At 48.8% G+C, this 243,712-nt stretch overlaps 4 protein-coding genes and 1 long non-coding RNA gene across 8 annotated transcripts; 3 read left to right on the forward strand and 2 right to left on the reverse strand.

Moving 5' to 3' along the window:
- The first annotated feature begins 19,455 nt into the window (after positions 1 to 19,455).
- On the forward strand, positions 19,456 to 58,657 carry LOC116989414 (sodium/iodide cotransporter-like). The gene is made up of 15 exons (XM_033046777.1): positions 19,456 to 19,878; positions 30,540 to 30,605; positions 31,569 to 31,620; positions 36,726 to 36,793; positions 37,816 to 37,970; positions 40,015 to 40,155; positions 46,947 to 47,076; positions 47,936 to 48,024; positions 49,584 to 49,696; positions 51,009 to 51,079; positions 52,370 to 52,456; positions 54,991 to 55,184; positions 56,281 to 56,384; positions 57,442 to 57,542; positions 58,162 to 58,657. The coding sequence occupies exons 1-15, from the start codon at positions 19,528 to 19,530 to the stop codon at positions 58,351 to 58,353; spliced, it is 1,914 nt and encodes a 637-aa protein (XP_032902668.1). The 5' UTR covers positions 19,456 to 19,527; the 3' UTR covers positions 58,354 to 58,657.
- Positions 58,658 to 97,729: 39,072 nt separating this feature from the next.
- nr2f6 (nuclear receptor subfamily 2 group F member 6) lies at positions 97,730 to 106,232 on the forward strand. 2 transcript variants are annotated; one of them, XM_033046778.1, is made up of 3 exons: positions 97,730 to 98,250; positions 104,110 to 104,631; positions 105,531 to 106,232. In XM_033046778.1, the coding sequence occupies exons 1-3, from the start codon at positions 97,767 to 97,769 to the stop codon at positions 105,803 to 105,805; spliced, it is 1,281 nt and encodes a 426-aa protein (XP_032902669.1). In that variant the 5' UTR covers positions 97,730 to 97,766; the 3' UTR covers positions 105,806 to 106,232. The 2 variants fall into 2 exon arrangements, with proteins under 2 accessions (XP_032902669.1, XP_032902670.1); XM_033046779.1 differs by having other exon boundaries at positions 97,730 to 98,166.
- Positions 106,233 to 114,615: 8,383 nt separating this feature from the next.
- Positions 114,616 to 127,604, forward strand: hapln4 (hyaluronan and proteoglycan link protein 4). Its single transcript, XM_033047323.1, has 8 exons — positions 114,616 to 114,708; positions 115,071 to 115,319; positions 118,129 to 118,222; positions 120,480 to 120,842; positions 121,800 to 122,099; positions 124,185 to 124,481; positions 126,974 to 127,057; positions 127,522 to 127,604. Exons 1-8 carry the CDS (start codon positions 114,616 to 114,618, stop codon positions 127,602 to 127,604), a joined length of 1,563 nt encoding a protein of 520 aa, XP_032903214.1.
- A 4,009-nt stretch (positions 127,605 to 131,613) lies between these two features.
- On the reverse strand, positions 131,614 to 132,338 carry LOC116989416. Its single transcript, XR_004416238.1, has 2 exons — positions 131,936 to 132,338; positions 131,614 to 131,897 (listed from the first exon to the last, which is right to left on the reverse strand). It is a non-coding gene; the product is annotated as an uncharacterized LOC116989416 (long non-coding RNA).
- A 148-nt stretch (positions 132,339 to 132,486) lies between these two features.
- Positions 132,487 to 228,060, reverse strand: ncan (neurocan). Of its 3 annotated transcripts, XM_033046782.1 has the most exons (17): positions 227,637 to 228,060; positions 204,624 to 204,748; positions 194,511 to 194,590; positions 190,696 to 191,097; positions 180,862 to 181,036; positions 174,593 to 174,720; positions 173,375 to 173,668; positions 162,449 to 163,173; positions 162,304 to 162,376; positions 158,057 to 159,925; positions 149,299 to 149,415; positions 142,638 to 142,751; positions 140,296 to 140,454; positions 139,301 to 139,383; positions 137,248 to 137,392; positions 136,310 to 136,492; positions 132,487 to 135,482 (listed from the first exon to the last, which is right to left on the reverse strand). In XM_033046782.1, exons 3-17 carry the CDS (start codon positions 194,581 to 194,583, stop codon positions 135,367 to 135,369), a joined length of 4,656 nt encoding a protein of 1,551 aa, XP_032902673.1. In that variant the 5' UTR covers positions 194,584 to 194,590; positions 204,624 to 204,748; positions 227,637 to 228,060; the 3' UTR covers positions 132,487 to 135,366. The 3 variants fall into 3 exon arrangements, with proteins under 3 accessions (XP_032902673.1, XP_032902672.1, XP_032902671.1); XM_033046781.1 differs by lacking the exons at positions 204,624 to 204,748; positions 227,637 to 228,060 and adding an exon at positions 200,165 to 200,430; XM_033046780.1 differs by lacking the exons at positions 204,624 to 204,748; positions 227,637 to 228,060 and adding an exon at positions 200,159 to 200,430.
- Positions 228,061 to 243,712: the final 15,652 nt, after the last annotated feature.

Genomic DNA, 243,712 nt, shown 5'->3' on the forward strand with positions numbered 1-243,712 from the left:
TTATTACGGATATCGCACTGGCCACTATGTTCATACAATGTTGCAATGCTCAACCACAAGTGTACAAGTCACTCTTGGAGAAATTCAAACTTTCTTGAATTTTCTCCCGAGTGACCAAGATACACGATTACCTGCCGTTAGCGCTACGGTGGTCCACGGTGGTCCACGAATGCCGTACTGTTATCGCACGAGGTTCCCACGATGTTAAACTCTGGTTAACTCTTGCGTCAAGTCGCCCCGTGAATAGGCCGCTTAACCGGCTCCCGTGCGCACGGGCACTGGCCGCTCGCGGCTGCTTTGATCCTCCTGCAGCCGCTCCAACCGACCCCCATGCGCACGGGCACTGGTCGCTCGCGGCTGCTTTGTTCCCCGCTCCCATCCGCTCCAACCGGCTCCCGTGCGCATGGGCACTGGCCGCTCGCGGCTGCTCCTAAAGCCGCTCCAACCGGCCCCCATGCGCACGGGCACTGGCCGCTCGCGGCTATTCAGAGTCGGACTCCTCGGAGTCAACAACTCTGTTAGTTGCTTACCTGTCCCGATCGGCCGGGGCCGGCGCGGGAGCGAAGTCGGGCACAGCTGTTCCCATTACGGGAGATTAGCGTGCCTTTGGCTGCTGCTGCCGGCTGCCCGCAACTCCGCGGTTCTCCCCCGCCAGCTTTCCCGCAGCCTTCGTGGATCCGGTCCATGTCTCCACCTAAAAGGTAAGTGGAAGGAATGCAGAGTCTTCTTACCTGCTGTTCCCGACTTTCAAATTCTGGAACGCAGAGTCTCCTTACCTGCTGTTCCCGGCTTTCAAATTTTGCCGCTAAGGGAACGTCGTTCCCCCTGCTGTGACTCGTTGCAATGCGTGTAGCGATATGACACGCATGCGTCCTGGCGGGGTTCTTCACGTAGTCACTCACGTGACTCCGAAGTAAAATAATCAGAGTTTTGTCCGAGCCAGGTTTAATAGCCTGATGGCTGTGGGGAAGTAGGTATTCCTGAACCTGGTTGTTGCAGTCTTCAGGCTCCTGTACCTTCTACCTGAAGGTAGCAGGGAGATGAGTGTGTGGCCAGGATGGTATGGGTCTTTGATGATACTGCCAGCCTTTTTGAGGCAGCGACTGCGATAAATCCCCTCGATGGAAGGAAGGTCAGAGCCGATGATGGACTGGGCAGTGTTTACTACTTTTTGTAGTCTTTTCCTCTCCAGGGCGCTCAAATTGCCGAACCAAGCCACGATGCAACCGGTCAGCATGCTCTCTACTGTGCAGAAGTACTGTTCTGTAGAAGTTAGAGAGAGTCTTCCTTGACAAACCGACTCTCCGTAATCTTCTCAGGAAGTAGAGGCGCTGATGAGCTTTTTTGATATTTGCGTTTGTGTTCTCGGACCAGGAAAGATCTTCAGAGATGTGCACGCCCAGGAATTTGAAGTTCTTGACCCTTTCAACCATCGACCCGTTGATATAAATGGGGCTGTGGGTCCCCCTCCTACTCCTTCCAAAGCCCACAATCAGTTCCTTGGTTTTGCTGGTGTTGAGGGCCAGGTTATTGCGCTGGCACCATATGGACAGTTGCTCGATCTCCCTTCTATAGTTTTTGTTGTCCAAGTGGTCCAGTGCGGAGTGGAGGGCCAGCGAGATCGCATCCACCGTTGATCTGTTGTGGCAGTAAGCGAACTGCAGTGGGTCCAGGTTTTTGTCGAGGTAGGAGTTGATTTGCTCCATGATCAGCCTCTCAAAGCACTTCATCACCACCGGCGTTAGTGCCACTGGTCGATAGTCATTGAGGCACGTCACTTTACTCTTCTTGGCCACCGGTATAATTGATGCCCTTTTAAAGCAGGTGGGGACCTCAGACCTCAGAAGTGAGAGGTTGAAAATGTCCGTAAAAACTCCCGCCAGTTGGTCCGCACAGGTTTTTAGAACACGACCGGGTATACCATCAGGACCAGGTGCTTTTTGGGGGTTCACCCCTCTGAAGGATTTCCTGACGTTGGCCTCTGTGACTGAGATTGAAATGCCATCACAGCGAATGGGGGATCGGGAAGGCACATGAGTATTCTCCCTGTCAAAGCGTGCGTAAAACACATTGAGCTCGTCAGGGAGTGATGTTTCACCGACATTCGAGCTGCCTCCTGGTTTCGCCTTGTAGGAGGTGATTGCATTCAGCTGCCGAACATCTGTCTCATCCTCCAGTTTGGAGCAGAAGTCCCTTTTGGCTTTTTTGATGGCCTTACCAAGGTCGTATCTGGACTTCATGTAGGCCACTGTATCATCTGACATGAATGCCCTGTGTCTGGACTTTAGAAGAGTGCTGATCTCAAAGTTCATCCAAGGTTTCTGATTGGGAAACACTCGAAAGGTTTTTGTAGGGATGCAGTCCTCCACACATTTCTTTATGAAGTCTGTAACGACTGTGGCGTATTCGTTCAAGTCCGTTGCCGAGTCCTTGAACATTGCCCAGTCTACAGACTCCAAACAGTCCTGGAGTTGTTCTTCTGCCCCCCCCCCCCCCCCCCCCCCCGACCAGCTCCGTGCTGTCCTCACCTCTGGGGGTGCGCTCTTCAATTGCTGCCTGTAGGCAGGAAGAAGCAGCACTGCGGTATGGTCGGACTTACCGAAGTGAGGGCGAGGGATAGAACAGTAGGCATTCTTGATGGTGGTGTAGCAGTGGTCGAGGGTGTTTGGTTCTCTGGTGCAGCAGGAGACATGTTGGTGGAAGTTGGGGAGTGATTTCTTGAGGTTCGCCTTATTGAAGTCCCCAGCAATGGTGGTAAATGCCTCGGGGTAAGACGTCTGGTGTTTGTTGACCACAGCGTGCAGCTCCTCCAGTGCCAGACGGACGTCTGCCTAGGGTGGGATGTAGACCGACGTCAGGATAACGGAGGTGAATTCTCTTGGGAGGTAGAAGGGACGGCACTCCACCGCCAAATGATCGAGGTGTGGAGAGCAGGAGTTGGACAGGACTGCCACGTCAGAACACCACGCAGAGTTGACCATGAGGCAGACGCCCCCTCCTCTCCCTTTCCCAGATGCCAGGGTACGGTCCATACGGTGGATGGAGAACCCTTCAGGCTGGACCGCTGAGTCTGGGGAGCTGGGGGTGAGCCATGTCTCTGTGAAACAGAAACAGAGCATTCCCTCAGCTCCCTTTGATAAAGCAGTCTTGCCCTTAAGTCCTCCACTTTATTTTCAAGGGACTGTACATTAGCCAGTAGGATAGTTGGGAGAGGGGGCCGAAGTCCTCTGCGCTTCATTCTGACCTGGAGTCCTGCCCGTCGGCCACGTTTCCGGACACAATGGAGGCTTCCCCTTTGTTTCCAGGTACTGTACTTGCTGTTTCTGCGGGCCTGCGCTGGAACGGGGATTCCCTCACAGACGGCAGCTCCAGCTCCGTAACGAACGGGGGTTCCCTCAAAGGCAATGTACCTCCTGGCAATGTACCTGGCCATCAGGCACTTCCGCTACTTTCTCGAGGGCCGCACTTTCACTGCCTTCACTGACCACAAACCCCTCACATTTATTTTGGGTAAGGTGTCCGACCCTTGGTCCGCCCGCCAGCAGCGACTCCTCGCTTGTATCTCCGAGTTCCCCACGGACGTACAGCACGTCGCGGGCAAGCACAACACAGTCGCTGACGCTCTGTCCCGTCCCGCTCTTCCTTCCAGCTCGGCCGTAGACCACGGCGTGGACTACGAGGAGCTGGCTGCGGCGCAGCGCGCTGATGCTGGGATGGCGGACTACCGCACTGCTGTTTCTGGCCTCCAAGGGGGGATGGTCACAATACAGCAAGAGGCAGATGAGAAGTTGGAGGTAGATAACGCAGTCAATCAAAGCTTGGTTAGCAGCCAGGGCAGGCAGATGCACAGGGTAGAGAGAGGAAAGACCAGTGGTTTAAGGAAGACAAACTCATAGGTCTGCAGCAGACCATCCTGGAGTCTCGATTGCAGCCACAGAATCCCCCGTCTGTCCCCCCTCATTATTAGGTCTCGTCTCACCCTACCCAGATGTGCCTCAGAGCCAGACCTGTAGCCACAGACCTGACTGCTGCTCTCCTCTGAATGCTCATCCCTCCAACAGTATCTAAAATGTTAGACTTTTGGTGGGGAAGTCTTGTGGAGCTGGGGGATATTGCAATGGAGGAGCCATTGAATGGAGAGGGTGGTGTGGTGGATGGTGGAACCAGGGGAGCTCTGTTGTGTCTCTGTCCAGGAGAAGGGTGAGAACAGACAGCAGGGGTGGCACATTGGCGCAGTGGTCGAGTTGCCACCTTACAGAGCCAGAGACCCAGGTTCGAACCTGACTACGGGCGCTTGTCTGTATGGAGTTTGTACATTCTCCCTGTGACATGCCTGGATTTTCTCCTGGAGCTCTGGATTCCTCCCCATGCCAAAGACGTACAGGTTTGTAGGTTAATTGTCTTGGTAAAATTGTAAATTGTCACTAGTGTGCGTAGGATAGTGGTCGGCAAGGGCTAGGTGGGCCAAAGAGTCTGTTTCCGCGCTGTAACTCTAAACTAATCTAAACTAAATAGGCATGTAGGAGATAGATGGCAGAGAAAATTCTCAACTAGAGAGAGAAACCAAGTTAACATTTCAAATCAATGACATTGCATCGCTAAAAAGTCCCAAGTGCGGGAGTAAAGGGCCGGTCCCACCAGCATGCAACCTGCATGCGGCAAGCGCGACCTAAAGGGCCGGTCCCACCAGCATGCAACCTGCATGCGGCAAGCGCGACCTAAAGGGCCGGTCCCACCAGCATGCGCCTGCATGCGGCAAGCGCGCCAAACCAGAAGCGGGAGCCGCGCGGAGTTCGAGTGAGTGACACGGCGTTGAGGAGGCTGCGGGCCGGCAGGCCGTTGCCGCGCGGAATTTTTAAGCAGGTCAGTTTTTCGGAGCCCCGCGCGATGTCAGGGCCAGCTCCGCACAACTCCATATGGCTCCGGCGATCGAAGTGGGACAGGCCCCGCTAGGCCGTACGGCTCAAGCGACCACGTTAGGTCGCGCTTGCCGCATGCAGGAGCATGCTGGTGGGACCGGCCCTTTAGGTCGTGCTTGCCGCATGGAGTCGCATGCTCGTGGGACAGGGCCTTAACTCAGCGGGTCAGACAGTATCTCTGGAGTACATGGATGGGTGTCATTTTGGGTCAGGATCTTCAGACTGATTATGGTGGCAGGGTGGGGGTGAGGGTCTGTGGCAGGCTTTTCTCCAGAGATGCTGCCTGATACTGCTGAGTTACTCCAGCACTTTGTGTCTTTTTTTAATAAATTGGCAGCTGCAGTTCCATGCGTCTATATTTCATTGCAAGCTCAGTCCCTCTTTCCATGAATGCTGTCCAACTAGCAGTGTCTGCTTTTATTTTAAATATCTACCATCTGCAATATTTTACTTTGTAATAAAAATGACAATGTTTGCCAAATTCTATACTTTTGCAAGGGTGGCACAGTGGCACAATGGTAGAGTTGCTGCCTTACAGCACCGGAGACCCGTGTTCGATCCTGACTATGGGTGCTGTCTGTACTGAGTTTGTAGGTTCTCCCTGTGACCGTGTGGGCTTTCTCCAGGTGCTCCGGTTTCTTCCCACACTCCAAAGTTGTACAGGTTTGTAGGTTAAGTGGCTTCGGTAAAAATGGTAGAATTGCCACTAGTGTGTTGGATAGTGTTATGCCCCTGTCCCACTTAGGAAACCTGAACGGAAACCTCTGGCGACTTTGCGTCCCACCCAAGGTTTCCGTGCGGTTCCCGGAGGTTGCAAGTGGTTGCCGGAGGTTGCAGGTAGTGGAAGCAGGTAGGGAGACTGACAAAAACCTCCGGGAACCGCACGCAAACCTTGGGTGGGGCGCAAAGTCTCCAGAGGTTTCCGTTCAGGTTTCCTAAGTGGGACAGGGGCATAAGGATGTCAAAGGTTATGGGAAGAAGGCAGGGGAATGGGGTTGAGAAGGAAAGATAGATCAGCATGATAGGATGGCGGAGTAGACTTTATTGGCCGAATGGCCTTATTCTGCTCATAGAGTTTATAAACGTATGTACGAGGTTCTTGCTGGGCCAAAGGCCCTGTTTCAGCGCTGTATCTCAAAAGTCTAAAGCTATTTGGTAATTGAACAGTGGGGGGGATGTGAAATACGTGATAAAGCCCTCACTGTCCATCTTCAAATCCTTCCTAAAAACACATTTTTATTCTTTGGCTTTCGACACTGGCTGAGGCATTGCTCCTGTTTTTAGTGCTTTTAATGTCTTTTAATTTTTAGTGTGTTTTTTATAGTCCTTCGTTTTACGGTTTTTAATGGTTTTTAATTGTTTGTAATAGCTTTTTGTCCATGAGTTCTCATGTACAGCACTTTGTGGCAACTGCAGTTGTTTAAAGTGCTTTATAAATAAAGTTATTATTATTATTATTATCAAAGCATAGATCAATCAGATTGTTCTCATTTACAGGTAGTTTTTGGTTAGCTGCTGAATGTGCATCACTAATGAGGTCAGGAGGAAGCCACCAGTTGATCTTCCTGTCACAGAGGATCTAGTGTGGTGGGACCAGGATATAAAGAGGGCCTGACTACCACAGGAAGCAGTACTCCTGCCTCACAGTCAGACAGCATGTGTAGGAAGGAACTGCAGATGCTAGTTTACACCGAAGATAGACAAAAAATGCTGGATTAGCACAGTGGGTCAGGCTGCATTTCAGGTGACGTTTTGGGTCGAGACCCTTCTTCAGACTGAGACTGAAGTCTGAAAACTAAAACTGAAGACACTCAGTCTGAAGAAGGTTCACGACCTGAAACGTCATCAATTTCTTTTCTCCAGAGATGCTGCCTGACCTACTGAGTTACTCCAGCATTTTGTGTCTATCTTCAGTATTACTGTCATGTTGTTTTAGAGATGCAGCATGGATACAGGTCCTTTGGCTCCACACCTACCAACAATCAGTTCTATGTTATCCTACTTTCACATCCTACACACCAGGGGCAAATTATCAAAGCCAATTAACCAACAAACCTACACATCTTCAGAATGTAGATGGAAACCAGAGCACCTGAGGGAAACCCACGCAGTCCCAGGGAGAACGTGCAAACTCCACACAGACAGCACCCAAGGTCAGAATTGAACCCAGGTCTCTGGCACTGTGCGGCAGAAACCTTATCGCCACTGTGCTGCCCTAAGCATGGCCTTTAGGACCAGGCTTCTTCTTCCTCTATCTGTTCACGTTAACTATTCTTTTATGAACAGGCACAATAGTGTTCCTTACTTAATGTACGGTGAATAAAACACAACGTGCTGGAGTAACTCAATGTCGGGCGGCATCTTTGGAGGAGATGGACAGGAAACATTTTGTATCCAGACCCTTCTTCAGGCTGTCCATATTCTTCAGAGATGCTGTCTGACCTGCTGAGTTCCTCGAGCACAGTGTTTTACACAGGATTTCTGTAGCTCCTTATGTCTTTAATGCATGGTGATGTCAGAATTATCAGCTAGAAATATTCCAGGACCATAGTGTGAATGCATGTGCTGGCTGGAATCCTGTCTATCACCAAGAGGAAGTAAATAGCAGGATAGACAAAGGAGAATCAGTGGATGTGGTTTACATGGATTTTCAGAAGGCCTTTGACAAGGTGCCGTACGTGAGGCTGCTAAAGAAGGTGAGAGCCCATGGTATCAGAGGGAAGATACTAGCATGGATAGCAGGTTGGCTGGATGGCAGGAGACAGAGAGTGCTCCAAAGTTACTCCAGCACTTTGTGCCACTCTTCAGTATTAGTGAGTGCTGGTGCAGGATTCTCAAAGTTGAATCAGTAGTAAAGAAGGCGAATACAACACTAGCATTTATTTTGAGAGGGCTACAATACAAAGACAGATGTAATGCTGAGGCTCGACAAAGCACCGCTCAGACCACATTTGGAGTATTGTGAGCAGTGTTGGCCCCCATATCTGAGGAAAGATGTGCTGGCTTTGGAGAAGATCCAGAGGAGGTTTACGAGAATGATCCCAGTAATGATTGCGTTAATGTATGATGAGCGTTTGAAGGCCCTGGGCCTGTACTCGCTGGAGTTTAAAAGGACGAGGGGGGACCTCATTGAAACGTACCGAATAGTAAAATGCTTGGATAGAGTGAATGTTTCCACTGGTAGGAGAGTCTAGGACCAGAGGCCATAGCCCCAGAATAAAAAGAACGTACCTTTTGAAAGATGAGAAGGAATTTCTTCAGTCAGAGGATGGTGAACCATGTACATGTCCAAGTATCTTTTAAATGGTGTTATTGTACCTGGTTCAACTACCTCCTCTGGCAGCTCGTTCCATATACCCTCTAAACTGTGTGTGAAAAAGTTCCCCTCAGATTCCTATTAAATCTTTCCCCTTAAACCTATGTCCTCTGATTCTTTACCCCCCTACTCTGGGTAAAATATCCCATGCATCTAGACTAAAGGGCCTGTCCTGTGCTGTATTGTTCCATGTTCTATGTTCTATCACTTTGTATCTATGACCCTGGGATAACTGGTCAATGGGAATAGTTGTTCTCTGTGAATTCTATCTGAATCTCTCACGATCCCATCCACCTCTTCCCAACCTTCTCTGCTCTGACAACTACAGTCCCGGTCCTCCAGTTGAACCCTGGAGCTGAAACCTTCTTGAACTTGCACCTCATCCTTCAAAGATTTATGGATGCAATAACAGACTCCTTTGTTCCTTCGATCAATAGAGAACCACACCAATCAAAGCTGATATTATTTTCTTTTCTGCCAAGGTGTATCACTTTCCACATTGCTGTGACAGCAGAGCACGGTTCCCCAGCATTCCATTCCCAACCTTCTCACATTTCATCCGCCTTCAGATTCCGTATTTGCAAAATTTGGAATTCGCATTTCACACCCCATCCAAGTCCAGTTTTTTCCCAGCCGTTATCAGACAACTGAACCCATCCTACCACAAGGAGAGCAGTCCTGCACTACAATCTACCTCCTTGGTGACCCTTGGACTATCTTTGATCAGACTTTACTGGCTTTATCTTGCACTAAACGTTATTTCCTTTATCATGTTTCTGTACACTGTCGATGACTCGATTGTAATCATGTATTGTCTTTTTGTTGACTGGTCAGCACGCAACAAAAGCTTTTCACTGTACCTCTGTACACGTGACAATAAATTAAAACAGAACTGATTAATAAATGTCGGAAAATGTGTTGCTACCAAGTGCTGAGCCATGGATCAAGAGTCAAGACTGAAAAGCAAAGGGTCTTTTATTGTCATATGTATCATATGGAACAATGAAATTCTTACTTGCAGCAGCACAACTGATATGTAAATAGAGCACTCAGTAGAGACCATAATACACAACAAAAAGAAGGTCAATATATCAAAACGAGCAAACACTATAGAGCAAAGGCAAAATCAGAGCCCTATGTCCCTAGTGCAATCAAAGCGGTTTGTAGTTCGGAGTTTAGTTGGACTTTATGGTGTTCAGTAGCCTGATGGTTAGATGGTTGGGGAGAACCTGCTCTTGAACGTGCTCAGGCAGCATAGAAACTGACCTCTCAACTTGGGGTGTCCATGAAGTACTCATCTACACTAATCCTATTTTCCAGCACTCCACTTAGCTTCTCTTTGGCTATTCAAAAGCTTGTTTAAATACCCCATTAATGTTGTGAGAGTCTCTGCCAGCACCAACCTCTCAGACAATGTCCCAGATTCCAAAAACACTCTCAATGAAAATATTCTTCCATGGAATCTATCCATTCACTCTCCTTACAGTTGAAATTTCCTATCCCAGGCAAGATCCTCAGTTCACTCGTTCATGCAGTCATACCCTTCATATGGTGTGGTGACCAGAGCTGCACATAATATTCCATCTGCAGTCTAACAACTGGCGTATAAAGTTAAAACAAGACTTCTCTGCTCTTAGTCAGAGGGTGGTTAAACTGTGGCATTCATTTCCACAGACGGCTGTGGAGGCTAAGTCAATTGATAATTTTAAGGCGGAGATTGACAGATTCTTGATTTGAATGGGTGTCGGGTTATGGGGAGAAGGCTGGAGAATGGGGTTGAGAGAGAAAGCTAGATCATCCATGATTGAATGGCAGCATAGACTTGATGGGCCGAATGGCCTAATTCTGCTCTTATAATGTATGAATATGAATTTAAGCACCTGGATAATGAAGGCTAGCATACCTTCTTCACAGCCTTCTATACCAATGCTGCCATCTTCAGGGTCTATAGACTTGTGTCCCAGTGCCCCTTTGTTCCTCAATACTCCCTAGGACTCTCACATTTATGGCATATGCCCAACTTTTATTTGGTCCTCACACATAATTGCTATCTGCCATGCTCCTGCCCAATATACCAACTGATCAAGATCATTCTGTAGCCTATGATTATCCTTTTTACATTCAACAACACTACTACTATTGTTACAAATGGTGCAAATTTATGAATCATACACTTGTGCTTGCAAATAACATATGTAACTAAACGCATAGGTTCCAGCAGCAATCAGACTGAAATCATCTTTCTCCTAATTCAGCACCTTACACTCCCGTCTATTCTTGTCCTTTTCCTTAAAACTTCAAAACTTACAGAATTGTTGCCCCATTTCTAAAATGTTGTCCCATTGACATTCCAACCACTTGCAACAGTGCTATTATATTCCCAAAAAGTAGATCTAGTACTGGTTGGACTCTCTACATATTAGTTTAATAAAGATCCCTTGGATACGTTTTAAAAATTCCACCCCTTCCAAACCTTCCACACGAAGATGATCTCTGTTAATCTTGGGGTAAAAATATTTTAAAATATCCATTGACTTGGCCTCCACAAACTTCTCCGGCAAAATTCTGAAATTCCCTCCAAACAGCAGTGTGGGTGTATCCATACCTCAAGGAATGCAACAGTTCAAGAAGGCAGCTCACCGCCACCTTCTCAATGACAACTAGACATGTGCGATGAGATGCTGGTTCAACCTACGAAACCCGCATCTCTTCAATGGATACATCAAAAACCTGACACTTCTCCAGCACCAGAACATGAAGCTTGTGAGAACACTGCATAGCTTGAGACATATTCCAGGTATCTCTTCCCTCTGCTTGAGGTCTCAGAGGCACAAGAGGTGGGCAGTGGTCGGGCGAAACAATCGTGTGGCCACGGAAACTCAGCAGTCGTCCACAGCCTGTCGTAAGATGTTCTTTGTATGAAGGAACTGAACATGCTGGTTGAAACCAAAGATAGACACAAAATGCTGGAGTTACTCAGCGGGACAGGCAGCATCTCTGGAGAGAAGGAATGGGTGACGTTTCGGGTCAAGAACCTTCTTCAGACTGACGTCAGGGGGGAGATAGATAGATAGATAAGAAAGTGTGTAAGTGTGAAAACAGGGCAAAGGGAATGGTGATCAAGGAAAATATAGAGTAGATCATTGATAGCTGGGAGAAGGTAACACCAAAGCAAACAGAGATAAAATGTAGTCGGAGGCAGTAAGCCTGGTTGGAGAACTGGGAGGGGGAAGGATGGAGAGAAAGGGAAAGCAAGGACTATTAAATCGGAGTTGTGGGCTGCGTTGGTGGAGGGTGGGGTTTTGCCTGGTGGTGCAGACAGTCCCCCACCTTCTGTTCAGCCAGTTCAGAACATGGAGGCCGTCATTAAACTGAAGGAGATGGAGCTTGAGTCACAGAGAATTGCCTCTTTGTTAAAAGAGAAAGAGCTCATGCATGTTCTTGAAATGAAACGGCTTGAGGAGGAAACCAAAAGGGCTGAATTTCAGCTGCGGGAAAAAGAAATAGATAATTCCCGGGTTTCTTCTAGGGAACGGGAGTTTGATATGAGCAAGAACATCCGCCTGGTTCCCCCGTTTCGTGAGGAGGATGTGGACAAGTATTTCACAGTGTTTGAACGGGTGGCTTTGTCCTTGAAGTGGCCTAGGGACGTGTGGACCTTGCTATTGCAGTGTGTCCTTGTGGGTAAAGCACGGGAGGTGTACTCGTCTTTATCTGTTGAAAGCAGTCTGGACTATGAGTGTGTGAAGTCTACAGTATTAAGGGCTTATGAATTAGTTCCAGAGGCGTACCGGCAGAAGTTCCGGCGCTTTAGGAAGTTTGATAGTCAGACTTATGTGGAGTTTGCTAGGGAGAAGGAGGCACTTTTTGACAGGTGGTGCGCTTCTCAAGGAGTGAAGGATTTTGAGCTACTGCGGGCCTTGATGATTATGGAAGACTTTAAGAACTGTCTCCCTGAGAGGGTTACTACTTACCTTAATGAGCAGAAGGTGAATGAGGTGTCTAAGGCTGCGGTGTTGGCAGATGAGTATGTATTGACTCATAAATCTGATTTTGTAGGGCGATCCTATAGTTTTGGTGCATGGCCGGTTGATCGTGGTGGTGTCGCCGGGGGCAGTGTCAAAGCTGTTTCTGTGCCTGCAAGTGGCAGCACGTTGATACAGGGGGAGGTCCGAGCTGATAAGGTTGACGGAAATGTGAGGACTAATGAAGGTCCTGTGTGCTACTATTGTAGAAGGAGAGGGCACATGTTAAAGTCGTGTCCCGTTCTGAAGCAGAAAAATGCAAAGCCTGTGGCTTTGGTGGGTGCACAGAAGGCACCTGTCGTACCTGAGGTGCCTGAGTCTGATGAGTGTAGGAATTATTCTGCGTTCATCATGAATGGTTTTGTTTCTCTAGAGGATGGGGGTGATAGAGTTCCAGTAGCCATCTTGCGTGATACTGGTGCTACTCAGTCCTTTATATTGGATGGTGTACTGCCGTTTTCTGGGGAATCATCGGTTGGGTCAAGTGTCCCAGTGGTAGGATTCGGGATGGATGACATGGTAGTGCCTTTGCATACCGTGCGTCTCGAGTCCGAGTTGGTTTCAGGCCGGGTAACTGTTGGGTTACGGCCGTGTTTTCCCGTTGGGGGAGTTTCTGTGATTTTGGGGAATGACTTGGCAGGAGGTAGAGTTTTAGTCACTCCTGAGGTGACGGCTGTTCCGATGGTGCAGAGTCCTGATAGATTGGCTATGCAGCATCCAAAGGTCTTCGCAGCTTGTGCTGTCACGAGGGCTATGGCTAAGAGCCAGGCGAAGTTTGAGGATGTGGTGGACCTGAGTGAGAGCATTTTTGGGGATCAGGATGATAGATCCTGTGTTGTGAAGGGTGTTTCTCCATCTCAAGATGGGATAGTGTCTGGAAATGTGCCGGTGTCACTGTCACGTGACCGGCTGGTTGAGGAGCAAAAGAGTGATCCAGGTTTATCTGATCTGTGCGACTGCGCAGTGCCTGAGGGGGATATGGATTCCACAGCAAAGGGGTATTTTCTAAGGGATGGCTTACTGATGCGAAAGTGGTCTCCCTTGGATATATCTGGGCATGATGATTGGAGCGTGGTTGATCAGATTGTGATGCCTCGTCGGTATAGGGACGAGATACTCTGTTTGGCTCATGATGGTCCTCTGGGTGGACATTTGGGGGTCAATAAGACGTATGACCGCATCTTACGGAATTTTTTTTGGCCAGGGTTGAAAAAGGACGTGAAACAGCACTGCAGGTGTTGTCACATTTGCCAGGTGGCAGGAAAGCCGAACCAATCGATTGTTCCTGCGCCTTTATATCCAATCCCTGTGGTCGGTGAGCCGTTTGAGCGGATTCTAGTTGATTGTGTGGGCCCTCTACCTCGGACAAGGGTGGGCAACAAGTTTTTATTAACAATTATGTGTGCGACTACCCGCTTTCCGGAGGTGGTCCCTTTGCGTAGAATTACTGCCCCTGCAATTGTTAAGTCTCTCACTAAGTTTTTTTCGTTGTTCGGTTTGCCCAAGGTTGTGCAGAGTGACCAAGGTACCAACTTCATGTCGAAGGTTTTTGGTCAGGTAATGAAGTTGTTAGATATTAAGCATTGTTACTCCAGTGCGTATCATCCTGAGAGCCAGGGAGCTCTCGAGAGGTTTCACCAGACTTTGAAATCTATGTTGAGGACTTACTGCCTGGAGTTTGAAAAAGACTGGGATGAGGGAGTTCATCTAGTTATGTTTGCGGTGCGTGAGGTCGTGCAGGAGTCTTTAGGGTTCAGTCCTGCTGACCTGGTGTTCGCGCATACTGTACGTGGTCCGTTGAGGGTCCTGAAGGAGAAATGGTTGCAGGAGGATACAAAACGTAGTATTTTAGACCACGTCTGTACTTTTCGCTCTAGACTGAGGAGGGCATGCGAACTGGCAATGGGTAATCTTGCCTCTGCTCAGTCTAGGATGAAGGACTGGTTCGACAGGAAGGCTTCTAGTAGGAATTTTTCTCCAGGTGACAAGGTCCTGGTGTTGTTGCCTATCCCTGGTTCCAGTCTGCAGGCTCGGTATAGCGGTCCCTATCAGGTGGTTAAGAAGGTTGGTGAGAGGGATTACGTTATTGGTACCCCTGATCGGAGGCGTAAGACTCAGCTCTGTCATGTCAACATGATGAAACTGTACCATGAGCAGGAGCCTGTGGAGGTTGATGGGTCGGAGCTATGTCCTTCTAAGCCTGTTTTGGCTGCAGTGGTGCTGCCCCCTGACACGGGTGGTGATGTGGGGGAGGCACGGTTGTCTGTGGCAGTAACGCAGGGAAAGCTGAGTAACTCTGAGGCTTTGGAGACGCTTCCCTTGCGGTTGTCTCATTTGACTGGCATATCCGTGGCAAGGATGATGTATTGGCTGATGCATTGTCGCGCCAGTGATGTCTGTACTACTGAATAGTTGCTGAAATTTGGTGGTGTTTTTTTTGTTCATTTTCAGAAACTTATTCAGTATCTTTGGGTGGGGGTGTTAGGCGCTTCCCCCTCCTGGTGAATGCTATGTACTTACCTTTCTCTGTTTCTCTCCCAAGTGCAGGCCTCGTGGCTGTGAGTCTGGAATCGAGGGGTTAACAGGCTCCTGTACCCGATTGGCCAAGCTGCGTCAGGTGACGGGTGACTCATCTGAAGTATAAATACCAGAGCTTCCCAGGATTCTCTCTCTTCTTCGTCGACCCTGACTGATGAGCAGACTGCTGGTGTGGGCCGAGGAAAGCCTGACCACATGGCATAGAACTTTGTGTACTTTCACCATTCCTTGTTAACAGATATTGAATTGGGACGGATAAGGGCTGACCTTAGAGTTTTCGTGTATTTTGGTTTCAGGGTTGTATCTCTTTGGGCAGGTTTTGGAGTCTCCGGTTCGACGGCCCATTGCGTGGCTGGCTGGAGCATTGTTAAATTGTTTGTCAGTTTATCCATATCCCTGACTGGGTTGTTTAAAATCAGGTTTGGGTTTTGTGTTCCAAGGAATAATTAAAACTGTTTTTGAACTTGAACCTGGTTTTTGACTTGTGTTACGCGGCTCTGAAGTACTTGCATTCGGGAGTCGTAACAGCCGACAAATGATTACCCATACACTAGTTCTACCCTACACGCTGGGGACAATTTACAGAAGCCAATTAGCATAAAAACCTGCACGTCTTTGGAAGATGGGCGCAAACGGGAGCCCCCAGAGAAGATCCATGCGGTCACAGGGAGAACATGCAAACTCCACACAGACAGCACCCGTAGTCAGGATCAAATCCTGGTCTCTAACGCTGTAAGACAGCAACTCTACCGCTGCATCACTGTACCACCTGGGAGATCTTTGTTACACATGACGAGGGTTAATATAAAATATAGAACATAGCACAGCACAGGAATAGACCCAAAACGTCACCAATTCATTTTCTCCAGAGATGCTGCCTGACCTGTTGAGTTACTACAGCATTTTGTGTCTTTCACAAGAATAGGCCCTTGGGCCCACAATGCCCGTGCTGAACATAAACTAATCTATGCCTGCATATCATCTCCTCTGCCTGCATATTACCACCAGGTGGCGCTTTGATGGCAGCCTTGCCAAGAGTCTGTCCTTTTTGTTTTTTTTTGTTATTTTTAGTGTGTTTAAAAAGTATGTTTCAATGTTCTCTGGTTTGTTTTACGTGGGGGTGGGCGGAGGGGGCGGGGGGGGGGGGGGGGGGGGGGCCGGGGGAAACTTTTTTTGCTACCTTGCCGGAGATGCGATTGTTTTCTGGATCGTATCTCCGGTCGCTCTGCGGCCTAACATCGTGGAGCTGGAGGCCTTGCGCGGGACTGACTTTGAGCCCCACCGCGGGGAGTGGACTTACCATCGGAGCCGATTCCTTGCCTGAGATTGAAGCTCCAACTGCAGCCTGCAGACATCAAGGGCTCGCAGTCTCGGGTTGAGACCGACGGGAAGCTCCAAAAGCCGCACGACGTTCGACTAGCCCCGGCCCGGGGTAGATCGCCTTGCACGGGGGAGGTGGGATTCCCTCCCCCCCCCCCCCCCCCACGATGCAGGAGCTTGATCGTCCCGACGAGGATGCCCGCCGCCAGCTACAGTAGTAAGATCGTCCCGTCAACGGAAGGTTAGAGGCCTCTGACCGCTGGAGGACAAAGAGGGGAGAGATTGAACTTTTTTTCACCTTCCATCACTGTAAGGGATGTGGAGGAGTAACTGTGGTGGATGTTTATGTTAAAATGTATTTTGTGTGTTCTGTTGCTTTTTGTTGGTATGATTGTATGGCAAATCAAATTCCTTGTATGTTGCAAAACATACTTGGCTAATAAAATATGATTATGATCATGATTATGATAATCCTTATCTCTCTATTCCCTGTAAATCCATGAGCCTATCTAAAACCCTCAAATGCATCCATCATATGTGTCTCCACCACCACTCCTGGCAGAGAGTTTCAGGTACCCACCACTCTTTGTGTAGAAAACTTGCCTCCTTTAAACTTTGCTTCTCTCACTTTAAAGCTATGCCCTCCAGTCTTGTTAATTTATACCCTGGGACTGACTTTCTACTCTCTCCCTCTCATAATTTTATATACTCCTCTCAGGTCTCCCTTCAGCCTTCGATGCATTGGAGAAAACAATGCAAGTCCTGCATCGTGGGATGTAACTAGTAGCGTGGATGTAACTAGTAGCGTGGATAGGGGAGAACCAGTGGATGTGGTGTATCTGGACTTCCAGAAGGCTTTCGACAAGGTCCCACATAAGAGATTAGTTTACAAACTTAAAGCACACGGCATTGGGGGTTCAGTATTGATGTGGATAGAGAACTGGCTGGCAAACAGGAAGCAAAGAGTAGGAGTAAACGGGTCCTTTTCACAATGGCAGGCAGTGACTAGTGGGGTACCGCAAGGCTCAGTGCTGGGACCCCAGCTATTTACAATATATATTAATGATCTGGATGAGGGAATTGAAGGCAATATCTCCAAGTTTGCGGATGACACTAAGCTGGGGGGCCGTGTTAGCTGTGAGGAGGATGCTAGGAGACTGCAAGGTGACTTGGATAGGCTGGGTGAGTGGGCAAATGTTTGGCAGATGCAGTATAATGTGGATAAATGTGAGGTTATCCATTTTGGTGGCAAAAACATGAAAGCAGACTATTATCTAAATGGTGACCGACTAGGAAAAGGGGAGATGCAGCGAGACCTGGGTGTCATGGTACACCAGTCATTGAAAGTGGGCATGCAGGTGCAGCAGGCAGTGAAGAAAGCGAATGGTATGTTAGCTTTCATAGCAAAAGGATTTGAGTATAGGAGCAGGGAGGTTCTACTGCAGTTGTACAGGGTCTTGGTGAGACCACACCTGGAGTATTGCGTACAGTTTTGGTCTCCAAATCTGAGGAAGGACATTATTGCCATAGAGGGAGTGCAGAGAAGGTTCACCAGATTGATTCCTGGGATGTCAGGACTGTCTTATGAAGAAAGACTGGATAGACTTGGTTTATACTCTCTAGAATTTAGGAGATTGAGAGGGGATCTTATAGAAACTTACAAAATTCTTAAGGGGTTGGACAGGTTAGATGCAGGAAGATTGCTCCCGATGTTGGGGAAGTCCAGGACAAGGGGTCACAGCTTAAGGATAAGGGGGAAATCCTTTAAAACCGAGATGAGAAGAACTTTTTTCACACAGAGAGTGGTGAATCTCTGGAACTCCCTGCCACAGAGGGTAGTCGAGGCCAGTTCATTGGCTATATTTAAGAGGGAGTTAGATGTGGCCCTTGTGGCTAAGGGGATCAGAGGGTATGGAGAGAAGGCAGATACGGGATACTGAGTTGGATGATCAGCCATGATCATATTGAATGGCGGTGCAGGCTCGAAGGGCCGAATGGCCTACTCCTGCACCTAATTTCTATGTTTCTATGTTTCTAAGTCTGTCCAACCTCTCCTTATACTAGCTAATATCCTCCAATCCAGACATTATTCTGGTAAACCTCTCCTGCACCCTTTCCAACTCCTCCACACACTTCCGTTAATGGGATGACCAGAATTACACCCAATACGCAAAATGCGGCCAGACCACAATTCTATAAAGATGCAACATGACTTCCTGACTCTTATGCTTAATGCCCTATACAATGAAGGCCGACATACTGTACACCTTCTTTAGCACTCTATCTACTTATGTTGTCACTTTCAGGGAGCTGTGGAGAGACTCCAAGATCCCCTCTGCACATTAATGCTGGTAAGGGTCATGCCATTAATTGTATACATTCCCCTGATATTCAACCTCCCAAAGAGAACATCTCACACTTGCTTAGATTAAATTCCATTTGCAATGTCTCTGCCCATGTTGTTTGAAATGAGTTGCGAGTGTAATTATCACACACCTAGTTCAACTTCACGGGTACAAGATGGGAAGAGGAAGAGAACCAAAGTCCTGTTTGCTGGAGCAGGACTCGGCAGGTTCAGCCTTAAGGTGGCTGCAGAACCATGAGTCTGCATTCAGGATGGGGGTCATGGTCAAGTAAAGGGAATTCATCACTCTGGACACTCCATGGACCCCTGGACACTGTCTGCACTCCAGACACTGTCCATATTGGGACACAGTGCACTGGGACAGGGTCTGCTCTGGGACAGGGTCTGCTCTGGGACAGGGTCTGCTCTGGGACAGAATCTGCTCTGGGGCAGGGTCTGTTCTGGGACATGGTCTTCTGTGTGGAACTCCTTCAGTACTGCACCAGTGTATCCGACTACAGCTTTAAGCACAAATTCTGGTATTGGACCCATGGTATTTCAATTTACCAATAATCCTGTTTATCTGAACTGCAGGCAAGATTATGCAGCTGAAGAAACACTCTGCTGCGGATCCTGCAAAACCACCTCACTGGACCTTGTAAAGGGTTAAATATTTACTAGTTTGCTGCAGGGAACTGACAACCTGGGCATTAGGTGTAACAAGCACACCTCCTCCGTGTTACTGAAATGCTTCTCATTCACAAGGCACTCGCCAACACTGACAATGAAGGGGAAGCACAATGAAGACTGATTCCCACCTGGAAATGAAGGTCATCATAACATTTACATCGTGTTACAAATGGCCTGGAATCACAAATAATTCTATTCTCTGTGAACATCAAAACTTCTCCCCCAAATATTTAGATGAAAATTTTCAGGACTTGCAACTTTTAATATAGGGAAACGTATTTGAATATTCTTAATTTGTGTTATCGTACTGATTCCAATTTGCTTTAGGCATTGGCATTGTTCCACAGTTAATGTGAGACTTTGAGAGGCCAAGACATGGGTGAAGATTCAGCGAAAACAACCTTCTCACTCTGGGATTACATTCTCTTCGCCGGGATGTTCCTGATCTCTGTTGCCATTGGGATATTTTTTGCATTTCGCTACAGAGGGAGGAAGAAGGTGGAGGAGTTTTTCACCGGGGGGAGGCAGATGTCAGCGCTGCCTGTGGGACTCTCGCTCTGTGCCAGCTTCATGTCAGCGGTTCAGGTGCTCGGGGTGCCCGTGGAGGCATACAATTACGGAATCAAGTTCCTGCAGATGTGCCTGGGACAGACGCTGAATGCCATCCTCACTGCCTATCTCTTCCTGCCCATCCTCTACCGCTTGGGATTAACCAGCACCTATGAGGTAGGTCTTCCAGCCTCACCTGGAAACAGCAATTGTACCTTCACGTTTCTCTTGTCAAGATGTTTCTGAAATGTCATTTCTATTGACCATTGTCAGACCCTTTATGTGAAAAAGCTGCCTCTCATGTTCCTATTAAATCTTGCCCCTATCTCCTTTAACTTATGTTCCATGGATTTTCATTCCTCTTACTTTAAGTAAAAGTGTGCATTTACCCTATCTATTCCTCTCATGATCTCTTATACATCGCTAGCAGATCACTTCTCATCCTCTTGCACTGTCCAGACCAGTGACTGTTTGCAATCGAACATTGACATGGATGCTCTTTATCCATTTCTGAGAACATTGTCATTTCTTCTAACAATGCCACTGACCCTGGTGTACCCTGGTGTATCGATTAGCGTGGAACAGTACAGCACAGGAACAGGCCCTTCATCCTACAATGTCCATCCTGAAAATGATGCCGTTAAACTAATTTCGTGATTCTTATCCCTCTTTTCCCTGCATATCCATCTGCCTATCTAAAAGCCTCTTAAACACCTTGTATCTGCCTCCACCACCTCCCTGAGCAGTGAGTTCCAGGCACCTATCATTTGGCCAAGATTTGGAGATGAAACCTCTTGTGCGGGAGCCAAATCCACGACTTTCCCACTTAGAAGGGACTTGCTTTTACGGAATATGTTAATACCCTCAGACTATCTTGCATTTTTCTGTTTTGAACGCATCTTTGATTTTTTTTTTCTCTGCCTGCCTGGTAGTCTAGGAATTGAGCATTGGTTTTGGGAGTCTGGTGTTGGGTGTATGAATGAAGTGGCCTACACAACACGGAGACAAATCCTCTGGTCCCTGTGGCTTGCTCCAGAGTCTTTGCTCTGTACAACGGCTTTGTTGCCCTCTCTATCTTCCCACTGTAAGCTCCATTCTTATCCTGCTGATCCCAATTCACTGTTGTCGCCCTCCCGCACCTCCCAATCCCTCCCTGAAGAAGTGCCCTCCACATTCTCCCCATTCTGTGAGGAAGTAGTCTCTCATGCTCTCCTGATTGGAATGATTTGCGACCATTCGCTAAGTGATTTGCGACTTAGGTTGACGGCCTCTAATCTAGTCTCAGGACATGAGCAGCAGAGAGGATTTTCTTTCTTTCTTTATTTGTTTATTTATTTATTTTTATTAGAAGCAATGTGCATACATCTCAATCTTGATATGCAACATAATACATTTTGTGTACAACTTCTTTTTTTAAAAACTTTAATCAATAATAGAAAAAGAGAAAAGAGAAGGAAGAGAAGAATGAGGATAGTAGTGGAGTGTAGTCCGCAGTAGTTGGCGTTAAATGAATGATGATGGTTAAGTAAACTGCGTGCTTGAAAGTGAGAAAAAGAAAACAAAAAAAATGTAAATTAAAAATTAAAAAAAAACAAGGGCCCCAAAGAGAAGAGGGCCTTGAGAAAAGAAAAGAAATAAGTAGAGAATCCAAAGAAGGTAGAGCTAAACAAAAAAGAAAGGGAATGTGCCTAATAAGCTAATTCATAACAATTCACACCCATCACCTAGGGCAGAGAGGATTTTCAAGTGACCTTCGATAAAGTCTTAAAATAAGGGCTGGTGGACAACATTAAAGCAAGCGGCATTGCGGCATTGCGGCAGACACTGAGAGTTGTTGACAGACAGGAATCTAGATGGAAACAAGTGGTAGACACAAAGTGCTGGAGTAACTCTGGGCAGGATCATGAGAAGGATGCAAATAGGCTTCACAGCAAACCCAGACATGTGCATGCCTGATGCAGTGTGACGTTAATGAATGTGGAGTCATAGAATAGAATAGAATGCCATTTTATTGTCACTATACACATGTACAATGAGATTAAAAGCAGCTCGTACTCAGTGCAAACATGTAATTAGTTCAAAAAACAAACAAAAAAACAAAAGGGGAGGGGGGGATAAGGTGCACAGTTCTGCGGCGCTATATACATATCTATAAAAAGACAATGGGTGAATAGAGTGAATAAATAGGATTCCTATATACAGTATGGGTTATTGCACATATTAAAAATTACAGTTACAGTACAAATTACAGTAGGTGGATAGATGGAAGTCCGGGGGTTAGGCTGTGAAGTCAGTGCATGTGTGAGTTCAGAGAGGTTATGGCTTTTGGAAAGCAACTGTTCTTGAGTCTATTTGTCCTTGTTCTGATGCACCTATAGCGCCTCCCTGAGGGCAGCAGGTCGAACAGGCCAAATGCAGGATGGGAGCTGTCCTTGATGATGTTCTTCGCCCTGCTGAGGCAGCGGGAGGTGTAAATGTCCATCAGGGAGGGGAGAGGGCAGCCAATGATCTTCTGTGCTGCCCTAACTACCCTCTGAAGCCTCTCCCTGTCTGCCATGGTGCAGCTGCCGTACCATGCTGTAATGCAGTATGTCAGCAGGCTCTCAATGGACGAGCGGTGGAAGGTCAGCAGCAGGTTGGAGTCCAGGTTGTGCTTCCTGAGGACCCTCAGGAAGTGCAGCCGCTGCTGAGCCTTCTTGATGACCGCTGTGATGTTGTCTGTCCAGGAGATGTCAGCGGAGATGAGGACGCCGAGAAACCGGAAGGTGTAGACCCTCTCCACACACTCGCCGTTGATGTATAGGGGGGCTAAGTCGGTGCTGTGCCTCCTGAAGTCGACAATGAGCTCTTTTGTTTTCTTGGTGTTCAGAGCCAAGTTATTTTCTGAGCACCAGGCTGTCAACTTCAGGACTTCCTCTCTATAGGCTGCCTCGTCTCCCCTTGAGATGAGTCCGACTACTGTAGTGTCGTCAGCAAACTTGACGATGCGGTTGTTGTTATGGGCCGGACTACAGTCGTGGGTGTAGAGACAGTATAGGAGGGGGCTTAGCACACAGCCCTGTGGGGAGCCGGTACTCAACATGCGAGTGGAGGAAAGATGGGGGCCGAGTCTCACAGTCTGGGGCCGGTTGGTGAGGAAGTCCTTTATCCAGGCACATGTGAGAGTGGGGAGGCCGAGAGTGACCAGTTTGTCGATGAGAATGTCCGGTATGATAGTATTGAAAGCTGAGCTATAATCCACAAAGAGCATCCGGACGTAGCTCTGCCCCTGCTCCAGGTGGCTCAGCACAGAGTGGAGAGCTACGGTGATGGCATCTTCTGTGGATCTGTTTGGGCGATAGGCGAATTGGTGGGGGTCGAAGTCTGGAGGGAGATAGTCCTTGATGTGCTGGAGGACCAATCTCTCGAAGCACTTCGTGATTACCGGAGTGAGGGCCACGGGACGGTAATCATTTAGGCTGGTGATGGGAGACTTCTTCAGCACTGGGACGATTGTGGCTGATTTTAGGCAGGACGGGATAACTGCCTGGTCCAGGGAGAGGTTGAAGATTCTGGTGAAGATGCCGGTGAGCTGGTGGGCACACGCTTTAAGCACCCTACCAGGCACTCCATCCGGGCTGGCAGCCTTCTTGGGGTTCACTGCCAGGAGCACCCGTCTGACATCGTTCTCCCTTACAGTGAGTGGAGTAGTACAGGAGCCAGGTGAGGGTGGGAGCAGGGCTGTAGCAGATGGGTGCTGCTGTTGTGATGTTTCAAAGCGGGAAAAGAAGCAATTTAGCTTCTCTGCCAGCGGCGCACTCAGGTCTTCTGTCGTTGTGGCACAGCCTCTGTAGTTTGTGATGTCTTGTATGCCCCGCCATACCTCCCGCGTATTATTGCTGGACAGGTGGGACTCTATGCTCCTCTTATGGTCCGCCTTGGCTTTTTTAATTCCACTTTCCAGATCAGCTCGAGCAGCCCTGTACAGAGCTCTGTCACCTGACCTGAAGGCAGCATCGCGGGCTCTGAGGAGTGTGCGGACCTGGCTGGACATCCAGGGTTTCTGGTTTGGGAAAACCCGAATGTTTTTGTCCACAGTCACGTTTCCGATGCAGAACTTGATATAGTCCAGTACCGTTCCTGTGAAAGTTTCCAGATCCTGGTGTTCGAATATGTCCCAGTTTGTCTGTATGAAGCAGTCCTGTAGTTTGGAGAGTGCATTTTCAGGCCAGGTTGTAACAGACTTTATGGTGGGCCTGGCACTGCGTCTGAGGGGGGTGTAGGCTGGGGAGAGCAGGAGGGAGAGATGATCTGACTGGCCGAGTTGGGGGAGGGGAATGGCTCTATACGCGTGCTTAATATTGGTGTAGACATGATCCAGCGTGTTCTCCCCTCTAGTAGAACACTTGACATGTTGATAAAATTTCGGCAGTACAGTCTTCAAGTTGGCCTTATTAAAGTCCCCTGCAATTATGTGAACACCTTCGGGGTGGGCCCGCTGCTGTTCGGTAATGGTGTTCAGCAGGAGAGAGAGCGCCGTGTTTACATTGGCGTCGGGTGGAATATACACAGCCGTGACAATCACTACTGTTAGTTCTCTCGGTAGAAAAAAAGGCTGGCATCTTACAGACATGTACTCGAGGTCAGGGGAACAATGTTTGTCTATGATTGTCCCGTTGTTGCACCAGTTCTCATGCACGTAGATACAGAGGCCCCCTCCCCTGCTCTTACCGGAGTCCATAGTCCTGTCCCCGCGGAGCAGAAAGCGTCCTGCTAGCTGCATGCTAGCATCAGGTATCCCCGGGTGAAGCCAGGTTTCGGTGATAATCAAAACACAGCAGTCACGAACATATCGATTTCCAGCGAGTTGTAATTCCAGGTCATCCATTTTATGAACCAGGGATCTGGCATTGGAGAGATACAGGCTCGGTAGAGGTGGCTTATGTGGTTGTTTTCTTAGCCTTAGCAAAACACCGGACCTGCGGCCTCGCTTCTGCTTCCTCTCCCTCCTCCGTCTGCGCCGCCTCCTAGACCCGACAACAATCCACGGGGAGCCCGATGGTCTCGCTATGTCGTCTGGGGTGTTATGCGTGTGATGAAAGACACTCGAAACAGGTGTCTGATGCTGGTCACCGATGTCCATGAGGTTCTGGCGGGTGTAGCGGATGTTCGCAGAACCGATAGTGAAGACGTACACGGACAATAAAATGTACACGAACAACAAGAAAGAGCACCGAGACGGAGAGCCGTGAGCCGCTGTGACCGTGCGCGCCGCCATCTTCCCTAGCTTGTAATGGAGCTGACCAGCTCCACTATGGTTGGAAAAACAGAACAGCAGACTTTTCGTTAAATGGTGAGACATTGGGAAATGTTGATGTACACAGGGACCTAGGTGTCCATGCACACCAACCTCTGAAGGAAGCGTGCAAATCAAGCCAAGACAAGGTACTGCAGGTGCAGATTTACAAAAGAAGACACAGTGCTGGAGTAATTCAGCACTCAGTAATTCAGCGGGCCAGTCAACATTTCTGGAGAATTTGGATAGGTGATGTTTCGGGTCGGGGCCCTTCTTCAGACCTGCAAGAGATTCTAGGTACAGGAACAAGGATGTATGAGCATTTCTGGTTCCATTACTTTACAGCAAGGATGTGTTTACGCTGGAGAGGGTGTAGAAAGGATTCACAAGGATGTTGCCAGCACTGGAGAGCTTGAGTTATAAAGAGAAATGGGATAGGCTTTGGCAGTTACCTTCTGATCAGCACAGCACACGAACAGGAACGTTGGCCATATCCCAACATTCCATGCATATCTTTGTACCTCTCCATAACTCTCTTAAATGCCATCATCGTATCTGCCTCCACCACCACCCCCAGCAGCATCTTGCCGCCACTCGTCACCCTTGGTGTAAAATATTTCCCCTGCATCATTTCCTTTCAACCTTGCCCCTCTCACCTTAAAGCTATGCTCTCCAGTATTTGCCATTACCACCCTGGCATAAGGGTTCTGGCTGTCTGCCATATCTATGCCACTCATCGTTTTATATATTTCCATCAGATTTCTCTTGAAACTTCCAGTGTTCTAGAGAAAACAATACATGTCTGTCCAACCTCTCCATGTAGCTAATCCCCACCTAATCTAGGCATCATTCTCGTAATCTCCTCTGCACCCTTTCCAAAGCTTCCAGGCACTTCCTGTAACGGGGCGACCAGCACTGCTCCATGTACATATAAACAATACTCCATATGTGGCCTAACGAAAGTCCTATAAATACTCCACGCTCCGTACTATAGGACTTCTTTAGCACTCTATCTATCTACGTTGCCACTTTAAGGGAGTCATGGACTTGGAGCCAAAGATCCCGAAACAGAGATTTATAAATTCATGAGGGACACAGGTGGGTGGTCAATCTTTCTCCCAGGGTGGGGTAGTGCAAATCTAGAGGGCTCTTGGAGGGAATTGTATGTCGGATCTGGATCGGGTCAGCACACAAAAACAATCTCGTAGCGTATTGGTGAGTTTCTCAAACGAAACGGTTTATTCAAGGCCTTAACACTATGCACTGGGGGATACGCTAAGAGAAACAAAGTGCTCAACTGATTCCCCTTATTTACAGGCTTCTGATACTATGGGTACAATGGATTTAAAAATTTTGAAATAATTAATCTGGCTGATCATTACCCGTTATTTAGTTTAGCTTGGTTTAGTTAGTAGTTTAGTTTATTTTTGCCACATGTACCGAGGTACAGTGAAAAGCTTTTTGTTGCGTGATATCCAGTCAATAAAAAGACCATACGTGAGTACAATCAAGCCCACTGCAGTGTACAGATACAGGATAAAGGTTGTAACATTTAGTGCAATATAAAGTCCAATCAATATCTCCAGTGAAGTAAATGGGAGGTCAGGGCTGCACTGTAACTGATGAGAGGACAGTTCAGTTCAGTTGCCTGATTGCAGCTGGGAAGTAAATGTCCCTGAAATGTTCACCTTCCTATTCACTCTTGAAAGTGGCCTTTTCTTATCTCACAGAGTCACAGAGTCACATAGCACAGAATCTCACCAATAAATCAATTTGTTTGAGAAACTCACCAATGCGCTACGAGATTGTTTTTGTGTGCTGACCCGATCCAGGTCAGCCATACAATTCCCTCCAAGAGCCCTCTAGATTTAGACTACCTTACCCTGGGAGAAAGATTGACCGCCCACCTGTGTCCCTTCAGCTCAACTTGCCCACACCCACCAAGATGTCCCATCTACATTAGTTCCTGTCTAATACCATCAAAGTTGGCCTTGCTCCAATTCAGAATTTTAACTCATTGGCCCGCCCTGTCTTAATGCACAACAATTTTACGCTAATGGAACAGTGGTCACTGGTCCCACGGACACTTCTGTCACTTGCCCTTTCCTGAGAGTAGATCAAGCTTTGCTCTCTCCCTTGTAGGGCCTTCGACGTGTTGCCTGAGAAAACTTTAATTTCCTTGACACTTTCACGAGGCAAGAGTCAAGAGAGTCAAGAATGTTTTATTGTCATATGTCTCAGATAGAACTATGAAATTCTTACTTGTTTCAAAGTAAACAAGTCATTTGAATTCATTTGACAAATTCCACCCCGTCTAAGCCCTTGGCTTTATGACAGCCCCAGTCTATATTGGGAAAGTTAACATCTCCTACAATGATAACGTTATTAGTCTTCAAGATGCCAGCAATCTCCTGGCATATTTTTTGTGCTTTTAATTCCCGTTGACTATTTGGAAGCCTATAGTACACTCCCAACAAGGTGATCATCCCCTTTTCATTTCACAGCTCCATCCATACATCCTCACTGGATGAACCATCACTAGTGTCATCTCGTTCTACAGCTGTGACAGTAATGTCATCTCGTTCTGCAGCTCCTTAATCAATAAAGCAACACCTCCTCCTCATGGCACTACCTGTGTCTCTCCCGTAGAACCTGTACCCTGGGACATTAAGCTGCCAGTCCTGTATCTCAGCTAAACTTTCATAATGGCTACCACGTCCCAGTTGCACATGCCTATCCGTACCTTTTACCCTCACCCATATACAGTACATCTCCCCTGTAGCACCTGTACCCTGGAATATTAAGCTGCCAGTCTAGTCCCTCTCTTAGCCAGGTTTCTATGACAGCAACAACATGGAATGTGATTGAATAACTGAGCCAACATTTTTGCTGAGGAAGACTGAGAACTTGCCATATAAATGATAATATCTAGAATTTTTAGCTTGCTCCAGGTATTATGTACATGTATCCGACCCAATAATTTTTTTAAACAATTGTGGTGATGTTTTGAGAACCAAGCATAGGGTAGACCAACCATATATTTTATTAAGGAGAATATATATGTTTTTTCCTCTGACATCATGACATATTCAACACTGGTGAAAGAGCTAAGATTTATTTTAATACTGGAACACTCAATGCTGTTGAATAGTTGCGGCAGTGACTGCTGCCAAGATAAAAACATCCCAAATAATCCGCTGCTTCTTTGAACAAATAAAACTTCTATGAACTGCTCTTTTGTTGTTTGAACAAAAAAGTACATGTCTGAGTGGCTCTGAGCTGAAAAATGTATGAACCCAAGGTTTACACTGTGAATTAATTCTTAGGATAGATGTATATAGAACATAGACAGTACAGCACAAGCTCAAGCCATTTGGCTCTCAATGTCTGTACGGATAATGATGCCAAAACCAACTCTTATCTACCTGCACGTGACTGATATCCCTCCACTCCCTGCATATCCAGGTGCCAATCTTAAAGATTCTTAAATCCAGAAAAAACGAACTGCAGATGCTAATTTACAACAAAAAAAAGAGATATAATGCTGGAGTAACTCAGCAGGTCAGGCAGCATCTCTGGAGAACATGGAATGGTGATGTTTCAGGTCGGGACCATTCTTCTCACTGGTTGTCTCAATCATTATCAGTCTGGAGAAGGGTCCCAATCCGAAACGTCACCTAGTCACGTTCTCTCTAGAGATGCTGCCTGACCTGCTGAGTCGCTCAAATACCGCCATTGTATTTGCCTGAACCGTCATCCTCAGCCACATGTTCCAGGCACTCACCACTCTCTGTGTAAAAAATTGCCCCACAAGTTTTAAACGTTATCCTTCTCCAGTGGCACAGCAGTAGAGTTGCTGCCTTACAGCACTTGCAGCGCCGGAGACCCGGGTTCAATCCTGACTACAGGTGCTATCTGTACGGAGTTTGTACGTGCGAGATATACAGGGTTGCAGTGTTTCGAATATCAGCTAACGAATGACGGCAGTTCTTTGACAAGTACGTAGTTCAGTGTAGGAGATCTTTTCAACGCGCATTCTGGACCCACTGTCGACATCTGAAATTCCAGAAAATATCATATATGATTAACTTATTAGAACAATCTTATTATAAGATTAATTCATAAGAATATCATATAGGATTAACATAAGAACAAATTTGATTATAACTACATACCTGCAGTATGGATGACATATCATTTATATGCAAAAATTGTTTTCAGGGGTGGGGAGAGACATATATATTGAAGACGCATTTTCCACTAATATGTCAATTTATCTTAAATGTAGAAGAGCTTATTAAAATCTTCTTACACTAGCATGCATGCCTTACAACAAGAACAAAACAAAAAATGTACAGCAGGTGCATAAATCCTTGTAGGGGGTGGGGCAGGTTGACAGAGCAATTAGTGAAGCAAATAGGATGCTGGATATTAACAGAGACATTAATATACAAGTAAAAAAGTGATGTCATATAATATAATACATTGTTGGGATCATAAGAATAGAATTGTATATGGTTATATGTTATATGTATATGGTTACAGTCATCACTAAATTAAGGCTTTAATGTGTGCTTCTCATGACATGTCGTTGTTCCCTTAGATATGGGAGCAGCACAAGTGCAACAGAGTCGAGATCAAAGATCAGAGTCCCTTCTACGATCTTTGGTCTAGATGTTCAGCTGAATTTGTGTGAGAGGCTGAAAGAAATTACATTATTTATCCGGCCCGATCTCTCCCACTTGATAACTCAGATAGTGGAGTCCTGGCAACGACTCAACTATCTGAGCTACAGGGAGAAATCGGGCAGGCGAAATAATATTTTCACTACACGACAGAAAGTAATACATTTTTTCTCACCTTTCGTTTTTCGTGGGGAACCTGAGGACAGGTCGGGTCGCCTACATTGGGGATTCGAGCAGTGCGATCCGCGTGTCGATATGGGCGCCGCCATGACAGAAGCCGGTTGCGGGAATGTCGCTGAAGATTTCCCATCAGCTACTACGGCTTTTTCGCTGGGTGGACCATCTTCCTCCGCTCTAAGATCTTTGGTAGATAGTAGTTCAGGACTGCTCTCTAGTTGTGGTAGGATGGTTCAGTTGCCTGATAATAGCTGGGAAGAAACTGTCCCTGAATCAGGTGGTGTGCATTTTCCCACTTCCATACCTTTTGCCCGATGAGAGAGAGGAGAAGAGGGAGTGGCCGGGGTGCAACTCGTCCTTGGTTATGCCAATGGCCTTGTAGTCAATGGAAGGGAGGCTGGTTCGTGTGATGGTCTGGGCAGCATCTGCAATACTCGGCAATTTCTTGCTGTCTTGGATGGAGTTGTTCCCAAAGCATGTAGTGATGCATCCCGATAAAATGCTTTCTACGGCCCAAATATGCTACAGTGATAATATGCTCTCTACCGTGCACCTGTGAGCAAAGATACTGTAAGCCAATGTCATATTGTTTCAGTGTACCTCCACCTGCAGATCTGTTTGTTCTGGTGTATAAATGTTAATTATGTATTGGCCTGAATGTTTGAAATATTGTTCCTGGATAAACTGGTTTACTTTTACAGTATCTTGAGCTACGATTCAGCAGGGGCCTACGACTGTGTGGGACATTGCAGTTCTTGGTCGCGACGGTAAGAATTTCAATACAACTTTCTTTAAATCCAGTTTATTTTCAAGTAACTCCCAATGGCTCGAACAATGACAAGTAGCAATGCCTCTGACGGTCCAAGGGCAGTTAGGGATATGCGGGAAACACTCGTTTTAACTGCAGTGCTCACAACCAGTGAACAAATAAAACTTTACCCAAAGAGTAAATGGGGCGGCACGGTGGCACAGCGGCAGAGTTGCTGTCTAACAGTGGCAGAGACCCAGGTTCGATCCCGACTACGGGTGCTTGTCTGTACAGAGTTGTACGTTCTCCCTGTGACCTGCATGGGTTTTCTTCAGATCTCTGGTTACCTCCCACACTCCAAAGACAGGTTTGGAGGTTAATTGGCTTGGTATCATTATAAATTGTCCCTAGTGTGTGATGGTGTGTGGGGATCACTGGGCGGTGCGGACCCGATGGGCCGAAGGGCCTGTTTCCACGCTGTCTTCACGCAACGGTTCATTAAACCAGGTTTCAAATCCTCCTGATTCCGAATTCCCATTTCCAGCTGTGACAGCACAAGAATGGCGGGTGATGGAAGTCACAGGGTCGTACAGTTGCACAGCATTGAAACTGGCCCTTTGGCCCATCTTCTTTATGCTGGCTGCTGACATATTGAGCTATTCCAATTTGCCTGAATTTGGCCCATATCCCTTTAAGCCCTTCCAATCCATATATTTGCCCAAATGTTTTTTAAAAAGTCAAGAGTTTCCATTCAATGAGGCAAGGGGAGAGATGGATGGTGTTGGGTTGGATTGGCAGCACATTGCAGAGGTGATACTTGAAGCTTCCAGGGATAGAGTGAGATCAATAAGACAATTGCCAATCGATTAAGTTTCCATAGATCATGGTCTCCTTATAATCAATGATTCATTGCTTTGATCTGTTGTGGTCCAGTACTCTCTGCCTTCATTGCCTTTGACCCGTTTATTTTTAAACATTGCAGGTCCTGTACACGGGGATTGTCATTTATGCTCCTGCGCTGATATTAAACCAAGGCAAGTGATATACCTTCTGTTTCTCATTTACAAATCATAAGATATAGGAGAGGAGGTTGCTTCTCCATTTACTAAACACACAGCGGTTCAATCTGCTCCTCTCTCTACCCTGTTCCCTCAACTTCCTTACAGAGCAGAATGTGACCGTCACAGCCCTTATTACGTTCACAGTAACAGCACCTACAGCTCTCTGAGGAAGAGAATCCAAATATCATGACTCTCAGAGAGAAGAAATCGCCATCTGCCCTACATGGGCGAGTCCTTGTTCTGAGATGTTGGCCTGAGGATCTTGATACCGCGCCAATAGACTTAACATCTCATAATCTATCCTTTCAAGGCCCCTTACATTCTTTAATGTTTCAGTAAGATCACCTCTCAGCTTTCCAACTCCAATGTGAACGGCCCAAGTTTGCTCATAAAACAATATTTCTTGATGCATTTTCAATGCAAGGACAATATAATGCGGACAATGCAGGACTAGCTGGTTTTCTGGACTATTTAATTTTATCCCTTTTAACACCTCAACAACCCTGGAATTTAGTTTTATACAATTGTAATAAACTTGGGAAAATTTAATACAAGCAAAATATGCATGCCCTGGTCTGTATAAAGGCTGAGAAAGGTCCCCGTGAGTTTAAAGGGAGGGGCTTTCTCAGCTTCAGTGAGTTGAACGCAACAGTTATCACCCCTCATGAGTCTGAACCATTGGGATGTCCAAATAATCAGAGACAGGCTATTGGAGTTTCACTGTACCTAAAATTTTAAGAGCTAGAACTTTTAAATATCGACACTTTTAAAAACTTTTTATATATATTTATTTTACAGAACCATGCACATGAGGCATTTTTATGGACGCACCTAGCACTTTTACTTTTACTATTTACCTGATTGGAGAGTCAAATGCAACAAAATTTCGTTCAAGGTGCACTGTGTCTAGGTGTATATCTGAATGACAATAAAGTTTTCATTCATTCATTCATTCATTCATTCATTCATTCATTCATTCATTCATAAAAAGGGGACCCAAACTATAGAAACAAGGAAACTGTATTGGTCCTCTGTGGTTTCACCAGCGCCCTGTACAGTTGGAGCAAGACTTCCTACCATCTCACTCCATTCCCTTTTCAACCGAGGATTACATTCCTACCACATTTCTGATGACTTGCTGAATTTTACCTTCAAGATTCCCTGACCTCTGTGCAGTGTTCTGTGGTCTCCCTCCGTTTAACATTTACGTTAGATTAGTTTATGGTCATATGCAGCCAGTGCTTTGAAATTCCTTGTTCAAATGAAGCTCACAGAGTAAACAGTGTACATAATGATAAACATCTATAAATACAAGAATGAGCAGAATGGTGGTAGATTGTAGAGTGAAATCCAAGTTGTGCCAAAAATATTACAGTTTAATAATGAGGTAACCGAACGGGTTAAATATGAGGGTATGTTGTAGAACCTCCAGGAAGGGGATGTGGAAGGGGGTGATTGGTTCAGGAGTTGGATAGCACTGGGGAAGAAACTGTTCTTAAGTCTGGGATATCTGGGATTTCAAGCTCCCATATCTTCTCCCAAAATGTAGAAGAGAAAAAAGGAAATGGCCAGGGTGACAGGCAGACTTGGCAATACTTCAGGCCTTCCTGATGCAGGGCACCATGAGGATGGACTGGATGGAAGGAAATTAAAAGCCTGCGATGTACTGGACTGTGTTCACCACTCTCTGCAGGTTCAGGCGGCCAAGAACAGAACAGTCACCACATAGAAATAAGGAACTGCATGGCTCCATTCATTAACTATTTGAAGGGATAGATTGGCACGGCACGAAAACCCAACTGAAGCTTGAACTCAGGATTAGATGAAAAGTTAAACTTTATAATCTACGAACTTATTTCCAATGACGTATTATAAGTAATTCATTCAACCTTTTTTTCTTTTTTGATATTTGTAATACTTTTTTTCCTCTTTCTCTCTCTTTCTATCTACATAAAAAACAATAGAAGCAGAATTAATCGACTATTGAACATTTTAATAATGTATGATTGATGTATATGAAAAGTTTTTTTAACTATAATATGTAACTATACTTTACCATAATATGTTTGCTTCTAATAAAAATATATTTTTTTTAAATTAAAAATAAATAAATAAGGAACTGCAGATGCTGGTTTACATAAAAAATACAAAGGAGCAGTTGAAACGCCAGGCTGAGATGTATCCTGTCAGAATATTTTCTATAGAGCATCTGTATAGGTTCGAGAGAATCCTTGTGGACATGTTGAATCTTCTACACTGGTGCATTTTTTGATCACCGGGTCAGTGTGAAGGAACCGCGTTAGGTATCTTGTGATATCGATGCCCAGGGACTTGAAGCTGTTAACCATCTCTACACCAGCTGCAGGCTGGCACAGTGGCACACCGGTAGAGTTGCTGCTGAAAAACGCCAGAGACACGGGTTCAATCCTGACTACGGGTGCTCTCTGTATGGAGTTTGTGCGTTCTCCCTGTGACCGCATCGGTTTTCTCCGAGTGCTCCTTTTTCCTCGCACACTCCAAATATGTACAGGTTTGTAGGTTAATTGGCTTTGGTAAAAATTGTAAAATTGTGCCAAATGAGTAGTATAGTGCAGCTGTAGTGTAGGAGGTGATCCCTTATCAGCACGGACTCAGTGGAACGAAGGGCCTGTTTCCGTGCTCTATCTCTAAAACAGCTCCATTGATAAGTTCAGGGTTGTGTTCACCTTAAGTCCTTAAGTCAACAACCAACTTTTCATCTTGTTGACATTAAAAGCTAAGTTATTGCTTTGACATTGCGACTCTAGGCTATCGACATTTTATCAGACTGGATAATCTTTCAATTACCAACATTGTACCTCACCTGCTAAACCTTTACTGAATTGTTTAATCTATCCCTAACCCTTTGTGACCTCCTCACAACTTCCTTTTCCACCTTCCTTGGTATCAGCAGCAAGTCCGGCAACAATTGCGCTGATCGGATTGGACGTGATCCCTGCGGGCACCCCCTGCCCGGCACCTCCGCCTCACCGTCTAACTCTTCATCTCTCCATCTACCTCCCCACCTCTCCACCTCCATCTACCTCAACACATCTCCATCTACCTCCCCACCTCTCCACCTCCATCTACCTTAACACATCTCCATCTACGTCCCCACCTCTCCACCTTTCCATCATATAACCATATAATAACAATTACAGCACGGAAACAGGCCATCTCGACCCTTCTAGTCCGTGCCGAACACGTATCCTCCCCTAGTCCCATATACCTGCGCTCAGACCATAACCCTCCATTCCTTTCTCATCCATATAACTATCCAATTTATTTTTAAATGATAAAAACGAACCTGCCTCCACCACCTTCACTGGAAGCTCATTCCACACAGCCACCACTCTCTGAGTAAAGAAGTTCCCCCTCATGTTACCCCTAAACTTCTGTCCCTTAATTCTCAAGTCATGTCCCCTTGTTTGAAGCTTCCCTACTCTCAGTGGGAAAAGCTTATCCACGTCAACTCTGTCTATCCCTCTCATCATTTTAAAGACCTCTATCAAGTCCCCCCTTAACCTTCTGCGCTCCAAAGAATAAAGCCCTAACTTGTTCAACCTTTCTCTGTAACTTAGTTGCTGAAACCCAGGCAACATTCTAGTAAATCTCCTCTGTAATCTCTCTATTTTGTTGACATCCTTCCTATAATTAGGCGACCAAAATTGTACCCCATACTCCAGAATTGGCCTCACCAATGCCTTGTACAATTTTAACATTACATCCCAACTTCTATACTCAATGCTCTGATTTATAAAGGCCAGCACACCAAAAGCTTTCTTTACCACCCTATCTACATGAGATTCCACTTTCAGGGAACTGTGCACAGTTATTCCCAGATCCCTCTGTTCACCTGCATTCTTCAATTCCCTACCATTTACCATGTACGTCCTATTTTGATTTGTCCTGCCAAGATGTAGCACCTCACACTTATCAGCATTAAACTCCATCTGCCATCTTTCAGTCCACTCTTCCAACTGGCATAAATCTCTCTGTAGACTTTGAAAATCTACTTCATTATCCACAACCCCACCTATCTTAGTATCATCTGCATACTTACTAATCCAATTTACCACACCATCATCCAGATCATTGATGTACATGACAAACAACAGTGGACCCAACACAGATCCCTGTGGCACCCCACTAGTCACTGGCCTCCAACCTGACAAACAACCATCCACCATTACTCTCTGGCATCTCCCATTCAGCCACTGTTGAATCCATCTTGCTACTCCACCATTAATACCCAACCATTGAACCTTCTTAACCAACCTTCCATGAGGAACCTTTTCAAAGGCCTTACTGAAGTCCATATATACAACATCCACTGCTTTACCCTCATCAATTTCCCGAGTAACCTCTTCAAAAAATTCAAGGTCATTATGTTATGTTATATTATGTCATCCAAGGCCATTATGTTATATTGCAGCATCAGTTGGGTAACAGACTGGATAGGATGCTTCCATTATGTTGTTGTCCAACAACAGTTGCAACCTGGTGTCTTGACCAACTGCAATCTGTGTGGTGAAGCTGGTCCAAGAGAGTATGGTGAGTGTCCCAGCACATAAACACTGCAATGGTACATGGATGGTGAATCTTTATAAACTTCTTGGAAGAAAATAGATCACACAATGCCGCTGTTTCATGATAGAGGCCAGTACAATTGGATAGACTCGTGTTTATTTTCCTACTTACAATATAAACCAATGACAATGTGAAATGGAAGAGTATTAATGCATCTGTCCCACTTAGGAAACCTGAACGGAAACCTCTGGAGACTTTGTGCCCCACCCAAGGTTTCCGTGCGGTTCCCGGAGGTTGCAGGTGGTTACCGGAGGTTGCAGGTAGTGGAAGCAGGTAGGGAGACTGACAAAAACCTCCGGGAACCTTGGGTGGGGCGCAAAGTCTCCAGAGGTTTCCGTTCAGGTTTCCTAAGTGGGACAGGAGCATAAGTATCTCTCCTTTGAGAGAGGTATTGCGTGGCTGGGATGTTGGTTGACTGTCTTCACCCTATGATAATCACTCTCACTCTGATGTACGTTATTCTCTTACAGTTACTGAGCTGAACATTTGGGTTTCCCTGTTATCTACAGGAATCATCTGCACATTCTACACAACTGTGGTTAGTACAAGCGGCTCACATGTAAACCTGCAGCACTGTGGTTACGGTCCCTTTGCAGTGAGGTGTGTGCATACTTCCTAGTGCTCATGTTGACACTGTAAACCCTGGGCATCCTCCATCTGGAGGACAGAGGTTTATGGTGAAGAGGAGGATGTTTAACGGGGGTCTGAGAGGTTCATTTTTCACACAGAGTAGTTGGCATCTGGAATGAGCTGTCAGAGGAGGTGGAGGCAGGACCTTGCATTTAAGAGGCATCTGGACAGGTACTAAATGAGCAGAGCATAGAGGGATGTGGAATTTATACAGGCAAGTGGGATCAATCTTGATGGGCATTGTAGCTGGCATGGATGCAGTGGGCCGAATGGTCTGTTTCTGTGCTGTAGAACATTGTTTCACTATCATTGATTTGGCATCCACTTATGTCAGCAGAAGTGACTTCTAACTTCCTGCTTCGTACATGTTTCCCACTTTACCCCAGATACTAACTTTTCTCCCTTTGCCTTATTAGTTCTCTGAAAAGTCCTGAAAACGTCAATCATTATTATTTCTTCATCCTGTTAAAATCCAGGGAACATGCATTTGTTTTGCAGAATCTTTCTTTGTAATTTAACTAGTCCACACACCATAGCTGGTCAGGAGCAGTGAGATGTCAGAGTGATTCTCCTTGTTCTATCAGGTGGTATGGTGTCTGGAAATACTCCAAGTCTTCCTGCCGCTGTCTAACCTGGGAGTGTAACCTCAAGCCCTTAGACTTCAGCCCTTTGGAAGGTGCAATGCTCCAGTGGTCATTTTAATTACTACTTGTGTTCAGCACTGTCATGGTTTGTGTACAGAAACCTCCAGATCCCTCTGATCGCCACTGCTTCTAGCTTTTTCCTATTTTGCCGGCTCTTTGTTTTACCCTTTGGTCCAAAGGGATGAAATATTGAATTACATTAATTAATTAACTTGTTTGTCAAGTATGGATTGCTGTTGCTAACTGGTGACTCACATTACATCTTAACCTCCACTTTGTTCTCCAGGGTGGGCTGAAGGCTGTGGTCTGGACTGATGCCTTTCAAGTCATCACCATGATGTCTGGCTTTCTTGCTGTCATCATCCGGGGCACCTATTTAGCAGGAGGAACAGGCAAAGTTCTGGAGAGTGCTTACAATGGGTCCAGGATCAATTTCGGAGAGTAAGAGATGCCTTTGCTACTGAAACTATTTATGCAACTCTTCACAAGTCGAGCAGACTTGCTCAATAAACCTGATGAGGGGTGACATTCAGTGCTTCCTGACTGGCAAAGGAATAAAGAGTGAAAAATTACAGATTAGAGATTGTCATGTACACCAGGGTACAATATGATACTGTAATGATAAACATACCAATAAATACAATAAGAGCATAACAAAAGAATTATGCAAGTTTGTGGTGCTAAAATTGAGCAGTGCAAATTAATATTAAAAGGAATGAATGAATGAATGAATGAATGAATGAATGAATGAATGAATAAGTTTATTGGCCAAGTATTGTACACATACAAGGAATTTGCCTTGGTGCTCCGCTCGCAAGTAACAACACGACATACTGTAAACAATTAGAATAAAACATAAAACATTAAAACATTAAGTATAAAACATTAGTTTAAACATGTGAATTAAATAAAATACCGGAGCAAAAGGAGGCTACAGACTTTTGGTTATTGAGCAGAGCTACTGCTCGTGGGAAAAAAGCAGTTTTTATGTCTGGCTGTGGCGGCTTTGACAATCCGGAGTTGCCTTCCATATAATGATGGTTAGCCAGTGAGGCAGAGATAAGGGCAAGAATACGTGGCAGGAAGGCCTGGTGGCGGCAAGGTGGCGCAGTGATTGAGTTGCTGCCTTACAGCGCCAGAGACCCGGGTTTGATCCTGACTACGGGTGCTTGTCTGTACAAAGTTTGTACGTTCTCCCCGGGACCTGTACGGGTTTTCTCCGGGATCTCTGGTTTGCTCCCACACTCTAAGGATATAGAGGTTTGTAAGTTAATTGGCTTGGTATAATTGTAAATTGTCCATAGTGTGTGTAGGATAGCGTTAGTGTGCAGGAATCGCTGGTTGGTGCGGACTCAGTGGGCCGAAGGGACAGCTTCCGTGCTGCATCTCGAAAATAAACTAAACACTCCGGGAATGGGGTGTGAAAGGTGATTAGTACAGGAATGCTGGAACTGTGATGCAATTCTGCCCCAGAGGGTACCTTTGTGAGGAATTATTTTGTCAGATTGTTCCTTCCCATTTCGTAGCACTTGCCCATGCTGCTTCACAATCACACACGTGAATTTCCTTAGATCTCCTTGCATGTAGCTCTTCACCATTTTAAAGGTATTTGGCTCAGACCACAAGTACCATGAGGTGGAACTAGTCCAGGACAGATAACAAGCGAAGTGGGCATTGGGCAGTGTCCATGGGGCATCTTACCCGATACCAACTTACCTGATATTAGGCAGGGACAATACAATTTATCCACAGTCTAAAATGACATGGAGTACAAGAATCAGGGAGGCATATTGCAGCTGTGTAAAACTTTAGTTAGGCCACATTTGGAGTATTATGCACAATTCTGGTTGCCTCAATTCCCTCTAGTGTGTAGGGAGTGGATGCGAAAGTGGAATAAAATAGAACTGGTGTGAATGGTGATCAATGGTCAGCATGGTCTTGGTGGGCTGAAGGGCTGGTTATTGCACTGGATCTTTGAATCAATCAATTACAGGAAAGATGTGCAGGCTTTGGAGTGGGTGAGAAAAAGGTTCACGGGAATGCTGCCTGGATTAGACAGTATTTACTCTAGGGAGAGGTTGGGCAAAATTAGATTGTTATCTCTGGAGATTTGGAGGCTGAATGGAAACTTGATAGAAGGAAATAAAATCATGAAGGGCATAGATAGGGTAGAGTTTTTATCTCGCAGGATAGAAATGTCAAACTCAAGAGGACATAGCTTTAAGGTCAGAGGAGGAAGTTGGTATGATTGACAAGTTAGACGGTCGGCCAGGTTCTCAAGGCTTGGGAACAGGAAGAGTTGAAGTGCACGTCTCAACCAGGAAAATAGAGGAGGTCACAGCTTCGCTAGTGACAACGTTTAACAGTAGTCTCCTTGTCCTCCTCCTGGTTCCTTCTATTTCCCTCAGTGACCACCTGATGTGACACCTGGCGGATTATGTTGACTTAACCTTGACTTGCACATTCATGGAAATCTTCTGCTTAGTTTTGATCCAGATCCCAGGAGACGCTATACGTTCTGGACGTTTGTGCTGGGTGGGACGGTGATGTGGCTATCGATGTACGGGGTCAACCAGTCCCAGGTCCAGCGCTACATCGCTTGCAAAACAGAGAAGCAAGCTCGTCTGTAAGTTTGGTAGCAGAAGGGGCCTGAGCTTGGGGACATGGAGGGGAGAAGGTAGATGGGAAGACACCCAAATGTCTTGTACTTCAGATAGGTGTTTTCTCAGATACGCATTGGGGTATCCTATTGGGCGGCACAGTGGCGGAGAGGTAGAGTCGCTACCTTACAGCGCCAGAGACCCGGACTCCATCCTGACCACAGATGTTGTCTGTACAGAGTTTGTACATTCTCCTCGTGACCGCGTAGGTTTTCTCCGATAGCTCCGGTCACCCACATTCCAAAGACGTACAGGATTAGAATCATAGTCATTGATACAGTGTGGAAACAGGCCCTTCGGCCCAACGCCCACACGCCCACAACATGCCCCAGCTACACTAGTCCCACCTGCCTGCGTTTGTTCCACATCCCTCCAAACTTGTCCTATCCATGTACCTGTCTAACTGTTTCTCAAATGTTCGGATAATCCCAGCCTCAACTACCTCCTTTGGCAGCTTGTTCCATACATCCACCACCCTTTGTGTAAAAAAAAGCGGAGGGCTTTTTGCCAACCATTAAATTTGGGAATGGCGTTTCAAGGCAGAGATGTCAAGAAATCTCTTCACTCAGATGCCAGTGACTCTTTGGAATAATGGAGTAGGACTTTATTGTTAAATTCATAACATCACACAGCACAGAAATTCATGATCTCATCATTCAATTGCCAGGAGCAAATTAGCGAGCATTGCAAATTTAAACATAAACAAAGTACACAAAGCGTTGGAGTAAATTCCCTGGCGAATGGGCTCAATGGTAGAGCTGCTGCCTTACAGCGATTACAACACCAAATACCCAGGTTCGATCCCGACTATGGGTGTTGTCTGTACGGAGTTTGTACGTTCTCCCCGTGACCTGTGTGAGATTTCCTCCCACACTTCAAAGACTTATAGGTTTGTAGGTTAATTGTCTTAGTATAAACAAAAACTGTCTATAGTGTGTTTAGGATAGTGTTAATGGGCGGGGATCATTGGTCGGCGTGGACTCTGTCGGATGAAAGGCCTGTTCCCACGCTGTATCTTTAAACTAAGCTAAACTAAGATTTTCAAACCTTAATAACTGTGAAACTATACCATCGATTGGAATAAAACATGATGCACTTGAGCACGAGAGAATGCACAAAGAGAAAAAAAAATGCTAACCGGAAGAGCACAAGATCAGAGTTTTAGACAATAGACAATAGGTGCAGGAGTAGGTCATTTGGCCCTTCGAGCCAGCACCGCCATTCAATGTGAAGTTTTGTTATGTATAGATAGAAGATAGATAGATAGATAGATAGATAGATAGATAGATAGATAGATAGATAGATAGATAGATAGATAGATAGATAGATAGATAGATAGATAGATAGATAGATAGATAGATAGATAGATAGATAGATAGATAGATAGATAGATAGATAGATAGATAGATAGATAGATAGATAGATACTGGACCAACTGACTATGGTTGTTATGGGAGATTTCAACATGCAGGTAAACTGAGAAAATCAGGTTGGTGTTGGATCCCAAGAAAGGGAGTTTGTGGAGTGCCTCCGTGATGGATTCTTAGAGCAGCTTGTACTGGAGCCAACAAGGGAGAAGGCAATTCTGGATAATAATAATAATAATAATAATATCTTTTATTGTCATTGCACATCAGTGCAACGAGATTTAGTATGCAGCTTCCAACCGATGTAAAAAAATAAATAATAATAAACTGTGCGACGTGACCATCCAAGAGAGACAGTCCAGGGGGGATGGGGGGCACTCAGCAGGGCCGGTTCAGAGCCACTATAGCTCTGGGAATGAAGCTGTTCCTGAGTCTGGAGGTTCGGGCGTAGAAGGCCTTGTAACGTCTGCCGGAGGGAAATAGTTCGAACAGTCCGTTACAAGGGTGTGAGGAGTCTTTATGGATGCTGACGGCCTTCCTGAGGCACCGTGTGTGGTAGATGCCCTCCAAGGCTGGTAGCTGTGTCCCAATAATCCTCTGCGCTCTGTGGATGACACGCTGAAGAGCTCTTCTCTCCGCCTCCGTGCAGCTGAGATACCACATAGAGATGCCATACGTTAATATGCTCTCTGTGGTGCAGCGGTAGAAGGTTGTCAGCAGCTGTTGGGGCAGACCAGTCTTTTTTAATGTCCTCAGGAAGAACAGTCGTTGCTGTGCCTTCTTGGCCAGCGCAGCGGTATTGGTGGACCATGTGAGGTCCTCTGAAATGTGAGTGCCCAGAAACTTAAAGCTGGACACTCTCTCCACACTTTCCCCGTAAATGGAGATTGGGGCGTATTCTCCATTATGGGACCTCCTGAAGTCAATAATCAGCTCCTTGGTCTTGGAGGTGTTTAGTGACAAGTTGTTACGTGCGCACCAGTCCGCCAGGTTCTGCACCTCCGCTCTGTATTTTGTTTCATCACCGTTGGTGATCAGCCCAATCACTGTTGTGTTGTCTGCAAACTTCACAATGGTGTTGGTGTCGAATGCAGGAACACAGTCGTGAGTGAAGAGGGAGTAGAGCATGGGGCTTAGTACACAGCCCTGTGGTGTGCCGGTGCTCAGGGTGATAGTGGAGGACAGGTGCGGGCCCAGTCTCACTGCCTGCGGTTGCTCCGTCAGAAAGTTCAGGATCCAATCGCATATCGGCGAGCTGAGGCCTAGCTGGTGGAGTTTGGTGGTGAGCTTGGTGGGGATGACCGTATTGAATGCAGAGCTATAGTCAATGAAGTGTGTTTTGTGTTGTGTAATGAACCGGATTTGATAAGGAAACTCAAGGTAAAGAAGCCATTAGGAGGTAGTGACCATAATATGATATGTTTTAATCTACAATTTGAGAGGGATGGGAAAGATGGAAGTATCAGTATTACAGTTGAACAAAGGGGACTATGGAGCCATGAGGGAGGAGCTGGCCAAAGTTGACTGGAAAGATACCTGTGCAGGGATGATCAGCCATGACCACAGTGAATGGCGGTTCTGGCTCAAAGGGCCAAATGGCCTACTCCTGCACCCATTGCCTATAGTCTAACTATGATCGATGGTCAACATTGACTCAGTGGGCCGAAGGGCCTGTTTCATGCTTTATCTTTCGATCAATCAATAACTTGAGAGGATAAATGTTTAAAGGGGATTTATGAGAGAAGTATCTTTAACTCACAGAGTGTAGTGGGAGCTTGTCAGTGCTGCCAGGGGTGGAGGTAGAAGCATGTTATGAGAATGGCATCGCAGAGGGATTTAGATAGGCACATGAACAGGCAGGGATAGAGGGGTGTGGATCACCTGCATGCAGGAAAGACTAGTTTAATGTTGTATTATGGTTGGTGCAGACGTGTGGGCTGAAAGGTTTATTTCTGCACTCTACTGCTCTCCAGAGTCAAGAAGTCATGTTGCAGCATTAGGGGACATCAGTGACGCTGCATTTGGAGTATTGTGTGCAGTTCTGGTCGCCCCATTATAGGAAGATAATCACAAAATACTGGAGTAACTCAGCGAGACAGGCAGCATCTCTGGAGAGAAGGACAGGGTGATGTTTTGGGTCGAGACCCTTCTTCAGACCCTCAGGGGAGGGAGCGATCCATAGATAAGGAAGCGTAAGGTGTGAAAATAGGACAAAGGGAATGGAGTTCAAAGAAAATGGTGAATAGGTCATTGTTGGCTGGGAGTTTGCTTTTTATTTGTGTCTGTTCAAAGCAAACAGAGATAAAATGTAATCAGAAACAGTAAGACTGGTCGAAGAACTGGGAAGCGGAGGGATGGAGAGGGAGGGGAAAGCAAGGGTTACTTGAAGTTAGAGAAGTCAATGTTCATACCGCTAGGGTGTAAGCTGCTCTAGCGAAATATGAGGTGCTGTTCCTCCAATTTGTGCCTGCTCCATTGTAGGAAGGATGTGGCTTCAGAAGTTACCAGTGTGCTGCCTGGATTAGAGAATATTACCGATAAGGATAAGTTGGACTGTGAGCTGGTCATGGAATAAGTATGACAACTCCCAGCATATGCTTGGCTGAGAATTTGAGTGGATCCCATGGCTTCAGGGAGATCAGCGGAAAGATGTCCCAGAGGGATCCTCCTGGGGACAAGGAGCCTGATGTTCCCGGCTCTGGTCTACATACACTGCACTGATTGCTGCTCTCTGGGTGGCTCTGGGTCTTCAAGAATGTTCTGCAGTGAGAGAGCGTTTGAACGTACGTAACCACCCCAGGTCACCCAGAGCTAGTAACGAGCGGTAATGCTTTATTCAGCAAGGAGATAATTCAACAAGCAAAACTGCAAACTGCACGCCTCAGGGTGTTCACCAAATCTACAGTATTTGTTTTGTGAAATTGTGGGCAGCACAGTGGTGCAGCAGTAGAGTTGGTGCCTTATAGCACCAGAGACCCGGGTTCGATCCTGACTACGGGTGCTATTTGAATGTTCTCCCTGCAACCTCGCAGGCTTTCTTCGGGTGCTCCGGTTTCCTCCCACATTCCAAAGATGTGCAGATTTGTAGGTTAACTGACTTCTGTAAGTTGTGAGGAGGATGCTAGGAGACTGCAAGGTGACTTGGATAGGCTGGGTGAGTGGGCAAATGTTTGGCAGATGCAGTATAAGGTGGATAAATGTGAGGTTATCCATTTTGGTGGCAAAAACAGGAAAGCAGACTATTATCTAAATGGTGGCCGACTAGGAAAAGGGGAGATGCAGCGAGACCTGGGTGTCATGGTACACCAGTCATTGAAAGTGGGCATGCAGGTGCAGCAGGCAGTGAAGAAAGTGAATGGTACGTTAGCTTTCATAGCAAAAGGATTTGAGTATAGGAGCAGGGAGGTTCTACTGCAGTTGTACAGGGTCTTGGTGAGACCACACCTGGAGTATTGCGTACAGTTTTGGTCTCCAAATCTGAGGAAGGACATTATTGCCATATAGGGAGTGCAGAGAAGGTTCACCAGACTGATTCCTGGGATGTCAGGACTGTCTTATGAAGAAAGACTGGATAGACTTGGTTTATACTCTCTAGAATTTAGGAGATTGAGAGGGGATCTTATAGAAACTTATAAAATTCTTAAGGGGTTGGACAGGCTAGATGCAGGAAGATTGCTCCCGATGTTGGGGAAGTCCAGGACAAGGGGTCACAGCTTAAGGATAAGGGGGGAAATCCTTTAAAACCGAGATGAGAAGAACTTTTTTCACACAGAGAGTGGTGAATCTCTGGAACTCCCTGCCACAGAGGGTAGTCGAGGCCAGTTCATTGGCTATATTTAAGAGGGAGTTAGATGTGGCCCTTGTGGCTAAGGGGATCAGGGGGTATGGAGAGAAGGCAGGTACGGGATACTGAGTTGGATGATCAGCCATGATCATATTGAATGGCGGTGCAGGCTCGAAGGGCTGAATGGCCTACTCCTGCACCTAATTTCTATGTTTCTATGTTTCTATGTCCATAGTGTGTAGGATAGAACTAGTGTGCAGGTGATCGCAGGTCGGCTCGGACTCAGTGGGCCGAAGGGCCTGTTTCCACGTTGTATCTCTACACTAATCTAAACTTGACATGAGGCAAGGGATAAGTATAGGGCAGGACATTGGGCGAAATCCTCTGTTATTGCTTTCAACCCGTGGAGGACGCACTGCACCCATCAGTTCCCTGCTCGCCATTCAAACCGATCCGTGTTAATATTTGAAAGCCCTACAAAGGCTGAATGAGGCTCCTGTTCCACACTGACTGCCACCTGTCCAGGCCCCGCTGGGAATCAAACCTTTCTCCGCTCGCAGGGGCGGGAATCGCAAGCTGGCCTGTAACCCGATCTCAGCACTGCTCATTCTCCGTACAAACACCAAACATTCCTTCAGAGCCTTGCGCAGCTCTCAGTAAGTATCTGGCCATCCACATTGGCTAGCTGCCGTTGCTAAGCTCTTGTCAAGCACATTAATTGACTCTGTGTCGCAGAAGCTTTCAGGGGTGATAACCTTTGACCTGTGCACCAAGTGTTGGTCCAGCACGAAACACTGCGGGCACTGGAGGGAAACGAGCTGTAAAGATCCCTGACGTACCTCATCACAATCTTCCCTTTCATTCTCCGTTACTTGTCTACTTGTTCCTTTCTCAAGCGCCAGGTCAGGCTTTCACAGGCTTTGCATGGGCAGGAAGTCAAGCAGCTGTGGAGAAACCATAGCCCTTTGTTGCATCTGAAAGGCTTGAGAGCAACTGAAGAGTTCTACCCACACATTATTCCTTCCCGTCCCTTTACTGTAACTGCCACACACTTCAATAATCCACCCTTGGACAGGAATGTAGAATAGCGGCCAAAAAATGAGGACGATTTGCCTCAAAGTAGCTGCGTTCAATGGGAAATCAATGTCTTTCTGGTGCAATATTCATTGCTGGGTCAACTTGAGTAATTGGAAAAATTCAACCAGGAAAGTTTGGGCCAGCACGGAGACACAGCGGTGGACTTGCTGCTTTATAGCACCAGAGACCCGAATTTGATCCTCCTTACGGGTTCTTGATGACCCCGGGTCCTCCTCTTCGTCCTTTCTCTCCCCGCATTCCTCCCTCAACCCTCATCCTTCCCTCACCCCCGACCCCGGCTCTCCCCATCTCCCAGCCCTCACATCCCATCCCTCTTCAACCATACCCCCATCGCCCCTCCATCAACACTTTTCCCCTCCTCACCCCTCTCGCCCCTCCCTTGTCCCTCTCCCTGTATTATCTGGTGGTGGGGGTACTCTCTGTGCGCTCTGGGGGTGGGGTGGTGGGTGTAAGATGAGGAGGATGTGACGGTGAGGACCAGACCTAACACCTCCCCCATTGTTCCCAGGGCCATCCTGGTCAACCAGCTGGGCCTCTGGATGATCGTGAGCAGCGCGGCGTTCTGTGGCATCATCGCCTTCGCACTTTATCGTGACTGTGACCCAGTGAGCGCTGGCCATGTCACTACACCTGACCAGGTGAGGCAAGAGGGGGTCACATGACTGCATCTGATCAGGTGAGGAGAGGGGCGGGCCATGTCACTACACCTGACCAGGTGAGGCAAGAGAGGGTCACATGACTGCATCTGATCAGGTGAGGAGAGGGGCGGGCCATGTCACTACACCTGACCAGGTGAGGCAAGAGAGGGTCACATGACTGCATCTGACCAGGTGAGGTAACAGGGGGTCACATGATTGCACGTGACCATGTGAGGTGAGGGGGCAGGTCACAGCGACAGGGACACTAGTTCGATCCTGATCTCCGACAGTGTCTGTGTGGAGTTTGCATGTTCTCCCTGTGACCTTGTGGGTTTTCTTCATATGCTCCAGTTTCCTCCCACATTCCATAGCCCTGCAAGCTAGTAGGTTAATTGGCTGCTGTAAATTGTCCTTGCTGTGCAGGTGAGTGGCCGAATCTGGGGGCAATTGATGGGAAGGAGGGTAAATGGGAAGAAGGTCAACGTAGGATTGGGGTGAATGGATGGCTGATGGTCACCATGGAATTTGCGGGCCGAAGGATCTGTTCTTGGTCCGTGTCTCCCTATGACCCTGTGACTGGAGCGCATAGCTTTAGGGAGAGAAGTGCAAAGTTTAGAGATGTGCAGGGCAGTGCAGAGGCAGATACACTGGTGGTGTTTAAGAGGCTTTTGCATAGGCACATGGATATGCAGGGAACGAAGAGATGTGGATCACGTGCAGGCAGAGGAGATCATGGCATCATGTTGGGCACGGATATGATGGGCTGAAGAGCCTGTTCCTGAGCTGCCCTGTTCCATGTTCAATGTTCCATGTTCTTCGTTCTATGTTCTATGTCTCAGGTCCTCTTTCTTCTTTTCAGTTGATGCCATACATGGTGCTGGATATTTTCAGAGACTACCCCGGAGTTCCAGGTCTGTTCCTTGCTGGTGCCTTCAGTGGAACATTGAGGTGATGTAGTGGGATTTAAGGGGTGGTACAATACTTTGGAAAATGGGGAAATGCTGATATTTTAACTGTGGAGTGTTGGTGAACTCATGATGCCAAATTCATGTTGTGCTGAATGCTGCCCTGACCCTCCTACGGACCAAGCAGCCAAGCAGATGGTGGGTCTGGACATCAGCACAGTGGTGACAAGGGTCCCTCCCCATCAGCCTGGGGCAGGGGTTGAGCCCACTACACATGTACCGTGCTTGTTCGTGGTTGTGCAGGCGGGGAAGACCAGTCATTGACACTCTCATTGTGGCTGTGGGTTCAAACCCCACAGGTTCAGGCACACGGTCAAGTCATTGACCAGGATTTGCTTGTATCTGCTTGAATCTGATTCGAGATAGTTTGAACGGCTTTGGGCACTGGAAATAGTGCCATGAATTTGATTGAGCTTTTTGATGAGGTGTCCAAAATGAGGGCCGATCAATGGACGTTGTCAACATGGATATTTGCAAGGCCGTTGACAAGGTCCCGCATGGTAGCTGGTCACAAGGGTAAAATATATGGGATCCAGGATGAGTGGGCCGATTCGACCCCAAATTGGTGCAGTGGTAGAAGGCAGAATTCTGAGATAGACATCAAGTGCTGCTGGAAGATCATCAAGTTGGGGATGGATGCTCTTTGGTCTGCCCAACACTTATTGGCCTCCCAGCACAGCGAGATTTCCATCAGGGAATGTTGCCGATTGGCCTATTCCAGACTGTGGGTGTAGGTGGAAGCTTGGTCCAACACCAAGGCTCTGGACACAGTCTATGGTCCATCTGCTGCTGATCATTGAGGGGCAAGTCCATTTAGGCCACTCCTTGAAACAAGGGAAGGGATATCACCCAAGGGGACACATGAGTGGCAAGGATATTTTGTATCAAGGTAGGTGCAAACACTACTGTGTATGACACTAATGAATGTAGAGATGATGGAAATGTCTGAAGAGTTTTGCACAGTTTTTGTTTTATTTATATATTTTATTCTGAATAAAGTATATTTTGTGAAAATAAATCATGGACTCGGCGACCGTTTTGCTGAATATCTGGACTCGGTCCGCCAAGGCCTACTGGATCTCACGGTTGCTAACCATTTTAACTCCGCTTCCCATCCCCATGGGCCTCCTCCATTTCCAGAGCAAGGCTGCACACAAAATGGAGGAACAGCACCTTAACTGTTTGGGTAGCTTAATGGTATGAATGCTGAATTCTCCAATTTTAGGTAGTAACTAAACTACAAACACCCCTTGCCCATCCTCCCTCCTTTCCCCCAACTCTCCTCTGGAGTTTTGAGGACCGAGAGGAGATTTAATCAAATCTTACAAAATTGTGACAGCTCAGGAATGTGCGTTGGGTAGAAAATCCATTGTCCAAGAGGACCGGGACCAGGTGGCCCATGCCGGCTCCTAAACCTAATGGTCTAATCTTCTTACTACCTGTGTGGCTTATTCTGTAACCTCCATCCCCACTCTTTCCAATTAGCCCGGAAGCATTGTCACTAGGGGAGGAGCAGAGGTTAAAGTGCCATTTATTTTGCAGCACCGTTTCTACCAGTATTAATGCAATGGCAGCAGTCACTCTGGAGGACATCATCAAGCCCAGGGTGAAAACCTGGTCTGAAAGGAGGTTGATCCTGATATCAAAGGGGCTCTGTAAGTACCTGTACGCACCTTGTCTTCATTGGAGACTCTTGGACAATCTTTGATTGGCCTTTACTGAACACCATCTTGCACGAAGCATTGTTCACATTATTCCCTTTATCGTGTATGTGTACACTGTGGGTGGCTCCATTGTAATCATGTATTGTCTTTCCACTGTTAACATGCAACAAATGCTTTTCACTGTACCTTGGTACATGTGACAAAAATACTGAACTCATTTAAACTCAAAGCATTGTTATGAATTAGGCACATTCCCTTTCTTTTTTGTTTAACTCTACCTCCTTTGGATTTTTTACTTATTTCCTTTCCCTTCTTAAGGCCCTCTTCTCTTAGGGGGCCTTGTTTTCTTTTCTTTTTTTTTCACATTCTCAAACACGCAGTCTACTTAACCATCATCATTCATTTAACACCAACTACTGCAGACTACACTTCACTACTATCCTCATTCTTCTCTTCTTTCTCTTTTCTCTTTCTCTATTACAGGTTAAAGTTTAAAAAAAAAGAGAAGTTGTACATGAAACGTATTATGTTGCATATCATGACTAAGATGTATGTACAATGCTTCTAATAAATAAAATAAATAAAAAATAAATAAGCAGATAAATTAAAAAATAAATAAATAAATAAACAGACTTAAAGCGATGTCCCAGAACAATGGTGAAACAGCACCATTGTGTCAGCTCGTGATTGTCAATGATTTGGGAGCTGGACACCACTGCTGTCTTAGACTCAGGCCTGGACTGGTGCCCATCAGATCCTCCCTGCCGCCCAATCCCCACATTCACTAACTTTCCCACCATCCACAGATCACTCCAGAGGTGGAGGACAACATTCAGAGCAACATCCCACTGGGCATGTTCCCTCTCACATGCAACTCTCTGAGGATCCTGTGATCTAGCCAAGGTTGGCGAAGGGAATCCTGTCAGCAGTTCACTCTTCCACCCATCCTTGGGCATCCTGCACCACCCCCTTCTCTCTCACTGCTGTCACATCCTCCTTCCCTCCTAAACATTCTGTCCTCCCCATTCTGCCCTCTATTCCATTCACAATGTTCATGTCCTTTGGCAGCAGTGCCTGGGTCCTGGCCACCTCAGCAGCCCTTCCTCAATATCCACCCCTCCCTTCCACAACCCTCTCACCTCAGCACCCCCTCAAAAGCCCCCCCCCCCTCCTTAACAACACTCTCCCCTCAACCCCCATCCCTCCACTCAACAGCCCCCCTCCTCAACATTTCCCCTCTAAACAGTTAGATAATTCAGTGAGGGACAACATGGGAGTGAATATTGTCTCTGGTTATTTCCAGCCTTGTTGTATGGTCTGGCTTGCATCATCTGTGCTGCTCTGGCCTCTCTCCTTGAAGGAGGAGTTTTGCAGGTAGGTGGGCCTTCAGTGGCCAGACTTGCCTTGCCTGTCGGGACAGGTCTGGCTTTAGGTTTGGGGTGTTGGTCTGGTGTGACGGACAGAGAGTTTTTGCTCATCTATTCGGGGTCTGGTGTTCCCAAGGCCCTGCCCCAACTCCTTGGTGATTTTGGGATCGATCGATGCGCTGGGATTTACTAGTCATGGAGTAACACTGTGTGGAGACAGGCCCTTCGCCCCAACTTGCCCATACCGACCAACATGCCTCACCAACTACTCCCACATGGTCCATAACTTTCTAAACCTATCCTTGTACCTGTCCAAATGTCTCTTAAATGTTATGGTAGCACATGCCTTGGCCATCTCCTCCGGCAGCATGTTCCATACACCCGCCCCCCCTCCCCTCACCTTAAACTGATGACCTCTGGCTCCTGATTCCCCAACTCTGGGCAAAGATTCTGTGCGTTTGGCCGATCTATTCCTTTCATAACTTTGCACAAAAGTACAATATCCAATGCTCTTACAAATGTTTAGAAAGAGGAAGATCTAATGGGCCTGTCCCACTTATGCGACTTTTTCGGCACCCATCATAGGTCGTTGCAGGTTGCCGATAATTTTCAACGTTGAAAATCCAGCGGCGCCCAGAACAAGGTACGACTCTTTGGACGACTACTCACGACCATACAGGCTTCACCCCGCGACATGTCGCCAGGGTGTCGCCTGTATGATCGTGAGCAGTCTCCTCCGATCGCCCAAAGAGTCGTAACGTCTTTCTGGTCGCCGCTGAATTTTCAACATGTTGAAACATTTCGGTAACCTGCAGCGACCTATGACGAGTGCCGACAGTCGCCGAAAAAAGTCGCGTAAGTGAGACAAGCCCATTAGGCTAAATTTTGACCAAAATGACACACTTTGGTGGGGAGCCATTAATTAATCCGCCTTTGTGCAGCTGGTGTCCGTACTCCTCAACCCACCCGAGGATTTCCCGGTTGAACGATTCCCGTAACTTGGGGCTAACTGAGGGGAGGACATAGATGTGGTGCCCTCCACTCTTGAGCGGCCTGTCCTTCACAGTGCCGAGTCTCAGCAGAGCGATGTGCATAGGTGAAGCACCCTGTCCACAGTGTAGGGGGTAGCAACGTAGGGAGAGAGAACCTCAGTGGGGCAGGAGGGACGTTCACTGCCTGGGAACCCCAACGATCCAGGTTTGATCCCGGCCTCTGGTGCTTCCTGTGATCACATTAGTGTCCTCCTGGGGTAGTCTCTGCACAAGGCCTACTGTAATCTCTTTTACCTTCACTCCAGGGCTCCTTCACGATTATGAGTGTCATCAGTAACCCTTTGCTTGGGGCGTTCATCCTTGGAATGTTCCTGCCAGCAGCCAACACCATGGTGAGTACAGGCTTTAGCTTTCACAAGGAGCCGCTTTTGAGATGAGTCAGTCACTTGCCCGTCTGGCCAACGGTGCTTCCGAGGCAGTGAACTTTGCAAATCTTTCCATGATACCTTTATGCCCCTGTCCCACTTAGGCAACCTGAACGGAAACCTCTGGAGACTTTGCGCCCCACACAAGGTTTCTGTGCGGTTCCTGAAGGTTGCAGGTGGTTGCCGGAGGTTGCAGGTAGTGGAAGCAGGTAGGGAGACTGACAAAAACCTCCGGGAACCGCACGGAAACCTTCGGTGGGGCGCAAAGTCTCCAGAGGTTTCCGTTCAGGTTTCCTAAGTGGGACATGGGCTTTTACTCAATGTAAGGTGTCCACCTGATCTCTGCCCCTCAAAACTTTGGATATCTCAATCAGGTCACCTCCCAGTCTTCTCTGCTCCAACCCTGCCTCTCCCACCTCTCCGATCACAAGACACTGCCCTCATTTGCACTTCCCATGTCTTAGATCATAAAGCAGTACAGCACAAGAACAGGCCCTTCAACCCACAATGTCCATGCTGAACATGATGCCATGTGTAAACTAACCACATCTGCTGCACATGATCCACATCACCTCACTTCCCTGCATGTCCATGGGCCTATCCAAAAGTCTCTTAAATGCCACTATCGTATCTGCCTCCACCACCCCCACCCCTGGCAGCACATTCCAAGCCCCCACCACCCTCTGTGTAAAATATTTCCCCCCACATCTCCTTTGAAGTCCCACTATCACCTGAAAGCCAAGTCCTCTAGTCTTTAACATTTCCACCCTAAAAAAAGGTTCTGATTGTCTACCCAATCTATGCCTCTCATAAATATATATATTTCCATCAGGTCACCCCCTCAGCCTCTGATGCTACGGAGAAAGCAATCCAATTCAATGTTTTAAATACCTTATGTAGGAAGGAACTGCAGATGCTGGTTTACACCGAAGAGGGACACAAAGTCTATGCACGTCAGGGCAGCATCTCTGGAGAAGAGGAATAGATGACATTTTGGGTCAAGACCCTCTTCAGACATCTTAAATGCCATTATGTGCATCAACATTGTGGTGAATCTCCACTGCACCATCTCAAATGCAACCACATCCTTCCTCGAGAGGGGTGACCAGGACCACACAGCACACAAACTGTAGCCCAGCAAATGCCTTAAATAGTTGTAGCATAACCTAGTTAGAGTCATACAGCATTGAAACAGACCCTTTAGCCAACTCATTCATGCTGAATGACCTGCTCGTGCTTATGGGGTTGAGACGGAAAGATAGGTCAGCCATGATAATAATAATAAATTTTATATTTAATGGGCGCCTTTCATACAAAATCTCAAGGACACCTTACATAGTAAAACATATAATCAGAATAAAATAAGTAATAAAGACATCACAGAGACACAAATTAAAAACAGAATTCATTCCAGAAACAGAAAATCAAAAACACAGTGTGAAGAGAGAGCAGCGGCAACCAATTCGTGCCAGCGTCCACTCTCTCTTCACGGCAGCCATCTTGGACACAGACCTACAGGATTACATTAGACAAAAAAATCATCCCCCCACAATGGACACCACTGTGGGGGAAGGCACAATGTCCAGTCCCCACCCCATGTTCACCCCAAAGTCAGGCCTATTGAGGCCACCGCAATTGCCTCTACGGAGGCCCGATGTCCCTGGCCGTTCTCACCGGGTGGTCTTGCCCCGGCGTCGGGAGAGTCCTTTCGGCGGCTGGGCCACTTGGAACGGTCGCTTCCTGGTTGGAGCCCGCGGCTGCCGAAGCCGACAAGGCCGCGCCGGTTTGGAGCACCCAGGCTCCCGTTGGTAAAGTTGGCGCCGCCTCTCCGCTCCGCAGACCCGCAGCCCGGAGATGTTGCTCTCGGCGGTCCAGCTCGCCAGAGCTCCAGCGCGTCGCTCCAGCGCGGCGACCCAGGCAAGGCATCGCCCGCTCCGCGATAGCGCTCCAACACTGTGCCGCCACCGAGGCCAAGCTGCTGGGCGGTGCCCGCCAGGAAACGGCGCTCCAAGCCCGCTGGTAGGCCACGAGGACGGGTCAGCGGGCAGCCCGGAGAAAAAGCTGCCTCACCGACCAGGTAGGGACCTAGAAATAAAGTTGAGACCTACCCCCCACATTAAAAAATCCATATCCCCTACAAACGAAAAACAGGACTCACTAAAAACTATTAAAAAAATGAATTAAAAAGGACGGCTGCTGGCTAGCAGCCGTTCACCAAGATGGCTCCTCCTCCTCGATGTATGATAGAATGGTGGAGTTGACTTGATGGGCCAAATGGCCTAATTCTGCTGCTATAATGTATGAACATGATCCTGTGGTAGATGCTTGTGCATCGTGCAGCCACTGCTAAATCATGTCCCATGCAGTGAACCAGACGTTGCATTGCATCACAGAACAGATGTCTACCACTGAGACGGTTCTGTTCTCCTGGGGTTGGGCTCCAAGGCACATTAAGCGGCAGCCCAGTTCATCCTTCACTCTGCTCTGCTCTCCGTTTCCAGGGGGTATTTTCGGGTTTGGCGGCCGGCTTCGCGATATCCTTGTGGCTTTCCATTGGGGGCATCCTGCACCCGCCCAGCCCTGAGACCATGGGTGTCCTGCCATTCCACACAAACAGCTGCAATGGTTCCTACAGGTCCAACACTTCACTCAATGGCCATGACACAGGAGGACAGGGTCCGGAGCCATTGGGCAGGTGAGAAGGAATTCTGATATTTTGGCATTGCATTTTCAACAGTACATCTCCGAAGCCATATATAGACAGAAACAGCTGGAGTAACTCAGTGGGTCAGGCAGTATCTATGGAGAAAAGGAATAGGGGAAGTTTTGGGTCGAGACCCTTCTTCATACTGAAAGTCAGAAGAGAGGGAAACGAGAAATATAGAAGGTAAATAGAACAAATAAATAAAAGATATGCAAACAGCAACGATGATCAAGGGAAGGTGGAGCCACAATGGTCCATAGTTGGCTGTGGGGTAGGTGATAATGAGTTATGCAGACAGTGAAACTCAACAGGAAGACTGTGAAACTAGTACGACAATGAGGATGGGAAAGGGACGGATAAAGATGTCCCTCAATGCATGGTTACTTGAAGTTAGAGAAATCATGATTCATACCGCTCGGTTGTAAGCTGCCCAAGCAAAATAAAAGATACTCTTCTTCCAATTTACATTTGGCCTCACTCTGACAATGGAGGTGGCCCAGGACAGACAGTTAGTTTGGGAATGGGAACAGGAGTTAAAGTGTTCACTTGCACCTCCTCCAACCTCTTCTACTGTATCCGCTGTCAACTCCTGTACATTGGCGAGACCAAACGCAGGCTCGGCGATCGTTTCGCTGAACACCACCGCTCAGTCCGTCTTAACCTAACTTGATCTCCCGGTTGCTCAGAACTTCAACTCCTCCTCCCATTCACAATCTGACCTTTCTGTCCTGGGCCTCCTCCATTGTCAGAGTGAGGCCCAGCGCAAATTGGAGGAACAGCACCTCATATTTCGCTTGGGTACCTTACATCCCAGAGGTATGAACATTGGCTTCTCTAACTTCAAATAGTCCTTGCTTTCCCTCTCTCTCCATCCCCTCCCCCTTCCCAGTTCTCCCACCAGTCTTACTGTCTCCGACTACATTCTATCTCTGTCCCGCGCACTCCCCTGTCATCAGTCTGAAGAAGGGTCTCGACCCAAAACGTCACCCGTTCCTTCCCTCTGTAGATGCTGCTTGTCCCATTGAGTTACTCCAGTATTTTGTGTCTACTTTAAACTATGAACATTACTTTGTCATTTCCTCTGCAGGGCCGCTGATATTCACCAGTTCTATGCCTTGTCTTACCTTTATTATGGATTTCTGGGAACAATAGTCACCATAATTATTGGAATTGGAGTCAGTTATTTAACAGGTAAATTAGACCATTTTACACTGAATCTGTGTGAGAATAATCGTGAAATATTTCACCATTTACCAGCCATAACACAAAGCAGATTCACAGGGAGAACTGGGGTACCAGGGAGAGGCAGTGATGCAAGAACGAGGGAAAAGACTCAGACTGTGATGGAACACAGAGTGACCCTGGGTGGAACCATCAATGGGACATGTGTAGGGCAACCGATGGGGTTCCCTGGGGTTCTGGTGTGAGAGGTGAGAGTTAGAGGGGCTGGGGTGTAGGGGGGGGGGGGGGGCTTCAGTGGGGGTGGGATCAGTGAGGAGGTGTTGATGGGGTGTCTATGGGGGGGGGTCCATAAGGAGTCAGTGGAAGTTAGTGAGGGTCAGTGGGTGAGTGGGGACTGGAAGGGGGGGAGTCAGTGGGCATCAGTGGAGGGGGGAGTATGCTCTGTAGAAGTCAGTGAGGGGTTCATGGGGGTCAGTGTGGGGGGAGTGTGGTTCATTGTGGGTCAGTGGGGGATGTAGGGTTCATGGGGAGGTCAGTGGGGTTCATGGAGGGTCAGTGGAGGGGAGTGGGGTCAGTGGGGGGAGTGAGATCAGTGGGGGGGTCAGTGTGGTTCGTGGGGGGGGTCAATGGGGTTCATGGAGGGGATCCATGGGGGGCATCAGTGGGGGGAGTGGGGTCAGTGGGGGGGAGGAGTGAGATCAGTGGGAGGGTCAGTGGGGGGAGTGGGGTCAGTGTGGGTAGTGAGATCAGTGGGGGGGGGGGTCAGTGCAGTTCATGGGGGTCAATGGGGTTCATGGAGGGGGTCAGTGGGGTTCATGGAGGGTCAGTGGGTGGAGTGGTGTTCATGGGGGCATCAGTGGAGGGAGTGGGGTCCGTGGGGGGGAGTGAGATCAGTGCGGTTCATGGGGGGTCAATGGGGTTCATGGAGGGGGTGCATGGGGGGTATCAGTGGGGAGGAGTGGGGTCCATGGGGGGCATCAGTGGGGGGAGTGGGGTCCATGGGGGGGTCAGTGGGGGGAGTCAGTGGGACAGATGTGCCACACTTTGCTCTTTCCCCTGCACCCAGGGCCAACGAGGAGGGAAGACATCGGCGCGGGTCTCCTCTGGTGGGATCTTTCCAAAGAGAAACCCTCCTGTGCAGAAACCAAGAAACTACAAGTGAAAAATGTGAGTTCAGCAGTTCCAGTGTCACCATCACATGGACTCCAGCCATTGCTCACACTTACCTGCTGCTCACACTCAGCCCATCGCTCACGCTCAGCTCCCTGCGCACACTCTGTCAACTGCTCACAATCAGCCTACTCACAGTTAAGTGCTGCTCACTCTTACCTCCTGCAGACACACAGCTCATTCACACTCAGCCCATTCATATTCAGTCCACTGCTCACACTCCTCACTGCTCACACCCAACCGCTACTCACACCCCCTCTTCTGACCCTCATCTGCTCACACTCAGCCCAATGCTCACTCTTCTTACTGGTCACAAGCAGTCCACTGCTCACGCTTCTTACTGCTCGCACTCTTCACCGCTTACACTCCTCACCATTCACGCTCATCCCACTGCTCACTATCCTCACTGCTCACACCCACTTTCTTTGGACTGAAGAAGGGTCTCAACCCGAAACGTCACCTATTCCTTTTCTCCGGAGGTGCTGCCTGACCCACTGAGTTATTCCAGCTTTTTGTGTCTATCTTCGGTTTAAACCAGCATCTGCAGTTCCTTCCTACACCTTGCGGCAGATGTGATCAGTGTACTCTTCTCATTGACTGCTCACCTTATCTGCAGGTAAAACACTGTTCCTCACCAATGCAAAAACAATCGGCAGCGTCAACTCTTCCATATAAGGATGAGACGGACATCGATAAGCCAGACTCACCGGCCAAGGAATGCTCGCGAAGGAACTCTATCGCAGACGAAAGCAACTCCTTAGCCGAGGCGGAGATTTACCTGCCCCCACTGGTGGAAACCTGTGTGTGAATCAGAAGCTAAGCTGTGGAGAGTTCACTGAGACCTTGCGGATCTACCAGATGTATTAGTACCTACTTAGTGCCACCCTGCAGGGCACTTATTCCTCATGGCCCACCTCGGTCCTCCAGTCTGAACACTACATGTCCCGTGCTCTTTAAGAAAGCTATCTGCTTGGGTTGTTCAATGCTCTATTAAAGAATATAATTTACATAGTGTTCAAAGTAAATGTACAGGAATGTTCGTCTCCAAGCCAGCAGGCTTTTGAGATTATTATCCCATCCAGGCTCATCTCAAAACTCATGGAACTTGGAGTCAGCACTCACCTCTGCAACTGGATCCTCAACTTCCTGACCAACAGACCACAATCAGTGAGGATAGGTGACGAATCATCCTCTACAATAATCCCCAATACTGGTGCCGCATAGCGATCCGTTCTCAGCCCCCTTCTCTACTCCTTATACACTCATAACTCTGCAGCCAAATACCAATACAACTCAATTTACACATTCGCAGACAACACCACCATTGTGGGCCGGATATCAACTAATGACGAGACGGAGTACAGGAAGGAGATTGAGAACGTCCTAACCTGATGGCAAGGCAAAGTAGATTGTGATCAACTTCGGGAAGCAAAGTGGCACATTGGTGGTGCTGAATTAGAAATGGTTGAAAGCTTCAGGATTAAGACTATATATCACCAGCAATTTGTCCTGCACCCAGCCACAATAAAACAATGGCCAAGAAAGCACGCCCACGTCTCTACTTCCTAAGAAGGCTTAGGAAGTTTGGCAACAACCGTCACCAACTTCTACAGATGTGCCGCTGAAAGCATTTTAATCAGATGTATCACAGCCTGATTTGGGAAAAGCTCCATCCAAAACCACAAGACATTGCAGAGACTTATGGACATAGCCCAGACCATAAAACCATCAAACCTCCCTTCCATTGTCTCCCTTTATTCTTCACGCTGCCTAGACACCAGCATAATCCATTGTCTCACCTTGGTCACTCGCTCTTCTCCCCGCTCCCACCAAACAAGAGGTGCAGAAGCTTGTGAACGCATACCTCCAGATTCAGGGACAGTTTCTTCCCTGCTGTTACCAGGCAACTGAACCGTCCTCTCACCAACTAGAGAGCAGTTCTACCCACCCGTCTACCTCATTGGAGACCTTCAAATGATCTTTAATCGGACTTTACTGGACTTTATGTTGCACAAAACGTTTATCCTGTACATTTATACCCGTTATCCTGTACCCGTACACTATGGATGGCTTGATAGTAAGCATGTATAGTCTTTTCGCTGACTGGATAGCACACAACAAAAAGCTTTTCACTGCACCTTGGTACACATGTCATAAATAAACTCAACTTTAAATTCTAACTCTAAATATCAAGAACGATGCACTAAACGAACGTATACAACTGCCATTATTATAGAGCCTGCAATATTTCTGATGCACCTCACCAAACACATTGCCACAGTACACCTTTAGATATCAAAGTTCAGTGGGAGGTTATCACAACCTTGGCTGTGCTTCACATTCCAACCTACTAAACAATGCCCAATGTGGGATTGGAACCGCTCCCCTGCACTCACAATGCAGCCAGGGTTGAGTACATTCGGGCCCCATATCTGAGGAAGGATGTGCTGGCTCTGGAGAGGGTCCAGAGGAGGCTTACAAGAATGATTCCAGGAATGAATGGGTGAGCACATGATGAGCATTTGACAGCACTGGGTGTCCACTCACTGGAGTTTAGAACATTGGGGGGGGGGGGGGGGGGGGGGGGGGCACATTGAAATGTACAGAATAATGAAAACACATAGATAGAGTGGATGTGGAAAGGATGTTTCCACTGATGGGAGAGTCTAGGACCAGAGGTCATAGACTCTGAATTAAAGGGAGCTCTTTTAGAAAGGAGCTGAGAAGGAATTGCTTTAGTCAGAGGGTAGTTAACCTGTGGACACCATTGCCACAGAGGGCTGTGGAGGCCATGTCAGTGGATCTTTTTAAGGCAGAGATAGACAAATTCTTGATTAGAAGGATTATGGGGAGAAGGCAAGAAAGCGGGATTAGGAGGCAGATATCTGCCATGATTGAATGGCAGAGTAGACTTGATGGGCGGAATTGCATAATTCTACTCCTATAACTTGCGAACTTGTGAATTTGTGTGCGGAGATCCCAGGCTAGGCACTGCCCACCTTGGGAAGCAACCTTAGGCCAAGCCACATGAAAGCATCCTGACCACTGGTTAGACCAGGGTAGGAAGTAGAGGCCTTGCTTTCATTTGACCATTGACTCTCCCTGGATCATAAGCAGTATATTCTCAAATGCTTCTCAGCTTCCACAGACAAGGGAAGGGAATCAGGTTGTCTGTGTGGGAGTGTTAAGTTGATATGTCAATGATCACCTGGATGACGAGTGGATCTGCCCTGTTACGTTGCGTTCAAACAGATGCAGTTTCTTTTCAGCAGCAAGGGATAAGTTATTTGCAAATTACTTTGTGGCATAATCTTTTCACTTGCAGCGAATGACACATTTCAGCCTTTATTTAACCCCCCAAAAAAAATTCAAATGTACTACGTGAAATTACATAACAATGTGGTCTGATTTAGCCACTCAACAGTGTTGTCTATTGCACCGAGAGTGTGTGATGCAACAGTGTAGAGGGAGCTTCACTCTGCATCTAATCCGTGCCCTTTTTTTTATTATGAAAATAAAAATAAACATAGAGTATTAACACAATCAAAGACTGCCTATGCTGACAGTTTACAAACAAATGATCGTCAAATTAATAACGTCAACGTCAACTGGACCCACGAATGGCCGTTGAAGGTCGAGTGTTCCGTTTATCAACAAAACACTCGACCTTCAACGGCGACCAGTATTCATGGAAAGCCTTCAAAATCCCCATGGACACCACGTGTTCCCTTTTAACACTTAAACAAAATTATCAAATTAAAATATTAACATTCTTATCGATAATATATTCAACCTCCTGTGGTGACCAGCGTGCACAGAAGGCCTCCACAGTCCCCATGGACACCGCGTGTTCCTTTTCTAGGGACACACGAGCTCGGACGTAACCCCGGAAAAGGGGCAGGCAGGCAACCGGTGTGCGGCCATCGACTGCCCGCTGCCTGGACCCGCGAATGGCCATCTTAGCCAGGCCCAGGAGCAGACCGACAGGGAGACCCACTCCTCCCTCCCATCCTTCCCCCCTCTGCACCGGGTGCCCATAGATTATCCGTGCCCTGGGAGTGTGTGATGGGACGGTGTGGGGGGAAGTCGTGATGACCTTGACATAGGAGAATAGGCTCCCGTGAACATTCACCAGGCATGGTGGCGCAATGGTAGAGTTGCAGCCTTACAGTGCTTGCAGTGCCAGAAACTGGGTTTGATCCTGACTACAGGGGTGCTGTCTGTATGGAGTTTGTACATTGGAGGGCTGCCAGGACAAGCTGGAAGGTAGCCAATGCGTTGCCAGTACCTGGCAAATCTCTCCATGAGTCAGTGCTAAGGCCGATCCTTTGCTGGAAAGGTTTAGCTTCCAGGAATGTGTCTCGGAGTAGGTGCTGACCCTGAACACAGGTTCACAGCCAAGGGATGACAGTGCAAAAACCTTTGAAGGGGCACTCCCACAGTGGGTATAGGGCGGAGAGGTACCCATTGCTGGAAGTAACACAGCGTCCCATCATTACCCTGCCTCCCCCACAGTGCTGCCTGTCCCACACTGCCGCGCTCCCTCAGTACTGCCCCTCCCTCCGTTCTACCCCTCCCACAATGCGGCACTCCCTCAATACGGCCCCTCCTACATTGCGGTCTCTATCCTTCAGTACTTCTCCTCCTAAAGTGCGGTGCTCCCTTCAATACTGCCCCCACCCCCACCCCCCACCCACCCCCCCCTCACCCCCACAGAGCGGCGCTCCCTTCAATACTGTGTGAATAGGTACCTGTATGTACACGTGTGTGTGGATGAGTGCCTGTAAGTACACATGTGTATGGATGTGTGAATTAGTGCCTGTATGTACACATGTGCATATGAATGTGCGGATACCTGTATGTATACATGTGTGTGAGTGTGTGAATAAGTACCTGTATGCACACGTGTGTGTGTGTATGTATGAATAAATAACTGTATGTACACAGGTTTGTGTGGACGTGGATGAGCACGTGCTGTGTGGCTCTACATGTGCGCCAGACTATGAGTGAGCGTTAATACCTGTACAGCACAGCCCAGAGTCTAGTTGCTTGTGAAAGTTTTGTGTGGGCACTGACGTGTATCATCTCGTCTGCATACTGTAAGTAAACCATGCAGGGAACCTCTGCTCCACACTGTGGAGCCTGACACCAGCCAGCTCAGAACATGCTGGACAATCACAACAGCTCAGCTCCCCGTTGTAGCTGGGGAACTCCAACATCACTGCCCTGAGTGAGATACATCAGGCAGGAGACTCCCGGTTTACACAACAAGCTGGTGGTTCGCTGCCTTCTACATGCTCACAGTGTGAGCTTCACAGTCGAGGATGAACTCATCTGGTGTCTCAGCTGCTCCCCCTGCAGGATTCCTGCACACCTCATCACTTTCAGTCTCACTCTAAAGCAGAACAAGTTGTATGAGAAGGTACACAAAATTGCTGGGGAAACTCAGCGGGTGCAGCAGCATCTATGGAGCGAAGGAAATAGGCGACGTTTCGGGCCGAAACCCTTCTTCAGACTGATAGGGGGTGGGGAAAGAAAGAAGGACAAAGGGAGGAGGAGGAGGAGCCCGAGGGCGGGCGGATGGGAGGAGACAGCTAGAGGGTGAAGGAAGGGGAGGAGACAGCACGGGCTAGCCAAATTGGGAGAATTCAATGTTGATGCCATAGGGACGCAAGGACCCCAGACGGAATATGAGGTGCTGTTCCTCCAATTTCCGCTGTTGCTCACTCTGGCAATGGAGGAGACCCAGGACAGAGAGGTCGGATTGGGAATGGGAGGGGGAGTTGAAGTGCTGAGCCACCGGGAGGTCAGGTAGGTTATTGCGGACTGAGCGGAGGTGTTCGGCGAAACGGTCGCCCAACCTACGCTTGGTCTCACCGATGTAAATCAGCTGACATCTAGAGCAGCGGATGCAGTAGATGAGGTTGGAGGAGATACAGGTGAACCTCTGTCGCACCTGGAACGACTGCTTGGGACCTTGAATGGAGTCAAGGGGGGAGGTGAAGGGACAGGTGTTGCATTTCCTGCGGTTGCAACGGAAAGTGCCCGGGGAGGGGGTGGTGCGGGAGGGAAGGGAAGAATTGACGAGGGAGTTGCGGAGGGAGCGGTCTTTGCGGAAGGCAGACATGGGGGGAGATGGGAAGATGTGGCGAGTGGTGGGGTCACGTTGGAGGTGGCGGAAATGGCGGAGGACTATGTGTTGTATTTGCCGGCTGGTGGGGTGAAAGGTGAGGACCAGAGGGACTCTGCCCTTGTTGCGTGTGCGGGGATGGGGAGAGAGAGCAGTGTTACGGGGTATGGATGAGACCCTGGTGTGAGCCTCATCTATGGTGGCGGAGGGGAATCCCCGTTCCCTGAAGAACGAGGACATTTCCGATGCGTTGTATGAGAATATAGGTGGCATGATTAATAATTTTGTGGATAACACCAAATCGGGGTGGTGAGGTGGGCAGTGAAGAATGCTGTCTGAGGTTACAATAGGATCTAGATCAACTTGGAAAGTGGGGCAAGGACTGGAAGGTGAAATTTAATTCAGAGAAGTGTGAGGTGGTGGATTTTTGGAGGTTGAACCAGGGTAGGACATACAATGCGAATGGCAGGGCCCAGGGGGGTGTTGTAGAGCAAAGATACCAAGGGGTACCAAAACAAAGTTCTTCAACAGTGGTGACACAGATGGACAGGGTGTGAGGAAGGTGTTTGGCACACCTGCCCTTCTTTGGTCAAGGCATTGAGTGTAAGAGTTGAAGCACCATGTTAAAGCTGTACAAGTTGAGGGTGAGAGCATAATTGGTGTTTTGTGTAGAGTTCTGGTTGTCCAGCTGTAGGAAAGATGTGATTAAGATAGAGAAGTTGCAGAATAGATTCACAAGGATGTTATAGTGTTTGAAGGGCTAAGTTGTACGGAGAGTTATAACTGGGTATAATTGGGTGATTATGGACATTTTCAAGTCCATATGTCCCTGAAAGTGGTAACACAAATGGATAGTGGTCAAGAAAGTATATGATATGTTTGCTTCAATTGGTCACAGCAATGAGTACAAGAGTCCTAATGTCCTGTTGCAGCTTTATAGAACTTTGGTCACGCTGCTTTTGGAATATTGCGTGCAGTTCCGGTCGTTCCATTTCAGGACAAATTGTAAAGGATGCAAAGAAAGTTGACCAGAATGATGCCAGGATTAGGGGGCATTTAGCTACAAGTAAGTAAGTAAGTAAGTAAGTTTTATTTATATAGCACGTTTTAAGTCAACTCGCATTGACACCAAAGTGCTTTACATAAAATAGATAATAAGTTTCCATACAAACCATAGAAAAAGGTTAAAAAAAGAAAGAAAATGGACACAACACACTATAGAGATTCAACACAAACGTCCCCCCACAGCAGAATCAAAATTTTTCACTGTGGGGAAAGGCACCAGAAAGTTAAGTCCTTTTCCTCTGTGAAACACCCGAGGTCGGGGCCCATTTGTGGCCTTGCAGCCAGTCCGATAATTTTCAGGGCCCTCTTGCCGTGAAGATGGAACTCCGGCGTCGGGTGAAACATTCCTCAGCAGCTTGGAAAGTCTGGAGCGGCTGCCTCCTCCCCGGAGACCGGAGACCGGAGCACTCGTAGCCCTCAGGCCGCGCTGGTTGGAGCTCCGATCACGGCGAACTCGATCCCAGGCTCCGCGGCGCTCAAAATCTAGCGCCGCCCGCGGCCGGACGCCTGCAGCCCCAGCTCCGCGATGTTGGGAGTCGGCGACCACAGCGCTCTGGAGCTTACCGCACGGCGACCCGTGCGGTAAGGAGAGGTTGGACAGATTCGGATTATTTTCTCTGGAATTCCGGAGGTTGCCCTTGGTTAAATTTGATAAGACTTGGGGAAAATTTCTTGAACATTTTCATACAACATAAATTGCTCCCTCTTTAACCGTTATAAAAATTATTTTACCTCTATAGGGTGGAATGGACTTGACGACAAACAGACTTAAATCGTTGAAATTCACTGTTCAGATTCGGTTTTGCTTTGCTTTGTTTTTTTAAAATCTATTTCATTTTTATTTGTATTTTATTATTATCAATTTTTCTTCTTTTTTTTTCTTTCTTTAGTTTAGGGGGGTTTTGTTTTTTTCCTATTCTTTTTCTTTTTGTCTTTTTATCTTTGTGTTTTTTTGTTGTTTTTTTTTACATTTATGTTTCCTTTTAAAGATTTAACTATATTTACATAGAGACCAGGAGGTCTATATTCATTGTGTATTTTGACACTGGTCTCATATTAGGTTATACCTGTTATTAATGTAATCCTGATCCCTATGTATCAATACCATTGTTATGTTTATCATTATTCTTTTTGCTCTGTTTTTTATGTTTTATTTTTGCTTTTTTTGGAAAAAAAACAATAAAAAGATTTTAAAAGAAAGAAGTATATTAAATGATGAGAGGCTCAGGCAAGGTAGCCAGTCGGTACCATTTTCCTAGTATTAAAAAAAATCAAATACTAGATGGCATAGCTTTAAACTGAGAGGGGCAAAGATTAAAGGAGATGTGCAGGGCAAGTTTTTTACATAAAAGATGGTCAGTGCCTGGAACTTGCTGCTCGGGGTGGTGGTGGTGGCAGATAAGATAGTGACATGTAAGAGACTTTTGGATAGGCACATAGATATGCATGGAATGGATATGCACCATGTGCAGGCAGAGCAGATTAGTTTAAGTTGGTATCATGTTCAGCATTGGACATTGTGAGCCATAGACTGTTCCTATGCTGTACTGTTCTATGAGAGGCTGAATAGGCTGGAAACCTTTTTTCCATGGAGCTCAGAAAGCTGAGGGTGACCTTATAGAGGTTTATAAAATCAAGAGGAGCATAGATAAAGCGGGCAGCCACTGTTGGTTTCCCTCGAGTTGGGGAGGCTAAATCCAGGGGGCACAAAGGAAAGATGTGAAAGGGGGTCTTATAGAAACTTACACAATTCTTAAGGGGTTGGACAGGCTAGATGCAGGAAGATTGTTCCCGATGTTGGGGAAGTCCAGAACAAGGGGTCACAGTTTAAGGATAAGGGGGAAGTCTTTTAGGACTGAGATGAGAAAAACATTTTTCACACAGAGAGTGGTGAATCTCTGGAATTCTCTGCCACAGAATATAGTTGAGGCCAGTTCATTGGCTATATTTAAGAGGGAGTTAGATGTGGCCCTTGTGGCTAAAGGGATCAGGGGGTATGGAGAGAAGGCAGGTACAGGATACTGAGTTGGATGATCAGCCATGATCATATTGAATGGCGGTGCAGGCTCGAAGGGCCGAATGGCCTACTCCTGCACCTATTTTCTATGTTTCTATGAAAGGGACACAAGGGGCACTGTTCTCTCAGAGAGGATGGTGTGGTATTTGGAATGAGCTGCCAGATGAGTCTCATACCTCCTCCAAAAGAAGGGAGTGATTGATGGAGGCAGAGGAGAGGCCAGGAAGCTGCAAAGGGGAATGTTTCTCTGGGTTACTGAAAGAGGACAAGATGTGACTGCTGGTGGAAATGCACTGTGGATGGAGGCCATTGTGAAGGATGAGGCATTGAATTTTCAGAGGTGGGACGCATTATTTGTTCAGAAGAAGAAAGGTCGATGACTCTGCCATTCCTCACCTCTCTCATTTTCTCCAGCTACCTATTCACCCCATTCACTCCCCTGCCTCACCCCAGGTCCCCAGGTGTAAATGATTGATGCAGGGGCAGGTAAGGATGGGATGTGTTCACCTGAGCTTCAGCCTGAGCTAAGTCCACACAGGAGTTGACGTGGAGCTGAGCTGAGTGGGTGGGGGGGTGTGGGGGGGGGGGGGGGGGGGTGGGGGGGGGGGGATTGATCCGTCTGCGATCCTGTCTGTGCTCCCCTGATACTATTGCATGGTGCAGACCAGATGTCAATGCAGCCACCTACCATGGCTTGGAGTTAGCAGTTCGAGAATCGATACAAAGAGCAGGCTGTTACTGCAATGCAGCCCTGAGGGAGCCGTGCAGCAGCAGAGGTGTCGTCTTGCCGATGGGATGTTGATCCGATGTCTGTCGGCCCATTCCCGATGGGCGTAACAACCCACCACATGCTACAAGGGGTGCGGGGAATTCTCGCTGGATCCCCTGCACTGGTCCTCCCTCCATCGCACCGTTCCATGGGGCCATTCCAGTTCTGCTCTCCTGAGCAAGTGAAAAGTTCAGCATAACACACAAGTTCTTTCCACGCAGCTCTGCTCGGTGAGCTGAGCCAAATCAAATGAGCAGTTAATGCCAATATTGTTAGTGTTTAAAAACCCAAGAGAGGGGAATTGTTGATGGTCGGTGGTAATGCAAATAAGACCCAAAAAAATGTGATTAATATCGATGAGATAAATCGACAGAAGAGACTATGCTCTTAAATAATATCTCGTGATTATTCAGGTGAATATTCATCCGATTGATCGGACTATTGAACACACATCTGTGCTGGTGGGCATTGGAAAGCAGCTCCCATTTTTCATCTGAAAGACAAAAGAATGGAGGGGTCAAAGGTGCATCAGGAGAGACTGAGATGATTAAAGTCCAGATATCGCCAAAGCTATTAAATGGCTAGACAGCCTCTAATTCATTTAACCCTCAACAAATGACTGCTCTTGATCCTGGCGAGGTCAAGTGTCAGAGCTCAAATGTCAAAGAGTGAGTGACCAAGGTCACCGCCTTTAACATCTCAATTACAAAGCTCAGCTGGCGAGGCCCATGGTGTCCGTGCTGAGCTTTGCTCTGTGATTACTACTGCATGTTTGCAAACAAGTAGACAATTGATTCCAAAATAACCACCACGAAACACCAAAAAAATCAAATGTCGAGGCATGGTTTAAAGCGATAACTCAGTTCATAGTCTCTCATCGCACAGCGACCTAGATTCTGGTACAGAGGGAGCACAGTTAACCCATCGTGTTACATATCATGCTTTTGTGGAAAGAATACCCTGTTTGTCCCGCCCTTCCCCGTCGTTTCACAAAGCTCTGTATGCTTCTCCTTTCCTGAATCTCTCCAAGATCATTCCACTCCTCCGATTGCAGCCTCTGACACATCCCTAATTTCTGTTGCTCCACCACTGTTGGTTTGAGGCCCGAGCTCCGGAATCCCCTCCCATGTTGCTTCCTTCTTTCACCTCTCTTTAAAATGTTCCTTCAGTCATACCCTTTTATAGGAAACAACAGCTAATAGTAAGATTAAACGAGAACTTACCAGTTTGAAGTTTGATCTGTATTTTATGAGGAGTTACAATGAGGGATTACGTGAAGAGCCCGCTCAGCACGCATGCGCGACATACTTCAAAGCAGCGGTGTGGAATCACAGATAGACACAGTTATTGAAATAAACATAGTAAAGAAAAGGAGACCTCAGTTATCAGTTTGACCCATATTATTGAGGGTGGGAGCGGAGGGCACGTAATCCCTCATCGTAACTCCTCTTAAAATACAGATCAAACTTCAAACTGGTAAGTTCTCGTTTAATCTTACTATTTTACTTCGGAGTCGCGTGAGTGACTAAGTGAAGATTTTAAAGCTCTGTGATTTCAAACCGTGAAACAGTTCTTACTTCACTTACTGCCGAAGTCCTTGAGGGAGGAAGTCTGTTATCGTAATCAACCAATGAACCTGTTTGTAAAAACAACAACGGTATTTATTAACAATAACAACAAATAAATTAAATTGCTCACCTGGGCTTAAATTAAATATTTGCAGACCGTAAAATTTTCTCTGCAAATAAAGCAGGTTTTGCCAACGGCTTATTATAGAAAGTTCGGAACGTTCTTTCCCCCGACCACCCTGCTGTAGCCAGGATGTGGTCTATAGGCACGTCCATTCTTTTGGCCGTCGACGTGGATGCTGCCCTGGTGGAGTGAGATTTGTACATGTTAGTGTTTATACCAGCAGCTTTTAGCACCTGCTTGAGCCATCTCGAAATGGTTTGGCTCGTCACCCGACCATAAGGTTTTTTGTGACTGACCCATAAGGCTTTTTCACTCCCTCGAATTATTTTGGTTGTGTCTATGTAGGACAGTAGGTGGGTCATGGCACATAACCGTGGTTCTGGCGGGTAAGCCCGGACCTCCACGACTGGGTTAGGTGTTCCTGGTCTGCTCTGTTTGATCAGTCCCTGGATAACGAAAGAGACCTGGTCTGGAGCTATGATCATGTTGTCCAGTCGCAAAAGGTGTAGTGACTGGACCCTCTGTGCAGATACAAGTGCCATCAGCATGATAGTCTTGAGCGTAGATTGTTCTAGGGTGAGGGACCTGGCTGGTGGCCATCCCCTGAGGTATGTCAGGACCACACTGACATCCCATATATGGGTGTACCTTGGTCTGGGGGGGTTAGAGTTGTAAATTCCCTTCATTAGTTTGACCACCAGCGGGTGGGACCCCATGGCCTGATGTCCTGGTGCCTGAGTTAAATAGGCAGACAGAGCACTTCTAGCTGTGTTGATGGCACTGTAGCTGAGTCCTTCATCGTGGTGAATGCTGCCAGGAACTCCAGTACATTGGGTTGCGGTTGAGTAGGTGGTCCCTGTATCCAAGCAGTACTTCTCCCACTTTTTGATGCTGGACAAGTACTGTTTTCTTGTGGATGTTCGGTGGGATGCTGACATGGAGTTGACGTTTTTTTCTGACAATCCCAGTCCCAGTAATGGTCTTTTCAAAATCTGCAACCCAGGAGTTTGATTTTATCATGGCATGGGTGGTTTATGCCAGATACTGGGTGGGTTAATAATTCTGGGTTACTGGGAAATATCATTGGGTTTCAACAACCATGTCGTGGAGTAATGGGAACCATGGCTGTGTAGGCCAGTCGGGTACTATCAAAATACCTGAAGCAGAGTCCATTTGTATTTTGCGTAGTACCCGGCTGATGAGGCAGAAGGGAGGAAATGCATAGAAGAAGAAATTTCCCCAATCCAGCGCGAACGCATCTACCGCTGCTGCCTCAGGGTCTGGTTCCCAAGCGACATACATAGGTACCTGGTGATTTAGCCTTGACGCAAATAGGTCGATATCTGGCGTGCCATATTGCTTGATAATTTTTGCAAACACTTTGGGGTTTAACATCCATTCGGTGTTGCCATAAAATTTGCGTGACCTGGTGTCTGCCACTGTATTTAACTTACCTGGCAGGTAAGTTGCTGATAGCCAAATATGTCTTTCGACACACCATTGCCAGATTGTGTTGACCAATTTGTCGCATGATATCGATTTTATGCCGCCCATGTGGTTAATATAGGCCACCACCGTAGTATTGTCTATTTGTAACCGAACATGCAAGTGATGCATATTTGATGCATATGCTTTTAAACCGTAAAAGGCACCCAACATCTCTAGATAGTTAATGCCCAGTGTAAGTAGTAACGATGACTCTGGGTTAGTCCATCTACCACTTGTGCTGGATATGGAGTTAGTTGCTCCCCAGCCTTGAGCACTGGCATCTGTTTGGATAGCTAAAGTAGGGTTAACGATGATGATAGGGCTGGAACTATGCCAAACATTTTCTGCCTACCACTGTAGCTCTGATATTGCTTCAGTGGGTAATTTCTTGATATGATCATAATGACCTGCATGTCGTTTTAGTGCCTGTACCTTTGCTCTTTGTAAGTTTTGATAGTGCAAAGGTCCAAATTGTGTAGCCGGAAATGCTGCTACCATTTTCCCAATTACTCTTGCCACTTGTCGAATAGTTGGTCGCTCGTTGACCATTAAATTGTTACATGATTGTGCCAATTCAGTTGTTTTGTCTTTTGGCAAAGTTACAGACATGTGGACTGAGTTAAAAGTGAAGCCCAGGTAGTCCATGGTTGCGGATGGCTTCAACTTAGATTTATCTGGATGTAAGACAAATCCCAAGATTTCAAACAATTGTTTGGTAGCTGACACAGCTGATATAGCCAATTCCATGGTTTTGCCTACTACAGGTACACAACCTTTTATCCGAAAGCCTTGGGACCAGACACTTCTCGGATTTCGGAATTTTTCGGATTTCGGAATGGAAGATTTTTAGCGTAGATTAGGTAGGTAGCGCGGGCGGCTTGAAAAGTCTGGAGCGGCTGCCTCCTCCCCGGAGACCGGGGAATCATTGTAAATCATTGCTTAAATGTTAGTCAGTTAGTTTGGAGGGATTTTATGTGGTGGGGGGGGGGGGGGGGGTGAAGGGGGGAAATTTAATTCTTAGTCCCCTACCTGGTCGGAGAGGCGGGGAGCGGGCAATGCCTTACCGGGTCGCCATGCAGTAAGCTCCGGAGCGCTGTGGCCGCCGACTCCCAACATCGCGGAGCTGGGGCTGCGAGTGTCCGGCCGCGGGCGGCGCCGGTTGTAGCTCCGACCCCGGCAACTCTACCCCTGGCTGCGCGGCGCTCCAATTCCAGCACCGCCCACGGCCAGACGCCCGCAGCCCCAGCTCCGCGATGTTGGGAGTCGGCGGCCACAGCGCTGGGATACCAGCGGGGAGCGGGCAATGCCTTACCGGGTCGCCGTGCGGTAAGCTCTGGAGCACTGTGGCCGCCGACTCCCAACATCGCGGAGCTGGGGCTGCGGGCTTCCGGCCGCGGGCGGCGCTGGGTTTGGAGTGCCGCGCAGCCAGGGGTAGAGTTGCCGGGGTCGGAGCTACAACCGGCGCCGCCCGCGGCTGGACGCCCGCAGCCCCAGCTCAGCGATGTTGGGAGTCGGCGGCCACAGCGCTCCAGAGCCTACTGCACGGCGACCCGGTAAGGCATTGCCCGCTCCTCGCCTCTCCGACCAGGTAGGGGACTAAGAATTAAAGTTTCCCCCTTCACCCACCCCCCCCCCTTCACATAAAAGCCCTCCAAACTAACTGACTAACATTTAAGCAATGATTTACAGATGTTTAAGTGTCTCCCCGGTCTCCGGGGAGGAGGCAGCCGCCACAGTAGTACAGACCTGGGTTGACCGTGGGTCATTTTGGGTCAAGTTTGGCGCCAAACGCGAGCTTTGGTGTGCAGACGACATCCTGGAAAAAATGTCTGGTTTTCGGAGCTTTTCGGTTTCTGGAACTCTGGATAAAAGGTTGTGCACCTGTATTAAGATATCATCAAGATATGCCATGACAATATGTTTTTGTCTCCTTAATATTGCCAGGGCTGGTTTTAGTATCTTGGTGAATAATCTTGGGGCTGATGTTAACCATTGGGTAACGCTTTAAACTGCCATATTTGCCCCATCCAGGTAAATTTCAGGTATCTGCGATGATCCTTATGAATGGGTACTGAATAATAAGCATCTTTGAGGTCAATGCTTGCCATGAAGTATCCTTTGGAAATCAGTTGTTTGGCAGTAACAAACGTTTCCATTTTGAAATGTACATACTTAACAAACATATTTAATGAAGTTAAGTCAATGATGATGCGACATCCACCATCTTTTTTAGTTTTAGTAAATATATTAGACACAAATTCCAAGGGTTCATGTTTTGTTTTTTCAATGATACCCTTAGTGATTAGTCTCACCAGTTCAGCTTGTCCCTCTCGTTTTTCTTTAACTGAGAGGGAAAAAACCCTCTGGGGTGAATGCTGAACTGGTGGCAATTTTTCTAGTGCAAACTGTATTTTGTATCCACGAATGCTATTGAGTATATACTTGTCACTCGTGATAGACTCCCATGCTTCCTTAAACAGGTGTAATCTCCCCCCTGTTAGTATAGCACCCCTACTTTCTATATGCTGGTAGGAACCAGACCCACCTACCTACATGGTTATGGGTGTTTCTTCTGCTTCTTCGCAGGATGACGAATCTTGTGCGTTGTCTGACGTGTTGGTGAGGTTTGGGGTTGGCGCATTTTCCATGGGGTCCACTCTGGGCCTTGGCCTAAAAAAGGCTTCCGGTGGTGATATGCGGACCCCGAGCTTTCACCAGTCCCATAGGGTAGACGTCGACTGGTGGACGCGGTGGGGTACTGCCGCTTGGGTTTTGTGGTTTTGGTTTTGGTTTTGCTCGTCCCGGGCGGGGCCTGCCCTCATGAGGCCGAAAGTTTTGGAAGCCTCCTCCGTGTCTTTGACTTTTTTGGTGAGGTCTTTGCCAAAGACCAGTGTATCTGACTCAATGGTTGGAGTTTTGCACAACCCCGCGAATTTCGGGTTGAGGGCAGGTCTTATAATCTCCTTGCGGAGGTTATTTATCTCAAATTGAGTATTGCACAGCAGTGCGAGGGTGTCCTGCTGGTTAGTGGTCATTTCTGTACCATCCACAGAACGAGCAAATGAGGTGATGGCTGACGTCAGGAGCCTGAGGATCCGCTGAAGTTTTAGTTCCTTATTTCGAATATTTGACCCAACGTGCCCCCAGATTTGGCTGTTGACAGCCGGCACTTTGAGCGATTCACAATTTTCAGGAGCCGTATATTGTTCTAAGACCTCATTAACCACCTGCTCCTGTAGGGCCTGTTGGATAGGCGGTTAATGCTGGCCGCTAGTTTTGGCTCTAATGGCCGTCCTTCACGTGGGGCTGCCACGTAGCGGTCCATCACACCCAGAAGCTCTTCCTGTTCCTGTACCCCTGGCATACTCCCGACTTCTTCAGCCATTAACCCCTCTTCTTGACCAGCCCAGCCCTGGTCGCTACAGCTGTCCTCGGATGAGGGGGAAGCGATGGCCAGTGCACGAGGCACTGAGGAGGGAGTGCCTGAACTCCCTCCACGAAACTGCTCCCCACGAAGCACGTCTTGCTGGAGCATACGCTCCACGAGCCGCTCCATGCGGCTCAGGCGGCTGTCTCTGCCCCGAGCGGGCAGTGATACGTCCCCGTCCGACGAATCGGAAACCACCGGCCGGATGGTCTTCTTAGTGGCTTTACATCCAGTCCGCTGCTCAGGCGCTAGCGAGACTGGGCTTGGCTCGGTGTCAGGGATGGCGGAGCGCTGGGTTAGCGGTCCTACCGCCTCCTGCCCCCCACTGATGGAACGCTCCTCCGTTGGAGTCGAACGGGGGACAGGTTTCTTGGAGAACCTTGTTCTGTTCATTTTTCTTAGCTGTTGGAACAAAGCAAAAACTCTCCTTTTGCCAAAAAAAAACGACCTCAGAGTAGACTTACCTGACGGTCCGTCTTTTTTAAACTGTAGCGGGAGCGCCTGACTCCCGCTGCGTCGCTGTTGCCTGCGTGAACGCAATGTCGCGCATGCGTGCTGAGCGGGCTCTTCACGTAGTCACTCACGTGACTCCGAAGTAAAATGACAGATTTTGTATCAATAGTTTCCTGAGCAGCTCCTTGGGACTTGTTAAAGGCACAGCAGAAATGCTCGCTGTTATTGAAGCAGCACCAAGCTTGCTTTGGAAGTTACGTTTCTTTGATTAGTTCCCTTGATATTCCCTTGATTTTTGTTTAAGTAAGGTTGCTAAAGGTTACGGGGGGGGGGGGGGGGAAGCAGGAGAATGGGGTTGAGAGGGAAAGATAGATCAGCCATGCTCAAGTGGAGGATTAGACTGGTCTAATTCTGGTCCAAGGACATGAATTTCTCGTGTCTTTCTCTGTCTGTAACAGCTCTACGGCCATTGTGGTTCCACCCTTGTTTTCCGGTTCCTGCTCCAAGCCATCTCTGAAGATCGATGTCCTACGAGGGTAAGGGTGTAAAGGATGGTGTGATATTTCCTGGGGCTAATTAGAGTGAGGGGCGATCTGATTGAAACATTGTTCTTCAGGGGTTGACAGGGTTGATGTGGCCCGGCATGGAGACCCTGGGGCTGGGAACTCGACATCACAGTAAGGGTTTGGAAGAGTAAAGCTGAGACAAGAGAAAGGCCTTCCTTCCATGTTTGAACCCCTCTGGCAGAGGGCAGCTGCCCAGTCACTGAGATTAAGGCTGTGGTCAGAGGGTGTTCGGATACAGAGTGAATCGAGCGTTTCAGGTATAGGATCAGCTCTGGTCATTCGAGTGGTGGACCAAGGTCTGGGCTCTGTTTACTTGCTTATTATGTTACCTTTTTATTTCTTGTGTAACATTTAAAAGTACCGTATTTCCCAGCAATGAAGACGCACCTGCGTCTAAGACGCACCCCCATTTTGAGTTGCTAAATTTTGAATAAATGCTAGCGGGACAGATCAAGGGTTTGGTTTAGTCAGTAGAAACGAAGATGTGAAACTCCTTCAAGGAGGCAATGAGGACCGGGGGAGCCTCCATCTTCGCCTGTCACACAATGCGCTGTGGGGTTCAGTTCTGAGGGACGGGGACTTCCAGGCTCAGGGAGATCACATAATGGGGAGAGAGAGAACCCGGGACAGAGCAGCCAGCCTTCCGCCCAGTAGCTACCCGCCAACCACCACCTCCACCGGTTGCACCTGTGCCGAAGGCTGGCGGGCGGGCGGGCAGAAGGCGCTGAGGTGACGGCCGGTTCCGCTGTCCAGTCCCGGCGGCCGCTCGCATCCAACCGAGCTACTTCCCTCCCCGGCCACAATGCGGCGGTTCTGTGCCCGGAGCGCTGCGGCAGCAGTAAGTGAGTGAGTTGCTGCCATGATCCACAACCCCCTCCTTCTCAATGCTCCTGCCCTCCCCGCAACTTTACCCCTGGTGGCCCAGCCAAGTTTACTACTTTGTGCAGGCCATGTTGACCCAGGCCAGATCCCCGCACGCTGTGATAGGAACTCTCTCCACCCCCCCCCCCCCCCCCCCCCCCCCCCCCCCCCCCCCCAGCGGCACTGTCCTTTTGCAGCCGGTTCCCACTTTACAGCCGCTTCCCATCATCTGCCAGCAATGAGGGATAGACTTGGCTATATCTCAGTGCAGCAACATTGTTCTTTATGTTGCTGTACTGAGGGATCACCAAGTCTATCTTTCTTGGCTAACAACCTAACTTTCAACCTCCAAGACGCAGGTAAAATTTTGTGCCTTATTTTTGGGTAAAAAATAGCGTCTTCATAGCCAGGAAATATGGGTATGCACTTTCCCCGCCTCCCTGTTTCCTCCATACACCCACGGCATTCCATGGCATAAGACATAGGAGCAGAATTAGGTCATTCGGCCCATCGAGTCTTCTCCACCATTCGATCATGGCTGATCTATTGCTCCCTCTCAACCACATTCTCCTGACTTCTGCCCGTAACCTTTGATGCCTTTAATAATCACGAACCGATCCAATGACTTGGTCTCCACTGCCGTCTGTGGCAATGATTTCCACAGATTCACCAACCAGATCGCATGGATTCACCGCCATCTTTCCCTGCTGCTCACTTTCCCTCAGATCCACTGTCGCTCGCCTCCACTGTGTCCCGTTACTGACGTTGATGCCTCTCCTCCTGACTCGTGGCCAGTGGGAGTAATCCCACTAAATCACGAGCAGCTGAGAGGAAGGTCCTTGTCCCATCGTAGGGAGTAAAGGATGGAGTATACGATGATCCGGGAGTGAGAGAGTACTGGCACAAATATATATAATGAGGCTTTAAGAAATATTGTGGAACATTCGGTCATTACCAGCTTAACAGATAGCCCAAGGAGTAACCCAAGGAGAAAGGAAGAATTTTCAGAAGGCAGACTAAAAGGCAAGATTTATTCACTGAAGCCTCTGGTAACAGACTTCCCCCATCACTGGGACTATGTACTGGTTACACTGTGAAGCATCATGCACTCAGAGTGTTGGTGACAAGAAAGAGTTAACCTTCTCCAGCATTACTAAATGAACTGATGATTTCCATAAGGGAATCATGTTGTGCTAATCCTTTCCAATTTTTCACCTTTCTGATATGTTTCTCAGGGATTTGAGCTAATTGATTGAGTTGAAAAGCGGGTGTCTGTGTTGGCAGATGGAGTTTGCGTATGCTGATGATTAGAAGGATGTATATATGACTAAATGTGCTCGGCTTGATTGTACTCGTGTATGGCATTAGACTGGACAGCGCAGCACAAAGTTCCTCACTATCCCGGTGCACGTGACAATAATGAACCAAAGTAAGCAAAATCACTAACATCCTTTCCACTTATTTGAGTCCTATGATGCAATGTCCACTGTCTTCATTTTGAAAATTCCTATTAAAGGCTCACTGAATCTTACCACCACTATCATCAATAAGGCATTGTCCTGTCGGATTACTGATAGACTCACAGTTAATATATAATTGGCATATTCCCTCATCTGAAAGAATCAGTCTGTGCTCTCGCCACTTGGACAAGCAATAGCTTGGCCCTTAGTGTGGAAAGAGTCAGTGGGGCCGTCACTTTTCACACACACACACACACACACGCGCATTACACACAAGCAAACACGCACATACATGCACACACACACACACACACACACACACACACACACACACTCACGCAAACACACGCACACACATGCACACACACGCACACACACACACACACACACACTCACGCAAACACACACATGCACACGCACACACACCCACACACGCGCACGCACACACACATACACACACATGCTCTCGCACATTCACACACACACACACATGCATACGCATGCGCATGTGTATGCATGCACATGCACACACATATGCATGCAAACCCATACAAATGCACATGCACACTAATACACAGTGACACACATTTTCACAAATACATGCATACACACATGCAAACACACACATGCACATACATGCACACACATGCACACACATATATACATGCAAACACACACACACACACGCACACACATGCGCGCGCACACACACACACACACACACACACACACACATACACACACACACATGCATATGCATGCACACATACTCACACACGCTCTCGCACATTCACACACACACATGAGGTTATATGCATGTGCGTGTGTATGCATGCACATACACACACATATGCATACAGACTCATACAAATGCACATGCACACTAATACACCGAGACACACATGCAAAAAAACACACAAGTGCGCACACACACACATGCGCTTGCATGCCCACACAAACACATGCACATTCATATACATATGAGCATACATATACATATGAGCATACACACACATACAGACAAATACACATACACACACAGAGATACATATTCACAAACACAGACACACACATGGACAGACAAGGTACATGAGTACATACACAAACACACAGGCACACATACAGACACACAAAAACATTCATGCATATACACAGATGCACACACACATACATGCACACAGGCAAATACATATACAGACATAGAGACACACGTGCACTGCATACACAGGCACACACATCCATGTGCATGCACACATGAAAACACACACGCACATCTGGACATGTACACATGCACATCTGGACATGTACACATGCACATGCACCCACATGCACACAGGCACACATACAGACACATATACCCGCGTTTGCACAGACACACACATACACATAAAAAGCACAGAGAGAACACAGAAACACGTATATTCACGCACACAAAAACCCCCACACATACACAAATACATACAAACATGCCTGAGCACATATGCAGGAAGATTCCTGATATCCAACAAGAACCAAATTTTAAAAGTGCAGATGTTGTAAACCCAAAATAAAGCAGAAAATACTTGGCAGATCAGGCAGCATCTGTGGGGAGAGAAACAGTTAATGCTTCAGTGCTCTCTGGAATTATCTGCTTTCCAGGCCCACCAGCCGTGTCCGCCTTGGGTACCATCCGCAAAGGTCACCACACTTGCTAATCCTGCCCTCATCCATACGTTTACAGCTGTGGATGACAGGAGGAGGTGTACACTCTCGTCTAACCCCCACCCCCTCCACCCCCACCTGCTGTCCTCCACCCCAATCAGCGATTTCCCCCATCCCCACCCCACCTTCACCTCCATCTGCCTTCCCCCTTATCAAATGAAGTTCATATGGACAATGTCTATGGTCTTGCCCTCACTAACCTTTTTGATCACTTCTTTAAAAAACATAATCAGATTTGTGAGACACGATCTCCCATGTATAAAACCATGCTGTCTATCCTTAATCAGTCCCTGTCTCTCCAAATGCATGCATATCTTATCCCTCAGAATAATCTGCAGTAACTTACCGACCACAGATGTTGGGCTCACTGGTCTAGAGTGTCGGAAAATAGAATATAATGGTGGCTCTTAAAGGTGGCGTTCCCATGCCAACCACATAAAGGCCGCTACGAAGAGACCATGGATTCAGGGACAAGAGAAGCAGCTCAAACACTCACTCGAGGAACGCAGAACTCAACGTCAGCAAGATACATTATGTTGTCTGAAGAAGGGTTTCGGCCCGAAACGTCGCCTATTTCCTTCGCTCCATAGATACTGCTGCACCCGCTGAGTTCCTCCAGCAATTTTGTGTACCTACATTATGTTACAGTTGCACAAGATGTTGGGGAGTTCGCACCTGGAATAACATGTTCCGTTTTGGTCCGCCTGTTAAAGGAAATATGCCATAAGAGAAAATTTACAAGGATTTTGCCTGGGCTTAGTCTGAGATATAGGGAGAAGTTCAGGGAGAAGAGGCTCAGATTTTATTTCATGGAACGCATGAAACGGCTGAGGGATGACCTTATAGAGGTAGGTGTATAAGATCATGAGGGGAATAGATAGGGTAAATTTACAGGTCTTTTACCATGGATCTTTTACCTTCAAGAACTAGACGGTATAGGTAGTTGTTCTACTTCAGGCCAGATACCCAAATTAGTTGAATTCAGCATTGAGTCCCAGGACTGCAAGGTGGCAGACTGAAGATGAAGTGCCAGTCACTGTGGTGAATGTTCATGTGAAAATGTGTTTTGGGTGTTCTGTTGCTTTTTGTTTGTATGTCTGACTTGGCAAATGAAATTCCTCGTATGTTGCAAAACATACTTGGCAAATAAAGTACTATTCTGATTCTGATTCTGATTCTCAAGCTTATGTTGAAGCAGTGCCAGAGGCTGAAGTCATATCAGCAATGACGGGATGGCCACCTCTTCATCATGGAGTGCATCATGGTCCAGGATCCTAGAGAGAGTGGATCAGAGGCTGGGGATCTACAGCATGTGGCTTCTCACCTGAACCCCCAATGCTTCAATGGTACTTCATTGTCACATGCACCTAGGTTCAGTGAAATTCCTTTTTTTGCATACAGATCAATCATTACTATATATTGGCACAATTATGCCCCTGTCCCACTTGGGAAACCTGAATGGAAACGTCTGGAGACTTAGCGCCCCGTCCTCGGTTTCCGTGTGGTTCCCGGAGGTTGCAGGTGGTTGCCGGAGGTTGCAGGTAGTGGAAGCAGGTAGGGAGACTGACAAAAACCTCCGGGAACCGCACGGAAACCTTGGGTGGGGCGCAAAGTCTCCAGAGGTTTCCGTTCAGGTTTCGTAAGTGGGACAGGGGCATTATACTCCAGTACAAGCATGTAAGAATAGTAGATGACACTGAGACAGAACACAAGGGCCACCATGATTCCGGCACCATTTTGAATGATTCGTCCAAACTCCGCCTTAAAGGCTTGTTGTCCTGACACGGCACTGGGTCGGAGTCGCAGGGGTCGGCCTGGCCTGGTGATGCTGTCAATGTCCTCCACCGCTGCTCCGCCGCTCCGTGCCACTGCAGGCTCCTGGCAACATCCCCATTAATCTTTCTGCACTCTTTCCAGCTTAACAACTTCTTATCTAGATAACTGTGTGACCAAAACTGAACACAATACTCTAAATTTAGCCTCACCAATGTCTTGTTCAACTGTAATATGACCTCCTAACCTCTATACTCATTGGTACTCCGGCATTTTTTGCCTTTCTTTGATAAATCAGCATCTGCATGATTATACTCATCATGGCGTGTGTGTGCGTGTATGTGTGTGTGTGTGCGCGTGTGTGCGCGTGTGCGTGTGTGCGTGTGCGTGTGTGTGCGCGCCATCTGCCAGAAGCATCTTTCTTCCTCTACCCCATCTCCTGGTCGGGCACCAATCCCATTTGGAACTGTACTGCCAGTCCTTGGTGCCTATGGTCTGACTCCTGTGACTCGCTCTCCCGCAGCCATGTGGGAGCACTTGCACCAGAAAAAATGGGCAAGATCACAAAAGCAATCTCCCCCCCACCTATTAACGGGTAGGTAGTGGTGGACAATAAACGCTGGCCTCGTCAATGAGGTCCAGATCGAGTCAAAATCATAGAGTCTTACAGTGTGGAAACAGACCCATCGGCCCAGATTACCCACAGCAACCAACATGTCCCATCTATACTAATCCCACCTGCCTGCGTTTGGCCCATATGCCTTCAAACATGTCCTATCCATGTACCTGTCTAATTGTTTCGCTAACGTTGCAATAGTCCCTGCCCGAACTAACTCCTCCGGCAGCATGATCTGGAACTTTTGCACCTGTGTTCTGAGGGGACTGGGGCCACAGTTTTCCCTGATACTGGGATAATGAGCTCGTTCCTACGGTTACTGCCGGGTTGAATTAGGAACCGGGTGACTTGCTGCCCCGGCTCGGAATGCATCTTCGGGGATATTCTTATTTTTGTGAGACTGGAGTTACATCGATAGACCGGGTGGGACATTAGAGCTTCTTCTCTGGAGGAGATGAGTGGACCAAATTGAGTTTTTTCTCCAATCGCCGAGTTACACGGTCAGCATTCTGTGAGACCAGCCATTTATTGCAGGTTATTTCAAGTGAGTTTTAAATGGCCAGCTGCATGACTGGAGCTGAGCGCTGTCAAAAGAAAAATTGATGATGTTGGAGGAGGGAACTGCAGATGTTGGTTGAAACTGAAGATGGACACAAAAAGCTGGAGTTAATTCGGCGGGTCAGAAGGAAAAGGAATAGGTGAGGTTTCGGGTCGCCGTCTGAAGAAGGGTCTCGACCCGAAACATCACCTATCCCTTCTCTCCAGAGATGCTGCCTTGCCCGCTGAGTTACACCAGCATTCTGTGTCTATCCGAGGATGTTGAATGTTGATCGGAGTTTTCGCGGCTGAGATCATATCCCGCAAAACTCAAACATCTCAGCCACGAAAACTCCGATCAACATTCAGCATATATATAGTGTTAAAGAAGGAACTGCAGATGCTGGAAAATCGAAGGTACACAAAAATGCTGGAGAAACTCAGTGGGTCTGTCTGAAGAAGGGGTTCGGCCCGAAACGTTGCCTATCTCCTTCGCTCCACAGATGCTGCTGCACCCGCTGAGTTTCTCCAGCATTTTTGTGTACCTTCAGCATATATGAAGTGCAGATCAACCACGCCGAACTGATGGAATGGGTTCGAGGGACTGAGTGGACTCAGTTGTAGGTGAAATGGAAAGAGGGATTAGACTGATGAAAGTTCACAGCCCTGGGCCAAGCAAGATTGCACCACACATTTGATTCTTGTTGCCAAGCAGTCCTTCCGTTGTGAACGCCACGCTATGCAAGGAGCTGAGATGTGTTCGGTCGCAGAGACACGGGCGTCGGTCGCTGTGGCAGCCGACCTTCAACGAACAGGTCGGCTCGAAACCCCTGACCGAGGATTCCTGAGCAGCGAATCTCGGGACTCATGCCAGCACGCTTCCTCGTGAGTGCTCCTGGCTTCCTGCCGCATTCCCATCAAACGCCTTCTCCTGTTCCATTCAGATGCTGGGACATTCACACATTTCCTCACGCTGTTCCTCAGCTCTTTCTCTATGACACTCCCGCTTGGCTCAGCCGTGACTACATGCCGCTCAACCCTCTGTCGGTACAATCACACCCACCATCACAAAACAATCTGCAAAAGAGAAGCGATCACAAGCTCTGCTGAGGCGTTTTATATATAGACCTTCCTCCGTGTGGAAGGAAGGAAGGAAGGAAGCAAGGCTGCGTTTCTGAAGCACCTTGCTCATCCTTTCCAGGACATGAGTAATCTCTCTACTATCGCAGTGGGCCAGTTTCTGCACAGCAAGCTCCCACAAACACGTTTCCTCACGTAACATATGATCAGCGTTTGACGGCACTGGGACTATACTCTTGGAGTTTAGAAGGACGAGGGGACCTCATTGAAACCTACTGAATAGTGAATAGAGTGGATGTGGAGAGGATGTTTCCACCAACAGGAGAGTCTAGGACTAGAGGACATAAGCTCAGAATTAAAGGGTGTTCCTTTAGGAAGAAGATCAGGAGGAATTTCTTTAGTCAGAGGGTGGTGAACCTGTGGAATTATTTGCCGCAGAAGGCTGTGGAGGCTAAGTCAATTGATATTTTTAAGGCATAGATAGATTCTTGATTAGTACAAGTGTCAGGGGTTATGGAGAGAAGGCAGGAGGATAGGGTTAGGAGGGTGAGATAGATCAGCCATGATTGAATGGCAGTGTGGACTTGATGGGCCAAATACACACACATAGAAACATAAAAACATAGAAAATAGGTGCAGGAGTAGGCCATTCGGCCCTTCGAGCCTGCACCACCATTCAATATGGTCATTGCTGATCATCCAACTCAGTATCCTGTACCTGCCTTCTCTCCATACCCCCTGATCCCTTTAGTCACAAGGGCCACATCTAACTCCCTCTTAAATATAGCCAATGAACTGGCCTCAACTACCTTCTGTGGCAGAGAATTCCACACATTCACCACTCTTTGTGTGAAAAATGTTTTTCTCATCTCGGGGTCCTAAAAGACAATGGAGGACAGCTAACACTGCCCCCCTTATCCTTAAACTGTGACCCCTTGTTCTGGACTTCCCCAACATCAGGAACAATCTTCCTGCATTTAGCCTGTCCAACCCCTTAAGAATTTTGTAAGTTTCTATAAGATCTCCCCTCAATTCTAGTGAGTACAAGCCGAGTCTATCCAGCCTTTCTTCATATGAAAGTCCTGCCATCCCAGGAATCAGGCTGGTGAACCTTCTCTGCACTCCCTCTATGGCAAGAATGTCTTTCCTCAGATTAGGAGACCAAAACTGTACACAATACTCCAGGTGTGGTCTCACCAAGGCCCTGTACAACTGCAGTAGAACCTCTCTGCTCCTATACTGAAATCCTTTTGCTATGAATGCTAACATACCATTCGCTTTCTTCACTGCCTGCTGCACCTGCATGCCTACTTTCAATGACTGGTGTACTATGACACCCAGGTCTCGTTGCATCTCCCCTTTTCCTAATCGGCCACCATTCAGATAATAGTCTACTTTCCTGTTCTTGCCACCAAAGTGGATAACTTCACATTTATCCACATTATACTGCATCTGCCATGCATTTGCCCACTCACCCAGCCTATCCAAGTCACCTTGCAGCCTCCTAACATCCTCCTCACAGCTAGCACTGCCCCCCAGCTCCGCAAACTTGGAGATGTTGTATTCAATTCCCTCATCCAAATCATTAATATATATTGTAAATAGCTGGGGTCCCAGCACAGAGTCTTGCGGTACCCCACTAGTCACTGCCTGCCATTCTGAAAAGGACCCGTTTACTCCTACTCTTTGCTTCCAGACAGTTCTCTATCCACATCAATACTGAACCCCCAATACCGTGTGCTTTAAGTTTGCATACTAATCTCTTATGTGGGACCATGTCGAAAGCCTTCTGAAAGTCCAGATATAACACATCCACTGGTTCTCCCTTATCCACTCTACTAGTGGTCTAATTCTGCTCCTATCACTTATAACCTTATGACAAACAGCACCATGGTTGTGTTCAAGTGGCCTGTACATATTGTGAGGAACAATCCTACTCTTCCACTACCCTGTGTCTTTGTCGACCCTGAGAGAGGTGTGGGGGCAGAGACAGAGGCAGTTGGCCCAGGTTTGTGGAGCATCCCGGTTAATATCTCAACACAGGTAGAGGCTTGGTCATGGTAGACAGGAAGTCTGATGAAGGGTCTCAACCCGAAAGGTCGCCCATTCCTTTTCTCCAGCGATGCTGCCTGACCCGCTGAGTTACTCCAGCTTTTTCTGTCTATCTTCTGCGTAAACCAACATCTGCAGTTCCTTTTTGCACAGGAAATTTAGATAAATGGGTCGGTTTCTGATGGGAAGCCACAACTAACGGACTGCTAGGGGAATTGTTGCTGGGTCTCAATGTTTTACAATATATATTCACATTTCTTTTCCAAAAAATATACTTTATTCATCTTGGACATTTATTATTCATTGTCCCAAACATATTGTTCTGTTTAGTGGCAGTACCACTTTTCTAGTTTTCTCCCTTTTACCACAATGTGTCTGAAGAAGGGCCCTAACCTGAAACATCACCTATCCATGTTCTCCAAAGATGCTGCCTGACCCACTGAGTTACTCCAGCACTTTGTGTTATTTGTGTGGTAAACCAGCATCTGCAGTGCCTTGTGTCTACACTGCACCCACATGACAGTGGTTGCACCGAGCTTCACCACAGCAAGTTCTCCAGCACCTTGGACTGTAGCAGATCTCAGGGGTAGTGAGGAACGTTCTTGTCCTGGAAGGCCAGTGTGTTCCATGGAGACCAATGTGCTTCACTGAGCTGATGGTCCAGCTGCAGATGGTAACAGCAGTCTCAGCGTGAAGGACTATGGTCTACATTCCCCACATTATACCCCTTGTACCAAACCCTTGCCCCATCACTGAATTCCCATATCCCTGCATCTCAAGTGTCAAGAATATTTAATTGTGATATATACCGAAAACAGAACAACAAAACTCTTTCTTGCAGCATGTGAGAGGTCTGTAAATAAAATATTCCTAGATAACTTTACCAACAAAAAATGTTAATACATTTAAAAAAAAATATTGGTGCAAAATAGCCTGAAGTCCCTAATGCAACCAAGACAGTGGTAGATTGTAACAGTGGGGAATGTGCAACATGCTTCCATAGGAAGAATGGCTAATTGGTTAAATGTAAAGAGTCTCAGGCCCAGGGATTGGGACACACCCACACATCAAACTAAGGCTTGCCTTAAGGTGCCACCATATAATCAGAGTGGCAAAGAATAGTGCTGAGAATAGTCTTGATACAACTGTAATGCCGAGACCGCACCATGTCCACAGTGTGGGGCTCCTGCTTCAAGGAGGGCATTCATTGCTTTAGAAGCAGTGCACAGATGGTTCATTGGTCATTCCTGTGTTCTCGGGGTTACCCTCTGAGGGAAGATTAGACCAACGCTCCTTGGAGTTTAAATGAATGGGTGTTCTTTCTGAAACATTTACAATTCTGAGCGGACAGGACAAGGTGTGAAGATATCCTTCATGAGGGGACCAGTAATTTTCAGAGTTAGACAGAAATGGTGAATTTCAGAATTTCTTCTCGTCGTGTTTTGAGATCAACCTGGCACATGGACTTGGCCAACGGGACCCCACCTTGGAACCCACCACTTCCAGTCACGTTTCATTCTGTCCGCGCTGACTAGAGTTTGTTAACATTGCACACAGAGTGTTCATCATTTGGAATCCAGGTGTGAGATGTTCCCTCTAGAATTCAGTGAGCTTACTTTTGATTCCATGGCACACACGGTACATTGGGGATCTGCAAAGACTCTGTAACAGATTACTGGTCTGATCTATAAATATGTTGAAGAATTACGAAACTATTTATATTCAATTGCACAGTTTCAGCTGTTTGGCTGTCAGCCTCAAGCTCGATGTGCGAGCTGTTGTTCCCTCACTGGTGCCAGCACGCAACCACTTGCCAAACTCAGTCAGCGCTCGCCGAGCTCGGAGGTCGAACAGACACCTGAGCTCCGGGTGCCAGCCCCACGGAGCCCCACCGCAAAACACAGGAAGTAACAGAGATTAAAGGATAAAGAGCTGAAAGAATGGGAAGCCGAGGGAAGCTGAGGAATCTGACACATCCAAGCACAGATACCAGGGATTGAGGCACTGATCAATGATCATGTTTCAAGCACAACAGATGCCCGGAGTGGGCTGTAGACCGCATTTGTACTGAGAAGTTCAGGGGTTGAAAGCAGAAATGCAGCTCCCCAAGAATTAGTTACAGGCTGGAATTGAATTGAAGGGGTTAGGGTGGGGGAGTGGAGTTAATACATGAACATACAGGTAGCCTGGAGTGAGTTACAGCCAAGCACAATGAATGGGTAGCGGAAGGCCTGGATATAGTGGATGTGGAGAGGATGTTCCCATGAGCGGGAGAGTCTAGGACCAAAAGGCACAGCCTCCAGATAAAGGGACATACCTTTAGAGAGGAGATGAGGACAAATTTCTTCATTCAGAGGGTGCTGAATCTGTGGAATTCCTTGCCACAGACATCGATGGAGGCCGTCATTGGGTATTTTACATGTTCATACGTTCTTGGAGCAGAATAAGGCCATTTGGCCAATCAAGTCTACTCTGCCATTCAATCATAGCTGATCTATCTCTTCCTCCTAACCCCATTCTCCTGCCTTTGCCCCCTAACCCCTGACACCCTTAAGGCAGAGATTGACATTTTCCTGATTAGTAATGGTGTCAAAGGTTATGGAGAGAAAGCAGGAGAATGGAGTTGTGAGGGAAAGAGAGATCAGTCATGATTGAATGGCGGAGTAGACTCGAAGGGCCGAATGGCCTAATTCTGTTCTTATGTCTTATGAACTTAACTATGAATTGTGGCAATGTTGCTGGTTCAAGAATTTGCACCTGTTAGATTGCATTGTTGTCCAAGCAAAGGTTAAAGACTGTGTTGCACAGTTCTGCTCACCACACCATCTGAAGATGTGGTTGTGCTGGAGAGAGTGTAGAAGAGCTTCTCACCCTTGTCTGCCTCCAATGTGGGTGACTTTGTCACCATCTCACAGCAGCTCATCCAGCCCAAAAGTAATTTCTTAATTTTATAATAACAAACACATTAAAATCAGGCAACTGCCGATGCTGGAAACACTCGGCAGGTCCGGCAGCATCCGCAGAGGAAAAACTGAGTTGCCATTTCAGGTACAAGGTCTTTCCTCAGCACTAGAAATGTGAAAAAGAAGTCCTCGATTACGGTTCCTGATGTTTCTGGTCATGTATTGTATCTCACGTCAACAAACGACAAGGGCACTCCAGAACGTGTTGGTCAGCACAGACATGATGGGCCAAAGGGCCTGTTCCTCAGCTGCATCGTTCTATCTTCAATGTGCTCAAAATATCCCTGAACACCTGCAACCTTCCCACTGACTCCGGAGAACTCTGGTCCGTGACAACTCAGAGTGGGGAAGGACATTCAAGGCCACGCCTCAGGAGCACCGAGAGCTCCTGCACCAGGAGGGACAGCTCCCCAAACACCCGGGCACCCACGTCTCTGCCACGGCCACCTATCTCTGGCGCACTCTGTGGAATGAAGACCAGCCTCATCATTCACCTCACAACACGGAGAGGACTGCCTCAGAATAGGGAATCTAATGGGGTGACACAGTGGCGCAGCAGTAGAGTTGCTGCTTTACAGTGCCAGAAACCCGGGTTCGATCTGTACGGGGGTATTACATTCTCCCGTGACCACATGCGTTTTCTCCAGGTGCTCCAGTTTCCGCACACATTCTAAAGAAGTACAGGTTTGTAGGTTAATTGACTTGGTATAATTGTAAATTGTCTGTAGTATATGTAGGATAGTGTTAGTGTGCAGGGATCGCTGATTGACGCAGCCTTGGTCGCCCGAAGGGCCAATTTCCGTGATGTATCACTAAACTAAACTAAATTTATCTGTGGTGTTACGGGAGGTGTGTCCATTATATATAGAACATTAGAGAGCTGGGGGTGAGTTACATCTTAGGGGAGTTCACACAACATAGAACTGCACAGCACAAGAACAGGCCCTCTGGCCCACAGTGTCTGTGCCGAACATGATACTAAGGCCATTACTTATCTGCCAGCACAGAACCCATCCAACATTCCCTGCATATCCATATGCCTATCCTCTTAAATGCTATTCACATATCTGCTTCAACAACAACCCTAGCAGAGGGTTCCAGGTACTCACCACTCCCCATGTAAAGAACTTAGCCCGCACATCTCCTTTAAACTTTGTCCCTCTCATCTTAAAGCTATTCCATCTAATATTTCATTTTTCCATCCTGGGAAAAAGATTCTGACTGTTTACCCTATCTATGCCTCTCATAGTTTTGTACACTTGTATCAGGTCTCCCCACGACCTCCAGTGTTTCAGAAAAAACAGTTCATGTCTGTCCAACCTCTCCCTGTAGCTAATACCATCATTCCGGTAAACCTCCTCTGTATCGTTTCGAAAGCCTCTACATCTATCCTGTGACCAGAATTGCACACAATACTCCACATACGGTTTAAACAAACTGCTATAAAGCTGCATCATGGATTCTTGATTTATACTCAATCTATGAAAGCAAACATGCCATACAGAATATATTCTGTAAAGAATAACAGATCTCTGGAAGTGGGTTACAGGCTGGGATCCAATCAAGGGGTTTGGGGGGGCAGGTTATATATAGACTAACAAACCCCCAGGAGTAGGTTACAGGCTGGGATCCAACCCAGGGGTCTGATGGCTTCTATACAATAGCACAGAGCCACAGGAGTGGTTCACGGGCTGGAATACTTTTGACTCAGTTGAGAGATCACAAAAAGAATCAACACAAACTTCACAAAGGGGAACTTTTTCTGGCTACAAGCTCGTGGAGATCTGCTCACTGTGATAACTCTCTGCGAGGAGTGTCTCCGATTTACCACACCCCCATCGCCTGTGTCCTGGGGCTGGGAGCGGGGTGTTGGTACACTGGTTGGGGATGCTGGCACACAAGCCTTCGGTCAGTTCAGCAAATGTCCGGCTCGCATGGGTCACCCTCTCTGTGCCTCCCTCTAATGCAGTCGTCAGACTAAACACCGTCAAATGTTACCCCTGTGTCATGAGGGATCTCACGTACACAGCTCAGGGGTCACAGATGCCAAAGGTCTAAGGTGAAAGGTCACGTCACCATTCCCCTCGCTGAGTAAACTTGCAGCGTGTCAAAAAACAAGTTTAGTTGAGGCAGATGTTGTAATTATTGGCGCAGGCTGCCGGAAGCATTTAACCCCTTGGAGTGGGGGTTGCAGCAGGAATGCAGGGGTCGGCAGGAGATCAGACAGCCCTGCTCTCACTGGCAAATTCCAGCGTCGTAGGGGAGAGGCCTGGGCAGTCGGAGTCAGAGCATGATCAACTGTGGAAGGCAGCACACACCAGGAGAACCGCCTCATCACACAGCCACGCACACAGTTACACAATCATAAAGTCACATACACTCACACACAGTCAGTCACACACACAGTTGCACACACAGTCACACACAGTCACGCAATCATACATTCACACATACATTCACACACACAGTCACACACAGTCACACACACTGCCACATAGTTACACAGTCATTCACTCAGTCACATAGTCACACACATAGTTACACAGTCACACACTGTCACACACAGTCACTCACAGTTACACAGTCACACAATCACATACACACAGTAACACACATTATGTATCGCCAAATATCCTCCATCAAGCCCAAAGCTGAGCTGCCAGGACCAGCCTGGGACCGCCAGCACCCCCCCCCCCCCCTCCCTCGAGGCAAGGGTGTATCACAAAGACAATCCTGAGATCGCCATGCCTCTTTCGTTGAGACCAGGGCTGAGCTGTTGGGACAAGCCCGAGATTGCCAGCTCCCCTTTTCATGCATACTGGCAATGAGGGATAGTGCCCCCATGTGGACCTGGACTCTCGTGCCTCTATAAATAAACCACGTTACGTGAGTTCACCCCACTACGAGTGTCGGTGTAGTCATTGTCGATCTGGCATCATCCATGGTGCCATACCGCTCCCCCCCACGTCCCATCTTCTCCCTCCCTCTGCACCGCTCTCACTATGTCCCATCATCTCTCTCCCTGTGCACCACACACTCATAGAAACACAGAAACATAGAAAATAGGTGCAAGAATGCCCTTCGAGCCAGCACCGACATTCAATATGATTATGGCTGATCATCCAAAATCAGTACACCGTTCCTGCTTTTTCCTCATTTCCCTTGATTCCGTTAGCCCTCAGAGCTATATTTAACTCTCGCTTGAAAACATCCAATGAATAGGCCTCCACTGCCTCCTGTGGCAGAGAATTCCACATATTCACAACTCTCTGGGCGAAAAAGTTTTTTCTCATCTCAGTCCTAAATAGCCGACCCATTATTCTTAAACTGTGACCCCCTGATTCTAGACTCCCCCATCATTGGGGATTTTTTTCCTGCAACATACAACACGGTCTGACTGCATGGTCAGACAACACGGTCATACATGCAGTCACACTGCATGGTCATACAACGCAGTCACACTCACAGTCGCACATACGGTCACACCACAAGGTTACACCGAACGGTCATACAACAATAGACAATAGACAATAGGTGTAGGAGTAGGCCATTAGGCCCTTCGAGCCAGCACCGCCATTCAATGTGATCATGGCCGATCATCCCTAATCAGTGCCCCGTTCCTGCCTCTCCCCATATCCCCTGACTCCGCCATTTTTAAGAGCCCTATCTAGCTCTCTCTTGAAAGCATCCAGAGAACCTGCCTCCACCGCTGAGGCAGAGAATTCCACAGACTCGCCACTCTCTGTGAAAAAAGTGTTTCCTCGTCTCCGTTCTAAATGGCTTACTCCTTATTCTTAAACGGTGGCCCCTGGTTCTGGACTCCCCCAACATCGGGAACAACATGGTCTCACACACACGGACCATACACGCATGGTCACTCTGCAAGGTCATACAACATGGTCACACACATGCAGTCACACACACGGTCACACCACATAGCTACACCGCACGGTCACAAACATGTCACACCACATGTCCATACCACACGTCCATAACACTGATTCAGGATGGAGGGACAAGCTCTGTGTACACGGGGTCTGGAGTCTGGACCGAGGGACACGCTCTGCACACAGGGTCTGCACACAGAGAGTGGGTCTCTCTCTCTCTCGGAGACCAAGGGTCCCAGCTGTTACCTAAACTGTTGTCCTGGAGTGGAAACTGTTTATGAAGTGGATCGCCTTCACAAGACTGATTGCAACAAAATCTGCTGCCATGTTAAATGCGAGGCAAGCCACGAGTCTCTGTTTGTGGTAAGTGATCCCAGATGATCAGAGTGCTTTTGAAGTTCCCATGCAAGTATTCAGACATGTCGTCCCTCCACCCCCCCCCCCCCCCGCCTGTGTCTGTCTGGGGTGGGGCCAACAACTCGATCGGTTTGTGGAGGCGTTTCCTCCAGCCCCATTCTCTCCTTTCTGCTTCAGTGACCTCTCTGCCGGCGATCACAGCCAACCCCTCTCTTGCCTTCTTTGCTGCCCCCATTAATCACTCGCTCACATCCCGCAGTCGAGCAGGAGCCGGCCCTCCCCAGCTCTACCGTGACTTATGCTGGCAACTGCCTTCAACAGCACAGACCGTCCTCCCAACGAGGTGCCTGTCGCACTTCCCATCATCGACAACAACAGCTCTCAAAACAACTTTCTGGCTCCTCCAGCGGGAAATACATTCTTCCTTCATTCCTCCCCAATCCGTTCCCTCTCTCAGCACCTCCCCCACTGCCAGCCCAAATGCCTCCCCCCCATCCCCATCATCTCTCTCTGCACCGCTCCTTCATCCTGCCCATACCCCCTATCTCCCATCACCTCCCTCCCTACATGCTGCTCCCTCATACGGTCAGATCACCCTCTCTCTGTACCGCTCCCTCTACCAGACCAAATCTCCCCTCCCACCCCCCCCCCCCCCCCCCCCCGCATCACCGCCCTGCCTCATCGTTCTCATCAGCTCCCTCCCTCTACATGACTTCCTCTACCTGACCAAATCCCCCCTGCCTCCCTCCCTCTGCACCGCTCCCTCATCCTGTCCACCCCCCCCCCTCCCCACGTCTCCCACATCCATCCCATCACCACTGCTCCTTCATTAGTATGAAGCAAAAAAAATTGCACTGCACCTCAGTACATGTTGCAATAAACTAAACTAAATTCAAACTCATATCATCGCCCCCCCACCCCTCCCCCTGCACTACTCCCTCAGGCTGCCCACACTTGCCTCTCTCCACACCACACCCTCCACCTGTCCCTCTCCTCACCATGCACCTTGACTCTTCAGCATGCCTCCTGTTGTTGTGCTCTGCTCAGATGCTGCATCCAGACCTGATTCCCCATCTACCCCTGCCACCATCTCCCCACATGCATCACCCTGCCTTTAGACCAGGTCAGCCTCACTTTGCCCCGATTCAAGGGTTGGACTCTAGGAGCATTTAACTCGGCTGTAGTGGGCTGCCTCAGAGGTTTATTTGATTCAGTCAGATCCCTCTCAATTTTCCAGATCGTAGAATCAGAAAGTTGTACAACATAGAAACAGGCCCTTCAGCCCACTGCGTTCACGCTGGCCATCATGACCAACTACAGTAACCCCACTCGCCTCTTCATTTAGTCCACATCACTCTGTGCCCTGCAATTTCTGGTACTTGTCCAGATACCTCATAAATGATGTTACTGTTCCTGCCTCCACCACCTCCTCTCACGGCTCAATCCAGATACCAACTACCGTTCATGTGAGAAATATGCCTCAGATTCCCTTTAAACTGCCTCCTTCTCACCTTAGAAGTATGTCCACTAGTTTTAGAAATGCCTTCCATGGGAGACAGACTCTGACCATCTACCCCGTCTATGTCTCTCATCATTTCATACAGAGACACAGAAATCTGCAGATGCTGAAAACCAGAACAAAACACAAAGTGCTAGCAGAACTCAGCAGGTCAGGCACAATCTGTGTCACCCATCCTTTTTCTCCAGAGATGCTGCCTGACCTGCTGAGTTGTTCCAGCACTTTGTGTCTATCTCTGGACAGAAGATGCTTCAGGTAGAAATATTAACTGAAATGCTGATGTCCATTTCTTTCCACAGATGCTCCCTTACACACTGAGTTCTTCCAGCACTTTGGTTTTTGCTCTGTAATTTGACATCCCTTCATCATAAGACCATAAGATATAGAAGCAGATTTACACCATTCAGGCCATCGAGTCTGCTCCCATGTTACCTCTCAGTCTCTATCACTCCAGAGAAAATAAGCCCAGCCTATCCAATCTCTGCTTATAACTCATGCGTTCATTCCAAGCAATATCCGTGTGAATCTTTTCTGCTCCCTTCCCAGCCTAGTCACGTTCTCTCTGTAATGTGGTGCCCAGAACTGCACACAATCTAACAAGTGTGGTCTAACCAACGTTATGTACCGCTGTAACCTGACGTCCCAATTCATGTACTCAGTGCATCAGCTGATGAAGGCCAGTATGCCAACACCTCCTTCACCGCCCCGTCTACCTGTCACCACATCAGAAACTGTGCACTGTTCCATTCAGCCTGGTCCCTGTTTTTGTCAGTCAACTAAACCTCAAATCATGTTCCTATTTCACTCTTCACAGACCTAGCCCTCACACCGCATACTGACCTTCTATATTGAACCCTATCTAATGCCATTGGAAAATACAAATTCTCCTCCTTGAATAGGTTTCATTTATCCACTCTGTTAGTTAAATCTTGAGTATGAGAGTGTGTGGCAGTAGTGTGCGGGAGCATGATTATCAGAGAGCAGTGAGTATTGTGTGAATGAGTGTGGTGTGAGTTTGGGAGGGGGCATTGAGTATGCGAAAGTACATGAGTGAGTGTATGTGAGAGAGGATGGTGTGTGTGAGTGTGGCATGAGTGTGAGAAAGAGCATTGTGTGAGAGAGTGCGTGAGTGAGGTGTGAGTGAGAGTGTGTGGGAGAGAGCATTGAGTGTGGGAGAGTGCTTGAGTGTGAGAGAGTGTGGAGTGTGTGCAAGAAAGTGGTGTGGGAGAGTGTGGCATGAATGTGAGAGTGTGGTGCCAGTGTGAGAGAATGCTGTGTGTAGGAAAGACCAGTGAGTAAGAGAGCAGTGAGTGAAAGAGTAGTGTGAACATAAGTGAGTGCAGTGTGAGCATGTGTGATATGAAGAGTGCAAGTTAAATGTTCCATTTGAGTGCATTAGTGAGTTGAGTAGAAGTCAGTGGATTGAGAGTTTAACAGCTCGTTCAGCTGTGATGCCTTCTCCGACTGAATTTCATACATCTAGTACTGAGGAAGTATGTGAGTGTGTGTACCGTGGGTGTGCATGAGTATGTATGCATCAGACTAGGTTGGTGTGTGTTTGTGTATAGGTGAATGAGTGTGTATGTGTGGTTTGTGTGTGTGTGAGTGTGATTGTGTGCCTGCATGAATGTGTGACCCTGTGCGTGTTTGTGCATATATGCATGAGCGTGTGAGCCTATGTGTGTGTCTATAAGTGTGTGAGCCCGTGTGTGACTGTGTGTATACAAGTGTGTATACAAATGTGTGAGCCCATGTGTGTATGTGCCTCTGTGTGTATGTGTCTGTATGAGCCTGGGTGTGTGTGTGTCTCTCTCTCTCTCTGTCTATGCATGTCTGTGTTGGTGTGAGCCTGGATGAGTGGGTATCTGTGTGTGTGTGTGTGTCTGTGTGTGTGTGACTGTGTGAGCGTGGATGAGCGTGTGTGTGTGTCTCTGTGTCTGACTGTGTGTCTGTGAGCCTGTGAGTGTGTGTGTCTGTGTATGTCTGTTAATCTGCATGAGTGTATGTGTGTGTGTGTCTATGAGTGTGTATGTATCTGTGTGTGTGTGTGTCTGTGTATGTTTGTGTGTATCTGTGTGTCTGTCTATGTGTGCTTTTGTGTGTGTGTGTGTGTGTGTGTGTGTGTGTGTGTGTGTGTGTGCGTGTGTGTGTGTGTGTGTGTGTGTGTGTGTGTGAGAGCCTCCATGAGAGTGTGAGCCTGGGATTTCTGGCCCAATCTCTGGCCCCCTCCAGCCACACACATACCCAGTGTCCGTCCAGAACCTGTTGCTAGGGCTCTGCCGTCTATTGAAGTGACTTTGTGAAGTTTGTGCAGTTGGCTGCACTCCCCCTCCCCATACCTTTATTTTCTCGCTGGGAACACAGTGAGCTTGGCGGCGGAATCCCATTGTGGACAACACGCATCCCACTCTTGGCTCCTTCACACCCCACTCCTTATAAGGCAACCGTCTCCCTGGCAACAGTCCGGCTTCGAGAGGACTGTCAAATCCCTGCACACGCACTCACTCACTCTCATCTCCTGTTTTATTCACAAAAATCACCCTCGTAACCTTTCGTGGCCCTGCATCCCCTCCTCTGTCGCCCCTCGGCGAGCTGCTGCCTCTCTCTCAGGACACCCCTCCCGCAGCCGGGACGCTCCGCTCACCCCCGCCACTCCTGGCCGCCTCTGCTCGCTGCAGGTCGCTCAGCGGAGGAGTCACGGACTCGGGAGGAGCGAGCAAGCAAGCGGGCGGGCTTGAAACTTTGGGAGTTTCGCCGGAGCCAGAGTGAGCGGCACTTTTGTCTGCGAGCACAAGTTCGGCGGGGAGTTGTGTGCGGCGGCGGGGAGTGAAGCGGGAATGAACCCGACCGCGGATGTGAAGTAGTGGGGTGACTGCGGTTTGTTTACACATGACTCGTTCCGGGCCTCCCCTCTGCCCGACTCGGACCTCAGCGATCCCGGGAAAGGCAGCGTCCTGCTCCGTCTGAGTATGCCGACCATGTCTCCTGAAATCGCCCTGCCTTCACAGCTCAGCCACGGCCACACGCAGCCCACCGCTACCTCTGCTCTTTGACTGTCGCCGTTCACAAGACTCGCTGCCCGCCGCTCCAGTCTCCACAACCTTCCTGAGTGCGAACAGGTTGCAGGGGAGAGGGGGATAGGAGGCGAGGGAGGGGAGGACGGAGGGAGAGAGGGAGGGTGGGACGAGGTGAGGGAAGGGAGGATAGGCGGGGGAGGGAGGGACAGGGGATAGGAGGTGAGAGAGGGAGCGAGGAGAGAGGGAGGATACGAGGCAAGGAAGGGAGCGAGAACCAGGCCAGGGAGTTAAACGGGGAGCAAGGGCAGGAAGGAAGGAGAGAGGAGAGGTGGCACAGAGAGGAGCGAGGGAGACAGACAATAGACAATAGGTGCAGGAGTAGGCCATTCGGCCCTTCGAGCCAGAGGGAGGAAGGGGGGAGGGAGGAAGTGAGATAGGGGGAAGGGGGTGAGGGTAAGGGGTGAGGGGTGACAGGACAAGGCAGGGAGTGTGAGGGGAGAGAGGCAGGGGGTGAGGCAGGGGACAGGGCGAGGGAGGTAGGGAGGATACGGGTGAGTGAGGAACGAGAGAGTGAGGGGGTGAGTGAGGGAGGGGACGAGGTGAGGGAGAGAGTGAGGGGAAGTAAGAGGTGAGGGAGAAAGCCAGGCAGAGAGGATACCGGTGAGCGAGCGAGAGTGTGAGGGGGCGAAGGAGGGGGCGAGGGAGGGAGGGGGGGGGGGGAACGAGGCAGGGAGGGAGCAAGGTGAGTGACGAGGGAGTGAGTGGGAGGGGAGGGGGCTGTGGGCAGCTGGATGAGTTGGGGGTCCAGCGGCGGGGAGATGTCCACCACTGCCGCTGACTGGCGGGACCCGCAGGAGGACTCCAAGCCCTACAGTCACAACGGTGCGGAGGAGTCGCTGGAGAGTCCGGCTGCATCCTCGTCACAGACAGGGGGCAGCGACGTGGAGCAGGGTGAGCCAGAACGGCCAGCCGTGCAGGTGGACTGTGTGGTGTGTGGGGACCGGGCCAGTGGCAAGCACTACGGGCAGTTCACCTGCGAGGGATGCAAGAGCTTCTTCAAGCGCAGCATCCGCCGCAACCTCTCCTACATCTGCCGCTCCGGCCGTGACTGCCACATCGACCAGTTCCACCGTAACCAGTGCCAGTACTGCCGGCTGCGCAAGTGCTTCAAGGTCGGCATGAAGCGAGAAGGTAGGCGCAGTGCCAATGCCCAGCGTCGGGCACAGGGGGACCCTGGCATCCAGGACACAGACAACGCCCCACTCCCCCGGCTGGGTCAGTGACAATACCCCACCCTCCCCCGGCTCTTTCACTGCCAATGCCCAGTGCAGGATCAGGGGGGACCCTAGCATTCGGGACACCGGAAACCCCCCCCCCCCAGCTGGGTCAGTGCCAATGCCGCAATATTGGGCACAGGGGGACCCTGGCATCTGGGACACAGATATCCCCCCCCCACCCCCACCCCCTCAGTTAGGTCACTGCGTGGTGGCTGGGGCAGAAGCTCGTGCGGGTGAATGTTTGTGAATGCATATGTATCTACACGTGTATATATGCTTGTATGTATGTGCAGAGGTATGTACGTGTCCTCATATGTGCGATTAAAAAAACCCTGCAGATTCTGGTTCATACCAAAGGTAGATAGAAAGTACCGAAGTAACTCAGCGGGATAGGCAGCATATAGGAGAAAATGGGTTCCGACCCAAAACATCACCGATCCATTTTTTCCAGAGATGTTGCCTGACCCGCTGAGTTACTCCAGCATTTTGTGTCTATCCTCATATTTGTGTGTGTTACAATCATGTGTGCATGTGTGTGATTCTGTGTGTGTGTATGTGAGTGTAATTATGTGTAGATGCAAGTGTAAGAGTGTACATGCATGTCCTTCTATACATGTATATATGTGTGTGGTTTTGTATGTAGATATATGAGGGGTTATGTGTTTGTGGGTATGAGTATGTGTGTTTATACATAAACATGTGTTTGTGTGTCCGCTTGTGCATGTGTGAGTGTGTGTATCTGAGTGTGCAAGTGTGTGTGTGTGAGAATATGTGTTGTGTGCTCTTGTGTGTGTGAGTGCACTCGTGTGAGTATTTGTGTGCGTGGGTGTCAGTGTGTGAGTGTGACTGTGTTTGTGTATGTGTGTGCATGTGACTGTGTGTGTGTCAGTGTGTGCGTGACACAGTGACCAGTGTGGCTGACCCTCTCACTGCTGAGTTAACCCTCTGCATCAACCACTCCGGTACAGATTCAGCATGTCGCCCCGTGCCCCTCACTGCAGGCATATTGGGGGTTATCCGACTCGTCAGGGCTGTGCCTGATCACAGGGCGGCAGGTATGTGAGCCTACATCAGCTGAGGGTCTCCAGGAGTAGGGACTTTGGTTCAATCCCCACCTTATGCCCCCCACCTTGCTCCCTTCCTCACTCCTTTCTTCCTTCCTCTCTCCCCTCCATCCCATTCCCCATCCTCCTCACCCACCTTCTCTCTGCCCCTCTCCTTCCATTATCTCTCCTTATCTCCCTCTCCCCTGGTATATCGCCCTCTCTTTCTCATGTCACCTCACTCACTCCCACTTTGTTTTCTGTTCATTTCTTAACCATATCTTTCCATCTCCCTCTCTCCCATTTACTCTCCCTGTCCCTATCCATTTTTCCTACTCTGTTCTTCTTGCTCTGGCTCCCCCTCACTCCCACTCCCTCTCCCTTTCTCCCCACCCTCCCTAGCCCTACCTTGCACTCTCTCCTCCCCTCTTGCTCCTCATTCCTCACCCTTCCTCCCTCTCTCTCCCCCCTCTCTCTGCCGAGCCCTCCCATTCTCTCCCCCTTTCACCCTCTCCTCAGCCCTCTATCCCCCTCCTCAGCCCTCCTCCCTCTTCTCAGCCACCCTCTCTTACCCACTCTCCTCAGCCACCCCCCTCTCACTACTCTTATCCCTCTCCCTAGCCCCCCCCCCCCTATCCCCCAACCCCCCTCCTCAACTCTGCACTTCTCAGCCCTTACCCCTCTCTCCCTTCTCCCCAGCCCTTCCTCTCTGTCTCCAATCCTCCCCCTCCTAGCCTTGCCTTTTCTCCGCACTCCTCAGACCACCCCCCCCCCCCTCTCTCTCCTGGACAGGGGGGAAGGTTGCAGTGCTATTGAGGTTGTGTGGCCTGGGAAGCAGTGCTGGGGTGTGACTGGTGCCCCCAGGGTGGGTGTGTAATCAGTGATGCCAGCTGCCACCACACTGTGCCCGTCGCCCCAATCCAGCAGCCAGCACCATCCCTCCAGCCAGGGACATGGGCACTCCCTCAAGGACAGAATACCGTTGATGCTGCAAACATGAAGTAAAACACAAGGTGCTGGAAACACTCAGCAGGTCGGGCAGCATGAGCAGCGAGCAACAGAGATGGTGTTCACAGTGAGCAAAGAGTCACTGATGTGAAACATTGACTCTGTTTCTCTCTCCACTGCTGCTGCCTGACCGGCTGAGTGTTACCTGCACATTCTGTTTTTCTTTGTGCCAACAGATTTCAGTGGTGGAGTCGGGTGCATGGACCATCTCTGGACAACGTGTAAAGGTGCCGTTTTGGGCTGAGGCACTTCTTCAGACTGATTGGCATCATTTTTGTAAACCTCTTTGGCAGCCTTTGACAAACCTTCACATCCTTGAGTTGGAGGCTGGGGAGAGACTGGGGAAAGTTGGTGAGTCTGAAGAAGGGTCTTGACTTGAACAATTCTTGTTCTCCAGAGATGCTGCCTGACCCCCTGAGTTACTTCAGCTTTTTGTGCCTATCTTTGATGAGAATAAAATGGGTTGGGGTAGGATCAATGTAAATGGGAAGATGGTCATCGTGGACTCGATGGGCCGAAGGGCCATTCTCAGTTATGTATGTCCCTGTGACTCTGAGATGGTCGCAACCAACCATCAGCTTGCCAAGCACTAGTGCTAACTCGAGACGTCGCTTGGACTTTCCCTGTTCCTGCATCTTGTGTCCACCATCCAGTACTGGTGTGTACTGTATGCACAGGCGGGGGCAGGCAGCTGAGTGGCGTGGGTAGAAGATGGGTTTTATCAGGATTTTGACCCCCAAACTGTGTTACAAACTTACCCTGATCGCTAGACTGTCTGCGATATTCATTGCACGTCTGTGATATTCATTGCACGTCTGTTGCGTGTGCGTGAGTGTGTGTATGTATGTGTACGTGTGTGTGTTTGTGTGTCTATGTGTGCTTGTGTGTGTGTGTGTTTATGTGTGAGAGTGTTCACTGTATGTGTGTAAATGTGCATGTATGTGTGTATGTGTCAGTGTGTGTGAGCTTGTGTGTGAATCAGTGTGTGTGTGTGTATTTATGTAAGAGTGTGTTCATCCATGTGAATGGGTGTGTCAGTATGTATGTGAGTGTGCATGTATGTGTTTGTGTGTACGTGTGTGAGTGTGTTCATCCATGTGTGTGAGTGTGCATGTGAGAGTGTGCGTGAGTGGGTGGTTTGGGATGGGGCAGGGGAGGTATGGGGTGTCGAGGCAGAGGATTGGAGAAGAAGGGAGGGGGGTGTTGAGGCTGGGTGAGGGAGGGGGGTTAGTGTGTAGGCTGGGCAGTGAGGAGGGGGAGAGCTGTTGTGATGAGTAGAGACCATCAATGGATATTTTAATCAATTTTTAAGGCAAAGAGAAGTAGATTCTTTATTAGTACAATGTCCGGGGTTATGGGGAGAAGGCAGGTGGATGGGGTTAGGAGGGAGAGATAGATCAGCCATGATTGAAGGGAGGAGTAGACTTCATGGGCCGAATTACCTAATTCTGTTCCTACCACTTAAGACCTTATGACCTTATGATGTTGGGAGGGTTGGGATGGGAGGGTTGCTGAGAGGAACAGCACCCGGGAGGGGCAATGAGGAGTGGCCACTGATGGGTTCTGCTGGCGTGTGAGTCCGTGGTTTGTCTGAGGGACTGACCAGTGGCCCAGTCTTGGTGCCAATCCCACCTCTGGCACCACCATCAGCAGGTGACCACCTGAAGCTCACAAGCAAATGACAGTCGTGTTTTCACCCAGGCCCCGCAGCTGGGAAACAGGCCCTTTGGCCCACCTAGTCTGGGGGCTGCCCATCCAGCAGCAGGCTGCCTCAGTGGGGCACAGACCCATGCAGCCCAGTGGACAGTGAGTGAAGCCCTGATCTCACTCCTTCCCCCCACATCCCGTCACCACCCCCCACCCACACAAGTCTCCCACACACCAGGCCTAACTCACCCACTGCATCTTTGAAGCGAGGGAGGCAACAGAGCACCTAGGGAAGACCCACAAGGTCGCAGGGAGGACGCGCAAACTCCGCACAGACAGTACCCGAGGTTAGGATCGAACCTGGGTCTCTGGTGTTGGGAGTGGACGGGACTGATCACTTCCCATCAGCTGTCTGGTGGAGGGGTGGATGCCACAGAGCAGTGGGTCAGGGGTCATGGTACAGGCTGGCACAGGGAGGAGGGTGCATGGTGCACTGGTCAGGGGTTGTGAGCCCTGAGGGCATGGTCAGACTGACCCTGGGTGAGATGTTGACCCCATGACCCACACTTGCACCAACGTGAGATGTCTGAGGGTCCAGTCAACCATTGACATGGGAATGTTAGTGCAATTTATTGGGGCTAGCTGTGCATGAACCAGCAGCTATGTTTCAGCAAGGGCAGAGGATGATCCACTGGAGCGATCTACTGGGAGTGATCCACTGGGAGTGATCCATGATTGGTGATCCACCGGGTAATCTACTGGTGTAATCGATTGGGAGTAAGGGTGACCCACTGGGTGATGGTCCATCTGAAATGATCCACTAGGGGCGATCCTCTGTGGATCCTCCAGGAATGATCTACTGTGTGATCTGCTGAGAGTGATCCATTGGGTGATTCACCGGGGTGGCCCACTGAGAGTGATCCAGTGACGGGTGTCCACTGGGAGTTTTCCACTGGGAGCGAATGGCTGGGGTGATCCTCTGAGTGGATCTGTTGGGTGCTATCCAATTCGGGTGATCCATTGGGTGATCCAGTGGGAGTGATCCAGTGGACGTGTGTGTGTGTGTGTGTGGAGTCTGGGCTGGGGGGGGGAGTGTGGATCTGGTCTCCAGGTGCAGGGGCTACACTGCCTGTGCAGGGATAAGTGGGTCATCTGTCCCCAGGTATAGGAAAGTGCCTGGTGTGGATCACATGTCCATAGGTGTAGGGACATATTGCACTGTACAACTGTTGCTTTGCAATATGACAATAAAGGTTGATTGGTTGATTGATTGATTGATTGGTTGATTGATTGATTGATTGACTGATGCCCAGTGTGGATCACATGTCCATGGGTGTAGGGACTGATGCCCACTACCGCAAGTCAAGTCAAGTTTATTTGTCACGTAGGCATAGGAGATGTGCAGTGAAATGAAACAGAATAGAACAGAATCAGTAATTACATATTGGTGAGAACCCCCCAGCAATTAAAAAAAGGCACAACAGTAGTTTGGTACAGTAAGGTAGTCCCTAGTGAGATAAGAGTTTACAGTCCTAGTGGCATCTGGGAAGTGTAGGAACTGACACCTGGTGTGAATCGCCATGTCCCAAAGAGAGCTGGAGTCAGCGGTCGGGTGGGTTAAAGCTCGGGGCTATCGAGGGAGCGGAGTAAATGCAGCCTCGACAGCCAGTTCCAGATCAAGGGCGAACGTTCACAGCTGCAACTCCTTGGCAGAGGCAGGAGCGCTGCTGCAACGCTCAGAACGGGTATTTTGCCGTTGACTGCCTCCCCCTGCCCTCTGTGGGGCGCAGCGGTAGAGTTGCTGCCTTTCAGAGACCCGGGTTCGATCCTAATAATAATAATAATAATAATATATTTTATTGTCATTGCACGTCAGTGCAACGAGATTTAGTGTGCAGCTCCACTGATGTACAAGAAAGGTAAATAAATACAATACATATTCTGACTATGGGTGCTGTCTGTACGGAGTTTGTCCGTTCTCCCCGTGTCCGTGCTCCACACACTGGGACTGTCTGTCAAGGCTGCATTTACGACGTACAAGTTTGTAGGTTAATTGGCTTTGGTTAAAATTGTAAATTGTCCCTAATGTGTGCAGGATAGTGCTAGTGTTTCCGCGCTCTCACTCTAAACTATGCCCTCTGTCTCTGCCCCTGCTGCAGCGGTCCAGCGAGGGAGGATCCCGGCCCCTCAGCCCAGCCCGGGCGATCTCTCCCTCTCTGCCCGGGACCACCTGAACGGGGGCAACATCTCAGGACTCATCTCGCTGCTGCTACGCGCGGAGCCCTACCCCAGCTCCCGCCTCAGCTCGCAGTGCAGCCAGTACAACCTGATGACCATCGACAGCATCTGCGAGCTGGCGGCGCGGCTGCTCTTCTCGGCCGTGGAGTGGGCTCGCAACATCCCCTTCTTCCCAGAGCTGCAGGTCTCCGACCAGGTGGCGCTGCTGCGGCTGAGCTGGAGTGAGCTGTTCGTGCTCAACGCGGCGCAGTCCTCTCTGCCCCTCCACATGGCTCCGCTCCTGGCCGCTGCCGGCCTGCACTCCGCACACATGTCCGCCGACAGGGTGGTCTCCTTCATGGACCAAATCCGCGCCTTCCAGGACCAGGTGGAGAAGCTGAAGCTGCTGCAGGTGGACTGCGCGGAGTACAGCTGTCTTAAAGCCATCGCCCTCTACACGCCAGGTTTGTGCGCTAGCAGCACTGGACGGGCCGAGTAGTCTGTGTGAGTGCTGCCCCTCTCACGGGCAGCAACTGCCTGACCGGTCTCTTGGTGTTTCCGATGTTCAAATCGTTTAAACTGAATTCTGCATTTTTTAGTTTAGTTTAGAATTACAGCGCGGAAACAGGCCCTTCGGCCCACCGAGTCCGCGCCGACCAGCGATCACCCTGCACACCAACACTATCCCACACACACTGGGGACAATTTTACCAAGTCAATTAACCGACAAACCTGTGGGAGGAAACCGGAGCCCCCGGAGAAAACCCACGCGGGTCACAAAGAGAACGTGCAAACTCCATACGGACAGCATCCGTAATCAGGATGGACACTGGCGCTGTGAGGCCACCGTGCCGATTTGACCGATAAAGAGGCTGATTACAGGTCCTCAACCTGAACCATTACCTCTGCTTCCATCTTCACAGATGCTGCCTGACCTAATAGAGTCATAAGTAGGCCCAACTTGCCCATGCTCCATCTACACTAGTCCCACCTGCCTGCGTTTTGGCCCATATCCCTCTAAACATCCTATCCATGTACCTGTCCAAATGTTTCATAAACATTGTGACAGTGCCTGCATCAACTACCTCCTCCGGCAGCTCGTTCCATACATCCACCACCCTTTGTGTAAGAAATCTGCTCACTGTTTCCAGTGCAATATTGATTAATTTGGAATGAGTAAGAATTCCCTTTATAACTGATGTCCTGGTACAGGGAGGGAAGGGAAACACCAACAAAGATAGCAAGTCTTCACGGGAAAGTTGGCCAGGTGATTCACAAAGTCCTTGCTGCCTGAGCTAGTGTAGGAGGATGCTCGCTGTTTCTGCGATGAATGAGATGTTTTCTTGTCCTTTCCCCTCCACAGATGCCTCCGGTCTCTCTGAACCCGCCCACGTCGAGAGCTTGCAAGAGAAGGTGCAGGAGTGTCTGGCTGAGTATGTGCGATGCCAGTACCCACCACAGCCCCAGCGCTTTGGCAAGCTGCTCCTGAGACTGCCCGCACTCCGGGCAGTGCCCGCCTCACTCATTGGCCAACTCTTCTTCATGAGGCTGGTGGGCAAGACCCCCATCGAGACCCTGATCAGAGACATGCTTCTGTCCGGAGGGTCCTTCAACTGGCCCTACATGCCGACTCAATGAAAGGCCAGACTCCATCCATTCAAAGCCCTGGCTGGGCACTGCCACTAATGCCAGCTGCCACCTATGATCTAAGGGACTGTTTGAACTGAAGCACTGGATGGGTTGCAGTATTTAAATTAGTGCAGATGTGTGTATTTCCTGTGTTTATCGGGCTGTAATTTAGGAACATCTGGTCAGATTGATTACCTGTTCACCTGGCCGATGGGAAATGGTGGTGCAGAGACTGGGAGAAGGTGCGCTGGTGGGGGGGGGGCACACCCATTCCTCACCCACCCTCACCCCTGCTCTACTTTTGTCCCAGTTCCCCTCTCTTCCGCCTCATTCCCCACTCCCTCTTCTGCCCCACTATCGCCTGTCCCACTCCCATATCGACCGCTGCCCTCTCCCGCTCTTGTCCCTGTACCCTCCCCCCTCTCCCTGCCCCAGCTCCCCGCCCTTCCTCCCCACTCCCCCTTCTGCCCCATGATCTCCCCCCCCTGCCCCACTCCCATACCTGCCCATGCCCTCACCATTCCTGTCCCTGCACCATCATACCCCGCACCATCACTCTCCTCCGCTCCTCCCCTTCCTCCCTCACACTCCGCCTCCTGCCCCACTATTGCACCTGCCCCTCCCATCCTACCCCACTCCCATCCCTGCCACTGCTCTTTCCCACCTCTCTCCACTCCAGTTCTGTCTCTGCACCTGTTCCTTCCCCATTTCCACTCCTTCCCCTGCCTCTCCTGCTCCCTCCTCCCCCACCCCTGTCCCGGCCCCCATTCTCACTCCCATTCCTACCCCTGCCACACCCCTGCTCCCTTAACATAAGCTGGCCCCTTGCACCCATAGGTGGGGGAGCACTTCTGTGGGCACAGGATGACCAGGCAGCCGATGCCACCCTTACTGATTCCCACACAGAGGTCTGGGGCAGGTGTTGATGGAGGCCACTAATACCCTGGACACCTCAGCAAGAACCGTCCAGTCTCAGAGAGATGCCAACATTGAACAGAATGCAATTGTGTGGGTTTGGACCAAAATATGATGATGCCCATGTTGATGGGGTCACCACTATGTCTCTGTCTCACCACTGGCTTCACCTGTGCTGAGACAGAGGGTCTGTGTTTAACTCAGCACCATTCTGATGTAGACCTTTTCAGTTGGTGTGGAGCGTGGGGATTGCCTGTGTGGCCACATTATTCCAGTCAATGCTCTCAGCCACTGAGTGGGTGGACCTTACACCTTTCCCTATATTGTTCCATCAGCGAGCCTGACAATTCTAACCTTGAAAAGCACTTCACCAGTCACCAAGAACATGAGGTTTTCACACAAAGGGTGAGTAGAACAGGAACCCTCTTCACATGGACAAAAGAGCTATCAGGTTCAAAAAGCATTTGAAGAAATGTTCACAAAGCAGCACTGGCAAGGGGAGGTGGGGTGGAACAATCTATCGGCCGGCACCTGCTCAGTGTGGTGGGACAAGTGGTTCCCTGCTGCATTGCCGCTCTCACAATGCCTGGCCGTCCTTAGTTCAGCACTGTAAGGCAAGAGTCACACTAAACACAAACCTAGTCTTGATGTTGTTAGTAACACTACATTCTTGGCAATTGGATCGATGTGATGTATCTTGTAACTGTGCTTTCTAGCTTGTGGTGTAGTTATTCCTGACCTTCTGCGTGAAATGTTGCAATAAATATCCTTATTTTCTTCTTGATATTTTTCGATCACAACAGAAGGATGTGGAGGGACCTTCACTGCCTGTCTGCAGATAACAGAAGCCAATAGTAAATAATTTCCACATAGAGTCATAGTCATAGAGTGATACAGTGTGGAAACAGGCCGTCCGGCCCAACTTGCCCACACCGGCCATCATGTCCCAGTTACACGAGTCCCACCTGCCGGCATTTGGCCCATATCCCTCTAACCCTATCCTATCCTATCCTATCCATGTACTTGTCTAACTGTTTCTTAAATGTTGTATAGTCCTTGCCTCAACTACCTCCTCTGGCAGCTTGTTTCATACCCCCACCACTCTTTGTGTGAAAAAGGTACCCCTCAGATGCTTAATAAATCTTTTCCCCATTCACCTTAAACCTCCATTCCCTTGTCCTCGATTCGCCGACTCTGGCCAGGTGACTCTGTGCATTTACCAGATCTGTTCCTCTCATGATTTTATACACTTGTAATCCAACACTGACCATGGGAAGTCCAAACCTATCAGTGGAAAAATCCTATAACCCATGGGAAGTCAAGATCCACCACTGATATTGCTGTCACAATTTGGTAGGAGAGAAACATTAGCCTCAATTTCGCTTAGAGTAAAATACAGTCAATGGTTCAATGGTTCTTTATTATCACATGTACAGTGACATTTTTTTTTGCATACAATTCAGTTGAGTGAAGCTCAGGAGTGAGGAGGGTGGGGATATTCACCAGGGATGAACTGCATAAAGAGTGCATAGAAGGGAAATTCAGCTGCTGGTGTATACTGAAGATAGACGCATCGTGCTGGAGTAACTGAGCGGGTCAGGCAGCATCTCCGGAGGAAAAGGGTGGGTGATGTTTCTGGGTCATGACCCTTCTTTAGACCTTTCTTCAACCAGTGTGAAGAAAGGTCCCGACCCGAAACGTCACCCATCCATTTTTTCCAGAGATGCTGTCTGAGTCATTGAGTTACTCTAGCATTTCATATGAGGAGTGAAATCCATCAGGACTGTGATCCATTGGGGCTGAACTGTGCAAAGACTTGCATCACAGTCACAAGGCAGGGGTAAAGGCCCTTTGGCCCACCACATCCATGCTGACCATCATACGCATCCATTATAATCCATTATAATAATGATGTGAGTTCCTACCTCCACCAACCATTCAGCAATGCATTTCAGATTTCAGCCATCTTCTTGGTGAAAATATTATTTCTTAAATCCCCCAAATCTCCTACCCTTTCCCTGAAACATCTGTCCTAGAGTCAGGGACATTTCCAATAAGAGGAGAGATTTCTCACTGCTTTCCCTGTCTATGCCTCCCATTATTTTGCATCTTTCCATCATGTCTCCTCCCAGCCTCCTCCACTTCAAAGAAAACAAGTCAAGCCCATCCAGTCTCCCCTCATAAAATAAATTATCAATCACTGAAACACTTCGGAGAATCTCTTGTCTATTCTCTCCAGTACAATCCTTTCCTTCCTATAGTGTGGTGACCAGAATTGCACCCAGCACTGTAGCTAAGACCAGAATGACATTTTATATGTTGGACCATAACTTTCCTGCTGATACATTCAGTGCCCCATAGATGAAAGCAAGTATATTGAATGCCTTCTTCACCACCTTATCAAGTGCGGCTCTCCGGAACAGGAATTTATTAGAGTCAGGTTTACAGGTGAAATCCAGAACAAGTGATATTCACCAGCAATGCGATACGTTCATACAGAAATTAATCAGATTGAGCAACACAAGGAGTAATCTTCACCGGCACTGAGGACCGCCGGAATTGACATTTGCTGGACAAAAATCACAAAATATAATTCCCCAGCTGCGGGGTACTGCCAGAATGTAATTTACAAGAAATGAAATATATTGGTACCAATTTGCCAAGAATAAGACGCATTCAGAGTGAAATATATCAGTTGTGTGATACGTTAGAATTGAACATTGCTTAGAATGTGATTATATTATGACTGATGTGCGCCCAGTGAGAGATCCATTAATAGTGATGTTAAATGCATTTGATGTGAAATTTGCAAGGCTATTTATTGGAACACAAATTTTTCTTGGGCTGAGAAACGTTAGGAGTGAGATTTGTGATTAATGGAGTACCTTAAAAGTAAGACACTTTCTTACAGAGTGAGGTTTTTCAATGAAATCAACAGTGAACTATTACAGGATTGGTTTGCCTGGGGTGTGATACTTCATTACAGAGTAACATTCTGAAGCAAACCTGCAGAGTTGAGTCACATCACTGAATTCACTGGCTGCAGTATACCTGGATGAGATACATTCAAAATGAAACAGGACAGATGTGTACCAGTAAGGAGGAAGGATAATGATAGTAATGTAAGGGCACCTTGGGTGACCAGAGAGGTTCGAAATTCAGTCAAAAGAAAAAGGAACCTTATGTAAGTTTTAAGAAGGTGAAATCAGACTGGGATTTTGAGGAAAATAAAACAAGCAGAAAAGAACTGAAGCAGGGAAATGGAAGTTGCCATAAAGGGTCATGAAATGTCTTTGGCAAGTTGCATTAAAGAAAATCTTAAAGCCTTTTAAATAAGAAATAAAATCAAGATGGAAACCAAGGAAAAGATAGGGCCATTCAAGGATAAAGGATAGAATTTGTGCTTGAAGATGTAGGCGAATTCTCTGTTTTCACCAAGGAGAGGGACGTGGAAGACAGTAAGATAGTGTGGGAAGTACTAATATGCAAAGGTATTTTGATATCAAGAAAGAGAAATTGTTTGGTTTCAAGAAAACCATTAAGGTGGATAAATCCCCAGGGCCTAATGGGATCTATCCTGGGTATTGAGAGAGGCAAGAGAGGAGATTGTGGGAAGTTTGATGAAGATCTTTATATCCTCTCTAGTCACAAGTAATGTTGTGGATGAATGAAGAGTGGCCAATGTTGTTCCTTTGTTTAATAAGGAAAGTAGAGATAATCCAGGAAATTACAGACCAGTGAGCCAAACTATTTGAGAGAATTAAACGGGATTTACTCCCATTTAGAAGCTAATGGGTTATCTAGGGACAGTCATCATGGCTTTGCACGCAGCCAGGCATGTCTTACTAAGCGAGTTCGGTATTCCGACTGCGCATGCTCAGGTCATAGGTCACTCGCCATAAACATTGGGTGAGGATCTGCTGTGTTTCATCCGCATTTTCCAGCTTTGATTCTTCTAGGTAAGAAAATACTGCTTTCAAACTATGAATTAGTGGTGTTTATTGTTCCTTAGTGTAAAGCTACGATGATTTTGTCGTTTTTATTGCTGCATGCTTCAGTGAGTGAGCGAGATTGTGCTGCTGCATGGGGTTGGGGTGGTGGTCCGTGGTCGGGGTCGTGCCCGGGTCTCCGGCGCTGTTGAGTTGCTGCTGGGCCGTCCCCGTCCCCCCGCCGGGACTTGCAGACGGCGCGGGGGAGAGGCGCTGGCTCCGGCTCGGCTCGGCTCCGGCTCGGCTCTGCTCCGGCTCCCGGGGGGGCATTCCCCGGCGGGCCGGGGACCGTCGGCTGCGCCTCTCTCCTCGTCCAGTAGCTGTCGGTTGCCCCCCTCGGTGCCAGCGTGGGCCGAGCGCCGGTCATCGGCGGGGATGCACACGGGGTGCTGCGGTGGCTCGGCGGGTCAGGCAACATCTCTGGAGAAGGGGATGAGGGGTTTTAAACTTGCACTTTAGATGTTATAATATAAAACTGGAGTAACCAGGCAGAAAGTCCCAAGGACCCGCCGGTTTCTGACCTGATTCAAAGCTGCTCCGGTCCATGTTTTGTGTTCTGCCCAGTGGAGGGAGATCAAGGAATTCAGAGATATCCTGAGCGGCAGGGAAGAGAATGTTCCTTCAAGTAGCAGACCAGAGGTCAAAAGAAAATTGTTCACACAGCATGTTGGAGAGGCTGTGAGTGTGTGTGTGTGTGAGCCCGTATGTAATACAGCATGGAAACATTGGGGCGGAGCACCCGCACTGCAAGAGGAACCCTCTCACTGTGGAATGGAGCTCCCTCACAGCGAGGAGAGACCCCTCACTGCGGAGTGGAAGCTTCCATGCACCGTGCTAGAGCTCCCTCACTGCGGTGTGAAGCTCCCTCAATGCAGATGGGGGCCCCTCGCTGTAAAGAATCCAGTGCTGTCTGTGTGGAGTTCGCAAGTTCTCCCTATGACCACGTGGGTTTCCCCGGGTGCACCAATTTCCTCCCACATCCCAAGGACCAGCAGATTGCAGGTTAATAGGCCTCTGTAAATTGGCCGCACCTTCTTCAGGCTGATTGTGGTGGTGGGGGTAGCTGGAAGTGAGGAGGAGCAGGGCAAAGCCTGGCAAATGATAGGTGAATATAAGTGAGAGGAGGCGGGGGAGTGGCGGATACGTAGATGAAGAGATTAAAAGACTAAAGGTGTGAGATAGGGATAGAAGGGTTATGAATTGTGAAGCCAGAGAAAGGAATGTAGGTGAGAAAGGAATGTAGGTGGAAAAGGGAGGGGTGAAATAAGCGGTCCGGGTGGGGCACTGAGAAGAGAGGGATGTGGAAAATGTTGATAATTTACCTAAAGTTTGAGAATTCAATGTACATTCAATTCAATTCAATTCAATTCAACTTTAATGTCATTGCACAAATACTGAGTATGGGTACAACGAAATGCAGTTTTGCGTCAGTCCGTAGTAGTAGTGCATATAGAAATTTAAAAAAAAAGAAGATACAGAATAATCAAAAATACAGAATAATTAAACAATGAAGGAGGGACCGGAGAAATCTATCGGCGGGACTCCGAGTTCAGCAATGTGATGGTATAATTGTAGAAGCTGTTCCTTATTCTGCTGGTACGAGACCTGAGGCTCCTGTACCGTCTCCCTGATGGGAGGAGGGCAAACATACCACTAGGAGGTAAGATATCCAAGTAGAATATGAGGTGCTGTTCCTCCGGTTTGGGTGTTGCCTCACTCTAGCAAGAAGGAGGCCGCCCTGGCCCATGTCTTCTTTTTCCTGACCAGGTCCTCAGTTTCACTCGACATCCAAGGTTCTTTCCCTTCAACTACGTCGCCCTTGACTCTAACAGGTGCAGGGCACATGTCAGAGAAATGTCATACAAACCAGGTTACAGAGTACTGGGGGAATATCAATTCTTCAAATATTAACTGCGATCGCTCACGGATCCGGGGGAATTGAACTTTTGAGGTACGAACTTGGGGAGATTTTTGAGTTTAGAGTTTAGAGATACAGCGTGGAAACGGGCCATTCAGCCCACGGGAGTTCACGCTGACCATTGTCCACCTGTTCACACTGGGTCTACGTTATCTCACTTTCTCATCTACTCCCTACACAGTCGGGGCAATTTATAGAGGTTAATTTCCCTACAAGCCTGCACGTCTTTGGGATGTGGGAGGAAACCCATGCGGTCACAGAGTGAACGTGCAAACTCCACACATACAGCACCCGAGGCCAGGACCAACCCCGGGTCTCTGGCGCTGTGAGACAGCGGCACTACCTTGTGTTTCGTTGTGTTTCTATAGACCAACGAGGGAGGGGCAGTTACTGGGCCTTCTCTTGGGAATGCAGTTGGTCAGATGGGAATTCACTATGAGAATTCACTTCCCATCTGAAACAATGACAGAACTTTGCAAGGTGTTTCGTCAGCTGCCGAGAACCCCACAACGTCCTGACATCAGGTTAAGGTTAGTCTGAAGAATGGACTGATAGGTGCAGAAAGGCCACCTATCAATGTTTTCCAGAGATGCTGCCTGACCCCGCTGAGTTTCTCCAGCACGTTTGTGTCCTGACACCAGGCCTGCTCTGTGAAGTGCCGTTACATCGCTCCACCAGCGGATGGTGGTAGTGAGCCACCTCGGCCTTATCCTTAGCCAGACAGCGGCACTGGACTGGGGAAGTGAGGCTACAGTAGTTGTAGTTGGGGTAGAAAGTTAAGGAGAGCGTTGGGGGGTGGAATTTAATCCTAACTGTGCAATGTGATAATTTTGGGAAGTCGGGTAGGTGTAGAAATATGAAGTAAATGGTAAAACGTTCAAGAATGTCAATGGATAGAAGGAATGGGATCCATGTCCAAAGTTCCCTGAAAGTGGCAAAAGGGAGGTGAGGAAGGTGTTAGCCATGCTTGCCTTCATAGGATGGGGCAGAAAATATATCAGAGTTGGGACGTTATGTTGTATAAGTTAGGGATGGTGTATTGTGTGAATAGTTTGGTAGCCACTCTGGGAAGGACGTGATTGTGCTGGAGAGAGTGCAGAGGAGATTCGCCAGAATGTTGTGTTTAAGAAGGAACTGCAGATGCTGGAAAATCGAAGGTACACAAAAAAATGCTGGGAGAAACTCAGCGGGTGCAGCAGCATCTATGGAGCGAAGGAAATAGGCAACGTTTCGGCCCGAAACGTTGCCTATTTCCTTCGCTCCATAGATGCTGCTGCACCCGCTGAGTTTCTCCAGCATTTTTTTGTGTACCTTCGCCAGAATGTTGTCTCCATTGGCGGCTGCCAGTTATGGAAAGAGATTAGACAGGCTAGGCCTGGGGCAAGGGTGCTGATGGGTGTCCCAATGGAAGTATATAACATTATAATCTTTAATGCATGGCTATGATGTCAGAATCAAAAGGCCATAGGTTTACGGCGAGGAGGAGTTTTGAAGAGAATCTGGGGGGGAAATGGCTGATATCTGAACCAGGCTGCCAGAGGAGATGGCGTGGTTAAATATAATCACTGTTTGAGGCATTTAGTTTAGTTTAGTTCAATTTAAAGATACAGCCTGGGAACAGGCCCTTTGGCCTACCGAGTCCGCGCCGACCAGGGATCCTCCTACTACACTAGCACACTATCCTACACACTATGGACAATGTACATTGTATTTTATTAACCCACAAACCTGTAGGTCTTTAGGGTGTGGGGAAAGCGGTGCGGAACGCGGAAAGCGGGGAGAAAGTCGAACAAACAGCACCCGTAGTCAGGATACCCCAGTCTCCAGCACTGTGTGTGAGGCAGTAACTCTAGCGCTGCGCCACTGTGCCGCCCAGGTCACGTCTGTCCTTTTGGAGAATCCCGGTCGGAAGCCTGGAAGGAACCCTGTCGTCCCCTGGGTAAGGAGTTTAAAAGCACAAAGTGCGTCAGGCGTGTGCTCGCCACACCGGCACAACCATGACCGAACCGCCCGGCGTCTCAATCCCAGTCCCAGTGGCATCGCCCCTCGTGCCACGACCCTCGCCCCTCGCCCTGGCCCACACTGATACTGTACACACGGAGTTTTAGACTCCGCTGCCCGCACTATCTCCACTCCCGTAACATCAGGTCGGGACATGTGAAGGAGATGCTGCCTGGCTCGCTATGTTACTCCAGTACTTTGTATCTTTCTTTGTAAACCAGCACCTGCAGTTCCCTGCATCTCCAGATAACAGCTCCGATAGCAGACCTGACAGTCACCAAGTCCTCAGGACGTCACCCCCGTCTCCCTCCTATTGCCGAGAGTGTCTCCGGTTTACGGTGGGTCTCTGTCACCGGGAGGAGCACCGCCCGTTCCCTCACACGCCCCCCCCCCCCCCCCCCCCCCCCCCCCACACACGCAGTGTTTCCGCGTCGGACCGGGAGCCGAGCAGGACCGAGACCGGGAGAGGACCGGGATCGAGAGCGGAGGGGAACCAGAAGCGGACTCGGAGCGGGAGCGGAGCGGGAGAGCAGGACCGGGAGCGATCCGGGAGCGGTTGCCTCAGCCCCACTTCCTCTCTGCGAGCGACCGCCGGCGAAGAGATGGTGAGTCCCCGGTCCGGTGCCGCAGCGATGCGGGAAGAGGGAGTGGGGAGCCGGCGGATACAGCCCGGGACCGGCAGCTTCAGTCCATGCGGATAGTGAATGGGAACTGAGGGGGGGGACAGTGCATGGGGTAACTGGGCTAACAGTATATGGGGTAACTGTGGGCAACAGTATATGAGGTAATTGGGGTAACAGTACATGGAACTGGGGCAGAAGTACATGGGGTAATTGGGGTAACAGTAAATGGGGAACTGTGGGTTACTTGTACTCTCAGTCCGAAGAAGGGTCTCGATCCGAAACGTCGCGTACTTTTTTTCTCCAGAGATGCTGCCTGAGCCGCTGAGTTACTCCAGCATTTTGTGTCTGTCTTGGGGGATAACAGAACATGGTGAACTGGGGGTTACAGTGCATGGGGAACTGGGGGACTAGTAAATGGGGAACTGGGGAATGGCGAGTAAATGGGGAGGGGATCAATAAATGGGGAACTAAGGGGCAATAATAAATTAGAACTGGGGGGGGGGCAGTAAATGGGGGGAGCGCCGCACTACGCTCCCACTACAACAGGGGTGTTACCGAGGGAGCACAGCGAGGTGGGAGGGACGGTTGAGAGGGAGCGCCGCACTGTGGGAGTGGGGTACTGAGGGAACGCCGCACTGTGGGAGTGGGCTACTGAGGGAGCGCCGAATTACAGCTAAAGGACAGGCCCTGTGAAATATCTGCGTGTGTATGTGGTCCTCGCAGAACGGTAGGAGTGAATGAGACCGCCGCTGACTCAGGCCGATGTGGCAGCTCACACACAGAGAGACTGCGGCGGATGCTGGCGGACTGCGCTACCCGCCAGCGGTGACTGAGCCGCAGCTGGCGCGCTGCCAGCTGTGTGCGGTGGTGCAGTGCTGGGTCCTCTCTGACCGGTAGCCCCCTTCCCTGGCAGGAGATCAAATCACCCCCCCCCCCCTCCCTCTACCCCCCTCCATCAACGCCTCTGCACATTGTATGCAGGGACCTCGCAGCTTGTGTAACCAGAGCAAACTCCGCAACAGGAATAGAGTAGAAACAGTTGCGCGAAGCTGGCATCTGCACCAAAACCGCTGGAAGACTCAGCATTGCGACTAAACGGCGGGAGCACTGCGGGTCTCGGCGGCTTCAGCATCAACTGAGGACCGTTTCTCAGCTCCCTGAAGCCAAGAGAGGGGTTGGTAGAGCAAGAAAGGCCCCGAGGATAATGCACAGAGCCCAACAGACAGAGGAAGTCATGAAGAAACTTTGGTGAGGCCACTGTGTTCACTTTCAGTCACCCTGCTGCTATGGGAAAGATGAAAATGATGCAGAGAAGATTTGCGAGGATGTTAACTGGACTCAGAGGCCTGGGCTATATGGAGAGGATGAGCAGGGGAGGAGTGTATTATTTGTAGCGCGGTGGGGGGGGGGGGGGGTGAGGGGTGATTTTACAGAGTTCCACAGAGGGGTCTGGGGGCGCTACTTTTCGCGTTGTACATTAATGATCTGGATGAGGGATTTGAAGGCTTTGTGGCCGTTTGCAGATGATACGAAGATAGGTGGAGGGGTAAGATGTGTAGAGAAAGCAGGGACCCTGTAGAAGGACTTGGACTTGGACAGGTTGGGAGAGTGGACAAAGAAGTGCAAATTGAATACAAAATTGAGTCATGCATTTTGGCAGTAGGAATAAAGGTGTAAACTGATTTGGGCGGGAGAATTCAGAAATCTGAGCAAATGAAATGGGAGTGCGGGGTTCAGGATTCCCAGTTAAAAGTTAATTTACAAGTCGAATCGGTAGTAAGAAATGCAAACGCAATCTAGCATTTATTTCTAAAGGTATATTATTTCGAGAGGAATGTCGTAATGACTAGTGGGGTGCCTGCCGCAAGGCAGTATTGTGTGCAGTTTTGGTCTCCTAATTTCACGTTGGTTCACCAGGTTAATTCACGGGGATGGCGGGACTGACATATGATGAAAGAATGGGTCGACTGGGCTTGTATTCACTGGAATTTAGAAGGATGAGAGGGTATCTTATAGAAACATACCCAATTCTTAAAGACTTGGACAGGCTAAATGCAGGAAAAGTGTTCCCGATGCTGGGGGAGTCCAGAACCAGGGGGTCACAGTTTAAGAATAAGGGCTAGGCCATTTAGGACTGAGACGAGGAAACACCTTTTCACCCAGAGAATTGTGAATCCGTGGAATTATCTGCCACTGGATGTTTTCCAGCGAGAGTTAGAATTAGCTTTTAGCACTAAATGAATCAAGGGATATGGCGGGAAAACAGGAACGGGGTACTGATTTTAGATAATCAGCCATGATCATATTGAATGGCGGTGCTGGCTCGAAGGATCGAATGGCCTACTCCGCACCTATTTTCAATGTTTCCATGTTGCTAGGACTAGAATACAAAACAGGGATGTAAAGAAGCCTGACATGCATTTTTTTTCACATAAAGGGTGGTGGGATATGGTACGAGCTGCCAGAGGCGGTATGTGTAGGAAGGAACAGCAGACGCTGGTTTACACCGAAGATAGACACAAAATGCTGGAGTAACTCAGTAGAACAAGCAGCATCTCTGGATGACGTTTAGGGTCAAACTCCTTCGTCAAATGTCTCCAGGGATACACCTGTTCTGCTGAGTTATTTCTGCATTTTGAGTTTATCTTCTGCCAGAGGAGGTAGTTGAGCCGGGCACTATAACATCATTTAAAAGACACTTGGAGAAATACATGGGTAGGAAAGGTTTGGAGGGGTGTAAGCAGGTGGGACTGGTGTAGATGGGGCATCTTGGTCGTCGTGTGTGCTTTACTGATCAAAGTGGGCAGGTGGGAGCAACCTTATGGGGAGATGACCGCTTGCCTGACCCACTGCCTCTGGTTGAAATCGTGTCTCTTGCCTCTCCAGCTCTGCGGCAGAACCGTCCCCGACCCCAGCTTCCTGCTCCTGGCCATTTACACTGCAGCCCTGCTCGCTGGGACCAGGAGTGTCCATGTGTCAGGTGAGATGTCGTTCTGTTAACAAAGACCCCTGAGGTGAGGATCTCTCTTCCGATCGGAGGCTGAAACTGCAGGACATGAGTCTGGAAGACCTCTGATCAGAAATTGTTCTTCATGGTTGTCCCAGGTTGCCTACTTATCTCAGGGCTGCGTTAAAGCGTAGAGTGCCAGAACAGCCCACTCTGCCACAGGCTGGTGTTTCTGATACACACGGTGATGGGCTGAATGGCCTGTGTCCGCGCAGTGCGACTATCCACCCTCTGCCATAACTTCACCTCCTTCCCATCACCATCTCGTTCTGTCCTCTCCCACTATCCTGAGCTAGAGGCGTGCTCTTCAATGTATCTCCGAGATTCCAGGAGACACAAGGAACTGCAGATGCTGGAATCGATTAAAAAAACAAAGTGCTGGAGTAATTCAGTAGGTCGGGCGGCATCTGTGGAGGGAAATGGACAGACATCGCTCTGAGTTGGGACACTTCTCCAGACAGTCTTGACCTGAAACGCCATCAGCCCATTTCCCTCCACAGTTGCTGCCTGTAAATTTCCTCCACAACTTTGTTTTATTTAGCACTGACATTCATGGACATGATACTGCTTAGCTGCCGTGATCAATGCCACATCTGCAGAACTCATTGGAGCTCAACCTTTGTGTATTTCTGAGGCTGAAATCTCAGCTGAGGAATCTGACAATGGCTTCAAGTAGCTTGATCTTGCCGTTGTTAATTTATGACAGGCTATTAACCCTATAACAAGATTGTTGCCTCATAATCGCTCTTGTGTCTATCATTATCAGATTAAACAAGGAACTTGATGTAAAACTCACAATATGCTGTGCAGTGCCAATGGGATCTGTCCATGAGGCCTGGTATCCGGCCAAATTGGCAGAGATTGCTGAGATAAATGATAAAGTCAGTGATCTCCACTCTGCAGAGTACAGCAACGCGCGTTCACCGAAACAAACAATTCATTGCGGCAAAGGTCTGCATTTCTCTCACGCTTGTCATGAGCCAAGGACACCTCAAAACACTATAGAGAGAGTGCAGTCGTTTGCAACGTGGTACAGCATAGCGATAAGGTGGGCTGAGAGGGACTTTACTTGGAGTTAAATATTGGTTAGAGAATAGGGAGAAAATTCTTTCAGAGCGGGGACCACACAAGATACCACTCCCAGTCGATCTAGACCAGCCTAAAGAGCCAGTGACATCCAGTGAACGTAGAATGTAAAAAGTACAGCACAGGAACAGGCCCTTTGGCCCACATTATCTGTGTCGAACATGATGCCAAGTGAAACTAAACTCCTTTGTCTATACATGATCCATATCCCCCCTGTCCTGCATGTCCATCTGCCTATCTAAAAGTCTCTTATATGCAAGTATCGTATCTGCCTCCACCAACCGCCCCAGGCAGCGTGTTCCAGCCCCCCACTACTCTCTGTGTAAAAATACTTACCCCACATATCTCCTTTTAAACTTGGCCCTTCTCGCTATAATGCGATACCTCTAGTCTGTGACATTTCCACTGTTAGAAAAAGGTTCTGACTGTCTACCTTATCTTTGTCTCCCATAATTTGGGATATTTCTATAAGGCCTTTCCTCAGCCACTGGCGTCCCAGCGAAAACAATCCAAGTTTGTCCAACCTCTTCTTGTAGCTAACACAGTCTGAACCTCAGGATTCTGTACCCATTTCGAAACCAGTCTACATCATTCCTGTAATTGAGCAATTAGAACCACACACAATACTCCACACGTGGCCTAAGCAAACTCTTCTAGAGCTGCATTATGCATATACTCTTATACTTGCTGTCCATTGAACGCAAGGATACCATACTCCTTTTTTTTTAATCACTCCCTCTACTTGTGTTGCCACTTTCTGGGTGCTACAGTAATGGACTCTGAGATCCCTCTTCACATCAATGCTGGAAAGAGTCTTGGCATCATCTGTGTACGTTCCCTTTACATTTCAGCTTCCAGACTGCAACACCTCACACTTGCTTGGATTAACTTCAACTAGACCGCTGTCACAAGTTCAATGAAATGGAATGTGTGGATCCCTGGCATCCCCCCCCCCCCCCCCCCCCCTGCGAGGGTGAATGGGTCACTGATTTAACGTCTCACCCTGAACCCCGGCACCCTGGGCAGTGTCCCACTCCCTCAGTACGTCAGCCGTGGTGTCGTGGGCTTGGGTGTGGTCGCTGCTCTTTGATATCTGATCTTCCTTCCCGACCCACCCACTAGTTCTCTTCTCCCGCTGCTGCAGATGCCGAGGGGGGATCTGTGGTGGTCCACACTGCCCCAGAGAAGATTCGCACTCACCGAGGGGCTTCCGTCACCCTGCCCTGCCGGTACCACAGCGATGCCGGGAGCGGGCAGCAGCGTGGCATCCGTATCAAGTGGAGCAAGGATTCGGAGAGTCTGCAGAGCACCGACGTCCTGGTGGCCCTGGGCGAGGTGCAGAAGGTGTTCGGGGAGTTTGGGGGGAGAGTGCAACTGCGGGAAGACACGGAGGGAGACGCCTCGCTGATCATGCGTGATCTCACACTGCAGGATGACGGCAGATACCGGTGTGAGGTCACGGACGGACTGCAGGATGCACAAGGAATCGTCACACTGAGCCTGGAAGGTACTCGCTCTGGCTGGGGCTTTCATTGGGTTTGGTCTTCCCGCCCAGACCAGACTAGATACCCATTCCCGGCCCATGCTCCACGTTCTTCCCATACACCTGGGCCCTCTGCTGCTGTGGGTTCAATCCTTTTTTCCTCAACAATGAGCTTTCATTCACGTTATCACAGATATAGAAAAGACCAAGAATGCCATTGGTAGTTTGCAAATAACAATCAAACATTGCAATAACAATCAAATTACAGTGTAGTCAACCTTATCCACAATACTCTCAACCCCTTCCCCCATCCCCCACCCCCGTACTCTGGCAGAACCCTCGACTGCCCGCTGCCTGGACCCGTGAATGGCCGTCCTTGCCGGGCTCAGGAGCAAACCTACTGGGAGATGTGGGATCCATCCTGGTTGTGTGGGTCGGTGAGGACTCTGGTCTTATTGGTACCACCAGCATAGTGACTCCCCACTCTGTCTCGTTCTGTAACCACAGACAGCTGGGCACTGTCTCCCCCACCCAAGAGATGGCGAGGATAGGTTCATCAGTTGAGTGATGGTGAGCTGACAGACTACCTACCGGTGGGGAAGGGGCAGGGATGAAAGTCTCCATCACAGGGGGGTGTAGCCCCTAGTGTTCGAGTGAATGATCCAACCTGGCCCAGCACTCACCCCACTATCTCCAGTTTATTTTGTATCTATTATCAGGATCAAGCCATCGCCGATTGCCCTTGAGAAGGTGCCTCTGACCCACTGCAGGCCTCGGTGAACGGTTGTCGCTGCTGTTGGCGAGGGTTCCAGGGTTTAGATCAGACGGCAATGCAGATCCAGCGATGGTGTGTGACATGAATGGGACCACACGCGTGGCGTTCCCCATGTCCCGTCTAGTGGTGGGGCCTGTGGGTTTTGGGAGATGGTGCTGCAGATTCCCCAGGGCTAACGCTGCCTCTAATTCCATTGTAACACCAAGGTGTGGTCTTCCCCTACCACCCGCGCCAGGGGCAGCAGACGCTGAGGTTTGCAGATGCCAAGGCAGCGTGTGCGGGGCAGGACGCGACGCTGGCCTCCTACCAGCAGCTGCAGCGGGCGTGGGAGCAGGGCTTGCACTGGTGTACAGCGGGCTGGCTGAGCGACGGCTCGGTTCACATCCCCGACCCCTCGCCACAGCACAAATGCGGCACGTCCGAGCACACCGGCATCAGGAACTACGGATACCAACACAAAGACGACCAGCGATACGATGCATTCTGCTTCACCTCCACCCTGAAAGGTGAGCGCACCCTAAAGCCCTGTCCCACTGTACGAATTCATTCAAAGAGTTATCTCGAGTTTGCCCTGATTCGAACTCGGAGATTTACGGTAATGGCCGCTCGCAGGTACTCGGGGTTCTCGTGGACATTTTTCAACATGTTGAAAAATCTTCCCGAGTCTTCCCGAGCTTACCGCGTTTCCCGAGTACCTGCCGTTAGCGATACGAGCCGCTAAGAGATGTTCCCGAGCTCCGACGTACCCGCTACGTTCATTCTACGTGCTTACCACGAGTTTGTTTATTATTTAAACTCGGGAGAGCACTTGAATGAACTCGTACAGTGGGACAGTGACTGTGACAAACCCGGGGGGCTCAGGTCGTGGGAAGCGCTTGATAAAATCCCTTAGTTTTTAGGGATACAGCCCTAAATCGGAGAAGATCTCGGAGAACTTACAAACTCCGTACAGCCATGCACCCGTAGTCGGGATCGAACACGCGTCTGTGGCGCTGTAGGGGCAGCAACTCCTTGGCGGAATGTTTGTCCTGAGATTAGCTGAACATAGTTGGGTCCATGAGAGATAAGATGAGGGATCAGACAAACTGGGTTATGAGTCACATACTCGTCTCTATGTTACAAAGGTTAGTAGCTTGGCAACAGTTGATGCTGTATCCAGGCCGAATTCCCACATTATGGGGCGGCACAGTGGTAGAGTTGCTGCCTTACAGCGCCAGACACCCGGGTTCGGTCCTGTCTGTACGGAGTTTGACCGTGTGGGTTTTCTCCGGGTGCTCCGGTTTACTCCCACACTCCAAAGACGTACTGGTTTGTAGATTAATTGGCTTCTGCAAAGTGTAAACGGTCCCTAGCTCGTGTACCGGGTGATCAGTCGTCGGCGTGGACTCGGTAGGCAGAAGGGCCTGTTTCCACGTGGTATCTCTAAAGTTTAAAGGGCAGAGTATGTACACACACAGTACAGTACAGCACAGGAACAGGCCCTTCGGCCACAATGTCTGTGCCGAACATGATGTAAACTAAGCTCATCTGCCTGCACATAATTCATATCCCTCCCCATTTCCTGCGTGTTCATGTGTCTATCAAAAAGCCACTTAAATGCCACCACTTCCATCCCTGGCAGCACGTTCGAGGCACCTACCATTATCTGTGTAATAACACATAGCCCGCACATCTTTACACTTTGCCTTTCTCACCTTAATAGTATACCCTATCGTGTTTGTCATTCCCACCTTGGAGGGGGGAGAGGGGAGGGGGGGAGAGGGGGGGGGGGGAGGTGGGGGGGGGCGGGGGCGGACAGTCTACCCTATCTGTTTCACGTCAGTTTATAAACTACTATCAAATCTCTCCTCAGCTTCTGACACTCCAGAGGAAACCATTCAAATTTGTCTAATCTCTCTTTATAGCTAATATTCTCTAATCTAGGCAGCATCCTAGTGAATCTCTTCCGCACCCTCCCCAAAGCCTTCACGTCCTTCGGCAACGGGGCAACCACAATTGCACACAATACTCCAAAGCGCAGCCAAATCAATCGAAACTATTGATTAAGGCATCAAGACCATATCTTATCTGCTCCCACATAATCCATAACCCTTCATTCTCTGCACATCTATCCGAATATCCAGAAGTCTCTGAAATGCCATTATTTAATCTATCTCCACCACCACCTATGGCAGCGCTTTCCAGGCACCCACCACTGTGTAAAAAAAAACTTCCCTTGCTCTTCCTTTGAACTTTGGCCCCTGCCCCGCCCTCACCTTAAGGCTCTAATCTCTAGTACGGGTTTTTTTCACCATGAGGAAAGGCTTCTGTCTCCCCTACCCACGTCTCCTTTAATTGTAGATAGACACAAAAATGCTGGAGTAACTCAGCGGTACAGGCAGCATCTCTGGATAGAAGGAATGGGTGACGTTTCAGGTCGAGACCCTTCGTCAGACTATCAGGGGAGAGGGAGATCCAGAGATAATTGTATTTGTTTTTATATAAATGTTCATTGGTTGGCCCTGTAGGTTTGGGGGGGGGGGGGGGGGGGGGGGGGGGGGGTTCAGCGCGGGTTATTGCTACACTGAATGACTCTGTCCTTTCTCCCCCAGGGAAAGTTTATTTCCTGAAGACATTACGGAAGCTGAGCTACGGCGATGCGGTGAAGGCGTGCGAGAGGCAGGCTTCCAGCATCGCCAAGGTCGGGCAGCTGTACGCGGCCTGGAGGCTGCAGAGACTGGAGCAGTGCCGGCCCGGCTGGCTGGCGGACGGCAGCGTCCGCTACCCCATCGTCAGACCCAGGGCCAGATGCGGGGGCAGCGAGCCCGGGGTCCGCAGCTTCGGCTTCCCCGACAGGAGGCACCGCCTGTACGGAGTCCTACTGCTTCAGGAGAAGGGGAATGATGGAGGGGAGAGGAAGGGGAGGAGAGAGAGGAGGGGAGGGGGGGGGAAGAATGGAGGCGGAGGTGTTGGGGGTGCAGAGGGCGGAGAGGGATAAAAGAGAGAGGAGAGAGAGAGAGATGATGGGAGGGGAACACGGGGACGAGAGACGTGTAGAGAGAGAGAAAGGGGGGATGGAGGGGGGGGCGAGGGGGGCGGAGATGAGGGTGGGGGGGAGAGCGAGACAAAGGAGGGAAGAGATGGGAGTGAGAGCGAGCGGGGACAGAGAGGGAGAATGGACGGGGAAGAGAGAGGGGAAAGAGACGGATGGGAGAGAGGGGGGGGGGGCAATAGACGGGGAGGAGAGGGGGTGGGGAGACGGCGGTGGGACGAACATGGGCCAACGTTCAGATTGGGGTTCAGCATTTCTCAGCAAAACACCGCACCCCCAGATCTAATACCTCCCCGCATGGCTGAGGCGACCCAACAACCAGCTCATTTACCCGGGGACAGGGAAACGTTGCCTATTTCCTTCGCTCCATAGATGCTGCTGCACCCGCTGAGTTTCTCCAGCATTTTTGTCTACCTACTTTGCGCTGTTGGTTTAAGTCTCAGGGACAGAATGAAGAGCAGCCTGTGTGCGGATTGTGCACCCTGATAAAAAAAACAAGACACAACGTGCTGCAGTAACTCAGCGGCTCAGGCAACATCCATGTCCTCCAGAGATGCTGCCTGGCACGCTGAGTTACTCCAGCACTTTGTGGCTTTGTTTATAAACCAGCATCTTCAGTTGCTTGTGTCCACATTGTTCTGCTTCACAATGAGATCTCCTCAATGTATACCTACTCTGAAGAGCTTCTCTTCCTCGCTCCAACGGGAGTTCCATGAGACCTTCGCTCACCCCCCCCCCCCCCCCCCCCCCCCCCCCCCCCACCCTTGCTGGCCTCCTGTTCTCGATCAGGAATCTCTGTCTTTTCATCCTGGCCTTTGTCCAACCACCTGCCTGTCAAAAACTCCGCCACGCCTGTATCCACCTATCACTCGCCAAGATTTGAACACCCCCTCCTCTCTTCCAGCCTTCTCCCCCACCTCCATAATCAGTCTGAAAAAGGGTCCCGAACCCAAACGCCACCCATCATGTTGTCCAGGGATGCTGCCTGACCCTCTGAGTTACTCCAACACTTGATGTATTTTCCTGGAAACTGGCATCTGCAGTTCTTGTTTTTTTCCCGACCCTGACAGTCGGCCCTGCTCCCCCACACCTGCCCCCCACCCTCACACGCCAACCAGCCCCTTCCCCACACCTGCCCCCACCCTCACACGCCAACCAGCCCCTTCCCCACACCTGCCCCCCACCCTCACACGCCAACCAGCCCCTTCCCCACACCTGCCCCCCACCCTCACACGCCAACCAGCCCCTTCCCCACACCTGCCCCCCACCCTCACACGCCAACCAGCCCCTTCCCCACACCTGCCCCCCCACCCTCACACGCCAACCAGCCCCTTCCCCACACCTGCCCCCCACCCTCACACGCCAACCAGCCCCTTCCCCACACCTGCCCCCCACCCTCACACGCCAACCAGCCCCTTCCCCACAACTCCCCCCACCCTCACACGCCAACCAGCCCCTTTCCCACACCTGCCCCCCACCCTCACACGCCAACCAGCCCCTTCCCCACAACTCCCCCCACCCTCACACGCCAACCAGCCCCTTCCCCACACCTCCCCCCACCCTCACACGCCAACCAGACCCTTCCCCACAACTCCCCCCACCCTCACACGCCAACCAGACCCTCCCCCACACCATCCCCCACCCTCACAGACCAACCAGCTCCTCCCCTCGCCCTCGTCCCAACACTCCACCCTTAGTCTCCTAGAATCCAAAACTAGGTCCCAGGTGTAGAAAGGTCTCGGGGGTATAGACGGAGTGAGCGAAGCGCATCACGGATCATCATGTGGATCGATATGCAGGAAAACACTTTGGGATACATAGAGAAGAGTATCTGTTGCATCCCCCGTCAGCCTGGGAAGCATTCATGTGGAAAGGGTTTGACATGTCCCGGTAGTCCGCCGACTGGAGACCACATCTGTGGGGCAGAGAGGATTGACCAAATGTTTGTTGCAGAAGGATTGAGCAAAGGTGTGAAGTGTCCAACCACGCGTACCTGGAGCAGTGCGCACAGTCCCGGTATCTTGACCTCGGAGGTTACTGTGCAGGGAGCGCGGTAAAGGATCGCCGCGCTGGTTCAAGGGTGGAGGGGCCGCGAGTGGGGTGGAGGTAGGGGGGGTTGGGGGGGGGGGGGGGGGGGGGGTTGAGTCGAGCACGGGGATTCTCCAGAGTGTGGGAGAATGAGAAGACACTTGACTTGCCCCACATACTGCATGTAGGCCGATGTTTCCCATTCTGAGCAACAAGCACTGGGCTCCTACTCATTCGGAGCTAAGCCGAGAGCTCCTCTTGATCAACATGTCCAGGCTCGGTCTGGCCGCCCTCCTCTGCCACAAATATGCTCTTCTCCAGATCGGGAGACAGATGTGTCTCACAACACCCCAGATGTGGACCCACCACCCCCTCAAGATGAGTCAAGATGGTTAACTGCTATAGGTACCGAAGCCGGAACAATGCCATTCTTACTTGACAGGCTGGTGTAGACAATGCATACAAATAATACACAGCATCTTCCCTACCCCGCACTCCGACAAACCTTTACAAATGCAAAGTCAGAAGAAGGGTCCCGACCCGAAATGTCGCCAATCCATGTTCTGCAGAGATGCTGCCTGATCCGCCGAGTTACTCTTTTGTTGTTGTTGTAAATTAGCGTCTGCAGTTCCTTGTTTTTACAAAGACAAACCTGAATAAGTTACATGTAATAACTGCGGGCGGTTGGGTCCGCCCCATCACAGCCACGCCCCCCCCCCCCCCCCCCCTTACCCCCTTCCCAATTCATTTCTCCTCTATTCCCCCTCTTAACCCACCCACCGTCTCACTCAGTTTATGCCCCCTTTCCAACCCCTGCCACAATGCCGTACACTCGGCAATTTATCAAATGCTTTCCAAATGCCCCACAGTCACTACTGCGCCCATCTCTGCAGCTCGTTACAACCTCAAGAAGCGAGTCAAGCACGCCTTCATTTCCATGAACCCAACTTGACTCCGGCTGTTCATGGGATGATGCTCCCAGCGCCCTGCTACCACCACTGGGGGAAGGAATAGGGCCGTGAAGGAGTGCGAGGGGGGTAACAAGGCAGTCAGCAACAACCGTGCCGTGGGGAAATTGGAGCGGGAGTGGGGCATGATTGGGAATCGTTTAACCTATTCGGTCGGGAGGGTTTAGTTTAGAGTTTAGAGATGCAGCGTGGAAACATGCCCTTAGGCCCACCAACCTGTCCATCAACTGTTCACACCAGTTAAGGTGAAAGGGAAAAGATTCCATAGGAATCTGAGGGGTAACGTTTTCACACTAGCCCCTAAAGCTCTATCTAACTCTCTCTTATATCCATCCAGTGACTTGGCCTCCACTGCCCTCTGTGGCAGGGAATTCCATAAATTCACAACTCTCTGGGTGAAAATGTATTTTCTCACCTCAGTCTTAAATGACCTCCCCTTTATGCTAAGACTGTGGCCCCCGGTTCTGGAACGGTGCCCCCTGGTTCTGGATAGAAAGATAGGTGTAGGCCATTCGGCCCTTCGAGCCAGCACCGCCATTCAATATGACCATGGTTGATCATCTAAAATCAGTACCCCGTCCCCATATCCATTGATTCCTTTAGCCCTAACATAAATCCTCCCGTTTATGAGCGTTTGTCCTTTCTGAATGGATCCTTTACTACTTCTCTCAGATGCACTGATGTTGTACGATGTACGTGTAGCATCTTTCATTTCACTGTATATATCTAAATAGTTGGGCGGAAGGGCCTGTTTCCACACTGTATCACGCGACTACTATGATTAGTTCTGTATCCTCCCACTTTCGCATCCTACAAGCTGGGGGCAATTTACAGAAGCCAATTAATCTACAACTCGGCACGTCTTTGAGATGTGAGAGGAAACCAGATGACCCGGAGGAAACCCACGCGGTCACATGGAGAACGTGCAAACTCAGCATAGACAGTACCCGAGGTCAGGATCGAATACGGGTCTCTGGCGCTGTGAGGAAACAGTTCTACTGATGTTCCACTGTGCCGCAGTAACGCAGAGTGTGTATAGTGTTCAGAAGTGAGGAGCAGTACTTTAATCGGCCCGAACTGGCTTAGATTGGACTTAGATCGCATGTACAAGTTCACCGCACAAGGTGAACCTTTTATCCCAGGTCTGGCGAATCTGTCCGAGAGACAAGTGGGGCATGAAGATATACCGCCGCGAACCAGCTCCGCGTGTGTGGCCGCCTGATAGCGTCCTGTATACAAGCGCTTGGATTCTGGACACAAACCCGGCTTTGTTATCTTACAGCCTTGGATACTTTATGCATTATTCAGCATTTGACTCAGCAACGGGGCTCGAACATTAAAGTTTTGGCACTTTAGAAACTGCTCATTTCATGACTCGTCTGATTCCTGCAGGGGTAATGATCGGGTGAAGGGGGCTCGACGCCTTTTACTTGCGGCAAATCCAATTGCAACTCATTCAGGCACCAGCAGCTAATTGGTTGCAATGAACTCACTCGGCAGTTGCTTGGTGTTGAGGTGATAATTTATGCGCATACATTTGCACTGACAGGGTTGCAGCTCCGGGGAGGTGCAGCGGCTCTGCAGTTTATCAATATTTAATGCATTATAATTCAGCATCTTTCGCTGCTGTCAGTGAAAGCTCGCAGAGCTCATTAATAGCGGTCTTCTAGGACCAGAGGGCGCAGTCTCAGAATAAAAGGACGTATCTTGAGAAAGGAGAAAGGAAGCTACATTTCTTCAATCAGAGGCGAATCTGTGGAATTCATTGTCACAGACATGTTCATAAATACTAGGAGCAGAATTAGGCCATTCGGCCCATCAAGTCTTCGCCATTCAATCACGGCTGATCTATCCCAGAGGTTTTTAGGTTTCATTAATTAAATCACAATGTACGTGACTGGGGTGAGTTTACAGACTCTCACCAGCAAAGCACCGCAGGATACCACGGGTCTGCCCAGTGTCCACAGCACCACTCAAACCAGCCCACCAACCTTAGTGACTATGAGATCCTGCATTGCTCTCACCCACACCCCGCCCGCCCCCATCCATGCAACAATGTCCACCCTGCAACATTTGTGAAGGCATCTGGTTGCCATTCCTGCAATGGGTGACCATAGTGGGGCTGGATTTCAAGGTGCTGAGGGTGGAGATGGAAGTAAGGGGTAGGAGGAAGGTGGAAGGAGTGGGATAGGGTGGAGGTGGGAGAGGAAGGTGGTTGGGGGTGAGGTGTGGTATGGACAGGATGGAGGTGGGTGGGGTTGGATGAATGTGGGGTTGGGGTGGGTATGAAGAAATGAAGACTGGGGAACTTGGGACAGTTAATGGAAGTGGCTTGAGGACAGCCTGTGTTATGGTCGAGGAGGTGTTGAACATTCAACGGCTTATGAAGGTAGACAAATCTCCTGCGCCTGATCAGATATATCCAAGAACACCATGGAAATCTAGCGAATAAATTGCAGGTGCCTTGGCTTAGATATATGAATCATCATTAGATGTGGGTGAGGTGCCGGGATACTGGAGGGCGGCTAATGCTGTGCCTCTCTTTAAGAAGGGCTGTAAGGAAAAGCCTTAGATCTATAAACCAGTGAGCCTATCATCTGTGGTAGGGAAGTTACTGTAGAGTATTCGGACTGATAAGACATTGGGATAGACGGGCTGATTAAGGATAATCAGCATGGTTTTGTATATGGACGACCATGTCGCACAAGGATAGCATGTAACGGGGTCAAGGAAAGAGCGTTCACGTCACGGCCCTGTTTCCACCAATCTTTCCACCACCACGCACAAGAAGCACAAGAAGCGCAAGAAAAACACCATTGTATGCAGATGCTGAGAAGTGTGTTCAGGTCTGGCTGGACAACTAATCTTGTGTGTGGACTCGATAAGAAGAAGATAGCATGCAACGAAAGCTTTTCACTGTGCCTCAGTACATGTGACTATAAACAATAAACTAAACTAAACCTGATTGAGTTTTTGAAGAAATATCCAAGAAGATTGATGAGCAGAAAGCCATAGATATTGTCCACATGGACTTCAGCAAGCCATTTGATAAGGTTCCACAAGGTAGGCTGTTTTGAATGGTTGGATTGCATGGGAACCAGGGAGAGCTAGCCGAATGGATAAAGAATATTCCTTAACTATGGTTTAATAATAGCAAAAAAATTAATTCTTAAATTTTGGAAGGGTACATCAATACCAACGCTTAAAATGTGGATTGCAAGTATGTTGGACACTGCTCATCTTGAGGAAATGCGATTCCTCCTAATGGATAAATCAGACCAATTCATAACGAGTTGGTCTCCATCCGTCGTTTTTTTGGAATCATATGGTGCAACACAATTGTAAAAAAAAAACTGTTTCAGGACTGGACGAGGGTTGGTCAAGACTATAAATAATGATCTCCTTCTCTTTTTTTCTTTTCTTTTCTTTTCTCTATTCTCTCTCTCAACTTTCTTCATTTACTCGTTTTCTTTTTTCACACACTATATATTTCACATCTTTCTATCCTTTACTATCTAACTTCTTTTTCTTATTCTAATCTTTTTTCAGTGTAACAAAAAAAAAAAAAAAAGTTGTACATAAAATGTATTATGAAAATATATATTAGGCACTTTGGTGCCATATGACTGTACTTACTTCTAATAAAATAAAATATTAAAAAAAAAAAAAAAAAAAGAATTGGCTTCATGGAATGAAGCAGAGGGTGATGATGGAAGATTGTTATTTGGACTGGAGACCTGTGACTAGTGGTGTGGACTGGAGACAGTGGTGTGGACTGGAGACCTGTGACTAGTGGTGTGCCTCAAGGATCAGTTCTGGGCTCTTTGTTCTTCATAGTTTATATATTCAATTTGGATGAAAATGTACACATGATGAGTAAGTTTGCAGATGAGACGAAAGTGGGTAGTATTGTAGATAGTGAAGATGGTTATCAAAATTCACAGCAGGATCTTGATCAGTTGAACGGTGGGCTGAGGGATGGTTAATAGATGGTTTCCATTTAAAAAATCCTTTATTCTAACAGCCAATGTCCAGTACATAAAAACACAGGGTTTGCGGAATGCATATTATTCACAGCACACTGATTAAATACAGACACACTTGGAAATATTAACAATTCACACGACAACACTACAAAAGTAACAGAAATGAGATCAATTGTTTCCCGATTCCAACCAGCTTCTGAAACATGATTCTGGACCTCTCCGTCCTGGAAAGCAAGCACAGTAATCAACTGTGGACTGTGTGCAGAGTCCCCATCCCATACATACTGAGCCCTGCCCCCCCCCCCCCCTCACCCCCTCCCCAACCACACTGCAGCGGTTCAAGAAGCATACCTTTCTTGAGGGCAAAGAGGGGTGGGCAATAACTGCTGACCTGACCAGTGATGTCCTTGTGGTGGGAGTGAAGCTGCACTGGTGTAGCGCACTCACTGCTCAGCCCAAGGTTGAAGAACACCATCGGTCCTGGCTCCACCATGACAGACTTGAACAGGGACTTCCCGACAATCACGCCTCCTGGTGCAAACCTGCAGGGTAACTTGTCCTGAAACCAAGTGCTAGAGGAACTCAGCGGGTCAGGCAGCATCCGTGGAGGAGAAGGACAGACGATCCTTCTACAGACCGAGTTCCTCCAGCACTTTGTTTATTGCTCGAGATTCCAGCATCTGTCGCAACCTGTTTATCTGGTTTAATTTGCCTGATCTCTCCCTCTCCCTCTCCCTCTCCCTCTCCCTCTCCCTCTTCCCTCTCCCTCTCCCTCTCCCTCTCCCTCTCCCTCTCCCTCTCCCTCTCCTCCACAGTGGTGGTTGAGGGGGGGGGGGGCTTGAAAACAGGCAGAGCTCCCATCTCCAGCCCCACATGATGGAGGGGCTGGAGATGGGAGCTGGAGGGAAGAGCTGGAGAGGTGGGGGCTAGAGAGGGAGGGGAGGGGGACTGGAAGGTGGTAGAGGGTGAGACTGCAGAAATAAGGACTAGAGAGGGGATGGACTGGAGGAATGGGGGGGGGGGGGAAGGGGGCTATTGACAGAGGGGGATTGGACAGGGGGGCCTGGAAAGAGGGAAGACAAGAGGTGAGGGGACTTCAGGTTGGAGAGGTAGGAGAAGGGGTTGGCAGAAGAGGTGGAGTACTTCAGGCTAAGTGATAAGACCACACAATGAAGCAAAGACGAGAGCACCCCTTAACGCTTTGCTTCAAAGGCACAACGAACAACCATAACATTCTCTCCTTGCTTCAGAGAAAGTTCAACAACACCACAGGTGAAGGCTGCAGCAGTGCTGGGCTCCATGCCCACCCCCCTCCCCCCTCCCCCCTCGGGCTGCAGGGACAAAGCAGGAGCCATGAGGGAAATGACTGATGTGAGAATTAAGGGACAATCTCATCGAGAAATTCCTTTGGTTGCTCAGGGGGATGCCACAGAGATAATGAGATCCTGGGAATCCCACAGCCCCACTCTGAACTCACTGACTGTGAGTTACAAGACTGAGATAGGTCTTTTCTAGGAGATGAGACGGTGTAGCAGCAATGAGGTAACTGGTGGAAAGGGGGCCGAGTGGTCGCCTCCACATCTGTGGCCCGAGGATCTGAGCATCAATTCTTTGTCAGAAACGGCTGCTGAATTGTCTATAGTAAATAAACAGTAAATTGAACCTAATGGTAGAATATCTCCACTGATGTTAGTCCAGCTCCCTCACACCATCCCTTAATGAGCCTCCTCCCTCAGTGCCCTGTGGCACTGACACTATCCCCATTGATGTTAATCCATCTTCCTCCCACTATCCCTCAGTGACCCTTCTCCCCCAGTTCTCATTCACAGACTGTGACCCTTCTTACCCTAACACTCTGTGTCGCTGACTGTATTCCCACTGGCGTTAATCCTGCTCCCCAACACTGTCCCTCAGTTACCCCTCCCTCTCAGCACTCGGTGTCACTGACTGTATCTGCACTGATGTTAATACATCTCCCTCCGATGTTCATCAGTGACCCCTCTCATCAGCACCCTGTGTCACTGACTGTAACCCCATTGACGGGGGGGGGGGGTATAATCAGAAGCGCATCTCCCAAAGCCCCAGTCAGGCGGTTGTTTATGTGGTTATTGTTTCGCCTCAGTGAGTTCGCATATTACAGTCCAACCTATTACTGACAAATTGTGAATTAAACTCATTTCATTCCACCTCCAGCAATTAAGAAAATTGTATTGTTTTTGTGTAAAACACTCTGTAAAATTTCAGTCCAATTATCTTTGACCCAAGTCTGCTGCGACTTGGTGTGGCTAAATCAGGAAGTGAAACCTTCCCCAGTCAGAGATGATCGGATGCCAATTTGAATTCCTTAAATGGATATCTCTGACCATTTCTTGGATTCTTCCCATGTCTGGGAATTCTTTCCACTTTCAGGAACTTGGGTGTTACTGATCTAGGTGGGTGAAGCACTGGCTGTATCTCCACTGCCATTAATGCAACTTCCTCACACTGTCCCTCAGTGAAGAGAGAACACCTTGTTAAGCAGAGTGTAAGACACGGGCTGGACCAGAGTCCCATCACAGGTGATGTTAGTATCCCTGGCATCTCCACGCCAGTCTGGTCCCTTCTCCACATTTGGGTTTCAGTCGAGATTTATTCCATTGAAATTAAACTCCCCATTCCCCCGGGATGGTACATTTGGATTCCTGTCCCTGGATCATTGTAGTAAACGAAAAATGCGTCAGATGTTGGAAATCCTCAAAAGAGTCAAGGTGGTTGGAGAGGTCAGACTGACCAGTGAGGTTGCGATTCAGGTGAGTGAGATCCCACCCAGTGCAAGGCCACTGTTGTGCAACCACTGCCTGAGCTACTGTGTGTGTGTTCCTCTGACTGGGAAGGACCCCTACCCGAAATGTCACCTATTCCTTTATCTCCAGAGATGCTGCCTGACCCCACTGAGTTACTCCAGCACTTTGCACTTGTCTTCGGGACAATCTCAGGGTTGGTTCTTGGGTTTAGCCAAGTTAACCAAAGTGTAACTAGTAGTGTGTCCTGGGCTCAAAGCGAGTCCTCAAGTCTGCACTACTAACCACACACAAACCCCCCTGAGCATGAGGTGTTGGCGTGAACAAAGGGACTTACTTGTTTGTAAAATGTTGCCCTCGCCTCCCCAGCAAAATCAAGCCGTTGTGTTAAACTGTGAAAAGTCCCTGCAGGTTTTACTGAAATGTTTGGGTTGAAAACATGCTGGCAATATAACGAGGAACAAAACTCATTAACTGTATTCCCACAGTCATGTATTAACCTGCCTTCAATTAATGGGTTTAACGAGTTCAAAAACAACAAGTGCTGCATTAATGGGAATGTTACTGGTCAGGGGTAGTACTCTAGCTGGGATCTGTGTGACGAGGCTCCGTGACTAATCACTCAAGCATCTATTTTTAAACCAGCCTCATCTATAATCCATCAGTTAAAAAAAAAATTAATGATTGTGCCTTTTTTGAAAGGATTATTGGCTAGCCTTCATTCACATTTCGAGACCGAACACTTGTAGCGGGGACGAGCCTGTGAACCGCTTTAATCTCCAACACCTACTGATTATCGATCAACACGTTTACCTTAAAGTTCCACAATTATTTCTTAGAAAAATACGTGACATAACTCTCGCAAACTAAAAACAACCCTTTCACACCCCGGCGAGGGGTGCTCGAAACAAAACATCTTGTTGAGTGTCAGTGTCGTGTACTTGCGGCGCGACGGCCTCCCCTCCGCAGAGTACCTCTGCTCAGTAGAAGTGCTTCATCTCCCTCCGGGGCGACTCCGTGCGCTTTTTGTGCTTTCGCTTCTCTTTCCTGCTGCCTTTATGCTGGTGCCTTCGTGACCTGCGGTTTCCAGCTGATCCTGAACAGAGAGAGAGAGAGAGAGAGAGAGAGAGAGAGAGAGACAGAGGAGAGCGGAGAGGAGAGAGGAGAAGAGATACAGAGAGGGGAGAGGAGAGAGACAGAGGGGGGAGATGAGAGAGACAGAGGAGGGAGATGAGAGAGACAGAGGGGGGAGATGAGAGAGATAGAGGAGAAGGGAGAGAGGGGGGTGAGGGGGAGAGAAAGATAGAAAGGAGGAGAGAGGGAGGGAGGAAGGCGAGGAGGGGGAGAGAGGAGGGAGTAAAGGAAAGGAAAGGAGAACGGGAGAAAACACGAAGACATGGTCAGTTACTGTGATATCCCCGGCCGGATGCACCTCACTCTCCCCGCACGGCACTGCGAGCTCTGCATTACTACTGCTGGGTGCCTAGACTTGGCCATTGAACTGAGTCAGGAGTCATATGTACCAACCAAGTGTGGCCCTGGAAGTTTCATCCCACTGGTTGAGGGAGTCACTGTGTGCGCCGCCCCCACCACTCTCCAGCCCCCCCGCACCGTGTACCCCACCCCTCACCACACTAGCCCCCCCCCCCCCCCCCCCCCCCCCCCCCCCCCCCCCCCCACCCACCATGTACTCTCTCCCCTCACCACCTCACAGTGTCCCCAACATTGTGCCTCTCCGGACCACTCCAAGCCCCTCCACCACCCTGTACCCTCCACCATCACTGCCCTCACCATCGCACCCTTGTGTACTCCCCCCACCACATAGCCTCACCGCTCCACCCCCTAAGTGTGCCCTCCCTCCACTCTCGCCGTCCCTCCCCCCACTGTGCCCCTTCCCCGTCTCCCTGGAACGGTTGCACTCACGGCTGAGGCACAGGACCTTGGGCCGGTCCCACTTGCCGCTGGCGTGGCACCTGATGGTGGGGACGTGGCGCTGGGCGAAGCCGTCCTGGCACCGGTAGCGGACCAGCGAGTGGATGGGGTATCGCAGCTTCCTCCTGCCCATCACCGTGGCATGGGGCACGGGAGGAGGAGTCCCGCACAGCACTGGGGGGAGGCAGGGAGGGGGGAGAGTTACATTGTCTGCAACCGTAGTGTCTGTCCAGACTATCCCCCACTTCACTGTCCCCCCCAACATCACCGTCCCTCCTCACTACCCACCTCACCGTACCCACCCTCACTGACTCCCCCCCCCACCTCAACGTACCCACCCTGACAGTCATCCCCCACATTACTCCACCCACCTCAAACCCCCCCCTCACCGCCCCACCCTCACCAACCCACCTTGGCCATCATCCCACTCACCTCCCCCCCTCAAACCCACCGTCCCCCACCACGCTGTCACCCCTTTACCACCCCCTGCTGACCAACCCCAATGCTCACCACCCTAAACCTCACCGTCTACCCATCCACACCGTTCCCCACCCTCACCTTCTCTCTCCTCCCGCCCACACCATCAACCGCCCAGACCCAGACCCAGACCATCCCCTGCCGTCACCCTCACCATTCCTCAAAAGGTAGGGAAGGGAGGAGTGGGAGGAAAGGGAGAAGACAGGCAGTGAGCGAAGGATAGAGAGCAAAGGGGAAGGAAGGGAGACCTGACTTAGTGGGATTACAACCTGATCCCACTAAATCCCATCACCCTGACAGCACCCACCCCTCACCACTGTCTCCAAAGCCACCTCCTCATTGGCCTTGCAGATCGACAACCGTTTGGCCGACGTGAGGTTGATCCCATCACCCAGCAGCCAATCATGGGATGGCCCAGCCCGTGCCTTCAACCAATGTAGCTGTCCCTTTACCTGTGCCCTTCTTGCAGATGTAGGGCAGGTTGTAGTTACACGGTACATCGTTCCACTTCCCATTCTCATGCCTGATGGAGACAACACAGTCCTCCCCTCCAGCGAAGAAGCTGTCGGGCTGGTTTATCCGCCAGTTTTCGTATTGCTTGAGGGAACAAGATCAGGGCGTTAAAGGCTGTGACCTGCGCTGCCATGGTGCCTCATTGCAAGGTGACCCGTCCGACCCATGGCCCCCGGAGTCCAGCACTGCTCCAGGCATCCACTGTTGACTTGTCCCGTTCCGCTGCATGGTTGCAGGCTCAGTGCACCTTCGCAGCTGCAGTTTCACCAGAGCCAGAGGCTCTGCCACCACCATTGCAGTGGATAGTTGGACAACATGGACCCTCTCCTTCCCAAGGTGGGAACGCTAATTCATAAAATCCACCCAGAACTATTCAATGGACCGGCTCAGGTGCGTACAGAATATGGCCTCAGAGGATGAGGGAGCATTCGGCATTTGTTGTTGAGCGGGAATCACAACTTGCTGACAGAATAATGGATGTGGTGGGACGTCAGGTTTACAGATTTGGTGGCTGAGAGCAGATGGTCCCAGACATTGAAGCAGCAATGCAGCGTGGGTTCACGAGGCTAATTCCCAGGATGGTGGGACTGTCATACGTTGATAGAATGAAGCGGCTGGGCTTGTATACTCTGGAATTTAGAAGGATGAGAGGATATCTTATTGAAACGTATATTATGATTAAGGGTTTGGACACGGTAGACGTTCCCGATGTTGGGGGAGTCAAGAACCAGGGTCCACAGTTTACGAATAAGGGGTAAGCAATTTAGAACGGAGATGAGGAAAAACTTTTTCACACGGAGGGTTGTGAATCTGTGGAATTCTCTGCCTCAGAAGGCAGTGGAGGCCAATTCTCTGGATGCTTTCAAGAAAGAGTTGGAAAGAGGTCTTAAAGTTAGCCGAGTCAGGAGATGTGGGGAAAAGGCCAGAATGGGGTACTGATTGTGGATGATCAGCCATGATCACACTGAATGGCAGTGCTGGCTCGAAGGGTCGAATGGCCTAATCCTGCACCTATTGTCTATTGTCTACAATAAGCATTTCCCCTTCTACAGAATCTCAGGACGTGCAAAGCTTTCCAGATGACGAAGAGTTTTGTAGAAATGCAAGAAAACCTGGCAGCCGTGCTCTGCACAGCAGGATCCCACATGGCAAGGCGATGGTGAGCAGCTGGCTGTGTTGTCATCAGTTATAGGAGCAGAATTAGGTAATCCGGCCCATCAAGTCTCAAACCCATTCTCCTGCCCTCTGCATAACCCCTGACCTCCGTACAAATCAATGTATTTCTATTTAATGTATTACTGTGTTTTAGCTGAGCATAGGGATGGGCTTTCACCGCCTGCATTGCCCGAGAGATGGGCAACCTACTGAAGTGACCCAAACGTTCCCTGACCCTCCATCCTCATGCAGCCATTTGATTCTTGCACACTGCTCCTTCCACATTACTGCACTGCCTCTGTGTTCACCCACAGGTCTGACCCCCAGCTTTGCTTCGACAGTTTACAGCAGGAGAGGAACCCTGAAACGGTGAGATCCTGGTCCCATCAGAGTGAGAGAAAGTGAGGAGACACAGATCACCAACCGACCACCATCCGGTGGGAGAAAGTAGCCATCTTCTAAATGACTAGACTTTAGAGATACAGACCGAAACAGGCCCTTCAGCCCATCGAGTTTGTACCAACCACCCTGCCCACCAGCGCTATCCTACACTAGGGACAATTTACAATTTACAGAAGCCAATTAACCTACAAACCTGCACGTCTTTGGAATGTGGAAGGAATGTGGAACGAGCACTCAGCGAAAACCCACGTGGTTACGGGGGGAACTTACAAACTCCATACAACCAGCACCCGTAGTTAGGATCAAACCCAGGTCTCCGGTGCTGTGGGGCAGCGACTCTACCATAGCGCCACTGTGCCACCCCACACTTTGCTGCGCTGGTATTGAAGCAGCCTCGCCAGCACAAGACATGTGCCAGCTCATATCAAAACTCACCAAGGGAGTGCCATCTGTCCACTGGAAGTCCTCCTCGATCGTCCTGTCGTTCAGACCGATCCAGGCGTATTCCCGACTCAGACCTGGATCAGGAACAGGCAGAGCAACCCAACACCTCAAACTCCCAGTCTGATAACCATTCCCAATCCTTTCCTATCTTTCCCATCCCCACCACACTCCACCTCTGACACGGAGTCTGAAGAAGGGTCTCGAACCGAAACATCACCCACCTCTGACACTGTCCCATCAAAACTCAGCATCATCTCAGGAGCAGCAACTCACCGCCCCATTGAGCACCGACGAGACATCAAACCTTCAGAAAATGCCATCTCCATTTTCCACCTCCATTTCCACCTTTGTGTGTTCCACCCATTTCTCCCCCGTTCCTCCTCGCATAGTTCTCCCTGCTGTGAACAAATCTTCCCAAACTTCCACCTGAGAACAGAACGTGACTGTTGTTGCCTCTTCCCCCCCACTTCCCCTCTATCTTGGATTATCTGCATTGGCCACATCTGGTGATGGTGCCTGAGGTTCCCACTCCCCCTTTTTTTCCCCAAGGTGGAAATCTTCACCACTTGTGGCCTTAGCTCTAAGGTGAGAAGGGAAATGATTAATGGAGGCAAGCTTTTTTATTCAGAGAGTGGTGGGTGCCTGGAGCGTATTGCCAGGGGTGATGGTGAAGGCAGATGCGATAGTGGCATTTAAGAGGCTTTTAGGTAGGCACATGGAAGTGCAGGGAATGGAGGGATATGGATTATGTACAGGCAGATTAAATCAGTTGAACTTGGCATCATGTTCGGCGCAGACATTGTGGGCCGAAGGGCCCGTTCCTGTGCTGTACTGTACTGTGTTCTACGAAAAGGTTGATTGGAGCAGACTCCGTAAAGGAAGTGTTTGCTGATTGAGGGACTGAGTGGGGAGTGAGGACTGACGGGGTATCCCAAACCAGTCCGGGCTCAGAATAGGCTTTACATTGTAATATTCCAAGGTCTCACCGTTCAGGAACTCCTTCTCCTCCACGGAGTGAATGCTCGCCAGGTGAGCTCCGTGACTCCGGCAGTCCTTCTCTGCGTTTTCCCACAAGCGTCGGTGGGAAAAGTATCGGTAGCAGTGGCCCAGGAACTTCTGCCAGTTGTGATCACATCCCTCCGTATCTGGGGACAAGGGGAGACTTGAACGTTACCGCCACCAGGCAGGGTGTGACCTCGCCTCTGTGGCCTCATTGCCTTGACAACATCAATGGGAGTACGCCCAAGTACAGATTCACCCACCAGCCACCGGCTCACACAGCTTAATGCAAGGTCCCAACACATTATCACCACTGGCACGTGTTGGCATGGCAACTGTACCGAGATACAGCAACAAACTTTGTTTCCCATGCTATGCATTCAAATCCTATTGTACACGTGCACATCAGGTATTGCAAGAGAGAAAATAGACAAGAGTGCAGAATATAGTCTTACAGACCATTGCCTCAGCATAGTTCATCGAGTAGCCATCTACACTGATCCGACCGACATCCGTTGTAATAAATCCCAGCTGTCAGTAGCCTTCTAAACATTGTCAATTCAGCTGCTCGTCCGAATTCATCTCAGCTGCTGTGAGAGTCTTTGCCTCCACTATCAAGTCAATGGTGCATTCAATTTGTTGACTTGCTTATATCCCTCGATATCCAGGGTTCCCTGCCTTTTACCCAGACTGGAACATGTAGGCTCCAAACTCTTTCTATTTTTTATTTTGGTTGCTTCCCACGGAACAGATGTAGATGTACCACAAGTCAATGCTCTCTGTCTTAGAATTAGGCGATTCAGACCATTGAGTTTACGTTCACGGCTGGTCTATTTTTCTCTCAATCCCATTCTCCTGTCATCTCCCCGTAACCTTTGAGGTCCTTACTAATTAAGAATCAAGATACGAATCAATGTACACTTTAAGAATACTCAATGAATTGGCCTCCACCGCCGTCCGTGGCAATGAATTCCACAGATTCACCCCCCTCTGGCACAAGAAATTCCTTGACTAGGCCCTTCCTTATGTTAATGAAACCTATATATCCCCAATTTGTAACCCATCTCTAAACTGCCTCGATGTCTCTTGTCACCCAGAGGCCTCACTCCTGCCAGCCTTGCCCTTCAATCACGACTGATCCATCTTTCCCTCTCAACCCCATTCTCCTGCCTTCTCCCCATAGACCCTGACGCCTGTGCTAATCACAAATTTATCTTTCTCTGCCTTAAAAATATCCAATGACCTGGCCTCCACAGCCCTTTACTGGCACTGAACTTTCTCTGTGTCACGTTTAAAAACCTTCCATTTACCAGATGTCCCTTCACCTGCAAACAGGCTCCCCAAATCAACTTCTGAAAGCTCTAGACCAGCTAAAGACAGCAGGTGTGCCTCTCCACAAGGTAATTTTAACGACATTGAACCTAATGTACAAATTTATTGTGGATATATTGATCTGAATGGGTTTAAATTCCCCAATGCTGGTGGATTGAGATGTATAGGGGACAAGGGGTCACAGCTTAAGGATAAGGGGGAAATCCTTTAAAACCGAGATGAGAAGAACATTTTTCACACAGAGAGTGGTGAATCTCTGGAACTCCCTGCCACAGAGGGTAGTCGAGGCCAGTTCATTGGCTATATTTAAGAGGGAGTTAGATGTGGCCCTTGTGGCTAAGGGGATCAGAGGGTATGGAGAGAAGGCAGGTACGGGATACTGAGTTGGATGATCAGCCATGATCATATTGAATGGCGGTGCAGGCTCGAAGGGCCGAATGGCCTACTCCTGCACCTATTTTCTATGTTTCTATGTCTATAGTGATACTTGGGCCCCTAGATCAATGCTTCAGGCCCGCAAACACTTTGCTCTCACGCTCATCGTTCGGTGTCTCCCTGGGGTTGGGGTGGGTGGGGAAGGAATGGGGTGAGGTCAGGATGTGTTGAGGTGGGGTCAGTACAGCGTGCACTTGGGTCGGCTGGAGTCAGGCTGGGCTGGGTGATTGATGTCGGTTGGGCTAGTGGGTATCAGAGTGGAAAGGGGTCAGGATGGGATAGGGTGGGGTCAGGGTGTGTTGAGATGGGGGTCATGACAGGACGGGGTGGGTCAGGGATGGGGTCAGGATGTGTTAGGCTGGGGTCAGGGTGGGGATGGGGTTAGGGTGTGTTGAGGTGGGATCAGGGTGGGTTGTGTGTGGGGTTGAGTCAAGCTGGGGTAAAAGTGGTGTCAGGCTGGGTTGGGTCAGGCTGGGCTGGGTCAGGCTGGGTTGGGTCAGGCTGGGCTGGGTGACTGATCACCATTGTGCTGGGTATCTGCGAGTCGAGCTGCCTGCCTCACCTTCCTCACACAAGCTGCCGGTGTAGCTGGGCAGACAGAGGCAGGTGAAGCAGTTGATCCCGTCCACACAAGTCGCTCCGTTCTCACATGGGCTGGAGTGGCACTCGTCGATGTCTGGGGCAAAATCAAAGAAAGAATCTTTATCCATTGGTTGGTAAAAACAACAGAGGCTGATGGCTAAATCACAACAAGGAACGACATAGTATTGTCTCAAGATTTACCGGCCCTCGGAGGCGTGTTGGGACTCTCGAACTGCCCATTGCAGCAAGAATATCACAGGAACCAGGCTGCTCCAACCCCCTTTCATTCTTCCTATTCCCTGTGGCCCAAACCCCATTCCTCCATCAACCTCCACTCCTCCCAGCCCAACCACCCATCCCCCTACCCCCCACCCACCCACATCCCTCCAGCCCAACTGCCCCCACCCCCTCATCCAAGTCCCCCAGCCCAACTTCCCCATTTACCACCCTCATCCCTCCAGCCCAACCCTCCACCAACCTCTCAGCATCACACCCCCATCCCTGCAGCTCAACAACCCCCCAACCCCCACCACCCCTCTCGCCTTACACCCCATCCATCCAACCTCTCCAGAGCATTCCCTGTATTCCCACCCAGCTGTGTTTTCCATCGGCCCACTCCCAACATGTTCCACCATCGAGCCCAAATCCCTGGAACTACTCCTTCATTCATCAACACCGTGCCTCCCACCCCTGTGGTACACAAACACAGTGGGTGGATGCTTTTGCATTGTGAGACTAATGAGAGGCAGCAGTCATTTGCGCTGCTCCTGGAGCAGTTAATGGGGTTTAATAGCCTGAACGTGGACCATTTAACAGCTGCAGAGAGCACAAAGCCGCTGATTAAGTGCACAGATTATCTCCTGCAATTACAGAACAGAGGCACTTGTACATAGTGTGCCTCATTCAGCCTGCAGTCCACTGGGTGAGTAGTTACTCGCAGGCACAATAGCCTTGTGGATTGTTGCTGCCCAGTCAACCTCCATCCATGGGAGATGAAGCAGTCAGGTGATACTGGCAGCAGAGTGTAGTCCAAGCAATGGTACCACAGGATCCAATCACATTGCCCAGACATCACTGTCCATTGTGGATATACAAAGTCTGGTGGAGATGTTGACAGCGTGGACAGTATCTGAGGCTACAGGCTGATATCAATGCCTTGGGGAGATGGGCAGAAAAGTTGCAAATGAAGTTTAATCATTTCGGGAGTGAGTATTAATGAGGCTTGGACACACACCATAAAGATAAGACCCTCAGATACTGACAGACAGAGGGACCTTGGTGGGCACATCCAAAGATCTTTGAAGGTATCAAGCAGGTAGAAAACCTGGTTAAGAAGGCAGTGGGTCTAGAACACGCTGCTAGGGGTAGTGGTGGAAGCAAGTACGATAATGGCTTTTAAAATGATTTTGGATAGGCATGTGATCATGCAGGGAGTGGAGGGATATGCATCGCATGCAGGCAGAAGAGTTGCCTGCTCCCCAGAGGAGCTGCCTGCCTTCTCCGATAGGAGTCATGTTCAGCACAGATTGTGGGCTGAAGGGCCTGTTCCTTGTGCCATGTTCTATGGTCTCTGGTTCTAAGATTATGCTCAAGTGTTATCAGACCTCAGCTGGAGTAATGCGAGCAGTTCTGGTCATCACACTACAGGTAGGAAGTGATAGCACTGGGGTGGGTGCTGAAGGAATTCACCAGGGCGTTGTCTGAATGGAGCGGGTCAGTTATGTGGAGGGCCTGTCGGGGCTGGGTCTCTACACCCTGGTGCGGAGGAGATTTAGAGGGGGCATGATTGAGGTATAAATTCATTAATAATAGGGGTGCAGAATTTTGCCATTCCGCCCATCACATCTACTCTGCCATTCAATAATGGCAGATCTATCTTTCCCTCACACCCATTCTCTGGCCTTCTCTCTATAACCCCCTGACAACCTTAAGAATCAAAAATCTGTCAAAAATCTCCGCCTTAAAAATATCCATTGACATGGCTTCCACAGCCACCTGTGGCAATGAATTCCTCAGATTCACCACCCTCTGACTAAAGAAATAAAGGATATCAGATTAGAGGGATGTAGACAGGATACACTACAGGAATATTTTCCCATTGACAGAGGTGACTCGAGTAAATAGATTTAGGATTAAGGGTAAAAGAGATTTATAGGGGATCTGAGGGGATGGTTTCTCACCCAAAGTGTGGTGACTGCCTATAATACAGTGTTGGAGTGAGTGGTGGTAGCAGTCACTGACAGTGTTTGGGAAGAGTCTGGACGAGCAGGTAATGGTCCAGTCATTAATGCTACAGGCCAAGTGCTGGAAAATGGAATCACAGTGGATGGGTGCCCACTAGTAGGTAGGTGTGGGCGTGGTGAGATTTGTTTCCCTGCTGTGGGTCTCTGACTCGAGGTATGAGGATGTACATTCATTGTGAGATATATGGAGAAGAACAGAGACAGGAGACAAAGGGTATAGCCCTCCAAACAAAAGGAAGGCCTCTCATCATTGTATCCACTTCTATCTGGTTTCCCCTCAGCCTCCGATGCAGGGCAGGTGAAGTGTTGTGACAGCAGCCTTTAAACTTTACCTTAAAGGTGCAGCGTGGAAACGGGCCCTTGGGCACCAACCAGCGAACACCCTGTACATTAGCACTATTCGACACACTAGGGACAATTTACACTCTACTACAGAAGGGCAAGGGGTCACAGGGAGAACGTACAAATTCTGCGCAGACAGTACCCATATTCATGATCGAACCCGGGGTCTCTGGCGCTGTAAGTAGGCAGCAACTCGACCGCTGTGCCACCGTGCTGCCCCAGGGTGTGGAAGCTGGGGATGGTCTCTGCGATCCATCCATGTAGTACATGTCTGCAGCCTCAAGAACCTTAGCTCAGAAACCTTTAACTGGGGGTTGAGGAACTGGAAGGTGAGATCTGGACAGCGCAATGCATCAGAGAGAGAGGAAGATGACCTTCCTCCATAAGGCTGTCACACCTCTCAGATCGGGATAGAAATATGTGGTTACATGCAAAGGAGATAACCTCAGCCCCAGCCCTGCCCAAGGTCCCTACACTGTGGACTGCAGGATGGGCAAGCAGACTGAGCGAGCAGCATGGTGTGGGTGAGTGGAGAGGAATGACTTTACTTTAGAGATACAGCATTGAAAAAGGCTCTTCGACCCACCAAGTCCACACCGACCAGTGATGAAATCATAACACTAGCACTATTCTCCACACTAGGGACAATTTACACTTTACAGAAGCCAATTAACCAACAAACCTGTACATCTTTGGAATGTGGGAGGAAACCGGAGCACCCGGAGAAATCCCCCGCGGTCACAGGGAGAACGTACAAACTCCGTACAGACAGCACCCATAGTCAAGATCGAACCCGGGTCTCTGGCAGTGTAAGGCAGCAATTCTACCGCTGCACCAGCGTGCTGCACCAATGGAACCACAGAATGATGTAATGAGAGAGGACAGTATAGTTCGGGGGATAGATACTGCTCTGTGTACCAGAGGAACCGGTGCATAGGCTGTTCTAGCATTAAGGATGTCTCCTTGGAGCTGTGGAGGAATTTGGAGAGAGAGGGAAAAAAATATCCAACTGTTGTCCTTGTGGGAATCCAATGACATGGACAGGACAAAGGAGCTCTGTGGAAGAAGTCAGTGCTGCTACAGTGCGCATTACAAAGCAGACCCACAAAGGTAGCAATCACTGCCTATCAACAAAGCCATGTACAGGCTGGCTTCAGGCCAACACATCAGAGAATTGAATGAGGAGCACACAGAGACTGATGTGGGAGAAATGGGCTTCCATTCACAAGGCAATCACGCCATCAATGGAGAAAGAGAGAGCTGTACTCCATTGGACGGCTTCACTTCAATAGGGCTGGGACCACTTTGGTGGCAAATCGAATGAATGGGGTTCCGGAGAGGGCTTTTACTAAGCAGGGAGGGAAGGGGGGGGGTTCAGCTGAGGTTTAGAAAGTTTAAGCTAAAGGACCCAAGGCATTGAAGTACTACAGTGAACAGCGAAGGAGTGGGGGGGTGGGGGGGGGGGGGGGGGGGGGGGGGGGGGGGGTAATGCACAGTCCACTGAACAGTCGGAGCAGGGAACACATGCCGGCAAAATTAACCTGACAGATTGGCTGACTGCACCTGGGCTGGGTCTTCGGGACCTATGAGAAGTGTCTGCAGGAATAGTGAACGTACCAATTGTGGTCTTCCAAAGTCCTTTAGTATCAAGAAGGGTCCCAGAAATGTGAAAGAAATCAGCATTCAACAGAGTGAGAATAAGCAATAAAGGATTTGTTACAATTGATAACAATCTACAGACCTGGTTAAACTGGGATTTTATCCAGGGAGGCGAATGGAAAGGTAGTCAAGTGGGTAGTGGGAACAGACCGGAGGAGGAGTATATTTTATGGATTCCAGTGAACGAAAGTGACTCCGTGCATTGTGTTAATGGGAGTAAGTGGGGTCCTGTGGGAGTGAGGTGTGATTCGATGCACTGTTGCGAGTGAATGAGAGGTGTTACATAAATGCTGGAAACACTCAGCAGTTCAGGCAGCATCTGTGGAGAGAGAAACAGAGTTGACGTTACAGGTTCAAAATCCTTTGTCAGAATAGGAAGGAGTTTGAGTTGCTGTAAGGTGTGGTAGTACAAGGTGCAGTGTGAGGGGTGGGTCACTGGGAAGGGTGGGGGCACTGGTTCACTGTGAGGGGTGGGTGCATTAAGTAGGGTGGGTGCACTGGGTCACTGTGAGGGTGAGTGCACTGGAAAGAGTGGGTGCATTGGATAGCTGTGTCACTGAGCAGGGTGGGTGCACTGGATCACTGTGAGGGTGAGTGCACTGGGTCACTGTGAGGAGTTGGTGCATTGGGTCACAGGGAGGGATGGGTGCTGGATCACTGAGGGGTGGGTACACTGGGATAGTAGGAGAAATGGTGCACTGGGTAACTGTGAGGAGTGGATCGTTGGGTCACTGAGGGGTGGGTTACTGGGTCGCTGGTTCACGGTGAGGGTGGGAGGGCAGGGTCTAGTTACATCCATGCTGACCTCAGCTACACAAAAGTTGGAACCTGATCATGCTTTTATTTCACCTGTTCTTCTGTGGGTTGGTGAAATATTTGGTCTTATTAGGCATATCCTGTGGGCGGCCTGACATAGTCTGTGCCGGGTTACAGCTCTCTGTTAATGCAGCGGTTACAGTAAGAGGCCGACAAGCACCACTGCAGCTCCCTGTGTCAATGTCCGTGTTAGGAACCGTGGGGAGATTATTCCGCCCACGCTGCACTGACCCACACTCCGCCGGCCGGGGCACAAACCCTCAGTCGTCAATTGAGCATGTGGTGGTCCGTGAGTCACAGGAGGGTCTCCAGCAGCGTTCCATCCCCCCCACCCCACCTCACTCCAGGGGTTTCAGTCACCCAGTTGTGTCTGAGTTTCTGTAGTGCTGATGTACAGCAGACACTGCTCCATAATATCCCTTCACTGAGCGTGGCTTTGGGCAATGCTGTAACAGCCCACACATGCGGCCATGGGCAAGGAAGCCTTGAGGCCCTGGCAATGCCCATACATCAATGCCCATACACAAAATGCCCACACATCAAACACCCACACATCAACACCTCAGCTCATGAGATTGTGGTGGTCAGGAGCTGAGATGAATCAGCTTCCCGATACCAATCTCAGTCCAAGACGCATTAACGACTTCAATGCCAGCATAGGATGTGTGATTAGTTAGTGTGCAGTCGACACAAAAGTTGGTGGCCATGTGGACAGTGAGGAGGTTAGGCTTGGCCTTAGGATTGAGATTGGTCAGTTGGTAAAATGGCAGCAACAATAGGAATTAAATCCTGATGTTGTGAGGTGGTGCCAAAGAAGGAGACAGCATTTTAAGTGAATGGTGTTGCCCGAGGGAGTGTCGATGCACACAAGGACCTTGCCTTACAAGTCCGTGGCTCCTTGAAGGCCGCAGCAGAGATAGACATGCTAAAGAAGGTGCTTGGGATACTGGCCTTCCTCGGATGGGTAACAGGATCTAAAACCAGAGAGGTCATGGCTGGAGTTTATAAATCATTGATTACACCACAGATGGAGCAGTGTGCATTTCTGCTCACACTCTAGCAAGGGCATGCTGGCACTGGGGAGGGTGCAGCGAGATGTTACATGGGACAGAGCACTTTAATTAGGAGAGAGGGGTGGGGCACGATGGAACGATGAGGGCCTCAAAGCTATCCCCCTGCACTGCCCCCTTGTCTCTGCTTCCCTCAATGGGGAATCAGAAACCTCTCCATCTTTAGGTGAACTCAAAGCCCAATTTGTAGAAGCACTGTCCATCAAGTGAAGGGTATTTCCTAATTTAGGAACAATGGTTCGATGGTACTTTACTTGCCACATGTACTAAGGTACAGTGAAATTCACTTTTGTATGCAGTTCAGTAGAAGCATCACTATACATAAGCACTTAGAACCATTCACTCTGAGCTGGGTGACAGAGAGGCATGACATCAGCAATTCACCGTTATCTTTCTCAAGTTCACCAGGTACCTCAGGCTATGAGTTGGTGAACATTGGCAATGCAGAAGCTGTGGGGAATGGCAACATTTAACAGCGGGTTCCGTTTGCTAATCCACGATGGCACCTTACCTATCTCGCAGTTCTCTCCCGCAAAGCCAGCCACGCAGTTGCACGTGTACATGGTGCTATTGGATAAGCAGCTTCCCTCGTGGAGGCAGGGGTTCATCTGGCAAGGGTCTGGTTCCCCTGAACAGAAGCAAAGCACAGGAAACTAGACAGAGCAAGGTCGCTGGAAGCTTTGAGCTATGGAGAGGCCAGGCTTTGGAGAGGGATCTGTCCAAAGTGCATCCTGCCATTGACCAATATCATGTCCAAATTTAGACTCGTAGTGTCATACAGCAAAGAAACCGGCCCATCAGCCCAAATTACGCCCACACTGACCAACAAGCCCCAGCAGCATTGGTCTCACCGACCTGCGCTTGACCCATATCCCTCTAAACCTATCCTATCCATGTACATGTTGTTGTCTCCAAATTGTCAGCTGGTGTATTGGTGTTACACAATCCCGGGGACTGACATGAGCTGGCTAAATGACTGAAAAGCAAGAATGACAAAGCTGTTGGTGAGGGCGAGGAGTGGGACCGCTGGATCACTCTTGTCCGGGGCCAGGAGGGACTCGATGGGCTGAAGTCCCTTGTGATTAGTTTAGAGATGCAGAATTGGACAGGCCCTTTGCCCCACCAAGTTTGCTCTGACCATTGATCACCCGTTCACACTAGTTTTGCGTTATTCCACTTTCTCATCCTTTCCAGATACATGTGTTTTTATTCATGAAAATACAATGGTCAGCATGGCCATGTTGGGCTGAAGGGCCTGTTTCAATTATGTACAATCCTGTGACCATTTGACTCATGTTCTGCCCAACGTTGAATGGCACCAGTAATTTAGTTCAGTTTAGAGATACAGTGTAGAAACAGGCGTTCGGCCCACCAGCGATCCCCGCATACTAACACTATCCTACACATACTATGGACAATTTTACAAATTTACCAAGCCTACAAACCTGTATGTCTTTGGAATGTGGGAGGAAACCGAAGCTCCTGGAGAAATCCCACGCAGATCACAGGGAGAACGTACTGACTTCGTACAGACAGGAGCCGTAGTCAGGATCGGGCTTGGGTCTCTGGCGCTGTAAAGCAGCAACTGTACCACTGGGCCGCCCATGTTCAGTATGTTCTGCTCTATGACATGTTTGACTTTGGGGCTTCACACCAATCCCACCTGCATGCTAATTCCTTTTGACAACCCCTATTTCAGGAAGGTCTACTTAAGGCTGGGTTTTAAAAACTCAGAGGTGGAGAGAGGACAGTAAAGGAAATGTCAGAGCAGATGATGGAGAGGCAGGGATTGCAGTGGGAAGGCGGGAGTACAGAGGTAGCACTGACCATGAATAAATGCATAAACACTCGTAAATGTTCACGAACGATGTGGAATGTATGCAGTTCAAACATTAATTAATGCTACTGGAAATGAAGTGATTAAATGTAATGCATTTAGTATTGATTAAAGCATAAGTGAATCAACTGATGATGAAGAACATTTCTCTGTAGAAGCGATTAACCATATTATTATCAAATTATGACAACTGCAATTAATACCCCGGTATTCTGAATACAGTCAAAAGTTAAACAGAGAGTCAATGCTGCTGACTCAGTGCTTTCACCTCAGTGCTGACGGCCCACTGATATCCTACACACAATAGAAAAGTTTGCACATTTTTATTTAAAGTCCTCATCGCTTCACCCCTCCCCCGTCTCTCCAATATTTTCCAGTTATACCATCCTCCATGATCTCTACGCTCCTCCAACATCAGTGTTTAAGAAGGAACTGCAGATGCTGGAAAATCGAAGGTACACAAAATTGCTGGAGAAACTCAGCGGGTGCAGCAGCATCTATGGAGCGAAGGAAATAGGCAACATTTTGGGCCGAAATGTCTGAAGAAGGTTTTCGGCCCGAAACGTTGCCTATTTCCTTCGCTCCATATACAGTATGCTGCTGCACCTGCTGAGTTTCTCCAGCATTTTTGTGTACCTCCGACATCAGTCACTGATACACTCCACCAACTCTATGCTTGGTCGCCTGTCCCATGTCTCAGTATCTCGTAAACTCTTTTGCATCTTCTCTTCTCACCTCCTTAAAACCTACCTCTGACGGAGCTTTTTGTTAATATGCCTTTACGAGCATTGGTCTAATACTTTGCTTATCACTGCTGGTGCTGGGTGGACTCATGTTCGAGGTCCCAGCCAAGACTGTGTCCATGTTCATCTCTCCACAGCACAATGTCACCTCCACCACCCCGGATGGGCATGTTGCTTTTTATGTCTACGGCACCAGTGATTTTGTTACCATCTCATTCTACATCTTCATTACCATTTTCTTACATGCACTTTGGGACAGTTTACTTTGTTAAAGGTCCTATGGAGATGCACACTTCCTTTGATGCAGTAATTTGGAGGAAGGTCGGCATTGTCAGTGTTCTGCCAACATTCAAGACCATTATGATGGGGAAGGACAACGATTAGTTGAGGCAAGACTGCACCTCGATGGAGATGCCTTTGGCTTGGTGGAATGGGAATGGCTAATTAGGATGAGGAGCGGAACCAGAGGTACAGGTTCACCTCTTCACACTTAGTACACTCCAATTTCAACTCCCAAATCAATGAATGAATACAGGCAGTAAGGAACACCGCCACCTGCAGGTTCCCCTTCAAATAACACACCCTCCCAAAATGGAAGTACATCTTCGTTCATTCATTGTCATTGGGTCCAAATCCTTGAATTCCTCCAGAGCTCCAGTTTATCATCAATCCATTTGATTCAGCCAGAGACTCAACAACACAAATCTGCAGAGGTTGGATCAGAAATAAAAGCAAGAGATTGTGGAAGAACCAACAGGTCAGGTAGTGTCTGCACAGAGAAATAGGGGTGATGGTCAGGTCAACAATCTTTCACACTGTCTAGTCTGATAAAGATTTGTTGACCTGAAACATTAACTCAATTTCCCTCTCATATAATCCTTCTCACAGTGGTGCAGCGGTAGAGTTGCTGCCTTACAGCACCAGAGACCCTGTTTCAGTCGTGATTAATTGGCTTCAGTAAGCTGTAACTTTGTCTATAGTGTAGGATAGTGTTAGTGTATGGGGCGATCGTCGGTCAGCATGGATATGGTGGGCCGAAGGGACTGTTTCCGCACTATATCTCTAAAGTATAAATACCGACCTAATGTTTGCGCCATTTTCCATTTCTCGGCCAGTGGAGTTGGACACATCTGCGAGGACAATGATCCAGCAACACAAATTATTTATGTAGGGAACTCAGTTTAGTTTAGAGGTACAGGCCCACCGTGTCTGCGCCGACCAGCGATCACCCTGCACCCTAGCCCCATCTAACACACTAGGAAACATTTGCAATTTATTTTACTGAAGCCAATTAACCTACAAATTTGTACATCTTTGGAATGTGGGAGGAAACCAGTGAACCCCATGTTAAAGGGAGAACGTACAAACTCCGTATAGACAGCACCTATAGTCAGGATCGAACCTGGGTCTCCGGCACTGTAAGGAAGCAACTCCAGGATTTACACCCAATGACAAGAACCCAGCCAATGCTGGCTCTTTAACTGCCAGCAAGGTTTGGAAAAAATGTGAAGTGAGGCTTTCGCACTGAGAGATTTGATGTCAGCAGACTGCGAGACAGAGGGTTTATGTGTTTAACAAGGTTTGGAAATTAAAGGCAGCCTTGGAGAATAAGACCATAAAATCTTGACATAGGAGCAGAAATTAGGCCATTTGGCCCATCGAGTCTACTCCGCATTCAATCACAGCTGATCTATTTCTCCCGCTCAAGCCCTTTTTCCTGCATTCTCCCCGTAACATTTCATGCCATCACTAATCGAGAACTTGTCAATCTCCGCTTTAAAAATACCCAATGATTTGGCCACCAACGCCGTCTGCGGCCACGAATCCCATGGATTCTCCACCCTCTGGCTAAAGAGATTCCTCTTCAGCTTCATTCTAAAGGTGCGTCCTTTTATTCTGAGGCTGTGCCCTCTGGATCTGGACCCTCCCATTGCAGGAAATCTTTTCCACGTTCATTCTATCTATGCCTTTCATTAACCGAGCTGGTTGTGGCTGGGGCAGTGAGGGGTCATCCACTGTACAGTGTATCAGAAGACAGATGAGGCACCTCTGGTGACCTATTAGTACCCACGGACTTCAATCATTATTTCCCAGGAACTGGACAGGCAATTACAGCAGGAGGAAGAAAAGAAAAGATCCTTTTTAAAATGATTTAAAATGTATAAAATGATTTGTTGCCGTTTTGTGAAGAGAACCGTGCATCGAAATGATTTATAATTACTGTAGCCTGTGCAGCCATCTCAATCCCAACCATCTGCATTTAATTTTCAAACAATTAGTCACATCTTATTAGTTGGAAATGGATGTGTTACAAAGCCATCTGTTACCCCGGTGACAGGCTGCTCTCAGCTGGCAAGTTAAATGCTCCTCACTACACCTTGAGCCGTTGGCTGCCAGGTTCTGACACAGGATGTCACTGCCTGCACACTGAGTGTGGCAACGCGGGCTGGTGGGCCCCAGCGACAGCAGAGGCAACCATCGACCAGCAGAAAGAAACCAGACCAGCCAGCCAGACGAGCAATGTCGTCTACGCCGATCCATCGCTCTCAGCTGTGTGTCCGAGACTCTTGTACATTGTGGCGAGCACATAGATGTGTGACTTGGTTGAATGGAGTTACAGATGGATAGCATCCTATCTAAAAACAGATGGATAGCATCCTATCTAAACTACCAACCCATCCTCCCCCACTCCATGTGTAGGAAGGAACTGCAGATGCTGGTTTACACCGAAGATAGACCCAAAAAAGCTGGAGTAACTCAGCAGGTCAGACACCATCTCTGGAGAAAAGGTATAGGTGGCATTTCGGGTCAAGACCCTTCTTCAGACTGATGAAGGATCTCCACCCGAAAGGTCACCAATTCCTTTTCTCCGGAGATGCTGCCTGACCTGCTGAGTTACTCCAGCTTTTTTGTGTCTATCTTCCCCCCACTCCATCAGTATCTGTAGCTCAATGGGCAGCACAAGTCTGTCTGGAGAGTTTCCCACTGTCCCACCCCAGACACAGCAAATAAACAGCCTGAGGCTTCCATCCACAACTGAGGGAGAGTCACACTGGCAGGGTGTTATTGGACAGTGACACAAACTTGGAGCATCACAATGACTTGGGGCCATATTCACCCCCAATCAACGTCATCAAATAGATTTGGCCAATATCACTGCTATAGTGGTATCCTCCTGTACGCAACGTGGCTGCATTATTTCCTGCGCCGCAATAATAACTGCACTTCACATCTGGGAGACACTTCACATTTGGGACATTCTGAAGGAACGAGAATGAAAAGTGAATCTTCCTTTCTTCTTCTTAACCTTAAAATTTCTTGAGCCACCACCCATCCCTATTAGCCCGGCAACCCTCCAACCTCCTAACTACCCTGCAATCTCCTACCCCACTCCTGGTGCAAACTAAACTTATCTCTTCAGGCTCATTTCCCAGCACAAGATCCAGTACGGCCCCTCCTTGAGTTGGACTATCCACATCCTCTCAGTCTGAAGAAGGGTCTCGACCCGAAATGTCCCTTATTCCTTTTCGCCAGAGATGCTGCCTGACCCGCCGAGTTACTCCAGCATTTGTGTCTATCCACATGCAGTTTCAGGAACCCCTCTTGAATACATCTAACAAATTCTGCCCCATCTAAGCTTCTTACGCTACGGAAGTCCCAGTCAATGTCGGGGAAGTTGGTCGCCCACTCTACGACAACTATGTTGCTTTTGCATATTTTCATTATCTTGCAGTTGGACTACATTGTCCCAGTGGCCTCTTCTGGCTCATTAATGTACCTGAATCATTGTTTGAGGAACTGAGTTGAAAGTTGATATTCACAAGCCCCACAACTGCACAATCCAGTCCTGAATATTTCAGCAAGAAACTTCCAGCCAGAGCCAGTGGGGAAGGGTTGGGATGGGAGCTATATAAGTCCAGTATCTAAGATCATGTGCCAGTCACCGGCCCCAGTCTGGAATTATTTCCACATTGGCCCCCATGTGGTTAGGTGGTTATAAGCAGGAGAAAGCCAGGAGACGTTGTTATAGTCAACCGTTAGCCCTCTAAAGCATCCAACTCACTGAGATCTCCTCAGAACTCCACTTCTCATCTTGTTTCTTCATCCTACTGCCCGTGACAGCACCCATAGTCAAGATCGAACCCGGGTCAATGGTCGACCATGCTGTCCCTTTTGCTTTAAACAATTTCTTGTGATACAGACCCACTGCCAAGGGAATCTAAAGGAGTGTTGCTGAACACTGAGGACAAACACTGGGACGGAAGTCCCAGTCAATGTCCAAGGATTGCAATCCCAAGGCAAGCTCCAGTGGCACAAGTATCCATCTATAAATGGGACCCCAGAGTTGTTTTTACACATGGCCAGTGTGTAGAGGCCAGTTGGCCATTAAATGCTCCAGGTCCTTCTGGGACTCTCCGTGAAACCCTGACTGATGGAGCGCAATTGTGATGTTAATCAAGAGCGGTAACAGTTTAAATTGGGGTGAGAAGTATACACAATCCATAAGCCTTTGCACCAATCCCCACCTGGATCTCTGCTGAACAATCTATTTCTTCATATTGACCTCCGGAATGCAATAAATCCACCAGTGACTTGGCACCCACAGAACAGAACAAGAAACCGGAACTATCTTATCACTGACACAAGAAAGGGATTTAATTATCAGTGTCTGACGCCTTAATCTGCTGATAGGAAATTGATGTCAGAGGGGAACTCACCCCATTGTGAATGTACCGCAAGGCAGGCAGTCTCCCGCTCACTGCAGGTACTAGATACACTGTGAAACACAGACTTCTAGCATAGAGCAGAGCAGAGCAATGCCAGGGAGCAAAGATCAGCCATCCCATCTCTCCCCCATGCCCCACAAGGATTCCCACTCTTTTCTCCCACAATCTATCCCCCTCTAAACCCCCCCCCCCCCCCCCCCCCCACCTCCTCCCCCCTCCCAACCCATCACTGCCACAAATATCCCTTCTCTGGTTTCACATCTCACATCTTGTCTCCCCCTATCTCACAGCATTTTGTGTTTCCATCTATGACCATTGTCCAACCATCTTGCAACCAACCCCCAACTGCTCTCCTACATCCGCAACTCACCTGGCCTGCATAACTTTTACGTTAGACTTTACTTCAGAGATACATCGTGCCAAATGCCTGGATTGTTGTTGAGAGACGGGTTTAACATCACTCGTCCCCATGAAGCATGTCCCAGGGAGGAACCTGCAGAGTCATGATCTGACTATTATCTTTCTTTCCCTTACACTCACAGCACCACTACTAGAGCAGTGGACAACTTGTGGTTTTGTTTATAAAATGAGGGATAAACCAATTAATTAATGAGCGGTTAGTTCAACTTTGATGTTCCCAGTACTGGAACAAGTTCTCATGAAGGGTGTGAACCTTGATTTGGAAAGGCAGAGATTAATTGAGAGTTAATCCCATTGAGTTACTCCAGCACTAAGTGTTTTTTGTTGTTGTAAACCAGCATCTGTGGCTCCTCGGGTCCATGATTAACTGAGGGTAGTCGGCATAGACTGGTCAATTGAGGTCCTGTGTAGGAAGGAACTGCAGATGCTGGTTTCGACCCAAAACATCACCTATTCCTTTTGTCCAAAGATGCTTGGGTCTGAGCTATAGGTAGAGGTTAAGTTGGCTGGGACTATTCCCTGGAGCGCAGGAGGATGAGGGGTGATCTTATAGAGAAATGAGAGGAATAGATCGGCCTAATGCACAGTCTCTTGCCAAGAGTAGGTGAATCAAGAACCAGAGGACATAGGTTTAAGGTGAAGGGGAAAAAATATGATGGGTATCTTTTTCACACAAAAGGTGGTGGGTGTATGGAACAAGCTGCCAGAGGAGGTAGTTGAGGCAGGGACTATCCCAACATTGAAGAAATAGTTAGACAGGTACATGGATAGGACAGATTTGGAGGGATATGGACCAAATGCGTGCAAGTGGGACTAGTGTAGCTGGAACATGTTGGCCAGTGTGAGCAAGTTGGGCTGAAGGGCCTGTGTCCACACTGTATTAATACATAACTACATGACTCTATGCTACTGACCAGCTGAGTTACTCTAGCACTTTGTGTCTATCTTCAATGGAAGGTCCCGTCTGTCTCACCTGATTGATCTCAATCTACATAAAATATTATCTGAACTTCCCACATCTCGTTTACCACTGTGAGAATATCAACCGTTAACCCTGTTCTATGGCCGTGAAAATTCCACGGATTTGATTCCTTCCCACCTACTAGTCTTTCCCTGGACTCCCACGCCTGAAAGCCCATCCCTTGTACAGAATCTCCACTGGCTAGACCCCGAGGGTGAACAAAGCCCCAGACCGTGGTGTGGAACTGGGCAGGAGTCCAGCTGTGATCTAATGTGGATGTGTAGATCCTAGACAGTGTTCTCTCCATTAGTAGCACCTAGCAATAAATGATCTCATGTGGAAACAAGGAACTGCAGATGCTCGTTTGTACCAAAGATAGACGCAAACTGCAAAGAGTACATCGGCGGGTCTGGCAACATATCTGGAGAAAAAAGCACGGGTGGCATTTCGGATCTGAGAAGGGTCCCGACCGAAAACGTCACCCATTCCCTTTTCTCCAGAGATGCTGCCCGACCCGCTGAGTTACTCTTGCCCTTTATGTCTATCAGTAAATGATTTCACTGGATGAAATGGCCTCTCACCTGCTGCAACAAAGATGGAATCCTCTTCAGAGTCGTTGAAGCTGACCGCGCCCGGCGTGGCGGCCCATCCGTCTGCGCCTTGCCCCGAGGCAGGGTTGAGGAGGTCCTTGATCGTCTGGTCCAGGAGAGTGGAACCCTCGCCTTCATCGTCAGCTGTCGCCAGCTTGGCTTCGGTGGAGGAGAGCAGCGGGGGGCGGCGTGATGCCGCACTGTCCACGCTGCCCGCTGCTTCCGCCTCGGGTTCAGGGCGAGAGGACTCTGTGTGGTGGGACAAGGTGGGAAGCGGGAGGAATGTGAAGATCTCGGGACCTTCCTTGGAAGCGGAGCCCTCGTCATCCAAGTCCGGCCGCTCCACACTGGGCAACGCGTCCTCCTCTGCTGTGCCCGCCGTCACTGCTACCGGCGACCAGTCTGTGGTAGTCCCCTTGGCCGAGGTTGGTGGAGATTCAGATTGTGCATTGGTGTTAGCATCAGTGAATGGCCCAATCGTCCCCTTCCTTTCCTTGACAGCGTGTGCGTTCAACCCGGTTGCTGGGGTCGTGCCGGAGATTTCTACTGTGTCCGTTTGTCCCTTCTCTCTCGCACTAGTCACAATTGGCCAAGCCACATTTGAAGCGTGTTGGGTCGGTCCCCGTTCGGCCAAGGTGGGTGCGTTTGCAAGCAGTGTCCTGGCCGAAGCCGGGGTGCCCAGCTCCGCCTGATGGGTGGGGTTGTCCGGAGCGGTACCGGCCCCCTCGGTGTGTGGCGACCACGCGGCTCCTGAGCCACCCGTGGATATGTTATCCTCCCAGATGCCAGCAGCCGCTCGGCCCGTCGATCCCACCGCAGCCCCAGCCGCAGGTGTGCTGGAGGGTGGCGGGGAAGGTGCTTCAGTCTCCGTCTCTCCCGTTGGCATCGCGGCCACTGGCGACGCCGGGCCCGGAATTAGTGTAGCCACCGGGGCATCCCTCACGTCCGGCTGGCTGCCGCCCAGTTCCTCCGGGGACCCCGATTCCCTCTCCAACTTCATGAGGCGAAACTCCTGCAGCGTTACCGTCACCCGCTGCGGCCGCTCGGCGCGGACCGTGCTGCTAATCCCTTCCCTGGCGAGCAGAGGGGGCGAGGTCGCACTTCTAACCCCCTCGGACGCAGGCAATGTGGGGAGGGGCGGTCGATGCTCAGAGACCGTGCGAGCGAACAGGCTCCTAGTCGTGGCGGAGAAAGCGCGGCTCGCTCGTCCCTGCACGACACGGGATCCGTCCGCACCGGTCGGTGTGCGCGTCTCCTGCCGAGAGCTAAGTGTCCATTGTGCGGGTCGCGGGGTCCAGGAGACGGCGAGGTGGCTCGGGTCCCCGCTGGCATCGTCTCCACCGTCCGGAGCCAGTTCCGGGAGGGGCCGAGCGGTCTCCTGCCTCCCATCGCCCACCGTGCTCTGCCTCTCCCCGGGATCCCCACCCTCACTGCTCCCGGGAGATGTGGGTATGTGGGTCGGCTCCGTCTCTGCCTCTCCTCCGAGGTCGACCAACCGAGCGCTGTTTCCCGCCCCCGTGTTGGAAGAGGCCGATAGGTATTCCGGGTCCTCTTTAGGAGCGGTCTCTCCAGAGGCCTCTATGCCCGCTTCTAGCGGCGTGCCGGGCGTGTGGCTGGTGCTCTCCGTTGGCCCGTGGTCTCCGTCCCCGTCCCCGTCCCCGGCCTCGGTCAGTAAAGGCTCGCTAGCCCCGCTCCCTGTGCCGGTCTCCGCCGTCGCGTCCGTCCACGCCACATCCCCTCCCGTCCGATTCTCCTCACCGGCTCTTTTGATCTTGGCGCCGTCTATTTTCTCCTCGCTGCTCGATCTGTTGGCCTCGGCAGCAGCCGGCTCTGCGGTGCCGGACAGTGCCCCACTCCGCTCTGTAGGGGAGAGATGGACAGCACGTTAGATACCACAGGGCCACAGATATATCGGACAGCATCAGCAGCTGGCCTCAGCACTACAACACAGCCTGAAACAAAGCACAGGGGGGGCAGAGGTAAAACCCCCTCCTCCCCTCCTTCCTGGGGAGGTTTCGGGCCGGAACGCGTCCTCAGACTGAAAAGTAGATCGTTTTTTTTGGCGGGGGGGGAGGGGGGGGGGGAGGTGAAGGTGAGGAAAGACCAGGACCAAAAAGGGGCGGCTAGTAATGCCCTTAAGCAGAACGGTGCCTGGTAAACCCATTGTTGGCTAAGGAGGGTATGATCTCAAGAGTGATACAATGTGGAGAACTGTGTAGGTAGGAACTTGTAGATGCTGGTTTACACTGAAGATCGACGCAAAATGCTGGAATAAGAGCGGGTCAGACAGCGGGAGTTAAACTGGTCAAACGACTAGGTGGGGGAGGGAGTGTTACTTAAAATTAGAGGCTTTATCGTTCATACCGCTGAGTTCTGAGCTACCCAAGCGAAATGTGAGGTGCTGTTCCTCCAATCTGGGTGTGGCCTACCCCTGGCAAGTGGAGGATGCCTGCCTCTATTATGTAAAGGTCAGTATGGGGGTGGGAGGGAAAACTGATTTTTTTGGCAACCGGGAGTTCTCGGAGGCTTCGGCTGATCGAGCACAAGTGTGTTCAGCGAAACGGTCGCCAGGTCTACTTGGTCTCGCCAATGTACAGGAGCCCACATCGGGAACACCGCCTGCACTAGATGATGCTAGTGGACTTCTGCTCACCTGGGGTGCTGGGGTCGTAGATGGGGGGCGAGTGAGGGAGTGTAGGGACAGGTGTTACATCTCATGCGGTTGCAGGAAAAAGTCTGAGGAGGGTCCTGCCCGAAACGTCATTCAGTCTATTTCTCCAGCTACTCCAGTTGTGTCTATCACTATCGCTGGTATAAACCAGCCTAACTTGAAAATACTTCTCCTTTCCTTCATCATTAATGAATCCTGGAACTCCCTCCACAGCAGCGCGGAAGAATATATTTGAGAGGGAGTTAGATGTGGCCCTTGTGGCTAAAGGGATTAGGGGGTATGGAAAGAAGGCAGGTACGGGATACTGAGTTGGATGATCAGCCATGATCATATTGAATGGCGGTGCAGGCTCGAGGGGCCGAATGGCCTACTCCTGCACCTATTTTCTATGTATCTAAGAAAGACACTTGCCCCTGGACCGCAGCGGGTCACGCCGCTCAGATTACCAAAGCTCCGTTTGTTTCAATGTCTCTGGGTATCCTTGTCTCTTTGATGCAGCACTGGGAAAGCATCGCACTATGGGAGGGGGTTACTGAGAGAGCGCCTCACTGTTGGAGGGCGGTACTGAGGGAAGCAGCATCGCTGGGGGGGGGGGGGGGGGGGGGCATGTGTTTGCGGAAACCTGATCATCCGGAGGAAACCCACGCGGTTACAGGGAAACTCCACACAGGCAGCAGCCGAGGTCAGGATCGAACCCGGGTCACTGGCGCCTGGAGAGAGTGTCTCTACCAGCTGCGCCACTGAGCAGTCCATAGATTCACATATCTCTATGTGCCTGATGGATCCTTTTAATCTTCATCTTCACAAAGCCCAACGGACAATTCATTATTAAATACAATACTTTCATTTTCCTAATTGAAGATGAGGCTGTTTCTCTTTCAACGGTAATGTCTTAATTTGTTAAATACAAGGTCTTAAAATTGTTTGACAACGGAGTCGTCTGCTCGGAATGTAGGTTACAGAAAGGACAAAGGGAAATTATTAATGTGGCATCCTGCTCCCTCTGTGTATTCCACTTACTCGGAGGTTATTAATCACATGCTTCTCTCAGCCAGCCTTTAACTCCATGGGCGGGCTCCCTCTCCACGTGAATTACTGGAACCACCGCCGGCTCGTCCAGTCCGGAGATGACGGTCAGCCTTTGGTGACCAGAACTCACGGCCAGGTGAACTAACACTAGCAATGGCAGCACGACATGTCTGACCTGCCAGTGAGGAGAGGGGGCGGCGATGGGATTTTTTCACACAGAGAGTGGTGAATCGCTGGAATTCTCTGCCTTGGCTATATTTAAGAGGGAGTTAGATGAGGCCATTGTGGCTAAAGGGATCAGGGGGTATGGAGAGAAGGCAGGTACAGGATACTGAGTTGGATGATCAGCCATGATCATATTGAATGGCGGTGCAGGCTCGAAGGGCCGAATGGCCTACACCTGCACCTATTTTATATGTTTCTATTTGTCTATGGGAATGGGGAGAAGGGGAAGGGGGAGGGGATACAGAAGAACAGGGACATGAGGAGATTGGTCGACAGGAGGGAGGATGGAAGGGGCGGGGGAAGGGGCGCCCACCTGTCGCGGTCTCTGATTCCATGAAGGTAGCTGGCTCCGTGAAGATAGCTGGCTCCGTGAAGGTAGCTGGCTCCGTGAAGGTAGCTGGCTCCATGAAGATAGCTGGCTCCGTGAAGGTAGCTGGCTCCGTGAAGGTAGCTGGCTCGGAGCTGTCTCCCATCCTCCCGACGTTGTGCAGTCGGCCCGAACCCTGGGTCTCTCCCGATGCCGGGCGGCTGGTGCCCGAACCCTGGGTCTCTCCCGGTGCCGGGCGGCTGGTGCCCGAACCCTGGGTCTCTCCCGATGCCGGGCGGCTGGTGCCCGAACCCTGGGTCTCTCCCGGTGCCGGGCGGCTGGTGCCCGAACCCTGGGTCTCTCCCGGTGTCGGGCGGCTGGTGCCCGAACCCTGGGTCTCTCCCGGTGTAGGGCTGCTCGTGTCCGTGGGGTCCGCAAGATTTCCGCTCTCCGCTCTGGTCAATGTCGGCCCCTGAATCTGCTCCCAGCCCTGGACCAGTCCGTTGCCAGCGGCGGGCGGGCGCTCCGACTCGGGCAGTTCGTTGGTTTCCACCATGCCCGGTGTCTCCGGGGTGTGAAGGCCGGCGGCTGTGGGGTCCGGCGGTCGTGGGCTGGGCACCGGGATGAGACGGTCCCTCTCGCCCGGAGCCGGCCTCTCTGTGCCGGAGTGGCCAGGCCTGCGCGGAGCAGGCTGCCCGCGGCCTAGGTGTTGCTGCTGCTGATGCCGAGTGGGGAGCTCCAGGTACAGCGACCAGTCGCTCAGCGGGATCTCCGGAGACGAGGGCTCCCCGCCACTGCCCTCTTCCCCCGCCGCCGCGGTGTCCAGCTCTCGGCTCTCCGCCGCAACGCTACTCGGAACTCCGGCCACACCAGCCGCTGTGGAAGACAAGAACACCTGGATCGAGTAGCTCGAACATAGAACAGTGCAGCACAGGAACGGCCCTTCGCCTCACAACGTCCGGGCCGAACCTGATACCAAGGCCAACTCTTATGTGCCTGTGCATGATCCATATCCTTCCATTCCCTTCACTTCCATGTGTCTCCAAAAGGCTGCAATGTTAAAGGTGGACCCAGATGGAGGAGAGGATGATGAGCAGAATAGGTGTACACCAGCACTATCTTACACACTGGGGGCAATTTACAATAGACATAAGCCAATTTACCTACAAACCTCAACCTCTATTTAGTGTGGGAGGAAACTGGAAATCCCACGCCCTCCACCCAGAGAGAACGTACAAAAACATACAGACAACATAACACAGACGGGATGGAACCTAGATCTCTGGCGCTGTGAGGCAACTCTACCGCTTCCCAAGGGTTTCTCCACAACCACTTCAATCACTTGCCTGTCCTCATTACATCAGCAACAATCCAGTACAGCCCACCCACACAAGATACTTTATTTCATCTCAATAATCTCTTTGATGCATTTGAGGAATTGCTCGTCATCTTAGACCTTTGTACCAAGGCAACCCCAGTCAGTATGAGGATGGTCAGCAGTCCCACCATGTAGAACATAGAACAGTGTAGCACAGGAACCGGCCCTTTGACAATGTCTGTATCAAACATAATGTCAAGCCCAACTCTTATTTATCTACACTTAATCCATATCGTTCCATTCCCTGCATATCCAAAGTCTCTTAAATGCCACTATTGTATCAGCCTCAACCACCACATCTGGCAGCATGTTCTACGCACCCACTACCCTCTGTGTAAAAATCTTGCCCTGTACATCTCCTTTAAACTTTGCCCTCCCACTAAGCCCCCTAGTCTTTGATTTTTTTTCTACTCTGGGGGAAAAAAAGTGTTGACTCTCTACTCTGCATATATGCCTTTCATAATTTTATATATTTCTATCTGGTCTCCCTACAACTTCCAGCATTCCAAACAAAACAATCCAAGTCTGTCCAACCTCTCCCTAGCTAATACCCCCTAATCCAAGCATCATTGTGGTAAACTTCCCCTGCACCCTTTCGAAAGCCTCTATGTCCTTGCTGTAATGGAGTGACCAGAACCGCACACAATGCTACAAATGCAACTGAACCAAAGTCCTACAGAGCTGCATCATGACTTCCTGATTCCTGTACTTCATGGCCAGACCTTGAAAGCAAGCATATCATATGACTTCTTTAACACTCTGTCTACTCGTGTCACCACTTTCAGGAGGTTATGGGCTTGTACATCAAGATAATAACCATTTAAACCTTTCCAGAATCAAAATGCTGCAAATGCTGGAAAATCTGAAGTAAAATCTGCCACCACTGGAAATACTCAGCTGTCAGGCAGCTTCTGTGGAGAAGCAGAGTTATCGTCAGGTCAATAATCTGTCTGCAAAACCACTCTGGTAACCAGTTTCACAAGAGCCCTTGCTGAACCAGAACAGAATGGGCAAGAATGCCAGGTACGGGATACTGAGTTGGATGATCAGCCATGATCATATTGAATGGCGGTGCAGGCTCAAAGGGCCGAATGGCCTACTGCTGCACCTATTTTCTGTGTTTCTATGTTTCTACATCCTGGATGAACTGATATTCCCTTCGGACCTGTGACTGTAATCCCAGTTGTCGATGACATCTCAGCAAAGAACAACAAGTGCCTCACTAATCTGCAATTAAACTAACTCCAGAAATAGTTTTGCAAAGCTTCCTTCGTCTTTAGTTTCACACAAACGTCATTCTCGAGATGAGGTTAGTGCGAACCATAAATAACCCAAACCAAACAGCAACTCAAGAGACAGGGAAATCTCAGGGAACCACTCCTGGCAGAAGATCAGATGATGCTCCTAGAACATTGGTCCAGGACAGGCCAGTCAGGCCCTGAGCCGGTCTCATTGTTGGTGACAACATGGTCTCTCCATATCTTGACTCTACGCCATGCACTAGGGTGCACCTCACACCTATTCCTCCCAGCTCCCTGCCCTTCCACCAACGTCCCTATCTTTAGCCTCACACTTTGCAACTCTGCATTTCTTTTGTCTCACGCCTTCTGCCGTATCATCTCCGGCTTCTGTCCAATACCTGCCTATCAAAATCCTCCTTACCTGTTACTTGGAAGTACACAAAAATGCTGGAGAAACTCAGCGGGTGCAGCAGCATCTATGGAGCGAAGGAGATAGGCAACGTTCGGCCTGAAACGTTGCCTATCTCCTTCGCTCCATAGATACTGCTGCACCCGCTGAGTTTCTCCAGCATTTTTGTGTACCTTCGATTTTCCAGCATCTGCAGTTCCTTCTTAAACACTCTACCAATTACTTGCCAGGCTTTGTTTTGCCCCTCCTCTCTTCCAGCTTTATTCCCACCGCCCACCACCGCAATCAGTCTGAAGAAAGGTCCCGAACCGAAACGTCCCCTGTCCATGTTCTCCAGAGATTTTTAGTTTAGTTTTAGTCTTGAGATACAGCACGGATAAAGGTCCTTCAGCCCACCGAGTCCACACCAACCAGTGATCCCCGCACACGAGCACTATCCTACACACACTGGGGACAATTTTACAATTATAAAATTACACCAAGCCAATGAACCTACAAACCTGTACATCTTTGGAGCCTGTGAGGAAACCGGAGATCCCAGAGAAAACCCACGCAGGTCATGGGGGGGAATGTATAAACTCTGGATAGACAGCACCCGTAGTCAGGATCAAACTCAGATCGCTGGCACTGTAAGGCAACCTATCTACTGATGGTGCCTAACTCGCTGAGTAACTCCAGCACTTTGTATCGTATTTTGTAAACCAGCATCTGCAGTTCCTTGTTTCAACATCCTAGTGCATCTCTACCTTCCCTACAGTGCAACCACAATGTTCCTATAATGTGGCGTCCGGAACTGTGCACTGCATTCGAAGTGCGGTGTAACAAGTGTTTTAAGATATTGCAAAACGAGGTTCCAACCATTACATTCTGAGCCCTGAGCTGTGAAAGCAAGCATGCCGGAAGCCTTCATCACCACCCTATCTACAGTGTTGTCACTTTCAGGGAACCATAGACTTGAACACCAAAGTCTCTCTGATCATCAGCATTCCACTCTAGTAGTTACTACCCCAATATGACTTCTGAAAATGCACCATAGCACACTTTTCAAATTTAAATTACATCTGCCAATGCTCAGCCTAAATTTCCATCTGATCTATCACTTGCCTTAGGCAATCTTCAACCACCATCCATCAATGTTTATGCCATCTTCAAACTTACCAATAATTCCTCCTCCATTCCTATCCAAGTGGTTAATATACCAACAGTGTGAATGGGTGATTGATGGTTAAGAAGCCCAGCACTAGTCCTTATGGTACACCACTGGTCATTGGCTTCCAATTAGATAAGCATCTTTCAACCACTATGTAGAAAAAGGGTTTCAACCCGAAACGTTACCTATCCATGTTCTCTAGAAATGCTGCCTGACCTGCTGTGTTACTCCAGCACTTTGTTTCCTTCCACCACTGAACTCTGTCTCCTATCACCAATCCAATTTGCATGCTTACCTTGGATTCCATGTGCATTAAACTTCTGGAAACATTCCCCTAGTGCGACCATCTTCCGAGTCTTGCTAAAGTCCATTTCAGCAAAGTCAACCACTCTATCTTCACCAATCCTCTTGGTTATCTCCTTAAAAACTCAATCAAATCTGACCTTGGACTCAACCCAACATTTCTACGTAAACCCTTTGGATGCCCACTACCCCTCAGATGTCCTCTACACTGGGCCAGGGAGATGGGGCAGAGGAACTGCATGTCCTGAGTCGGTTCATCAAGAAACTTCCAGGAGCATCCCTTCCACCTTTCCCACCCACCTGATGGATCAGTGCACAGAGATCACAGTTTTGGTACATATGACAATTAAACACTCTTGTCTCTTTCCTCCTTTCGTTTCACCAAGGTAACTCAATGCTTTCTGTATTTTCATGGGAACTCCAGCTTGTCGAAGGCCAACATGTCAGGAGAAGCAAGAGGATTGGGCAGGGTGGGGGTGGAGTGGGAATGAAGAATGAAGTGGGGGTACAGTTTGCTTTTCTGGGTCATCATGCAGCTTCTGGCAAGCTTTAGTCCATGTGTTTACGAGTAAGTCAACACCAGCAATAGAACAAAGGCATTGCCAATTAAAACAGCTAATCTTTCTGGCAGTGTGCTGTCTAATCAAAGCAGGTTTCCCCTAACCCAGAGGCAAGTGGGTTTACAAGTGACAGAAGTTTCCTTTCAACTGTTCTCTGAAGTGATTTAATGCATTTTATTCTGTGGCTGTGCCCGCTGTTCTGTAACATCTTTACCACGTAATATCCATCGGTCTTGACTTTGGATTTTTTTAAACTGAAATATACAGCATAGAAGCGAGCCTTTTGCCCCACAGAGTCCGCGCAGACCATCAATCAGCCATTCACACTAGGTCTATGTTAGCCCACTTTCTCATCCACAGCCAGAAGCTGCACGATGGCCATGAAATGCAAGCCATACACTACGGAGTTTAAAAAATGTTTGGACAGATACATGGATAGGATAGGTTTAGAGGGATTTGGGCCAGACACAGGCAGGCAGGCTCGGCCTCTGACCAAGTGTCAGTTGTGCAGATCCCTGCCCATCCCCACTGGCAATGTCCAAACTATGTTCCAAGGTACGGCATGGCAGGCAATTCGCTCTGAGCTAGCAGCAGCTCCCAATGCGTGGGACACTTGGTTCAGGGGGAGGGGGGGAGGCTCCAGGGATGCGGCTGTGACTCTTTCTCAGCTCCAGGGAATTTGTTTCTATTGCACTTCAGGATGACCCAGCCGATGACATACTCTGTTAAGTAGTCACTTTAGTGAAATTGGGAAGTTAGCAGCAAAATAGTTCACAGCAAAATCCTACACCATATAATGGCCAGATCATCTGGTACTTCCCAACGTTGGTTAGTGATGTAAACGTGGACAGGTTGATTAGTAGATGACACCAAGCTTGCTGGAATCATGGACTGTATACAGCGGGATATGGATCAGCTACAGAAGTGAGTGGAGAAATAGAATCTGTATTTAATCGGAGTAAGTGTGAGGTGTTGCGCTCGCATGGTCAAAAGTAAAAGGAAAGTATACTGTTCATGGCATGACCCTTAGCATTGATGTACAGAGGGACCTTGGGAACCAAATCCACAGCTCTCTGAAAATGGCAACACAAGTAGTTCGAGTGGTAAAGAAGGCATATGGTATGTTTGCCTTCATTGGTTGGGGCGTTGAGTATGAGTTAAAAAGTCAAGAAATAAGTATCTGGAGCCAGATACAATAGCGGTATTTAAGCTTTAGGATAGGCACATGGATATGTAGGGAATGGAGGGATATGGATCATATGCAGGCAGAGGAGATTAGTTTATCTTGGCATCATGTTCAGCACAGATATTGGGGGCCGAAGGACAAATATTATGTGCTGTGTTCTAAGGAATAGATATCAGCTGTAAGATTTGGGAAGGACTTGCAATTACTGCTGGGTGATCTTTAAGTTCCAAGTGCACACCTAATTATGGAACTACAGTGCAATCTTTTACATCAACACAACCTTTCAGTTTAACCAGTCTGGATGGCCCGTCTAGAGTACATGCATATCTCCAGGAGGAGCCTGACCTCAGAGGCAAGCAGTCACCCAGAAGCCCGGCCAACACCAGAACATTATTCAATCCCCTTAGACAAGGTGTTGACTCAATTGCTTGGACCCCGGCGATGCAGAGCGATTCTAATTAAACGGAACGGAGGGCACTCATCCGAACAACTTGACTTTCATGCTGTATAACCATAACGGTTCATGTTAATTTTAATATTTGTCAGCAGATTCAAACCAAGTATGAAATATTATATTCAGTTTGTTCCATTTCATCTACTCATCCAAATTAAACAGTTTTGAAATATTGTGCAGACAAAACTTAATGGAGTATGAAAGATACTTAATGGGAGCAAAGAAAATCGACTCAAACCAATGAATTGTCATGCTACACGATGCCGACTGCACGCTGCTTGCTGCTTGATGTCTGTAAACTCTTAACCTGGAGCCCAGGTGGGGATTTTCGATTTCTCCAGATACACCCCACAAGACTGCACAGCAATTGGAAGCATGTTTGTATGGAATGAGGCAGAGCTGGTGACTTTGCCTCTGCAGGTTTGGGTTTCAAACAACAAAGTATCCCTATCTAAAGAAGCTGAAATTGTGGGAGAGCACAGGCAGGTACATCAATAGACAATAGACAATAGGTGCAAGAGTAGGCCATTTGGCACCGAGTCAGCACCGCCATTCAATGTGATCATGGCTGATCATCCCCAATCAGTACCCCGTTCCTGCCTTCTCCCCATATCCCCTGACTCCGCTATTTTTAAGAGCCCTATCTAGCTCTCTCTTGAAAGCATCCAAAGAACCTGCCTCCACCGCCCTCTGAGGCGGAGAATTCCACAGACTCACCACCCCCTGTGAGAAAAAGTGTTTCCTCGTCTCCGTTCTAAGCTACATCACGGTAGCTTGACCAACAAAACCCACACGGTCTCATGAACGGAGGGGAGGTGCAGTGATTGGGGGGGGAGGGGAGACAAGGGAGGGGAGACGGGAGGGGAGTCGTGGAGGGAAGATGGGGAGGAGAGATGGGGAGGAGAGATGGGGAATGGGAGAAGGGGAATGGGAGACGGAGAGGGGAGATGGAGAGGGGCGACGGAGAGGAGAGATGGAGCGGGGGAGACAAGGAGGGGAGAATGGAGGGTAGTTGGGGAGGGGAGACGTATAGGGGGAGAAGGGGAGATGGGGAGGGAGAGTGGAGAGGGGGAGATGGAGAGGGGGAGGGTGGATGGGAAGGGAGTTGGGGAAGGGAGACGGAGAGGGGGAGATGGGGAGGGGAGTTAGGGAGGGGAGATGGAGAGAGGAGCTGGAGCGAGAGGGAGAGGACATTGGGCTGAGGGAGGTCAGGGCCCTGACTGGAGAAAGTTGGGCTGCTGATGGCAGGTCACAGATCCCGGTGTGGGGAGATGTTGGAAGGGTCCTAGCACTGGAGGGAATTGCAGAGACAGGGACGGTGAAATTGCTGTAAGATTGGAAAACAAGAATTGGAATTTTAAAACTGACATGTTGCTCAACGTGCCATGAGGACAGGTTAGAGAACAAGGGTTTGGACATGATCCTCCTTTGTACGTGTGGGTTTTCTCCGGGTTCTCCGGTTTCCCCCCATATTCCAAAGACATGCAGGTTTGTCAGGTAATTGGCCTCTGTAAATTGCCCGTAGTGTGTAGGACGTGGAACGTTCGTGTGATGGGTGATCACTGGTCAGTGTGGACTCAGTGGGCCGAAGGTCCTGTTTACATGCTGTTGTATCCCTAAAGCTAAAACTAAAAGATGGGAAAGGAAAAGGTAGAGTTTGATGACAGAGGGTGTACATTTGAAGGAGTTAGGACAAAGGCTTTTGCCAGCGACATGAAGATCAGACTCTACCTCCTGGAGTGAGCATGAAGGCAATTCCTCATGGAGTGTTGAGGAAGGAAGTCACGGTGAGTATTGAGACTCTGCAGAGTGGCACCTGGAAGCAGGCTACAGAGATAGCACAAAGGCTTGGGCTGAAGGGTCTGTTTCCATGCTGTACGACCAGATGCCAGGGGAGTAGGTTGCCCCCACCAGGACCCTTAGGCAAGGCAGAGACACGATGATCGTTGACCTCAATCAAGGGATGTCTGAAAAGGGTCCTGACCGGAAACGTCACTTATCCATTTTCTCCTGATACTCTGCCTAACCTACTGAGCTACTTCAGCACTTTGTGTCTTCAGCGGTCTAGGAATAGTGACTATGTCTGGAGATACATCTGAAGGTGTCATCCTTAGCACCCGGCAGATCAGCCTCTCCCACCTTAGAATACCCCGCCTTTACACTGCACAGCTTTCACACAGCTGATTAGAACAGATACGCTCTTAATTATCCAAACAGACGTTATCCTTGTAAAGCCTCCAATATTATGATAACTAATACATGTTCAATTACAATGGAAGGAATCAGCTGCCCCATGCCCCCTTTAATTTTCTCCCTGAGTCACTCACAGCTGCTCTCAGAGTGATATTTAATCCCAGAGCACCCTGGGGCGATCAGTAGGCTGGCTACCTCTCTCCGCCTGAAATACATCAAGCTCCAGGCTTTTGTTTGTTGCCGCTGCGGTTTTATATCATAGGCTGAAAGCATTGTTTTGAGCAAATGACACTCATTGAGGTTCCAGCTTGATCTACCACTGTACACAAAGCACAGCTGGATTCAAAGCCCAAGTTGCCCTGAGTTTGAGTTTGCGTTTAGTTTATTGTCGTATGTACTGAGATACAGTGATAGGCTTTTGTTGCGTGCTAACCAGTCAGCGGAAAGACAGTACATGATTACAATCGAGCCGTCCACAGTGTACATGATAAAGGGAATAAAGTGAATAACGTTTAGTGCAAGATAAAGTCCAGAAAAGTCCAATCAAAGATAGTCCAAGGGTCTCCAATGAGGTGGATAGTAGCTCAGGTCTGCTCTCTAGTTGTTGGAAGGATGGTTCAGTTGCCTTTTAACAGCTGGGAAGAAACTGTCCATGCTTCTGGAGGTGTGCATTTTCATACTTCTATACCTTGAACCCGGTGGAAGAGGGGAGAAGAGGGAGTGGTCGGTGCGACTTGTCCTTGATTATGCTGGTGGTCTTGCCAAGGCAGCGTGAGATGTAAATAGAGTCAATGGAAGTGAGTTTGGTTTGTGTGATGGCCTGGGCTCTGTCCACAATTCTCTGCAATTTCTTGCCATTCTTGGATGGAGCTGTTCCTAAACCATGCTGTGATGCATCTCAATAAAATGACTTCTAAAATGCGGTAAAATGCTTTCTGGCCCCGCTGGTGTGGATCGTGCCCTGTGCCCTGGACCCCGGCTAACGGGCGGATACAGACTTTCAGCAATAGTCGTTCACTACAAAGCACCGGGGTGGAAGATTGCAACCTTCACGTGGTCCGCCCTGCTTCGACTAATGCAATCAACTCGACGTGCACAAACGGAAGATCAAATAGAACAAGTTGTCCAACAACTTTAGGCTGTGCATGCCACACGAAAGAAGAAGAAGGAGACTACAAAGCACCGATGTCTCTAAGGAGAGAATACTCACTCGACATAAAGGACTCGGTAATAGAACAGCCCTGTCATCCCTTCACTTCTGAAGCTGGATCAGACAGAAATCCTATATGTTGCAAGTCCTGAACACACTCAGAATTAGCCACACGACCACAGGCAAAAGAGACTTACACCAAGAGAACCTCCTCTGGCAGCCCGTTCAATATACCCACCACCCTTTGTATTAAAAAGTTGCCCCTCAGGTTCCTATTAATTCTTTCCCCCATCACCTATCTTCGCTGGTTCTTGATTCACTAACTCTGGGTAAAAGACTGTGTGTTTTTAATGATCGAAGTCCTTATGATCTTATGCGCCTCTTTCCCCTCATCCTCCTACGTTCCAACGAATAAAGTCATAGCCGGCTCAACCTCTCCCTGTAGCACAGGCTCAAAAGTCCTGGCAACACCCTCATAGGTCTTCTCTGCACCCTTTCCAGCTTAACAACATCTGAGTCTGAAGTAGGGTCTCAACCTGAAACGTCACCCATTCCTTTTCTCCAAAGATGCTGCCTGACCTTCTGAGTTACTCCAGCAATTTGTGTTTATCTTTGGTGTAAACCAATATCTGCAGTTCCTTACAAAACATCTTTCCTATAGCAGGGTGACCAAAAGTGAACACAATACTCCAAATGTGGCCCCACTGACTGATGTTTTATACAACTGCATCATAACCTCCCAGCTTTTTCACTCACTCTGAAGGCCGACTGATGAAGGCCGACATATCAAGAGCCTTCTTGAGCACCCTATCTACCTGTGATGCTACTTTCAAGGAACTATGTACCTGCACTTCTAGATCCCTCCACTATGCAACACTAGACAAATCTACCTCCCCAGGGCCCTATTATTCACTGCCAATGTATATTCTAGAACACAACACACAGGCAAAGAAACCTTTAGATGAGAATGGCAATGTTCTGGTTAAATCAGCCCCATTCCCGCTCTCTCCACATTGACATAATAACAGTGATCAGTGAACGCTGAGAGCTTACCTCTGAAGCAGTAGGCATCATACTTTGAACCAGGGTCAGGAAAGCCCGTCCTGTTTGCGAGCTGATAGATGGTCCTGACTCCGGGCACATCTCCACCACAGTTCCTGCGCGGGACATTGATTGGGTAACGCACACTGCCGTCGGCCAGCCAGCCTGCGTCACAGCGGTCCAAGCCCTGGCTCCAGGCCAGGAACAGGTGGCCAGCGGTGGCCAGTTCCGCCCCCTGGGTCCGGCAGTGGTGCAGAGCCTCGGTCAGGTTCAACTTGCGGGTTGTTGACTGGTGAAACACGGTGCCTGTGAACAAAGAAAGCCAGGCTCTCGGTCAGTGCCAAGGCTGTAGGTGAGCAGGCAGGAGGGCCGAGCTCTCCATCCCGCCCAGAGTCACCCAGTGTCCCCATCCAGCCTGTCCAACCTCAGCTGTTGTGCATGGACCCTCTGTGGAACCACAATGTAACGTTGCTCAGCCAGAGCAAGAGAGGGTTCCTGTTCACTCACTGATCAGAGAGCCTTTTTGACTGCTTACCCCATTATCACTCAGTTTTACCCCTTGAGAGAAACCCCCTCCGCCACCTTCCCTGCACCTCGTAGATTCTCCTTTAACACCTTTCCAATTTAGTTGAAGGTTCTTTAAGATGAGGGAGGAAAGATTTAATAGGAACCTGAGGGACAACTTTTTTTGCACAAAGGGTGGTAGGTATATGGAACAAGCTGCCGGAGGAGATAGCTGAGGCAGGTACTATCACGTTTAAGAAACTTTTAGACAGTCACATGGATAGGAAAGGTTTAGAAGAGGGACATGGGCCAAACACAGTCAGGCAGGATCAGTGTAGGTGGGGCATGTTGGTCGGAGTGGGTAAGTTGGGCTGAAGGGCCTGTTTCCAGGGCTGGAAACCTCAGTGGGTCAGGCAGCATATGTGGAGGGCCAGGCAAAGTTTCAAAGCAATGACTTTTCATCAGATCCGAATCAGCTGGTTTGCAGGGCTGCTATATCACGTGAAACAGTAAACAATCTGAAGAAGAGTCCCGACCCGAAACATTGCCCAGTCTGAAGAAACGTCACCTATCCATGTCCTCTGGAGATGCTGCCTAAATTACTCCAGCACTTAGAGTCCTTCACATGAAGCCCCAGAGTCAGAGGTGGTGGTGTTCATGGTGCCCATTGTGCAGGCTCATTGCCCTGCTCCTTCTCCCATCTACACCAAGCCAATCCCCACTTGCCTTTCTGCTCCGCGATGTAACAGTAGACGTCATACTGCTCATCAGGATCCCGAACACCATAGGTTCTGATGCCTGGGTATTCAAACTTATCTCCATAGCAACCAGGTCTCGGTGTTCTGATTGGATACCTGTCAAAAAAAATAACCATTCGGATTTATTTTCATTATTCAGTGGAATATTTATTACTATTTATTTGCAGCTTTTTTCCTCATCAATATGACATAAAAATCATCAGCTTGTACAAGAAGATCTGAAGGAACTTCACAACCACTGAGACTAATCCTGGGAATAATTCAACACTGCCCCAGCTTTCTACACTGGTCTATTCATCTCATGACTTCATACACCTCTATAAGATCACCCCTCATCCTCTTGCGCTCCAGGGAATAGAGTCCCAGCCTACTCAACCTCTCCCTATAGCTCAGACCGTCTAGTTCTGGCAACATCCTCGTAAATCTACTCTGTACCCTTTCCAGCTTGACAACATCTTTCCTATAACATGGTGCCTAGAACTGAGTTCAATGCTCTAAATGAGGTCTCACCAACATCTTATACAACTGCAACATGATCTCCCAGCTTCTATACTCAATACTTTGATTGATGAATGCCAATACTGACTGATGAAGGTATAGGGATGTGTTACATCTCCTGCAGTTGCAGATGAAAGTACCTGGGAAGGGGGGTGGTTTTGGTACGAAGGGTTTTAGTGAACCCAGGAATTACAGAGGGAACGGTCTCTGCAGAAGGCGGAAAGGAGTGGAAATGGGAAGATGTGACTGGTGGTGGGATCATGTTGGAGGTGTCGGAACTGTCGGAGGATGATGTGTTGGATGTGGAGATTGGTGCGGTAAAAGGTGGGGACCAGGGCAAAGCTGGGGGGAAACCATGTTTACTAAAGTAAGAGAACATCTCAGAGGTCCTAGAATGGAAAGCTTGGGAGCAGATGTGGTGGAATCGAAGGAATCGAAGGAATTGAGAGTAGGGAATAGTATCTTTGATAAAACTATTTTAATTTCAAGTAACCCTTGCTTTCCCTCACTTTAAGTAACACTTGCTTTCCCTCTCTCTCCTTTCCCGTTATTCTACCAGTCTTAGTGTCTCCGACTACATTTTATCTCTGTTTGCTTCGTCGTTACCTTCTCCCAACTAACAGTGATCTATTCTACATCTTCCTTGACCTTTATTCCCTTTGTCCTGTTTCACACCTTGCACTTCCTTATCTATATACTTCCTTATCTATGTACTGTCCACCCCCACTGACATCAGTCTGAAGAAGGGTCTCGCCCCGAAACGTCACCCATTCCTTCTCTTCAGAGACGCTGCCTGTCCTGCTGAGTTACTCCAGCATTTTATGTCGATCAGAATCTTTGCTAGAGGCAGCATGGGAGGAAGTGTAGTCCAGATAAACGTGGGAAAGTGGTAGGATAGTGGTAGACGTCAGTCGATAGACTGTCCCCTGTAATGGAGACAGAAAGATCAAGAAAGGAGAGAGGTGTCGAAGAGAGTCCAGGTGAATGTGAGGGCAGGTTTGAATTTAGTGGAGAAGTTAATGCAATCAGCGCATTCTGCACGGGTGCAGGAGGTAGCTCAATGCAATCGTCGTTGTAGCAGAGAAGGAGCTTGGGGGATAGGGCCAGTGTTCGCCTGAAACAAGGGCTGTTCGACACAACCAACAAAAAGGCAGGCATAGCTGGGGCCCATGCGAGTGCCCACGGCTACATCTTTAACTTGGAGAAAGTGAACAGAGAATGTGATATGTGAGAGCAGATATTCAGGGAGCGTGTCACCTTTGAAACTTGAGACAGCAGGAGAATTATTAATGTACAAAGGGAAAATGTTTCATAGATAGAATAACTGTGTGTGGGGGAGGGAGTTGTATTCACATGAATAACAAGGTTTTATGATGAAATTAAATTATCTGACAATTCAAATCCCAATGCTCCTATTAATTTTAAGTAATCACTGCCTTTAAAGCTAGCTCTATTTTGAAGTAAATATTGAGACGGGAAGACAGTTTGGCTTGGGTTAAAAGCCTTTTTGTTAGAGAAGCTGAGAGAAGCTGAATGCAGGTGAAGCTCTCTCTGAAATGACAGCGCCGTGTACAGGAGTTGCAGCACAATTCTCCAGAGCTCTGGCCCCACTATCTTCACTTGCAGGCCTCCCCCTGGTCTTCCTCAACCCACACAGTCCCCTCGCTGGTGAAAGACAAAGTGGCCACTGATCTGATCAATCTATTCCCTGCACAAGTCTGGGAGACCTCTGGGTTCATCAGGCTCTTTTCAGATTCTCTAATTCACTGAGACCATGTCTGACCAGGGACCCAACTCCATTGCTCATCTTTTTGATGTCTCAGTCGCTTAGCTTAATAAAAAATGTCACCAGGCGTTGGTGATGGTCCAAAGGAGGTTTACAAGAATGATCCCAGGAATTATCGGGTTAACGAGTTATGAGTGTTTGATGCCTCTGGGCCAGTGCTCACTGGAGTTTAGACGGATGAGGGGGAAATATTGAACTATTAAATAATGAAAGGCCTGGATAGAGTTGATATGGAGAGGATGTATCCACTGGTGCAAGAGTCTAGGACCAGAGGGCACAGCCTCAGAATTAAAGGACATACCTTTAAAAAGGAGATGAGGAGAATTTTCTTTAGCCAGAGGGTGGTGAATCTGTGGAATTCATTGCCACAGATGGCTATGGAGGCCAAGTCATCAGGTATTTTTAAAGCACATTTTGACGTGCTCTTGCTTAGTGTCAAAGGTTATGGGGAGAAGGCAGGATAATGGGGTTGAGAGAGAAAGTAAGATCAGCCATGATTGAAGGGCATAGTCTCGATGGGTCGAATGGCCTACCTCTGCTCCTGTGCCCCATGAACGTATGAGAAGCATACAGTAGGTGAGGTCAACTGTCAGGACCTTATTCCCAGCATGGAAATGTCCAACACTAGAGGGCATAGCTATAAGGCGAGAGGGGGAAAGTTTAATGCCGAGTTATTTTACACAGAGAGCAGTGGGGGCCTGGAACGCATTGCCGGGGTTGTGGTGGAGGCAGATATGATAGTGGCGTTTAAGAAGCAGTTAGATAGGCACGTGGAATTGCAGAGAATAGAGGGATATGAATCATGTACTGGCAGATGAGATCAGTTTTGTGGGCTAAAGACCCCGTTCCCGCTCTATGTTCCATGATCCTTCCAACTCCCTCCCAACCCGACACTGTACAGAATTCCCTCACCTCACTCCTGAATCCAAGGCTCTGCCCTTCAATTCCAAATACCCCAATCTCTCCACCAGCCCCCTAGACCCAACCTTGAATGGGGTCGGCTGTGAGGAGAATACAGGGAGGGCTCAAAGGAATAGAGAGGAAAGATGGGATGTTGCCCAAGAGTGCAGCACTCCCTCAGTATCACAATGCAGGGCTGCAAGATCTCTGGACCCCACAGTCTCCGCACCAGACTATCCTGATCGGAGAGAGTTATGCCCCTGTCCCACTTAGGAAACCTGAATGGAAACCTCTGGAGACTTTGCGCCCCACCCAAGGTTTCCGTGCAGTTCCCGGAGGTTGCAGGTGGTTGCCGGAGGTTGTAGGCAGTGGAAGCAGGTACGGAGACTGACAAAAACCTCCGGGAACCACCGGGAACCGCACGGAAACCTTGGGTAGGGCGCAAAGTCTCCAGAGGTTTCCGTTCAGGTTTCCTTAGTGGGACAGGGGCATAAGAGTGTATCTGGGATCTAGCAGGGCAGGTCTCCAAAGAGCGCTTCTAACCTCTGAATCTGGACACATCCGCTGCCTCCACTTCGACACCTTTACGGTTAACATTTCATATGTCACAGATTTATTCATGCACGCAACCTATTATTATCTCAGTGACATTTGTTGTTCACCAACATTGCTATCAGTTCGGCCTCTCTCTGAGTGATGGCAGATGTGGATAAGTGGCTTTCCATCACATCATCAAAGGCACCTGTAAACAGAGGAGCTGCAGATGCTGGAATCTTGAGCAAAAACACAAAGTGCTGGAGGAACTCAGCGGGTCTGACAGCATCTTTAGACTTTAGATTTTAGGGTTTAGAGATACAGTGCAGGAACACAGGCCCATCAGCCCACCGAGCCCGTGTGGCCGTATATCTCTAAAGTCTAAAGATATGTGAAGCATTACACCAGGCAGAGGGACGAGTGTGAGCTGACAGGTCCACAGACTGCCTCAGGTGGAGCAACATGTCATGTGCTGCCTGCCCGTGGAGTGACAGCTGAGCAGAGGTCAGTGAGGGAGAACCTTGGCCTCTCCTTCAGCAGATCACCTCTCACAAGTTCCACCAACGCCAATGAGATTCCCCATCCACGCAGCAACCCTGGCCTCACCCGGCCACCCATCCCCATGCATTCTGCAACTCAAAACTCTGTATTTTCTCCCTTTCCCTGTTCTGACAAAGACTCGCAACATAAAGTCTGATCCTCTCTCCACAGATGCTGCCTGACCTGATGGGTGTTTCCAGCATTTTCAGTTTTTTTAAAAAAAAGAGTGAGGGGTGGTTGGAGAGAGTGATGAGGAGAAAGAGAGCACGAGTGAGAGAAGGGGAGGCAGAGGGAAGGGGAGGGGAGTGGAGAAAAGGAGAGTGAGGGGAGGGACAAAGAAAGGGAGGAAAAACTAAGAGAGAAAGAGGGTGTGGAGTGTGGTTTAGAGAAATAGGAGCAAGAGAAAGGGAGATGAAGAAGGGAGGGAGAGGGAAGGACAGTGATAGGATGGGGTGGAAGAGAGGGGGTGGGGAGGAAGAGAAACAGGCTGATAATCGTCAGCTAAAACACAACTGAACATGAAAAAAAATCAAATAAATTAACTCTCGACCAACTAATTAAAAGGAAATGCAAATAGGTCATGATAGCAACCAGAAATCCACTGCCGTAAGGATAGGTGGCTCTTGATTGGATTTTATTAAAGGGTAAATGACTGTGTTCTGTCAATTAGTTTTGTTAAGTAGGGCGCTGTGTAAAGTTTATATTTTAATTAGAATTCCCGGCTGGCTGTGGGTCCCTCTGGATGCTCCTACACTGCCTGAACAGAACCACTTGGAGAAGAAGGAAATGGAGCAGAAGTTGCCATTCAGCCCCTCGATCCTATCCCACCATTGACTGGAAGTATGGCTGGTTCCATGTCTTCTCCATGTTGTACTCAATCCCCACTCCAACTCTCACTGTTCCAACATCTGTAATCCGAGACATTGTATCCCTGGCACAACGGAGACAGAATCCCAAATATTCCCAACACTGAGTGGAGAAATCCCTCCTCATTACGTTCAGACATGGCTTCCCCCTGAGCATGAGACTGTGCCCCTGGTTCTAATCTCCAGCCGGATACATAACACCTTTCCGTCCACTCTGCCAATCCACCTCAAACACCGGCATCTCCAACAGATCACCTTTCACTCTTCAGAATGTTGGTGACAATGAATCCCCACCCAGTGCACCTTCTGTGCCTCCGCATGTTTGTACCACAGGAAGAGAGCAAAACAGTGCACCTGAGTATGTCTGTGTGACTGTGTGTGTGTGTATGTCTGTCTGTGCAGTGTGTGTGTGCATGTGTTTGTACATGTGTGTGCTCTGTGTGTGTGTGTGTGTGTGTGTGTGTGTGTGTGTGTGTGTGTGTGTGTGTGTGTGTGTGTGTGTGTGTGTGTGTGCGCGTGCGTGTGCGCGCGTGTGTGTGTGTGTGTGTGTGGCTTGTGTGTGTGTGCATGTGTGTGTGTGCATGTGTGTGTACATGTGTGTGCTCTGTGTGTGTGTGCATGTGTGTGTGTGCATGTGTGTGTACATGTGTGTGCTCTGTGTGTGTGTGCATGTGTGTGTGTGCGTGTGTTTGTACATGTGTGTGCTCTGTGTGTGTGCGTGTGTGCATGTGTGTGTGTTTGTACATGTGTGTGCTCTGTGTATGTGTGTGTGTGTGCATGTGTGTGTGTGTGCATGTGTGTACATGTGTGCGCTCTGTGTATGTTCTGTCTGTGTATTCTATGTTTGTATTATGTCTGTTTGTGCGTTTCCTGAGTGTGTGCATTCTGTGTGTATGCACATTATTGCGTGTGTGCATTCTGTGTGTATGCACGTGATTGCGTGTGTGCATTCTGTGTGTACGGTTGTGTGTGTTTTGTTGTGTCATGCACATGTGTGTGTGCCTGTGTCTGTGTGTCTATTGTGCACACATGTGTGTGTGCCTGTGTCTGTGTGTCCTGTGTGCAGCCGTGTGTGTACCTATGCCCGTGTGCGTGCGTTATCACATGCCTCACCTGACGGTTTGGTCGGACAGCCAGCCAGCGTCACAGTGATTGAAGCCGTCCTGGAAGGCAGCCAGCAGCTGTTGGGGTGTGGCGATCCTGGCCGCGTTCTGCCCACAGGCGTGTGTGGCTTCCTCGAACGTGAGCGTGTACCTGCTGTTGCCGGTGCGGTAGTGGAACACAATCCCTGCAACAGGGCAAGAAACCAAAGGCACAGGTCAGCAAACAAACCCTGACTCCGACTATCCGAGCACCAACTCATCTCACTCTGCACGTTTCTGAGCGCGTGGGATCGGTCTCTGCACTTCAAGGTGGCGGACACCGTATGCAAGGTTTCCTCAGAATGATACACCCAGCTGCAGTGCTGAACCACACCAAACATTTACAGCCCATCAGACCCCTCTGTTCCACGGAAACCTCTCCATCACTTCTCCTTCCACTCCTCCCTCCTAGAGTCACAGTCATAGAGTCGTAAAACACAAAGACAGGCCCTTCGACCTAACTTGCACATGCCGACCAAGATTCACTACTCCCACCTGTGTGCATTTGGCCCACATCCCTCTGAACCTTTCATATCTATGAACCTGTCCAAATGCCTCTTAAATGTTTTTATAGAACCTGCCTCAACTATCTCCTCTGGCAGCTCATTCCTTATATCTGTGTGAAAATGTTGCCCCTCAGGTTCCTATTAAATCTTTTCCCTCTCACCTTAAATCTCTATGCTCTAGTTCTTGATTCCCCATCCTCTGGGTTTTAGGTCAACCATGGTCACTCCTTGTGAGGGCAAGCTCCACACATCCCCCTCAGTTTTTGAAGATTCAACGGAATCTAAATCAACTGGCCCGTCGGGCCAAGGAATGGCGGATGGAGTCTAATTCAGATAAAATGTGAGGCATAGCAATTTGGTAGAACAAACATAGGCAAGGCTTACCCAGTAAATGGTTGGGCCCTGGGAAGTATTGTAGAATAGAGAGAACTAGGACTACAGGTAGCTGGTTCCATGAAAGTGGGAATTTTGTGCACTTCTATAAGGTCTCTTCTCATCCTCTAACACCCCAAAGAAAGCATTCGAAGAATGTTCAATTTTCCCTTATTGCTAATACCCTCTAATCCAGGCAACATTCTGGTAAGTCTCTTCTGCACCCTCACCAAAGCCTCTACATCCTTCCTGTGTTGGGGCAACTTGAATTTCACACAATACTCCAAATGTGGCCGAACGAAAGTCCTATAAAGCTGCAACCAATGAAAGCAAGCACACCAGACGCCTTCTTTACCACTCGATCTACTTCTGTTGCCACTTTCAGGGAGTTATGCACTTGGACCTCAACATCCCTCAGTACTTCAATGCTCTTAAGGATATCGCCGTTAACTGTTTACTTTCTCTTTACATTCAACCTCCAACAGTGCAACACCAGACACTTGCTCGGAATAAACTCCACCTGCCGTTTCTCTGCCCCTTTCTGTATCTGGTCTATATCCCGTTGTATATTTTGACAGCCTTCTTCACAATCCCTCCTCACTCTACTTCGCTTCTTAAATAAAGGAGCTCTTCATTCCTCCGGGCACTCACCTGTGGCTGGCGAAGATACAAAGTTCTTCGTCAAGCCTCCCGCAATCTCTTCTCTTGCCTCTCTCAATAAATCCTGTCGGGGATTTATCGAGCTTAATGCCCCTCAAGCATCCCAACACCTCCTCCTTTTTGATCTCAAGCTCCCCTTGCATATTAGTATTCCACACACTGATCACACTGTCCTCCATGTTCTTCTCCATGGTGAAAAGGTTTAATAATTGCGCACATTCCCCCGACTTCAAGCATAATTCCCTCCTTTATCCTTGAGCAATCCTACTATCTCCCTAGTTACCCTCTTGTTCTTAATGTATGTATAAAAAGCCTTAGGATTTTCTTTAATCTGACTCACCAAAGCCATTTTGGCCCTTATAATTGCCCACAAGTTCTTTCCTTCTTGCTTAATATTCCTCAAATGTCATGTCTGATTTCATCTTTCTAAACCTTACATAAGCTTCCTTTTTCTTTTTGATCACATGTGCAGCCCCTTTGGTCATCCAAGGTTCTCTTACTTTGCCTTCATTATCCCTCCTCCTCACTGGAACATGCTGAACCTGAATTCTGATCAGCTGACCCTGAAACAACACTCACATGTCAGATGTGGAGTCCCACAACTATTCCATCTTTGGTGCAAGCCAGCATCTGCACTTCCTTCCTACATATGATCCCAGTTTACTTTCCCTTGCTTCTGTCTAAGAATGCTGCAATCTGTTTTACCTCAATTTGGTACCTTCCCCAAAGGTTGAACTTATCCTTATTGCTAACTGATGTAAGTTACTAACTTACTGAGTTGTGATCACTGCTCCAAAATACTCTTCCACTGAAACATCAGTCACTTGGCCAGGCTCGTTTCCCAATGCAACGTCCATTATGTACCCTTCTCCTTTTGGACTATCCACATAATGTTTCAAGAAAACCTCTTGGATACACCCAACAAGTTCTGCCCCCGTCTAAACCTTAAGCAGTTTGCAGGTCCCAGGCAGTATTGGGGAAATGACTGTAAAGTCTCTGACTAAGACGAACCTGTAGCTTGTGCATCTCTTAGTTGTCAGTCTACATATCTTAGTTTTAGTTTTAGAGATACAGTAGAGGAACAGGCCCTTCAGCCCACTGAACCTTCACCGACCAACAATCACCCCGTACACTAGTTCAATCCTACACTCTAGGGCCAACTCACAGAAGCCATTAACCTGCAAACCTGCGCGTCTTTGGGATGTGGGAGGAATCTGGAGCACCCAGAGAAAACCCATACGGTCACAGGAAAAATGTGCAAACGTTGTAAAGATACTACCCGTGGTCAGAATCGAACTTGGGTCTCTGGTACAGTAAGGTAGCAACTCTACCACCATGTTACCGTGCAGCTCACTGCCCACTGCGTTGCCTATCTGTTCCTCTAAATCCCACTGGCTACTGGGGACCTATAGTACAATCCCATTAGAATGCTTGAACCTTTCTTATTTCTAAGCTCTACCCATATCGCCTCAGTTGGATGAACCCTCCTGTACGTCCTCCCTGAGTGCCACTATGATAGTCTCCCTGATTAGTACACCTCTTTTCCCTCCCTCTCTAACACATCTAAAAACGGCGGAACAGGTTGTCCCTCCAACAATGGTCACACATGGTCCACCGATCCAGGCTCTAAGTTCATCTGCTGTGCTCACCATGCTCCTTGCATTGTAATAAACACTTTGGATATGACTCACTGCCTAGGAGGTGTACGGGACCCTGCACTGGTTGGTTCCCACCCATCCTGAGCCAAGCAGTGCAGAGCCCACTGGCACCCTTCCAGCCACCTCAGTTGGACTCCGTGCTGCCTGGGCATCCATGATTCCTCTGACACTTCTGTATTCAGTGCCTTCCAGTTCACTGTTCCTCTGAACAAGACTGATGGATGTTGCTGGCAACTGAGAGCCAGAAACCTCTTCTGGATCAGATCCAGGGTGCAGAAACCCTTTCAAACAATCACTGATCATTACTGCATGGAAAGAGGACATTCAGCCCATTGTGTCAAAGAGAACCAGGGTGGCACAGTGGCTCAGTGGTAGTGCTGCCTTGCAGCACCAGAGACCGGGATTTGACCCTTACAAAGGGTGCTGTCTGTACGCAGTTTGTACATTCTCCCTGTGACCTCATGGGTTTTCTTAGGGTGCTCCTGATTCCTCCCACGCTCCGAAGATGTACTGATTTATAGGTTCATTGGCTTCTGGTTAATATAAATTGTCCCTAGTGTGTAGGATAGTGCTAGTGTAGACGGTGATCGCTGGTCGGCGTGGACTCGGTGGGCTGAAGGGCCTTTTTCCACGTTGTATCTCTTAAGTCTAAAGTAACATGGAAGACCAACTCAGTCATTGCCATTTCCAAGCCAGGGCTGGACTGGACAGTGAACGGCAGAGGTGCGGCGGGTAGTGTGAACTAGCTACACAGAGACGCCTCTGAACCTGACCTCACCAGTCTGCTGAAGTACCAGTCTATGATAACCTCGTTGGAGCGACCTGCACCCACCCCATGTGGAGACAAGTTCCCATCACCACACCCTCCATAGCTCTCTTAAAAGCATCTCAAATGGTTTAGAAGTGGCAGCTCTTGGCTAGGAATCAATGAGGCAGCAGCAGCGGAACTGTTCACCACTATCCCTGGCCCCGCATATCCCACACTACACTCTTCCATTAAACCAAGGGACCATCCTGGTGCAGTGAGCCCAGCGAGTTACAGTGAGCTTCCCCAATGTCCAGAAACAAGGTGCCCGCTGGGGGTCACGTGAAAACAGCAGAAACAGCAAGCAAGAGACAGCACCGACACACCCTCAATAAGTCAGGCCTGGGTTGGTGTTGGATAATAAACCAACAAACACCAGCCACATCGAAGCAATGGCCACGAAAGCACACCAACGCCTGTACTTCCTCAACAACACTAACACCAACCCCACATGTCCCCAACAACCCTTGCCAATTTCTACCGATGGATCTTAGAAAGCATTTTATCGGGATGCATCGCAGCATGGTTTAGGAACAGCTCCATCCAAGACCTCAAGAAATTGCAGAGGGGTGGGAAAGTAGCGTAGACCATCACACAAGCCAACCCCCGTTCCATTGACTCCATCTACATTTCACGCTGCCTCGGCAACACCACCAGCATAATCAAGGATCAGTCTCACCCCAGTCACTCCCTCTTTTACCCTCCCCCTTCAGCCAAGAGGTACAGAAGTTTGAAAATGCATACATCCAGATTCAGGGACAGTTTCTTCCCAGCTGTCATTAGGCAACTGAACATTCCCTCTCACTAACTGGAGAGCAATCCTGACCTAACTACCTCATTGGAGACCTTCAAACTATCTTTAATCAGACATTACTGGATGAGGACTTTATTCCTTGGAGTGTAGGAGGATGAGAGGTGATCTTACGGAGGTGAATAAAATCATGAAGGGAATAGATAGGGTGAATGCACAGTCTTTTATCCTGAGTAGGGAATCAAGAACCCGAGGACATGGGTTTAAAGTGGGAGGGAAAAGATTAAATAGGAACCAGAGGGACAACTTTGTCACACAGAGGGTGGTAGGAATATGGAACGAGCTACCAGAGAAGGAAGTTGAGGCAGGTACTATAACAACATTTAGAAGACCTTTGGATAGGTACATAGATTGGAAATATTTAGAGGGATAAGGGCCAAATGTGGGCGGGTGTGACTAGTGTAGATGGGACATCATTGTCGGCATGTGCAAGTTGGGTCATGATGTATGACTCTATGACTATGGCAAGCACTGGCAACTGAAGCACAAATGGCACAAATTAATTAAAGTATATATCTGGCCACATTAGCTAACATCGTCTCAATTTCTTGTTTGTTTATAGGCTGGCTGTGAAGATCATTTCTCACCGAAGGCATGTTAAGCAATGAGCTGCTGATGTGAACCATAATATCTGTGCCTCGGCTGACAGCTTGTTCTCAGCTTAGGCATCGCTCCTGCAGATGGGTGGAAGACCAGCGAGGGCTGGGCAGGCAGTGAGAGGGGGTGACAGAGATTCCCAACACCGCAAGGATAGTGAAGGCAAATCCTGGCCTCACTGTGTGCTGGTAGAGCAGCAGATAAGACTGATGCAAATGGGATGATGAGAGGGACGGCTCTGGGAATGCCGGCCTGGTGGCAGACCTGACCTTGCAATCAATGTTCTCCTGTGTGTCTGAGAAAAGGCACGTCAGAGCAAACAGATTTACCCCTTCAGTGAGGAGCTGAACTGAATAGAGAGAGCAGGGTGAAGGAGGGAAGGAACTGAGTAGCGGTAGAGCTGCTGCCTCACAGCACCAAGACCCGGGTTCAATCCAGACTATGGGTGCTGTCTGTGTGGAGTTTGCACGTTTAGACTTTAGATTTTAGAGATACAGCATGGAAACGGGCCCTTCGCCCCAACTAGTCTGCGCCGACCCGCGATCATCCACATACTAACACTATCCTAAGCAATAGGGACAATTTAAAACTTACAAAAAACAATTTACCTTCAAGCCTGTATGTCTTTGTGGAATGTGAGAGGAAACTGGAGCACCTGGAGAAAACCCACATGGTCACAGGGAGAATGCACTAACTCCATAAAGACAGCACTTGTAGTCAGGATCGAACCCTGGCGCTGTAGGACAGCCAATCTACTGCTGCACCATCATGCCGCCCATGTTCTCCCTGTGACCGTGTAGGTTTTCTCCGGGTGCTCCGGTTTCCATCCAAATTCCAAAGACGTGCAGGCTTATCGGTTAATTGGCTTCTGTGAGTTGTCCCTAATGTGTAGTAAATGGAACTAGTGTACAGGTCGTTGTGGACTCGGTGGTTGAAGGGCCTGTTTCCACGCTCTAACAATAAACCAAACTAAAAGTACTATCAAACTAGAGCACGGGATAAAAACTGGGAAGGAGGGACAGAAAAGGACTGAGAAACTGGAGGGGAACAATGGTCAGGAAAATAACAAAAATGAAGCCAGGCTGTGTTCAGTACATTCCACAGTGTATAGATGGTAGTGACCACACGAACATACCAAGGTAGCTCCAGGCTGCCTGCAGCTCAACGTTACAGACCATACAGACACACGGATTAATGATGAGCAAATCAAACTGCTTCATGTCTGATCAACGGGGGGGTTCAGACAAGGTGGAGACCGTAATGAAAAAGGAGAGAGGTGAATGTGGGAATATTGCTCAAAGAAGCAACGGCTGAGGGAAGTGATAATGTTTTAGACAACATGAAATGTGGGTCACAAAAGCAATTACCCCTCCGGGGGCAGTGATAGTGAGGGATATCAATTACTCCCCAGGGAGGCAGTGATAGTGGGCATTTCACCCGCTATTTGTGTCCACTCCTGCCTGTGTCCACTCCTGCCTGTGTCCACCCCTGCCTGTGTCCACCCCTGCCTGTGTCCACCCCTGCCTGTGTCCACCCCTGCCTGTGTCCACGCCTGCCTGTGTACACCTCTGCCTGTGTCCACCCCTGCCTGTGTCCACGCCTGCCTGTGTCCACCCCTGCCTGTGTCCACGCCTGCCTGTGTCCACCCCTGCCTGTGTCCACGCCTGCCTGTGTCCACCCCTGCCTGTGTCCACCCCTGCCTGTGTCCACCCCTGCCTGTGTCCACCCCTGCCTGTGTCCACCCCTGCCTGTGTCCACGCCTGCCTGTGTACACCTCTGCCTGTGTCCACCCCTGCCTGTGTCCACGCCTGCCTGTGTCCACCCCTGCCTGTGTCCACGCCTGCCTGTGTCCACTCCTGCCTGTGTCTACCCCTGCCTGTGTCCACGCCTGCCTGTGTACACCCCTGCCTGTGTCCACGCCTGCCTGTGTCCGCTCCTGCCTGTGTCTACCCCTGCCTGTGTCCACCCCTGCCTGTGTCCACCCCTGCCTGTGTCCACCCCTGCCTGTGTCCACCCCTGCCTGTGTCCACCTCTGCCTGTGCACACACCTGCCTGTGTACACACCTGTCTGTGCACATTCCTGCCTGTGTCCACTGCTGCCTGTGCTCACCCCTGCCCGTGTATACCCCTGCCTGTGTCCAACGCTGCGTGTGTGCACCTCTGTCTGTGCACACTCCTGCCTGTGTTCAGACCTGTCCAGATCCATCATTGTCTGTTGACTTTAAGCAGGGTGGGCTGTATCCAGGAAACAGGGGGTACAGTCTGCATTCCACATTCTCACTCTGTACACAGTGGTTGCAGTATACACCACTAATAAAATGCCCTGGATTGTACCGTGTTGCAGGCAGCCTGAACGGCACCCCTGCAGTGCTATGGATGGGGCATGTTATACAGATAGCGGTGCACACAGGCAGGGCCGTACACGGGAGGGATGTACACTGAGGTTTTATGCTGTACCTCAGTGTGAGTGGTCATCATTAGACCGCGTGTACCATCACGGATCGGTGTGGTGCTGCTGGTAATCCAGGTACCTCTGGGTCACACGGGGTGATGCCATCCATCGCCAGTCATGCCACGGTGTGAAGACCCTGGCAGGCTCTGTGGACTGGTGCCGTGGAGAGAGACACGCAACCAGCTACAAGGTCAGAGGCTGCAGCGAGCGGCGTTTCACGGCCAGACCTTATGCGAGATGTCAGAAACCCGGCCCTTCCCCGGGAATGTCGACCCAGTACACGCATCCTTTACACGAAACGTGTGGCCCGCTGGTTGCCAAGAGCTGCTGTAGCTGGTTGCCGCGGTTACCAGAGAACAGTTTTTCACCCCTCTGACGTGGCGTCCTCTGCAGCCTGTGTTGCACTGAGGGGCTGCGACGGTGAAAATGCAACCGCCCGCGTTGCATTCACATGCGCCGTGGGGTCGCTGGAAATAACGGGCCAGCTTCCAGTGGATGGAGAGGGGTTGCGGGCTGGAGAGGGGTTCCCCACAGAGGGAGGGACGGCCATACTGTAGCAGAACAACATCCAGCAAGCAATGCGCTGGGGGGTGGGATGTGGGTGCGGGGCGGGCAGAGGCGGTGGGGAGCAGGGTCGGCGTGCCAGGGGGTGAAAAGCCGCATTATGGTGCACACAGCAGACACTGCACAGTGGTGCGGGATAAGTATGAATCATAGGTGTTAGAAGTCCTCACATCAGTGATAGGGGAGATATTGCTGAGGATCTGTGGTGATAGGATTTACTCTGGAGGAGAGTTGGTTAATTCAGAATGGAGAATGGGGCATTAACGCAGCACTTTGCTAAGGGTTTGGGGGCTTAGTTTAGTTTACACAGTATTAGAGATAGAGCGTGGAAATAGACCATTTGGCCCACCAAGACCACGCCGGCCAGCAATCACCCTTTCACTAGTTTATCCTGCACACTAGGGGCAATTAACCGATGAACCCACACAGGTCTTTGGAATGTGGGAGCAAACCGGAGGACCTGGAGAAAACTCACGCGGTCACAGGGAGAATGTATAAACTCTTTGCAAACAGCACCGTAGATGGGACTAGGGGAAAATAAGTGTTCGGCACTGACTTGAATGGCCGAGATGGCCTGTTTTCCTTGCTGTAATTGTTATACGGTTACATGGTTATAGCACCTGTAGTCAAAAGGTGTTTAAGTTGTAAGCCAGCAACTCTACCGCTGCGCCACCCTGCTGCCCTGTGGGCTTGCTGTGTCACCCGAGCTCCTGACCATACACCGGCGCCAGAGTTGGCCGTGAGACTTTGCGGGACCTCTGGGTGTGAGGATTGTCACAATTAAGCCATTCGGCCCATCGAGTCTACTCTGCCATTCAATCACGACTGATCTATCTTTCCCTCTCATCCCCATTCCCCTGCCTTCTCCCCATAATCTTGCCACATTGATTAATCAAGAATCTGTCAATCATCGCCTTAAAAAATATCCAATGTCTTGTAAGGCCCTCTGCATATTGCTGAGGACACTAGGCGGCCGCGGTGGTACCTAGACTATAGAGTTGTTGCCTCACAGCGCGGGAGACCGGGTTTGATCCTGACTAATGGGTGCTGTCTGTACACAGTTGGTACATTCTCCTTGTGACCGCGTGGGTTTTCCCACGGTGCTCCGGTTTCCTCCCACATTCCAAAGGTTTGTAGGTTAATCAGCTTTGATAAAAAGTGTAAATTGTCCCTAATATGTAGGATAGTGCCAGTGTACAGGGATCGCTGGACCCACATCCGCGTTGTAACTAAACTAAACGACTTGGCCTCCACAGCCCATCTTTGGCAATGGATTCCACACATTCACCACCCTCCGACTAAAGACATTCTTCCTCAGCTCCTTTCTAAAGGTGCATCAGAAGGTCTCACAGCTCAGACTGCTCTGCCCCAGACACTCACCGGTAACGTGCAGCGAGACGGTATCCTGCTCATCGTCCATGCCCACCACCACCTCGCACTGATAGATGCCTGAGTCGCTGGCGCGGAGAGCCACCATCTCCAGGCTGGCGTTGTACTGGAGCGGCCCGTAGCCCGGCAGGCTGGCCCGGCCCCGGTAGGCAGGGTTGAGTTTCACCGTGTTGTTCTTGGCCACCAGGATGACGACTTCCTTCCTGCTACCACCTTCCAGCGACACCTTGGTCCATTTGATCCGCGGGGAGTCGGGGAGCAGCGAGGGGTCGACGGGTGAACTTGGGCGCACAGAGAAAACGCAGGGCAGCAGCGCAGAGGCCGCGAGTTCCCGGTGAACCGGCTGGTGGAGGTCCTTCTTGATGTTCACTGCCTTCTCATACCTCTTGCTTCCTGGGGAAGCGAGGCAGCAACACAGGGTTAAAGGTGGAAGGGAGGGCTCTTCAACGTATTACACACACCCCCGCGCAGTTTATTCCCTAACCCCCACCCACGATGAAGATAACATTTCCAAGGTCTTCATTTTTATTGAAGGCAGGACCAACATTACTTTTAACGTGAAGATGGATACAAAAAGCTGGAGTAACTCAGCCGGTCAGGCAGCATCTCCGGAGAAAAGTAATGGGTGATGTTTTGGGTCGAGACCCTTCAGCAGAAAGGGATGAGGCAGCAGAATGGGTTTGAGAGGGAAAGGTAGATCAGTCATGATTCAATGGTGGAATAGACTTGATGGGCCAAATGGCCTGGTTCTGCTCCTATGACTTGGAAAGCCTGACCAGCTGAGTTACTCCAGCCTCTTGTGTTTATTTTCAGTGTAAACCAGCATCTGCAGTTCATTCCAACACATCTTTTATAGTCCTCAGCAATGCCTCCAGCACCACTCCGGGGCACCCTTTCCAGTATCTTAGATCTTCCTGCACCACACTAAGTGGCTTCATTTGTGTAGTGCCTATGAGGGTTGATGTGACTCTGTTGGGACATTTGCAGTGATGAAGCCTGCAAGGTTGAATGAATGCCAGCATGGAGCTGCCTGGTGTGACGGCTGGCAGTTGGGGCAACCTACTGCCAGGACTGAAGGTAGGGAGTGAATTCAGTGAGGTTTCACCTATAAAGAACAAAGTGCAGGACATGGTAGGAGTGGCCAGAGTCCATTGAGAACTGCCTATGGAGAGTCTGATGTTCTTGCATGGAACAAAATTATCAGTCTCATTGAAAGGTCTTCTAATTAAATGAATTATTATGTTTAATACCAATCTTTCTCTCATTGAGTGGCATCAATGATGTGTCTACACCGTGTGGCTGTAGGATAATGACGGCAGCATTTATAGCTTTACACAACTTGTTACTCTGGCATTCGGAGGTTGACGGCAGGCCTGACAGACGTAATAATAAGGTTAGATATAAACTTGTACAGTTGTCATGATGCAGGATTTTCACTTTCCCAATATAGACTGGGACTGTCATGGTGACAAGGGCTTAGATGGGGTGGAATTTGTCAAATGTGTTCAGGGCCCTATTATAGGCAGAGGGCAAAGCTTTATCAACTCTTTGGGAATTGGGAAGTGGCAAATGACTAAAATGAACTAGCCAACTGGATAGTGAATTGCTTTCATGGAAGGATACAGAGGGTAATGGTGGAAGTTTGTATCTCGGATTGGAGGCCTGTGATTAGTGATAGGCTGGGCCCATTGCTAGTTGTGGCTTATCAATGATTTGGGTGGGTGTGTAGAAGGCATGATTAGCAAGTTTGCAGACTAAAGTGTCATAGATAGTGAAGATAGTTATCAAAAATTACAGCAGGATCTTGATCGGTTGGGTAAGTGGGCTGAGGAATGGTTAACGGAGCTTAATGCATATAAGTACGAGGTTTTGCATTTTAGAAAGTGAAACCAGGGTGGGACCTTCACAGTGAATGGCAGGGACCCAGAGAGTATTGTAGAGCAGAGGGATCACGGAATGCAGGTACATTGTTCTTTGAAAGTGGCGTCATAGTTCTTTAGGGTGATCAAAAAGGCTTTCAGTATTTTGGCTTCCATCAGACAGGGTATCAAGTATAGACATTGGGATGTTATATTAGAGTTTTATAAGATGTTGGTGAGACCACATTTGGAGTATTGTGTGCAGTTTTAGTCACCCTGCTATAGGATAGATATTGTTAAGCTGGAAAGAGTGCAGAGATGATTCACAAAGATATTGCCAGGACTTGAGGGATGAGCTATAGAGAGAGGATGGGCAGGCTAGGACTTTATAGTGGTATATAAGATTGAGGGGAATAGATTCAGATTCAGATTCAAACTTTATTGTCATTGTGCAGTGTACAGTGCAGAGACAACGAAATGCAGTTAGGGCAGATGCACAGAATTTTTTATCCAGAGTAGGGAAATCAAGAACCAGAGGACATTGGTTTAAGCTGAGAGAGGAAAGATTTAATAAGCATCTGAGCAGTGACATTTTCAGTTGGTGTGAGTATATGGAATGAGCTACAGATGGAGGTAGTTGAGGTAGGTCATATAACAACATTAAAAGGCATTTTAGGATAGGTATTTGGATAGGAAAGGTTTAGAGGGATGTGGGCCCAACTCAGACAGGTGGGGCTAGTGTAGATGGGACATTTTGGTTGGCGTGGTCAGGTTGGGCTGATCGGCCTGTTATTACGCTGTATAACTTATGACTCCATGTATATAAAATTACATATATTAAATTACAAATATATTAAATGTATATAAAACCCTTTTTCCCCAGGGCAGAAATATCAGAGACTGGAGGACATAGCTTTACGGTGAGTGGAGGGGAAGGTGAGTTTAAAGATATGCGGGGACTGAGACTGGTGGATGTCTGGAGCGGGCTGCCAGGGGTGGTGATGGAGGCAGATACGAAAATGACATTTCAGAGGCTTTTAGATCAGCACATGGATATGCAAGAAATGGAGGGATATGAATCATGTGCATGCGGAGGAGATTAGTTTAACTTGGCATCATTGTGGGCACTGTGGGCTCACTCCGGGGATCGCTCTTGGGGGTCACTGTGGGGTTGCTCTGTGGGGTCACTGTGGGGTCACTGTGGGTCACTGTAGGGTCACTCTGTGGGTCACTGTTGGGTCACTCTGTGGGTCACTTGGGCACTGTGGGGCCACCCAGGCACTGTGGGGTCACTCTGTGTGTCACTGTGGGTCTCTGTGGGGGTTCAATATGTGGGTCATTGTGTGGGTCACTGTAGGGTCGCTCTGTGGTGTCACTGTGCCTTCACACTGTAGGTCACTGTGGGGTTACTCAGTCACTGTGGGGTCATTCTGTTGGTCACTGTGGGGTCACTCGGTCACTGTGGGGTCACTCTGTGGGTCACTGTGGGGTCACTCTGTGGGTCACTGTGGGGTCACTCTGTGGGGTCACTCGGTCACTGTGGGGTCACTCTGTGGGTCACTGTGGGGTCACTCAGTCACTGTGGGGTCACTTGGTCACTGTGGGGTCACTCTGTGGGTCACTGTGGGGTCACTCTATGGGTCACTGTGGGATCACTCTGTGGGTCACTGTGGGGTCACTCTGTGGGGTCACTCGGTCACTGTGGGGTCACTCTGTGGGTCACTGTGGGGTCACTCTGTGGGTCACTGTGGGGTCACTTGGTCACTGTGGGGTCACTCTGTGGGTCACTGTGGGGTCACTCTGTGGGTCACTGTGGGGTCACTCTGTGAGTCACTGTGGGGTCACTCCGGAGATCACGCTGGGGGTTACTGTTGCAGTCTTGGGACACACTGATCCCCCACACCCGCAGTCTCCTCGTATCTCCCCACCTGCACATTGAAAACCTACCTGTATTTGGCAGACCCGTGGCAGATGCCCAGCAGAGGCTGATCCAGGCGATGCAGAGCGATGCCTTCAGCATGCTTGTCCTGGAACAAGAGGAAGGAAATTGAAGTGTTTTCTGAAGGTTTAATTGGTTGTGTCTGACAGTAGTGAACGAGCCCTGCCATCACTCATCTGCCCCAGGCAGCAGGCACCCATCATGACAGCATGACAGCCTGTAGCTGCTCCGCCAGCATCCCAGCCGCTGCAAGCTGCAGGCAGCCGCGGGTAGGGGCACTGGGGCCAGGGCAGCTCCGCAACCCACCAGCAACAGCGAGCTCCAGCCCCACTCACTCGTGTCACCTTGACAGCTGGGTCCTCTGACCTGGGTTACAGTGACCTCTGACCCCAGTCACCCTCCACAGCACCGGACCAGGGTCGAATACACCGGCACAGACACACTAACACACACAGGAATGTATAGTTATTTTAACAGAAGAAAACGTTGCTGACCACTTCACAGGATTATTTATCAGACCGACACTAACCACATCTGGGACTGATCCACACCTGGCACTCACCCACATCTGGCACTGACCCATATCTCACACTGACCCACATTTTGTATTAACCCACATCAGACATTGGCCCACATCTGGTGCAGACCCACATCTGGTGCAGGCCCACATCTGGTACTGACCCACATCTGGTGCAGACCCACATCTGGTACTGACCCACATCTCACACTGACCCACATTTTGTACTGACCCACACCTGGTACTGACCCACATCTGGTGTTGTCACATCTGGCACTGACCCATAGCAGGCACTGACCCCACATCTGGCACTGGCCCACCTCTGGAGATATTGAACTGGTAACCAAAGTTCAGTAACGGAAATGAGAGTTTAAGGTGTGATGAGAGGGCCGGGAGGGTACATAGAACATAGATCAATACAACACAGACACAGGCTACAGATAAAACAATCCAACTGTCCAACCTCTCCCTGTAGTTAATACCCTCCAATCCAGGCAGCATTCTGGCAAAGTTCTTCTGCACCCTCTCCAAGGCCTCCACATGTGGATGGGGCGACCAGAACTGCACACAAAACTCCAAATGTAGCCTAACTAAATTTTTCTAAAGCTCAGTGCCCCAACCTATGAAGGTAAGCGTGCCATATGCCTTATTTACTACTTTATCTACTCGTGTTGCCACTTTTCAGCAGTTATGGACTAGAACCCCCAAATCCCTCCGTAGATTAATACTGTTAAAAATCTTGCTATTAACTGGATACTTTCTCTTTACTCTTGACCTCCTGAAGTGCAGCAGATTATACTTGCTCAGGTAACGAGGAGATTCCTGAATCCAAGGTTTGGGCAGCAGGTCACAGTGTGATGTATCCTGTATCCAGTGACTGCTGATCAATAAATGTTGAATCCCACTACAGTAGTTGGAGACGTTGTGTACAAATGGTGACGTTAAACTGGAACAGAAATCTTGTTTCAATGTGTTGCCAGTCTGTGTGTGAAAGTCACCTGGCTCGTTGACGTCCTCCATGAGGGAATTTGTAATCTATCCCCAGCTTGACTGACAGCGACTGTGTGAGCAAGTAATGGAAGAGACCTTTGTTCACTCTCTGTGTTAGTTGAGCAACTCCTCAGATGAAGTGACATTGAGGGACGGGATTGCCAAGGTACAAGGAACAAGGAACAAGATGAGTAACTCTCAAATCACAGCCAGTGATAGAAATACATGGAACATAAACAGCACAGCACACAAACAGGCCCCGTGGGCCACAATGTCAGTGTCAAATATAATGCCAAGTCCATCACTTATCTTACTGCATATAATCCATATTCCTCCCTAGCCAAATATCTATCTTTGGATATGGAGGGACATGGGTTGTGTGCAGTAAGGTAAGTGCTGGAGTAACTCAGCAGATCAAGCACCATCCCTGGAGTAAAAGGATAGGTGACATTTCTGGTCTCTCCATATCCATCTGCCTATCCAAACATCTTTTAAATGCCACATGTTTCTGTTTCAACCACCACCTTGGCAGTGTATTCCAGGCACTTGCCACCCTCTGTGTAAAAAAAAATGGCACCTCACATCTCCTTTAAACCTTATCCCTCTCACCTTAAACCTCTGCCCTTTTCCATCCTGGGAAAAAATATCTACCCTATATATGTCTCTCATAATTGTATCTACTTCTAACAGGTCTTCCCGCAACCTCCAGCATTCTAGAGAAAACAATCCCTCTGACCAATCTCTCCCTGTAGCTAATACCTCCTAATCCAGGCATCATTCTGTAAACCTCCTCTGTACCTTTTCCAAAGCCTTCACATCCTTCCTGTAATGAGGTGACCAGAACTGCACACAATATTCCAAATGCAGCCGAAACAAAATACTATATAGCTGCATCATGACTTCCGGGCTCTTATATTCAGTGCTTGTTGTGTATAGAATGGTAACTGTACTTTTAAGATGGCATGAGATGAATCATGTGATATATTTATATTTTATCAATTTTGTAAGTATGTGTCTGAGTATGTGCAGTGTACTTTTGTAAATGGTAATTGCTTAACTGAAACTTATGTTTGTTTCTGTCTACGGGCCACCACTGTAATATCAGTCTCCACTGTATGTTGCAGCAATCCCAGACTGTCTGACCTTTCCCCATAAAACATCCCTGCCTATTCCAGGTCTTAATCTGTTAAATTTACTCAGAACTATTTCCAACAAGTTAACATCCATCCTCGAAGGAGAGCAGTACTCCAGATGTGTTCTCACCAGACGTGGTCTCTAACAGAAGTATAACCTCTCTGCTCCAGGGTCCCAGCTTCACATCTCATTTGAATGGAGTATCTCACACCCGGCGTATAATCCAGAAAGACATCTTCTCCGCCGCACTGTACGCCACTACTTGGTGAAAGTAAGCTCCGTGGGAACTGGACAAATGTGGCTGCGTAGGTTTTGTAAAACATAAACTTGGATAAAACTTCCATGGAAAGTTTGAAGGTAAAATTAAGCTGCTTGTCCAGCCTCAGGAGAACAGTGTCACTGCTGAATTGGAACACCCTAAACCAGTTTACAGATCCAAGCATAAAACAATCTATTTTTTTAAAGTTCTTTACTTAATGTAATGTCAGTGTCAGGATGTCATTCTTTAGACTTTAGACATTAGAGATACAGCCCGCTTTAGCCCACCGAGTCCGCGCCGACCAGCGATCACCCACACAATAGCATTATCCGACACACTAGGGACAATTTACAATTGTATTGAAGCCAATTATCCTACAAACCTGTACTTCTTTGGAGTGTGGGAGAAAACCGAAACATGTGGAGAAAACCCACGTGGCCACAGGGAGAACATAGTGTACAACCTTCATACAGACAGCACCCAAGGTCACGATTGAACCCGGGTCTCTGGCGCTGTAAGGCAGCAACTTTACCGCTGCGCCACCGTGTCGCCCATCTTGGCCATCTGTGACTGCTTTGTGCTGAGGTTTTGTGAGGCTGTTTTAGAGTGCAGAGAGGGGCAGTTACATTGCCAGGCTGGGTGAGCGGCACCTTTGCCCCTGGGTATTAGTGAAACCGACTGGTTTTATGGAAATCAAAACAAGTGCAAATGCTGGAAACCTGAAAAATAACCAGAAACTGCTGGAAACACTCAGCGGGTCAGGCGGCATCTGTGGAGGGAGAAACAGAGTGAACGACTCCAGTTCTGGCGAAGAGTCTTTGAGACAGATGCTGCCAGACCCACCGAGTGTTCATTACATGTTCATAGGTTCATAAGTTATAGGAGCAGAATCAGGCCATTTGGCCCATCAAGTCTACTCCGCCATTCAATCATGGCTGATCTCACTTTCCTTCTCAACCCCATTCTCTTGCCTTCTCTCCATAACCCCTGACACCCATAACTAATCATGAATTTATCAATCTCCACCTTAAAAATATCCATTGATAGCCTCCATGGTTTTCTGTTGCAATGAATTCCACAGATTCACCACCCTCAATAAATTCCTCCTCATCTCCTTTCTAAAGGTACGTCCTTTTATTCTGAGGCTATGGCCTCTGGTCCGAGACTCACCCACTAGTGGAAACATCCTCTCCACATCCACTTTATCCAGTCCTTTCACTATTGGGTAAGTTGGTGTAAGTAATGTTCTGCTTTTATTTCTGTTCTGCGTTTATGCTAAACTGGCAGATTTTTGGACATGTTTGATGGAGAGCTTTGGGGGTCTCTCTGAGGATTGTATGTATACACGGGGCATTAACTCACCAAGGCCCCGCAGACTGGTGACAAGACACCGTTCTCCTGACACTGACAGGGGGTTTAATCTCACCTTCCAAATTCTCCATGAAAGTTCCATCAAAGCCTATTTTTTACAGCATTTACTCATCAGCAAGTGCCCAGTTCCCCCAGGGATTACTTTGCCAGCCTTCCACTGGTCAGATGGATGCAGGAATGTAGAAAAAAGGCATTTGGCAGAGGCTCATTCAGCCCTTGCAAGTGGACCGAGAGTCCACGTGGACCACCCACTCACCAGGATCCACCGTATCACCAGAGCCTCCGAAAACCACCAGCTCCGGGGTAGCCCACCCACCACCAAATCTGCCACTACATCACAGAATCTGCCCCCCCCCCCCCCTCCATCCCCAGCAATAACCGCCCGTCAGGTCCAGCACATGGACCACCCGCCCGCCAGGACTCACGGTTTCACTAGCACCACCAGGAACCACTAGCAGCCCACCCCACCCCACCCCACAGGGACCAGCACGCTGCCTGCTGCCCACAGGGCACACTAGCCAGTCCCTGGGTCCAGCATGTGGACCACCCTCACCGGGAACCACCTCTCTCCTGGTCCAGCCCACTCCCTGCCCGTCGTGTTCTGATGTTTTGGCAACAAGACCACATTCCAATGAATCGAACAACAAATGGAGTATTTTCAGAAGTGTCCGGGTTTTTGTGAGGTCTGGGTTGGGATGTCCAGCTTGTCCCGAGCCCACGAGGGGGGGGGGGGGGGGGGGGGGGGGGGTGGTGCAGAAACCGACCCATCTCTCTGCTTCAGCGAGTAGTGTTCACATCTTCACGGCTGGATCGAGCCCGGACACAATAACCTCACCTGACATCAGCAAGACAAAATAATTGGTGGTTGATGCAAGGAAGGGAGGGGGTACACACTACCTGTCCTCATCAACACAGCTGCTGGTCTCTAGACATCCATATCACCAGCAACCTAACCTGGTCCCCTCACACCGACCCGGAGATTAGAAAGCTCATCAGCAAATGTCCCACTTTCACGACCTAATCCACGACCTTTTTTACTCGTGGACATTTTTCATCAGGCTAGAAAAAAAAAGCCCCAACCTACTTGATGCCACGAGTACCTACGACTAGCATCACGGCCTGCTAAGACCTACCTGTCGACCTACCTACGATCTACCTACAACCTCGTGACGACCATTCTGCAAGTATGAGTCAAGGGCAAACTCGGCAGAGGTCGTGAATTAGGTCGTGAATGTGGGACAGGCGTCTGAGAAGATTCAACATGTCCATGAGAATTCTCTCAAACTTCTACAGATGTGCTACAGATGTGCCACAGATGTGCTATAGAAGGTATTCTGACGGGATGCATCGCAGCCTGGTGTGGCAACTGCTCAGCTCCTGACCACCTGAACCTGCAGAGTGTGGTCAACGCAGCCCAGTCCATCACAGGATCCTCAGTCACTCCCATCCAGTCCATCTTCACGGTGCGTCGCCTCAGGAAGGCTGGAGGTATCGTCAAGGCTCCTTATAACACCCTGGCCATTCGCTTTTCTCTCTGGATGATAGGACGATAAGCTAATGTGGTCTGATCATCGTTCCCCCTACATGGGATCTATAGGGAACTGTGTGCACTGGGTCCCCGCACTATCCCTACAGCACCCAGCCCGCACTCACTGCAGGAGTCTCTCCATCGATTATTGATGCCGGGCGCAACCCGATCCTCAGCCAGAACCTGGCAGCCAGCCCGACACCGACTCCTGTCTCCAAGCAGCAGGGAATGCTTGTTCCCTCTCAACCCTCCTCCAGCCCCGACAACTTCCCTGTCCCTGTAACGCACACTGGCCCCTACTTTCCTCCCCATCCCTATAGCCCCCACCCCTCCCGATGCCTGTGGCCCCCTCCAGCCCCTACACCCTTCCCTTTCCCTGTAACCGCCTCCGGCATTAACGGTCCCCGTCGCTGTAACATCCTATGGCCCCTACACCCCTCCCCATCCCTGTAACCCCATCCAACCCCTACACTCGGCCCCATCCCTGTAACCCCATCCAACCCCTACACTCGACCCCATCCCTGTAACCCCATCCAACCCCTACACTTGTCCCCATCCCTGTAAGCCCACCCAACCCCTACACCCCTCCCCATCCCTGTAAGCCCATCCAACCCCTATACTCGTCCCCATCCCTTTAACTCCCTCCGGCTTTAACATCCCCCCTCTCTGTAACCTCCCTGGCTCCAACATCATCCCTATTTCTGTAACTCCCTTCAGAACCTACCTCCCAATCTCCGCGCGTGTGTGTATGTGTGAGCATGTGTGTGAGTGCATGCATGCGCATGCATGTGTGTGTGTATGTATGTGAGTACATGCATGTGCGTGTGTGTGTATGTGTGTGTGTGTGTGAGCATGTGTATGAGTGCATGCATGCGCATGCATGTGTGTGTGTGTATGTGAGTACATGCATGTGCGTGTGTGTGTGAGTTTTTGTATGTTTCTGGGTGAATACATGTGAGTGCATGCATGCACTTGTGAGTTTGGAGATACAGTATAGAAATAGGCTCTTCTGCCCACTAACCGAGTCCTCGCTGGCCAATGTACACCCGTACACTAGTTCAATGCTATCCCAGTTTCACATCCACACATCCGGAGCAATCTAAAGAAGCCAATTAACCTAAAAACCTGCATGTCTTTGGAATGTGAGAAGGAAATTGAGCACCCATAGGAAACCCACACGGTCACAGGGAGAACATACAGAGTCCACACAGGCAGCACCCATAGTCAGCATTGAACCTGGGTATGGCAGCAACTCGACCGATGCGCCACTGTGTGTGTGTGTGTGTGTGTGTGTGTGTGTGTGTGTGTGTGTGTTCATGTTCATGCATATGCATGTGCATATGTGTATTATGTGGGTGCATGTATGTATTAAATGGCTGCATGCCTATGTATGTATGTGAGTGCATATGTGTGTGAGCATGTGCATATGTGAGTGCATGCATGTGCATGTATGTATGTGTGTGCGGGTGTGTGCACGTGTGCATCGGGTGAAGGATGCGGTTGATGGCCTTGAGCTGAATTGGGTGAGGGGGGAGAAGTAGGAAGAGGCCAGAGTGCAGGGGGCACTGCCCACCCTGCCACCAGTATCGACATGCCTGGCTGGGATCCACTGAGGTGACAGGGACCTGGCAGTGTGATGTGGGAGTGGAAGGGCTGACACTTTACCATGAAGAACCTATGAACAGTTTAGCAACAACGCAATTATTACTAGAGAATCAGATTGTGAACTGTAATTAATCATTATGGTGGAGAGGGGCAGGGAGCAAAGTCACACAGCCCGAGGCAGGCGACAGGAGGGGCGAGAGGTAACATTTGCCCAATTAACTTCCACAATTCTAGACGCATGGAGTCGAAGCGCAATTAAATCCATCTGCAGACCAGCATCCAATTTTACAATCTTTGTTGACTGCTATTAATTTTAAATGTTGTGCCAGACAGCCAGAAGTGGCAACTCTCTCTCTCTCTCTCTCCCTCTCTCCCTCTCTCCCTCTCTCCCTCTCTCCCTCTCTCTCTCTCTCTCTCTCTCTCTCTCTCTCCCTCTCTCCCTCTCTCCCTCTCTCCCTCTCTCCCTCTCTCTCTCTCTCTCTCTCTCTCTGTCTCTCTCTGTCTCTCTCTGTCTCTCTCTCTCTCTCTGTCTCTCTCTCTGTCTCTCTCTCTCCCTCTCTCTCTCTGCATTTACAAACGTCATCCCTGGCACAACAGTTAAATGCCACACAGAAATCACAAGACACAAACCATCCACAACAGTCATAGTCAGAGAGAATTACAGCACACGAACAGGCCCTTCGGCCCACCTGTCTATGCCAACTCTCAAGCACCTATCTGTGCTAATCCTTCCTAAACAGCAACACTTGGACCACTGTCTGTTTTTTGTTAGATTTTACGATACGGGCATCAGTGACAAGGCCAGCACATACTGACCATCAGTAACTGGCCTTGAGAAGATGAAGTTAAACTCATGTACTCAATACCCTGACTGACTGTTCTTGCCAGCAAAGTAAATAACCTCACATTTATCAACATTATACTGCATATGACAAGCATCTGCCCACTCACCCAACCTATCCAAGTCACCCTGCAGCCTCTTAGCATGCTCATCACAGCTCACACTGCCACCAAGCTTTGTGCCATCTGCAAACTTGGAGATGTCACACTTAATTCCCTCGTCTAAATCGTTAATATATATTGTAAATAACTGGGGTCCTGTAAATAACTTGCAGCACCCCACTAGTCACTGCCTGCCATTCCGAAAAGGACCCGTTAATTCCTACTCTTTGCTTCCTGTCTGCCAACCAGTTCTCTATTCATGTCAATTCCCTACCCCCAATACCATGTGCTCTAATTTTGCACACTAATCTCTTGTGTGGGACCTTGTCAAAGGCTTTTTGAAAGTCCAAATTGAAGGAGTGCAGGGAGCTATAGGTTGTCCTGAAGTTGTCCTGAGGTTGAGCAGAGTGCTATAGAAACGCACGCTGGCCTTCATCTTCCAAACATACATCTCCTTTGTTGAAAAGCAAAATCTGCTGACATTAGAAGTCTGAAATAAAAACTAGAAATCCCGGAAACAATCAGCAGGTTCCAGCAAAGGTCACTGACCAGAAATATACTTCCACAGATAAAGTCATAGAGTGGCACATACAGTGTGGAGACAGGCCCTTCGGCCCAACTTTCCCACACCGACCAACATGCCCCATCTATACTAGTCCCACCTGCCTGTGTTCATCCCATATTCTTCTAAACCTATCCTATTCATGTACATATCTACATGTTCCTAAATATTGCAACAGTACCTGTCTCAACTACCCCCTCCAGCAGCTCGTTCCATACACACACCACTATTTGTGTAAAAAAGTTACCCCTCAGGTTCCCATTAAATGTTTCCCCCCCCCCCCCCCCTCACCCTAAACCTTGGTCCTCTGCTTCTCGATTCCCCTACTCTGGGCAAAGAAGACTATGTGCGTTTACCCGATCTATTCCTCTCATGATCCATGGTCTCACCCATCAATTGTTTCCAGCATCAGCTTTGTTGCATTCACTGAAACAGGTGGAATGAATATGGTGCTGCAGGGTCAAAGGTAGTCATTTGTGGGTTTCCATTGAAATCCACCCACAGAGTCTTGAAATGACATCTGACAGAGAGACCCGGGTGAGGAGTATATGGCACGGTCAGGGGGAAAATATCTGCATTTTTATTTCCCAAAACATCGAACTCCTGATGAAATATTTCTGAATTATAGCCACTGGTGTAATCTGGAAATGCAGGGTATGTTCCACAAGCAGCAGTGAGAGACATGGTTGGTCCTTTCCATGGGCTTCAATAAGGCTTGGACAAGGTTGCACTTGGAAGGCTGATGGTGAACCATGGAAATAGTTTGGATCGGTATTTAGAGTCTTACAGCATGAAAACTGTCCCCTCAGCCCAACTTGCCCACACCAGCCAACATGTCCCATCTACACTAGTTCCATCCAGTTGCATTTGGCCCCAGTGGCGGACTGACCAGGGTGTCAGCTTGCCCGATGGCAAGTGGGCCCCTGATGAAGTGGGCCCCCTTTGTCTCCTGGCAATCAATATTTCTAGACCCAGTCCGCCACTGTTTGACCAATAAATATCCCACTAAACCCTGATCAACTTATGAACCTTCTGTGCTACCAATTCCATCTGCTGCTCCTTGTACTATCCATGTACCTGACCAAATGTTTCTAAATTTGATGGTCAGCACAGACATGGTGGGCCGAAGGGCCTGTTTCTGCGCTGGATCCCTCTGTGAATACATACTGTGGTTTAGTGGTTGGAGGGCGATATAATAAAATGATGTTTTTACCTTTCAGTTTTCTCCACTGTGATTCCCGAATCCACCTTCCTCCCGTGCTGCTGCTGCTGTGCCAAGTGTGAATCAGCTGGGCGCACTCCCACACTGAGCCCCAGGCTGTGGCTCCACACCCCTCCCTGTGGTAACGATAAAACAAAACGCTCTTACACTATAACGCTGCTGCAGCACCCTCACTCACACTCGCAGAGGCAGAGAACAGAATCTCGCATCAAGAACAAAGGAACAGGGAACCGACAGACCAGCCTTCCTGTTCACTCCTTTTATAAAATCAAATAATTGCTTCTTTTTTTTTACTTCAATTATCCCTTAAACTGCCTGATGGACCCATCTCTCTGAAAAGCTTCCAGGCTTCGGGAGATAATAGGTCATCTGTCTGATCTCCCGATCACTGACAGCATCTCATTTGCCATTCAAGCAGCGACGGAAATATTTCCACCGAGCGCTCCTGAATGTGGCAGCCTGCTCTGGTCTATCGTGGGATCGGCGAAGGGAGGAAGCGGTGCAGAGCATGGGGAGAGGGCATCGCCCGCCGTATGCAGAAGGCAATTAGGCGTCTGATGCTGAAGGAGCTGTAGGAAACAGTTAGAGAGGAAAGGAAAGCCCAGACCTTCTGCTGCAGTTGACATGGGCTGGTGGGGAGCACAGAGCTGTAGCAAAGGGCAGGCAGCAGATGGGATTGCCAGCACAGCAAGTTCATAAATTCAAATGTGCTAGGAGCAGAATTAGGCCATTCGGCCCATCAACTCTACTCCGCCATTCAATCATGGCTGACAATGACAATCTTTCCCTCTCAACACCATTCTCCTGCCTTTCCCCCATAACCCTGACACACGTACTAATCAAGAATCTGCTCATCTCCACCTTAAAAATATCCATTGCCTTGGCCTCCACAGTTGTCTGTGGCAAGGAATTCCACAGATTCACCACCCTCTGGCTAAAGAAATTCCTTCTCATCTCCTTTGCAATGGTACGTCCTTTTATTCTGAAGCTCTGGCCTCTGGCCCCAGGCTCTCCCACGCAGAGGACAAATCACGGCGAGCATAAACCTGACCAAATCTGTCATCTACCCTTAATGTCCCTTGAACTCACAGCAAACACCCCCAAACTTGCATCAGCTCCAGTCCAGCTTTTGTTTCCATTCTACCCTTCGCTGACCAGAGCTGGTGAGACCATGAGGGAAGGTTTGACTTTGCACCATGGAGGTTACAGATTGATTCTGGACAACATTGCCCACCTGGTCAAACAGCTCCACCATCCACCATCCAACAACGTGTTGTAAGCAATCATAAAAATATTCAGAGACTTTTTAAATCAAAACACAATTCTTGAACTTCTCCAGAGTGTCAGAGTGTAGGAGGTTTATCAATATTGTCTGGGAGACACCAGGAGTGGAGACAAACTCTATGTGGCTCCCACTCCACTAAAGTATCCCTCACCCACGATCAATAGTGTTCACTCTACACCACCCCAGGTGCTGCCTAACAGCTGGTAAATCTGTTGGACACCAATCATAACTGGATCAATCATTGCCCTTTATTAAAATTGCCTGAATGCAATGAGACAATTCCAAGTATTAAAAAAAAATTCCATTGCGAAGGATGTTGGGCATTTAACGCCCTTTGGAAAGGGAATCCTTCAAAATGATCGAATCAAGTTGTTGACACCATAAAGCAATTGCCAAAATTGGGTGAAGAATATGCAATAAAAGTGAATCACCCTGAAGGTATTTAATGCCCTACATGATGTCAGGATATCCTGAAACATATCACCATAGGATGAGCAATAGGCTCTTAGCAGAGCAATGCCGATGTTATTGATTTAGTGGCATTGGTGAAGGCAGGAACATTGGGCCGGGTCTCCAGGAGATGTCCTGCGCATCAACAGAAGTTACACTTGCTTTGCTTTACCAGGCCAAGTAGATGGGGGCCCCTGTTCAATATGTCCCACAGCTCCCCAGAACCACCCTCAGTGTGTGTCCAGTGTCCATCGCCACCTCAGAACTCCCTGCCCCAGAGGAACGACTTGCACTGGTCCATCCTTCTCCCAGAGATGCCCGCCACTGAGTGCCCCATCACAGAGGCACATCAGAGGAGGAGTAATTCAAGGAGAACACAAAATGCTGGAGCAACTCAGCGGGTCAAGCAGCATCTCTGGAGAACATGGATAGGTGACGTTCTGGGTTGGAGCGTCATTTTATCTAAGGGGCGAATGACCAATCTTCCAGCATAAACTCAGGGAATGACAGACAGGGGTTGACTGAGCTCTGGAAAGAGGCTATTGATGTGACGTGGTCCAATTGTACTAACTTTTAGCACAGCAACCAGTGCTTCAGGAAATACACCACATCTGTGATTTAATATGGAGCTAACACAATCACACTGGGATAGCGAGGTGATCACTTCTGGAAGGTGAAGGTCCCTCTGCTGTAGGCTCAGTGCTGTCCATCACACCTGGCTCTGCTCCATCTTTACAAAACACATTCTGATAGCTTCCACAATCAGGAGGAAACCAAGGAGGGACATCTTGACTCTGATCCCAGTCTCTGTAGCCTCCTGAACCATTTGTTCCATTCAGACTACAGTGTGTGTAGGTTACTCCCATTCATTTATTTCGGCTCCGTGGCACTTACACTTCCCCCGACACAACCCTGCCTCCACCGTCTCCACCCTGTCATCATAGAGCTTCACACAGCAGCGCACGTTTTCACAGCAGCAGTCATCATCGGAATTTATTTCACTGTCTGCAGGCTGTGAACAGCTCAATATTAAGACTTAATTTATTGCCTGTATCTTGTTCACAAAACTGTCACTTGCTGTCAACTTCTAGCATGCCTTCTCCAACTTCCCCGTCAATTCTTGTTGTTGTGACACATCAACGATACTGGTGGCATATTCCCAGAGTTTAGACAGCCGGAGGTTCATCACTTCAGCTCTGTACGGGGAGGGAGGGAGATGGGGGGGGGGGGTGCCGTATACAGGGAGAGTTCAGACGGCTATCGATGGTGGGCCTGGTCTGAACACCTTTATCCTGCCAGATCACAGGCTAGGTGAATGGAGGGAGAGGGAACTCGGAGTTCCGGTACCAGCCACAGTGCAGAGCTGTTCACCGTCCTAGGTCAGCCCAGGACAAACTATGGCTTTGAGCACATCACTGACCAAATGGGTCAGAGACAAGCAATGTATGGAGGCAATTGTTAGAGATACCAGTGCTGTTAAATGGCAGAGCAGGTGGGACTATAACGCTCCTAACATGTGATGCTATAGGACTGCCAGCTATGAGAACATAGGTTTGGGGTGGGGGCTTTGGGGATGGGGGAATTTGGGCGTGATGGGCATTGGGTGTGGGGGGATTTGCGGGTGAGGGGAATTGGATGTGTGGGGACTTTGTGGGGATTTTATGTTTAAGAAAGAACTGCGGATGACACGAAGCTGGGGGGCAGTGTTAGCTGTGAGGAGGATGCTAGGAGGCTACAAGGTGACTTGGATAGGTTGGGTGAGTGGGCAAATGCATGGCAGATGCAGTATAATGTGGATAAATGTGAGGTTATCCACTTAGGTGGCAAAAACAGGAAAGTTGACTATTATCTGAATGGTGGCCGATTAGGAAAAGGGAAGATGCAACGAGACCTGGGTGTCATGGTACACCAGTCATTGAAAGTAGGCATGCAGGTGCAGCAGGCAGTGAAGAAAGCGAATGGTATGTTAGCATTCATAGCAAAAGGATTTGAGTATAAGAGCAGGGAGGTTCTACTGCAGTTGTACATGGTCTTGGTGAGACCACACCTGGAGTATTGCATACAGTTTTGGTCTCCTAATCTGAGGAAAGACATTTTTGCCATAGAGGGAGTACAGAGAAGGTTCACCAGACTGATTCCTGGGATGGCAGGATTTTCATATGAAGAAAGACTGGATAGACTCGGCTTGTACTCGCTAGAATTTAGAAGATTGGGGGGGGATCTTATAGAAACTTACAAAATTCTTAAGGGGTTGGACAGGCTAGATGCAGGAAGATTATTCCCGACGTTGGGGAAGTCCAGAACAAGCGGTCACAGTTTAAGGATAAGAGGGAAGTCTTTTAGGACCGAGATGAGAAAATTATTTTTTACACAGAGAGTGGTGAATCTGTGGAATTCTCTGCAACAGAAGGTAGTTGAGGCCAGTTCATTGGCTATATTTAAGAGGGAGTTGGATGTGGCCCTTGTGGCTAAAGAGATCAGGGGGTATGGAGAGAAGGCAGGTATGGGATACTAAGTTGGATGATCAGCCATGATCATATTGAATGGTGGTGCAGGCTCGAAGGGCCGAATGGCCTACTCCTGCACCTATTTTCTATGTTTCTATGTTTCTATGCTGCAAAAAATCGAAGGTAGACAAAAATGCTGGAGAAACTCAGCGGATGGGGCAGCATCTATGGAGCGAAGGAATAGGTGACGTTTTGGGTCGAGACCCTTCTTCAGACCGGGGGTGGGGGGGAAGAATAAAGAAAGAGGTGGAACAGTGGACTGTGGGAGAGCTGGGAAGGGGAGGGGAAAGAGGGAGAAAGCAAGGACTACCTGAAATTGGAGAAGCTTTATGTATCTCTATGCGGTCACCCCTCTGCCTCCAACTCTCCAGGGAAAAAAAACCCAGCCTATCTCTTGCACAACTCAAGCCCCCCAGTCCTCATGGTATCCCAGTGAATTTCTTTCTGTGCCTTTCCAATTTGATGATATCCTTCCTGTAGCTAAATGACCGGAATTGCACACAGTATTCCAAACACAGTCTCACCAACATCTTGTGTTGTTGTAACATGGCAATCCAAATCTTGCAATAAATCCCCTGACCAAGGAAGACAACCCAACACTCCAACCAACTTTCCATCCAACCTATATCCTGCTGTGGCCTTAGACAACTTCCCTCGCTCTCTGCAACATCACCAATTTTAATGTCATCTACAATGGTACAAATTACACCTCCTACATCCATATCCAAGGTGTTAAACATATATCACAAACAATCCACACTGATCCATATAACAATAATAATAATAATAATAATAATAATAATAATAATAATAATAATAATAATAATAATAATAATAATAATAATAATAATAATAATAATATTAATAATAATATATTTTATTGTCATTGCACATAAGTGTAACGAGATTTGGGTATGCAGCTTCCACCCAACATCATAACTTAAGTAACTACTAAAATTTAGGTTTAGATACCCCGAGAACATGGTTTGTGCAAAGAACATTACAACAGTAAAATAGTCAAAACAGACTAAAGTGCAGATGTGTCTGTGCGACGTGACCATCCGAGGGAGACAGTCCGTGGGGGTGGGGGGCACTCAGCAGGGCCGGTTCAGAGCATCTATAGCTCTGGGAAAGAAGCTGTTCCTGAGTCTGGAGTTTCGGGCGTAGAATGCCTTGTAACATCTAATGGAAGGAAGTAGTTCAAACAGTCCATTACGAGGGTGTGAGGAGTCTTTGTGAATGCTGACGGCCTTCCTGAGGCACCGTTTGGTACGCTACTGGTCACAGACTTCCCACCAGATGACAATCTCTCCTCCACTATTCTGCTTCCCATGATGAAGGCAATTTTGGATTTAATGTGCCTTAATCTCCCAAACCAGCCAACCGCATGCAACACAAGAGATTGCAGCTGCTGGAATCTTGAGCAAAATACAAAGTGCTAGAGGAACTTAACAAGTCAAGCATCAATCTGAAGAAGGGTCACAACCCCAAACATCACCTGGCCATTCCTTCCCCAGATGTTGCCTGACCCACTGAGTTTCTCCCGCGCTTTGTGTTTTAGAAGTTCACAAGTTCACGTTATAGGAGTAGAATTAGGCTATTCATCCCATTGAGTTTACACCGCCAATCAATCATGGCTGATCTCTGCCTCCTAAACCAATTTTCCTGCCTTCTCCTCATATCCCTTGACACCCGTTCTAATGTGTCTATCTCTGCCTTAAAAATATCTAGTGATTTGGCCTCCACAGCCCTCTGTGGCCATGAGATCCACAGATTAACTTCCCTCTAATTAAAGAAGTTCCTCCTCGCCTCCTTTCTAAAATGGGCCCTTTACTTCTGAGGCTATGATCTCTGGTCCTAGACTCTCCCACCAGTGGAAACATCCTTTCCACATCCACTCTATCTATGCCTTTCAAGAGGGTTTAGAAACATAGAAAATAGGTGCAGGAGTAGGCCATTCAGCCCTTCGAGTCAGCATCACTATTCAATATGATCATGGCTGATCATCCACGATCAGTACCACGTTCCTGCTTTGTCCCCATATTCCTTGATTCCGTTAGCCTTAAGAGCTATATCTAACTCTCTCTTGAAAACATCCAGTGAATTGGCATCCACTGCCTTCTGTGGCGGAGAATTGCACCGATTCACAGCTCTGGGTGAAAATGTTTTTCCTCATCTCATACCTAAATGGCCTACCCCTTATTCTTAAACTGTGATGCCTGGTTCTGGACGCTCCCAACACCGGGAACATTTTTCCTGCATCTAGCCTGTCCAATCCCTTAAGAATTTTACATGTTAAAATGTTGTTCCATGATACCATATGGGACCTTGTCAAATGCCTCATGAAGTCCATTTAGAGAACATCTACTGCTCTGTCATCATCAATCTTCTTAGTAACTCTTTAGAATACTCAATTACATTAGTGAGACAGGAGTGTCCCCACACAAGGTCTTGCTGACTCCCTGATCAGTCTCCGCCTTTCCAAATAAACCCAAGTACCGTGCTGAGAATTTTCTCCAGTAATCCCCGCACCAGTGACGTGAGGCTCACCAGCCTGTCTTTTTTTTTTTTTTATATATATTTTTATTAGAAGTAGACATATTATAAAGTATAGTTACATATTATACTAAAAAGACTTTTCATATACATCAGTCATACATTATTAAAATTTTCAATTATCAATTACTTCTGCTTCTAGTGTTTTTATTTTTTATAGAAAGAGAGAGAAAGAGAGGGTAGAAAGTTACAAATTAAAAAAACAGAAAAACAGAGGAGGTGGAATGGGTTACCTGTAATACGTCAATGGAGATAGGTTCGTAGATTATAAAGTATAGCTTTTCATCTGATCCTGAGTTCAAGTTTCAGTTGGGTCCTCGTGCTGTGCCAATCTATCCCTTCAGATAGTTAATGAATGGAGCCCAGATTTTATCGAAAATATCTTGTTTGTCCATTAAGACAAGTCTAATTCTTTCTAAGTATAGGGTCTCCGACATTTCCGTAATCCACATATTAATTGTGGGGGTTGTAGGGCCTTTCCAAAATTTTAATATTAATTTTTTCCCGATTATTATACTGTAGTCGAGGAAATTTCTTTGGTTTGTTGTGAGTGTTAAACTTTGTTCTGATATTCCAAGTATTATTAATTTTGTGTTTGGGTCCAGTTTTGTATTAATAACTTCTGAAATTATTTCAAAAATATCAGTCCAGAAATGTTTAAGTTTTATACAGTTTTCAAACGTATGTGTTAAATTAGCCTCTAGATGTAGACATTTATCACAAATAGGAGAGATTTGTGGGAAGATTCTATTTAGTTTTATTTTAGAGTAGTGTAGTCTATGTAAGACCTTGAATTGTATTAAAGTATGTCTGGCATTTAATGAACATTGATGTATTTGTTGTAAACTTTCGTCCCACATATCTTTCGTTATAGGATGACCTATTTTATTTTCCCATTTGTATCTATATGGTTCGGACGGTGGTACCTCGTTGTTTAGTAGGGTGTTATAAATATAAGCTATTAGTTTTTCAGTATTAGGATGCTTGTTCAAACATTCATCAAGAATTTCTGATTCCCTACTCCTGTAGACTTGTGTATTAGATTTAACATAATCTCTAATTTGTAGATATCTGAAGAAATTATTTGAGTGCAGTCCATAATTCAGTTGTAACTCTTGAAATGAAAGAAAAGTGCCTTTCCCATAAAGATGTCCTATATTTTTGATTCCATAATTTTTCCATTGTGTGAAACCCTTGTCCATAAAGGATGATTTGAATGAAGGATTATTTACAATGGGAAGGCATAGTGGTATATTATTAAATTTAAATCTTTTTTTATTTGTTTCCAAATTCGTATTCCACTATGTATTATGGGGTTTTCTTTATAGGTTTTTTTGTGCAGTTTTGTGGGGGCAAATATGATCGGACCTATTTCAAAAGGTAGACAGTCTTCCTTTTCCATCATTAACCAATCTGGTTGTCGATCCATTTCTTCCAGCCAGAAAATCATGTTTTTAATATGGACTGCCCAAAAATAAAATAAGAAATTTGGCAAAGCCAAACCTCCATTTATCTTTGACTTACATAAATGTTTTTTACTTATTCTATGATTCTTATAATCCCAGACAAAACTTGTAACAATGGAGTCGATTTTTTTGAAAAAAGTTTTTGGAATATATATCGGAATTAATTGAAATAGGTGCAGTAGTTGCGGTAAAAAAATCATTTTTATAGCATTAATTCTCCCAAGCATAGAAATGGGGAGTGTTTTCCAGTATTGAACATTCTTATGTAGTTTATTCAGTAAGGGTGGGAAATTTAGTTTAAATAAAGAGGTATATGTCTTAGTTACATAGATTCCTAAGTATTTAAATTTATCTTTAACTATTTTAAAAGGGGATTGTTGTATTGTATGTAAATTGAATTTTGTTATTGGCATGATTTCACTTTTATTCCAATTAATTCTATATCCCGAAAACTGACCAAATTGAGTTATTAGATTTAATAAGTTTGGAATACTAGTTTCTAACTTTGTAATATATATTAGTACATCATCTGCATATAAGGAAATTTTATTCCTTGTGTCTCTAGTATTGTATCCATATATTCCTGGATGGTTTCTAACGCTTTCTGCTAGGGGTTCGATTGCAAGAGCAAATAATAGTGGGGATAGTGAACATCCTTGTCTACAGCCTCTAGAGAGATTAAATTTAGTTGATAACATTTTGCTTGTTAATATTCTGGCTGTTGGATTAGAATATAACAATTTAACCCATGTACAGTACTTCTCTCCTAGTTGAAATTTTTCCATCACCGAAAATAAATATGGCCATTCTACCTGGTCAAATGCTTTTTCAGCATCTAACGAAATAATTGCTAGATCTGCATTAGGAATTCTATTGGAGTATATAATATTAAATAATCTTCTCAGATTATAAAATGAATAACGTTTTGGGATAAACCCTGTTTGGTCGGGATGTATTAATTTACTGATCACTAAGGTCAATCTATTAGATAAAATTTTAGTTCATATTTTCTGATCAGTATTTAAGAGGGCTATAGCTCTGTATGAACCTGGGTCTTCAAGATCCTTGTCCGTTTTTGGTATGAGTATGATTGTAGATTCATTTAGAGTTTCTGGGTCTTGCTGACTCCCTGATCAGTCTCCGCCTTTCCAAATAAACCCAAGTACCGTGCTGAGAATTTTCTCCAGTAATCCCCGCACCAGTGACGTGAGGCTCACCAGCCTGTCTAACCGGACAAATGATCTATGCAACATCTCAATCATGTCCTGTCAACATCAGTTATGTTTCAAAATGAACAGTGAAATAATAGTATTGGTCCTCCGGCTGTATAAGTCAGGGAGCGATGGTTTCCTGGAAAGTGTAACGTGGTGGGTCATATCTGAGTGTTCCCTCCCCCATGCCCAGGACTCCCACGCTGCCAGACTAAACCTTTAAATGACTCCTGACTCCACCGTAACCTGTTTGATGCAAATCTGTGACTGATACGCTGACAGATTAATGGGTTAATCTCGAGTGAGGATAGCGATGGATTTTCATTAACCCTTGGATCGTTAATCGAGGTCCTTGTTGGTGCAACCTCTGAGCTTTGCTGGGAATCTAAAATTAGTTGCTTCCATGTGTCAATTAGTAAATATAGCCCAGGTGAAGTTGCAGCATCTGTAACCATTGACTCCTGACTCTCTTGACTTTCAGCACTGGGGCCTTTGTCCCAACAATGCCTCCCTCACTGTGGGGAAAGGACAAGACACCTGCATCTGAAACCGGAGAATCAACCGATTACAAATCGACCGAGCCTTTGAAAGATGATTCATCGCTACTGAAAAAAGATTGCATCCAAACACTTCTGCCCACACAGAACAGCCTCATCTGGTGTCTCAAAGCCCTTTACACAATTTGTTTCCTTTTGAAAGCCCTGACATTTGTGAAGTAACCAAACAACAAGCTCACTCTGCACAGTACCCAGTCAACAAGACAGCTGTGGTGACGGCTTGGACAAGTGTTTTGGTCATCCTATCCTTCACCAGTCCCGTGAGATCTTCAATATCCACCTCAACTGTCAAAACAGTGGTGAGAGAGATAAAAGAGAGAGTGTATGGGAGAAAGCGAATGAGAGAGCAAAAAAAAACCAAAAAAAAGGGAAGCAAAGAAAGCAGCAAAGAGGTAAAGTGAGGGAGAGACAGGGAGACAAGGAGACAAGGAGAAGGGAAGAAAGAGAGAGAGAGACAAAGAGCGAGTGTGAGGCCTGGGTGAGATCTAACTGGAGATAGGGCTGATGTGGAGAAATATTCTTGCGCTGCAGAACTTCAAGGATCTAATACGAAGGTGTTGTAGGCTTTTGGAGATGATGGTCCCCTTTCAATCCGCTTATACCCCTTTCACAGCCCCCCCCCCCCCCCCCCCCCTCCCCTCCCTTTGCCTGAAACCTCAAGTTTCTCTCCTGAGACACACGAGGAATGGTGAGACAACCGTTCAACAAGGGGAGGCTGGGGGGTGATCTATCATGAGGGGTATAGGTAGCGAGAATGCACAGAGACTTTTTCCCAGGATGGGAGAGTCAAGAACCAGAGGACATACATTTAAGGTGAGTGGGGAAAGATTTAATTGGAACCTGGGAGGCAACTTGTTCACACAGAGGGTGGTGGGCCACACGACTGTAACATGTTCTCCAGAGATGATGCCTGACCTGCTGAGTTACTCCAACACTTTGTGTTCATCCAAGTACAGGTGTCAGGAACTGAGGCCAGACCCCAAGAGAAGACTCACGACAGGGCTAGTGATGTTTAAAAGAAAATTAAAATAATATTTATTATTAGTCATAAAACATTTATTTATTTTGTGTGGGTTTCATTGTCTTTGAGTGGGAGGGGGTGAGCTTTTTAAAAAAAACTGAAGCAGTCCTTCTGGTGAATGTGCTTCCTCAGTATGTTGGGTGGGGGAGAGGGGAAACTCCAAGATTTCGACACAGTTTAGATTAAGTTTCATGTTCACAAGTTCGAGGACTAGAATTAGGCCATTCGGCCCATCTAGTCTACTCCGCCATACAATCATAGCTGATCTATCTTTCCCTTTCAACCCTATTCTCCTGCCTTCACCCCATGATCCCTGGCACCCATTAATGTCACATTAATGTACCGAGGTACAGTGAAAAGCTTTTGTTGCGTGCTAACCAGTGTACAGAATGACAATACATGGTTAAAGCAGAACCGTCCACAGGATACCGATGCACGATGAAGGGATTAACGTGACTCGGATGGGGAACCTGCAGACGGCACCCGGTAAATGCCCCTGTCCCACTTAGGAAACCTGAACGGAAACCTCTGGAGACTTTGTGCCCCACCCAAGGTTTCCGTGTGGGTCCCGGAGGTTGCAGGTGGTTGCCGGAGGTTGCAGGTGTGGAAGCAGGTAGGGAGACTGACCTACCTGCTTTCTTCACTGCCTGCTGTTGTCTCAGCGTGGTCTGAGTGAGCAACCGCATTGCATTTTACAGATGGAACCCACAGGTGTAATGTTGGTGGTGGAGTGTGGGGAGGAGAGGAGCTTCAAACACAGCTGAAACAGGTCCGAACAAAGCTGCAACCATGCTTCCCGGAATAATCGCTGTCACCTGCCAAACTATCACCTCCCCAACGCAATCCGACTTCAAAACATCAAAATTATGCCTCAAATTCTCAAAAGAATCGGCAGTAAAAAAAGTCTAAAGTCTCTAACCACCAGAGAAGCAGAAAATTACAGTTGTTACACAAAGCAATGTCTTTTATCTGGGCTGGAGTGAGCGGTGAGGCAAGCTGACACAAATGCACCAGTTATGCTGACAAAATCTCCTGACAATGAATGCGATGAAAGTGAGTGTGCATTGGAAGCAGCCTCACAGCATCTCATGCTGAGAAGTCTAGCCTTGAGATGAATATTGGAAATCATTAACCAAATATCACCACGATGTTGAGGCCACTCGGAATTAACTCTGTAACTGCAGCCTGAACTTCTGCCTTTCAAAGTCAGAACACCATCTTGAACATGGGACAACCATGCTGTGTCAGTGTGGAACTTGGCTCAAAGGCTGACTGGGTTTCTCACTTTCACAGTCAGGGTCTCACGATCCCACCATTACATGTTCTGACACCCACAATCCCTCTACAACTGGAATCCCCACCTCTTGACCCACAGACCACAATCTACAGGAGCCTGAAGACTGCAACAACCAGGTTCAGGAATAGCTACTTCCCCACAGCCATCAGGCTATTAAACCTGGCTCGGACAAAACTCTGATTATTAATAACCCATTTTCTGTTATTTGCACTTTATCAGTTTATTTATTCATGTGTGTATATATCTATATTACGGTATATGGACACATTGACTTGTTTTGTAGTAAATGCCTACTATGTTCTGTGTGCTGAAGCAAAGCAAGAATTTCATTGTCCTATACAGGGACATATGACAATAAACTCACTTGAACTTGAACTTGAACTTGATCTGTGAGGATAGATGATAAAGCATCCTCCACAACAACTCTCAGCAAGGGTGGCACAGTGGGGCAGCGGTAGAGTTGCTGCCGTACAGCCTCAGAGACCGGAGTTCGATTCTGATTGCAGGTGCTGCAGTATAATGTGGATAAATGCCAGGTTATCCACTTTGGTGGCAAGAACAGGAAGGCAGATTATTATCTGAATGGTGTCAGATTAGGAGAAGGGGAGATGCAAAAAAGGCCTGGATGTGCGTGTACATCAGTCACTGAAATTAAGCATGCAGGTACTGCAGGCAGTGAAGAAAGCCAATCATTGGCCTTCATTGTGAGAGGATTTGAGTTTAGGAGCAAGGAGGTCTTACTACATTTGTACAGGGCCCTGGTGAGACCACACCAAGAGTATTGTGTGCAATTTTGGTCTCCTAATTTGAGGAAGGGCATTGAGGGAGTGCAGCGTGGATTCACCAGGTTAATTCCCGGAATGGCGGGACTGATGAATGATGAAAGAATGGGTCGACTGAGCTTGTATTCGCTGGAATTTAGAAGGATGAATGGGAATCTTATAGAAACATATAAAATTCTTAGAGGATTGGACCGGGTAGATGCAGGAAAAATATTCCCGATGTTTGGGAGTACAGAACCAGGGGTCACAGTATAAGACCATTTAGGATGAGATGAGAAAAAAAACGTTTTCACCCAGAGATATGTGAATCTGTGGAATTCTCTGCCACAGAAGGCAGTGGAGGCCAATTCACCAGATGTTTTCAAGAGAGAGGTAGATTGGGTTCTAAGTGCAAAGGGAATGAAGGGATATGGGGAAAAAGCCTGAACGGGGTACTGCCATGATCATATTGAATGGTGGTGCTGGCTCGAAGGGCCGTATGGCCTACTCTTGCACCTATTTTCTATGTTTCTATATTTCTTTATTTCTCTGTACAGAGTTTGTACGTTCTCCCTGTGATCGCATGGGTTTCCTCTAGGTGCACCAGTTTCCTTCCACATTCCAAGAACGTGCAGGTTTGTAGGTTAATTGGCTTCTGTAAATTGTCACTAATGTGTAGGATAGAACTAGTGTATGGGTGTCTGTTGGTCAGTGTGGACTCAGTGGGACGAATGGTCTGTTTCCACGCTGTATCTCTAAACTAAACTAAATTAAACACCAGTACCGTGCCAGGCTGTATTCTCAGCCCGTACTACACTCAATATATACTCATGAAAGTGCAGCCAAATTCGACTCTGATTCTATTTACAAGGTTACGGATTAAACCTCCATAGTGAGCTGCATTATGAATAATGACAAGACAGAGTAAAGGAAGGAGATAGAGAGTTTTGTGCCACAGTGTACAAAAACAATCTCTCCTTCAATATCAGCAAGATGAAGGAGCTACTGTAGTTAACAAGTGTCGGAAGTGGTGGATTACACACTCCAATCAGCATCAATAGTGCCAAAGTGGAGATGGTTGATAGCTTCAATGTCTCAGGTGCAAATAACACTAACTATTTGTGCAGGTCCAATTACATTGATGTAACGGCCAAGAAAGCAGTCCAACACTTACGTAGAAGGCCAAGGAGAGTCAGCATGTTTCCAATAACCTGGCCAACTTCTACAGATGCACCCTAGAAGGCATCCTCTCAGGATGCATCACAGCTTGGTTTGGCAACAGCTCTGCCCAAAACCGCAAGAAGTTGCAGAGAGTTGTAGGTGCAACCCTGTCCATCGTACAGTGCAGACCCCCCACCATCAATCTCATCTACATTTCACGTTGCCTTGGGAAAGCAGCCAACATAAACAAGGACCACTCACACCCCAGTCATTCCCTCTTCTTCCCTCTCCCGTCGGGCAGAAGATACAGACACAACCAGACACAGGAACAACTTTCTCCCCTCTATTTTCTGACTTCTGAATGGACCTTCAATAAGCTAGGGTATGGCCCAATTCTCCTCTGCTCCACCCCCCCCCCCCCCCCCCCCCCCATTGACGACATTAATCTTTCTTTCGTATAGTTTAGAGATACAGCACGGAAACAGGCCCTTCAGCCAACTGAGTCCACACTGGCCAGAGATCCTCGCACATTAACACTACCCTACACACACACTAGGAACAATTTTACATTTTATACCAAGTCAATTAACCCATAAACCTGTACGTCTTTGGAGTGTGAGAGGAAACCAAAGATCTTAGAAAAAACCCACACGGGTTACGGGGAAATCGTACAAACTCCATAGAGATAATCACCTGTAGTCAGGATCGAACTAGCGACTCTGGCACTGTAAGGAAGTAGCTCTACCACTATGCCACCATGTTGCCCTTTGTCTCTAGAACTGATGCACTATAATACTGAGAACTATATTCTGCACTCTGTATCTTCCCCTTTGCTCCATCTATTGTACTCGAATTTGACTAGATTGTGTTTATGTATAGTATACTTGCTCTGTTTGGGTAGCATGTAAAACAAAGTTTTTCCGTGTACCTTGGTACATGTGAGAATACTAAAGCTAAACTTAATCGGAAACAGAAATGAGGGGAGAGGGGAAGATGTGAGTGGTGGTGCGATTGCTTTGGAACTGATGGAAATGGCGAAAGGTGAAGCTGCTCATAGATTTACTAAGGAATAAAGCGGCGAGCGCAGATGGTGATAGTTTAAATAAGTTTAGATTATGAAGTTTTAGCCATGATGTTCTTCCTGAGGGCAAGGTGCGAGAGACTTCATTCAAATTTTAAAAACAGCTGTGCAGTTTTAATTCCCAAATCAGGCAGAGCAGTTTCGCTGGAGAACATTGACAATTGCCCATCAATGCCAATTATTGGGGGTAGAATGGGGCTTCACATAGGCAGAGCTGCCACTGACCCTCCCGTTGGTCTTGTGTGACTGCTGGTACACCAGTTATAGATACAAATAATCAGACCCATAAATGTGATTAAACCAAGCAGCCACGGGGTGGGTCAGAGAACGGACTGCAGGCTGTGCCTGTCCCTGAGCAGGATTCTCCGGTTTTGATCCCAAACCTTTCCCCACCTCGCTCCCACACTGCTCCTCTTATCTCTGGCCAATTCGTCCTTTCACCCACCTCCCTGGCAAGCTCAGGCCCAGTTTCAGGTTCACAGCCCTTATCTGAAAGGCTAGGGAGGAACAACATATTTGGAGCTGGCCCCTCTATTGCTGTGTCAAACCCAGGGGTATCTGGTAGATCTGCCCACACTTGACTTTCCCACCACACTCGCCTCTTGTTCCACATTAGCCCTGTTCACCCTCTTCAATCTCAATCTTCCTCCACCACCTCTCCACCCCTCCAATCACCGTCCTCTCCTTCACTTCATCTCCTTCACTCATCCACCCTCTCCACCTCTTCACTCACTCCATCCCTCCAGCTCATCATCCCTACACACTCCTTAACTCTCCACCTCCCCAGTCATTTCACTCATATCCAGCCACAATGGGCACAACCTCTGCTCTCCCAGCAAGTTTCAACATTGACATTGACAAAGGCGATCCACTCCTTACGGGGATGTGGAGACTGGGAGACACAAGAAATGCAGTGAGAGGGGAGAAACTGAAAGATGGAGGTAATGTGATCAGAATGTACGATATAAGGATCGAGTGCTGAGACAGGAAGGGTTTCTCAATTCCAGACAAAGTGAATATTAGGAATTCTGTCCGGCAGGGTTCCGTGCATGCTCGAATTTTGATGCCGAGCAAGGAAAAGGTCAAATAGGTTCGAAGGTAGACGCAAAATGCTGGAGTAACTCAGCGGGACAGGCAGCATCTCTGGAGAGAAGGAATGGGTGACGTTTTGGGTCGAGACCCTTCTTTAGACTGATGTCATGGTAGTGGGCGGTACAGAGATAAAATGTAGTCGGAGACAGTAAGACTGGTAGGATAACTGGGAACGAGGAGGAAAATTAGTTTTCAGCTGGAATTTTGCCACAGCCAGAGATGGGTGGTAATGAGAGAACCTGGGATATCTGGCAGATCTGGCTACACTTGCCCTTCTTGTTCCACCTCGGGAGGAGCAGTACTGAGGGAGCGCCACACTTTGGGAAGGGCAGTACTGAGGGTCGCCTCGCTGTTGGGGGGGTAGTATTAAGGAGGCACTGCGGTGAGAAGGGCAGTACTGAGGGGGTGACGCATTGTAGAAAGGGCAGTACAAATGGAGTGCCGCACATTTGAGAGTCAAAAAAGTACATCAACGCCTCTAATTCCTAAGAAAATTAAGGAGATTCATCATATCTCCAATTACTCTTCTGAATTTCTACAGATACACCAAATAATGCATCTTATCAGGATGTATCACAGCTTGTTATGTCAACTGCTGGGCTCAAGACCAAGAAATTGCAAAGTGTTGTGAACACAGCCCAGTCCATTACTCAAACCAGACTCCCCACCATTGACTTCATCCACGCTTCACTCTGCCTATGGAAAGCAGCCAACATAATGAAGGACCACTCACACCTCAATCCACGTACCACCATATTTTGGAATAGCTTCTTCCCCGCTGTTGTCAGACTCTTGAATAGACCTCTCGTGAGCTAAGGACAAGTTCCTGATCCCCCAGTCATTTTCCCTGCGGCCCTGGCGCTCTTTTTATCTGCACTTTCTCTGAACTGCAACACTATATTTTGAACTCTGTTTATTTTCCCTTTGCACTACCTGGTGTACTGATGAATGGTCTGATCTTCCAGGATAGCTCAAAGTTGGTCATTGTATCTTGATACACGTGACAATAATAAACCAATACCATCTTTCAGTTGAGATATTAATTCAAGACTCCATGTGCCCTCCCAGGTGAATGTAAAAGACACTCTGCCAACATTGAATGACCAGGGACATTATCCCAAGATGCTCCTAGTATCTGATCCTGAGTTATATACATTTAAACAGATGTTCTGTTCGTTTTTATGCTGCTATCTCTGGGAGCTTGCTGTGCACAGACTGCGAGCCATGTTTTTGACAGCACAGTGATCAGTCTACTTCATCAAGTGCTATAAAACACCCAGGGGGGTCTGAAAGGCATCAGTAAAAACGCATCTTTCTTTATTATTGGAGAGGTTGGCAAGCCATGGCGTGGCCAACTGTGCAAGTTGAAGGTGTCTCACTTCCTCTGCTGCTTTGCTTTCTATCAGTATATATATAGAGTGGCCGTGGGAGGGGGTATGGAGGAGCCACAGAACTTGGGGCAGGCACTGCATGAGGTGGAGAGGAGACGGTGGGAAACTTACACATGGAGATGGAGTTTCTTGGAAAGATTCTGGCCCCACGTTCCACCGTTCTCTCATTAACACAAGAGACCAGTCTCGTCGTTAAGACGGCTTGGCCACAGCCTCTGAACTTGGGCCTATTCTCCCACAGTGGAGAAGCCGGCTGGTTTTCGCTCCTGTAACTAACTTGGCCCAACTTCTTCCAGCTTAACATTCACAGCATAGTGTCTTGCTGCATGGCTGGAATTATTAATAGGACAACTGAGTCCAATCAAAGAAGCGGTTGTTCACTGAGCAAAGTGCGGAGATGGGGAGTGATGCGAGGCAGAGGCCTATTACTCACCACTTGTGGTCAGCTCAGGCAAGCCGAGCCAATCCATCCTCAAACGCAACCCAGAAACTGAACCAAATATACACTCAACACACGGCAAGGAGACAAACACTCGGCTCATGTATTCCCTGCTGGTGTTTCTACCCCACACACCCCTTCATCTCACACATCACACTCTCCCTCCGTCCCCCTCTCCTCCAGAATTCCATTCCCCCTGGTTCCCCTGACCCCCACACCCTTCCCATTCCCAGATTGAAGGAGGCATCACCTGAATTCCCAAATGGGTTTAGGGGATTCTGCCATTCACTGATGACAACCTGCTTTACTTTCTCTGCCACTGTAGCATCTTCTCTCGCATTGCCCTTCCATCATCCGCACCCCTGTGCCATGCTCCCACCCTCCTCCTGTACGAAATGGGCAGGTGGCAGGGTTTGATCCCCGAGGCTGGCACAGAGAGCTGGTCTTGTTGACTGATGGAGCTGGACACCAAGACGAGGCAGCAAGTGTCTGAGGGCGGAGAGACTCCAGCAGGTCCAACTGAGCAGGTGTCGAAATCTGGGCTCGACACGTTCCCTGGAGTTCTACAACAACAAAGGCAAGCTGAGGGAAGTGTGACTGAGCACTGTGCTAACGGATGCTGAAGGTATGACAGATGAGAAAGCACTTGGCACGCATGGGAAATTCAAATGCAGCAACAATGTAACAGTGGATACTTTCAGAATGTTCCTCCCTCCCTCCAGTGAGCCCATTCCCAGCATCTATCAGTTATTCCAGGACACCTCCAATATCTGTTCCTCGCCTTATCCAGGAATGTTCCTGGATCTATCCCTCGGTTATCCCAGGGAGTTTCTGATATCTGTCCCTCGCCTCATCCCAGAACCTTCCTGGCATCTATCCCTCCATTACATTGTTCCTGGTATCTATCCCTCAACAATCCAGACATTCCCAATGTCTATCCTGAGGGCTGCCTGTCAGACAGAGGGAGAGAGGGAGGGAGAGAGGGAGGGAGAGAGGACCTTAGGGTGCCTGTCGGATGGAGGAAGGACAGGGTACCTCTCGGAGGAAGGAGGAAGGGAGGACAGAGTGCCTGCCAGAGGGGGGAGAGGGAAGGAGCCTGTCCATTCTTCTCGTGATAAACATACAATCCCAGTTCCCCACTTTTCTTGAGAGTGAGCCAGATTTGGCCATCCAATGTTGGGTTCCAGGCTCCCATTGATAATCACTGGCCAGTCTTCCCTCGATACAGAGGCAAAGACCTTACACCTCCAGCCCGCACTGTGACCCAGATCCCCCGGTTGAAGAATCCAGCCTGCCCTGTGGGTCTGCGTACACCCAGTGCTCTGCTCGCCTGCCCTCACCGTGGGGAATATCCCAGCCGCAGTGAATCATGAACACTCCTCACCAAAGTGACACTCCTCATCTTGGGCTAACCTCCTCACTCACACAACTCAGTACATTCACACACGTGACTCAGCTCCTTCACACGCGTGAGGGCACTTGTCTAAGGACACGCGTAGACTCCACATTGTTAAGAACTTTGAAACTTGAAGGATACAAGAGGTCTTGTGTACTGCCTCCGTCTAATCCAATATCCTTACACACGTACTTAAATATAATTATGCTTGTGTATAGTAAGATTTTTACTCAACTGTGTGCAAAAACAGAATTTCACTGTACCTAGGTACAGGTAACAATAAAGTACAATTGCACCATTGACAGCTCCTCCACACACATGGTTGATTCGTGTGTGGCTAAATTACCCACCTTGGTTCCTGGTTTGTTGCCTGCTTTGTTGCTTCTGTGAGGTGTAATTAAACTCGCTGGGCTAGGGCTTACTGGAGCATGAAGGAACAGAGGTGATTGTATTCAAATGGACAATATTTTCACTGGTGATATCTCCCTGAATACTGGTTCCAGAGCCAGGGTTTACGGGCTCACAGTAAAAGGGGTTGGTCTTTCAGGACAGATATCAGGAGAATTTCTTCACGTAGGAGTCCTGTGAATTATCTTCCCAAGAAGACCACGGGGGCTCAGCTTGGAGAACATGGATAGGCAGCACTTTGGTGAAGACCCGTCTAAAAAAACTGAACGGTTGGGAGGAGTGGGGGGAGGGGGGGGGGGGGGGGGGAGGGGGCGGGCGGGGAGGCTGGAAAAGAGGATGGACAAAGTCTAGCAAGTGTATATATGTGTGTGTGTGTGTGTGTGGGGGGGGGGGGGGGGGGGGGTTGCCAGATGGATGTACAATGGCCAGAGATGGGAAGAAGAGGTGTCTCCAAGTTACAGCCGTGGTCAAAGGTGAATGTGCGGGGCGTCGGAGCCCGGAGCACGGGCACGGGCCAGGGCAGAGTGAACCCTCTCCTTGAGGACACCAAATGCTGGAGTAACTCAGCAGGTCAGGCGGCGTCTCTGGAGGACATGGATATGTGACGTTTCGGATCGGAACTTTTCTTCAGACGGACCCGAAACGTCGTCTATCCATGTTCTCCAGAGATGCTGCCTGCCCCGTTGAGTTACTCCAGCAGTCAGTGTCCTTTTGTGTATTAACTAGCATCCGCAGTTCCTTGTCTCTGCAACCCGGAATTTGTAATGTCTCCCTGGGTTTTCTCCGGGTGCTCAGGTTTCCACCAACATTCCAGAGGCGCGCAGGTTTGTAGGTTAATTGGCTTCGGTAAAGATGGTAAATTGCCCCTCGTGTGTCGTATAGTGCTAGTGTACAGGGAACGTTGGTGGCATGGTATAGGTGCGCCGAATGGCCTTTTCCCGCGCTGTATCTCTAAACTAATCTAGTCTGAAGAGGGGTTTCTCGACTCGCAACGTCACCCGTTCGTTTTCTGCATAGATGCTGCCTGTTCCGCTGAGTTTACTCCAGTATTCTGTGTCTATCTTCGGTGTAAAACAGCATCTATAGTTCCCTCCTGAACTAAATCCCTCTACTTCTCAGCTTTGTCAGGGGACAGCCTGGGCGTCCAAACCAACAAGCGATGGTGTGTGTGTGTGTGTGTGGGGGGGTGGGGAGGGGAGGGGGGTGGGGGGGGGGTAGTGCGTGCGTGGGGTGACCGCATCAACATTCGGGCAGCCGCTTCCTTTTCTTCTTCGGGACGTGGAGTGAGTTTTGAGAATATCAGCGATTACTTACGATCCCTATTTGCCCCGTGAGGACTGCGCCGACCGCCCGGACCCAAACCCGGCGCTGGTCCGCCGCGGGTCCATCACAGAACCGAGCGGGCTCCCCGCCAGGGGTAACACAGACCATGCCCCCGGCTGGAGTGGGTCCTGGGGCGGCACCACAGGCGGGCTGTGCGAGGTGAGAAGTGGTGTGAGCATTCGGGGCGACACTTTGTGCCGGTGGAAGATTAAGAGGATTCGGACTGAAGAACCAGCACGGAGCCGGGGCAAGCAGCCGAGATAAAACCTCCACGGACAACACAAGAATCTGAAGAAGGCTCTCGACCTGAAACGTCGCCTATCCCTTTTCTCCAACGTTGCTGTCTGACCCGCTGAGTTACTTCAGCTATTTGTGTGTCTATCTTCCGTTTAAACCAGTCTCTGGAGTTAGTGCTGCCTTCGAAACCATCCGGCACTGGATGGAAAATGGCTTAAAGAAGGGTCTCGTTACCCCGGAGAAACCGCGACTCCACACGTACCCGGGAGCCGCCGGGCGGAGAAGCAGCCGAGGAACCGGCCCGGTGCGGGGCTAGCATAAATGCTGCGGGCCGAGGGGCCACGTCGTGCGCTGTTCTCGCATTCGACAACCTTGTGTGGGCGCCAGGCAGTGTAGGAAACGGCGCAGGTCTCCGGCATCGCACACCGGGCGCTAACAGCGGCTGCTCCAGTCCTTTATATTTAGATTGCTCTACAGCACAGGAGGCCGATCGGACCATTGAGCCAATGCCAGCCCACAGAGCTACCCCATTCATCACCAATTGCTCCGTAACCAATCTCCCCGAAACCCCGCTGTTTCTACCACACACACACACACACACACACACACCCGGCGGGCGGGCCCTGCCTACACCTGGCGGGTACCCGCTCACACCCAGCGGGCGGGCCCTGCCTACACCTGGCGGGTACCCGCTCACACCCGGCGGCTTTCCGCAGCCACACGGCGGGCGTTCCCTACCTACACACGGCGGGTTCCTGCAGCCGCCGGCCACTGCGTGGGTTGGGGGCGACGGGCGGCGGTAGCCGAGCTGAGGACCAGAGCTGGCGAGGAGCAGAGCCCGGCTGCGGCACCTTTTGTCTGATGTTTTACTCCCTTTGTTCCCTCTCTTCACTCCCGTCTCCTGTCCCCCTCCCCCCGAATCACTTCTCCCCGCCACCCCTGCTTACGCCGCCCCCTGTCGATGCCCCCCCCCCCCCCCCCCCCAGCCCAGTCGACCCCGCCCCCCCCCCCCCCCCCCCCCCCCGCCCCCCGCCGGGTTCCGTCCGCCTGGGTTGGTGACATATTGACAGGGGTGAGATCGAGTCAGGACGCCGTGGGATAGGACCGTACCGGGGCTGACAACATGCCTCTTACACCCGAATCCCGGTTCAACCGACGCCGGTTCTTCCCGGAATAAAGCCGGATGAGCCGACCCCGGGCGCGGGGACTCGGGGATGGAGACGGACTCTGCGGAGCGGGAGTGATTACTCTGCCCCTTCTCACGCTGTCCATCCACCTCGCCCGTCCCCACCCCCGCGCTTCCCGTTTATCCCCCGGTTATATCGACACACGGGTAGATGTGAAACGGAATTAGCTTGCACCTACCCCGGGCTCTGAGATCCGCTCGCTTCTCCGGCGCCGCACGGCTCCGTGAACCCGCTGTTCGTCCAGCCCTGCCCAGCCCAGCCCAGTCGCGGACTGGCTTCCTACTGCCGCCGGTCTCCGGGCGTCGGTGACTAGAAGGGTCTCGCGGTTGCCCCGGTCTCTCGGTGTGCGTGAAGCGATGGTCCCCGCGGTTGCCCCGGTCTCCGGTGAGTCGGTGAGGTGGGGGTCCCGCGGATCCTGGGGTCGGTGAGGAAGGGTCCCGAGGGTCGGTGAGGTGGGGGTCCCGCGGCCGGCGGGGCCGCAGCGAGCAGCCGGCAGACTGAGGATAGGAAGCAGCTCGATTTCAAAAGCGGAGTGGGGAGAGCGATTGGCTGTGGCCGGCGGCGCGGAGCGGCGGCCCCGAACCCCCGCCCAAAGACGCCGGAGCCCGGCCCAGCCAGTCAGCGTGCAGACACCCGGCGGGTCCCCCAACCGGAGCCCGCACCACCCACTCCACGGTCCGCCCCCCGCCCCCCCCCCCCCCCCTCCCCCCTCCCCCGCCCCCTTCACCCACTCCCCGGTCCCCAACGCCCATTCCCCGGTCCACCCCTCCGTCCACTCTCACCCTCCCTCCGCCCACTCCCCTATTCCTTTTCTCCAGAGATGCTGCCTGGCCCGCTGAGTTGCTCCAGCATTTTTGTGTCTATCTTCGGTGTAAACCAGCATCTGCAGTTCCTTCCTACACATTTACACTAAACCCATTTTATTCTCTCAACACTCCCATTATCAAATGGAAGTACATGGAATAGAGGGATATGGGTCATGTATAGACAGATAATATCAGTTTAACATGGTATCGTGTTCGGCACCAACATTGTGAATTCAATGGCCCGTTCATATTCTGTACTGTTCGATGTTCAATGTATTAACTCCTCTCGGGGTTTTCCCACTCACCTCCACAATGAGAACAATATCCCAGCAGCCAATTAATTAATATGGGAGACACACGGAACTGTAGATGCTGGAATCTTGAGCAAAACACCGAATGCTAGAATAACTCAGCAGATCAGGCAGCATCTGTGGAGGGAAATGGATGGGGCGAGATTTTAAATCGGAACGTTTTCAGACTAATCTCCCTTTCGTTACCTTCCTTTCAGTTATGTTTTCTTTAAAAAAAAATAGCTAATGAAAACAGTGCCTACACTTCAAAAGTATGTTATTGGTTGTCACTGTGAAAATGGTCTCCAACTGCCAAAATCTTTCCTTATTAACTTGGTTGAATACTAATTGTATTGTACGAAAGTGGAAACAAGGAACTGCAGATGCTGGTTTGCAACAAAAAAAAAGATAGAAAGTACTGGAGTAACTCATAAGGCAGGCAGCATCTCTGGAGGACACCCTGGCAGCACGTTTCAGGCATCCACCCGCCTCTGTGTAAAAAACGTTGCCGCCGCACCTCTCCTTTAAACATTATCCCCTCTCACATTAAAGCTACCCCCTTTGATCTTTGGCATTTCCACCTTAGGAAAAAACATCTGACAGTCTACCTTCATGCTCCAGAGAAAAACATTCAAGCTCTCGGTACAGCTAATACTCACGTGTAGGAAGGAACTGCAGATGCTGCTTTACACCGAAGGCAGAAACAAAAAGCTGGAATACCTCAGCGGGTCAGGCAGCATATCTGGGGAAAAGAATAGGTGACGTTACGGGCCGAGTCTGAAGAAGATTCTCGACCTGAAACGTCACCTATTTCTTTTCTCCTGAAATGCTGCCTGACCCACTGAGTTACTCCAGCATTTTTGTGTCCGCCATCTTATTTCATTTGTTTCTGGAGATATATCCCAGTTAAGAATGTCCGGTCTCTCACTACATCCTCTCTAGTTTCAGATTTCTAAGAGTTCATGTTTTAGTTTATATTTCAGTTTATTTTCTATGAAGACAGATGCAAAGTGTTCATTTGCAACTTTACACATCCTCCACCAAGCACAGGCATTGGTGAGGTTTTGAAACCAACCTTTCTTACAATAGGATTAGCATTCAAGCAAGTAAATAAAGGAAGTCTTTGGCAGTGAGATGCCATTTCCACAGCCGCAAGATGGCCCATTGTTTGACAACCAACAATGAACTCTTGAAGCGAAGTCACTGCTCTAATTAGCTATTTTTAAAGAAATATCAGAAAGGAAGACTGACAAAGAATATTGATGCACTGCAGTGATCTGAAATGAAAATCAATTAAAATAGATAACAAGTTCGTGGTCAGATACAAGGTACCACAGTCAGAAGCAAGTTGGCCATGCGGAGCTATGACATTCAATAAAACTAGATTCAGTCAATGTTCTTTCCATGTGTATCACTCTAAACCAATCTTCTGAAGAAGGGTCTTGACCCAAAACATCACCTATCCATGTTCTCCAGAGATGCTGCCTGATCTAATGAGTTACTCCAGCACTTTGTGTCCTTTCGTGTATTAACCAGCATCTGCAGTTTCTATTATTTGACCTTTAACGGCTGAACACATTATATATGGATATGCCCAATATCTCACAATAAGAAATGTTGTTTGCCTCGGTTTGCAGATTAAGCAACACTGACATCCACAAAGCCTTTGTGAGAAATATCCTGAGACACCGCGATTCTGGTCAAAAAATCTTCAGAAATTAAAATAATGGGATCTTAGGGGGTGAGGGGGTGACGGAAAGCACCAGGGGTTTAAATCTTAAAGGAGGGGTAGAGGGTTGAGAGGCAGTGCGATTGGGAGAGGGGCTTGAGTGAATAAAGACCCAGGGTTGAAGGATGGGTGCGAACTATTGACCATTCTTTCCCAACCTTTTCCTCCTTGGTCTAAGCTACAGAACACTTCCCTTTAAACTTCCAAATTAAAGGGTTTAATGAGAGCAGAAAACGTGAGATGGCAACTAGTGAAGGGACTAACTGCAGAATTATTCCCAGTCTTCTACAGATGCCACCAACCTGGTCCAAACTCAGCGTCCGGGGAAGGATTAAGGCAACAACCAAGAAGCCAGCTTCCACGAGGATGGGGAGATTGATCAGGTACCGTGTTGCTTGAGCATCGCCTAGCAACCGCCTCCGGGTGTCCTTGGATTAACATCTTCACCTGAGAGCACATCTTGATGAAAAGACAGATATGAAAAAATAATTACCATGGCGTTTTTGCAACCGCATGTAAAATGTAGAGAGAAGTGTAATTTGCAAGATCAATACGTTTCATGTTCTCCACAGAAAGAAATGAAGCTTTGAAATGAAGATAGAAATCGGGATCACCTGCAGAAACACCACAACGCAGGTGCTGACTTCATTTAAACAATGCAGAGAGATGAGGCTCAGTGAACAGAAAAATACTGACACACCTGCAGTATGGTCAGATCTAAACGTTCTAATGTATTCTTATCATAGAAACATAGAAAATAGGTGCAGGAGTAGGCCCTTCGGCCCTTCGAGCCTGCACCGCCATTCAATATGATCATGGCTGATCATCCAACTCAGTATCCTGTACCTGCCTTCTCTCCATGCCCCCTGATCCCTTTAGCCACAGGGGCCACATCTAACTCCCTCTTAAATATAGCCAATGAACTGGCCTCAACTATCTTCTGTGGCAGAGAATTCCACAGATTCACCACTCTCTGTGTGAAAAATGTTTTTCTCATCTCGGTCCTAAAAGATTTCCCCCTTATCCTTAAACTGTGACCCCTTGTCCTGGACTTCCCCAACACCGGGAACAATCTTCCTGCATCTAGCCTGTCCAACCCCTTAAGAATTTTGTACGTTTCTATAAGATCCCCCTTCAATCTTCTAAATTTTAGCGAGTACAAGCCACTGTTTGGCCCATCAAGGCTGTTTGACCCATCAAGCCCATGCCAGCTGACCAGGTCATTCCATCACTCCCAGTCCCTCTCCTTGCCCATTATCTCCTCAATTCTCCTGTCATGAGTGGTCATTTCCAATCGGCAATTAACCAACCGACTTGTCAGGAGGAACCAAGAGCAGCAGAACCTCCGCGGAGAGACCACCCAAAGTCAGGATCGCAGCCAGCTTGTTGGTGGTGTTTGACAGTAACTCTACCTGCTGTGCTACCCCATTTTGATGGCGGACCGAAACCCACCGTAGCTGGAGAGCTAGAATGAAGGATAGGCTGGGCAGGGGCAAGACAGTATGCACGTCAAAGCGTTTCACTGTACCTCGGCACAGTTGACTATAATAAACCAAACCCTATATCTACAGTTCCCCCTTGAAACCCTTAAAGCCCAGAGAGTTATGTGCCATTTGTGGTCAGTGCTGAGGGTTAAGGTCCTGTCCAGTGATGTGGGTCACTGCCCATTACTCACTGAGCTGTGGTCAGTGCCAAGGGTTAGGCCACTGGTGGGGTGGGCCATTGTCTATTACTGATGTGTGGTCAGTGCTGGGGGTTAAGGATACTGTTCACTGTCCATCACTGAGCTGCGGTCAGTACGTTGGCTGGATGAACATCACGAGGTGCCTCGGGAGGTTGGGACGACTGGTGCAGTCATGAGGTAACGAGCCACGGCCCTGGCAGTAACACTATCCAGCTACTAGTCATGCCACACGGTTCATAGTTCTGCCAAACCGTGGAAAGGACTGGGGGGGGGGGGGGGGGGCACCCACAGAGCTTATGGGGTGGTCAGAGCGGGAAGAGGGTGGGGGGGGGGGGGGTAAGTAATGGAGAGCTCGGAACCAGAAGGGTCTGTGGGAAGCAGTCGGTGCTCAGACTGGCGGAGAGAGCCAGCAGATCAGCAAATGCTCTGACAGTTTCCCACCGCAGCTGACAACGGAACATCAAAGCTCGCTGCCTTGTGCAGTCAGCTCAGAAACCAAGACCGGCACTAGGGATTAATTAGCCACATCTCGCTTCCACGGAGGGAGGTGGGTCCATGAGATCGATTGGTATGTGGGCAACTTGTGACTAAACATTTACCAGCCGACTGGCATCAATGCAAACTGGGGAAGTCATAATTGAACGTGCAATTGGAGCTGAAAAGGCGAGGGGGGGGGGGGGATGTAAATGCCAGCATAGTTAACCCTGTCAATCCCCGAGTCCCGCAGTAAACCATCTCTGAATCTCCAGCCCCGGATCTGTCAGATCCGGGGCTGGAGATTCAGAGAGGGTTTACTGCGGGACTCGGGGGTTGACAGGGTTAACTATGCTAGCATTTACCCCCCCCCCCCCCCCCCCCCCCCCCCCCCCCCCCCCTCGCCTTTTCCCACTCCAGATTGCCTTTTGCTTCATTACGGCGAAGGAATATGTAGATAAACCCCCGAGTCCCGCAGTTAAACACATACTAGATAACCATGGCAACCTGGCTTGGGAGCCAGGGAGTAGAATATGCTGCAATGTTTTAACCCTTGATGACAGACAAAGGCTTAAACAATCCAACCCCGTTAAACGTGAGGGCAAACCTGTCTGCTCGACCAGCACCACCCACACCACGCACCCGGGAGATGGGGTTCATGGGCTGATCCGAGATCAAATTGGAAACGTTTAAAGTGCATCATTGGAGCGAGTTCCCTGGCAGCAGGGGGGTAGTTACCGGTGTAGTGAAAGCAAAGTGGCTGGTTTATGGCTGAAATAAAGGGCACCATAGGACGGATTTAGGCCGGCTGTGTGCTAACTGTGGATCACAGCGTGTCCCATCTACAGATCACCCCGACACCCCGAGGTCAGGTCACCGGGGAATGAAACCATACGAACGCCCTGCATTTGTAGAGCGGCGTCCCGGGGGGGGGGGGGGGGGGGGGGGACTACCTCAACGAGCAGAGGAGGTGTTAGGGAGGGTGAGGGTAGTTGTAGGGAGTGGGTGAGGGTAGTTGTAGGGAGTGTGTGAGGGAGAAAAGCTGCGAAATTATGGAGTAAATCAGAAGTTCTGGTGGTGTCCCTCGCTGGCACTGGCCCTCACTGATGTGACCGACCCTCATTGGCATGATCCTCGCTGCGATAACCCTCACTTGTGTGCCCCACTTTGGCGCGACCCTCATTGGCATGATCCTCACTGGTATGGCCTCATTGGCAGTGACCCTCGTTGATGTGACCTGGGAAATCGGGATCTCCTCTCCCCAGGCATCGCTTCTCTTCCTGGACCCCCACTACACTCCCCGAAGACCTCACCTACCACCCACTTTAGTGTTATCTGCAAACTTACCAATCGTGCCTTCTACATTCTCATCCAAATCTTTGATTTAAACCACACGCTGCAATGGGGCCGACACCCATCCCTGAGGCACACAACTGGTCACAGGCTTCCAGTCCAAAATATAACCTTCCACCATCGCCCTCTGCTTCCTTCCACAAAACCAGTTCTCCATCCAGCTTTCCTTGGATCCCTTGTGATCTAACCTTCCATACCACCCTATCATGCAGAACCTTATCAAATGCCTTGCTAAAGTCCTCATCAACCTTTTTGGTTTCTTTTTCCAAAAACTCAATCGGATTCGTAAGGCATGATCTCCCATATACGAAACCATGCTGACTCTCCGTAATCAATCCCTATCTATCCAAGTGCATATATATAATCCTTCAGAATCCTCTCCAGTAACTTGATTACCACAAATGTTAGGCTCATTGCTCTATAGTTCCGTGCAGCCCTTCCTAAATAGAGGCATGACTTTAGCCACGTACCAGTCTTCCAGCATCTCACCTGTGTCTCATATATCTCAGCCAGGGCTCCCGCAATTTCTATTCTAGATTCTCACGATGTCCTTCGATATATCTGATCAGGCCCAGGAGATTTATCTATGAAATCCACCACCTTCTCGAATACAGAAAACTGCCCTCAAGACTTTTCCACTAACTGTATCCCAGTCTTCATGTTTTTCCCTATGATAAAAACAGAGGATAAATACTCGTGGAGGGAGTGGGAAGGTTAGCAGTTAGTGCAGCCAGTGAGAAGAACAATTGTAGAGGATAAATCAAACAGGTCCAGTGGGAAGAGCAGAGCGAGGCAGGTTAGGGAGCGTGGGATGACTGGAAGGCTCTGCCCTCATTTACCAAATTCCTCACTGGTACATCTAATGACCTTCAAGCTTGGCTCAGCCCTTGTCATTGCAACCACGAGTGTAGTTGAGGGAAGGGCAGGACTGGCAGTTAAATGTTCCTGGCATAGATATCACAGACGTGATAGATGGGGTGACAGGAAGAGCGGGACTTACATTACTGACTAGGGAGCAGGTGGTAGGCAGGATATCCAGGAGGGGTCGTCCACAGGACCTACGTTAGGAGTAGGAGAGGGGCTATCGCTTTTCTGGGGTTGGTCTCCAGGCTTCCCATTAGTTGGTGGGGATTACAACATCGCTGTAAGGTGTTGTCTTCATGTCCTGTAACCCTCACCGGAACATTCTGCCGCTGAACTCTCACGAACTCTCCGTTAAAAAAAACCTCCCACTAGTTAGCTGTTATTTTACCATCAGATATCTGCTCCTCAATCCACTCATCTCCCAGTGTGGAGCTCCCTTAGTGCCGCCCCTCCCTCAGCGCAGTGCTCCCTCTGTACTTCTCCTCCCATAGCGCGGCACTCACTCAGTACTACCCCTCCCACAGGCGGCACTCCCTCGGTGCCCTCTCTCCTAGATTTTCATGCTCAGACATGTGGGGAGTGATTTGAAGCTGCAGTTATCTGACACAGAGGTGACACTTTTTGTTCAGCCTCGGTTGACACATAATTGGCAATAAATGTCAGACCTGTCTCTGTCCACGCAATCAATTGTTCCAAACCCCACACTTCAGCAAAACGATCAGCAAAAGGCACATCTTGCAGGCAGCCACATCCCCCCACATTGCTTTTCCGCCCATGTTTTCAGGACACCCGTGGCTTCGCCTGCACTTGGAGATATCGCTGAGGAATTTCATCCTATTGTCAACGGGAAATTGCTGGTGCTCTCTGCTGCTGTCAGAATTCTCTCACGACCCAAATAAGATTGCAGGAGGAGAGAAGCATTCACAAAGAGCTGATGGCATTCAGGGTTGTGTGTGTGTGTGTGTGTGTGTGTCTGCAGAGGCATGAATGTGACAGCAAGGCGATGCATGCAAAGAGACGCAAAACATATTGATTGGCAGGCGAGCAGTGAATTGTTCTCAGTTCAGAGCTGCTCATTACACACACACACACACACACACACACACACACACACACACACACACACACACACACACACACACACACACACACACACACACACACACACACACACACAGGTACGATTGGTGAGGCTGTGCGGCAAGACTTAAAGATTTACATTGGCATTGACTAAATCAGGAAAGGTCGAAAGCAGTAAATATAACGTGTTCAAATGAGAGGATAAATGCAAAGTTAGATCCATAAGCTGTCAGTTGGTAACAAAGGGAATGTTCACTGGAGATTACTGGCGGGTGTGTGGGTAATGGAACCGAGATTATTAGTGGATGGAATCACCGCTGATTGGAGGCGACTTAATCATCTCATAAAAATAGTTAAATACTCAAGAATAGAAATAGTCTGATGAAAAACCACGGAACAACGGTCTAGGATAAAGCTAACTCCAATACTGGGACAGACCGTGACAACTGTAACCACAACAACAGCAGTGGCACCGGCGACAACACAAACACTGGCATCAAAAATAACACCAGCGCTGACATCAAAGACAAAACCAGCACTAACAACAACAACACCAATACTGGCACCAAAGACAACCCCAGCACTGGCACCAAAGACAACACCAATATTGGCAACAACAACACAACATAAGTACTGGCAGTAATAACAACACCAGCACTGGTGAAACCCACAAGGTCACAGAGAGAATGTACAAATTCCACACAGACAGCAGCTGAGTTCAGGATCAAACCCTGGTCTTTGGCACTATGAGGTAGCTTTGGGATGGGGTAGGAAATAGCAGCAACCGGTGAAAACCCACGTGGTCGCAGGGAGAATGTACAAACTCCACACAGATGTGTGGTCAGGATTGAACATGGATCTCAGACGCTGTAAGGCGGCAAATCTACCGCTGCGCCACTGTGCTGCCTCGCGTTGTAGGAAAGGAAGAGATGAAAGGACAGATGCTACATCTCCTGCGGTTGCATGGGAATGTGCTGTGTGGTGGGGAGTGGGGGAAGGGGGTTGGAGGAATGGGGGTGGGGGGAAGGGGGAGGGAGGGGTAGTGCACCAGGGAGTCCTGAGGCCAGCAATGCCTTCAGAATTCTCCACATGCAGGGGATGATAGTAGTGCCCGGTGCTGGAAGTGTGTAGGAGATGACAGAAGTTGTGAGGGATGACACAATGAATGCAGAGACTGGAGGGTGGATGGTGAGGGTCAGGGGAATTCTGTTCCACCCGACCAGAAGGAGAGGGGGGAGGGGGGAAGCTGAGGGTGGGAGGTAGATGGGGTCTGTGGTAGAGGAGAAAGGGCAGTTCAAGAAGCAGGAAGGTATTTCACCTGCGCTGGCACTTATTGCCCCGACACAGTCACAGACACTGGCCAACGCAGACACAGACACAGACACAGACACTGACACTGGTGGACACAGACACAGACACAAACACAGTCACTGCCACTGACAGACACAAACACTGACACAAACACTGACAAAGACACTCACAATGGCCGACACAAACGCTGACACTGACACCGATACTGACAAAGACACAGACACAGGCGCTGACATTGACCTTGGCGAACACATACACCAACACATACACTGACACAGACACTCACCCTGGCCGACACAGACACAGACACAGACGCTGACACTAACACACTCAGACACTGACATTGGCACAGATACGGACACAGACATAGACCCTGACACAGGCGCTGGCTGATACAGACACTGACACAGACACATACACTATTCCTGACACAGACACATACACTATTCCTGACACAGACGCCAGCAGCTGCCGGTCATCAGGTACACTTTTTTCTGCCTTTCTGGGCTGTAATAAACTGACATAATAGTGATTGGAAATACCGAAAACAAGATTAAATAATTTTTGAAAACAAACAAGCAGGAAGGAGCTTCTGTGAATATTGGTGGTTAGTGTGAGACTTCAGAGGAATCAAGAACTCAGCATCTGCTGTTGCTAAATATTCATGGGCGGTACAAATCCGATCAATGCTACAAAATATATTTGAAGTGAAGTGGCGTTATCTTTAATCATCTCATCCGGGGGAATTTCAAATCTGCAAACCAACCAACTCCTAGCAGAAGGAACTTGATTCTCGTTGGAAGTAAGGCAGCAGAATGTTCCAGAAACATAGCGTTGCCATGTGGCACCCGGAGGGAAAGCATGCTGTGCTGGAGATGAACCGTGCCCGCCGAGCTCAAGTGGACCTGGCGACGTGGCTGGGTCTGTATGTTCACACTGGAAGTTTAGTTTAGTTTAGTTAAGACACAAAAACACCTGGAGTAACTCAGCGGGTCAGGCAGCATCTCTGGAGAAAAGGAATAGGGAATGTTTTAGGTCGACACCCTTCTTCAGACTGAGCAGTAGAAATCACAGAGCGAGAACAGTGAGAGAGGGGGAGAGCTTCTTCAAAGTAGACATACCTTCAGGAGAGTTTGCAGTGGAACAGACAAAATATGCAGGAAGGAGCTGCAGATGTTGGTTTACACCGAAGATAGGCACAAAATATTTGGTTTAGTTTAGAGATACAGCGCGGAGACAGGCCCTTCGGCCTACTGAGTCCGTGCCTACCAGCGATCCCCACACACTAACACTATGCTGCACACACTAGGGACAATTTTACCTAGCCAATTAGCCCACAAACCTGAGTGTGTGTCTTTGGAGTGCGGAAGGAAACCGGAGATCTTAGCGAAAACCCACACAGGTCACGGGGAGAACGTACAAACTCCATATAGGCAGCACCCATAGTCAGGATCGAACCCGGGTTATGGCGCTGTAAGGCCGCAACTCTGCTGCAGCGCCACCGTGCCTCCCCCAAATGCTGGAGTAACTCAGCCGGTCAGGCAGCATCTCTGGGGAAAAGGTGATGTTTCAGGTCGAGAACCTTCTTCCGACTGAATAAGGGTCTCGACCCGAGACGTCACCTGTTCCTTTAGTTTAGTTTAGTCTAGTTTGGTTTAGTGTAGTTTATTGTCACGTGTACCGAGATACAGTGAAAAAACTTTTTGTTGCGTGCCATCCAGTCAGCGAAAACACAATACATGATTACAATCCAGCTGTCTCCAGCGTACAGATACAGGATATTAACGGGAATGCTGTTTAGTGTAAGATAAATGCCAGTAAAGTCTGATTAAAGGTAGTCCGAAGGTCTCCGGTGAGGTAGAGGGTAACTCGGGTCCGCTCTCTCGGCAGTCCAGACCAGCATCTGCCTTGCTAAAGCACCCATCTCTTACAGTTCATCCCACACTGAATTTGCCTTCTTGTCACTGATGTAAAATAGGGGAAGGCGAGAATCAACGTGCAGTGCCCAAAGTCCAAATCTCCAGATGAAGGGTGGTGGAGAGAAAGGAGTGGGATGGGGTCCGCTGGATATCCCGTCGCCAATACAAACTCACTGAGGGTATTGTAAGGCACAGTGAGATCCCGTAATTGGAAAATGGATTCGAGGAATAAGATTGGAATAATGAGGGGAATTAAAATAATTGCGTTGTGTTGGCATCACACAATCTCAAACGGCAGATGTTTCTTGATTTACCATTCATAGCATGTTCATCAAGTCTTAGAGAGATATGACATGGAAACAGGCCCTTCGGCCCACCCAGTCTGTGTCATCAATCGCTAAACACTGAGCAGTGTAACAGAGGACTCTCTGATCTATGGGCTGGTCCCAGGAACACACACGGAGAATTGGAAGATTCTCAACCATTGGAAGATCATCAACCCGGTGAAAGATGTCCTCTGCCTGAAACCTGTTGGTCTTCCAGCTCAGCGTGATGTCCGTCGGTTGATGCTGCCGACTGGCCCATCCCAGACTGCTGGAGTACATGCTGAGGGACTCACTGAAGCTCGGTGCTGCCAACACCAAGGCTCTGTGGAGGAGGACCACAGTCTAGGGTCCTTTCGCTGCTGGATATTGAGTGGCAGGATATTGCTGGATATTGAGTGGCAGAGCAGAGTGACAGTGTGGAAATCTTGCCTATACTTGAAGCTTGTATCATCCAAAGAGGCCACGCACATGCCAGTGGGGCCTTGTACAGGGAATGCAACAGAACTACAAATGTATGGAACCAATAACACCATGGATGTGTAGACTGAACAACACTGTTAATTAAAGTTAACCATGCACCAACCTTGTATTTCTGGTGTATATATTGATAAATAAAATCTAGTTTTGAAATTAAAATATTCCATCCAAGTCCATTTTATTATCCTCATTTCTATGGCTTTCAGCGTAGACATTGAGTGTAAGGATAGTTCATGCTACCATGGTACAGATTGTAGGTTTGGCCACACTTGGAGTATTGTGTGTGCTGTAGGAAGGATGTGATTACACTGGAGAGGATGCAGAAAAGATTCACAGGATTGTTGCCAAGACTAAAGGGTTCCTAGTTGGTGGTTAACTTTTATAAGTTTATAAAATTATGAAGGGCACAGATAGACAGTCTATTCCTATGGTAGAGCTTAGGTATAAGATGAGAGGGGAAATATTTGATAGGAACCTCAGGGCAACTTTTTTACAGAGGGTGGTGAGAATATGGAGCAAGCTGCCAGAGGAGATATTAGAGGCAAGTATAATTGCAACATTTAACGGATACCTGGACAGGTACATGGATCGGAAAGGTTCAAAGAGATATGGACCAAATGCAGGCAAATATGGTCAGCATGATTAGTAAGGATGTCGGGGACTATAGTGATAAGGCAGGAGAATGGGGTTGAATGGGAAATATAGATCAGCCATGATTGAATGGCGGAGTAGACTAGATGTGCCGAATGGCGCAACTCCACTCCTAGAATCCACGAATTTATGATGGCATCGTGGTTGGCATGGATGAATTGACCTGAAGGACCTGTTTCCACGCTGTATCTCCAGTTCTACTCTCTACCTCAGAGGCAGTCGAAGCTCAGTTACTGAACATATTTGACAAGGACATAGATACATTTCTAAGACACATGAATTGATCATTTAATTGGTCACTGGAATTGCCCTGAGTGTGTAGGCGGGTGCCAGGATCTGGGGAGAATTGATGAGGATGTCAAGGAGAATTTGAAAAAGTGGAATGAATGTAGGGCAGTGTAAATTGGCAGTCGTTGATTGCTGAAGGGCCTGTGTCCATGCTGTATCTCTCTATGGCATCTAGGAGCATGGTGAAAGGAGAGAGCAGGATACGGTATTGCCTTAGATGGGCCGTGGTTGCAGGGACGAAAATCATGCACCATGGACAACCTGAGTCCCACATCATAGCAAGGATACAGTCATCAGCGAAGGTGTATCAAACAGAGAAGGACTGTAATCCTCAGTCCTGAGGATACTAACACCACAGGACTTAAACTACCTGAACGAGTGGACCTCTTCTCTAAAGAAGGAAAGGCTGAGGGTGGATGGGTAGAAGAGTGGTTCATTAACAAGCGGGGAATCCAGAGAAGATATTTCCAATGGAGGGGAGACCAAAACTGGGGCCATAAATACCAGTAATTGTTAATTCCTTCTGCAATTCAGGAGAGATTCCCATTCTGAGAGTGAGGAGAGTAAGGAACTCTCTCCCAGGGGGAGGGGTTGAGGTGACCACCAGAGAGAGGTGTAAGGGGATGAACGATGAATAGGAAAAGGGGGAATAGAAAGGTGTGATAGGAGGGAGGAGGCGGAAAGACTGCAAATTACAGCAGCCCGTGTTAACTGTAATGTCTCGACAGTAAATCCCAGGGATTTTTCTCAGTAACGTCAGGAGAATCAGTAAAGGAAGGAAACTGTCAAAGAGATCGCATTAGCAGCAACATCACTGGCAGCAATTCCTCTAGCATCTCCTGTCACTGAAGGGAGAGATTTCTGTCTCGGAAACGTATAAATTGAAAGATTAATATAACCGGCGCTCGGTTATACATTTGCTGGTCTGTCGATCTCAGTCCAGATCAGAGGGTCTGAGGTGACAGATGAGGTCAACGCTGCCTGGATCAGCAACCTTGGTCGATGGTGCAGCGTGAGGCACCTGGTGGGACAAACAACGGGAAAACTCAGCTGGTCGATAACAGCATCTGTGATGGCGAACGGCTTGTTGACGTTTCATGGTCGAGGATTAGGAGTGAGGAGAGAAGAGAGGCAGTATATAGGTGTGAGAGGGAGTTGAGATAGGGGCTGATAGATGAGGAGGGGCAGGTGGAGGGAGGCGATGGCAGATGGAGCCGGTGTAGGGTCAAGGTGGAAGGTGAAACAAGGCTGCTGAGTGATAGGTGGCACTAAATGGAGGGGGGGGGGGGAGAAGGTGATGGCAGGTGGAGATGTGTCGAGGGAGAAGGGGTAGAGGTGAGACTCAGGCTGCTGGCTGATACGTGGATACACATTAAACAAAGGTAAGCAGATGGAGCCAGGAGGGAGAGGGCAAGGAGAGGGGGAGGAGAAGGGAAGGACAGGAAAGGGGGAGGGGGTGGGGGGGGGGGGGGGGGGGGGAGGAGAGGGCAGAAAGAGGGGAAGGAGGACTCAATGTGTTAGAAAAATGTGAAAGTGCAGATGGACAAAGAACAATGCCCACCACTTTTAAACCTGAAGAAAGTTGCTCTAAAGGATAATAAATGTGAAGTAGGTACAGCACAAACTGCTGGACATGCTCCCTGTACCGTTGTAATTAATTAGTTTACAGAACAGATAAATAATGCTCAAGGTGGTAGATTGAAGGTGACTACTTCAGATTTAAAAAAATACAAGTCCCCACGAGAGGGGATGGTGGGATTTGGGGGAATGTGACAATGCCTCCTCCCTAGGGTGGCAGGGGCGGCACAGTGTCACAGCAGTAGAGATGCTGCTATACCGCGCCAGAGGCCCGGGTTCGAGCCTGCCGATGGTTGGTGTCTGTACAGAGTTTGTACATTCTCTCTGTAATCGCGTGGATTTTCCCGGGTGCTCCGGTTTCATCCCACATTCCAATGACGTAGAGGTTTGTCGGTTTTATTGACTTGGTAAAATCAGTCTGAAGAAGGGTTTCGGCCCGAAACGTTGCCTATTTCCTTCGCTCCATAGATGCTGCTGCACCCGCTGAGTTTCTCCTGCATTTTTGTGTACCTTCTGGTAAAATTGTAAATTGTCTCTAGTGTGTAGGATAGTGCTAGTGGTCGGCGCATACTCGTTGGACTGAAGGGCCTGTAGCCATACTGTATCTCTAAATTAAACTAAACAGGGGGACAGCCCAGGAGGAGCGGAAGACCAGCACCATGGACAGCGCCCAGACTCGGCTAAAGTCACAGCTAGAGGAGCAAAAGCTGCATCCAATTATTAGATGAACTCATCAATATCTCACCAAAATCACTCCTTTAAACTTAGGGCGTGCATCCCTACTCGCTGAGGTTCCCATTCGCAGGCTTGGAGGACGACTGTGTTGCCGGGATAAGATTGAGACCGCCAGTGCCTCCTTTTTGTGGCCAAGACTGCACCATCTGGACAAGCTTGAGACCGCTAGCGGCCCCTCACCTGTCCATAGATAATGAGGGACAGCGCCCCCATATGGAGAGCAAGGACTGAGCCATCATGACAAGCCTGAGATCGCCAGCATCTCCTCACTATACCATAGACAACGAGGGACTGCGTCCCTGGACCTTCTCAACACCATCGTCCGACAGTTCACTGAACCTTATCACATGAGTTCACCCTCCCAAGAGTGTGTTGGTGTAATCATTGTCGACCTGGTGTTATCGCTGATGCCACAGTAGGTATTTTGGGATGTCCTGCCGGCCTTCCGTTGGTTTGATGGTGGCCTACGCGTGATGCTCATGGAGAGGGTCAATGTGTTCTGTTCTTTCCCAAACACACCTTTTCCAACCCGAGTCATCGCAGGGTCCAGAGTCTTGGTTTTCAAACATCCCATCCCTCATCGGATTTCATCTGGAGAATGTGATCGCCTTCACTGAGAAATGGCTTCCAAACTCAGATCTCTGTGGAGTTGGATTGATGGTGGAAGGGCGTGGATTTCACGATATTTT

The sequence above is a fragment of the Amblyraja radiata genome, chromosome 29 (genome assembly GCF_010909765.2).
Source record: "Amblyraja radiata isolate CabotCenter1 chromosome 29, sAmbRad1.1.pri, whole genome shotgun sequence".
Lineage (NCBI taxonomy): Eukaryota > Metazoa > Chordata > Chondrichthyes > Rajiformes > Rajidae > Amblyraja > Amblyraja radiata.

Bases quoted from the DNA above. Each gene is read 5' to 3' on its own strand.
- nr2f6 (XM_033046778.1), top strand. From the start codon at position 97,767: ATGAGTTGGGGGTCCAGCGGCGGGGAGATGTCCACCACTGCCGCTGAC. The intron at 98,251-104,109 runs GTCAGTGACAAT...CCCCTGCTGCAG, and splicing joins CGCCCCACTCCCCCGGCTGG to CGGTCCAGCGAGGGAGGATC. The intron at 104,632-105,530 runs GTTTGTGCGCTA...TCCCCTCCACAG, and splicing joins CATCGCCCTCTACACGCCAG to ATGCCTCCGGTCTCTCTGAA.
- LOC116989414 (XM_033046777.1), top strand. From the start codon at position 19,528: ATGGGTGAAGATTCAGCGAAAACAACCTTCTCACTCTGGGATTACATT. The intron at 52,457-54,990 runs GTGAGTACAGGC...CTCCGTTTCCAG, and splicing joins TGCCAGCAGCCAACACCATG to GGGGTATTTTCGGGTTTGGC. The intron at 56,385-57,441 runs GTAAATTAGACC...CCCTGCACCCAG, and splicing joins TGGAGTCAGTTATTTAACAG to GGCCAACGAGGAGGGAAGAC.
- hapln4 (XM_033047323.1), top strand. From the start codon at position 114,616: ATGACCGAACCGCCCGGCGTCTCAATCCCAGTCCCAGTGGCATCGCCC. The intron at 114,709-115,070 runs GTACACACGGAG...GGAGCCGAGCAG, and splicing joins CCCTGGCCCACACTGATACT to GACCGAGACCGGGAGAGGAC. The intron at 115,320-118,128 runs GTGAATGGGAAC...TTGCCTCTCCAG, and splicing joins AGCTTCAGTCCATGCGGATA to CTCTGCGGCAGAACCGTCCC.
- ncan (XM_033046780.1), bottom strand. From the start codon at position 200,229: ATGGACTGGATGGGAGTGACTGAGGATCCTGTGATGGACTGGGCTGCG. The intron at 173,669-174,592 runs GCAAGTGGGGAT...CTTTGTTCACAG, and splicing joins TTACATCGCGGAGCAGAAAG to GCACCGTGTTTCACCAGTCA. The intron at 135,483-136,309 runs GTGAGTGCAACC...CTCTCTGTTCAG, and splicing joins CAAGGTCCTGTGCCTCAGCC to GATCAGCTGGAAACCGCAGG.